Source organism: Acanthopagrus latus, chromosome 24 (genome assembly GCF_904848185.1).
Source record: "Acanthopagrus latus isolate v.2019 chromosome 24, fAcaLat1.1, whole genome shotgun sequence".
NCBI lineage: Eukaryota > Metazoa > Chordata > Actinopteri > Spariformes > Sparidae > Acanthopagrus > Acanthopagrus latus.
In genome coordinates, this window is record NC_051062.1 from 5,573,063 (window position 1) to 5,861,420 (window position 288,358).

At 42.7% G+C, this 288,358-nt stretch overlaps 2 protein-coding genes and 1 long non-coding RNA gene across 10 annotated transcripts in view; 2 read left to right on the forward strand and 1 right to left on the reverse strand.

Annotated features, from left to right (window-relative positions):
* Window positions 1-1,846, reverse strand: part of LOC119014936 (SLIT and NTRK-like protein 5) — an 8,879-nt gene extending 7,033 nt beyond the window's left edge. Inside the window, exon 1 of one of the 2 annotated variants that reach the window (XM_037090386.1) lies at window positions 848-1,846. The gene's annotated coding sequence lies outside the window, so the exon portion shown is untranslated. Of the gene's footprint in view, window positions 28-847 lie in introns of those variants that run through there. The other variant, XM_037090387.1, reaches the window with a different exon arrangement.
* Window positions 1,847-16,548: 14,702 nt separating this feature from the next.
* On the forward strand, window positions 16,549-199,018 carry slitrk6 (SLIT and NTRK-like family, member 6). 7 transcript variants are annotated; one of them, XM_037091552.1, is made up of 8 exons: window positions 16,549-16,674; window positions 19,559-19,711; window positions 36,878-37,075; window positions 80,719-80,807; window positions 81,165-81,256; window positions 135,897-136,117; window positions 136,198-136,539; window positions 149,721-153,733. In XM_037091552.1, the coding sequence occupies exon 8, from the start codon at window positions 149,736-149,738 to the stop codon at window positions 152,271-152,273; it is 2,538 nt and encodes an 845-aa protein (XP_036947447.1). In that variant the 5' UTR covers window positions 16,549-16,674; window positions 19,559-19,711; window positions 36,878-37,075; window positions 80,719-80,807; window positions 81,165-81,256; window positions 135,897-136,117; window positions 136,198-136,539; window positions 149,721-149,735; the 3' UTR covers window positions 152,274-153,733. The 7 variants fall into 7 exon arrangements, 6 of the variants coding, with proteins under 6 accessions (XP_036947447.1, XP_036947445.1, XP_036947448.1 ...); XM_037091550.1 differs by having other exon boundaries at window positions 135,897-136,539; XM_037091553.1 differs by lacking the exons at window positions 81,165-81,256; window positions 135,897-136,117.
* A 3,261-nt stretch (window positions 199,019-202,279) lies between these two features.
* Window positions 202,280-217,876, forward strand: LOC119015512. The gene is made up of 3 exons (XR_005073373.1): window positions 202,280-202,595; window positions 207,308-207,445; window positions 215,689-217,876. It is a non-coding gene; the product is annotated as an uncharacterized LOC119015512 (long non-coding RNA).
* Window positions 217,877-288,358: the final 70,482 nt, after the last annotated feature.

Below are 288,358 nucleotides of genomic sequence, written 5' to 3' on the forward strand. Positions count from 1 at the left end.
TGGGGGGGTAAATAAATCTGTAATCAAGTATTCTGTATGGCATCTGCTATATAGAAGGTTACAGATTCTCTCTCTCCAGCTCTCTCTCGCTCTCTCCCTCTCTTTCTCGCTCTCCGCCACAGACGCGTGCACAATCACACACACACACACACACACACACACACACACACACACACATACACACACAATCACACAAACACACACACAGACACACACGTTCGCTCTGTGTGCGCTTCTCGAAAAGAACCACAAAAAAGCCTACACATCCAGTCAGCAGATCTGCCACCCCCACCCCAGAAATACTAATTATCAGTAATAATAATGATAATAATGTTAATAATAATAATGATGGTGGTGGTGATGATGGTGCGCCAAGGACGCGCCGTCTCGTTCCTCTTTACATTCGAGTTTATTCGCAATAACCTCAAGACGTGTCCCCCCTTCCCTCCCTCCCTCCCTCCCTCGCTTCTGGGTATAATAAAGATAACTTGTGAAGCCCTGGCTGTGCAGAGGTGTTTCTTATTTTTGGGGAGCGTAAAATAAAAAATAAAATAAAAAAATAACGTGCAGGCTGCTCCGTTGCGCGTTGCTGGCGTGCAAGCAGCCGCAGACACCTCGCTTTTTGAAGGAGGAATAAGGCGTCTTTTTAAAAAAAAAAGAAGAAATCCGGATCAACTTCAAGCAACAGAGGCAGAGATTTCAGCACCACGGACAGATCCCCTCCACCACCACCACCACCACATCCACCAACCCCCCCCCCTCCAAAAAAAAAATGTTAAAGCCTCAGCAGTAAAAAGAGAGAGAGAGAGAAGAGGGAGAGAGGGGAATAAAAGCATTGTCCTCTTACCGTTCTGATCCCGGTGAACGCCAAAGCATCCCGAAAAAAAAGAAAAGAAAAAAAATCACGGCTGTGCCCCCCCTCTTTCTTTTTTTTTTCCTCCTCCAACCTCGGTGGAAAAAACACGGGATTTCGTGATTTCACCGTCCGCCCTTCCCGTTTCAGTACCAAAAAAAAAAGAGAGAGAGAGCGAGAGAGAGATACAGAAAGAGAGAGAGGTTGTCAAAAAAGGTGGAGAGGGAGGAAAAGGATAAATAATAAGAAGGAAAAAAAAGAGAAAAAAAAAAGAATCCTTAAAAGTCAGGTCGCGGCGTTTAGCTCCATAAAGCGGGCAGCGGAGAAGGCGCGCACGCAGTCTTCATTCAGGCCGGTAACGTGACAGCCAGCGCGGCGGGTCCTGCGTTCCTCCAGCGGCGGCTGCGATCGGCGGCATCGTCTCGGAAAAAGAGCCAGAACCAAAGTTCGAACATGGTGGAGGACGGGGGGCGAGGGAAGAGTCGGTAATCCCACATCAGACGAGACCCGCCGCGTTCATCTCAACTGTGACTCTCATCCCGTGCGCACTGGCGGGAGCAGGAGGGAGAAGAGGAGAGGAGGCACGGGTTCCCCTCCTCGTCTGCCGCCAGTGGTGCGGCGTGTGCCAGTTTATGTATAGATCTGCCCAAGGTCTCTTTATTTCAGTCGCCAGATCGTCCAGAAAAAAAAAAAAAGGAAAAAGAAAAGATAGGTAGAAAGAAATCGAGCGGAGATCAGCGTCCTCCAGGAGAATCCGGAAAAGCCGCTTCTCTCCGGCCGCACGATATCCTCTGTGCACGCACGGGCTTTATCTTCCCCGCCGACGTTTCAACTAGTGGAACTTGATCTCGGCTTGGTGCAAAGCAGCGCATCCCCTACAGCGACGGACATATTATGAAACAATTACCGTCGCCGTGGCGGGGCGGGAATCACGCGTAAAAATGCATAAATCCCCCAATCTCAGGACTGTCACAGCGCGGAAATGAAAAGCAATTTAATGCGCGCAATACTCTTTAAGGGGGTATGGTAATGTAAGAGGAGGAGGAGGAGGAGGGGGAGGAGAGAGGGGTGGGTGGGTGGAGGGAGGGGAGGGAGATGGGAGGATGGAAGAAGACCCGTAGAGGGCAGCACAATGATGAAAAAGGCATCTTGGCAAAGGCGTTTGCATTTTCCAGGCTGCACTTTGGAAGTCAGTGTATTTTCAACTCAGCGGCAACAAGCATTTGATTTGTCACTCACAGCCTCGGCTATTTTTTCCTCCCATCTCGTTTCACAAGTCACTGTGAGCATCGTCTTGTTTTTCCCTCTTTTCCTCTCTTTCTTTTAATATTATAATGCCATCAGACTTTAGATCCTTCCCTCCATGAGCCCTCCTTTTTTTCCCTTTTTTTTTTTTTTTTTTGTTTTCCTCTGAGAGAGAAGTCGGAAAAGCTGATACTGGCCCTACAACTCATCCTGGATTCATCGCGTCTCATCATTATTCAGCTCTGGGAAGAGATCCCTTTGTGATTGCAGAACGCCTGAATACATTTAGTTATTAGCGGCACGTTGTTTGGCACGCCATCTTGTCGGTGGAGGTGTCGCTTTAGCCCCAAAACAAAGGAATCTTTTCATTCGCACCCTGCTAGAATTGACAGGTTTCAGTCTGTATCCGCTTATAATGCCGCGTCTCCCTCGTGAAAACAACCTTCGAAGGGGGCACGGCGTAGTTTTTTGGGAGGATTTAAACTCAGAATTTGAATGTCTGCAATGTCAATGAGGTAATAACACAAACCTCTTTTCCATATCGGAGTAAACAAGCTGTTCCCCCGGAAGAAGGAAAGGTGAAGGTCGGGTTCGGGGAGGTGGCGGGGTCCGCCGAATGCAAACAAAGTGTAAAATGGTGCTGTCCTTTAAGGTCAAATTGTCTATTCAGCCGTGAAAACAAACAGTTAAGAACAAAACAATCTTTCTGCTCCGTTCGGAATCCCAGAACTGCGTAGCGCACCTTTAATCTACGCTAAACTCATCAGAGTTGGGTATTAAAGTTGCACCGGGTGAACAAGGTCAAGCAAACACTCGTTCGTACACCTCGAATCTCTTTATTGACGCTTCCCGAACCTCGGCAGGACTAAGCCTATAGTCCCCGGAAGAAAAAAAAAAACACACACATTTACAAGCGATCTGCATTGAAAGCAAAATGAATGTACTGTAGGATTAGGATTAATCCCGTTTTGCACCAAATACTCGGGGCCTCCTAATGCCGCAGCGTCGTCACCAAATCGTGGCTTATTTGCCCCCTTGTTGAAAGAGCGAATCGAGTCAAAGCCACAGCTGCCCTCTTCGCCTCTTGCTTGTGGGACGAGAGGAAAAAAAAACAAGAAAAAAAAAAACTTTAGAAGCACTTAACTAAAGCCCCGAACAGAAAATCGAATTAAATCTAGCATATGGTGGGCCGCCATGTCCAAAGAGATTTCCCACTTAGTCGGCATTGTGTGGTAATAAGTCAACTCTTATGCTCTCTTTTAGCATGCGAGGAGCGACAATAAGCGGATGTGGCATCCATGCCGCCTTACTGAAATTAGCCGTGGAGATGCATTGAATTATCTTAAAGTCTCGAGCTCTGTAATCGTATTAACAGTGGTCTATCCTGTGGGGGATGGACCAATCGGTATCTCCGGAGCCCCGGCTGGAATACAGAGATGGAGCAGCTAATGCAGCAGGGTGTGCGCTCCCTCCCTCTGGAAGTGGGGACTGTGGCTGGCCTCCCCTGAGAGGCATCGCGGCATCAAAGAGAAGAGTGGAGCTGTCCTAAATCTGTTTTTTTTTTTTCTTTTTTCTTTTGCCTTAAACGACTTTGTGTACCGCCGATGGCGCAGGGAGATACCCTTGATAAAGTAGGGCCTGGGTGATGGCGGCGGCTGGTGTGACTGTACCGAGTTTTATAGATATAACTTTGTTGGATCAGAGTTCGACTCGAGTCCGAAAGGAATCCATGCGGGTCCATTCAATTTTTTTAAAAAAGGATGCAGCGCGAGTCTCTGCATCAAAAAAAGGGCTAATGGGTTCAGAGAAACATGGAAGCCATTATCATAGATCAGCTGCATAAAACGCGCGGCATTATAATCAGGTCCGGGACAAACGACGAAGTAATTAATGCAAATGAAAGTTCACGCTATAGCGGGTCCAACATGTGTCTTTCGCACGAACCCGGCTTGATGTTTTTGACCATTTTTTCCCCTCTTAAAAGCTCATCAACATTAGCATAATAGCTATTAAGTCATGCAAATCATACTGTACCTGAGTTAAGGTCAAAAAGTTACAAACGCACCCGATGTTCAAAGTCACATTAGCTTTATTAGCAGCACTTCATTTTCATGGGACGCTAATCAGACATAATAAACTGTACTTTGTATCAAATTAGAGAAACTTCAGATTAATATGCTCTTTGTTAGGCAGTAATACACACACTGACACCCTCATTAGACGCCATGTAATGCTGTGATTGAATAGATTAATGGAATTGTCATCATGCTCCACAAGACTGTATGTCGACATTCCAGTTGCAGTTCGCTAAGCTACAACCACACACAACACAAAAATCATAAAATCTTATTATAAAGTCATTAGAATAAAAAAAATAATATTTAAAGATACATGTTCTAAGAAAGCAACACTCCATTTTGAGATGCTAAAGCTAATTTATGCTGTTATTAAAACGATTCATGGAATTGACTGTATGATGAAGCTACAAACACAGACACACAAAACAACTATAAAATCTAAAGGATATATAATAAAGTCACAAAAGCAAAGAGAATAATAAATACTATTTATGTACAATGTGTACAATTATAAAGAAACCCCATATAATGCCATATTAGGCCCAACTTGTACTATCTTTAGAGAGTATTTTGCTAAATACTATTCCAGTATTAGTTTAAAGAACGTCCATGCAGGAAGTCATTAAGTTACAAAAAAAAGTTAGAAAAGACATCTTAAGAGGCTTTAAGAGAAATGTAACGCCATATCCACAACATCCAGACAAAACACTGAGAGCTCAGGGTATGAAATACAAGTAAAATAAAGTGTTGATTTTGTGTTATATTTGGCATAAACTCGCTGGCTAACCTGGCTTGGTTTGGCACTGTTGGCACAGCAAGCGCCGGTGTGACCGTGCCAGACGAGCACTATGAATCAGAGCAAAGGTTGAGTCCAGGTGCTGCATTAACACGATGTGCTTTCCAGGAATCAAGACAGAACTGTATTCTCCAGCTAATGTGCTCTGAAATGAATGGGAAAAAATAAAGTTTTTCAAATCTGGTTTGTACACCATGCATACAAGCTTTCATCAACACATAACCACTTAAGTCTCAATATGCTGATGTTAAATTAGCGGTGATCCAAGTTGGGAGTTGTGGACTCGGTTGCCTTTGATACCGCAGGATTTTAAAAAAGCCTCCTGGTAGATGAGCCAGCAGCAGTGGGCAGGGAAAATAAGGAAATGTGTCTAAAGGAAAACATCTCAGCAGGGATGTACAATACAGCAGCGCACCGTGGCTTGCTTTTGTAATTTATTTGACAATGGTATATTTAGAACACTTCTTCCAGAAATGATATTTAATTTGACAGTTCTGCTTGATGAGCATTATGGGGCTTAGTGTTGGTTTGAACAAGTGGATCAACATGCCTTCAGTAGGCACGGTTTCTTCTGCTCAGTCTTTAGCCACTTATTAGTCTTGTTAGACATGGAACCTGATTTTCAATTATGTTAGCAGTAGGTGGTACCATTGTTTCAGTAAGTGTGGTAAAAAAAAAAGTACCTAAAAGTCATACCTGTGTGCAAGTAAAACATTACTTTTGTAATTGAAAAAAACACATGATCATCACAACGTGTTGCTTGGTGCTTGGTGTTTTCTTTTTCTGGTTGCTAATGCTGTGGTTAGGTTTAAGGAAAGCAATAGTTTCTAGCTTAAAACACAAAAACTCTTGATGCCTCTCATAAACATGTAACACACACATGACATCACGCATTTTGTGGAAATATAGCAATACTGTATGTGACAAATCTGAACGAATTTAGTTTAGATTTGATTAACTTTATTGTCCACCAGTGGAAATTTTCCTTTGGCCTGTCTCAAAGTGCAACAAAAGAGCATGACGGTAGACATATCATTAAAAAGAAAAACATGCAAATGTAGAATATACACTTTGCGGAAACCTTGAGTGCACACACATTCTGACTCTTGTCAACACACTCATTAAAATACAGGTCATTCTAAGTCAATTCATATCACAGGAAGGTGCGGTGCAATGTGAAAATCATTCCCCAGGCAGAAATATGTTTTTTTCTTGTCATGTGTTTCTCCTCGACCATCTCGTGACCCCTGGAAATTAACTTGCGACCCCCTTGGGTGTCGATAACCCCAGGTTGAAGCCCAATGATGCACTTGATCTGCAAAGTCATCAAATGAATGCAGTGGATTACAAAGTGCAATATTTGTCTCCAGAATATGGTGAAAGTATAAACTAGCAGAAAACTGAACCACTTAGCACTAAGTACTTAGTAAATGTATTTCCATCAGTTCAATTACACTGTATGTGCTATATTACTGAACTTTACTGTATATTTATGATAGCAGCATTAAAGCTATACTCCAAAGGCCTTAGCCACTACAACTATTTTACTAAATGTTGCATCTGAATCTTCAAATTTGGAGCCATCATCATGCAGGATGGGTACTGAATTTTTTTTTTGACCGTGCGCCATAACAAGAGGCCAATCCTTTTGTCAGCCGAGAGCCTGACATGCATTGTGCTATGATTAACTTGGGGAGGTCTCATCTGGCTTGTGTGTCCAGAGGCCAATTGGTGCTGCTAGCAATTTCCGTCACAACCCGGTAGGTCTAGAAACAGGTCGCCGGGGCCAGGATCCATTCAAAATGCTGATAATATGGAATTAGAAAACAATTTTTAGTTTGACAGCACAATCCAACTGGCACATCTTCGGCGGTGATAACAAGAATTACAGAGCATTTCTCTGGGAGAAATTGCTTTACATAAACAATGACTAAACCCTGGAAGCCCTGTTTGGCCTTGTAATGGAATGAAGCCTAATGAGACAACCAAGGATGGATAGGACGAGGGAAGTGAAAGCGTTCTGCTGCTCTGTGCCGGTGTCACTCCACCAATCATGCCTCTAAATTGATTCGGCCCCTCGCAGTGCCATATTTAATGCAACTGCCATAAAGGCAAATACAATAAACCTTTATTAGCTGTATTTCATTTTGACAACTATATTTGGCAAAAACAAATAAATACAAACACCAATAAATTACGACTAAGAATCTCTCTGGAGCGACACCACGGCCAGTCCTCGAACACGCTCAGATTGCACCAAAGCTTGACGCGTTTTCCATTCACCACAGCGGAAAGAGCAGCTGATAGTAGTTACAGATAATTAGAGGCTGAACCGAGTGGAGCTCTATCATTAAAATTCACTGAACAAAGTGAGGAGAAACTTTTTTTTTTAATTTCCCAAGCGTAACAGAGAAGAGAAGAGGTTCTTCTGGATGGGCACGCATTGTCTAGGCGTCACAGCTGAGAAGAAAACTGGGAGAGGCGACCAACAGTCTCCGAGCAGCCTCCGGAACCGCACAGAGCACCCGCCAGAATAAAATGTGAGTCGTCAGTCAAATCTGCTCAACTTTGGCTAAAATGTTGGACACAAATAGTGTGGTGGATTATAGGGTAGCCATACGCTGTATATGTGATCATCATGAAATGTGTTTATTCCTTATCCGTCATGTCCGTCAACGACTTGGAGACGTTTCCTCTTGCTCCATCGTCAACACATACTTTACCTTTGACCTAAATTAGATCATTTTTTACTTCAGCTCGCTCTGTTTAGCCTTCTGCCTTTTGCCCATACTACCTCTGGGTTTTCTGGCAACGTCTCCATTAGCATGTTACCCTGTAGCTCTGTGCACAGCTTGTGTGCGTAGAAGTCTACTATGATGTCTACCTCAAACTCTTTGACTCCCTAAAAATATGTTGGAACTCACACCAAACAATCTCTCCATAAAATGTACACACTTTTTAATGGATCCAAAAAGTGTTATCAGCAGCACAACCTTTTATCCTGTAGCAGAATGCAACTTTAGTCAAAAATTATGACCATAATAAATCTAGGTATGTGCAATATAAGAGAAAATTAAGATTTCCTGTGTAACAAAATGTTGTTGGTGACACATCTGAGATATTGAGCTCCGAGATAGAGGACAGCCAGGTGTTAGCATTGTGTAGTAAGCTTTTCTAGTCACTGGTCAACTGAAAACTGCACCCTGATGCACCTCTGTGACCTGAGGTAACTGTTGCTTTCACGTAATGAAGTCGGAAAGAATCGTCAAACATCAAACATCTTGCCCTCTGATCCAATCTATGCTGGCCTATCTCGTCGATGCAGTAACGAAACCGTTTCACCGGATCTCCACATTTCCAGCTTCTTGTCCCACCGCGACTCTCGATTTCCGCCGCGTCTGCCACGATGCTACCTGCCGACGGCGCGGCCTCTAATCAAAAGCACCTGAGCCGAAGCCTGCGCATTCATCACAGCTCTGGATGATGTAGAGCTCTGGCGTGAGTTCCCCCCCCGCCGAAGAGCGGGCGCGCAGCTGCTCTGACAGCCGTGATTGATGGTCAAAGCACGACGAGGGGTTGCACAGGGAGCCCCTCTCTTTGTTTTTCCGCCGCGACTTGGCTCGAGCCGGCGCGAGCGAGGCAATTTAAAAATGTTGAATCGGTAACATGCAGACTTAACCAGGGGCTTTAATGAAACGAGCTGCTGACAACGCGATAAGTGCATCCTCACTGTATCAGCGAGTGGATGGGATTGACTTATTAGCTCCCTGCGCCGAGGAACAAAAGCAGTGAACCATAACCAAGTCAAGTCCATTTATTTGACTGTAGTCAGCGAGCATGAAGGCTTTTAAGGTTATGAGAGCACTTTAGGGCTTGATGCACCGGCAACAAAGTGTGCTTTTGTAAGTTTAACGGACTAGTCCGTCTGTTCATCATCCTGTCAAGAAATCAATCATCAGCAACCTAAATCCATATCAGTGCTCTCAAGACGGTTGGCTCATTATATAGTGAAATGGTGGATACAAGGAGCATGATTTGTATAAAAAGAGCCCCCAATCTACTCTATAACACATCGCAGTGGTGCTCTGCTCTGAAACTACCTTCAGGCCAGGCCATTTGTAACATGTTACAGTGACAAACAAGGCGAGAAAGGAAATACCTCCACTGCCAGTGTAAGTAAATGGCTAGGATATGGATAAAATATGAATCACAGCAAAGTAAAGGTACCATGCTGTGCGGGGAGAACGCTCTCTATCTCGGCCAGGCAGTGATGTTCCAATGTGGGCAGAGCATATTTTCAGATAGCGGGCTCCAGAATCGTAAATGTACACAAACTCCAAAAGGGCTCCGAGGCAGATTTTTGGCAAACCGGTATCCGACACATCTGCACATCCAGCTGCTGTGCGAGATATGTTTTCGCTTGCTTTTACGGGATGTTATGTGGGGCCACAGAACGGCGTCAGAGAAGGGCGAGACACCAGCGGGTAACGGGCTCTGAAAAGGTCTAACGCACCAGAAAAGTGCAACGGGACAAAGAAGTCCCCCGTGTCGTGCTGGAACTATTTCTTGGTCCAGGAAGAAAGTCTGCACATTCTGGAAATTCGACGGTGTGAGCACATCACACCCTGTAAAACCACAGCGAGGCTGATCAGCTGCTGCGTGTACCTTCATGTTCCCTGAAGCGGCATCAATTTTCTCTTTGTATTCATGCTAGAAAGTGTATCAGCATATCTCTGCCTGTGCCCCCTGTAGTTTTCGCGAAGAGAGCGGGATCTCCATTGACTGATGAGATGAAATAAATAAAATCTGTTGAATTAAACTGAATAAACAAACTGACCCTAAAGGACAACACAGTGTCAAACTGTTTAACTTTGTTTATATGTGGCGGACCCTGCCACCTTTCTAGCTTCAAAAAAGTGTTCTTTGGATCTTATTTTCCTCCTGAGAACAGCTTCCACTGATGGGAAAAAAAAAAAAAAAAAATCAATATCCCTCTGTTTGTATCATGAACTCATTAATGTTGTAAATATTAAAATTCTTCTACAGATGAAACTTAACAATATATATACAACGTGATTATTCAAATTAAAGTGAAATCTTGTGTCTGTTGGCTTCAGACATGAGTTCCGTCTTGTAGTAATCATCTGGCTGCATAGAGTGAATGGATAGGTATATGGTATAGTGTTCTGTGAAAACTAACGTAACAGGAACTCAGTTATGTGTGTGAGGCATCTTCTGAGTATATGTGCTCTGGCAATAGGTCGATGTATGACGCACAAGATAGGTACATATATAAGACACAACGTGAGCTGAGGCGTCATCCTGAGACGGATGTGGAGATGCTGGGAATGCTGTTGTTTTGAGCGAGACAGCGTGAATGGTTCAGTTATGAGCGTTGTTTTTTTCGAGGATGAGAAGAGACCGCCTCTCTCTTGCTAATGCATGACTGTAAAGGACTTCAAGAGAAGAAATACTGTGTCAAACTGATGCTCATTTTCAGGTTCCCAATTTCATTCTGGGTTAACACTATCGATGCAAACAGCGGAGCAGCTGTGCTAAATTAATTCTTCCAAACTAGCCACTAGGCATTCAATTGTGCAAATATGTGACCTGGTGACATAGTCTGATGTCACAAAGTCACAGAATTAAAGGCGGGACTTCTGACGAGGCGTTTTGGGAGTAGTGTTTCGTGCGGGAGAAAGGAGAGTCTGAAAGCACACACTGACTTTGGTAAACTTTCAAGACCTTTTGACAAGTATGAGAGCCTAAAACGCTTAAGAAAAAAAAAATGAAAAAAGCAATGCTAGGTCTCCTTTTGAAATAACTTTCATGAAAGGCACCTGCTGTATCCGTTCCCTACAATCCTCTCCATCACGCGCTACCTTTGAAGAGCTTCCACAAAGTCTCAAGCAAGCACCCGTATCTTCATGGAAGTCCTCCAGGGTAGAAAACATCAACGGGTGAAGGGAGCTCATGGATGCAGGGCGAAGAACCTGGTGGTTCTTTTTTTTTTTTTCTTGTTTGTTTTATTTTTTACGATGGGATACCACTTTTCTGACTCACCCGCCATTCTTTGCAAAAGTTTCTCTCGATCTCAGGTTTGGTTTTGAACGTCACTGCTCTTTTTGTACGTGGAACTTTTTGTATGTGACCGATCGAGAAAGAAGGGGCGAGAAGATGAACTGAAAAAAAGACTCGGACCTGAGAAGTTTTGTGTTTTGGGGCAAATTTCATCGATACACATTGTGTGCTGCGCAACGCTAATATAAGATTTATATATTTATATATATATATATATATATATATATATATATATATATATATATATATATATATATATATATATATATATATTTATATATTTTTTTTTTTTTTTTTTTTTTTCAGGCTAATCATGACTTCACTTTCTTCCATTTCAAATTAAGAATCACTACTGGATTTTAATCTTTGAGCGAACAAGCGAGGGAAAGAGGGGGCGAGGCTTGCCAAGCCAATTAGGCAGGCAATAATGGATTTGCAAGTCACTGGAGGAACAATTTGCCCTCTATTTAAATAGTCAAGATAATTACAGTATATTCAAAAAATACGAATGAGAATATCAGCATGTATAAATCAATTCAGCTAGCCCGCTTCCTTTTATACGTCTCGATTCAGAAGTCAGATGAAGTGACGGAGGAGGCTCTGTGGTGTTTCCTCCAGCGGGGAGACAGCAGAGAGGAAACTGTTGGCTCCAACCTCCTGACACTAACTCAAAAACAATATTTCCCAGCAATTAGCAATGCTCAGATGCTCCTGTATTCGATATAGCAGCTAGACATCAACAACAAAAGCATTTTTTTCTTTCTTTTTTTCTTTTTTTTTTTTTTTGTTCTAATCCAAAGAAGCTTCAGGTGCCAAAATCCATTCGTCTCATGCTTTGATGATTAAACAGCTTGATGTTCCGTCAAATGCCATCTTTGTCAGTCATTCTACCTTCAGGTTAGACCTCTCGAGCCACATTAAAAGGTTTCTCGTTGCGCGCGATCCTCCCCCTTCCTCTGTTTTTAATTCACCCGTGTGCAGACACAGTGTGAAGTACCGGAGGCTCGGCGGCGGCTAGTGAAGGTTGAAAGATTGTGCAGTGGCTGGGCAGGGCCTGACAGTCTGGGCACTGGATCAGTCAGTGGATTTGGGGACTGGCGGCTGGTGGCTAAAGCTATCCCCTAGGTGCACTGACAGAGCAACTTGCTTCATACTGGAACCGAGCTTGTGTGTGTGTGTGTGTGTGTGTGTGTGTGTCAGTCTGTCTATGTATCTCGAATCAGGATTTGTCTAGCCCCTGGTGGACTCCCTGATGGCCCAGATGGAGAGCCCAAACAAGCCGAGGACTCCCGTGGCCTAGAAAAATAGATTTTACACAGTCAGTGCGACAGTGACGCGATGACATGAATTGTCCCAGTGTTTATCTTGTTTATAATAAATATATATTTCATGCATTTGCAGTTTTTTAGCATTTGCATCTGGGTCCGTGCAGTTCTACCATACATCACAGTAAATTTCTGCAGACCTTGCATATGTTGCAGCTTCACATTTCTTATGGTTTCGGATGTTGTGACAGTGCTGCGCCTATGGTCTGGTGAGGTTAAGGCACAAAAAACATTAGCTTTGGCATCGGGAAAGATTGTGTTTTGGCTTGAAATACCTGTTTTGGTCACCACAGCTGGAAACAGTCCAGTGGTCATGCGTGCAAACGTTGAAACACAGCCTTGAACAGTAGTCACTGGCTTCATAGCTAGCTTAACTCGACCACCGTTCCCTCCATCCCACAGCATGGCAGTGAGGTTGTAAACTTTAAGTGAATATGATAGGAAACGTTCTGTAGAAATGATAATATGGTACACAGACCTGACAACATTTTATGTATTATATATTTATTGCATGCGTGTTTTTTTTTTTTTTATCATAACCATTTTATTGTGTTTTTTTTTTTAAGTTGTAGTTAAATAGTTAGATATACTTTTGTTAATAGCTATTCAAGCTTTTTATAAGTTAATAATAAGTTCATAATCATAAGTTTAGAATGCTTTGTAAATGGTTAATAAACACTGTGTATTTCATTTAATTTTTTGGGATTATAATTTTAACATTGCTGCAGATTTTGCAATCAAACAACTGCTAAATACAATTTCTAAATATAAACTTTGAAATGACCATTATTAATGAGGTGATTACTAAATGTTACCATGTTTCTTTTCTCACCACAACTGCCGGAGTTTCCACACACACCAGACACAAGTCTCTCCTGCTGTATTGACAGTAAACTTGAGAACAAGATGGTCTTTTCTTTTTCAAATATTGCTCCATGACTGACATGTTTGCTCACTAAGATTCACCCGTTTTTGACACTTCTCCAACTCCAACTTTTACTCCATGTGTCATTTTACTGTTGAATAAATTCTGTTTCCTTTAATTTTTTATAAACTCGCCTGCAACAACCAACAAATAGAGCAAAATAAAAGTGCAGTAGAACTTCATACTTAACATGCAGCATCACATTCATTAACTCTCCCAAATTTGACAATTATTTTTGATGCTAGATGCCTGCATTTTTAAAGCACTCAAATGAAATTGTGTCTCTCATTCACACGCGGATGGCAGCGAGCTACCATGCAAGGTGCTGGCCCGACCATCTGGAGCTATTTCAGGGTCGGCCTCCTTGCAGAGGACACTTCAACATGTGGACCGGCCTAGCTCCCGGGCCACAGCTGGGTTTGTTTTTTCGTGTGTTGTTTTTGTTGGCTTATTTTTAGGAAACGTTTGGAATGGTGAAGTGACTACCTGGAGACTTGTTGTTTTTTTTTTTTTTTGTAAGGCTGCCACGTGAGCAGCATAGACTCCAGGACATCACAGGCCCAAACAAGAATGAGCCCTATGAAATAAATTACCAAAAAATAAGATCACATGCAAAGATGAGCTTTATACATGCTGGCAGAGGATTTATATTCATTTTATATTTAACCTAGTTATTTGCCTCCCCCTGTTTCCAGCCTATGTACTAAGCTAACCTGATTTCCCTTTACTTCAGCTTTATGTTAATAGATGATGATATCAGTGTCAGCCTTCTCACTTCTGCAACAAAACAATTAGGCAAAACATGGAACTAATCCTACAGACTGATTATTTTATGAATAGAAAGAAACAAACAATAAGGCCCGTATAGAAAATATGTAACTACAGAGCCAGTCCTTCTGGAGGAATAAACATCTGTAGTCACATTTGAATGAATTGGAGCCATTTATCGACGGGAGGGGAGCTCGGAGATTACGTTCTGATTTTGGAGATTAAAAAGTAGCTCTGTCTTGACTCCCGTTTATCGACCTGACTGCGGCAGGGATCCAGGGATGGCGACCGCCGTTGTTACTTTACAACAGGAGGGGGGGAATAGAAGAGAGGAAACTGTCTTTGATGGGTGCCGAGTTGAGGGAGAGGTCGACCAGAATTTAAAAACACAGCCATGGCAACCTTGGGTTTGTTACAGCGAATGCACGGGGAAGTTATTTGGCTGTTTTGGGCTAATAAACACATGGTGGTAAATCACAATTGGGAAAAAAAAAAAATAAAAAATAAAAATTGCCGATTAAATCTGATACACAAAATCAGGCACAAAAGCTCATAACCTTGGTAATGTTTTAAGTGCTCTTAACAACAAATCCAGTGTTGTTCACTAACTTTCCTTGCCCGGAAGTAGCGACACGCAACCAAATGAAATTTCTTTCACGACCTCTGGGTTTGAACATTGCCAGAAACAGTCAGGAAAATGGAAAATAATGACAACAAAGCAAAATAACGAGCAGATGGCAACAACGACTGCTTTGTAGCTTTGTACTGGGCAAACCTGTATGCCCACACTGATGTATTCAATTAGCAAATACAGAATCAATGAACAGAGCGACAGACATGAGGAATACCTCTGCTGTGCAGCTGTGGCTCCGCAGCCCTTTGAAATCCACATCCTGTCAGCTCGGAGTCGGTTCCCCAGCAGAGAATATAAATATCAATTGAATCGTTGCCTTTTTTGTTAAGTAAATGCGAGCGCCGTAAATGACAGCAGACTCAGCCAACCTGCCAGAAAAATAAATAAAAACAGTAAGGAATCTTCAAGCCCGATCATCCTTATATACGAGAATCCTCCGCTCTCCAGCAACAGTTTGTTTGACAAATATGATGAATTATTAATAAAGCACTGTCAAGATATATAACTGTGTGTCTCCGATATACACTTCAGCAAACAACGACTTAAATTTAGACTAGTGTTTTTGATGGTAACATCCGTTTCAGGGGGGGTTGAAAAAATAGTGTTGTGGGATTTATTTATTTATTTTTTTTGTGAGAGATGCCGCGACGTTCTCTTTCTTTGCGATTGTGAGGGTCACCATCATCATTTTTTTTCCTTCCTGAGAGAGACCATTAGCATAAAATTACTCTCCCCTTCCCTTTCATGCCTCCACAGTCTCACTTCGCGAGAGTGACTCTTCATGAAACCAAAAGGAGAAATGTGCCTCATAAGTCAACGTCAACTCCGATCATTCAGGGGAGGATCTAAAGGGAGATTGCGGTTCATGTCGGGCGTTTTGAACGTCATGTTATTTGACATGTGGAGGGGAAACAGAGCAAGAGACGGGGGGGGGGGGGGGGACCCAACCAAAACAATGCTGATAAAAAAGTTGTGCATTATTTATAGCACAAAGTCTGCAGGAACCTCATTCGAAACGGAAATTTGTTGTCATGAAGGAAGCTTTTTTTTTTTTTTTTTTTTCTATGATGGGCGCAATATTAAAGGTCACCCGGAAGTGATCGCATACCATTGGATGGATACAAACTAACTGCTTTGCTCTCCATATTTTAACAGTGAAGCAATTAAAGTCATGGGGGAAAAAAAAAAAAAAAAAAAAAAAAAAAAATTTTAGGAATAAAGACTAAAAGATTAAAACCACACCATTATTATTAACACATAACCTCATCTTATTTTCTTTAGGGTCATGGAGGCTTTTAATTATGTCACAGCAGTTTGGCTGTACGTTTTCAGATCCCTTACTTACTTACTTAAAAGTGCAACATGTGAGAATTTCACACGTTTGTACAATAAAACTGACCCCCCCCCATGTCCTGTCAAAGTCATGTGATGGATTCCATCCTGCGGGAATGTCTATCTCTGTTACAGATAAGAAATAAGAGAGAGAGGTGCAGTCAAGCTGCACGGCCAGGCCCAAGCCAGGGGTGTCTCGGGGTAATAGCTGGCATGTGCTTATATCAAAGCACAGAAGTGACTGTTTTTAAGTATATTATAATGTTCCGTGCTGTAGGGTTTTTGTTTTATCGCATGGTTTCATTGTCACATATTGGTTTGTCTGCACTTGTCACTGCTTGATGTCCAAGCTCCCCCTTCCTCACTTGATTGCCTGATTACCTGCACCTGGAGAGCTGCTTGATTGTTACAGGCACTGGCAACCACCAATTGGGTTTCTTAGAGAAGCGTGAGGGACCAACGGCGTTGCTCGACGGGTGGGACCAACCACCTGGCCCGAAAAGGTTAAGATGGGGAGACTGGTGCAAAACAGATGAAAAAAAAAGAGAGAGAGAGAAAAGAAGGCCGAGGCTTTGGAGGGGCAGAGAGACCCACAGAGGTGGCGAGAGGGAGGCTGACATGCTGCACCAGACTGCAGGTTGAGAGACATTCTTTTAATTGTAAACATTCAAAGAATTGTACAACTATTCTGAACTGTTTTTACCTTGAACTTTGGCTCTTTGGTCTCTTCAGTATTGCCCTCCACTCGATTGAATATCATCAGATACTGAAGCTCAGGGATTGTAGGTCAGGTCGGCATTCGCCATCCCTGAAAATGTCCTTGATATTTACATTTTAAAGTCTGGAGGATTAGGATCACTGATGCCTCTGAAACTTGAGCCAAATGTAAGCTTAGCATACTGCTGGTGACGTAAACTTAAAAATCTTACCTCCCGTTCTCGCTTAGGATTCGAAAACTGCTGTTTGCTGTCTCACCCCACTCATTCAAGTTCAACCTTCTGCTTTTGTTTCATTACTGTCACTGCAATGTGTTGCACCACACTGATCTCCAAGTAAAATCAAGTAACCATAACGATTTGATGCATTTAGTGGAGTAAGAAATCCCTCAGAAATGTATTTGAGCGGAAGTATAAAGCCAAAAAAAAAAATTAAAATGGAAATACTAAAATGGAGGCTGTCATCGAATGATCAAACTTCAAATATATAATCAAATTGCTAAAATAAAAAGGGACATTTTATTTTCAGAATTAGAATTAGATTGTCTACACTCGCTGTCTGTCTGCCTGCACAGAATTTCATGCAGGATGGACAGGAGACATCCACCCGACATCACTTCCATTGACTGAAAAAGAAATGGGCCAAGCCAAAAAATCCCAGGCTGAAAATACTTCCGATCATGATCAGTAGATGGCAAAAATGTGACAGTGAGATAGAGTTGTATGCAAGCAATGTCAGTTACAGTTAGCCTCCCATTCCACTACTAGCAACCTGGGGGCTAGCCTGGATAAGAAATCGGGCTATGGAATAATGTATTAATTACGTAAACATCACTCGTCTCCCTTGGAGAGGCGGCATCATCTCACTTCTCAATCTAGCACAAACCACGGCACAGTTATAGAGGGAGGTCTTTAAATGAAGATTTATGGTATAAGACATTGTGTTATTTGTTTAATTTGCAATGTGTGGCTATGCAGCTCTTTCTAAAAGACATGTTCATGTTGAAATAGATATACCTATACGTGTAGACATGTCTATTTAAATGGACATAATGCAAAAAAATGGGTCCAAATCATTTGAATATCTATGTGGTTTTATTTAGAGGGAATTATCAAATGTCATTTTGGGCCGATTTCGACAGCTTTTAAAACCCAAAAGGTGTTTTGGCTTTTAAAGGCTGTCGAAACTGAATGTCGACAGCAAGCTGAGCAACATCAGTTCCTGACCTCGGTCAAGACAGTCTGACTGAATAAAGGTTATATAATGCTGACAGGATCATTAAAACATGACCATGGTTTGACTTACGGCTGTCATTTTCTTTGAAAATGGGCTTCAGTCCAATATCCATGAAATCAAAAACAGACCAGGTTTCAGAAGAACAGAGACACCAACCACGTACAATCTTTCATAAGCATTTTAATTTGAGGGGACCACATCAGTGTTAATGGGTTTGCCTAATGGTTTACAAACTGCAAAACTCATCAAAGAACATCCTCCCTCCAGGGCCAAATTTGATAAATCCAAAAGTATCTTTCTCGTTATTAATTTGGGATCTCCCAAAAACCATTCGTCCATTATTGAGCTTCTCTATGTGTGCTCCCTCGCTATGTCTGCTCTCTCTCAGCGAAAGCAACAAATGAATAAAATGAATAAGTGAATGCACAGTGTATGTCCATTGGGGAGAGCGTCATCTTGGACACACTATAGACAAAGTATGTAGCTTTCAGTCCCCGTTGACAGGACACAATCAGGCCACAGCAGCTGTTTATTCTGGAAGCTAGGTGGAGGATGAGGCTGTCATGATGATCCAAGACCAGTAGCCGGTTTGACTGTTTGCTGTCAAAGACAATGTGTGTCCGGACAAAGAGAAAAATACAATGACCCCTGGATGGGACGGCTATTTGGCAGGAAACAGGGGATCATGCATATTAAACTTCTAAGCAGAGAGTATGGTCAGAGTTGCAGCAACTGCCAGTTTAACTCTGAGAGCTTTGACCAGAAACCAAAAATTAAAAGGGGAGTAGATATAAAGTCTAGGTCGGGCCTCACTGCTGTTGCTCTTCCAAACAATCCTACCTTATGAAGAATATATTGCAGTAGTACAAACAGCAGGAAAGACCAAGCCAGGTTATGGCTGGGATTGGTAGATGGGACATTCACGAGACTTTCCCTCTGGAGACCAGGGTTCATGTCCCTTTTGGGGCCAAGAGTCATATGTTTTAATCTATGCAACTTAAGTAACTGAACATAAGTGAATTATGTAACTGATGTTACATACTGTACTCTCCATGAGTCATGTCACATATGTTACGTCAGAATCAGAAACAGATTTATTACCAAGAAGGATTTTACACTGAGGAATTTATCTTGATAAAGAAGGTGCATACAATGAAGACAATAAACAAACAGTGACTATAATATAGACAATATAAATAGACAGTGACATAGAGTGTAATAGGATTGATAAATGAAGATGGAAGAGCTGTACAGGAATGTGCAATAAAAGATAAAAAAAAAAGATAAAAAAGTAAAAATCCCCCTTACATACTTACTTACATACCTGTCATCAGTTATTTTGACCCAAAGTATGATCTTTCCAACCCCAACAAAGTTTCTTTATTTAGCTGAAACCTAACCAGGCAGTATATTTGTTCATAACCCAACCAAGTAGTTTATTGTCCTAACTCTAACCAGGTAGGGTTTAATTTCTTTCTCATGTTAGGATCATTCCAAATGCTGTAATATGTCATGTGCTTGTCAGCCTAATATGCAACATGAAAATCTAACCACATGTTTTATATTAGGCACCATCACCTATTTGACTGCGGAGCCTCCCAAGTGCCACTAACCAAGCTGCTGAATTTGACGAGCTGGGAGTGAGAATGTGTTTCCTACTACTGCTGCTGTTCCTCCTCAACCCATATGTAAATGTCAGGATTGGAGTCGACCATAGAGAGGTAAGATATACAGAGCTGAACAGTGTCAGTGAAAACAAGGGGACTTAAAGTGGCCCATCTATTCTTTCATCTATTATTAAACTGATGATGATCAAATATTTTTCAGGCTCTGAAACACTTTGTACTTGCATTGAAGAAGCACATCTTACAATATTAATAAGCAGTTTAATGTGTACCCAACATTGACTGTGGCAGTAATTCTGCCCCTGCAGCACCAAAAACTTCCCTTCCTTGAGCCGGATCCGTTGCTAGCAGTCAGAGGATAAGTGATGTGCCGCAGGGCAGCGGCTGCTGCTACCATAGTTGAGCAGGGGTGCATGTCCCTCCACCTCCACCTCTATCTGTTCCAACAGCTTGAACTACGACTAGTGACCCCCACCCAGCCCCTATTCACGAGCTTCATTTTTCACCCTTCCCTGCAGGCCTCCGCTTTTATCCACCTGAGTTATCACAGGTAGGAGAGAGTGCAGCCGGCAAAGAAGCTAAATGAATTGTTCCTTAGCTATGCCGAATACTTAATTGAAATGGGAGAAAAAATGGAAAATACATCCCGTCGCCCGGTTTGTGCACGCTGAAAGCCTCTGTCACTGCTTTGTTTCTTCCCCCAGGAAATAAAGAGGGGTTAAAGAGAGAGGGGAAAAGATGGGGAGAGAAGGTGTTTCTTCCTCCCAGAGGTAATTACATATTGATCCAAGTCACCGAAGATCTAAACTGTGACACTGCGTTTAGTTTTATCTCAAAAGGAACTTGTCTGTGTTTCGCTTTCTTTGTCCTCCTTAAATTGTACAGTGCTGAGAGTGAGGAGAAATGATATTCGGCTAATTACGTTTTCATGGAGCCGTCCCTCTTCCCCTCGCCTCCTGCTTTCAGGTCTCTGTTGTTATGGACTTTACAATTACTTGATAATTAAATGGAGGAGGTCTTTCTACTCCGCTGTTTGCAAAGTCCTTTATTCGTTCTATGAGGGAGACTTTTTAAATTACCCAGTCACTCCCTTTCTCCGCCTCCCGCTCCTCACTGCCCCCCCCTCTCTCTACGTCTTTCAGACTTCAGACGCTGCCTGTCCAATGATCCAGAACAGCCTTCAGCATCCCCCCGCTGATGAATTAAAAGTGTTCCTTTGGCATTCGAGGCCTTGGTGGGGGATTCAAAAGGCAGGAGGCGAATAAAAAAAAGAAAAAAAAATCTTTTTCTTTGAGAAAGTGAGAGAGGAAGAGTCGCTCCGTGGAGTGCACTTGTCGAGCTAAACAGCGATTCTTTATTCTTTATTTTTTGCAGCGTGCCAGAAGTGATGGACGATATTAACAAAACATTAACGGCAATGGCATCTCAAGGCCACCACCATTTTGGAGAAAGACGCACTTAAAAAAAAAAGAAAAAAAAAGAAGCTTAAATGGGGCACGAAAATAAATAAATAACCGTCAAATTATTACACATTCATGTCACGAATGAAGCTGTGTGTTTTGTTCCAGGAGACGCTGACAGTTTTCATTCAGTCATATCAGCTGAGGAGGAGAGCGGGCGAGTGAAAGGGAAGTTCTTTTTTAAATTCAGATACTCTTTTCTTTTTTGGTTCTGCCAACAAAGCGCGGCCTGCTCGACCCTCGGTTATTGTAAAATTTCAATTCCGTGTTTTATCTCGCACACTTATTTCGCAACACTCTCCAGGGTCTGGTTCACAGTCTGCGCACACGTCTGACTCACTCAGTTTTTTGTTTTTTTTTTTTTTTTTTTTTTTTTTCCATTGAGCCGACTGAGGTGTTGCATCACAAAGCCACTGAGAGTGGAGTGAAGTAGAAAAGCATTTATCCCTACAATTGTGACTCTCAAACATGATTTAAACTCTCAAAAGGTCAATATTCCTGTCTAGTCTATTACTAAGAAGCCAAATCATTTTTGCACAATAGCAGCATTTTTTTTTAAATATCACTACTGTATCGCCATTCTAAAGTCTCCATTTGAAAACCAAGACTTGGACCAGGGTATATTAAAGAAGACCTTTTATGTTTTATCGTTTTTTTCCCCCCTTCTCCTTCAGCGTTTTTATATATGTTCTTGTGCGCATAAAAGATCATGAAAGTCAAAAAGGTCAATGTTCACGCCAACAGACGCTCTTCTCTCCCACCGAAAACTCTCCTGAAATGCCTCGTCAGTAGTCCTGCCTTTTAATTCCATCACTTTATGACATCACACTTTGTCACAGAGTCACACATTTTCCATAACCTTTGCCTAGCTGCTAGTTTGGCATCTAAGAATAGCTTTAGCACACGATGCTTGCTCAGGTGTTTCTCTCGCTTAAGATCGATGGGATGTTGGATGCAGCTTTTATGAGTTCACAGTATTGGTTACTATCAACAAAACCAGCAGAATTTCCATGTTAACACTTTCTAATAATCATTATTAATATATGGTGGATGTTAACCTTGGTTCATAGTTATTTTGAATTTAACAAATAAATAGGGATACGGTTACCGTTTAGCATTAATGGTTATTATAGTGTTTTCTCCTTGTTTTGAAGATGTAATGACAAATATAACCATAATCCTTGACAAAATCACCATAACCTGATCCACATTTTGTTCTTATTATGATTATTTCTTGGTAATCTGATTACACAATCCTAATTACACGTTAGCCGTTACTACACAACCCAGAGTATACACTGTTATATTTGATTAAAGGCAAAACTTTTTTGATGATTCCCATTTTGTTGACTATCTTAGTAAAATATATGCTGTTCTCATTCACTGTTTATTTCCAGTCACATCCACTTCTCTGTTTACTCAATCACTGTTAAGCTACCGTCAAAGAAACACTTCCTCCACAGCTGTCTCACATTAAAACCCTCCCAGAGGCTTGAATAGCAGACCCCTCTCTTTCTCCAGCTATTATTTCAGACTTATTTGAATAGCACCTTATATTTGAGTTTACATTACTGTGTATATTTATCTTGTGACGGCTGTTTCATCCATATTTTTTGGCACGATCTGAGATATCTGCTGCCAATTTAAGCTAAACGCAGGGAATTAACTTAGCTTTGGGTTTAATAAAGTTTCTTATAAATTAAATTAAATCATTCAATCTAACTTTCTGGTTTGGATTTCAGTTGCAGTTTCTGACTATTAAGCTCTTCGGAGTCCCTTTAGAAGCTATGTGTGCTTCAGTATGAATTCTGAACTGGTTAAGCTTCCATTTCATTGAAATGTACAAATCATATTTCCTCATCTTCCCATTGCCCTATCCAAGCCCTAAGCCTTCTCTCCGTCTCCCTTTTTCCTTTTTTACCAGCTCCATCTCAGTTTTTTTTTTCCTCCTGCTTGAACCCCATCACCCTTCATTCTCCCCCAAAAAAAAGGGGATTGAATATCTTTGTGAAACAGACTCACATCATTTCTGCCTTCACTTTCCTGCTCCCTACCTAGCCTATCATTTCCAGGACTTGAGGGCCAAAATGAGCTATATTCACTTAGATTATGGTAAATGAAACTCTGCATAATTTCCTCCAAAATAAGACCTTTTTTTTGTATCACATGGACCTGAAAAGACAGAACGGCCGCTCTTTTGACATATAAATTGTGAGAAAAAACTTTTATGGGACTTAAAGATGTTATTCAGTGATTGGTTGAAGTTAATTCCAGGAGATAATTGGTCTTGTCCAGTCTTCTCTGGCTCATTGAAAACTGAACGAAGTGATTTCTGACAGTATTATTTCATCATTCAAAGCATTGCAAGTGTAAGACAGTCATTATGGTACTTCGGGTGCATAAAAGTTACATACAATGACTATCTAACTGCTTTATTCTTGTTCTCTTTGGCAGACTTTGGGGTCAATAAAGGTAAAAAAGTTATCAACAAGAAACTTCCCAAGTTGATTACTTACATTAAGATTCTTAGTATTAAGATTTCTAACGTGTTATGTTTCATTATGCCAATAATTTATTGTCTGATGAAATATTTGCTCATGAATTTCCAAAACTGAAATCTGATCGACATAACAAGCCAGGGTCAAAATTATTATCTCATTTTGATGATCTACTGGAGCCAAAGTTTTTTACAGAGAGCATTTTTTAGATATTTCTTTCCATAAAAAAAAAAATCTGTTTTCACCATGTTTTTTTAAGAATTAAATTTTACATAAATCAGGCTATGAATGATATATGAACAAACTCCAGAGTATAAACCTTCAGAATACAGACAACCTAGAATGTTTGGCATGTCTAGGAGCGACTGGTGGAGAAAAACAGCCTTTAAAGATATGTGTTGTAAAATTAAAGGTCAAACACTGGGCATCAACTAAAACTTTTTCACCATGAAACTCTCCTGGTTGATTACCCAACATTAAAAAAGTATGTTTTGCAGAATAGTATAACTTTTTAAAGCAACTATTTTACTGCAAAATACATTTTCATGGTACAGTCTCAACAGGGTGAATGGTGTCGCTCCCAGCCACTGGGAGATATTTTGTGGAGAGTTTCCTTAAAGCGACACGCAACAATTAGCTCTGCTCGCTAACTCTGCTCAGCGGACCATTATGGAATGTGAGAGACGCTGATGTAGGAAGCTAAGAAGATCAAGAAAGAGGCTTTGGTGACCGCTTTGCTAAAAAAGTGGCTGGGCTTGTTATCATTGAACATTAACTAATATTAGCTGGCTGGCTTAGTTTCACATTTTGTATAGCCGCTCAGTCACTGTCTGTTCAATGCGCTGACAAAAGATGTCAATGCATCTGTTGCTGTGCCACCAGACTATACAGCAGCTTCACTCCCCAGGGCTTTGTGACTCCCGAACTCCTTCTCAGCACTTTTTTTGTCTGAAATACATGTATCAGGACTCAATCATTGCTACAGTTTTTAAACTGTTGTTTTAAAAAAAATGACAATAAATTCACCTTGTACCTTGATTCAAAGTAATATCATTGTTGTAGTGGTCACAAAGATGAGCAGATCAGTTTTGTTTACTCAGAGGAGGAACTATCAGCAACACAGGACATTCATTTAGTCTTTTAATGGAGACGCGAAAGCAGATAGGAATGGTGCCAGGCTGCCAGCCAGACTCACTTGCCAGTCAGCCTTTATTATTCGGGAGATTTCGTGCCCAGTGGCAGATTAAATTGCTCGGTGAAAGGGAGGTTTATAGGGAACCAGTCTGATCACAGATGGTGTCATTATTCTATGACCATTACACTGTGCAATCAATATTTACTTGACAAAGATATGTTCAAGCAGAATAGCCCCAAATCTCCAAATTGAACAGTGTATAAAACAATTAGATTTTCCCGCTGAGGTTCTCCCTTTCGAGGCAGATCAGAATTTGTACAGGTGCTGCTTGTTCCCAGTAGAAAAGCTAATGCACACTAACGCGACCTCGGATGAGACTCGGCTCTAAATGATGATTTGTTTGCTTGTTCTCCTGGCTGCATTGCATAATAATTTAACAGGAAATTAGCTGAAAACGCACCAGCACAGGTTTTTATATTTTGATGCGCCGCTGGAAGCCTTCACGACTCCTCAGTCTCAAATTTGTCGTCTGTTTGTTTCCGGAGAATTTGGGCATGACAGCGTTTTATTAGCTAAGGCCCTGAGATGCGTCACAGCTAATGAGGTCTAATGCAACTTTGCATCTTCACAGTCTAATTCTCGCACAAAGACCAGATGGAGCGTTCTTGGCCGGGGCCGACGCAAGATAATCAAAAGCACTTTTCATTTATTGGAGAGTGTGGCCTAAGTGACAAATAATCTCGCCTCACAATATCCAAAAAAGCAGTGCAGTGAGGAGCTTTGAGGGAAGATGATTGGCATAAACAATTTGCACACTCTACATGACCTGATAATCTCAATAATGTTTAGCAACCATCCTAAATTGACCAAAGACATGACTCACTCTCCTTCGGTATAGCTGCTTTAAGTTGCACTTCCCCTCTGAGATAACCAACCGTTCACCTCCAGTGCAATAGTTACATCAGTGTGAATGTATTGAGATGACATTTTATTCTTCTACTTCACTGACGTATACATGAATAACCTTCCAGCCCCATGGTAATTGCTGGATTTGATATAAATGTCATTTGGACCTGTGGGGTGTCGGGACTCGGCGGAGGGAAAAGCAACACAGGAGGAAGTGTCTAAATTATGGCACAGTTGAGCAAGAAGTGCCGTAATTTAGCCTGTCAGAGCAACGCTTCTGAAGTTAGCATGACATTTTTATCAAAAGTGCCATTTTTTTTTTTTTTTTTTGTAGGTGAGTGAAGGACAGGGAACTCGCGCGTGACGGAAGTGTCCGGGTGTGTTTTCTTGGAAATGCATAATATAAAGGCGTTGAACATTTTCTAATACTTTCATACTTTAAGCTAGACACTGGGCCCTGGCTTTGCTGCATACTCAGCATGAGCAGCCCCTTCATCCCCTCAGCACAGATGCATAAGAAAAGAGTCAAGTAAGCCTTCTTTGAGCCAGAATAGCCCATCGGGCAGCAGGAGAAGCTCTCTATTGTTCTGCGCTGAGAGCCAGTTTGGCATACTGGAGAGACCCCGCAATACTGAATATGGTTTTAGCGAGTGAGCGGAGCAAGTTATGGAAGCACTGACAGCTTCACAACATAATGGGGCTGGTTTTGACTGTGTCACCAGCGCTCCCCACAGCCATGAAAAGGTTAAGAGCCTTGCAGAGATTATGTGCCATTTAGGAAAGCTGAGCAGGGCTGGCGCTAAATTCGCCTTTGCCAGGCAGATCAGCACTGAGCCAGAGGAGGGAGATCTATGCTCGATGACACTGAGCAGTGATCTCCACTCCCTGGCCTAACCTCGCCTTGATGAATGAGAATAAAGGTTCCTGAATAATATATTGATACAGATTATATTACCGATGACCCATTCTATAGATTTAAAAGTGAGGAGTAACACAAGATGTGCAGGGTACAGAATGAAACACTGGGGCTCAGCTTTTTATGCAAATACAATTAATCAGTATGCTCCTTGCCGGTTGCAGCTAAGTGGAGAATAAGTGAGTAGAATTCGTCAGCAGTTGTGTCTCGGTTTTCGAGTATTTTTAGAAGGGATATAATTCTCTAAGGGAGGGCCAGGTAATTTCATTTTTAACTTAATCCCATCTGGAGTGGCCGTGTCTTTGTTTTTCACCCTCTAACCATGAGTAAATTTAAACTGTGTTCACCTTCTCTGTGTCAGAAAGAAACCAAGGTCTTTCTGTTCATATTGGCTCCACCTGGAGAGACGCCGTGGTGTTATAAGAATCGTTGCGAAAGTCTTTCAAAATATGGATCTTTCCCCGAACGCTCACTTTTGTCACCCTGTTGCTCGAGAGGTTTAGCGGGTGGGTGGTTCGATCCCCGACTCTGGCTGCATGCTGAAGTGTCCTTGGGCAAGATACTGAACCCCACTGAGGATTTTTCCACTCACACATGCATTTGCATTTCAATTAAAACCCAATTTAAGGTGTATCTATAACTGAAAATGTGCTCGTCTCGAGTCGTGGTCAAAGGAGCCGCTGTAAATAATCGTCTTCCCCACAGCATGATTGAATAATAGCCAGTTGGTCTCATTTCGTATTAATTCTTAATAATAAAGTTATTTTGGAACGTAAAAAAAAAACTTTTACAGTGTTAGGTTTCGGGTTGGGCTCCAAGTGAAACGATGAAACGGTGAAATGAAGGAGATGTTTGAAGGTACAAGCGTGGATGGAGGAGAGACACTTCAAACCACAGGAACTTCAAGTAAATGCTTTTTCGAACTTGCCCGTCTGGAGCTGGATAGGATGTGCCTTGGCCCCTCTGGATTGGGGCAAAACACGCCATGGTTTGACTTGCTGGGGCTGTAACTACTAGTGTAAAAGCCCCATATATTGCTCCTGATGGCTGTTCATTGGTGTGTAGATGTTTGTCGGGCTGAGGATAGAATTACCATGGGTAGCTTTGGTTGTGAAGCACTGCATTGCTCCTCGCATGGTAGCCTCTGTCGTCAGTGTATACATCACAAGTGTTTCAAAGCACTTGAGTGGTTCGACAGCCAGGGAAAAGCGACACAAATGCGAGTCCATTTGCCATCATCTATATAAGCCTATTATATTTATAATGACTGGATCCAAATCTGACTTTTCCCATATAGGAAAACATACTAAGCCAATGAGAATTCGGTCTTAAGAGATTTCCACCATCCTTCTACAACCTTTCACCCACTGCTCCCACTGCTAAGCTGTATCAAAACAAATTTAAATTCAGTTTTTTTCCCGACGTGGCCAATCAGACGGCAGGGAATACCCTTCCAGCCGAATCAGACATGTATGTTTGCAAACCTCCCGGGGGAAAAAGGCCACTCTGGACCGCACAGATAAGGAAAATGAAGAAATTATGTGAAGTAATGGGCATGAGAAGTACTAATCCTTCCCCGAATGCTGTATGCAGCACTATAAAATGTCTCCCAATATCCTGTCAAGATCCTCAAATGCAGTTAATTATGCTCACTGTGAAACATTGATTCACTTTAAATCCTGCACGTCCTCAGTGCAGCTCTTGCAAGCTGACCAGAAAGCAAAAAGATATTACTCTGCAAGTCTTGCATACAGCCTAAATCTGTCAAGAAAGGTTTGATAAGGGCCTCCTTGTATTTTGTCTTCCCTCTTTTTTTTTTTTTTTTGTCTTTTTTTTTTTTTTTCTTTTCCCTTGTCTTTCTCCCCACCAGCCCTTGTCGGTGGAGGGCTCTAAAATAAGAAATCCCTTTCCGCAGATATAATTAATCACTCTGGGAGAACAGGGCGTGTAATTATTTAGGTTACCACAGAACTCTCCGAACCTCCTCCACCACATCACCCCCCCCCCCCCCACCGCCCTCCCCCTCTCCCCAACTCTTTCACTCTTACACCGAAGCGAGGCTTTTAGGAGACACACAACCGAACCAAACACGGCAAACGACGCCAAACGTACTTAGCCGAGCGCGGTTCCATTTGAGGGACAAATGCGTGACCGTGCAGACACATTAAACAACTTAAACAATCACAAGGTGACAAAATCCGAATTGAATGTCTCTTTCATGCGCTCTGTAAAGAGAAGATGTCTCGCGTCACAGTTTTCTCAAATATCTGAACTGGCCTCCGTCAGTGGCATCTTTTGATTAGTCCAGCAGGAAAAGAAAGAAAGAGCCCATTCAGGTGAAGCTCGCATATCGCATAGAGCTTTGATAATACAGACAAAACTGCCGGCAGTGATGACGGTGATGAGTTGACGTCTGGTGCTGAATATAACAAGTAGCTGTCCAAAGAACATTTTTTTTTCCCCCGCACTGTAGAGCTGGCAGACAGCAGCAAGATATTTGTTGAGCATGAGTGAGATGAGGGAGGTAGGATCTCCTTGCCTCTTCTTTCCTCCCCAGGCCTCTCTCGCAGGCAATTATACTCCCTCCCCCTTGCTGATAAAGAGTTCAGCATCAGTTCACCAAAAGATTAATACAGCACCAAGAACACACCCTTTGGAATGGTCCTGGCTGGTTCAGAATTAGCCCGATTAGAGGGGACCTCAGCTGAAATCCCCCTGCAGACGAGTCCAGCGGCCCATAGAAAGTTGCCATTGTGCAGCGTCAGCGGGTTCGCGCCAAGCAGCCAGAGAAGGGAGAGGCAGGCCAGTAATGTGAGCACTGCCAATTGGATAACACAGGATGTCCGAGTGAAAGATGGCAGCGCCTGTCAGGGGGGTGATTGAGCCATGCTTTCTAAAGGGAGGGGAGATAGATGGTGTACTCTCTGCACGCTGCAATGCTCCAGACGAAAAGGGAGCACAAGCCATTCAAACCAGCCACAAAACCCTAACATACATCTCGCCAAGTCTGCATTATTAAGGCGAAGCTGTGTTGCTAGTCTCCCTCTAAACACCCATTGATTAGCAGACAGTTATAGGATAGTGCCAGAGGGTTTCACGTGCACCATAGAGACAATAATAAAGACTATATCCATGCTACTGGCTCTATGAGGCTGTACTTTGGCCAAGCAGTGCTTTAAGCTAAATGCTAATGTCAGCAAGCTAAGATCAATGTCAACAGGCTGATGTTTGCAGAAAATAACATGGAACATTTCCATTTTAAAATGTCTAAAAGTGAACTAGACTAGTTACATATTTGTTTGAGTTGTGCACTTTAAACATTGAACATAACTTCCAGACCAAATCTGCAAGTTTGTGTTTCTTTCGATTGCCTGTCACTACAACCAATGGGAACATGTCTGTACAGACTCTCATGCAAGTTCACCCGGCTGTTCGTGAGTTATCTCGTCTGAACCAAAGTCTGACCCACAGACAGACCGACGCTGGCATCCCGGGAGCCAACGCTGGCCAGAGTGGAAATAATACAGCATTAATTCACATCTAAGGAGAACAATGATGAGATGGTACAGAAGTGGCTACATCTTTAAAGAGCCCTGCCAATGTCTCTGTTCTTAGCATAAATCGTGGTGATAAATTGTCCGGCTCGCTGCAGTCGCTAAATCCAGGATTATTGGTGAGAAGGTCAAAATGAAACAAACCCAAGCAGTTTTATTGAGTGACACTGACTCTGGAGGTGGAGTGCTTTTCTGAATTAGACTCAAATCAGTTGTGCTCACACAGGGCGGCACAAAAGAAAAAAAAAATGAATGAAGATTTGTGTACACAGGCTTACAGCCACGGATTTTTAAAGTCTTATCAATGTGTGGGTGATTTTAATAAATGCTGTGTACATTGGGGTATGCTCCCCTGGCATAATCATACATGCGTGTTTATGGAAACATCTATACAAGCCAGTGGAGCCTCCTCTCCCCCGGCCTTTGCCTTTCATTTCTCTCCCACACACTGTCTCTGCTACCGCACATGTAGACTCTAAAGTGACTAATACTTTAAAAGTTCCTCTAGCCAGGGGAAAGACTGTCAAGCAAAATTATACGTTGGAGAAGATCTTTCATCATCATGAATGTTGTCATTTCAGACCCCCTTTAGCAAGCAGCACAACTTTTTTTTTTTTTTTTTTTTTGCAATTGGAAGTAAACTACTCTTAGATTAAGGACAGAATACAGAAGTAATAGTTCATCTGTGATTAAATGAGTTTATATGCTAATCGTGACTTATGTGTTACCCTCAAACCCTTCAAATTAGAGGACAAATGCGATGTGATGGGACAATATCGCTCTCAGAACTCACATCATTCATAATGAGGACGAGCCTCTCAGAGGCAGAGGGGTTAGCAGCCCTGCTGACGAGCACCTTATCATATTTATTTATTTTTTTTGCATCCAAATCTTTCCATCAGTGATTAGCACCAGCAACATTTAAGCAATGGGCTGCTCTGTTCTGCCTCTCTGTTCTGCTGATTGTGCACCCGATAATTGTCCCGTTAAAACTTTCAGGGCGGCAAAACTATTCTACCACGCTCGGAGCGGGAGGAAGGTCTTGAAGGGTTGCCCGACTTGAATGCGCCAACGTCTCCTTTTTCATGTAGATAATGCCCCCGGAGATGGATTCTGATCTCAATGCACCAAAGTGACCTCGGCTGATTCAATAATTGCATGTTATTAGCGAGCAAGCTACTACGGTGTTTGATTGTTGTATCTTCCCTACAGCACTTAAGTATGTAACATTTTACCTTAACCCTACCCCTGACATTTTTACAATTTATCCATTGAGTTCAGTTTATATATTTCAAAAGCTCAAGATCAATTGGAGAAAATTGTTGCATTCATATTTCTGTTAACTGTTAAACAGAAGACTCTTTGACACTGCTGGAACGTCTGTTTCTTGTTGCATTAACTTTGCCTTGAAAGAATTAATTTTTGTCAAATGCTTGCAAAAGTTTATCCAATTCCAAGAACATTTTTTTGGCTGAAGGGCAATAATGATTTTCTTCTCCACCGTTTGGTAATTTTAATTTAAACCTGTACATCCGAATCAAGCATTATTATGATTTCTTTAATCAATAGCAATTACTTGGGGGTGTATTTAACCAGAGACGCTACAAGACGGGAGGCAAACCACTCGAAGCATTTAGAATAAAAAGGTACCCTCCATTTCCTCCAAAAGCCATTTGCAGACTTTATCACAGGCAGACAGGGAAACTTATCAGTCAATCGTGTTGTTTCACTGATTTCTGACAGTTGGAACTGATTTGGTGGGGCTGTAGACTCAATTTTCAGATCAAAATCAAATCAATTTTATCTATACAGCTCAATTTCACAATCACATTGCCTCTGTTGGTTTCACAATCTGTACAGTAAACAGAGACAGAGTTATATTAAGCTTAGAATGAGTATGCTCAGGACAACCTAGAAAGTTGAGGTAATCCAAGCATTAAACATTAAACTTGCATCTATTTAAGAGCGGAATGAGCTGTGCAGTGCATAGTATTAAAGTATAGCCTCAGACAAAAAGATTTAAAACCTTATTCTGGTCACCAAAGATTTTAAGCAGCGTAATGTATTTTTATTCACATTACGGTGACCATTAAAAGTAAAGCTGCAACTCTCTCCTCATTCATATAGATGGGGATTTATCCTTGTTAGCCTGAAACGGAGCCCTTGAGCAGAGAGAGTCGCATCATCTCCATTTACTCCGATAGACCATTTACAGCAGTGGCAGGTCACGGATCCTCTCAATAGTTCTTGAAAGTCAGACGCAAATACTAGCAGCCCAATAGAGATGTAGCTATAAAGACTGTTTGGAATGCTCTTTTGAAAGATAAAGACCAGAAAAAGCACCCAGTTATTCTGTATCTACTCATTTATATTATGCACTATGATATTCAGGAAGTAGCTTAAGTCTTTGTGAATCACAAAATGACCAAGCGTTTTGAATTTCCATGGTCACGACTCGTCTCTATTCTGCCCGGTGGTAAGAGCTGCTGAGAAGGACTTGCAACACTGCTTTGTGAGTTCTCTCACTAAGTGGGAAATGTAGTGTTGTTTTTCTGCAAAGCAGCACATGTGTGAACTCGTATGAGACATTCAATATATTCACCCTCAACGGGTGTTCAGATCTGACATCTATGGGGTGATAATGCTGCGCCCCTGCCAGGTGACTCACACTGAGCAACGGCGGATGATGTAGTGGCCTTCAAATCAGTGGTAATCAAGATAAATTTAACTTTGGCAAGGGCAAAAAAGTTTCAGTAGAAAAGTAGCAGATTTTATTATGCCCCTCAAAATATAAATGCAGCTAGTATGACAATGGAATGGAGAAAAGAAGGAGATATTTTTCTTTCTTTCTTTTTTTTCTTTCCTTCCGTGATCGAACCTTGAATGCAATTGACATCCCGTCACTCTCATGTTGGAAGCCGGAAGAATGCGGCTGTTCAGTCTGTCATCGAGGCGATTCGATAGCCGGTGCTTGCTGACAAAATCGATACGTTTCATCAGGTCGGCGCCATGTATCGGCCTTCCTGGTCATGTAAGCCACGCAAGAGGCGGCAGGGCCCAGTGAGGCGACGACAACTTGTCGGGCTTGGCCGATGGAGGAGGAGGGTCAGAGGGAGGGAGAGAGAGAGAGAGAGAGAGAGAGAGAGAGAAGACGACAGCAGGCAAGAGCTGAGTACAAGGGGAGAAGAGTCAGATGAAGAGAGTGAGGGAAAGGGAAGAAGGTGGCCTTGACCGAGGGCAAACGGATGAGAGAACACACTTGAATAAACGGAGTGTCATCTTACTGAGCGAGAGGAAAATAGAGATGGTGGATCTTAGGATAAGGACAAAGCAAACAACAATACGCTCCATCTTCTTTTATAGGATCTTGGGTGTGGGAAAGGTTAACCGAACAGCGTGCCATATAAGGAGGCAAATGTTCATTCAATACCTCCTCCAATGTTATTTTTAAGGTCTTGGCCTCGGTATCCGCGGATTGTTTTACAGGTGAGCAAGCAGAGGTTGGAAAATGAGATATAAGGTCATCGGAAAGAGTGCACACTCATTCTTGCAATAAACTCACTGCCGCCAAAAAGTGAAGCGAGACTGTTGATGGCTCGCGAGGGTGAGAGACGCGATATGAATATAACGTTGCAATTACAGATATGGAATGGAGACAGATTGGGGAAACGGATCTATAAAGATCAGTTTTGCTGTTTCATTTGATTGACTCTTGCTTGTTCCGTTGACTTTGACTGAACTCTTTTTTTTTTAAAAACTTCCCTCCTCTTAAGATAGAAAAAAAAAAAAAAAAGCTTTGACTTAGTTCAAGGAAGCCCAAAGGACAACTCAACTGTCTGCCATGGTGACATCAAAAGGACTTCTCCCACGCATAAATGGAAACTCCTGCTGGTTGCTATTATCAACATTTGGCAAGTCAGGTTTTTAATTATGAATTAATTTCTGAAGGGTCGTAAGATGTGTCGCCAAAGCAGTTGGGATTTTTTCTTTTTTTTCTTATTTTTAATGACATATTCCTCTCTTAAAAGTTTATCCAGGACTGACTGGCTGGATTAGAACCTGTATAGTTCTCTTTTGTCGAGAATGTGAATTGCTGGCCGGATGTGGTGAGCTAATCAAAAGCTCCGGGCAGGCTGTGTGCTTTTGGGGCAGCCTCAGCCACTGTAACTGACAGGGCACCAAAGACTCTCTGGCAGGTCCACTCACCCATTCACAGCAGATCTCAGACGTTCGACAGCCTGGGAAACAAAATTGCTGTATTGCCTTCTGATGATAAGAACCAAATAACATCTGACGGCACGGAAAGGCTGATTGTGCTTTTACCACGTCCTCGCAATATTTTTCTACCTGTACATTTTCTCTGTTGTATCGCAGTCTGTGACTGGCCTCAGAGCGAGGGCGGACAGGAAATTTGTGCAGTGATGGTGGTTATTTTCTACGGGGAGAAAAGAGGACTCAGGGAGGGACAGTTTGGCTTAATTTTCATTTCTTTACCCTTACCCCTCAAATTTCAAGAGTCCCTCTGAACAGAGTTACAAGAAGTAGTGGTTGAAAGCTTCCCCTGTGACGGCCGACAACCCTTCCAGGTCTGTGATGGCATTTATATAGACAAACTCGGATGGGCATTCCCAGGCTGCAATCCTATCTGATCAAAAGGGGGGAATGCAAGATTGAAATGCGTCAAAATGCTGTTGTGTGCAAATCAGCGATAACATTACATTGGCTCACTAACGAGCTTCTTAGCGCCTGAGACATGAGCAAACTAGTAGGGATTATTTTGTGTTTGTTATAGAGACTATAATATATTGGAACCCTCACAGCCTTAACACTGCACCCTGCATCTCGACAGGATTAAGGGTGTATTGGGATTGGGCCATTCTCTCTGTAACTCTACTTTATCAAAAAAAAAAAAAAAAGTTCATTTATATACCATTACAAAATGTTCGCACCTTCTTTTAATTACGAGGGCAATTCATCCTCACTATAGACGCTGGAAAAATTAAATACAGCTTTAAAAGCAATAAAAGGCTAGTGGCAGAAAAGAGCAGAGATGTGTTAGATACAGTGTTAGAAAATTGATTTATCCCATGTCTCAGTGGGATTTCATTGAATCGCTCTATTTAGAAAGAGCAGAAAGAGAGAGAGAGAGAGAGAGGGCGAGCATTATTGGAGAGCTGGAGAGGGGCTTCTGCTGAGATTTATCTCTCCCCTCTGTAACGCTGCCTCCGACACACACACACACACACACACACACACAACAAGAGAGTCCATGAGCGCTCGAGTTTGCTCGCTCATGGACTCTCTCCCTCGTTCTCGCCCTTTAATGCCCCTGCTCTTTCTGATTATTGCATCTACATTCAAACGGAATACTAATCGAGCGAGTAAATGGTAACACGTTACTCGCAGTGAAGTTCGCGACCTCGACTAATTTGGTCTAGCATCCGAGTGGAACAGGGTTTAATAGGTCTCAAGTACAACGGCTCATATGCAGAATTACAGCAGACAAACTGGTTACGGACTTGAGGTATGCATGTATGTTTTTTTTATAAAACATTAATGCATTTGAGCTAACAGGATCTCCATCTGCACCCCTTTGCACTACACTGCTAAAATGTCCAAAGTTTCAAAAGCGCATTTATTCAGGTGGAAAAAAAAAAAAGCAGCTAATTGCACATACCAGAGATTTATTCTCCCACTTAGTGCCATGAATTCCATGAGATCTAATGTGGCCATCACATTTTTTTTTTTTTTTTTTTTTTATCTTCCCCATGACAATGATTAATTATTTCATGATGACATAATTACCTCAAGACATAATGACCAACACTGCGATGGCATGAGAGATCGCAAGCTCATGCCCATCTATTAAATTTTACACCAGTCAAAAGAAAATTTAATAGCGCCTGGCCCTAAACCAACGTTGGATTTGATCCTTTTGCACCATGTGTCAAAAACTGCAATCATTCCTGCCAGCTTCATATTTGCCGGCTCCAAACTTGTATGTTGCCAGGCCAACATGTATTATAATACTTGTAGGTGGAAGATTTTTATTTTTTTTTTGTATCATCTCTCACTTCCATCCTCCAACATCTGATCATTGAGCACAGTTAACATTTACCACTACCTCTTCCACACAGTGCCATTCACTGCTGCTAAACTGTCAAGTGATTCATTGTTTTTGACGGCACGTTAAAAGGTCTCTCGCAATCTGTGAAGTAATCCCCGCATGGTAAATTAGCAGCTTTATGGTTATTCTTGGATCCTGGTTGACATTTGAATCCTATATTCATCATCGAGACATCATCCCAGTATGATGAAAGTCTTTTCACATTTATAATAGTGGTAGACTTGAAAAGGACATTCCCGCTGCAAAGGGGAATTTTCCTTCATATGTAACCCCCCCTCCGGGTTGTAGTCGCCAAAGGTTGGCCCCGCGGATATCAAAATGCCATCGACAGCACTACAGCAAGCGTCATTCTTGGGAATGCCACAGGACATTTTTTAATTATGAATTGACCTGTTGAAACATAAAGATCTGCAGTCTTATAGAGTCATGTGGAACAGTGCTAGCCTTGAGCAAAATGAAGAAGCAGGAATGCATCTTCTTATGCTGCTGTGACAAATTTATTATTTAAACTTGTTTTAGTTTTCCATTACAATCCTTACCTTATTTTCTGGCCACAGTCATTGGTGTGTGTTTTGCTTTTGAAGAGAAACCCTGGAGACAATGGCATCTATACTGATGACATAATTTCAGTCAGTTTTGCTTGTTTTTTTGTTTTGTTTTTTTTAGATACAAGACAGAACACTCTGACCAGGAAAATGCAAGAGGCCACCAGGTCGGCAGCAACACAGCCTTTAAGTTGGCTTTAACAGTGTGAAGGAGAGGACGTAAACCTGCAGGTTTATCACCGCCTTCAAGACTGCTGGCCAGAATAATAAAGTCTGCTTCAGTGGGGACCATAAAGATGTAGCTGCCGGGAGCTAACAGGTAAGCCAACTGGAAACCCTGCTGCAGTGAGCTTGACTGCTTTCTCAAACTTTCTACTGCTTCTAGCTACGGAGTGAGTGCAAGATATGCGGCTCAAAAGCTGGCTTGTGTTACAATGCTTCAATTGCGGTCCTCTGAAAATGTGACCAAAACTGCTGGGTGGAAAATATACATACAGTAAATCTTATATTTGGTTCAATGTCCCTTCGCCATTTTTACTTCAGTTTGGTGCTTTTGACAGGCATCCCCTAGCTTCTTCAGGACAGTCTGCTTGTTCTCGATGGGGTTCAAGTCAGGACTTTGAAACGAACTTTAGGAAAACTTACGTTCTAGCCTGATTTAGCCTTTCCTTTCCCACTTTTGATGTGTTTTTTTTATGATCATTGTCCCAGTGGAACACCCGACTGCACCAATACCCAATCTTCTGGTTGATTATTCCATTTACCTTACCCGCAGCATAATACCCCATGCTTGACAGTAGGTATGGTGTTCTTAGGGTGAGATGCCAAACATATTGCTGCTCACTGTGTTCAAACAACTCAGCTTTTGTTTCATCTGACCACAGACGTTTCCTCCAGGTGTTTTTTTTTCTTTGTCCATGTGATCAGCAATTCAGTCAGGGCCTTTAAGGTGGAGCTTCTTTCTCGCAAGGCAGCCTCTCAGCTCATGTTGCTGTAAAACACACTCGACTGTGAACATTGACACCTGTCTTCCAGCAGCTTCTAGTCCATCGCAGACTTGTTCTAGTTGTTTTTTTGGTTCACCCTTGACCATCCTGACCAGTTTTCTCTCAGCAGCAGACGACAGTTTGCGTTTGCTTCTTGATCGTGGCGGTGACGCAACAGCGCCATGCACTTTATATGTACAAACAGTTGTTTGCACAGTTGATCTTGGGTCCTGTAACAGCTTTGAAATGGCCCCAAGTGACGTTCCTGACTTCAGATCAATAGTGCGTTCTTTCAGATCGATGCTGAGCTCCTTAGACTTTCCCACTGGAGTGTTTGTAGCTCAGTCTAATGGGTGTATCAAATATGTCCTACTGAATTGGACCAAGAAAATCAACAGCTGCTCTCATTCAATCACTCAGAATAACTTAAGAAGCCAAACTACAAAGAAAATTTGATTCATGCAACTTTCTAGAATCACCAAAATGGGTCATTAAAGTTGCTTTATGTATATTTCTGACATATATATATATATATATAACATGTGTTCCATATTGTCTGAATGCCTGTACATATGAAATAACATTATATTTTACTGGAAGCAAATAGTTGTCAATTGCTAACAAACAGATGCTAACTGCTTTATTTTAACATTTAAAGAAGCAAGTAGTAATGTAGAATATGTGACATGCTACCTCCTTTGAGCTTTTCAGGAAAAAAGCTTAAGATTTTGGTGCAAAGCTGAGTCATTGTAGCTCGCGGCGGTTACACATTGCTGGATATTTTAGAAACAATTCAGACAAGTAAGAAGAAAAAGATGCACATTTCCCTTTTGATAAACACAGCCGACCGTGAAGGTGAGTCGACTGTGCCGATGAGTAAATTCTCCCTTCCAAGCAGACCACATTCATTCGGAAAGAAACATGTTTAATTGCTCAAGTCATCCATTCCAAACTGCTGCCTATCAGCTGTCAGCAGAGACGCCGCGCTTTTTACCAGAAGAAATCCTGGTTGTTTCAGCTCTGATTTCTAGAGAGGTCTTAAGCTGCCAGAGATTTGAAAAAAATAAATAAATAAAAAAATAGCTCACAGGTATGATTGTGTTGTATTTAAGGCTCGCTCCTCACTTGAGTGAAGGAGACAAAGCGAGTGGCTCTTGGCACGATCACGCCCTCCCTCTCAGAGTGCCCTCCAAGGCTTTGCCGGTTAGCACATTCAGGCCTCGCCATTCCCCTACCTGTGTTGGCTGCGCTGCGTGAGTGAGAACAATAGCTGTCTGGAAACTGTGTCTCCCCCCCCCCCCCGTCACTTCATATCCTTGGCTCCACACTGACGGCAACAATGTCCGTGTCGTCTTTGCATGGCTGCAGATTGGCAGTAATAGCAGTGGTAATGACTGGGCTGGAGCTACTGGTCCCTCTCTGGTTGACATGGTTCATTATCCACGCGTGCCTTTTACAACAACTGGATTAACATCGGGCATTGAATGTAGGTGCTGGAAGCCATTTCAGGTTGCTCGGAGAAGTAGTAAAAAGTTGCTTGTTCCGTGGGTTGCTCTTGTTTAAAGGTTAGGGGCAAATAACTCTCACCGTGGCAACTATTTCCAGAGCTACTATGGAGAAATGAAATGTTTATCACAACGCCAAGAACTGTGGCTCTAAAGCTTTCATGTAAAAGTCCATCTTCAGAATAATAAACACTTCATTTTGTTTAGCTTTGCACCACTTAAGATTTCAAGTTTATGTGTTAATAAATCAATCAGTATGATCCAAATATACTGGGCAGGGTTTCTCCCTGAGTAATGTGTCTAGTTTCAAAAAAATATCAGCAAAGACGCCATAAAATCAGTAGCTAATAAATCAAAATTAAAGGAGGCGTCAGCTGAATTAGGTGCAAGATTAAGAGATAACTTGCTCTCTGCTGCTTTGGGTTTAAGTCTGAAACTAGAATAGACTTTGTCCGACATTATAATCTGTTGCCATAGCTAAAAAAATGCACTGATGGACTGAAAGACTGTCATATGGAATACAAAACTCTACATGTTCCTTACTGTATGTTTAATAATCATTTTTTGGAATTTATGTACACATTTCCTCGGGAGGTCACTGGGGAAATTATTATTGCTGATACGTCCAGAGCAATACTAACAAAGTTAGTAGTGTTTATTTCATAATGTTGCTAATGTTGATCTTCATGAATGAATGATACGCCATGCCAACTGCTCTGAGAATGAGGATTAGCGTCCTCTTACAATGGAAAACGACAGTTCTGGTGAAGTGAGTGAACATGTCAGAAGTCGCAGCCAAGGAATGAGGAGACTACTGTATCGAGGATTTTGAAGACTTCTCCAAACCTTGCGTGAGTTTTACAGCACAATCACTTGTAGTAATTGGTGTTATTTGTGTACGCTGCTGTTCATGAGCTGTAAGCTACAACCCAACCAGCACATAAACGTCCTGCAGATGGTGGCCCAGTGAATAGAAGATACATAGGAAAGACATAGTGTGAGGAGCACCTGCTCAATGGGAAGGGTGTTGACGAGATGTCAGCATTTGGTCAATGTTGGCAAGATGCTGCTGTGTTGTGTGGTGGATTCAGTTAAGCCTCTGACTGAACCTCGCACTCACCAGACTCTGTTTGCTCCTCTTGTTCGTCCTCTGTCATCTTTGTAGGTTCATGTAGTAAAGTACATTTCCCTTCCTGTGAGCAGTTGCCCAAAAAGGGACTAATTACAGAGCATTAAAACACCTGACAGTGGAGGGATCGGCAGCATCGCATTTGCTGCTTAATTTGACTTGACATGAAAAATGATGTCACGTATGTTGTGAACACACCATCACTCCACTGAGATACCAAAACCGTTTTTTGTTTTTTTTTTCTTCTTTTAAATCTGACATGTGCTCATTCAAGAACAAGTGAAGCAGCGGGAAATGAAATTGAACTGATTAGAAACAGTCTCCATTGTGATTTTCCACTATGAAGGCTCTGCAGGCAGTTTTGTTGTTATTAAACAGCATTAGTCTGTCTGAGCAATGTCATTGCAACTGTGCAAATAACTGCCTTTTGCTGCATCGAAAGTAATGAAAATCAACTCCACACCAGTCAGTCTGTCGTGACACCCACAAACCTGTCTGGAATAAAACACGATTAGATACGTTCAACCATAGAAATATGCTCAAATTGAGATTATCTAGACATTAATATAATACGTAATAAGTAGTAAACAATGTTGTCAACAAACAAAAATTAAATACATGTTCATCTGCACCTCAATCTCTAAAACTGCTTCCATGACAACTGCACAGTGGCGACAGTGTAATACAACGAGCTGGTGTGTTTTTTTTTATAGTCAGCTGCAACGTGGACCCTGAAAGCAGAAGTAACACCCCCAGGTGCAACGTCAGGTTTTTATTTTAAGGTGACATTACGCAATCTCTTTCCTACGGCTCTTCTTGTCTGAACCCCCTTTGTGCTTTTTTCATGGTAAACTCCCTCAGTGCGTTTTTTTTGTTCCCTGAAGGTTTGCCATGAGCAAAGTGGCTTTGCTCGATGCTTGGTATTCTCCTTCTGGAAGTGTTGGCAAGTAAGAGGTAATTTTAGATGCTTGGGAGATGTAAAATGGATGAATATAATGAGATAAGGGTCCTCAAAGGTCTACTCAAATGTTACAAGATGATTTTCTATCCGCTACATGTGGTTTCTTTGCAACCATTCTATTCTACTTCTGACAGTAGTAATGGCTTATTTGAACTTCGGCGGCGTAACTGGAGAAATTAGACACACACCAAATTATCCCTGAGCAAAAGAAGTATGCCCTCTTTCATATTTTGTCATTATCTTAATAGACTCTGGCGCAATCAAAACTGTTCAATCAAAATGCAATCTTGTCCTCATCTGAGTGTTTTTTTTTTTTTTTCTTTGAATTTCATTTCTGAACATTTACTCTGCCGTCTATCTTTCCGCTGTTCCCCAGCTTAACTTCGAGAATGTGTCGGGGGTACATCAACACTGCATTTCGAAAATGTTTAATCTTTGTAGTTGCTTTTCTCCCCACCTACACTGTGGTGAAATTTTGGTAATCCTTTTTCCTTTGCAGACGGCGAGATAAGTACATTTCTGCTGCAGTTTTTTTTTTTTTTTTTTTTTTTTACTCTCTGTAAAGATATCTGGAACATCTGTTTGAACATGCTTCCCCATTAGTGCCACAAGGTGACAACTAAATCTCATGGATAATTTATACAGACTGTGTGTGTGTGTGTGTGTGTGTGTGTGTGTGTGTGTGTCAGAGAGCTTCCAGGGGGTGATTAATTTAAAAGAAAAACAGGCAGCCCCAAAAAACTTCCACTGAAGTCGATGTTGGGGCTCGAGTACTCGAAGCCGGCTCAACCTTAGGGCTCATTTAGACAGAAGCCGCGGGGTTGTGCGTCAGTGTGAGAGTGTGGGTCATTCCATGGCCAATTTGTGTGACGTAATGTTGTGAACTCTAAATGCACCTCAGAGTGGAGAAGCTGCTGTGTTGCTCTGCTACTAGCCTGCCGGTCCCCTAGTAATTGCTCGCCAACATCAGCACATAGGAACATAACAGGGTGTCAGACCAAACATAACATAACAAAACAGTCACTTTTGGTTTTGGTCATTCATTGCATCCACATTGAATCTGATTGACCGCCACAACATGGCGTTGGGTGTGTTCACCAAAGTTGATTTCGCGTCAGCTTTTTTGCTGCAGCCGGCTTTTTTCGGCGTCCCCTTACTTTAATGGATTGAGTGCAGGACCGGTGTTGTTCCTGCAATGCCTGGTTTGGTTCCAATAGGGCCTTGCTGTGATTGCCTGCGCCCCAGAATTGGAGCTGTCATTGGACCAAAATATAGGGAATAATGGCTGATGTTTATGAGGCGATGTTGTTTCTGAAGACAAACAACTTCTTCTGGGTCGCCGATCAAGTCACATCCTGTACTCCCACTGCAAATGTTTTATTTCTGTTATTTTCCAGAGAGTGGTTATGCTGAGTACAGCTGTTTTCACATGAGATCTAGTCTTTTGGCCTTGGTAGCTGAAATATATAACAGTTGCGGGTAGTGCATTCACCATAACAGCAAAAAAGCGTCCAAATGTCAGTCGGCGGACAGGGTTTGCTTCAGAGGAAAGACCATAAAAGATGATGGCGATTAATAATTGTATCAACTACGCAACAGTGTTATTAGAACACGTCGGCAGTAGATAACAACAGTATGGCACCTTGATTGTGATACACTCTCAAAAGGTAATAAACAGAACAGTGTCCAACTTTGTTCCAATTTAGGGACTACCTCTTGAAGATTTCATTTCAAGACTAAATGCATAACAATGGGTTGACAGTGCTTTAGCTTTCAAATTATCTTACTTTTAATGACAGCAAAAGTTGACAACTCATTTTTGATTTAAATGTCACTATGAAATTGCACTGATTGAAATGGCTTTGGGGATTGCTTGAACCAATAAATACTGAATTCACCATAAATGTTGGCTTGTGATCCAACTGGCTGTTACCATTACCCTCAGCTGTACTTTGTGTTTTGTGCTAATTGGCACATATTAACATGCACACACTCAAGTGAGTGGAACTGGGCAGACGAGAAAAATGTACGTAGCGCAAGCCCCTTCATGTATGCGGATGCAAAAAGTGCCTGCAGGCCTTTGTGCCCCTCGAGGCAGCAGTTTCGTAAGTCGAAATTCTCAAAGATGAAGGCCTCTGAATTTGGGATCCAATTGTCGGTTACTGTTTGGGGTTATTTTCCACAAGCAGTTAGAAGGCAGCATATTCTCTCTGAGAAGAATGATCGTGGCATGATTGAAAGTCATGTGGAAACAATTATTAATGAATAATGGTCGGAAGCTGATGCCTGTGTGCTATGCAAATTGGAGAGATTCTGTGGATGCATTACGAACATTGACTGTTATTGCTCGTGCACAGTTGGGATTGCAGATGGAATGAGATTTGTTGTGTTTATTTATCCGTTTGTGTGTGAGTCGGTGTGTGTGAACCATGAGTAATTCCCCGGACAAAATTATCCCGGGAATTCCTGGGTTAAATTTATCTCTGAAGCTACGCGTGGCAGCACCATCTTTTTTTTTTTCCCCCCTCCTTCACTCGTTGTATTTCCAGGGCTTGTGCTCAACGTCTTGTTTTTTTTTTGTTTGTTTGTTTTGTTTTTGTAAAAATGGTTTGAATCAGTGATGTATTGCCCCATTACGGTTTAGCAAAATACCATCTTGCTGAGTCGAGGATGAGGCAAAACATTTCAAAAATGGATTATTGCCTTCTTATTATCATTTGCCCTTTTATGTTCCTGCAGAGTTGAATTACCCAAAAAGCTAATTTGTTCGATTTAAAACGATGTCAGTTTAATGTCAGTTTTGTTTCCCTGTTATCACCTTTTGTGTTATTTTTTGGACCAGTATGTGGGCAAGTTTTGCATACAAATCAGCGGTGCCCTTCAAGCTGCTGTCCGTACACTCGTTAACTGTGTGAAATGTGAAATCAGTGTGACACTGTTATACGAAGGCACTAAGTTTTTGTATGTCGCCTGTCTTTTCACTCCAAATAGCTAGATCATCCTGCGGAAATAATAACGTATGATTAATTATCTGTGTAATCCTGCTGAGAGGAAGAGGCAGTCATAGTTGCACAACACATCCTAACAACAACTTATGTTATGACAACACGTTCTCACTCCCAGCTCATTAAACGCGGCAGCTTGGTCAGTGGCCTCACGCTTCACACGATGATGCTTTACTTACCTCTTTCCCAGCAGGTTTGCATGTCCAACAGTCAATGGCCAAGTTGGTTGACAAACAGCTCACATATTATGGCATATTGCGCCCTCTGGATGATTGTGAATGTCAATATGATCAGAGTTTGTTTTGTATGAATTACTGTAAGCTTCAGCGCATATAATGGAAGCCCTGTCTGAAAGTTGCTTGATTTTTGATTTAAATTGAGCATCACAGATAAAACTGTTTCAGCTGATGTTACTGTACAGGGAAAGTCACATTTGAGGTCCAGCTGCTGGGTGACAGTCCAGCCATGATATTAAACAGTTTTCAGTAATGTTTATGCCCTACCATTACTGTCACCATCCAAATCTCAGATGACTCTCGTGTGTGTGTGTGTGTGTGTGTGTGTGTGTGTGTGTGTTCCTCTCAAAAGTGGTCATGGAAGGAGGTCAATGCTCTGAATGCGTCAATCCGGGAAATGTCTTTTAAATTCAGATCTCGCTTCCCCGCTGAGCAATTCAAACGGGTCACAATAGAATGTACGAGCCCTCATGTCTGTATGATATAGGAGGGAAATGTGGTTTGAATGTAACCGCAGGTGCTTTGAAAGCATTCCATAAATGCCAAGGAAATGTTTCTTAAATGGAGCTATTGTGTCGAGGAAAGCCATTTTTGTCGCTCATCACCTCTCCCACAGAAGCAGATAGGAGAATGAACGAAGTAATTACTCGCTGTAAAGATGCAAGATAAAGGAAAGCCCAGTTTGTTGTAGAACACACTTGATATATACAGAAAACTCGGCTAAATGTCCTTTTTAAAAAACTGCTTTTTTAATAACAAACGCTGCGAAGGTTATGAAACCACAGAAGCAAGACAATGGCCTTGGGTGCAATTTTTTTTTTTAATGCCCTTGCTTAGAGATCATGAGTTAATTATTGCATTTCCCCTTGATTAAAAAGTGTGTTTTCTTGTGATAATTGGATAATTTGGCTTAGATTTAATATCTCAAGAATGTATTGAGATAAGATAATTCATCATGAGAAAAGGACTTCATAAGATTCACCAGAGAGGGTCGTGACATAAACACACTGCTCTTTGGGAGTTTGAAACCAAACCGCATGAACTTTTTAGTCTGATTGAATGACTGTAATAAATAACTGTATTTACTATTAACTGTTGTCAAATGGCAATTGGCAACTGTCAGTCTTGAATATTGCCTTGAGTGCTGCTCACCGTTGGCCAGCCATCTCATCGCTTCATCCGCCATGTTTTGGGGAGTCCCCTGTGACCCGCTCCAGACAGTATATGTTGATTTGTAGCAGTGTGATGGGGAGGGGGCGTAACTGACCTTCTGCGGTAACAGCCATTGGCTACAATACACGCTAATCAATATCTTCGAAGTCGCTTCCCTAACTGACCTTTCTTTTTCACAGGAAAACCATTAATATGCAGAAGCCAGTAACACTCTGCCACCTGTGTTAATGGTGTCTTTTCATCAACCGAGGCGTATCCTCCATCCAAGTTCTGTGGAAATCCATTCGGCATATTTTTGCGTTATCTTGTTTACAAACCAACCGACCCACAATTGGACACAGGAGAGAACATAACCTCCTCCGTGGAGGTTATAGCAAATTTGAAAAACTGGAATTGGCGCCTTGTGGTTGCGTGCCTTTGCATAGAAACCAAGTTGCCGATGCATTTTTGAGGTCACAGCAAACTTTTACCTTTTGACCTTGGACCACCAAAATCAGATCAGTTAGTCCAAGTGAACAGGAGTGTGGCTTTTTTGCAGTTCTCAATCTCGAAAGTGTGGGGAAGTGGATGAATGGCAAAGAGGCGTCACTTGAATTGACCGTGTATACAATGGCGAGTTTTCTGAATGCAAATGAAAACAACATCTCCTCAATTGCAGCTGATTTCATTGTACAGCTATACCGAAGCTCTCATTCTTCAGCGATATGTGTTTTGCCGTGTGAGATGATAAAAGGAAGAGATTACGAGCAACGGTAGGTTATGAGGCCATAATGTCACCGATATGTGGCGTTCACCTTACCCCACGGAAGCCGGCAGTGTTTTCCCTTTCCATTAAAGCTCATATGGTTCCTTGCCAGTGGATACATTCTTATCTAAGCGATACACAAACACACACACACACACACACACACACACCAATGGGTAGGTCAAGCATAAGGTGACCTAGCTAAGCAATGGGATGAAATTACGGTTCTTACACAGCCCTTGGCCCTGTGCCTGGTCAAGGCAATTGTCCCTGACATTGTGCGTCAGTGTGTGTGTGTGTGTGTGTGTGTGCGTCTATGCGAGGGAGGGGATTGTGTTGCGAGACCGGAGTCGTGGAAAAGTGGGCGCGATTCACCTGCAGTGAATATCAAGTAAAATATTTTCTTTTTTTTTTTCCGTGGAGGGGAGAAAAAGGAGATGGTGAAATTAATCTGAGGAGCCAGCTGTCTTTGTACCCCCGTGCACTCGCGCTGATGATGTATTCTCCTGTCTGAAAGGAGGATGAGATGAGTAAGTGAGAGGCTCATTCTTAATGTTATCCACACAAAATGATTTGCAGCGGAGGATTCTTGTTTGGGAGGGTAGAGGGTCAAGTCACTTCGCTTGCCTCGGGTAACTGTGTCTGAATGTAAAAAGCGAGGAAAAAAAGCAAGGCTCTGTGTGCGTTTGCGATATTGTGGCTGCGACAAAAAAAAAAAAAAGTAATTTCTTAAACTCCAGAAATCAGTGAGCATTTATGTAATGAAGTGCGGGTAAATTCTTATGGTGACACGGAGCATCTCAAGATGAGAGTGAATGTGAGGCTTTTAACGCAGAACGTTAGATATTCTGTGTGTTCTTGCGAGCAATGGCAGGAAATTTCAAAGCCAGAGTTTCCCCATCGCGGCTCGGCGTGTCCGGCAGTCAGCTTCCGAGAGAAATCAGCCTCCGTCTTGTCGTAACAGTGCGTCAAACATGACAGCACCGCTGAGCTGATTGAGTCAACTTTTCTGAGAGAGCGTAACTCGAACTCACAGAGAGGTTTAGTTTTATTTATTTATTTATTTATCTTTTAAAGCTGAAAATGTCAAGCGAGAAAATGCCTTTTTATTTAGCATTCGAGCACTGTCTCGAGAATTTTGAATACTATTTACTATGACGTGCATCTTAATTGATCATAGGTTTACCTTTTAAGTAATTCATCGCTTGGATTTATTGCGTTGTAGCGGCTCTGGGATCCATAAATCCTGAAAACAAACTCTCACTTCTTCATACCTCTTTTTTTTTTTTTTGTCTGAATTTCATTATGAAACGACAGCACGAAAAAGTGCTGGGGCCAACTTTGCTGTCTGGCACACTAAGTGGCAGGGGGTTGGTAGAGGAGCAGTTTTTAGCGCTGTGTCTTCCAAAATACATATTTATGCCTACCTGGAGTTTCACTGAATATAAAGTCTTGCTCCCAAACTGGTGTGAATGCAAACAGGGTGAAGTTAATTCTGTCATGAAATGGGCAAAATTTATATGTATGTATGTAGTTCAGATCATGTGTTTTTTTTTGTTTTTTTCCAAGTGTAGAAATTGTCTACAAAGTCTTGTAATCCAAAATATTGTTCTGAACAGGATGATGTATGAATAAAGATATAAGTTGTAGTTGGTTGAACTCAGATAATGGCGCACTGCTTATCCCTAGAGCCCGTTATTCCCTCACTGTCCAGCAGGGTTCCTGAGCATCCGCGTCACCTGATCTCCACACCCACCCGCACACCTGCTCCCGATTCCCTCATCAGCTCTCTAGCAGGCTTCAGTATACCAGCTCAATAGCCTCCACCTGGTTTTGTCAGACTTGTTTCCCTTCGCTGACTTCCTGCCAGTGAATCTTGTTGTAGTTCACACAGCTCTGTCTCAGCCCATGCTACTTTCCCCAGAGTGGTTGCTCATAGAAGCCTTCTCAAGAAACTGATGATTGTGAATGAAGAGTGATCCAGTAATCATAATAATAAAAAACATGTTCTATAAGCTAGTATGCCCTTATATAAGTCCCGACACACTAGCACACTCTAGGGATGGCAATGTCAGTAGCTCGGCAAACTATCAGATGTGTTCTTTTGAAATTTAGAAGAGGCATTTGAGGCCCCCTGAACACACCTGTCCCCCAAGAGCAGCAGGTCCATGTTAGCAAGTGAAATGGATTGGTGCAAAACATCACTGTTTCCCAGACAATAAAGCCTGATGAAGTTTTGATATTGGAGGTTTGGAGTGAAATCTCGCGAAAGTTTTTTTTTAGAAAGTATATAAATATCAGGAGGAAGTGTACACCATTCTATCCCAATTCATTTCATGGGATTTAACAATTTGACAGGTAAAATCCCACACAGTTCAATTACAGCTATATGCAGTGTACTTTTATCAAGTTCTACTTCCCCTTAAGGACACACTGGACAGGCTGTGGTGAGACTGATACATAAAAATAAGAATAATGTCTCGGTTCCTGTTTCCATGTGGGCGTCACGCTCTGCATACAAATGGGCCAGTTGTTGTTTTGAACAATTTGGTCAGCCTCTGCCTGCCTGTGCTTTTATTGTCATGCATCAGATATCGCCTGTCTAACTCATCCGAACGAGCAAAGTCTTTATTGGCTAAATTACTTTTTAATTCAATTCTTGGCGAGCCAATATTAAACCAGAATGTGCGCTTGTCCGCCGCTGTAGGATTTGTTCAATCAGAGCAATTAAGGCATCTCACTGGCATTATACAGCTTGTGTATTTAATGGAGTGGGGGGGTGACAGGAGTATGCATGCGCATGTGCCGGCACTCCATACTACAAGTATAATACATCCTCCCGTTTCACAATAATGACCAGCCCTCGTCACAAGCGGGTGGTTTTTAATCTTGGAGCTCTATTTTTGCTCCAGTAGGTCCACTTGAATGGTAAATTAGAACAGGGAAGTAGAAGTACTTCTCTATTGTGCCAATTGAAAAGTGGCCATTTTATGTGTGCCACGGGCCCGGGTACTTCCAGGGCGCAAATTAGGGGTATATTTTTTTACCATTTTTGAGGGAATGTCCCCCTTGTCAAAGTGCCACCCATTTTCCTTTCCCAGTGAAATAAATGCCTAACCTTACCGTTTTGATTCACGCCATTAAAAGCAATTCCGTACAGTCAATGACATGTTTCTTGTTGCTTTGGTTCCATTGAGATTTCTCGTGTGGCTGTCACACATAAATCACAGGTTCCTTTTTGACGCAACAAAATGGTGTACTTACCATGTCAAGTGTTTCTGCTTAAGCCTTAACCGACGGATCGAAGAACCCAGTCGACAGCAGCAAAATTGTTGGCCACTTGTCCCGAATCCCCCCAAATGACATAAAAGTTAATATTATCCTGCAATTTACATTTTTCTGCAGTTACTTTGAAAATATTTTTGATGCAACCTCAATATGTGGTATTCAGTTAAGCGGGGCTATCATACAAAGCAGAATTCACCCCTGAATACGCATGATTTAGAGCCAAATGCCCCTTTAAAGGTCTGTAGCTTATTTGCATTGACCTGTTCCTCTGTGAGCGTGCTCAGCGGGGAGTCGGCAGGAAGCACAGATGAGCCAAAGGGAGGCAGCCATTTGAGCGGCGGCACGAAAATTAGTCAGGTGTTGGCACCGCATGGGGCATATCAATAGCAGCCCTCCCTCCACCCTCGCCAGCACCCCTTCCCCGCTCCCACGTCCCTCCACCCCCACTTTTCCTGTCTCCAGTAATGTGAAGGAAACAAATGCGTCTCACTAAAGACTCATCATTCCACCCAGATGATGTTTGTTGAAAGCCTAATGACTGTGTCTGTGGGCGCATGCGCAATCGCGTGTGTCTGTGTCAAATTCAACCTGTCTAAATTTAGTTTTGCTCCTTTCAGAACCCTCTGTGTGCCGCGCCAAACGCAGCGCAGGCTCTTTTCCACATCCTCTGAGGCACATTTGAACCTATTAGCTACACTCTAAAAAAGCAGGAAAAAAAAAGCAATATTGGCACCTACATTTGTTAGATGTTCTCTCCCTGTAGGTAAACCTGTAAGTGTTTTCTTCTCTTTTATCCTCAAGTTCAGTCTCATATGTTTAATTCTATCATGACCCCTTAATGCATGTGAATAGAGAAAGTGTGTTGACCCATAATTAGTCAACCAACATTTTTCCGGCTTTGATCGCAAGCACAGAAAGCATGTTTTCACTTTCTGTGCCCTGCCCTCTGTTGGAATCATGACCCCTCCTGAATGCCAGTCACTCCAGTTCAATGCAAGATGTTTTTTTCAAGCGGGCGTCTTTGCGTGCAGCGCAATCTTCTGATGTTACGCATAATCATTTTCTTAGAGGATGTGAAAACCACATCACACTCATTTTTAGAGCCTGTTGATCTCAACAAACAAACATTTTCTCTCATGAAAAAAAAAAAAAAGGTTGCCAAGGGTCAAGACACTCCGAAGAGATGTTTACATGTGATTGAAATTACATCACCGTCAGAAAAGTGGCTTCTCTGAGGACTCGTTTAACCTTGACTCGAACATCCATTTCCAACCTTTTTTTGATACTTTTTAAATAAGGGCAAGGGCTCTAACAAAAGTAAAGATGGCATAAGAAGATTTTGTGCATAAACTGAATCAAACTGTAAAGAAGAAATGGACAGCTACTCTCCCCTAAGTGTTTCCCTGAGGTGCTACTGTTGAGGAGGCTCTCGCAAAGACAGTGTTACTAAGTGATGCTGCACAGTCTCATTATTCCTCCTCCCTCTACAGTCATCGAGTGAATGTGGAATTCACTCCATGGGAAGCACCAGTGTTTTGTCAAAGTCTGTTCCCACGTCGTTTCAAAAGCTTTCGGACCTGATCAGCGAACAAACAGAATACCATTTGCTTGTTCTGCCTTGGTTTTTATCACTCTCCCTGCGCCTTCTTTGCCTCCTCCATCAGTGGGTTCTTATTCTGTTGCAGTGTACGCTTCCCACAGTGATTCCATTTCTGATGTTACCTGGGCATAGCAGCCTGGGTAAAAAAAAAAAAAAGAAAAATGCTTTGTGCAATGACCAGCCTGTGCCTTTATTTTGAAAAAGCTTTGCTGATGGCAACCTGAATAGCATGGTGAAAGCAAGATGTATAGGGAACCAATCTATACAGGCATGGTGTTATTTCTCTACAGCCATTCCACTGCGCAATCAGTATTTTCTTCAAATTGGTTAAAGGGAAAAAAAGTTATCTATGGCCAGTTTAACCAATGAACTGTTATTTAAAACAGTTGTGGAAGACAGTGTCATCCTGTTGGCAGGATGCAGATTAGAAAACGGTCACTGGGATCACACGTTCTTTAATGTGGAACGTTGCTGTGTACAACATGTATGGTACATGCACTCACTTTCCCGAGAGATTAGAAAATGGAGAGGCAAAGATTTCCAAAAGACGAGAGGAAGGGGATAGAGAGGGCTGTTGACAACAGCTGGCAGAGAACGATGCATCTCTCGAAAGTCTTCATCTCAAGGCTGATGGATGGCGTTGAGAGACGGAGGGGGTCGGCGCGGCAGCCATTCTCCATTTTTATCTCCGTCAATAGAGCACCCATTCTTTTTACACTTCATTTGTTGGTTTACGCAACAGCGAGTGCACTGCTCGGTTCACCGGGGCACTGCGGTCATAAGTATTTGTCAGGTAGACTGCATACATCTCTGCTCCGAGTACCGTCACAGCCCCAACAGAGAGAAGAAAAAAAGAAAAGTTTGTTGTGTACATTTGTAATGGCTTTATCTGAAACTTGAATGGGAATATCAGTGAGAAACTCCTAATTGAAACCATTATAGGACTGTCACGGACACCATTGCCGTCATGGAAACCGCAAATCAGAGGTAATGCATTACAGCCACATACAGTGTGTAGGAGCCCCTTTTGACATGCGTTAAATCCATACAGCATGCAACATTTCTGAAATCCATTGCTTTTTGCATCAGCAGGATTGTCAAAATGGAGCTTGAAGTCCCCTGTAATAATCAGTCTGTCGTAATTTGAGTGAATGATGGATGGCAGCCCGGAGAACTCATCTAAAAATATAGCACTCTGTTTGGGAGGGTGGGGTGGGTTTCGGAGGGGGGCTGTGTACTGTAACTGCTTGCACACGGGGCTTGCATCTCAATAAAACAGCAGGATATTCAGAGGATGGAAATTTACCGAATGACTGAGAGCGTATACTGGTGATTCCTCTCTGATTTTGGCAATCTCTGGATATAATGGTATGCAGCACTTTTCAAAAACATGAAAGGAGGTTAGCAGCTGAGCAACACAGGCAAATAAGAACAAACCAATATTGTGTAACGGAGTGATGAAACCTAAACCAAAAAAGCTTTTTGAATAAGTCATGTCGGCCTTAAAGAAATTAGAATAGCCATTTTTCTTATTAAAATATCACAGCGTGTTTGATCAAGGTAATAATGACTGACAATGACAACAACTTGTATCTAACCAAAGAAAATAAAACCAGAGCAAACTCTGAACTTCTTCTTTTAAGTTAGATTCAGAAACTTGGTTGGTGGATGGATATCAGCCCAGAATAGATCCTTAATGTTTTGTCGGATCCAGATAAAGGGACAGATCCAGGATTGTTCATTCTCACTTGATACTGATCCGAGAACTGGTGAGCTTAAAATACGGTTATGCTGTTTTGAGTGGATGAAATTTACAGTGATAGAGCTATTAGATTTGGTATTGGATTGGGGTTGGTTGAATTAAAGGGTAATGCCAGGCCTTGGTGGATGTATGTGCTCTACAAAGTGTCGTTCCAGTTAATGAATGTTTCTGTAAATTTATCAGGGGAGGATTCATTAAAACTGGCATTGTTAAACCAAGTTAGCATAAAAAAAACAACCTTTTTTTCCCATTAACGATGATAAATGCCTTGTAGTTTATTTCATTATCAACACGCATTTCACTTTACACGCCTTACCGCTGAGATCTGAAGGTACAGCAACTTTGCTCTACAAAGCCCGCGCGCTATGTTGAGTTTCGCAGCGTCATGCTCAAGCTGCACAACTTCTAATTAGAGGGAATATAAATCTGATTTTGCTACGTGGGTTGAGTAACAAAAAAAAAAAAAAAAAAGCTAGTTCTAACAAAGGAGGGAGGGGGACAAAAAGAAACCAGCTGGAGTTTGCAGGGTTGCAGTCAGTAGGATACACAGTAGCTCCCAGCCTGGTAAAGTAGAGGAGGAAGAGGAAAAAAAGGAAACAAAAAAAGGCTGTTCTGGGGGAAGTGGTGAGAGAGAGAGACCCCGAGGGAATCAATAATCACAGTGGACAGTGGCAGACTGTGCAGCGGGCCTGTTCCTGTCAGTTATGCTGGCATGGCTGCTGGGCGGCGGGAGTGATGTGCCGCTTTAACGAAACAACTTCTCCATCTCATTCACCTTCTTTCTCATTCTTTAATTAGGAACGACCTTGGTCAATAAATAAGCGGCTCATTGACCTCGCTGTCATCGAGCCGTCTTTTAACTATAAAGTCGGTGTTTGCCTCGCTGCTTTTGCACATGGTGTCATAGCAAAATGAACCCTTTCATGGCAGGGGATGTGTAATGGTGAGCGATTGAACCTCTAATAGCATTATATTAGGCCAAGTGGAGCTGTATTATGTCGCTGTAGTTAATGGCTAACTGCATGCATGGCTCATTCAAGTTAGAACCACAGTTAAAGTTCTCTCCATCTTTTGCTCTCTACAGGCTCGTGTTTAATCCCCTAATGTTTCTTTATTTGGCTTTTTAAATTATCCAGAGCCGCAGTGTTCTGTCAGGCCAGACTGGTTAATTCATGGAACGGAAATGTTTTTGATGCCTTGGTTGTGCTATGATGAACTTAAAGTGGACGCTTCTTGATCTCCAGTGTATTTTTGTGGTAGACTTGTGTGTTTTTAGAGCTTAGGCTGCTCTTTTTTTTGTGGATGCACTATGTGAAAGGAAGTTGCATGATGTGGACTGTGGAGTTCAGAGCTGTGGAGGCATTCCTGTATGAATTATCAGGCACAAATCAACTTTCACAACACAAACCCTTTCTAATTAGAGCACTAATTGCATTATAACTTATGTAAATATTTCATATGCTAATGTCAGTGAGACATATCGGTTAAATGCTTTCGTTCTCTATCCTCGAGTTAGTTTGCAGGATAATCTTTTGAAAATCTCCTCTTTCATTGGCGATATATGTGTATATATATATTTATTTTTTTCATCAGCAAAATTAACACCAGCACTGAGTCATCGTGCTCCCTGATTATCTTTTGTATTTATACATGCTCTTTTGCAGTCTGGTTTTCAGATGCAACCAGACTAAGGCACTTGAGAACTTTGGCAGCTTGCAGTATCATAAAATATATCCTTGACAGGGTGTTTAGGCTGCCACCGGCTTGTATGTGGATATATAAGGCACAACTGCTCGATGCCAGAAGCTACAACATTCCTTGATAAACTGTTTGACTGGGGAAGCATGTCTGCAGAATAAAGACCCCGAAGAAAGTGACGCTTAATTATGCCATCGGGATTCTGTTGCCAGATGGTTTATTAGACAGAACCATCTGGAGAGGTCCCGCTCGAAACTGGAAAAAGGGCAGGCACTTTTTTTTTTTTTTTTTTTTTTTTTTAAGAAAAAGAAAAAAATCTTGGCAGATGACTTGACCAATCATCTGTCTATCATGGTTAATTTCAACCAGATCAAATTTACACAAGTAGAGTGCTACTACCATCAGAGCCCAATTGGTAAATTGAAATCTAGTGGAAAAGCTGGCAGTGCTGTTTTCTGCTTCTCTTTCAATGAACTGTACCCTCCATTTCTGATATAACTGATGCTATAGGAGCATATGTGCTAACCTGCCAAGGAACCACCATTTTTATTTTCAAGTGAACTCGTCACAATAGCAGTAATATCTGTTTCTTTTATTTTATTTTATTTTTTTATTTTTTGCCGTTTTAATAAGGCAGTGAATGCTAAGAATCATTGTGTGGGGTGGTTTGTTACCTTTGAATGAGCCATTATTATCTAGTCAGCCATGCTGCACCAACAATTCTTCTGTGGTACCCCAGAGCAGAGTTTTTTTGCGTGGAACTACAGGAGAGGGTGAGATTTTGGGTGTTTAGCTGATTGCAATCTGCAGCCTCACCACTAGATGCCATTAAATCCTACACACTGGTCCTTTTTAGTGCACCACATTTGATTATGTCTTGACCTGCGCTGTGCTAAAGAGGTCTCGAATCCCGCTTTTTGGCTCCCTATCTGTCTTGTCTTCAGGCCTTAGACTTGCACAGACTGCCATGTTGTCCTGTGTTTGTCCCTCACACTCCTCCTATGTGCTTGTAATTACCTCTCCACCATGATCCCTTAATACCTCCAAGTGGGCAAAGACACCTCCAGGGTGTCTGTGAGTGTGTATGTGTGTGTATGCGCCTGCTCATTCCCATGTGAGTTGAGCTGTGTGTGTGTGTGTGTGTGTGTGTGTGTTTTTTTAAATTTGAGTGCGTGTGCCAGAGTCCTGTGGGGCTTTTTGTGCGCTTGATAAATAATGATGAATTACAGATTGATTACCCAGGAGTGAAAGCTCTGGTATTAAACTTATTATGAAAGGCTGCAACCTGTGAGCTGTGTGTGTGTGTGTGTGTGTGTGTGTGTGTGTGTGTGTGTGTGTGCACGGCGGGGGATGCCCATAGCTCCTGACTATACTTATAATTAAGGGAGTAATATTTCTGGGTCATAAACATACGGATTGGCAGCATGGGTTTTTAAACTATATTGATCGGATATAGTTTTTGTGCTCAGGGCGAGGCGGCGGCTTTAAAGAGCATCAATAATTTACCTGTATACCTCACATGGACATTTTGAGTGGGTGGTCGAATTGATGTAGCTTTTACAGCCCTTACAGAGTAATAACCTGTGTCGACCTGCATTTTGCAAAATGAGAAATGTGTTGTTTTTATGTCCAGGCACATTGGCGAATTGCACAATCGAGCTCTCAAGAGTCTTTTTAAAGTAACATGGCGATACGTTTAAGTAGCGGGGGCGATTCATGAGAAACGCTCTCAGACTGTAAACCCCATGCTGTTCGAGCTGCCGTGCCTCCACACTGACTGGAGTTAGCCGATTGCTGTCTGGTGTGTCTTGTGTTCTGAGTGCAGACATCAATTCTTGTTTTTCTTTCTTCATTTTTTACTATACACTTTATTAAAAAGAAGTAATGCAGCACTTATGTCCTTTTTAATGAATCCCAAAGTTAACCACTTGGGAGCACTGACATTATCGGAGTTAAAGGACTAAAATGCTATGCACGACATTCAATTCGGGTTTAATTCCCATTATCAATGATCTTAAACTAATGTAATCTCTCCATATGTGTTGTCTTTACCAGGTACTTCCATATTAGTAAGTGCTAAATAGGATATATTGGAGCTTTCTGATTGTATTAGTAAAAGTCAAATTGGGTGTGATAGAGCTTTCCAGTGGGCAGTTTCACATCACTTCTTGCAAGATGTCTACCAGTGAGAAACTTATAATCATGCATAATCTGCAGTGACTCTGTAAGAGGCTAGGCCTTAGTTTTATAAAACAGGTAATTCGCAAAAGAACTGGTTATGGCCACTGTTTATTTAGCATTAATGTTCTTTCCCATCACCGCTCAATCTAATTACAAATATATGACTTGTAGTTTTCTGTAGTTAGGGATCCTGTATAAGATTAAGAAATAAGGGGAGATGCTCTCTAGTGTGGTGGTATGGCAGCAGCCATTATGCATATTTGATCTATCACTGACATAGACTTTATCACCACCTACAGGCCTGGAATAGTTTTTTGCATGTTTGTTTGCGCAAGGACTGAGGACCTCGGACAACCTGGAATGAACGACCATTGCTCCATGTTGAAAGGAGTCAGTTGAGGTGATTTGGACACCGATTAGGTTGTCTCCCAGACATCTCCCTCTGGGAGTATTGTTTGAACTCTCAACTAGGAGAAGACCCCCCAAGCCAAGCCAGAACACACTGGAGGGATTACATATCCTATCTGGCTGGGGAAATCCTCAGGATCCCCCAGGCGGAGCTGGAGGATGTGGCTGGGGAGAAGGACTTTGCCTCGCCTGCTGCCACGGCTGATAAGGACGGATGGACGGATAAAACCACACTCTCTCTCTTTGAGCTGCTGCCTCTGAACTTTGTCCAGGAGGGCAATTTTGGATCTGATGGCCTCTCGTACAATTATGCTGGACTTTTATTTGACATCCCGAACAATCAGTTTAATGTGCTCTATTTAGCACCCTGTTGTTTGGAATTTTATTTCTCACTCGTTTGAATGAATGAGGGTGTGCTTTTTTTTCTTTTTTTAATGTGCTGCAGTATTTGTGCAATATAGGTGACCAACCTAATATGGGAAATTGCGTCGTCAGCTGACATTAGGTAAAACTTTAGGACATACTGTAATTTTTGACAAAACTTCAGAGTTATTTCTAGACAGTAACTCTGTCACGACTGCAGAGTAGGACTTTTAGACTGAGTCCACCAGCACATGGTGAGAGAGTGTTCTGATCTAATTAAAATGCACAACATACTCTTACCCAAATTAAGCACACTTAATGCTGTTAAATTCATTATATTTAAATTATATATTTTTCTTTGGGTAAGTTTAACTGCCTCAGAAGTTTTGTTTGTATTCCTGACTCAGCTATCCTCAGTTGTGCATTTGCAAGCCTCAATCCACACGGAATATAGACTATGCACCGTATTTCACAGCACAGTACTCCCATACCCTGTTCGACAGCGGGTATTTTTCTCTTTTGCACCACTGATTCGCACCACTTTATTGCCCAGGCATTTTCTTGAATTCCCAACCCTCACCCGCATCCACCACTGGACGAAAAAAGAGATTTTGCACGGTCAATGTTGTGTTTACCCCCCATTTAGCACCCCGCTGCACAGAAGGGGGCGTTCAAGTTTCCCTCACTATGTCTCATTCCATATCACTCAGAATGAGCCAGTTCAGCCAAACAAGCATAAACACTTCTTTGGCTTTTGCACTGGACTTGGTTTTTGATACTATATTACCTTTTATTCCAGTGTGTTTAATCAGTTTAATTACATCCACTCCATTGTCTTAATTAAGACTCTGCACTATTGGTATATACTATAAAAGTACAGTAATTATTATTATTATTATTATTATTATTATTTATTTATTTTTTTTCTTTTTGGTCATTCCTTCAATTGACATGGGGCAATATAGTGTTACTGTCACCACTGGAACATTGAAACAGTGTTCACACCACAGGGAGTAAATGCTGTCAAATGACCTCGTCGTCTCAGGGAGTAATATGATCATGCAGAGCGATCATCAAACCTCATGGCTCCCCCCGAGTCGATTCGCATATTACAGATTCAGCATCTGTAGATTGGTGTGACCGTTTGACCGAGTACACCACCCAGTCCATAGAATGAATGTTAGAATTCATGTACATGTATGTTAGCAGGACAACTTCCACCAGTGTTTGTTGCAATGAAACCAGATAGTATTAACAACACATCGGGACAATTCAGCCATATTTGTGGCAATAAAACTGGACATTTTTTTTAAAGACAGATCAGATGCACTGACAGCAACAAAACTGGATATTTTTGGAGGAGACACTGGGACTTTTTACAGATGTGTTTTATAGCAACAAACCAGACAATTTTGACATGACTTTGGGACGATTTCCAGCTATGACAGTAGCAAAAATTTTGATTTTGTGTCAGTAGCGCCTAAAATAGATATTTGGACAAGATGTAGGCACAATTGCCAGCCGTGTTTTGATGAGATATTGGGACAATCTCCAGCTGCATTACTTTGCCCATAGGTTTTGGCATCTTATCGTGTTGGTAACAAAAAAAAGAGATTTTTGATGAGACGCTGGGACAATTTTGAGCCAATTTACTGGCAACAAAACCTGTTAATTCTGACAAGACATGGGAATATTTTTCAGCTATTAGTGGCGTATCAAAACTGGATATTTCTGAGACAGTGGAATCATTTTCCAGCACTGTATGTGGCAGCAAAAACTGTTACATTTGTAGAGATATCAAGACTGTTTCCAGCTGTGGTATTTTGGACAGACACTGGGACAATTTCTAGCAACAAAGCTGGATTTAGTCCTGATGAAACCAGGTGAGCCTCAGCACAATCTCTGCGGTTTTAGCATGGTTTCTGTTGCAACATATCTGCAGTTTGCAGAAACATAAATTGCAGAAATTTGTTCCGGTGATTGGGTTGAAATAAACACATCAAGAAAAAAATAATGCAAGACTTGTTGGCACATTTAAAACTTCCATTATGAAGAATTACCCTGATTACACACCTCTTATCCAATTATACAGTTTCTCGGGTACAAATGTTTTTTCACATATGGCAGTTTTATTAAAATCTGCTTTTGAGACTTAGACAATTGCATAAATGTCGCCTTGAGTTTTGTTGTTTTTTCCTCTGCAATTTGTGCTATTTAGTAGCCATCCCATTAATCTTTTTTCTGCCCCTGGGTGCTCTTCGGCACGTAAATCCTCGCCAATATTTTGTTCCTGCTTGGCATATGTTGGGTTTTAGGTCTATTCCTCTTGCCAAATCAAACATTTTTCAGTTTTTGTGGCCAGTACACCTGTAAATTGGGTACTCTGTGGCCTCTTTGAAACTCTTGCCGCCTCATGCTGCTTTGAAAAATGACATAAAAGAAGTTATTGTCAAACCTCTTTTAATCAAACCAGTACTGCTGACTGGCAGTCGAATTAATGACTCTCCTGCGCATTTGTAATATACTTCAAAGTTGAAAATCCCTCTTTCATGTGGCAATTCCTTAATTTTGTCCACTTCGTGCACACCAAGCACTTGGGTGTGGGTGTGGGTGTGTGTGTGTTTGTGAGTGTCTGAATTGAGTATGTGTTTTACATTTATGCCCCTCGTGCTCAATAAGGCAAAAAGTCAATTTTCTTCAATAAATGCTGTTACTCACTGAAGCCAACTATTTCATTCTTTATAGGACAGTGGGCAGTCCGGCCTCCCTCAAGCGTTTTCTCTTCATTGAAATGGTACAAATGAAACTTGGGGAAACGATGATGGAGAAAATATAAAACGGAGGCAGGAGGCAATATCTTCCTTGAACAGAATGATGCACAGGCCTGTGTTTTAGATACCCCAGGGCACTAGTTGATAAAAGACCAAAGACCCATGAGAACCTCACCGACTCCCTGGGACTTGGTGATCGCCCCCTCCGTGATGTTGTCTGTGATTATTTTTTTACTTAGTGCAGTGATTGATAGCTCAACTGAAAAACAGAACTGAGACATTTCCTGGGTGTCCTTATCCGACCTACCCCACTGATATAGACTCCCCAGAGTGCCAATGCTATTAAACTAGCTGAATGATTATTCGTAGTATCTTAATAGTATCTTAATTGAAAACTGTTTTAACGTATTTTTAACGTTTTTTTTTCTTAATTCCTCTTGGTGAATGACATTTATTTTGTATTTAAATACATATTATACTTATCAACTTATAATATTTCAGACATTTACAGTATAAAGGCCCAGAACCAGAGGCTGAGTGGGCGGGTCATTCATAGGATTCTCCCTCTGGTGACTGGGGTTCCTGTCACATTGCGACCAAAAGCCAATTCATGTAACATAAGTAAATAGCGTAACTGATGTCACATGCATTATGTGAAGTTATGTACCATATGTCACCTGATTTATGACACTTGCATAACTGGCCTTAGAAAAGTATTCATTTTAACCAAGAGAATGATCTTTTCCAAACCCAAACAAATTAGTAATCCAAAACTCACAATATATCATACTGTTTGTCAGCAAGCTATATTTGAATGTCGAACAGGGCATTGCATTTTTATTACTGCTAACATCAGGATCAGGATTTCAGTCTGCAGTGGCCTTAAAATAAGACTTCAACCCAACCCCCACCCTCTTCTGTAAGTAACTCTGATTTGTATGACCAATGACCTGATTTTTTTTTTCAATCCAAAGCTATATTTCTGCTTTATTTCATCTCTTACTGCCCATAGCTCACAAGACTGCCGCAAGTGGTTGGCTATACTCCCACTGTCTCCCACTGAGCAGTTCACCACAGGATAAGCATGTTAGCAGACGATTGGCACAGTCATGGACTGAAAGAGAGGACGTTTTTCATAACGTAACATGAAAACCTTAGCTTTGCAGGGGACTCTGTTTAGCAGTTTGTAGCATTTTACTTTTATTTATCACTTTTTTGTTGGTCGTAAGTGAACGGATGGTAAACTAACGTGAAAAGCAGGACCTCGTCCGTCTCTATGGTTGCCTATACAAGAATTTGGATGTCACTGTTATGTTTGTGTCAGGTAACGAAACACTGGTCAGTATTTATACAGTGCAATGGATTAGCAGTGATTGCTCCTTGTTGCTGCTACAGATTAGAACAGGTCAACATTTTTGGTTTGGGACAACTCAAACTCGGTGAACGTTCAGTTACATTATTTACTTAAGTTCTGCATCGACGACAAAATCCTCCGCCTGACCTACAAATCCTTGCATCCCTGGAACCTAACGGATCTCCTCTAACCCTACGCCCCACCCTGTGCGCTGAGTCTTCAGACTCTGGCGTGCTGTCCAGCCTGTCCACGCCTTGCTGGGAACTTTTGGAGACAGAGCCTTCAGTGTTGCAGCAAAGAAAACTCTGTTTACCCTCCATCAATCCGTCCTACTCTGTTTACTGCCCAGGAATCCCTCTTTCTGCTGCGTTGGAGCACACAAAACATGTTTTTTAGAGTTAGGAAAATGTCATCTTTCAGCTTAATATATCTGTTCATGTTGCTACACCCATGGCTGGGCTTTTGTTCTTTTGTTATTCCTCTTTAATTGTCCTCATGTGTCAAGTTTTGCTTTTCATTTCCTTCCTTTGTTTTATCCGCCCTTTTCTCACCTCACTTGTGTTGTATTAGTTAATCACCCCATGCGTATTTAAGTCCTCGTCCTCATCTCTCTCTCTCTGTCAGTTCGTCTGACATGTTTTCACTTCCTTGCTTGTGTTCCTGTGTCACCCTGTCCCGTCTTCCCGTCGTGTGTTACAAGCTTTTGGTTCCAGATTTTCTCACATCTTCTCCGGTTCGTACTTTGTCTTTTTTTGTTTTCTACCGTTTTGTCATCCACCTTTGCTGCCTCATCTTTGGATTTTTGCATTTGGCTTGTCGGCTTCATGCTATTAAAGCTCACTTTTCTGTTCCGGTTACTCATCTGCCTGTGTGTCTGCATTTGGGTACCCTTTTGTTTGACCTTGACAGAATATGATATTCAGTAGCAGGCTTCCAGCACACAGACAATTCTTGTTATTAGGATCAACTGTTCAAGGTACAAACAATGAAAATGAAACTCAAGTTTACCCAAAACTCCCCTTATTCAGTCATGAAATGCCGTTTATTTCCTTGCCTCTGTAACTTTCTACGCAGACAGCCAAAGAGAGAAATAAAAGATCGTCCCCGTTTTTTTGTTTTTTTTTCACATTTGCAACAACAGCTTCACAGCACCATTCATGTTGCTTCTTAGTCGAGTCAGTGCAGTATGATTTGAGTGCAGGCTCTGTGACACAGGGGGAAAGAATCAATGTGATTATTTTGGCAGAAAACAAATGCCCTATGTCAGTGTGTCTCCACATTCAGTCCTCGCCAGCTCAGCGCGTCCGCCGGCTGAACAGAAACATATCAGTGTCGGCTTTTTATTGTAACGATTGCGAAAGCATTCGGCACCTATCCTCCTTTTAAATGTTTTTTTTTTTTTTTTTTTTGTAATACCCCAGAATGCACATTTACATCTCACTAGCTAATTTAACTCCTATTGTTAATTTGGCACCCGGCTCGGACTCGCTTCTGAGATAAGCCGTGACAGTTGTGCTAATGCCCCGGCCCTCTCTTGGCACTTGCTCCTTTTTGCCTTGGACCCAAACTACCAGTCAGAAAAAGACTATTTAATTGAATTAATGGGGGGGGGGTCGTGGTGCACCGCAAAGTGAGAGTCGGGTTACTGAGCGATGCGACAAACGGACTCGAACAGCTCTCATGATGGACTGACAGGCAAGCCGGAGAGACCTCCCGTGTCAACTGACCGGAAGGCCAGGATTCACATTTGACATTTGTAGCAGGTTTCCGAGCAGATAAATACACACATTCCCCTCACATGCCCGAGCTCTTTTTCTCTCTCACACACACGCACACACACACATTCTGTCACATGGCTCTATCCCCGGGGAGACATCCGCTGCCTTGAAGTCTGCTGCACCACCAATCGCATTTCTTCCAAGGCACCCAGAACAGAACCGCTGCACCCTGCTGTATCTAAATATCACCGCCACCCATCGGAGCATGTGCGCCGATGTTTTCGGTGTGTGCGTGTGTGTGTTTTCAGATGCCAACTCACAGTCGAGCCGAGGAATGAGTCACTGTTTTCCCCTGGATTCTTCTTTTTTTTTTTTTTTTCTTTTCAGTTGGTTCTTATTAACATCACTTAGGACATCACAGATAACGCAAACTAGCCGCGCTCGCCTTCGCCAGCAGCACTCGAGGCGAGTGCGAGGGGGGGGATATATTTACACCACATCGAGACGCACGTGCACGTATCAGCATATAGCCGCAGCGGAGGCTCGGCTGACATCATCTCCTGTGATCGGATCAAAACACGAGAGAGGCTCTCGTTACGCGGGATGACATAATGAAAGAAATCAAAAGGGAGGGGGGGATGTGGAAAGGGAAGAGGAGAAGAGCAGCAGATGAAAACGAGAGAGAGTGGAAGAGGAGAGATGAAAACGCAGAGAGCAGGAACAGAGGGAGGCTGCCAGGGAGGGGGGGATAGAAGGAGTCTGACTAAGCAAGACGAGCCCGTTATGAAACAGCGCTAGGCTGCGTACAGACGTGGCTCCTCGGATTGATTTATAAATGCGAGCTGACAGCCGAAGACGAGTGAAAACAAACTTTCTGGTTTGGCTGCCAACAGTCGTCACAGGCTCGCAGGCATATTATTCACTGTCATGTGATGCAAGTTGTAACAGCTATACGGGCTCCTGGTGGATCAGTCTGAAAAAGATCTCAGAAAAATCAGGGCTTGTGGATTGGAGTTCTGATATTGTTCTAAAACAAAGAAATTGTTCTTTTGAATAAAGAAAAAAAAAAAGAGGTTTTCAGTGATTCTAAGTGATTCAAATACCCTTTGAAGTGCATATTTTTTATAGACCTCATACAAATATACAATATAATGATCCTATGAAGGGTCTTGGGGGGCTGGACTGGATCCAAGCTAACATGCTAGCCCAGATTGTCAAAAAATTCAATCCTAATCCAATGCCAAACTGGGTCTTTGGCACTGAATTGAATCATTAAAGGTGCAATATGTAAGAATTTGCCAGCTGTTGAATAAATACTCCAAACCAATAGGGGGCAGCGTACCACCAGAGCAACCGCTAACTTCTGCTAACTGTAGCCATCTGCTAACTGTAGCCATCTGCCAACTGTTGTCATCAGTAAATACCCTCATCAAAACTGTCATTTTTCCACGTTTTGTGGATTATTTCAATTAATTATCTGACATTTTAAACTAAACTTGGCATGTTGCACCTTTCGCCCAAAGCATTGGTATTTGACAATTCAGGAAAGCGAGACTACAATCAATGACCTTTCTCCAGAATTGCTTTAAAAGTTACATAGTATTGCTTCATAAAATATCTAATATCAAACTATATCCATCATGTAACCCTCAGTTTTAAAATTGCAAATCCATTTATACTCAAGACCTGCGATGAAATTCCACATGTTCTGATCTTGAATACACTGTTTAGCATTTATTCAAAATCATAATATAACTTGGAGCCTGAGAGCAGAACCTTAATATTTAAGCAGACAAATGGAGGAATGAGCTCCACTCATTGGCCTTATATTCTCTTTTTATATGCTCCAGTGTGCTGCCAGTCAAAAGCAAAAGGTCACTGGATTCGCAGTGCAGTGCGAGGTCACACACTTACGCCGTGGAAAGCAGAGCTCCAAACGCCCATGTGTGCAACTGAACTCTCGCTATTCGTTTAATTAAAGGGAAAATGTTAGAAGAAATGTAGTGAATGCTGAGAACTTGGCTGGTTATTCCGAATTCAAAACTGACCCCCAGCATTTCCTCAAAATGTCATGTCACAGCTCAATGAATCTGCAGCGTTTCCTGACTAGATGCCATCAAAAGAGTGCCAGTCAAAACCCCAAACAGTGAAAAAATGTGAAGCAGCGATGGTATTTAAATTTGCCTCATGTGTTCATTGATCGGATGTGTTTTTAAGCAGACCTTGGGACATTTCCACGCATGTTTGTGGTGACAAAACCAGGTGTTTTTGAGGAGACCTCGGGAAATTTTGACCGGTACCATTTTTCACAGGAACATGGTATATCCAGCCATGTTTGTGGTGACAAAACCAGGTGTTTTTAAGGAGACCTCGGGACATTTCCAACCTTGTTTCTGGAGACCAAAACTGGATATTCTAAAGGAGACCTGGGGCCACCCCAGTTGTATTCGTGGTGACAAAACTGGGTGATTTCAAGGAGACCTTGGGACATTTCCAGCCATATTTGTTGCGATCAACCCCGGAAATTTTTAAAGGAGGCTGTGAGACATTTCCTGCCTTATTTGTGTCAACGAAAAACTGGAGCCTGGAGCATTCGCAGCATGTTTGTGGTGATAGAATCAGGTGTTTTTCATGGGAAGTCTGGCCATCTTTAGTCATGTTGTGGGTGTTTATAGTGAGACCGGATGAAATACACTGCTGATTTGTAGCGACTGAACTAGTTTTTAGACCTTGGGGTACTTCCAGCCATGTGTGTGGACACCAAAACCAGATGTTTGTCACTGGAAATCTGTCCAGTCCTGAACTGAATCCTTTTGACCCAATTTGAACCCTAACAGTGGTGCCTAGGAAAAAAACAAACAAAAAAAAAGCACTTGTTTAAAACCAGACCAGACCTCACCTCACTGGTTTAAATCCATGTTATTGCTTCATGTCATTGATTATTGACCGTTGGCATACAAGGGTAATGCAACAGATCCATATCTATATCCATCACATGCATGGCTGCAGCCAATTGACACACTCCAGAGCAAGTCAAAAGGGGAATTTCCTTCGCTAATTACAGGATACCTGCGGGATATTTTTAGCCAGTATGTTGGTGTCATGTTCACCTCGTACATCCAGATGAGAGCGTACAAGATGCAGACACGTAATGTACATGTCTTCAAATCTTGACTCCATCATCATAAAGCAACATAAACAGCGACGTTGGAATAAAAGATGCAACAAAAGCAGAAATTTAATTTTAATTAACAAACATCAACTGCCTGTACTCACCACCTCTTACCTGCACACACACACACACACACACACACACACACACTCACTCTCGCTTTCCCCTTCACTCTACCTCGTGCCTCTCCCCCTTTATTCCTCTCCTCAGGAGACTGATGCAGTGGCTGATTGTGTGGGAAGTTCCTCTGTCATCGTTAGTGGGGTTGGAGGCACTTGTCAGAGGCCACATTAGGAGTTTCCTATGAATTCCCCTTTGCCTTGCCAGTCACGAAGACACACAGTGTGGGGGTCAGCCACACACGTCTTACTGAAGGAATATGTCAGTGGAGGTGAAAGGCTGCCTACGGGAAGCCAGGATAGGTCATTTCACCACGCGTTTGTCATTACCTTTGACACATTTGCATGTCCTTATAAGGTGACACACACTTTTTGTATTTCCTGTTCCAACTTGTCAAGTACAGCAGCTTGGTCAGTGGCCTTACGTTGCAAACTGTGATGCAGTACTTGTCCCTCAAGTGTCAGGTTTCAACGCTGAGGCCTCAGAAGTCAAGTAAGCAATGATAAATAGTTACATTTTTATAGTTAAATAACTAAATATCTTATAAATAATAACTTACTTGTTCATCTAATGAGCTCACTGTCGGACACAACCCCAGTCTGTGGGGGAATGTCCAGTTTATGAGCCATCCGCTCACCCATTCACCACCAGAACAACAGAAGGCGGCCGACAAGCTCACATGTTCTGCACTTTTGTGACAAACCTTTGTTGTGATCAAGCAGCAGCGCCTCTCTGGCAAATATAGATGCCTGTCATGAATATGTCTGATCAAAAGTTGTAAATGGCACTGGGGAGGAGGCAGAGGAGCAAAATAAAGGAGCCAAAAACTGGCGAAATGATGGCTGCTTCAGATTTGAAGATGGATGCTTGAAGAAGATTAAGTTGTCAAATGCAGTCCTACTAAAACAACCAAGGCCTCTTTTTAAAAAGAAGCAATGAGTCTAGAGATGAAAACAAGATTGCCTGAGTCTTAACGCATGATTTCTTTTTTTTATTTCTTTTTTTTGGCAGACTCTCAAACTGTCTTTAAGATTTTATTCGTTGTGTTGGGGGATGTTATTTCAGCCAGCATGCAGGAATTAGTGGAGTGGAGCTAACAGGGGCTTTGGGTTTAGCCTCAAGCTGGATCCAGTAATGATCGTTACCACTTGAATATGAGCAAGCACGCAAATTGGCTACCTGAACAGTCGATCGGAGTGGTTTCTTTCACTTACGGGTCGCCAGCGATTGTACATGCTCGATTAGGCTAAAATGGCACCAACAAGGGCTGCCCAGTGCCAGTCGTACGGGGCAAACTGCAGCGACTACACAACCCCCACAATGCTTAAAAGCCGACTGTAGGGGATCCCTAAATAAGAAAAGCAAACACAGGCTTGCTAACCCTCCAGGCAAGAGCATAGAACAGGACAGTAGTGTGCACAAAATGTGACGCCACTGCTTCCAGTCGCGCTCCAAATGAGGCAACCAACCAGCATGCCATTTCTTCACTTTGAAGAGAAAAGCAGCAAATCATAGGGGGTAATGTTGGACAAGCAAAATTAAGGGCCATGTATCAGCCAGAACTGAAAATAATATCATCTTTAAATCCATTCTGCAATTTCTCTTAATACTGGAGGAGCAGGGGAACGAGTAACTATCTTTGAACAACAACCACTAAGACGCCCCTGAGCGAGGCGATGTGCACTCAGCTGCTTGGGAGCACTGTATCTTGTGGCGTGCCGCTGTGAGGTATGAATGAATATCAGCGTGATGCTGAACCAGCAGCAAAAAAAGCGACTGGACTGCGCGAAGTAGCATTGAAACTTCAGAGGAAGCCGAGAAGAAAAGAAAACAAGAACCTGCTGAGGAGATGTTATATCAAGATCTGATCTTGAACTCGGTGTGCTTGTCAGGCGCTCAGATCACATCGCTCTCTTGGAAGGATTCAGAAAGCATCAGCACAAACATCAGCGATCTTTACAGCTCAGCCATTCTGAGCAGGCATCGTTATGCAGAAATGGAACCGCAGGCATCTACCAAGTGTGCAAGAAATAATCCAGCCTGTCCTTAAAGACATTATTTGCCCACCACAGGCCATACATCACCTGGCAACAGGAGATTAAAAAGCAATCGAGAGAGAAAACATTACGACAGTTACCATTTACCTTGATATTTGAGATTATATGATTGTGGGCTTTTCATGGTGGGGAAATGAGATGAGCATACAATCTTCACGCTTCTATATTGAGATGATTCCGCCCTGCTTAGCATACTCAAAAGAAATATAAAGGGCACTTGAAGACTCATCTTATTGAGCTTGTTGTAACCACCAGCCGTGGTGATGCTGCGAAGGTCACAACACAAAAAGAAAAGCAGCAATCGATGGCTTTGTGTCGTCTTTAAAACGGTCTGCTCAGTGCATGCAACAGGTGACGGTGTGACACGGTAAACATGAAACCATGAGAAACACATCTGTTGGTTTGCACACACACATTTTTTTTTTTGTTTTTCTCCCCCATCACAATCATGTGCACTGAGAGAATTTAGAAGACAAACGTTACTGAATGTCACACTCCCCAAATATTTGTTGATACCGGCAGTCGTGTTGTTTCCTTTTTCCTTCCTTTTAAATGAAAGTCCTCAAAAAAAAAAAAAAAAAACAAGAATCAATGAAGTCAAAAACCCAAAGCTAATGTCAGTGTGCAGGTGAATGTAAGCGTGTAAGACAGATGAAATGAGGTCGGTGCAGGGATAGATCAAATATCGCACGATACTGATGAAAACATTCTTTTTTTTGTGTGCAGGGGGGGGTGGTTGTATTGTGTAAATGGCAGCTGCTCATAATGCCAAATATCAAGAGAATGTACACTCATCTTGGGGTTACTCCTCAGGATGAGTAATGATGTGCTGTCAGGAGAACATGTTGTGTGTGAGTAGGGAGGGAGGCCCTGGCATTAAAATGGTCAAATCATCACAAAAACTGTACTGCGCTTTTTCAGTGTCCCGGCCAACCAGGAAGTTCTAGAGTGTAAAAAAATAAATGCCCCAGGTCATCGATTCTCACTGGAATTAACCATCCCTCACTGTCTATGTTACTATGTTTACAGCTTGTTCTGCTGCCCCCAAGTGGGATTGATAATATGGTACATAAATGTGTTCATGTTTGTGATGCACAACGCAGCTAAGCTAGCTAGTCTTCTCCCTGCATTACCTTAAAGCTCTTGCCATGTAATCAAAAGTCGAGTGAGATGCGAAGGTGTTGCCTTTAATGATGCACCCATTGAAAATGATCACCCAGCTGTGCAGTTCCAGCACGGCTTGTGGAGTTTTAGCGTCTTTCAGCTAATTGTCTTGGTTTCAGTGCGCAGCTCGGCTATGTTACAGTCCAGACATTGTGTTAGTGAGAGAACTGTATACTTTCTTCATATCTGTACTTGCACTCAAGTGTATTTGTATATGATTATTTTGATATTTTAGTCATTACAGAGACATAATCTAAAAGGAAATGGTCTTCAAGTATTCCTGAATGTCAGATAAGCCCTCACACTTGGCTCTAACATATGTAAAAAAGGATTTTTCTATTCGTATAAGTGTGTACTCTTTATTTACTTCCAATTTTCTGTGTGAAATGTTTGCAAGGGCGCATTTTGTAAAGTATGCGTGTGTCTACGTGAACTCCTAATGTGGTTTCAGAGAGTATAGCTTTAGATAGATAGAGGTAGCCCGAACAGTTGGGGGGGGGTTAAAGCCAGAGCTCGGCACGTCAAGGAGATTAATGCGCTGCTATTGTCTCCGGCTCTCATCAGAACACTTTTATCTGCAGAAAATGACAGAGCTTGCACTTTTCATTATGTACGTTAGCTAGCGAGCCGCACTCCACGCCCCTCTCGGCCCCCCTCCCCCCTGCTTTCCCTTTCAAAAAAAGGATTGCTTTTGGGGGTGAATGTGCATTTGTGCGTGCAGGACGGCGTGCTTGTGTGGCGGAGAAGGTGGAAGATGTGAGGGCACTTTTGGACTCCAGATTGTGCGTGATCCTCTGTGATTGTGTGTGTGTGCGTGGGTGTGTGTGTGTAATGAGGCCTCATTTGTATGCCCCGCTTGTCATTCTCGACTCCCGAATAAAATCTGACACAATAATTGATGTTTTATGTCCCGCAAACACGGATATGGAGAATATGGATCACTCTGGAGACGGCATTGATTGTTTAAAGTGTCTCTGAAAAATTGGATGACAACTGCAGAAACCCGAGTGCACATGTGTCTTTGCTCTTTCCCACAAGTGCCTGAAGGCCGGGGGGCTGTAGGTATGTTTGTGTGTTAGAAAATAAAATAATAATGATAATAATAAGGATAATGATACTAATACTAATAATTATTACTGGAATATAACACTCAAGGCCTTGTTGACCCACTCGTAGGATGAAAGTGCTGCAGTGGCTTTTACACATCCGACTTCCAGAATAGAATAGGAGCTACTAGCTTTTGGTCCTATTTGAAAGTATAATTAGGCAGAGACTATTAGTGCCTTTTCCGACCAAGTACATTATTCAGACCCTGAAATGTTTACTCCTTTGGCTTGTACGAGGAGATGAAAACAGCAACATCTGAAAGAACACCCTCTGAACCAAATGTACCCAAGCATCTGATGACCATTTCTGTGTGTGTGTCTAGTTATCATTCCTTAAACTGCCCTGACAACCAGAAAAGGTAAATTGTAGGCAAACAACGACACTGTACTTTGCATATGTTATGAATACTGGAAGTAAACCTGACATTATTACATGTTCTAAATCACTAAAGCAATGTAATGAGAGATTTTACTACATGTTTTGACATAATTTAAAGATTAAGCAAGAAAATGTGGTTAGCTTAATATAACCTGCCCATAACCATAGTCAGATTTTTTTTAAACTTTTTATATGAAAGTAAATGAACATTTGTAGACATGTCACCTTGGATTCAAGGAAATGGATGGCAGTTTTATGTCTGAACACATTGTAAGACCTCTCAAAGCTTTAAAGGTCAGAGAAAGTCCAGAGCGCTCAAAATAACTTCTTTTGTTGTTGTTGTTTTTGGTAGACAAAGCCTGTTTAGGCCTCCACGACTGATGCCGAGGCCATAAAGAAATCTGTGTGTGCATCACTGTTAGTCAGAAAACGAGATCAAGAGCCACACAGGGACGGGAGCAGAGCAGAGTCAGTCTCAACAACCGTTCTGATCAAAGGTTTGAGATTTAATGGCAGCAAGCTTTGATGGGGCTCCACCGATTTCAATCAATCTCTTTGACACTGATCATCGCGCTTCATTTTGGAGCCAGTGCACTTTTGAAGGCACTCCTCACATGCGTCCAATTTGTCCTTTACTATAAGAACATAATAATCTCTTAAGTGGATAATGGCAAGGCCTCACCACATTGCTTATCTCGGAGAGGATCCTGTGTCTTTGCCTCGGGATAAAGGAATCTTTTAAAATAAAATCCTTTTCTCTGCCCCCCCCCAAGCATTACACCTGCGGCAGAATGCATCACTTTCCCATAGAGACAGGCATTTCAGTTAATGCTGTGCCAAGGCCAGGCTGGTAATAGATTTCGTTTAAGTAATTATTTAGGGATGGAGAGGGAGGGGGACGAAGAGCTAGAGAGGTAAGCAGACAAGCAGGAGTGGACTCGGGATGTAAATCCGTCGATAATTACACGTTGCTCCAAAATCCTTAAGGAATGCAATAGACGGCCATCGTGGCGAGGGATGATGCGAGATATATGGGCATCATCATGAGAAAAATGAGGAAGAGGAAGAAGAGAAGGAGGAGGAGGAGGAGGGGTAATCTGTTCTAAACTTATCCGGCGAGCACAGTGTGAAAAAGCGCAAGGGCAATATGTCACAGGACTGTGCACATCACGTACATTAGGAGTCTCAACACTGACACACAAACAGCACCAACAGCGACATTACGGCCATTTTTGAATACCGGCAACCATAACAGGTACCGAGCGCCCCAGACTTGATTAGATTTGATACTGACAGTGCATATGTCTTCCTCCGGGGGCCGGCACTGACTTCAGGAATAGAAAGAAATTGGATTGCTTGGAAAAAGGTGCATTAAACTGTGTTGTTATCGACAGCGGGAGGGTCCGGACGGGAGGCGAATGTAGACATTTTATAGGAACATACAGTATGTATACTTTTGGATTATAAATTCAAAAGATAATGATCACATATTGATTCAACTATCCATGTATCTATACTGTTCTTTATTAAGGGGCATACCACTAATTAATACATTAACTGAGGAACATCAGTATAAAGCATGATGCCGATGTTTTGCCCCAAAACTACAGAGTGACCCTTTAAATTTGTTATTGCTGTAGCTTTTTCTTCTTTCCATCTTTACATCCGAGACTTTTCTGAAAGTAAGTCATCAACTGTAATAACAACAAATAGATGAATAAATACATGATTAAAAAACCTATAGAGGAAGGAAAAAAACTGACTCAGTTTAGAATTTGATGGCAAGTCATTGTCTGAAAAGGGGATCTTTCAGCATCTACTAGAGCAGCTGCTGCTAATGGGCTTGCTGTTCTCTCTGACAGATGGTTTACTGACCGACACTCCGATATTTGGCATCTTATACGTACATCCTGACACCTCGAGTCCCTTTAACTGCTAGAAATTGCCTCAGTGTTTACCTCCAAACACGCCTAGTTTACTTGCAAGTTGTGTTGCTGAGCACCGAATGAGTGCGGAGGGGAAGATGAATGCAGCAGGCAATGTTCCACAGTAGGCAAATGAATCCTTCTTAGCTTATTACACAACTGAACTGGGACATGCAATGTCAGCCAGTCATTTAATTCCAATTTACCATGGCCTGTCATGGGTTATGTAATAATTAATCATCCGTGCCAATTAGACCAAACAAACTGCTGAGTAGAGTCAATAAATAGATGGATGGCATTTTGTTCACTTTTATATCTCTGCGCATCCCCAGTTACCAGCAAACACAAGCCGGGGCAAGAGTGCGGAATGCTTACTTTTATTTACACACAGTGGGGCTTGTGATTGGACGCACTCCAGCGGCACAGCACAGTAATCCGAGCAAAGACAAGTGTGGAGGTTGATCAGCCTGATGGACACTGGGAGGCCCTTAATGCAGTGTGGACGGACTAATCAGGAGGACAGGGAGGGATCCCAGCGGGGCCGGTTGGACCAGTCTGGATGGAACAGATTTATAAAGTGACCAGGTTGACTTGCTGTGTGAGACCGCCGCTGGTGGTCCATATGGCAGACTGTCATTTACCCTGCATGTCCGGCTGGCGCAGACACAAGCACCGCTACCGCCGCGGCCCTGCCGAACGAGCAGGATCAGACTGCTGTCCTCCTCCGAAGCTCAGGCTTGTTCTGCGACGTGGAAAATTAAAAAAAACAAAACAAAACAGGAAGCTAAAATGGCTTGGCATAAAAAAACAAGGAATGCCAGCTTGTTCACACAATAATAGTGTTGAAGCCGACTGTTGAAATGCATCGAAAACAAAATGCGAGTCACACTGCTGCCATGTTTTCATATGAATACACAAACATCACTGGTAATCAGTTATTCTCATTAAAGAAGCAGTTCACCCAAACATGATAATTCAATCATCACTCACCTCCATGCAGATGTAAAGTCATTTGAATATCATAGTCCTAAAAAAAAACATCTCTGGTGCTTTCCAGCCAAGCAGCGTTGTAGCATTGTCCTACACAGTTGAATCAAATGGGGACTTGTTATACTTGTGGTGCTGATCTGACCTGGAGGGGCAGATCCAGGAACATTTTCTATTCTATTTCTATTTTGACAAATCTGGCTCATTTTGGTGGCAGGTATCTATGAGTGAATACACTTTTCGATGCAGACTACAGGCACTGAATGCCAAGTCCCCAACTGTTTCAGTTGTTGTGCTGAATGCCGCAGCACTGTTTCACTCTGAGGCTCCAGAAATGAACTCTGAATCTTACGCCAACTTTCCATCGGCATCAGAGCGATTAGATAACCACAGATGTTTCACTAATGGATGAACTGTGAATGGTCACAGGCAAAAAGTGCTTGGGTAGGTTAAGCAAAAGATGACATTTTAAAAGCATGAGTGACGTAACATTGACTTTTGATTTCACACGTAGACATAAGAACTGGTATCCAGGGTGAAGGTCCTATTAGCTTGACCCCTCCCCTCCATCCTGCAGTTTTCCACATCACTCAATAGAAAGGACTGGCGCATCAACTTTGTACAATAATGTACTGCAATTGAAGTGACATCCCATGTAGCCCTGGCTCTCATTAGACGGAATAAAAGACTGCATCTGAATGTGATAGTTATCAACATGGATAATCGTCAACTGTGACTTGTCAGTGACACTTGAGTCATGGGTGCCTTTAGGTGTTGAAAGAATATCATCATTCAGAAATCAGAATATAAGGCATAATTTTTTTTTTCCTTTGATGGTATTACTGTGATACTTTAAATGCCATAAATGCAGCTGTAGGGATAAAAAAATAAAATCATTCAAGTCATTCAAATGCAAATTAAAGGTCCAAAATCTCCCATTGAGGCAGTCTGTATGCAGATAATTCACAATGTTATTATTCTGTACTGACTATATTTTTTTTATTAGATATGCTGTGACTTGGCTCTTGGGGTAGCAGTGTGAGAGCAGCTGTTTGGTAGCTGGCGCACTGCTTTGATCTACACTGAATTATCTCAATGCTCACTCCCAATGCGTCCAATACATCAGTCTGGTCAGTGGCCCTTTTCTTGTAAGTCTGACACTGTACAGGAGGTACACGTCTGGCCTCACTTCTTGAATATAAAGAGTGAGAAAACTCAGAATTAGTGAGGGTGGTTGGCTGGGTCCCCCACAGGACTTGTATAACGTGACGTGCCTCGCTTGCGTGACGGAGCAATCTTAACCAAAATATAATCTTTTCCTTAAAGAAAGTATTGTTTTTGTACCTAAACCTAAACGGAACTGCAACATTTCCACATTAATAACAGTTCAAAATAACATTTGTCAAATGTCAGCAGTGACATTCCCACATACCTGATTAAAGGCATACTATATAGTTCTTAGGAAGGAAATTCAAACTCAAAAATACTTATTTCCCCAACTGTATACTCAAGCCATACTCAGAGGAAAATAAGGTCCCTAGAACTAAGTTTGAATCAGTTTGCGGCAGGGTCCGCTACATATAAACAACGTAAAACAGGATGAAATTGTGTTGTCCTTTTAAGGTCAGTTTGTTTATTCAGTCATGGAAATAAATAGTTTGTTTTATGGATTAAAAAGACAACCAGTCAATGAAGATATTTCTCTTCTGATTAAAGTTCCATCCCCAAAACTACATGGTGCACTTTTCAACAACAGGACATATTGTGATTGTATTGTAATTGTTAGCATGTTGGCATAGATCAGCCTTTAGCTCACATTCTCAGCATCTAAAAGCATCTTCATACCAATTTCAAATCCTATGAGGTTATCTACACAACACAAAAGCTCCTTGGCAACTTGTAAAAGTAATATTCTCTTTAATAACTTGTTTTATATATTGTTTTGAGGGCAAAAGTTTCTCTTTCAAAGCTGGTAGATGTTATTGTATATTGACCTGTAAACCCTGCTGTAGCTTCACCAAGGTAGCAAACACTCTTCGATCAATTACTTTGCTTCTTTAAATTCTGTCTGTTTGTATGTCTGCTTTGTGTTTTAATTCTGCAGTGGAGAAGGTCATCTTTTTTTTTTCTCAAAACATACTCTAAGCAACATGTAAACAGAAAAAAAACACACAAAGAAAGTCAATAGGAAACATTGTACGTCAGTGTAAATCTCATCAACTTATCTGCAGCCACATCAATTGTCTTCAGCCTCTTGATCGACCCAAAACTGGTTTCATACATTCTGTGCAAAAGGAAGAAAGAAAAAAGAGTGGCATGCACAGCAGTAATGTCAGTAATTGAAAATGGGGGAAATTGATTGAATAGACAAGCCTTACAAGGGCGTATATTTCACAGCTGCCCGGATGAGCGGCTTCGGAAGAGCCATTGAACCCTGAAATGGGATTTCTCCCCAGAACATTTTCAGATACTCGTTCGACAATGTTCACATGCCGGAGTTACATCCGTCGCTAAATGCAGAAATGCATGCAAATAATATGCAAATCACACTGAGGCAACCGCATCAGCACTGTGTGGTTCTGCAACACAAATATTTTCTGTTTTGTCGCAGGGGGATTCATTACATCTTGTCCCCCTTTTTTCGACGGCGTGAACTTAACATCCGCGCCCATAGAGCGGCCCTCTGAAACATCTGCTTGGCAATCTATAAAGTAGCACATGCAAGCATATTTATCTCTGGCTGATGCACTGCACTGCACTGCACTGCGCGGCGCTCACCTCAGCCTGATCCTGAACAAGTTGTATCAACTTGCTCAATCAAAGAGAGTTTGCATGGAACAAGTGTATCTAATCCCCAAAGCGAATTGGATCTACTTGAAGATACAAGGCCAGCGAGTCATTAATTGTTATCCCAAAAAAGCACATTGCACTCCCGCCACCACTGTGGATATCTCCACGGGGGAGAGATGGAGAAGCGGCCAAATTAAGATTCAGGATGTTAGCAACCGTCCCTTATTGGAGGAGGGAGTTCAGTCTGGGTCTTCGGGGAGGTAACTGGATCACAGCCCCACCAGTCTCTTCCTAGGTGCCGCTGGATTCGGAGCGACTGCGGGGACTGCCATTTAAGGAAAAGCCATTCAGGGCAGCACTTGTGAGATTGAGAGAGGAAGGAGACTGAGGGGAAAAGAGAGGACCACGGGAGGACGAGTCGTACATGGTTAGACTGCAGAGGAGGCGGTTTGAGGCGGTTTCCGAGCTGAGAGAATTCGGGACAGGTTCCCGCGGAACGTCCCCCGACAGACGGAATGAAAGGCCGCGTTGTGGGTCACACCTGAGCAAAACAGCAGTTGAATACATTTTGTGTTTGGTGTTTTTTTGCCGGGGGAAGAGCAGAAGATAGAAGCTCATGCAGACAAAATTCATTTCCACTCTGGGCCTCTGTTTCTCAGTGGTGGAAAGGATCCACATTAAGCGTGTCTTTATTCTTAAAATTATAAATGCTGGCAGCGCCTGTGTACATGTAGGTCTTTCTCCCACAGCTTCTGAGAAAGTCTACCTGCTGGTTAGAACACAAGCTAAGAAGGTAAAGGGTGCAGTGCTGTTTTGTAATGCATAATACACTACAGAATTTGATCCTTCTCCTCAATCGCAATGCTATTTTTATTGTCTTTTTGATCAAAGCGCCTGAGTTATAAAAGACGAGCTCGCACAGAAGAACTTTGGCAAGAGTGACACGCCGCTACGGACGCTTTCTGGATGAAAGAAATATTTTGAATATTCAAGCAAAACCTCTAAATGAAAGAAAAGAATGTTAAAGCAGATTTGTTAATGATGAATCCTTTTTGATGTCCTCGACAAGAATAGGCATGGATCCCTGCCCAGGGGTGCCCCACACAGCGGGCGATAACTTTTGGGGTCCTTGAATTGGGACGGAGGAAGAAATTGGATTGGAAAATGTGTGTCTGCAGTCTTTTGTCTCTGGTTTGGAGTTAAACTGATGCAGCAGGATGGGCTGGTGTATCTTTTGACTCTCTAAAACTCTGGAAAACAACCTGCTTTCCCTACCCTAAACACTAGATTAGGGATGGGATTTTGACTTGTAATTGTAATGGAATTCAATGCAGCATGATTAAATGGTACACTCTTGGAACTTTTTCTGAGTTAGGTTAAGTTCAGTCAAACTCTCCCACGCGGGGGCTGAGGTTGACCTTTGGAGTAAGTTTAATGTAGTGTGATCAGTTGATACACTTTGGATCCAACACTTCTCTGACCACAGTAAAGTTATGTGAAACTTCAAAAAACCAAAACTTTTTTTTCACCAACCCTAACAGAACCCGCTGTTAGGGTTGGACTTTGGAGTTAATTTAGCACAGCACGCTCTTTGATTCCTCACCCTCACTTAGGGTCAGATTTAGGGTCCAGTTGTGGGGAAAAAAAAAAAAAAAAGTAGTGCCAATAGACTTCATTTAGATTATATTCTAAACTTTGAACAGTGATTGTGATGTAAGCCTCCACTTAACAAAATGAGAAGCCATTTTGTAGCAAGTAAACCTAAACCCCTTTGTTGCATTCACAGTAGAAACCTCAGCAGGATTATTCTGATGTTGACTTGTGTCAGCGCAAAAACTGGTTGCGTAACGCCGACAGTTAGGCTGTGTGTCTGTGTCTGAGCATCATGTGGCGGCCGCCAGCGCGCACACCTGTGGCTTTATTTGTGTCTGGGACGCGGGTCAAAATCTCCAGTTAATCAGACAGAAGTAATTAGGAATTGTTTGCACAGGCGGAGAGCAATTGTTTGCCCAGATGGAGAGCTCATACCTCCCAAAGTGTTACCTGCACCGCGTCACGCCGCGTGCTTAGAAATTCCATCACAAATTAAATCTCAGTTTAGCTGGCGATATCTCATTCCTCCGACTCATCTTATCTCCTGTTTCCACTTAAGAAGTTGCCTCGGAGCGGCGATAAGAGGCAGAGGGAGAGGAATGCTGCGATCCTGCTCCTGACAGATTAATTCATAGGCAGTGGGGGTGAGGCGGGGTGAGGCAGGGTGGGAGTTTGTGGGGGGGGGGGGATATGTCTTTCTGCTAACGTGGCGGCTAGGCATGTGATAATTTCTGTGATAGTGGGGAGGCGAGTGATGGAAACGTGCCATGGGCAATTGACTTGTACACATGCTCGCTGGATTTTCTGAATTGAACAAAGGCGACAGACTTCGGACGTCGCTGTCACGACTGTGGGAAAAAAAACGGTGGCTAATGATGCAAAAGACTAATTATTGGTAAAATATGTAAAGCTGGCAGGACATAAAGCTCATTCAAAGCCGATGGCTGCTGTGCTTGCAGACGAGCAACATTTTCATCATTCTGAACTCCACAAACATGACAGCGTTGCTTGAGTCTTGATGATGATGATGATGATAATAGGGATGGCGTTTGTGAGCAACAAGCTCTTCATTAGACGTGATCCTCAAAGTGCCACTGGAAAATCAAACAGCGAAGGCTTAAATCCTAAAGAATGGGTGGAGGGGGAAAAAAAAAAAGAAAAGAAAGCGTCTCTAATCAGATGTTTAATGAAATACAAAATCAAGTTTGTTTTTGATAATGGCTGATAAAAATCTAGTGTTTTTTTCGAGCAGCACTCAAAAGGATCTCTGAGATCTGTCTGAAGTTTTGTTCTTTTTTGTTCTGGAGGAGCTTTGTGAAGTCTCACCGATGTCACCGAGGTTATCGGGAATAAGACGTGAGATTTCATATTTTAACACAAAGCCTGCGCTGGAAACTTTGGTTGCAGGCTTTTCAAAGGCTCTGGCGGGAGGGGTCTAATGACAGATCACCTTGAGTTGCATTATGGGAAGTGGTGAATCCTTTTTGCCATACTAGTGATCTAGAGTTCTGTCTCGACATCTGGTGCCTTGTTTTTGAATCAGAGCATTTACAGAAAAGCTCTAACTTGGCTGGCTGTGCACATGACAAAGATCTGACCCATTGTTGTCCACTGCATTATATATGTGTGTGTGTATATATATATATATATATATATATATATATATATATATATATATATATATATATATATATATATATATATATATATATATGATATACCCCAACTCAGTGTTTCTGCACTGAGGCCACAGCTCTCCCTCTCTCTTTCTCTGCCCTCCATCCAGATATTATTGAGCTTTTTGGTAATTCCTGTTTCTATGGCAACATGAGTCAAGTCATCCCGTGGACGGTGCGGGGAGGGGAGAACCAGCGGGTAAGTGTCTGAGTGTGCAGGCAGTACGAGGAGTTCACTTTTTTTTTGTCCAAAGCTGTCAAGTCTCCACTTACTTCCCCTTCCTTTACTCTCTGACGGTCGTCGTCCCCTAGACGAACAACTGGCATTCATGTTTGGTCAAGTCTGTGACAAAGTGTCTAGGCACCAATAATAATAAAATGAGTAACTTGCATGCAATGAAACCTTGATTTTTCTGAACACTTGAGCAGTCCAACTCTGCAAGAATCCTCTTCTCAGATAATTATTCAATTAAAAACGAAGACACTTTATCAATTAACAACCGGCTCCCCGATGTGTTCTGACAGCCCAAATATGACCTAAAAACTTTTTTGAAAGGCGCTGATTTGGCTCTCGAAATTGGGGCAGTGAGAAGAAAGAAACAGTCTCCCCAGTCGGATGAAAGCCACGAGGCGTTTAAGGCTTAAAAGGTTAGTGGCAATTTTCTTAGAGATTCGGTTTCTGTGTCGCAAAACAATCTGCATTTTTCTGCCCTCTGCTACCATTCCGATCAATCAAGGCTATTATGTTATGTTTTCATTTTTATTTTTTCCCCCGGAACATTTTGAACATCAATCATAAAGGCGCTGTGTCGGGAGTTGGTGCAACACAAGCTTGTATCTGTTCTGTCCTCAAATAGCATGACATACTTACACATGCTTCCACAAGCACCGAGTGTCCCCGAGCTTTTCGGCATCTCACACTGCTAGCTCCTTTTTGTTTCTAAAGGGAATAATTCATAATCAAGCTCCATTCTCCTGAGTGGTGGGGGAATGCACACACACACAGACACACACACACACTGTTGCGTGGAAAGAGTCACGCACAAGGGTTCGGGCGAGGGCCGATGATCAGGTGTAGTATTAACAATCACAGAAAGGAATAGTGTTATGATATGTGTAGTCATATACACTGAGCAGCAACCCTGACATTTAAAAAAAAAAAAAAAGAAAGAAAGAAACAGTGACTCAGCCTCGTTACAGCATCATGAAGTCGCAGTCTTTTTTTAAAACGCACACAAATTTGCAAACGCTGTGTCACATCGAAACCTTTCATCGGCACTCTGGTAAGCGAGTGTGAAGGCCCGACGCGTACCCAGCGCATGCTGTGTCCTCGAAACAGCAGAGTAGTATTGCAGATTCAGAGTCAGAGGTGTTTAATGAAATCTTTAAATATTTCCAGTGAATCAAATTTTCCTTTTTTTTTTTGTTTTTTTTTTTTCCTGAAGCCGCTGAATGCATTTGCCTGAGCCTGGAGAGCCTCAAGAGCACTACAGAAGCGCTAATGCCGGTAGATAACACATTAGTGCTTAATGGCCAGCACAGTGACTCTTAAGAAAGGAACACGCTGGTAAAAGCCTGACTGAATATAGTGTGTTGGAACATATCGATTTCGGTTTTGCTTCGTCTGCTGCAGCTGCACGTCGGAAAATCTCAGGTTTGTTGAGTACATTTTGGTCCATGGTCATAAATGTTCTGTCCTCGTATCCTCCGGCGTCTGCGTAGGTGTTCTCCGCTGTCGAAAGAAAAAGTGGATCCAACGGATGGTTGGACAAAATGATACCACATAACTGAGTCCAATTACCTTAAAGTTAAACAGAAGATTTGTAGAATGTGGACAAGTTGAACGTCAGTGTTACATTATATTTTCAACTACTATCAGTTGGAGCATTCCCGATTGATTGCGGAGTCCCATCTCATCAAAAATAAATGCATTCAAAGACTGAAGGTAATAAGTAATTTAATGTAGTAGAATGAATCTAACTGAACGTAACAGTCTCAGTTTTATACTGATGCCTCAACCCAGTCGTCAGAATAAATGTTGGCAATATACCTTTCTGCAAGCCATGGGTTCAAACTTTGCATGTCTTTAGGTTGCAACTTTCTTTAAGTACAGTTTTTTTCATGTACTCGCGGTCTGGTTAGGTTAAGGCATAAATACTGCAAGGTTAAGGTCTGGAAAAGATCATGTTTTGGCTTTAGATACCTGCATTTGTCGCCTCAAATACGATCAGAGATGCCCTGAGGTGGTGTTAAAAAGCCAGTTGTTTGACACTTAGAGATGCCATTATGGTACGTAGCCAACTGCCCGACTGGTAGCTCCCAGTGAACATAGCCAATCGACTGATTAATGGGCTGGTCAAACAAGGCCACAGATGGCAGCATCCAAGACCGGCGGCTGCCAATTTGACAATGGAATACAGTGCCAAGGTGGTTTTCTTGCCGGGTTTAACTCTGAGCAACCTGGGGCCAAAGATCTGTCAGCTTATAGGGCTGCTAATGTCAGCTGAGTGACTAAACAAGCACGCGTAACCATCTAACAACAGCTCAGCTCTTTAAGCTATCTCAGAACTGGATTCCCTGTGGTGAAACTGGATGGGGTTGGCTGCAAATTTTGTGTTCATTCCTGTCACCAGCTTCACTTGGAGCCGGCGTCGGGACTACGGCAACAGTTAGCCACTGTTAACTGTTACTTAACAATAAATGAAGAAATGCTATCGAGGTATATGTAGAATTTGGAGGAACATTTGTTTATAACTTAAATTTTTGTAGCTTTAGCTTGACTAAATTATTAGTAGAGTGCACTCAAATCACCAAATTACAGCTAACAAGCTGAAAGTTAATATGTAACCGAGACGTACGAATGCTATACCTTTTAGATGCATACATTAACTCATCTCTATGCATGCTACATACAGCTGTGTTTCACTCACTCATGCTCATAACACTTTTGTCTCCATGGGGTGTCAGAATCATCAAAACAAAAAGCTCCTTGTAGTGGCTTTAACTAAAAAAAACAAAAAAAACAATAGGAATTACAAATCCTGGCGCTGTAATTGTGAAGTTTTAGGCTCAGCTTCAAGCATCAAAACTGCACAGTGCGCTAACAGGTTGTGCTGATGTTGAGCAGAAGCAGCGCAACTCATGCATCAGAGTCCCCTCCAAAACACTGAGCTTCAGGCCTCTGGATGTCCTCTGTGTTTGGTGTGGTTGTGTGGCTCAGCTGTCCTCTTGGATACATCCTCCTCACTAGATCGGCGGTCTTAAATGCTTCGCTGTTCTTCATCACAGCAGGCAGTGATATGTAGAGCAAGCCAGTGTCCCCAGGATCCATGTCAAGTTAAGCGCGCTGGTTTGCGAGTACTGCACGATCCCAGCGGAAAGCAAATCAGGCTTTATTTTTTGTGTGACGACAATGCGGCGAGCCCTGAGGCTAAAGCGTATCAGTCGCTCCCCAAACTGCTGAAAGCATGCTGCACTTTGCCACAGAGCTCTGTCGAGCAAAATTAACTTTTGTCAGGCCCCATTTACACCTGGCGTTAATACCTAATCTGTTTGGAGAATGACATCTGCTCTGTAGGTCTTTGCCTTCACTCCTGGAATTAATAAGTTCACCTGATCTCACCCATATTGAAATATTATCTCGATATGAAATTAGTTAGCCGGGGCTGTCCAAATTAAAAGATGCAATGTTTGCTGGCCCTGGTCAATCTTTTTTTTTTTTTTTTTTAAAACGACTTATGCAGAAGGGGTCAGAGTTAGATGACCTTTCAACTCACTGGAGGGATTTTTGTTCTTAAAATATACTCATTCTCGGCGGAGTTCGTTCACATCTGGCTGAGATCCGCTCACAGTGTGAGCCCGGCAACCTCCAGATGTCATCCAATCACAGTGCGTTCTCTGCTGACTCTTCAGCTCACATTAACATCCATAAGATATGGACTGCAAGTTAAGGTAGAAACACTATTGAACTTTCCTTTTTTTCAAGTTACAATAAAATGCTGCACATATATCAATTATGAAATACTGCACAAGGGCAGCTTTTCCATCCCTTTATACATTTTTATTATCAACTATCAAATTGACAACTAAAACCCTTATAAGACTGTATAACCGTGTCATTAACTGGCAGATTCTAAAGATTTTGATTAAAAGCCCTCAGCATATTTTTATATTTATTTTAAAAGGTGATTTTCCCACAAGTCATCAAGTCAAGTGCTAACTGTTTTCTGACTGTGGTTAATGTTAGCCTGTTCACTCAGTTAGCAGTGCGGCTAGCAGGTTAACATGCTACTCCAATGGATATCTCTGCAGCACAATACAGAGACATCAAACTGTAACATCTTCACATTCTGTTGATAATTTTTGTTTATTTTTGAATGTTTTAAATAAAAATGCACCGTTTAAAAGCTACAACCATTACATTTTCTGAAATAATGACTTTAATTGCTGTTCACTTTCCATTCTCGTCACATATGGCTAAACCCTTCCATAACAACTAATAAGCTGCTGAAGTCTTCCCTACAAATACGCCCTATTATTGACCCTATGAGTCATTCGCACTCATGGCCCTCGGCGTGGCGTCACGGAGGTCACACTACACTGAAGGCAGATCTTTCGATAGGCGTCCAAATTGGAAGCGGTCGCGGCCTGGCGAGCCAGTGGGAAAGATGACATAGGCGCTAATGGCGGCGCTAATGAACATAGATGATGCGCGCAGTAAAGCCCTTCACTTTATGTTTCCTCGGAGGCCCCGAACCGCAGACAACAAAGGACAAACGTGATGGAGAAAAAGAAATGCGCTCCTCATTTATTCTAATATCAGACCTGGCCCTGGAAACCACAGTTTGCCCTCCATACTGCCGCCTGTGTTTATATACTGGCAATTATTGTGAGGAGTCAAGAGTCAGAGGAGCTGTTAAAAGCAATGTTTGATTCCTCCAGCGAGTGGCATTCATCTCATTTATGTAATTCATCTATTTTGGTTCCTGACAAAAATGGTGCATCTTTAATGCCATTTGAATTTTTTATGAGGCAATGTTTTTCTTTTTTTTTTTTTTTGTCTGAGATGAAAAACAGCACGGTTGAGTCAGGCTTAAAAAATCTTACAAAAAAAAAAAAAGCTAATCCGGTTTCTTGCCAATTGTGGCAGCGGCTAATTCCCTAAGTAGTTTAACATCTACCAGCTGGCCATGACCAACGCTTCACACCCCGAAATGCTTAGTCACCATAAAAAAAAATAAAAAAAAAAAATAAAAAAAAGAGCCAGGCTATTATTCAACTGGAGAGATTAATCACTTTGTTTCATAATGAGCATAAACTTTCCTACGACTCTTGAACAAAACAGGGAGCAGCGCTACAGCGGAGGGGTTAGTCTTGACACGCTGCAATAGCAAGTTTGCTGCCTTTACCCTAAATCCCTGCATGATATGTGTTTATCCTCTTATCCTTGTTCTTCTCATCCCCCCCTCATCTCCCCACTCCTCCTCCGATATTTCCCCCTATCGTCCCCCCCACCGCCACCCCTGTACTTCCTTATTTATCCACTAATATCTTCCGTCTCCCTCTTTATCTCCACTTCCTCTACACATTTCCATATAATCCTCATGCTCTTCCCCCTCCTTTTACCATCTTCCGCTTCAAGTAATAGTCTGCCCGGGGCTTTGTGTTGCGCTTCTCTCATATTCTCTGATACATTCTGTGCATCGTGCGTCCCAAAGATTGCATATCTGGAGCAGAATGTGTGACCTTTTTTTTATTTCTGGGTGCCACGTTAATGCCAAAGATTTCCCACGGATCACTTATCTTGTGTTGGAGTACTGTGACGGGACACACACTCAGAGGGGTATCAGAGGTATTCAGAACACTATATTGAATATACTTCCCCCTTCACTACATTTTGTACTTATACTGACTGTATTTATCAAATATCTTTACTCACTAGTTACTTTGGAGATTGCATGCGGCATCAGAGCCAACGTGGTGATTTTAAAATTGTTTTATCTGCAGTCCAATTTGAAGATTAAAGAAAACACTGATTGTGTTAATATCAGATCTGATACTGTAATGCTGATAGTATAGACAGATGTAATCCATAGTATACATGCTATGTATAAATGTAAAAGTGTGAATAATTTACCTTATACTTTTGATAACTTTTGAACAGAATCTCTTTTGACTTTTTTGTTTTGTTTTTTCTTGATACAAATTATAATATGCAGCATTTAAATAGCACAAAGACACTGACACTGGCTGCTGGGGCTCATGGCCTATGTCTCCTACTGAAATACATTGTTAAAGGTCAAGTCATTGGTTTTGGAATTAAACATTTTTAAAGGTGCAGTGTTCAAGAATCAGTGGCCTCCATGCTACTGACATCATACTCTATAGTAGATGCTGCCATAATGGGGAGTTGACACAACTTAAAATATGTTGAGATCTAACCATTCAGTTTGTGCATCCAGAGACCCAGAATCAGGAGTTCAAAGCAGTTGAAAGCTGTATAAAACTGCAGAGTTTAGTGTTGAGTCACAGCACTGCAGTTGACCCCGCTGCATTAAATCCAATCATTCGACAAAGCGCCGACGCGTGTTCCGGTTCAAGTTCGCCCCTCTCTTCCTTTCACCTTTTTCTTCGGTGCACCCCCCACCCAAGTCTTCCCCCGCTCACCCCTCGTCTCCCACATTCCCTCCTCTAATGTGCAATAAGCAGGGGCTCAGCGCCATCTTCACTCAGAACATCCCGTGTTTGGTGAGCACGCCGTCGTACCCAAAATAGTTGTTGTTCTTTGCCTCAGCATCCGATTGTCAGGGCTTTGAATCATATCTCGGCTCCCTCCGAAAAACAGAAGGCGCAGCGGCGTCTTAAAACACCCCCCCACACACACACACACACACCCCCACCCACCGACTCAAACATCAAGCAGGCAGCAGTGCAGTGTCCTACATAAAAAAAAAAAAAGAGGGGGGGGGAAGCGACATGAAAACCCAAACGGCCTCCCAGGGGAAGGAACAACAAGGAGAAGAAGACGGACGATGCAGCGTACACAGACGCACACTCATGCACACACACAGACTTTCACGCACATCCGCAATCCCCCTTCAGGAGAGTTTCTTATGTTTTGTTAAGCCTCTCCGTCCACATGATTCACAATGCGTGACAGGCGAGGAGTTGGTGGCTGACGGGCCCGAGATGAACCAGTTCCCCTCGCACGCAGGACACGGACACACAAGTGCACACGCCACACGCACACACACACGAGAACGAGACGAATGCAAACACACACACATTTTTTTTTTTTTTTTTTTTTTTTTTTCAGAACCCACCATCACACACAATGACCGTCTCCTTAAATAACGATTCCGCTGACAAAACTGGCCCTGCAGTGTGTCTCCACTCGGCAGCTCGGAGAGTTTTGAAATGAAACCACTGGTGTGTACATTCAAGCCCGCGTGTTCTTATTATTTACCCATCATTATTTATCTTTTTTTCTTTTTTTTCAAGTCATGGTACACATCAGATCAGTATGTTAACCCAACCATGTCTCCTTTGAAATGCATTTAACATGATTTGGAGGACAAATTATTCATGTAATGTTTGCTGGCAGCGTAAAAAAATCAAAAGAATCAGTGACTCTGTGTCTTCAAGTCGTGGGAAAATCAGATTAGTGTTCGCAATATGTATTTTTTTTTTTTTTCTCCACAACCATCTGGCAACCCTTTTTAATGAAATCACGTCACCCTTATGGGTCCTGACCCCCTAACCCTAACCACAGAACCAATGCACTTAGTCATAGGTAGCACAATGACATTGACACTGCCTACTGGTGTTCATGGCCTATTTCTCCACCTGAAATACTGTTAAATTTCAGTGAGAAGTCATGGTGTTTTGATTATTTTAGCTTTTAAAGCTGCAATGTGTAAGAATTCAAATCCACCTGCACAAGGCTGCGGCATTGAACGATTTGTAGAAATGGTCAATATCCTGTTCACATTTCCATGTCAGGTTCATGAAAACATAATCCAACGAGCATCATCTTTCCCACCAAACCTATTTCCTGATGAAAATCAGCCCAGGAGAAAAGATTTGTTGTTATGTCGAGGGGTAATTAATTAAAACTAGACAGTGTGGGTATACTGGCTACCCACAGGCAGACACACAAACTGAGCGCCTTCAATGGCAACGCCATCAATCATCAGAGATACAAAAGGAACTCAAATGGCAAACATAACACAGATAATTTAAAATCAGACCATTGTTGATCAGAGCCATTCATGTCGGTTAATTGGCTTATAAAATTCAATGTATTAATTCAAATTGTGTGAGAGGTAATCCTTTAATTGAACTGCAAACTTAAAGCACAAATCGCTCAGATTCAACATTTTTCACCAATCTGATAATATAATCCACCACATTTAATATCCTGATAAGAGAAAAAATCAAAGACAACAAATTAAACCCTCACTCGCCGCTAAGCCCCTGAAAGCAACCTTTTATTTCTTTTCAGCGCCGTCGTCTTAAGGAAAAAAAAAAAAAAAGCACTCCCGGTCATAATAGACCGTTATCAAAATGGTTCATCTCTGATAGCATGAATGTACTCTACGGGCAGCATCAGGGTCAAGCTGCCCCGTAATGGTAAATCAATACCTCGCAACTCCCACCCGCTTGAGTTGCGCTCTCTCCCTCTGTGCTTTTTGTCTTTCTTAGACAAACAAGTGATCTTTCAAATTCCATAAGGTGGCCACTGAGGAGGACAAAGTCAAAAACGGCTTCATTGTTCCCCCGGTACACACTGATGAGCTTTAAGACCTCACGCGCAGCAGCAGACAACAACGTGATTGATTGATACTGCACATGCAGCAGTCGTTGGCCTCGGACCTAATGGCCGTTCCGAATGAATCCGTTTGTTGCTGACCACTAAATCTGATCAGTGAGAGCTCTGATGTTACAGAGAGGATGGGAGGGAAATAAGTTCTGTGCAACCTGTCATTTAAAATGTAGAATTAAAATACAGAGGATGCAGGATTGATTGGTGTGCAGACACAGCGCTGTTATCTTTAGAACACATAGGTAAATGAATCAGTGATAATGCGGCAAGAACAATGCATGAAGTGCCAGAGTTGCACGCTGTAACAATGTTATCTTCGGCAGCCACAATTTGAAGCTGACACTCAAACTTGTTAACCAATTAGTGCATCCAGTTCCGTCTGATGCTAATGGCATGACTGGATGACAAATACACGGACAGAGAGGAGCTAATGACCATCGCCATTCAAACGCTCCACGCCTCTCGGGTCGGGAGTTCTCGGCGTAGCTGGACCGCTAATACAAGCAATTATCTGTTTCTCCCAAGGACAAACTGTGCTGGAATCAATCGAGTGTTTTCTGAAAGCGTGTTTTTGTTGGTTAGGAAAAAAAAAAGGAAAAAAGAAGTCCGTGGGATGTGATTAGCTCAGATCTCAGGTGATTGATTGCACAGTCCGTGCTCGGCAGCGGGAACTTTATAGCAGCTGCCAGTAGTGTTCCACTGATGTTTGATGAACTTTAACCGACTCCTCCAGCTCTGTCGCAGGCGAGCGGGTTTTAAATAGTGCACAGTAATCGCTGGTATAACACTCCTCCTCCATGGCGCCGATTGATCTTGCATTAGCACTGCAGACAGTTCTTTCATATTTTTTTTGGTTTTGGGGGTGGGTGCCGCGTAATACTTCTGGCCGAGTCATTTCCTTGCCGAATTGTTGTTTGCTGTGAACATAAATGAAGAGCAAATTAAAGCTATAGACAGTGCGCCTCACAGACAATGGCCGATTTCTACCAAAAGAGGACGCGGGGAGACGTTTCTGCAGCCTTTGCCATATCCACTGGTGAATGAAAGACTCCAATGAACAAGCTGTTGATCAAAGTACAAAAAGCCCTGAGGAGTACAAACAGTATCTCCAGTAAATGAGCTCCTTGAATCAGCACTGACTCACTCCAAGTTCTTGAGAGAAAAAAAGAATGATTTGCTTCTTCTTCTTGCTAAGTAAAGTGTACTTTAGAGGAATTAGATCAACAATCTGTGCTGACGTTTGAACAGCTTTAAAGCAAAACTATGCTTGATTCTGGAGAGATATAGTCGATTGTTCTAGTCTCATTCTCAGATCGTCAAACACCAATGCTTTGGGTTAATGGTTCTGAGGAGTTTGATGCAAAAGACCAAATTTGATTGTTGGCTTTGACAGGTATTTAACAATCTGGGCATGACAGCGGTGCACCCCGCCACTCGGAGGAGCTCACTGTCACGGAAGTCAAGTCATCATTTTGGGCAGCACCCATCCAGAACGGTTGGCTGTTGAGTCTCATTTCCAATTCATAAGATACTTGGATTGGTACATCCAGCTGGTCGCCCACCTGGTGTCAGTATTTGTTGTGTTGGGAGTTTGGAAAGTTCAGTTGAGTTGGGAGAACTATTTTACAAATTGCACCTTTTAAGGGACGTTACAACTAACAAGTGCATTTGCATTTAGGGCATTTAGCCTCTCTCGTTCAAAGCGACAGTGATTCATACATACACTGATACGCTGATGGTGGTGGCCGCCATGCAAGGCGCCAACCAGCACACCAGGAGCAGTTTTCGGGTTGAGGATCTTGCCCAAGGACACTTAGACATGCAGACCAGGAGAATCGAACTGGCGACCTTCCGATAACGAGACAAAGCAAATAATGTCTGGCCACATGACTGACTGCACCGTGCCTTGAAAAGTTGAGCGAATGACTTAAAACGACTTTGAATTTGCTTTGCCGTCACAGTCAGAATGAATCCCTTAAAATATTTACTGAGTGTGTCCATTTAACCAGATGGAGACGGTAGTTAAAAAACATCAAGTAGTCTCCAGGAGCGTCCATTAAAGAGCTGTCTAATTAGGCTTCACTCCGTGCTTCGTCTATCCGTCAGTCCCTTTCAAAGAGAACCTTTGTATGGTCATCACCAAGGCTAAGGACCATTTATTACATTTCAAGAATACGTGTTAATCTACTGGAGAATCAATTTCACCTTTTCAGTCATGACTCATGAGGTAGTCAAGAAGGCTTGACTAATTTCCACCGGTTAATAGGTTTTATCCATTTTATCCCCTCATTTCGGTGGTCTTCTCTTGTAGACGGAAGAAGGCAGGAACCGGTTAATTAATCAGTCAATCAGTCGGTGATTTGATTGAAATCCCTTTTGTTGCCGCATTCGAATTTCACGCTGTTTTCCATTCACCTCGATGCTTCTTACTGGGGGGATGAAGCGGGGGGAGGGGGATATGTTTTGATGCTCGAACGAGGTACAATAAACGACAACGTCTGACAGCCGTTCATTTCAGAAACATCCATTTTGTGTCACAATTTGCATATTTAATTTCAACATCCAGCAGAACAAACAGGATGCAACAGCCATTAGTGCTAATGAAGGAAAGACAGATGACATCTATGATGGTTATCACTGTGTCTGCCTGCCTCTTCCAACCTCTCCCCATCTCTCATCATTCAGCCTGCCTCGGCATACCTTTTTTTTTTTTTTTTTCTCTTCACTCTCTTTTATCCGTCAGTCTTTCAAGTGTCCGCATGATAAATAACTACATTATATCCATTAACCAGTTGCGGGTTGAGGCACCGACATAATCCACGAAAGAGTAATTCAAGGCCTCGCAAAATAGAAAAGAAACCCCCTCTTTTCAACAATCCCCCTCTTTCTTTCTCACTATGTTCTCATTAATTCTCCCAAAGAGGCCTGTCAGCCGGGATAGTACATTATCCATTCATCAAGGCGTCATACTCAGGCAGCACCACATATTGGCTAAAAGAAAAAGGTCAAACAACAAAATTTTGTGTTTGCAACCTAAAGTGTGCCATTCAGCATTTTAATTAACAAGGCTGGGCCAATGAAAAATGAATGAACAGGGAGTAGTACCAAAAAAAAAGGAAAAAAAAAAAAGAAAAAAAAGCTTTGTATAGCCTAGAGGAGTACAGTGCGCAGACATAATGATAATGTAAGTCCCTGAGCACATTGGGAATAGCTTGCAAGGGATACCAATCCGGAGTGGATGAATGACATTGCAAATGAAATAGATAAGCAGATAAATGACTTTCATTTCATTGAATTCAGTGTTCTCACTTTTTTTTTTTCTCTCCCGAAAACATTTAAAAACTCAATTATGAGTTGTGTTTTTTTTTTTTTTTTTCACCATGATTGCCTCAGTAGCAAATAATACTGATGGGAATGTTATTCATGCACGGACGCAACACATAGCGATGCCACGCGAATGTGTGATGAAACGGGCTGAAAAAAGGTTCAGCACCTCGGACAGCGCTGCACATGACGAAATGCAGAAGCCAATACGAGCCAACAATATGAAACTGACCTGCTGTTTTTTTCATTTGTATTCACCTTTTGAAATGTAATCTACCTTAAAATGAGTTCATTTCACTGTCACAATGTTTCTGGTAAAATGTATTGCATTTTCTAAGTTTTCTTTTGTTAAATTTCTGCATGCCAAAGAGGTGACATCTGTATTTGTAATATATACAAAAGAAATGTTGAGTCACTGCAAATTGATTAAACTACTTTTAATCAAAGGTTAGGGTGTTTCTGATTACTGACAAATCTTTCAATACTGAAATGTATTTCACTGAAATGTATTTCATTTCAGTGCATTCATATGTGCATCACAGGACAATGTTAACACAACAAACCAACATCAGAGACCTGGTAATACTTTATGATAACCCTCATTAAGAGGTATGTTTATATTGAATTAAAATTTTGTTGATAGTTATTTCACCATAAACACATGATGAAATATTTTATAAGCCATTTGTAAGCATTTCAAAAGGTTATTAGCATCAGTTGTAGCTTTAAAATGTCCCTGCAAATACATGTCATGGATGAACTTCACAGTAATAATCAACCATTTATTTTCCTTACCCTTATCAAGTGTTTTTAATGCCTAAAAATAACCAGTTGAAAATTAAACATTACAAGCTACAACACGAAGGAATTTAAAGTTTTAACATATCCAAGGTTTGCAGAAAATGTACTTTGCCAACATTTTGGCGTGAACTCAGGGAAGACTGAAATACACCCACTGGTCCAGGCATGAAAAACATGTCCTAGTTAAAGATCTTTCTAATGAGCATATTCACTGTTCCAAATTCAAATAATCTCACCTTTACGTCTGACATTTGGAGAGTCCCATCACATCTCACTGGCCTAAACAGATGTAAGGGTATGACTTTCACATATTTACAGACCCCCTCAAATGCTAGGTGCATGATCAGTTTAATATACCCATCATTAATACATGGTAAAGTTAACTAAACTGAATTTATGTTATTACACTCTTAATGAACAATGAAATCCTTGATAAACAATGTATTTGTTGTACACGTGCAACTGATATTTATAATACTTTCTAAATGTTAGTAAATGCTGTACGCATTTTAAAGTTGCAACAGATGTCTATCAACTCTAACAATCACATAGTAAAAGTTAAGACAGTGCCGTTGTGTAAATTTTGATGAAATATGAATTTCCGATTGTTTGACATTCATGTCTCCATGTCCACAGAATGGCATAAAGGCAGACGTAATGGCATATGGCTCAATGAAAACATGCTATTTTACACAGTGAGATGTTGGCAAACGCAGTAATTGTACGTGAGCACATGGGGAAAGCCTCTGCCCACAATCACACGCACTAACCAGCGCATTCAAATGCCACCCGAAGCAGCAGGGAAGGGCCTTTTCTTTTTTATCATGCCTCTCAATACAGCGAAGACATAAGCCATGCTATACGGAGGCAGAGGAGACAAAGGAACACCTTTCGGCAACTTTAGTCCTCATTGTGGAGCGGGTGGAGGTGTTGTCCATGATGGTGCGTAGTGACCCCGGTGACACTTGGCACTGTACTGCAGAATATAACTTGTGGAAAGACCAGGTGTTATTGCGAAGGTGCATTTTGTTCTCTTTTTTTCCCTTTTTTCTGGCCAGTGCTGGAGTCTATCCCTGCATGCACCTGGCTATTGGCAGAGCAGTCAATCACAGGGCTCACACAGTCAGTTATTCCAAAGTGTCCAACACACCTCATACGTCTTTACAATGTTGGAGGTAGCGCTACGCCCACAGGGAGAGGCTGAAAGGGTGACAAGCAATGCTTCGTATAAAGAACCACGAGACCTAACATGGCATTAATACCATTTACAAAGAATAGTAAAATAGAAAAGGACAGCGTAGATGATGGCTAACATGTTGCGAGTGCACTTTAGGTGCAGACTTTTGTCAAAAAATGTTTGGAAGTAATCGATTGGCAACATATTTTTGGTGCAAAACCTTTCAGGTTTGGCTGAAGTGACAACAGTTGAAACTCTTTAAAGTTCAGTGCTCTATAACCTTTTGGCATCATTATTATAGGTTTGTATGCTTTGTTTCACAAGTAAACATCCCCGCGTTGTATGTGGGAGGGATAGTCTGCTGAAAACATTCTTGAGCAAACCTCTGAAACTGCTTGGTCCTGTGGAAGAATACACTGTTTGCTGAACAAAGATAACTTTGTTCAGTCCGGAGAGAAATGTCAGTAATGGAGAAACGGGTTTGTGACTGATTGCGATACCATATGCTGTCGCGGGCACTGACACCCAGACAGAAAGGCACTCGCGGTTGACAAACGATCTGACGAGCGTTTCACTTCAAAAGGCGAAAGTGACAAGAATCAAGATCAGGCTCGAGTCGCAACAACAGCTCAGATTTACTGTCCACTTACAGGCTGTAAATCTGAAGAGATGCTCTGATGTTTGATGGAATGCAATGACAGCTGGAGGCCCTCAGGAGTGGTCGGGGTTTCTGTCTGAGGAGATGCCAGTAAGTGTCCCAGAGTTTCAAAATACGTTTGAATAATTAACTCATAATTATTTAATTCAATTCATACAATAGGTTGCTCACAGCCACATCTGCTCCACGATGGTTGTTAAACTGACGTGGAATAAATATTTATACCTGTTAGCTAAATCAAACTACCATTGCAGAATCCATTGCAAGTAAAAAAGATCTGCTGGTGCAACCTTTAATAACAGGGTGCAGTAGTCATCACAATAAAAAAATGAAAGTATATATAGCACTCAGGCAGTCAGAAGGCTATCATGTATAGTATAGCACTGTGTGTTATGGAGAAACATCTGGGAGATCAGTGCTTTGTAATGTGCTGTGGACAAGGAACATAAGGCAACCTACCCAAGTTAGCTAACTGAGAAATAAAATGTTGGTTTTAACGTTGGGGTTACAAAGCTATGTACCACTGCATAAAGTTGGACCGCATAACACATAACACACCACGCATGTATTGTCTCCATCAAGGCTGGGTTATTAGTCATGAACTGAATGAATACAAAAACATCTGATGCTGATGTCAGACACTTCTGAGACGGTCTTCAGAGAGACTTCCATGGAACAATGGAGTGAAAAAGTATTGACGCAAAACCTTCCAGAGACCATGCAGCTATGTTGTATTCTTTTTTTTTTTTTTCTTTTTATTAATGATTAATTCATAGGCATTTCGTGGGGTGCTTGTTTAGTTTCCAGCCCTGCTTCAGTTTCTCATATATTATATACATGAATACCAGTAAGCGTAGTTGACAAATAAACATAGTATAATAAAAAAAAATAATAATAATAATTTAATCTCAAGTAGAAAATAAAGCATAAATCTGAAAACCTCCAAAGCACTAATAACTCCAAACTCAGCACTTTTAGTAAATCTATTAGTTACTTTCCGTCCCTGCTGTGGCAAACTGACATGTTTTCCCCTGACCGCACGCCGAACCCTGATGATTCACCGGCGACCTCTCTGAGATCCTGCAGCTTCACCTCTGCGACAGTGTGTGTCCTTATTTCCCCCAAAGAAGAACTCCTGCAGACAGATCCGAGGAACAAAAGCTAACAGAAGTGAGGATAACACACTGAAGGCAGCAGTTTATTCCCCTTTGATCAATGAGAAAAGGCAATATCAAGAGCAACAAAGACATTTTGACATCACTGTTGTCAGTTTTAAGCTTTCTACGCTCTGATTTTTCTGAAAGTAGGGCATAATGAGGAGCATATTCTTTACTTTGATTTAGCAAGTGTTTATGCTAATGGAGGTGAGGGAACTCTGCTTGATTTAGATCATTGCTTGAGGGATCGGTGCAATCATATCCAGGCATGGGGTTAACTGGATATACTGTGGCCTTACCATGTATGGCAGGTGTTGTGGGACTACATAAAAAAAAGTGGAGCCTGTAGAGTTGAACTACATTTGGCTGCACTAGCTGTTAACCTTTAGTCAATGATATAATTTGGGTAAGTGGTGTGTCTTTTAATTGCTGGCGTTAATTTTAGAATAGCACTCAGTAATTGAAGCTATAAAAAATGTTCTCAGGTGGTGCTGGCTGGCCATAAAGTCGCAGCATGCATGCAGCGACTGGAGGGCAACAGTTTTTAGGACTGGAGCCAGCTACCAGCCAGCTGATTTCATCCACAGCTTTAAATGTTTCATCTGCGGATATCAATCATTGGAGAAGTACTTGATCATTTGGGAGCGAATGGTCCCGTTTTTTGATCGTCATGATGCCAAGAACAGACGGTAAAAATGGACGCCTGACCTTCACCTGGGCACTAGAGAGTCAACATGCAAAAGAGCAAAAGAAAAGCCATGGATCACACACAAAACAACTGTTGACTTTTGGTTTCACACTGCCATGATAATTACTAAGACTAGTAAAAGTCGTCGCCCAGCAAGAAACGTATTGGTACAGGTTGTAACAAGCTGCTTTTACAATTGACCTGATTGTTTTTGTTTGTTTTCTGATGAGGTTGGCCTGGACCTTTTTGAGACTGATGTGAAGAAGTGCCAGACAGTATTATTTAAGTGTCACTTATGCTGAACCTGCAGCTGCATAATGACACATACCATTCACTATGATTATGTCTTCACATAGTGAGACTATTAATAGGTTTGGAGTCTAAAAAATTACCCCAACTGCAGATAAATATGACCAAGAGAGCCAAAAAGTGGAAGCCCGACCAAGAATTGATGGGGAACATGACATTACCAATTATAATTTCTTGTTTGTACAATATTGTTTTATGTTTTCTTGTATTTGACCTCTACGGATAATAAATATTGCAGATGCCAAAACATTTACTCAAGCCAGCAAGGTAACCTTGTGCAACTTGAACTTCTAAGTAGGAAAAAAAAAAAAAAACACACAAAAAGCACACTCATGTTAAAATGGTTATTGTTGTTGTTATTTCTATTAAAGTACTAGAATGGACAATAAATCTTATTAATGGTTTTAAGCCTCAGGAATAGAAGCTCAAGAGGAGTACTTCTGGTCAGCATTACACCATCTCTGTATTTCCCCAGGCTCTGAGATGATGAGATACAGAATAATTCATCCAACTGTTGAATTTTTAATTAAAAATTCTCACCCCATATGTTAAATGCCAAAATTCACTTGCAGCGTTTCATTACACAAAAATTGGTCTTTAGTGCAGCGCTGGCCTACATGTGCAATGTCCAGGGCTGTTTTAGTTGTTTTTCATCAGTACAGCCAGGTGCAGTTTCTGACCAAATATAATTTGATGTGGCCATCATGGCTTATGAGTAAATTGAAAAGCCATGTCTCTCACTATGAGGACAAAGCTGCTGCAGTCTACCCAACACTGCTCCTTGTATCTGAATGTTTTATGTTGCTGCTGCAGTGAAATGAAAGGCTCAAATTCTATACAACATAGATGGATCACATTCTAGCCTTGGCATTGTGGCGTCTCCTTCACAAAAGCTGAAATAAAGCTATTTTCCATGTGGGCGATTGTGTTACTCAAAGGCAGACTCCAGTGTTTCACATATATATATATATATATATATATATATATATATATATATATATATATATATATATATATATATATATATATATATATATATATATATATATATATATATATATATATATATATATATATATGTATATATATGTATGTATATATATATATATATATATATATATATGTATATATATATATATATATATATATATATGTATGTATATATATATATATATATATATATATATATATATGTATATATGGCAGTAGGATAACATTTGGGGGTTTTCTGCAAGATGTCTTGGAAACACTTTAGTGAATTGTAATTTTTCATGAGCAGTCATGGTTCCCAGAGGATGAATCCCAATTATTTTCATCCTACCCTGACTAGCCTCGACCGCTACCAGCAAATCAAAGCTCCAGTGCCTCAGCTTAAGGTACAATGGCATTCCCATTAGCCTCAGCTCTACTTTGTGTCAGTGTTAATTAGCAAATTAACATGTTAAGATGGCTAACATAGTATGTTAGCATGCTGTGCCTCTATAAAACCTCAGAGACTCACTAGCCAGACTTTAGATATTAGACAACTGGTTTCACAGGCTGTCTTGTGAACTAATCTAAAATCCACACAGTGCCCCTGTGATGCTGAAATGAGCATGCTGATAAGATATATACTGCTAATGAAGAGCCTGTCTTGGATTTTAACTAGCAGCCTGTGGCTGCGACACACAATTCAATCAAACCCTCATGCGCCAATATTGTTATCCCGTCTGTAAATAAGGCAAGTAAGCAAACTGTACAGCACATGTCTTTGGATCACACACACTAAATTAATAACCGTCTGGTGAGAGGTTTAGTATGTTGTAATATATTTGGCAGGACCAGTAATTATAAAACTAGGCCATATTGCAATGGGAGATAATTAACGTTAGCCCATCCCTGGGAGGTTTTTGTGGAGTGGGGGGAGGCTTTGACACTGCCTATTCAATTATGTCCTTCCCTGTGGGTCCGGAAATCCAGAATATAGAATATCTAAATTAGGCACATGACAAATCTCTCACTGAGTCAGATGGAGCAGGTCACGGCTGGCAAGGTGGCCAGCAAGTTGTGGGTGCAAATAGTGTTTTGCAGATAGGTGTAGGTAGATGCAGAGTTAATGAAAAAGTTGTCGACTTTTGAGATATGATAAGGTGAGAAATACACCCACCTGCCTTTTACACTTTAATGGGAGGCTTTTGTGCTCCAGTAGAAGAGTGCAATCTCTTATTGCTTGCTTCTTTTTACAGTTAATAAACCTGTATTATCACTCAGATATCCCTAATGATTTGCAAGGCTTGAAACCATTTATATTATGTCTTTCATATTATCATGTTTCTATTACTGAGGACAAGGAATTATATGAAAATTGGAAGAAAAGGGCACCAGCATACACCGGATCAATTAATGAGATGTTGGAAACCCTCAGAATTGCCTATTGATTTTTTTGGTGCTGCATGTGCGCAGCTAATTGCATTGGAAATTTCCACAATGTCATGATTATAAGTTTGCTCAATGAAATTTCAAATGGCCTCCCAGATGATGCACATGAGTTGATGGGATTTAATTAGGCGGCAGTTATAGACAAGATGCTGGCTGTGGCACTTACACCTGAAAAGTTGGCGCTGGGAAAATTATGGCTGAAAGTGGCTCCTAAATGAATGGAGCGCAAGGCACAGCATAGTGCGAGGAAGCCGGTTACATAAATGTTCATGAGGATGGCTGCTGGACGGATTGTAAAGCCATTACATCTGTCGGCCATTAGCTTTTTATTAAAGTGTGTAAAAATGCATCTTTTGCACTTTTATTAACATGCCTAATGAAAAAGTCAATTTAGATTGTCCTACTACATCTCTATAACATATTAAACAACACATATGCATGGAAATCTGTTGTCGTAGTGTGCAAACCTCATGTCACAGATTTTTCATAGAAGTTCTCTCTCATTCATTAAGGAGACGTTCAACAAGCGTGTCGCACTTCTAGGCATGCTCGAGAATCTTACAGTGCAAGCTGCGAGGGATCGGCAATAAAATATGTCCTCCCTCTCCACTGTATCTAGCACATCATAGACAAAGAAATGGGTCACTTTTATCAGCACGGGAATTCAAGACATTACATTTGACCCTCCATGCATCGCCCTTTCAACACCTGCACATTGGATATCCGGCTAAATATAACAGCCATGTCACGGGAGAAGGGGCTGAGCGTGAGAGATGTATTACCTTAGACGATTACAGGCAAAGAAAGAGCAAAACAGGTCAATGTGTATTTGATTTAAAAGGCTTTCTTTGGTGTTTGCTTAATGGATGAATGGTTATGTGGTGAATGCAAATGGAATGGAATGCAATTGATGGATGCTTGGAGGGGGGTATCAGTAAAAATCATTCATGCTTTCCACATGTCCATGAATGGTCTACCGAGGGCCGTTGTCAAGACCAACCCCAATACCAAGACCAGGTGGTCAAGATCAAGTCAGTATAAAAGAACAAGGTAATTAAGGTCCTATTCAAGTACAAGACTGAAATAGCCACTAAATGGCGCACGACTTCCAAATGTGGATGATGCTCAAGGGAAGGGTAGGGGTAGAACAATGGTGATCAGTGACTGCTCGTTGATCACGCTGGCTTTCTAGTTCGCGTATGTACCAGATGCACAGCTGCTCGGTGGACTGAAACTTCCAGCTGCTATAGTGAGGACAGGAAGCTCGCTAATGCTCCATCACCATCTAGGGGGAGAAAAAAAAACCTTATTCCATTGCAGGAAGTGGACAAATTATGAGATGGCTTCTCATGAGAAAACTGTACGACTTTTCTAGGAAGTGAGGAAGAGTGGAAGCGCAGGGCCATGTTGCACCAGATGCCTCCAGAAATAGCCGTTCCCGGTGTGCAACTGGATTTTTTTCTTTCACCTTCTTGTCAACAGCAGATCGAATGGAGTGGGAAAATCCAAGAGGCTGCTGGGGCACGAGGTGGTTGGTCCCATGAAGCCCATGTCTATAATTCATAACAATGCATCACAAATACACTTAAAATGCATACTAATGTGATTTCTATATAAGAGATAGAAGCTCTCGTCATTAGGTGACGCTCAACTTCACATAAAGCAAACAATGATCCTTAACACACTATAAATATGTTCACAATGATAATCATAACTATGATTATAAATTTCTAAAGGTGCATTAAAAGACTTTGTCAGTATGTTAATTATGATGTCTTTAATTGCATTATAGACATGGGCTTCATAGACAGTGTTACACTGTCACGCACAAAGGTAAAAAAAAAAAAAAAAAGTCTTACACTGTCGTCTTTTACACTAGATGGCCTTGTACGTTGACAGCTTGTCATGGACGACAGCGCTGACGACAGCGCCTGGAACTGTCCGAGTGGGGCTAAAACCTGTTTCCAGGAAACAAAGCAGAGCCTTTGTTAACTGCAACATGTTAAAGTATTGTTAAAAGCTCTCAAGAATAGAATTGTACAGACAAAGCTTGCATCAGTGCATCTTTAAAGCACTTCACTTCGTCCTTGATCATCCAGCAAAATAAATATCAGATAGGATGTGGACTAATGGGGAAATTGTCAAGTGCCTTTTTTCATTTCAGCCAGTGTTGGTTGGATCCAAAAGTAAAGTGCAGCATGTCACAGAGTGCTTATAATTTATCCGAGTCTCTTGTTATGCTAACATTTTTTTTTTTTTCTTTTTTGCAAACGAATGCAAAGTTATCTTAGCTCACAGTATCTGTCTGTCACGCTTTTATCCGACTCCTAGACCTGCTGGTTCCAAACAGAAATAATGTACCACGTCTCCAAAAAAAATAAAAAAATAAAAAAAAATACTGCAGTGTCCTGGCTGATGCTGCAGCCACCTCCTCTATTGTTTTCGGAACAATTTCGAGGCTCCTCTCAGATCTGACAATCTGAGCTCAACTCTTGTCCTCCGCTGGCTAATGATGTGGCGGCAGACGTCCATTTATAGCGAGCTGTTTAAAGATGCAGAAAGTGACACATCTCGGAGATAAAGCTGAGCGATATTTTCCCATCGTCTCATCCTGCCGCTCTAAATTTGAACGGTTTCAAACAACCACTCTTAAAAGGTAGGGACGATGCCTGACCATTAAACATATGGCCGCCGAGCTTTACTTTGTATTCGGGGCGAGCAAACATAAAAAGCAGCCCAGAAGTGCCACTTGGGCAGTGAAGTTATTGCTACTGCATATTTTTGCGGAGCATGACTGTTTTATTTGGGCAATTCGTCTTGCTACCAAGACCATTATTTATGCCATTCCCCATCTTAAGTTAATCTCCCTAAAGGCGGAGATTTATACCTATGGAAGACATTATCCACATGTGAATTAAGCAGAATGGAGAATGGTGTATTTCATCTGTTTTGACACTAAGCACTTTGCACATTTCTCCGGCTCTGGAGGTAAAGCAGCCATATGTTAGAGAAATGGTTGCTTGTGTTGCTCGTATTCTGAGCGTCTCCTGAGCTCAGATCGGCTGAGCGTCTATATGTCTATGCCTCCGGTGATGAGGTGCGAGTCGACCTCTGGGTAGAGCAATTTTATCCTCCGCTGACAATAAAAGGGAAGATGAACTGTGTCAACACTGTGGCGGCACCCTGGGTGATTTTCCACAGATAAAGGCCCATTTTCTGGTTCAGATCTGGTTCAGAACACGGTGATATGAAGCTCATTTCAGTGCAGAGCTCGGAGCGGCATTGTGTGATTCCACAGATCTGGTCGTCTATTCATCAGCAGCGGGGGCCGCTCGCAGTTTTTATCTCTTGACATCACCTAGACAGAGTGTCAATCCTCCAGCTGAACTCCCCTTTTAGATTGTCACTTCTTTTTTTTTTAGCTTATACTGTATTTCACTGAGGTCAGATGACCACTGGGGGGTGGGAGGGCGGGGGTGGGGGGGGGCACTCCTGCAATCAAGAAGTTTCCCTCCCTATCATGTCTCTCTTCTTTGGATTGCAACTCATAAATCCCTTTGCTTGTCAGTGCTAGCAACAGCTTACCGACCCTTCATGCCACTTCAAAAAGCTGCTATCTTTTGAAGCCGGCGTGCAGTGGAATTTCGGAGCTGCGAAGTTAGTTTATCCAGCAGCAGTCGTAAACTGTCACATTTTTTATTTATTTATTTATTTTTTTGTGGCGCCGGGGCTGTTTGATTAAGCCAACGTCATTGATTGTGACAACGAGCGAGAGTGATTCAGAGAGAGGTGTTCTGTAAATCTCCGTCGGGGCTTTTGATTCTCGCCTTTTTCCGGGCCTCGCGTGGCTCCAATCACAGAGCCGAGAGAGTGAAGAAGTTAGGAGGGAGCAGACCGGTCCTGGGGAGCTAAATGACAAGATAGTAGAAAGAGGAGAAGGGGGTCGGGATCACTTTTAGTGGTGCAAGCACTGAGTTTGTCACATTCTTGCTTGGTGACCGGCAGGTGGTGGGCGGTTAGAATAAAAAACAAAAGGTTGGGTGAGGGCCGGGCGTGCAAAAAGGGTCTGTCAGGACATTCGAACGCCATCTTTTGAATCCTGCAGTGCCCCGGTCTTCCAAAACCCCATGCAGTACAAATCACACAAATGGAAAATAAGTGAATTGGGTGACAGAGGACACGTGGGCCGGCCTGCAAACCTCACCATCCCCACGCTCGGGTGTGTGTGAGAGGGAGGAGGGCGAGCTGCCGTGGCTGCCTCCCCTCCTGTGACAGCTCTCTGCTGGCTCTCCCGTGAGCCATATTCCTGCTCTGCTTCCGGCGCGGTGACACACACTCTGGCGCACGCCCGCGAGCACGCGCTCCCCGTCCACTGTATCCGCACAGTGTGCGCAGATGCACACACGAACGCCGGACTGACGGGCGACTGAGACAGCTCAGGGCCCCAGCGGGAGCCACAGAGGCGGTGCGCCAAGTCACAGCCTCGACTCCTTTCCACCCCGGCAGTACGCCTTGAGAGGGGGGCCTCGGTGACACACTGCTCACTATGGCTAATATATATAACTAGCAAATCAGGACATTATGTTCATTTCAGCACCTCTCAGCCGAGGATGACAGCAATGGCCCCAATCAACGCGTGATTGAAGCGGACACAATTTCGGCATCTACCGACATGCAAAAAGGCATCCGCACAAAGACACTCAGGCACAGAAAGCCAATTTGCATCTGCGGCATCTCTAATGCATTCACACCTTTCACACGTGAGAATTGTTTTCGCCCGGCTCGTGTAAACGCGCCAACGCCGACACCTGCACGTTCGAGCGCACAGCCTGACATTCGGGGTGGAAAGAAAAAAAAAAAAAAGGGCGCCTCTGTCATTAAACAAAGTCGAGTTACATATCAGCTCTCCGGGATGTGTTGAGCCAAGCTTTGCTCACACGTCGGGAGCTGTGTTGACCGCGGGAAGAGGAGATTCTGTGTGATGCTAATAGAAATGCTATTAAAAGGAAATAAAAAAAAAAAAAGGAAAAAGAAAAAGCTTAAGAGCTGAAAGCAGGGCGAAAACATTGAGCCAACGTCTGCTCTGGCAACTTTGCCAATTCTCTCATTGTGTTGTGGTTTCTGAAGCAGCTTGTAGGAGCCACTATGTGCAGGATTTTTTTTTTATCCAGTTATTCTGGTGGCAAAAGCGTTTATTGTCAATTCATGATGTAGCATATGGTATCATTGCAAATCCTTAACCACCGAAACATCACCGTTTCTGTTATCATGTTTGGTTCAGGAGATATGACATAAAATACATAAATCAGCCATGACGGCTCTGGTCTGATGGTCCTAGTGGTCCTGTGGTCTGTAACCTTGACTTGGGTACTGCCCCTTTTGCTTGTTGATTAAACTTATCATTGTGAATAAATCCTTTCATCACATGCTGTAGTCCTTGTTGTCGACTTCTTCAAGCTGTATTTCCCGACTCCTAGAAACTATCAAATGAACACTGCTGCCATCATGATAATCAGACAAGTGTCGCCCTGTTTCTCATTGTCAAGCCGCTCTAACCTGGCAACAGTAACCGAGGGAGGCGGGATTGGCCCGTCGGCTGCTATTTATGGAGCTATCTCGACAACGGGGTCAACAACAGAGTCCTCATGAAATTAAACTGCGCCATTATGAACTTGTGTAGTCCCTCCAAATATATCGGGCTGTTTTTGGGAAGTTTGATGGAACAGTTATGACAACACAAGACGCAGACCAGTTCCCCATTTTCTTTCTTCCCTACCACTATTGTTAGTGACTGCTGCACCTTAACATTTGCTTTACAGTATGATTCCCTTCCCACAGTTTCATTTTACAGTAGAACACACTTACTGCAACTAAGATTTATGGTATAATACAGTTACAGTGTTGTTTCTCTGAATCATCAACATTGCTGGAATGTGTATGTCATACCAGACACATAAGAATTAGTCAGTTTGAAATACACAATACCGAAAACACAATGCCTCTTTCAGTAGTGAACTGTAAAACTGTAAACAAACAAAAAAAAAAACTATATGGCATTTTAATGGGCATTTGGTGTGAAGTGCAGTAACTCTAGAAATTACAGCAAAGTCTAACAATCTTCCTTCCCCCCGCTAGCTTCCACAGGGTGGTTGCTGATCCTCCTGTGGTTCTAACAACAAGAAAAACTCACACAGCACAGTATCAACAAAACAAGAAAATACTAGTAAGGCTATTTTTATACTTTTGAGATGCAGTGGACTGCCTGCACATTACCTCAGGGGGAGCAAAAGAGGATACACTGTACTCCAAAGGGACAAGAGAGGAAAACTACCAAACGCTAGTGGAAGACTTATTCGAGCGATTCTGTTTGTTGCAACCTGAGTGCGGTGAAGTGTCCATATCTGAGTGCTGATTGCATCAATTTGCGAAGGGAAAAGAAGGCTACTGCCACTCAGCAGTAGGGTGTTCACTTCATGTGCACAATGTCTCTATGCACCTTAAACACCCACAGCTACAGATATATTTTCAGGTTTATGTTTGTATTCTTAGGCTCATTTTGAGATTTCTAGTCTTAAATCATTTTTAAGTCCAGGTCCAAGTTTCCAGAAAGTATTTTACATAAGAGCCGATGCCCACACTTTGAATTACTTTTCACCACAGTTTTAAATGCTTCCACTCAATCTGGAAAAATCCTAACCAAACTCAACATAAAGTCAACAATAGGGTAATAGGAAGGCTGACCCCGCTGGATTGAAATGACCCGCGCACCAAATGTATCTGAGCGAGGCTTAATACTCTATTTTCAGCATCAGTGTTGTCCTGGTGCAAAAGCTCACCCCCATTGTTAAAGTGAGAGGAGGCTTACGGGAAGAAGCAAGGCCGGGCTTCACGGGAGTCTGAGCAACAACACCTCTGTCTGAAATGTTTCAGAACCTTCAGAGATCATTTGCATATAAAGAGAAAAATGCGTGTTCCAACATGTTTGCGAGGCCTTCAGGACACGGCGGCGTTTCAGTGATAAATGTTGGGCGTAAACAAAAACCGTGTTTGTTTACAGTGAAACCTCCACAGGGGGGTCTTTAGCTGCCGTATCTCACGTTGCCGTTTCATTTTAATGTCATAATCTTCAGACGTTTTAATCAGCCTGTGATTAATCGGTTGTGTTTACAAGGTATGGCATCCACCACCATCACAGCGAGCCTTAACGCGTGTGGTTTGTGATGATTTTATTTTGATAAGGTTTCCATTAAGAAAGGTTAGAGATTGATTTGGTTTGCATGTGTTTCTTGTTTATGTGCACAGAGAGAGAAGGAATGGATTGATTAAGCAAAATGAGAAAATGGTATTTTATTTTCCCACAGATGGGGCTGCAACAAACATTCATTTACATATCAATTATATGTCAATTATTTTCTCTAACTGTTGGGTCCGACCAAAGTCAGGGAATAGTAAAAGAAAAAAAAAAAAAATGTCAATCACAGTTGTTTTCCCAAAGCCCGCATTGACAAATTCAGATGCCTTGATTTAATTTTCTGTCAGTTCACTAACCAATTCAGTGGCATATTGTGCAGCTCCAAAATAAACCCTTTATTACAGCAAATAATTTTGTTGTTTGTCTTGTTTGATTTGTCACAATTCAAGCACAAGTGAATGGGCCTACTAATTGCACCGTATTTCAAAGTGCCTTCATACCACATTGACTCATTCAAGGTGTCCTGCTACGGCATCACCAGACATCGTGGGTGAGAAAAGACCCGAGTCGAGATTTGTTTTCGATCTATGTGACATAAGATAGTTAACGCCCATAAGAGATGTAACTCTGTCATCAACGTTCATTGAGATCATGTACATTATGTGACCCAAACTACCATACTTTGAGAGTCTAACTACCTAACCTGGGTGGTCCCATGCCAACCGAGGCGCGTTTTAGTTAAGTATCACACAAAGTATCACAGCTCTCTTTGTTATTGCCATTTTTCCAGTTGTGGGGCACACAGGAGCCACACTGATATTTGCCTGAAGGAGGTTCATCAAATACCACTTGGGCATTCAAGGAATCAAATGAGACTTCAAGAAAGTCTGTCTCAGATTATGAAGACATTTTGTACACCTCCTCGGGGAGGACCTCACTCATTAATCAGTATCAGATTTAAGGTGAAAATGTGCCAGTTTTTGGATGGTTGCTTCACCCTTGCTTAGTATTGCTGCCAACATCTGGGATGACTGTCTGGGGGATGTTTTTTCCCTTTTAGAAACACTCATCAGGGTCATTTGAGAGAGTCGAGCTGTGCCGTTTTATTCATCAGGGTAGCCTCTTTGTAAGAATTTGTATTCCAACTCATCAGCTTGTTTTTCTGAAGTCCCTGCTCTTTTGTACGTGTTCATCTAATGCGACCAAACTGACTAATACACAAGGCTCCTGTTCAAGGGCACTGGCAGTAGAGAATGGCAGATGCATTCATCAGTTTCCTTCATGAAGAGGTGGTGACCACAGGTTTTGCCGACCCCTTGCATGGAAATATTATTCCAATTCATGAAACTGTTGGAGCCTAGATGGAGACTTAATTCAAATGTAAGCACAATTGTATTATATAATATGAGATAAGTATATATCATGAACAAACTAATGTATAATTAGCTGTGCAACCCTCCTTGGAATAACGTGTGTGTGTGAACTTTTAAGGCATTGCCTAAATTTCAAGCACAACACTGGTGCAGTGTTGCTCATTTAAGCAGCATTCATGAGGAGCATACAGCTCAGAAACCGACTATTTCTATCATGACAGTCATCACATTTCACATTCTTAACATTGCTTGTTTCTGTTGTGATTTTTTTTTTTTTTTTTTTTGCAAGATGTATGGCTGTTTCTTTGTGACACTCACATGGCCAAAACGAAATAAATAGAAAAGTAGAGGATGCAGAGACAATTAGCTAATCCATGAGTCAAAGCACTTCATCACACCGATGGAAAAATCTCACAAAAATACACATGATGCTGTTTTATTCACAGTTTAAACGGATGTGAAAGCTCCCACAAACAGTTGATTAATGTTGTCACATCAAATATTATCACTGTTGATGGTACTTGCTACTCTTAATCTCTGTCACCTTCCTTCAAATACAGATCAGAACCATTCCTTTAACAGTGTACAAAACAGCAGTTGGCTGTATTTGGAATGAGGACCACTGCGGTCCAGTTGCTGGGCAAGCTTTTCAGCATCTGCCCAGACACACACAGACATGTGGGACTCTGAAACCCAAGAAGAGAAGGAGATATAAATAACCTTCTTGTTCAAAGGATTGGTGATTACAATTCCTCTCTTTAAACCCCTCGCCCCTGGGTGTCTTAATCAAGAGGATGAAATGGCCTTGCACCTGTAGTGATATATAGCTACAGCCCTCCATGCAATCAATAGATTGAGATTCTGCAGTTTTGTACTTCTGATTGTGAACAACAGCAATAAAGCAGGTTTCCCGACTTTGCCCTCAACAATCGATACTGCCTCTTTTTTTTCCCTTCGCTCCATGTTTTTAGGAAATCAAAATGGAACATTCCCCACAGTTTGGTTCTACTACAGGTTCTTATTTACTCTTTAGACAAGTTTTAACAAATCCTCATACCTAAATGAAGAAACAGGATAACTGCCACTGACTCCCAAAATGACATGTCCATTGCAGCAGACCAGTAACAGGCGTACCAGACCTTTGTAGTGTAGCGTGGTGTAATTATAGCTTGCAGTTTGGTAAGGTTTATGCACCAAAATGACATTTTTTGATGTAGGCACTTAGACTAAGAACTAAAAACCAAAGTGGTTGGGTTTCGGCACTGAAGATACATGGGGCAGTCCATCCGGTCAGGTTGGATAGTCGAAAGAAGCTGTCGGCCACGATGGTCTCATAAGTCACGCTTTCTTCCCCAGTGGTGAGGACAGCACTAACACATTTTAAGCCAAAACATAATCTCTTCCTCACCCTAACCAAGTGGTTTTAGTGCCTAAACCCTAACCAGACCATAAACACTGTTGTCATAACATACAATTGTAATTTTGTTTGTAGGTTTATACTACATTCCTTTATTCCGCCAGTCCAGCTACGCCATTTTCATCCGTCATATTGTGTTTAAATCCGCATTTAAAGATGTACTGAAATGAGACCCATCATTTGAAACAGCTGACATCCTCTCATGGTTTCAATTCTGCAACAGCGAGCGCTTCTGACGAATATTTACATGAGTAAAATTGTTGAGAAATTATTCATGGGTCTCGGGTAAAGAAATGAGAACAAGGGGAGGAACTATGTCAATTTCCAATGTATTGGCTAAGACAAGAGCACAGGGCAGAAAGTGATTTTTCTTTTTTTTTTCCTGTCAGAATTAACAACTTCCTTTCATTATAAACTAACACCCATCCTGAGTCATCGAGATGAGAAGCAGGGAATCTGAAGTCTGTGCAGCCATAAGCTCAGACAACCAGAGCATCACTCAGACACAGTCAACGACGTGCTGGGAGTTCTCAGAACTGAGTGTGTGTTTCTTTTCGCCGTCGAACCTGCCAGCCGTTCCCCGCCATAAGCACTCCTCGCGCACGTTCGCCAGGTGGAGGGCGCCAGGCTAAATTTAAACCCGGTGTTTACTGTACGGCGGGGGCTTCTTACACACTGATTTCAATGACAATGGCATGAGCGCCGCGATACAGTGTGTCGGAGGGACTTACAGGAGTGGTTGGGCAGAAAATGGGACACCGGCATAAACACCAGAGAGATCAGGCTATTGTTTCTCCCTCTCTAAATATACAGAATTCAGCTTCCTGTGGCTGAGCACAGAAAGAGAGAGAGAATGACATAACCATCCCTTGGAGAGGCAGATCTTCCCCGGCTTGTGTCACGAGCTTGCAATGCCCTCTTGCTGCCGGTCGGTGAACTGCAGTCTCAAATGGAGGATGCTGCTCAGACCCCGACTCCACATGTGATCACGAGGCAGTTTCAGCATGTTGATGTTTCAAGGCAGTAAGTGATCACAGTCAGGCAAGAAGATGCTTGAGTTGCATTTGTTTGGGTCTCCAACAGTCCATAAATGTGCTGGTTGGGCTGATCAGAAAAATCATGCATGATATATGTGTTTGTTGACGGACAGTTGATGTCTTTCGCAAAGCATCTTGGGATTCTCTGCCACCCTCCAACAACCGCTTTTCATGTGTCACTGTCATTTTTAAACCTTGATTTAGCAACGGAAGTGTCTTGTCATTGGTGCCAGCATAGGCATATTCTGCAAACCCATGTGATCAAGTTGTATTGGAGTTTTTCAATTGCCAGCAAATAGGACTGAAAAATCCCCTCCTATTTGCCTTTGCCATTTCACGCAGGCATCAAAATTCTAATAGTCAACGGTGTAGTCATAATAATGCTCTCAAAAACTCCCTCAAAAAAGGCCCGTATTGTGAGGGTGAAAAGACTACTTTTTGTTCTCACAATACAATGCTTTGCCTTCGAGAGATGTGATGGCTTCCAGTGATTGTGCAAAATAAACATAAAAGATGATTCACTGGTGTCTGAAACTGCCATTTACCACTCCGCGTAAAGCAAATATTGTGTTTTCCCGTCTTTGTCTTATTTAACTATGCCTAGCTGTGAGGCTTTCTGCTCGGCGCATTGTCCCATGTGCCACACACTGAATATTTCAGCGATGCTAGCTTATTTCTCTCCAATTCATTTTAAATGCAGCTGTAATCAATACGTAGACTCTGCACTTACCAGAAAGTGTTGTTGTGCCTTTCAGCCCATTGTTTTAGTTTTCCAGCCCATAGCTTTTCGTTCATTGCTCTCCAACAGGCAGCTGTTTTGAGCAATTAAAAAAAAAAAAAAAAATCTAAAAACCCACCAGATGCTAGCTATCAAGGCTGCTTAAATATTTGTTGATTAGCTGGTGAAAGTAGTGAAGCATTTAGCAGCTACAGAGCTGGCACCATGTTCAGTGCAAGCTGGGGCCAAGTGGCCTTGTGGTTCTTCCCCGAGTCGCACTTTGTTATGTGAATGGTACAGTAGAGAGGAAACCAGAGCCAAAACTGGACCCTAAATTTCCCCGGTGAACAAAATGAAAGCTAATGTTGCTCCGTTTCTGTTGTATGCGTATGCATTTGATTGTCAAGACCCATGTTAGCTACGTTATTGTGTTAAAACGATTATTGTTGCTTAGCCCGCTTAGCTAACGATTAAAAGTCTACTAATCCTTTGAGGCATTGTCGCAAACTGCAAGGTCATTGCTTGACTTAGCATAGTTTAGCTCGGACTCAAAAGTAAAACACATGCCTTTAAGCTTTTTAGCTGAGCTAGCAGCTTGTCCGTTATATTCCCGCAGCCGCACCTTAGTGCCAATTTACAAATGTTAGCATGCTTAGATATTGAAAATGGTCAGCATCATACCTGCTATAAATATCAGCTAGCTAGCTTTGTCATAGTCAGCATGTTATCCTGCTTAAATTAGCATTGCGCTGAAAAAAGTATAGCCACAGGTTTGTTTGTTATCATAGCACGGCTTAGCCTTTAGTCACACAGTTATGGAGCAACAATTTGTTTTAACCTCACTATATTGGCCCTGTGTAACCAAATTAAGCTTACAAATACACAAATGTATAGTATAAATAATGAGTATGAAAAGGAGAAGCCAACGTATTACTCATAATAATAATCTCATGCATGAGTCACTCTCGGATCGTATATTAAGTCCGGCAGACAGCTTGTATCTGGGTAGGAATTAAGTTAATAAAAAAAAAGGCTTTTTGGTTTCCTCAAGGCCAACAATAACTGACTCATAACGTCACATGGTCTAATCTCAGAAGAGCGGAGGCTCACATGCTCTCCCTGCTCACCATGTATTTAGCCTGCAAGATGCCATTTGTAGCCTCCTTCAGAGACCTTCGATGTGGCATTGTGTGACAAATTTACACTCTTGCTTTAATTGTCGCTGATTGTTTTTTCTTTATTCTGTTTTTTTTTTTTTTTTTCTTCTAGTGCCATGGCGTGTTAACACTACGGTTCGCTCCCTGGCAATTAGTGGGTCTTGTTATTTCGTCTCCAGCTGCCGAAAATATCAAAGATCGTCCAGGGAAACCAGCACGTTGACGGACAGGTTCTGAATTAAAACAGAACCCTGCAACTGGAGGAAATAATGAGCTGTAGTGGCCACTGCAGAAATATATGAGACATGAGAAGCAGGAATCAGCCATGGATCCTACTGTACTGTACTGTATGTTAGCGAAGATTTAAAAATAGCTTCTGCTGCCTAAACATATGTTCCTTGGGGCCGAGGGATTTAATGACTCACCCAAGACGAGGAGCAACAGATAAGATTTTTTATTTTTTTTTCTCTCTCACTCTCACCAAAGCATAGGATCATTTACTCCACATTGCAGTGCAGTGCAGATGATTTTTCAATTTCCATGTTCCTCCTGGGTTTTCCTCAAACATATTGAGACTTCTGCCCTGAGTAATGGCTCTCTCTGACAGTCGAGGAAGCCTATGGACACAATTTACAACCCATCCGCCGTCTTCAGAGAGCACAAGCGTCACTAGCCACTACAGGGATGGCCGTGGCAAAAAAAATGGCAGCCACGTGCGTGACGCATTCGAGGTCTGATTCAGTTTCAGTGCCAAAAGACACATATTTGCGACAAAGTGCCTCTCGTCTTGATGCAATTTCATCTGCGTTTGGAGACGCTGATGCTTACTTCCATCGAGGAACAGGCGACAAAGACACAAATCTCACCCATGTGTTTCAAACTGAGCCACTTCTCCTGCCGCTGTTGGCTTCAATAATATTTTACTATATAATTTCCTACATAAATGACCTGCGGGGCTCGAGGTGTCATTAGAAACATACTTTCGTGGTATGTGTTTTATCGCCACCGTTAATTTTATGAGGGCTGTTAAGTGGAGGTGTGTGCTGCCAACGATCATGCTGCTTGAATCAGCGGTTTAATAAAGCCCCCCCCACCCCCCCAAAAAAAGGCAGAAAAGGTAGATGAAGTTTGGTTCCCCTCAGGCACTCAGAGCACCACCCGTGCTACGTTTGGAATGATAAATCCTCAGGTGGGATTGAAATGCAGCGATCATTGCCTGTATCGATGTTTCGCACTAAACTTCCTTCACTGACTCCGTTTAAAGGGGCAATGAGGGAGATTTATAGCGGCCCATAACGGAAAATGACCATAACATATCATCAGGGGAGTTATTGATCAGTACCAGTGACCCAAAAAAATAATACTTGGGCATGTGCTGGGATGTCTGTGCGGCACAAGGCAACCTGGCATCTCAAAGCGCTCAGCGCTGGAGGACGTTGGCATAATCACGGTTCGTCTGACCTGTATCTCGAGCACAAATGGCATTTTTTTCTGTTACAGTTGACTTGTGATATAGTCATCACAACATCTCCTGGAAAGAGTACCGACTTCTTAAGCATTGTTCGAAAGTCAGAATAGAGTGGGAGGGCTGAGAGTTGTGGGACAGATGTTCTGAAAGTGTACGGTTATGGGTAACTTATTGCCTTTTGCACTTGTGGTGGAACTCCCCCCCCCCCAAAAAAAAACAAAAAAAAAACAGACAATACAGCATTTTGTGACGATCGTGGTGACTCACCTTAACTGCATTAAATTTGGGTGATGCAAAAACCGGACTCGGCATCATCCTGATTTAATTCATCCCCGTTTTAATTGCAAGAGTCTGCACGTTCCTCTATTCACAGTAGTTCCATGAATCCTTTGCTCACAGCTTGGTTACGTTGGGGCAAGAAAACTACCTGGTGAGGTTTAGGCAAAAAAAAACAAAAAAAACAATTGGTTACTTGAGTTACAACTGGAGCATCCATTTGTAAGTCAAGTCATGCTCCTGATGGGATGTTACCTCAGCAGGCTTGTAAATTACAGTAACTTACTGCTGACTTTTGGTTTCACATTGGACCCAAACAGCGGGCTGAAAGTCCTGTGCTTTTATTTTATCTATTTTTTATCCATCTATCTATCTATCTATCTATCTATCTATCTATCTATCTATCTATCTATCTATCTATCTGTCTATCTGTCTATCTATCTATCTATCAAAAAGATATTGTTTATAGTATATGCTTACAATTAATTCATAAAAGATGCTGAGTGAAGAATATGTAATTCCTGTACATGTGATCTAAAAATGTCAAATCATCTTAAATTGATGGCCCCTGCCTTGTGTTGCCCGCCTTATGCAATGCAGCACAAATCAGGATTCAGTCATGACCAAAACAGAGAAAATGAAACATTTTGCAAGATGCGATCAGCGGTGGTGGAGGAAATTTTGAAGCCAGGCAACATGTTTTATTCAGGGAACCAAACAGTGGGTTGACAACCAAAAGCCAAGCTTGGTAATGTGTCGCTGCTGCACACTGTTCATAAAGCTCATCCAGAGTTCACCACGAGCTTAGAAGCAAATGTGTCCTAGACAGAAGTACTCCCACGTATCCAGCATGAAAATCACTTATGTCAGGGCTGGATTTTGCAGGAAAAAGTAAGATCATTTACACAGACGGTTTTGTAAATAAATACTTATAACTTATTCTGCTTGAATAATACTTGATACTTATCCTCTTTCATAACCACGACTATAACAGCCACTATAATGAGTTTATTTCCAATTAGGGAGAACGACTCATCAATGGGCGTAAATGCCTTTGTCTTTGTGTGTATATATAAATATATATATATATATATATATATATATATATATATATTCAATTTCATAGGCAACAAACATAATCATTCATCTAACGTTTCCCCATGAGAGGCATCTCCACGGTGACATACACCACCACCCCCCCGTCCAGTCACTCTCAGAGTCACTCTAGATGAAGGTGACATGCTACGTTTAACTCCTTCCTCTTGATTCAAGGATTAAAACGTGCCGATCCCTCGCCAACGGCTCTTTTTCATGGAGTGACTTTGGCCGCCGTCTGCCCCGCAGCACTTAAAAAACCCTGAGCATTAACCCACGCCCCTGGCACATGATCAATAAAGCCGGGGAGGAGGCGCACGCACACACACACACACACAGAAACAGGAGTCATGCCTTCCATCACTGAAACTATTAACACCACGCCAGGATCGATCAGTCAACCCCTCAGTTCGGCACCCCACAGTTGCCCCCCCGCCTCCTCTACGTATGTGCACGTCTGACAGCTGACATCACTTCCTTTAAGTAGAGACGCGTTCACAGCCGGGGCGACTGTGCCAAACATTTGAGAAAGCGTGTGATCAAAATGTGCACGACTTGGCAAGAAAAAAAAATAAAAAAGTCTCCGTATCTGAATAGATGACCTTTTGCAGGGGAGGAGGAGTTTTTTTTTTTTTCTTTTTCTGCAGCACTCTCATGGCACAAATTCAACTGCAGGTTCACAGTGTAGCACTCAGCAACTATCTCCTCCCCAGCGGTGCCATTAATAATGGGAGGCAATCTGCCTCGCTGAGACGTGGGAAATGTAGTCATCTGTAGCGCAGTGGTGTGACCAGCTAAATGCTGCTAATTGATATGGACAGCAGGAGCTTTCGCAGTGTGTGGGATCGGGAAGGTTGGCGGGGGTGGAGAGCCGAACGCTGAATGTGGACAATAAAAAGGGACCAAATTAATTTCTTTCTCTACCTCTCTATTGCTCTCGCCCCGTCTTTTATCTCCCCCTTGCATCTTGCAAATGCATCCGGAGTTAAGAGACACATCTGTATCCGGCCGAGGCCTATCTATTTTTACCCCCCGCCTCGTGATTGATGTCTCCTTTCAGCGTGTACACCCTTGCTATCCACAGGGATGAATAAACCACAGATGAACAGCAATCTGCGGGGAGCACACGCACACACACACACACACACACACACACACACAGTGGATGTACACACAGACGCCGAGGCACAAATCCATGTGGAGTAATGCACACATATAATAAAAAAGCATAGTTTTGCAGGGATCTGAAATACACACTGGAACACACACGGTGCTCTCGAGCTCTGACTGTACCTTTTAGTCATTCCCATCATTCACTCTGTTGCATCTGTCATGGATGCTCACTTGTTTGGCAGCAGCAGTGTGTGTGTGTGTTCGTGCGTGTGTGCTTTTTCCGCGAGGGGCCCCGCTCAGCTTTCATCTCCTCGCCCCGCGACTCGCTACAAGACAGCCCCGCCCGCGTATTCATCCGACATGCTTTGCGAGACGCAACAGATACGAGACAGACAGCCATGACCGGCCGAGACTCAAAGAGATGTCTGTCGGAGGCCCTGACAAGCTAATGGGGCCCCGCTCGTGAGCGATGGGGGGACATTTGGCGGCCATTATGACCGGGGGTGAGTTATGGAGTTGATGTGCCCCCTCGCTGTCGTGGGGTAAAGACACAAACAGGCGGAATAAATGCGCGGCGGCAAAAGACACAGGGTCATGTGCTTGATGCGGAGCGTACCGAGTGACATGAGGTCTCAATCTTTTTTCGGTCTCAATGACAGACCTAATTGCGATCCCTTTTACTCACGGACGGGCAATTTATAGGTTACTCTCCTTGGGGGACTATTTATATATGAACAAGTGCCAGAGAATAGGCTACTTACTCCAGGGGGCATTGCAGTATGATTGACTTGCCTGGGTGCTCTGCAGTTGGAGATTTAGAGAACCAACAGTGCCCCCTTGTGTTTGCAGGACAGCCCAACATGCTGCCTCTAAAAAGTATTTATTTGGGGTTTTACTCAAGAGAGGTGAGGAAATTAAGTGAACACTTAAGAGTGAGCCTCCGAGTGCATCCGTAAAGCCTCGGGTGATATTAGATGGATGCAGTGAAATCCCTCCCGAGTGGCGCGTTGACCCAGAGGCGGGAAGTCAGTCTGCAAATCTGTCGCCGACGAACCAGACTCGGCACCGCCAGAGCACCCTTCAGATTCACAGCGTGTCACACGACTGCACAGAGCAAGCTTTCACGCAGGGGTGGGGGGGAGGTGGAGGTAGTTCAAGCTGGGTTAAAAGGGAAATCATGGAGGGGGCTGGGGAGGAGTCTGAATTCACGGGCACGGATCAGACCCTTCGGACCTCTCTCACGTCGACCTACTTCTCTCTTCTCTCTCGTTTTTTTGTCTTTTGACAGCCCGTGATAATTGTGCCGCAATGTTTCGACACTGCCTCTTCACTCAGTTTCCTGCAAACAAGTGAAGAAAAGCACATTCCGGCGGGTCCCTGAAGTAATACCAGACAGGCTGATTCCACAGTTCTAACAGAAGACGTGTGATTATTCCAGCTAAGGCTAAGATAATTGGCAGATTTACAGTCATTTGCCAGTTTAAGGGGAAAAAAAACAAACTCCACACAAGTTCCACATCTTCTCGTCATCTGGAGCTCATTTAAATGAAGTTATTCAGTTTGGAAAAAACAAAGACTCTCGGTCTCCCATCTCAGGGTGTCTGTCTATCCTCGAAGGTTCTAGCCAACATTTTCACCCCTGTAGTTTTGGAAAATAAAGATATTTCACTGCTTTTTAAATGACATAAATTTTACTCTACACTGCTCAGCTCACCAAGATTAATAAGATGGCTGAGCTTGCATGGCATGCTGCAGCCCATAGTCACAGGGTGTAATCAAGAGCTTCCATCTCATCTGTCTTGTCTAGCCCGGACGGGTACTTTTATAATATGCAAGCAAGAGATCTGGATTGATAAACGCACATTCTAGCACAAGGAACTGGAGCTGTCATTCTATAAAATCTGTCTTGCTCCAAAACAAACCCTGTTGTCGCATTTGATTGTATACCAAAGTGAATTATGTAACAGTTATGTTACAATATGTGGAGCTTTTTTGACCTCACATTGACTTTTATTTCTTTAGCATTTCTGTCAAATAGGCCTGGACTTGCTAGCTGTGTATGCTAACATGTTTATGCATGTATCAATTTATTTGTGTAGGACTTCACAGTTTGGGATTATCATAGGATGTTGCTATTTATCTCTTAACCCTGTCAAAATGTTGTGTTTTTTTTTTCCTTATATGCTGAGTTGCGACTGTGCGGGAAAGCTAGCTTCCTTTGCTGGAGACAAGTGCACAAGGAGTTCAAAGGTCATTAACAAACAAAATGAACAATTTAGAGTTTCTAATGTTTCTTGTGTAATGACTGCTTTCATTGAGCTTGCCACCAGGATGGATTTTTCCTTGAAAATTAAGGCTGGACAACTGGAATAACTCTACCCTGCAAAAGAAAACAGAAAATGAACAAACTGATGGAGGCAGTAAGAAGGGAAAGTGATAGAAACCAAGGTAAAACAACAGTGGATTGATCAGCTTTCACTCAATGGAGAGCACCAGTGTTGTGTCAAATCCTGCTCCCCTGCTGATATATGTTAACCCCTGTCCCCTGTCACCTAATCCCATCCGGAGATCTCAACCCTTCATATTCCTCGATCTTGGACTCTTGCGCTCATTTCAGTAAACTAATTTGGATACATACATACATGTACTGCTAACATGGGTCAAACGGGGCCTTTTTTTTTTTTTTTTGGCAAAATGTTTCAAGAAATGACAAGTGTGCACACAGTTGGACCACCGGATTACAAAAGATGGAACAATTCCTCATAACAGCAGACACGAAACTGCTCGAGGAAGAAATCATCATAAGCGCAGCCCTGCCAATTAGAACATATTTGTCTCTCCCGCTCTGCGCAACAATAAGACCCGGAGTCAAACCGCATCCAGCGCCGCCGTTGACAGCCTAAGACTTCATCGCGGCATAATTAGCTTCGAAGGCGGTGGCTGAAAGTAAACACACAAACTAATACAAAGATACAGTTATAAAGAGCTCCTCTGCGACTGATGTGGACCGTATCCAGGGGGAAAAGCCAGTGACTCCGACGCAAGAGGTTGTACATTATGATTTGCTTGCTGGGTAATTAGGTGGCAGGTTCTTTTTGTGTGTGTGTGTGTCTGAAGTCCCGCGCTTGTGACGAGAGCACGCACATCCCCGTGTGGATCGCCTTGTTGTATGTGTATTTTATTGCTCCACGGCCATGTGCCATGTGTGTGCGTGAGTAGGTGTTCGTGTGTTGTTGTTTTTTTTCTTCTTTTTTTTTTTTCTTTTTAGCAAATCACCTTCATTATAAATGTGTCTCATTACAGTAATGAGACGATTTCATTATCACTTAAACGACCTTGTCCCTGGTGCTAAACAAGGCCGGCTGTTACAAACCCAGTGGGCCTCCTGAGTTGCTGTCGCAGCGGGTGGTGGTGGTGGTGGTGGGGGGCCCAGGCAGGTGGGCGGGTCGGCAGGTGTCACCGGCTGGAGTTGGAATGGAGACATCTCGGTGGAGTGCCTGTTTGATTGTGGATTGGCGTTAATGGCGTGATTGTTAGGAGTCTGGTGGAGCGTGCTTGTTATTCTTGTAAACATAAGTCTGAACAGCTTAGGAGGACAGAAAAATATATATATCTGAGTTTGTATTATTACATTATCAATATTGTAAATACTAAAATGGAATTTTCAGGTACTTGTGATGTCACTATGTGGCTATGTTGCATTGTGGGTAATGTGGGCGCTACATTTTGGAAAGCAGTCCACTGGTCTAGCATTGCTCACTTATAAAACTGTTAGCAGGATGTTTTTATTCCACACATTCTTCTTCACTTGACTTTAAAATGTTGTCTACCAGTGACTGGCGGTTTCAGCACCTTTCTCTGTGGAGTGTGCATGCCCTTAACTTGACCAAGGAACTAGCATCGGCCTGGAGTTGGACCCATTGCTGGCTTAAAATGCAGATAATAACAAAGCAGTTTCGCAGTTTTTACTCCTTCTAATTCTTCTACAGTCATACTTAAATCTGCATGTTCAGCAGTCAGTCTGGTTAAACCACTGGACGGCATTGTGTACACAGTACAAAACATTCTATTGCAAACCCTTCATTTAAAAGCAGATATATTTGCAGAAAAAAGTGACTTTCTACAATGCATATCCATGAAAGACCATTCAGCAATGTAGAGTAGCCCACTCCATTGACTATCCTGAATCAATTCCAAACTTTTGTGCTGTGGTGTAGATTAGAGGTTGTTGCAGCATAAAGCAGCTGTGTACAGCAGATACTGTAAGAATCAATCATGTTAATTCATGAAAGAGATAATGCCCTCAGAGGTGTCCATTATCAGGAATTAATGAATGATGTGGGGGGCCATTATTTCCTGATTATGGACACCTCTAAGGGCATTATTACGCTTATACTGTAGTCACTTGCCAAAGAAAAGAAAACTGCTTAAGTAGTGCGATGGGTGTCTGTATATCAGCAATTAACTGCCCTGCTGGAGCCAATCAGAATTGAGTTTTCACCCTGACCGTGGTGTAATGATGAATAGATGACGCTTTATCAACATTCCTGCATTAAGCGCATACATTTTGCATGCCAATTGTGATATTCAAGTATCACAATGGGTCAGAGAATGATTAAATCAAATGCTTTCCGTATATGTTCAGCATTCTTTGTCATTGCTGTGCATTTTCCCTGAATACTGAAATTGCCCTTGTTGCACAGACAGGCAAAGCATATTTTTCTATTGATCAGTGCTAGCGCTGTTTGTTGAAAATAGGGCGCCACCCATTCTTAATGAAACAGTCAATTCTCAAAGAGGTTTGCAAGTTCTGGATATTGTTGTTGAATCACCGGCAGCGCAAATACAAGTCTGCTCAACTACACTGTAAGATTGCGTAGGCTTTCACTTCTGTCTTCGACTATTAGAAGAGAAGCCGAGGGTTTTTCCTACCATCCCAGGAGGTCGCTGCCTGGACTCCCGTCTATTGATGCAAGCTCTATACGTGCAGTTGATACATGTGCCAACCCGCGCGCACACTTTCTCTTCCCTGAGCTCTACCTGGCTGCCGCTAAGATCTCCTCTCATCCCCTGCTAAGAACTCAATCTGTTTGGTGAGTGACCTTTGCTTGTTGGAGAGCTTATCTCCTGCTTTAAAGCACCCTGCACCCCTGAACTAATCCTTGGAGCCAAACACTGGCGCCCTAATCCCCTCTCCCTGAAGTCCTCATTCACTATTTGCTTTTCACTCTAATTATCTTGAAGGCACTTCAAGGCTCATGCTTCCTCTGTGTGTGTCTTTTGTAAACAAGTGAATTTGCTGATCTGTGGGTGCATGCATGCATCGTTCTTGTATATCTGGGGCGCTTAAAGTTTGATCCCGGCACACCAGTGTGTTTGTGTGTGTGTGCGCGCACGTCTGTGTGAGCGCGACCGGCATGGCCGGGCAGGGCCCAGTGACCACGCAGCCATCAGGGTGCATTTAGGAGGATTGCCACTGTGTAGGAAGGGATCAGGGCCCGAGTCAGAACCAAAGCTGCACAGGCAGAAGCCCAGAATCAGCATTCAGCAGGTTTGCAGTGTGTGTGCGCGCTTGTGTGAGTGTGAGTCTGTGTGTGCGCCAACCCCAAGGGTAACAGTTCCTGGTCACAGTCTGTGGATGAAAGTAATTGCCAGTGGAGGGCAACCTGCAGCTGAGGCCCAGAGATGGTGTGTCAGAGTGTGTGTGTGTGCATGAAATTCAGGGCTGCTGCTGCTGCTGCTGCTGCCTTTGTCCAGTGAGCCAATTGCACACACACACACACACACACACACACACTGTGTGTTTCCTGCACACGGTGTTTGAATTGGACTATAAATAGATGGAATTGTTTATTTTACCCACCTGTGTGCAGTTTCCTCTCGCTTTACAGCCGGTAATGAACGTAGGTGCTTGTGTTAAGCTATACTGAGTATTGAGCTCGATTGTTTCCCTTCCAGTGCCGTCGGATACGTGGCACTCTTGACAGTTGCTGGGTGACAGAGTCTTGCCTCCAAAAGTCTTCTGTTCGTCGAGTGTTTGCCATCACAACTACATACAGTGCTGACAGCAGATAGGGTCGGTCTGATGGGGTCAGGGTTAGTGTGGGCGGCCGGCTCGCTGCAGGGCTTTTTTTTTTTTTTTTTTTTTTTTTCACGGATGACTTCCTCTCGTTCATGGCTGACCTGCAAAGAAAACCCTGACTGAAGACACTTTTACTCATCTTTTGAAGCTGTCTGATAAAACCATTTGGTCTTAAATTGATGGCGTCCTGGTTATGGCCTTGGCTGTATAAAGGACTGATTTTCTGTATTCCTTTTTAAAGTTTAAACATTGTAGGCATAAAAGCAAAACAGTTAGCCTGTACACTGTTGTTCCTTCGGGGCAGAGAATGTATTTAGACCATCAAAATAAAGCATTTAAAGCAGCAATTAGAGAAAATGCTGTTTCACTTAAAAGTGCAATATGTCAAATTCAGCCACTTTTTTAATTGATTTCAATGATTTCAACTTAAATTCTTATATATTGCACCTTTAAAGGTTCAGTGGTTTGTGGTGGCATCTAGCATTGGGGGTTGTAGATTGCAACCCAACAAAATACCCTTTGCCTCACCCTCCCATGTGGTGGCTGCTAAAAATGCAAAAGGTTATTGTAATGTTTGTATATCTGGTGGCAGTCTTCACCACTCTCAGTAGATATAAAAGGCTCATTCGAGGTAACAACAATGCAATGATTTGTGGTTTCAGGTGATTATACATGAGTAAAAACATAATTCTAAATATAATGTATGTTTTCAGCCAGTAGATAATTCTAAGCCCTACTAAAACCTCACTGTACCTTTTATTAAAATAGAACAAATAACAAAAGCTTTTATTGTTGAGTTTCCTAGTTTATATGATTAAATCATGTTGAGGTGTGTTTTTTGGTGTGGATCTGAATAAAGGGATGGATCCAGGAATTTTAACATTGCCAGACAGGGTGTTTCTAATGTTTTTGCTAATTTCTCAGGAACTAATTAGTTGATCTTGAGGGGGGGGGGGGATTAAGTGCCTGGTATCTATGAGTGAACACAATATATGATTCCAACATCTTAAAATTGTGGTTGAGCAATTTTGTAGGCTTGATTGAAAGGGGATGATGTTCAGCATCAAATGTTGGTACATCAGATCACCAGCAGAGGGCGGCCAAAACTAACACTTAACATCCCACGTTCCCCACAAGACTGCAATGGCTTGATGAAATTTAATATAGGGTCTGAGGCAAACAGTGAAAATGACATTTCCCCCCTCTAATCTTTCATGAATTCTCCAGACAAAAATACGCTCGTGTTAATTTGTGCCAACATATTACATCCCCCCGGCTCATCCTCTGAGCTGCCGATGCTTAATATGAAAGCGGCCATGGAGATCCTGTGCACACATTTTTATATTAGGCCAGCAAATTGGGAATCCACCTGCAATGGAAAACATGAAAAAAAAACAATCTGTATGAAAGCGTATGTGCATGTGTGTTTCAGCAATTAATGCTCACTTCCATCCACTGATGGGACTGCTGAACCGTGATGGCCACCGATTGCACAATGACCCAAAACAGTCTGCATGTGGCACTGGACAGACAAAAACATAGGCTAGAATGGAGGCCAGGAGAAGGACAAGAGCCGGAGTGGGGGCAGACATTCGGAGTGACAGGCACCGAAGGCGGAATAAAGCAGAAATCAGAGCGCAATAGACCGAGGTACCATGTGGCAGAGGGCGCGCACCCTGGGGCCCTTCCGAACTCTCTCAAAGCCGACTCATCAGTGAAACAAGCTGTCCTCTTTCACCACAATTTACGTCAGCCCCGCCCCCACCCGTTCAGCCAAAACTGCTTTGTTCATCACTTGCTGTGTTACCTGGAAGTGGCTCATAGATCACTAGTCAATAACAGGACGCGACACAAAGGCGGAGGTGGCTCCCAGCCTGATTACAAAAGCACGGGACTCTTTGTCAGAAACACAAAAGCAGTATTAGGTTTTAATTAAAAGTTGTCCCAGGTGAACAATAAGGCAGGATATTGCCCAGGTAGTCATCTTTTGTCGCAGTTGCGCGTTAGAGGGTGCGTGGGTCTCACATGAGGACGAATGGTGTCAAATGAACATCTCTCGAGAGCAAACAGGTGTTCACAGGAAGGGAGGAAGAAAAAAAAAAACTCCACAAGGGCGACGTTATCAGGATCGTTCATATAGCACTTATGAGTCATGCGGCACAGGTTAAAAAAAAAAAAAGAGGCCCGATGCTGAAGGGAAGGGCACTGTATGACAAATGGGATTGGATTGCTAATAAGATTTTGGCTCAATAATAGATCAATGGGGTTCGGGCAGCATGAGTAATGCATGTGCAAGATAAGTTGGTTTGACTTCGACTCAAGGACAGAGGGCTTCCAGTGCACGCTGTATTTTATGTGGAGGGTTTGCTTTGGTTGGTGTCATTTTAAAACGGTTGAACAGATGTAATGGTCGGTCGTCGGAGTATGTCGGCATCGATCTGGGGGTTAGCGTCAAATCGAATTCTTCATGCGTGGAGGTTAAGGTGATGTAAAGTTACATCAGATTTCCCGAAGATGCTGAGGGCATGCGTGTGGGGAAATAATGTGCGTTTTTATGGGGATAATGTCAAAAATGCATATATATCCTCAGGTTCTGGTGAGTGGTCAGCTTGGTTAGCAAGCTCAAAGTACTGACTCACCCTCCTTTGGCCAAACTGCAGCTGAGCAGACTTCTTGAGATTCTTCTTGAGACCTATTTTCATGCTTTTTCTGTGCTGACGTGACGGCCATGTTGGTATGACACTATCACTGTGCAGTGATACGTAGTTCCGTTAAAAGAAAATGGTTCCTACACAGAACTGCTCCCAACAAGGCCCGCCGATTATTCTCAGCAATCGGGTCATGATGTCTGGAAAGAGACACTGCTGTTGAATTTTTCCCGAATGTGTTTTTTTTTATTTTTGTTGGCGCCACAAACCAAGTGCCATCTGGTTCTGTTATATTGAAGGGACGGCAGACATCTCTATGGCTGATATCTCTAAAACTTGGCAACCCGCAGCAAAACAATGTGGATGGACAAAAAGCACCACAGGGGCCGGGGCGAAATGCAGATTTTTAATTTTGAGGTGAACTGTAACTTTAATTCTACTTGAACAATAACTTACATCATGATAAGAAACTTGATGGAGATGTATGCTTTGTATAGCGGTTTTCCATATGCAATACTTTTTTCTTGTCTCCTATAGTTTCTTACGTATGTGTATCACTTGTCTTTTATGGTGTTCGTTTGAACTAATGCTCATGTCTTCATGTGAGTTCTAAGGTTTCCTACATGTTAAGAACTTCACAGGTGTGCTCAATCAGCTCCCGTTAAAAGAGACTGGACTCCCACGCGGCAAACCTTTTGCCTTGATGAACGCGTGTGAGACCGAGACTGAACCTGGCATTGTCTTCGAGCGCTTGTATTGGACCAAAGTGTTCGGAAACTTTTGCCGCGCGTTTGGTCTCGAGTGTGGTGATTTTCTCAAAGTGTGTGTGCGCCTGTGTTGTGCGAAACTATAAAAGGGAGTTGGCTTCAGAGAGATTTTTTTTTTTTTTCCAGGAGAAGAAATGTGTCGCAGGAAAAGAAAGCCTTGCTGCAACGATAGGAAATGACGCTGCACCCTTTCTCTTTCTCTGTCCTTTCCCGTCAGATCTCTGTACCCTGCTGGGGTAGCCATTGGCACCTGTTTTCTTACACTCTGTCATACACTTGAAGCGTGTCGCCCTGAGGGGAATGGGATCAAAACCGACACCTGCCATGTTCCCTGTCCTGCAGTGCCTTTGCATCTGGCTGCCACGCTTTTCACCTTTTGCCCTCTTGTCAGAATAACTGTGTAAAAGTGGAATTGAAAACAAAGCACCACCCATACCGGAATAACAAAGCCCCGGCAGGGTGAACGAAAGGAACCATCTGAGAGTGGCTGCAGAGCGTGCCTGTAATATTTGTACACGATAATTACAGCCACGAAGCTCCACTGCTCATTGCTTTTCGAGCCGAGCGTGACATTTGGCGGAAATGTGCCAGGAATGTGCCAACGAAGATGGTGAAACTGGAGCAAGTCTCTCACGCTGTCCTCAAAGAAACCGTGACCTTGAGTGCTGCTCTTGTTGTTTTTTGTTTTTTTTTTTTCTCACGGAGGTTACTCACACAAATACAGTATGCAGCAAAGTATCTTATTACCAACCATCAATCATTGCTAACCACAGGGAGAGCAGCAAGGTTGAAAACAAGCCTCTTGCAGCAGCTTGTTCTGTGTGCAGTCAAAAAACATAGGTTGTTGAACAACATGTTTCATGCCTTACAAGAATGTCACTTAGACGTGAAAGTTGTCTTTAATTATCCACAACCATGTTTGAAACCACAGTGTTTATTGTACCCTTAAGTTTTTGATTTTGCTTATGGATCATTGTACTATCAAGGTGCTGTGTTGCTGAAAAACAGCACTTTTTTTTTTTTTTTTTAGGCTCAGATGAAAGTATTGCACACCTTCATTGCACAACACCACAAGGACAGGTTCAACTGCCAGAGCGTGGTGATCAAAATATCCTACAGGCCTGAACCTGATTCACTGAGGGGAAATTAGCATGATCCTGTCATCACGCTCAACGCAGCCTTGAATGCACGTTTGTCAAAAAACGCAGGGTTCGGAACTCAGGTGGCTGAAGTGTTATTTGTCGTGACGCTGCAAAGTTATTCTGCGAACAAAAGGCAGAAGCAGCTGACCCCGCACTCCGGGATGACGCGATGACAGGCGCTGTCATCGGAGGGTTTTCCAGAGCGTGTGCAAATATCAACCAGGCTGTGTGTTTTCCGTCATCACTGGCAGCTTTTAAAGTACACACTGGATGTAAATGCCATCCAGGTTGTTTACAGCCAAAGTGAGATGGCGTCCTTCTGCCACAGGAGCCTTAAATCCTGTTGATTCGACCCATTTAACCCCATGTGTCTGTCCCACTTTCCAACAAGTCCAAGCACATTATGCACCTGTCCTGGAAAAGTTCAAGGCTCGACAACGGTTAAAGAACCGTGACGGCGTCTCTTTCAAAGCAGAGAAAGATTTTAGGAGACAGGTGATAAGAGCGTAGACGCCCAGGTCTTTCATGTGTGTCCGGGATGATTTGGTGCTCCATGGTCTGGTGCTTCATGCTAACAATAGCTGAGCGATAAGAGACGATTTGCTTTATCAGAAATATCAAACTGACCTTTGGTGGCTTAGCCATCCAACTCTGTTACAGTCTAGGGGTTCTTTCCATGAGCAATACACTGATCTGATGCTTAAAATGCAATTGTTCTGGAATGGTTTCCTCAAGGAATTATTTTGCAAAAGCTACCAGCTCAGGCCACACTTGAAAATCAACCTTTTCGTGTCGGGCGGCATGTCACAGTTTATTATTCTTTACCTTAAAATCTCACCAGAGGACCATTCGAGCTAATCAAAAGGGCACTTGGCTTCATCACTGGAGCTCTTGAGAAGTTACGGGGCAATTAGGTCAGCTAAAGGAGCCATTATGCTAATTACAAGGGCCCTTGGGGAGTAACTTGTCTGACCAGGAGTGCACTCTGGGGCACTCAACTGTGTCTCCCATTAGGACACAGCAGTACATACCTTACCTAAGTGAAATAACCTTTAATGACAGGGTGCTTCAGCACTCAACAGACCAATGACGCCACAGGACTGCTACATGTTGTTTTCTATGAGTACTGGGACACGCCAGTGTTTTATTTTGTGTCATATGCCCATCTTAAACATTTATCTTCTGCTTCAATCTTACAAAGGTGCAACATGTTTAATTTTATGACAGGGTTGAGATTGTCCCAAAAAAAAGCCCTGTCGCTTCAATTTGCATACAAATGACACAAATTCAGACTTTCAAATTGTGTGCAGCACATACGCCAATGTCCAATTTTTGGTTCAGATGATGAGCCAGTCTTTCCAATAACTCCTGCCGAGAGCAGATGCGTCCGAATATCATGCATAGAAAATGTGAGGTGATAAAGTAATAGTGAGTGAAAGAGTCCAAGCAGGTTGGAGGCTGGGGTTGATGGATGGGTCACAGACATGTGATTTTTACCCAGGATGCCGGTGTTTGTTTCTGGTGAAACTAAAAGTCAGCGTCGCCTTGTTCTTACATTAGGGAACTTAAAACATTAAGCTACGTAACTTCAACTTTTATATAAACCTAACCAAGAAGTTTTGTTGCCTTAACCAAACTGCAACACTCTTTGTTTTGTTAAGGTCATCTGATTCTGGATCTGCTCCCAATAGAAGTTTGTAGGAAGGATTGTGTAGCTTAGCCTTATCTTCATTATTGACTAATGATCAATGGAACAAAAGTCACGGCCAGTCGCTCAGCATCCAATAAGATACCGTCTCACTGGTGCTCTAGATCACAAAGGGTTTTAAAGATCGCAATTACAAATAAATCCAATCTGGGAATATGATTAAAGCGTGATACAGCCTTGCGTACAATCCATCCGGTCTTGCAGTTGTGTGATTAATGTGCGAAAGCCAACACTGAACCATAAATCAAAACCAAGGCTAAAGATATGTATGGTCAGTCTGCTTGCATCAACGAGAAATCCAGCTTAAAAGTCCAACAACACACTGTCGGTCACACCATTACATGCCTCTGCTGTGCAGCCAAATACTCGGTTCCCCTCCAGAATTTAAATCAAGTCAGTTTTCCAAAGATACTAAATATGTCAGTTTGAATTTTGGGGACATTCATAGCAGTTCTCTGTTTGATTGAATTGTCAGCCCCGTATTTGAAAATTTCACTCAATGTGAATATCAGAGCTTCAGTAAAGAGTTGGAAAAGGGGTGACACAAAAATGTACTCTCAGAAGGCGTGGGTTGCCTTTCCCAGTCGTCAGAAACAAATAGCTGAGCTTGTTTTTGCAAACCACAGATAAGTTAAAGCTTTATGTTTGTTTACGTTGCAACTTTTTCAATATTCTGTTTCTCTCTGTTGGGACAAACCCGTGCTTACGATGTGGTTACGTTTAAACAGAAAAAAAAAACAACAACATTTGGCTATGTTTGAGGAAGCATCATGGTTGGACTTAAATTGAGCTATGCTGGCCACCATAAATACGACCGGAGATGGCCCTACAGAAATATCCTGAGTCTCCTAATTTAACACTTAGGCCATGTCCTTGCATACTAAAACATTTTTTTCCCCCGTCTTCCTTGTTATGGTTTCAAGAAAATTTGTGTCCAGACAGATCCATTATAAACGACTCAACATGCTGTAGTTCAAATTTCAGGCCTATAGGTAGCGCTTAAAATTCACCAAAAAAGATCGGCCAAAACGATGCAAAACGTGCGTTTACACAAAAGCGTTTCCATGTGGATGGCCCCTTATGAAATGCTGAAATGCAGACGTGAACTGCGGTTGCCTTCTTGGCTGCTGTAACTCCACCCCCATCTGCTCCACCTCCCTATGTGAAAATAGGGTAAACATGTTATGCAAAGATGACTTATGATTTGCACATTTTGTACAATGTCTATATGTACATAGCCATGGTGTGTACGAGCTTGGATGTATCTGCGGTTTGCAGGAATAAGTGCTCACATCGTAGCCCTCTGACCGGGCTGACTTCTAATCATCACTGCAGAAGAGTGAATCATTCCCTTTTTTTGAGTATACTTTTAAAACTTTATATATTTTTGAGCTCTGACAAAATAATGTGTTTGCTGACCCCAATCCCACACTGTGCCAGCCTGTGGGACTCAACTTACCAGTTTTTTTTTATTTTTTTTTTACGACTGAGAGCTTGAGGTGAACAGCGTAAAAGACTCGATGGGATTCTAAAGTTTGGGTTGGAAGGCCTGTTTTCTGATGGGTCTCCTTTTGACAGGGGAAGTAGCAAGGAGCGAGACTAAATTTACCCAGTCTGGGTCCTGGCAGAGCAGTTTTATTTTTTTATTTTCATAAGACATCCCTGATTCAGAGCATGTGAGACATCTCCGACTGCAGCACACAAACAGCGCGGCGTAGGTCTGTGGGTGGGCTATAGCTCCTTGGGCCAAAGGCAAAAAAAACACACAGATGCAAAAGAATCTTCCATTATTTGAGAAGAGATTCTTACTGCAGAAAAAGCAAAAAAAAAAAGTTGCCCTGTCTTCTGAATGTCATCACGCAGCAGGGTTTCACTCCTTTTGGCTCCTTGGCTACTGTGCTACGAACATGAGGATGAGTGATAGTGACATCAGACGTACTAAAAGCCGGCGCAGAGAGGATATGGCTCTGAAATGGGCTACAAAATCTGCATGCCTTAAGGTCCAAACAAAAGCCATGAAGCACGCACACTCTGCATGATTCCTCTTTCCTAAAATGCAGCACAGATTACGACCTTGACGGCGAACAGAAATAGACAAACAGCTGTGGAATACATTGATGATAATTGCGCATATTGTTACAGCGCCATTATGCAAATAATTATGTAAAAGACCCCCCTTTTTAGCGAAAGGAAGACTCTTCAGAAAGCACTAAACTTTCGGAAATTACAAGAGTTGCTTGGGAGAGCTGCGCCTTGAGAGCTCTTAAATTATGCACACAAACAGCCGTAGCTAAGAAACAAATACAGCCAGATAGACTAAATAACAGAATCTGGACGGCGTTTGTTGCAATTAAATATTTCTACTGTTCAACCACAGATGTTCAACCCACGTGCGACATGAGGATAGCCAGATGAAGTCGTCGCTCTTGCTGTCCTGCCCTTATATATATCCCCAGGCTCTCAGTTCAAATACTTATATCTGCTGCTTTATCAGATGAGTGGGAGGCATGTAATTGTGTTGATACAATAGCTGCAGTGTCCCTTTCAATATATAGAGGTAACGGAGAGGTAACACAGCGCTCATTACTGATGGAGCACTGGGAGAACGCACAGACGTGGGATCACTCTGTGGATGCAGCGTTCTTTTTTTTTTTTTTTTTCCCGTTAAGTATATGACGATCCAGATGAAAATAGGACAGATGTGTTTGAACGTTTGCCGACAGACGGTTCCTTTGCGAGCGTCACCCTGCTTTTCCGTTTGATTTTTAGTTTTAATGATGGTGCGCAGTAGAACGGGGAAAGAAAAAAAAAAAAGTTAAACCCAGATGCATGCATCGCAGCCTGGAGCACTTGGCTTGGTGTCTTAGAGCTGACAAACTACAGCGGGGAAATCTTCGGGATCCCATGGTGAGAAAACAAACATTAAAAGTGAACCAATTTGAAAAAAGAATTTATTCAGCTTCAGTAATCACTGACTCAACGACAGAGAGGGAGGAAGCACTCCGATGTTGAAATACCACAATTTTGTCATGCATTGAAATCTTTTCTTAAAGTGGAACAAGAACCCTCTCAGCGCTCCCGCTTTGAGATCACTGATGCCACTGTGTTAGCAACATGGCTAATGATAACAGCTTGGCTACTGTTCAAATGGTATTTGATATTCAAATACTGATCTGCGATGAAAAGGCAGACTTAAACACCCAGTTGGATAAATAAGTGAGCAGGTATCGTTACTTACTGATCCAGTGGAGAGAATGTTGGTTTTGAACCGTTTCAAATCCCGGTGGTAAGAAGAAACACATACCAGCAGGGGAACAGATTTTGACGCAACACCAGCGCGCTTTTCATCCAGTGAATGCCCTCTCTTCACTCAGTTTCCATCCATTTCCCCTCCCTCTTTGCCTTCTTTACGTGAATCGGCAGAATTCTTTATCTTTCCACAGTAACTCCACCGTTACCTGAGATAGCGACCGGGTATAACAATGCCCCTTCCTGTTTTTGGTTGTGCAGTGGCAGACGCCCTTGCTTTGTTGCGTAATTTGACCAGCTTAGTAGCAGACCAATTTACACATGGATGGTGTCACTTTCATACAGCCATTACACTGTGCAATCACAGCCTGTTCTCACTACCGACACGTCAGATATTGCAGCCTGGTCAGAGGCCGTTAGCTACGATGGCTGACGCTGTAGTTACCCATCATGTTTCAGTACTTGAAGTACCCCTGTAGTAAGTAATATAACTTTCCCTTTGTAGACTAGAGCTAACATCTCGTTTGCTTATGTGACACAAGTTCCGTCACTTAGTTATTTTAATCAAAGTTATGATCTTTTCCTAAACCTAACCGAACCGTGGTTGTTGACAACACAAGTAATAGTCAGAGAGTGTTAATCTGTCATAATATGGTTTAATGGTTGGTCAGCAAGCTTTATTTGAAAGTCTAAGCAGATTTTGCATGTAACGTATTAGTGCTTACTTTACATGCAAAACTGATGCGAGGGGGAGCTTCAGGCCATCTGCCATATTTGATGAGCTGGGAGGGATAACATGTTCGCATGAAAAAGGAAAATAGTGGGCTTTGCTAGTTTAAGTAAAATTATGTAAGTATTAGTACTTTTAGCAAAAGTAAAAACAATCATTATGCTTAATTCCATTATTCAGAATAATCTATATTTTTGCATCACTGTAGTCACCACTTTAATGTTTAAGTGCAATATTTGCCTCTAAACTGCAGGTGTACATAGAAGCAGAAAGTAGAAGAAATTGTACTGAAGGAAAAGGACAAGTTACGTTCCACTACTGCTCAGCTGCTACCTCTGTATTGCCTCTGAAGTTGCTGCTTGAGATGGTGCTATGAAAACACTGCACGATTATGTAACTTAGAAAAAGGGACACACTCAAATAATACCCCCCCCCCCCCAAAAAAAAAAAAGCACAGTTGTCACAACAGAAATTCAACACTTTCTGAGAGACACTTACAGAACATTTGCCCTCAGCCACTACAAACTCGGTTGAATCAACATTCATAACTGTCTCACACAAAGTCAAACACTGCGCATTACAGCACACTGGTATTTACTGTAGGCCCAGTATCGCAATGGAACTCTTATTTTGTCCACCTTCTTTCTGCTCACAGTTCTATGATTGAGCTGCAGTGTTTAACACGAATGACATTTGAATGGCAAAGGCATTTTTGAATAGCAGCTTTGAATAGAGTTATTTATATTTTCATCTGCAGCATCCACGTTCAGCAACAAACACTTATTTCATCCGAAAGGTTGCTCTCCGTTGATGTCCTATTTGCATGTCGGCATAGCTAATATTTATTTGATTATGAAGAAAATGCACCTCATTCTGTGATCAAACAGTCAGTTGATAAGAAATACATAAATAATTAAACATTTACTTCCCCTTCTGAGTTGACGGGTAAATCAACACCCTTTGGTCCTAGTTCCAGTTACTAAAAACAAATACAATACCTTATCTCTATGTTTTATTTGTTATTAGTTCACGTCCATGTGATAGAGCACCTGGACTACTTAGGAAAAGTACATAAAGAACCTACTGACAAGGAGCTTAATGGCTTTGTGGCTTTCATTAACAGGAAAGCCACCGTAGAAAGTAGTTTAAGAGCATATTTCAACAAGGCGCCAGTAAAAAGGATACAGTACATTTATTCTGAAAGAGAGGTAGACGGGGGGGTAACAAAACCATTTTAAAAATGGAGTTCACTCTTAGAAATCATTGTTACTTCCATGGAAGTTATGCACATTGGTAAATGTTGACTTCATTGTGTCACTGAGCATGAATCTGCTTGCAGACCATGATCTGAGATGATATCAGCAGGGGTGGCCCCAGAATTTCAATGGGTGGGGGTCAGAAGAGGCCACTGAAAATCTTTGGGGTGGCCAAAGATTTTTGGATCAGGTGTACCGATGGAGGGAAGGAGGTGTACTGATGGTCAAAATTAGCTCACTATATATACTATAAGTATTGGAATAGCTGCTTTAAATACATAGTATCTACTGTTTAATATCAGATGCATCCAATGTTCTGGGGTCCACTGGATCTCAGGCTCTCAGGCTGTCTAAATGAGGGTAAACTTTCCCATTCTGAAATAAATCCTCAGTAGTTCTAGGTCTATACTCTCTCCAAATATTTTTTCACTTCACTTTTTTCTACCCTAATCCTCAGACCACATCCTTTAGAGGAGACGTATCAGGGTTGGGTAACTGCTGAGGTCAACCATAGATTTGCACTTTCTATGATGTTCCAGATTGTGGTTCAGTTTATACTAATCCTATGACAAACCCACTTGGCTTGAAGCTTAAGACACATTCAAAAAAAAAACAAAAAACAAAACATTAGCATGAGGGAGACATTCCGGGGCTCATCTGCAAGCAATCGACCATTAAGCTGCAGAGAATTACAGCAGAGGAGTGTGGGCTATGTGCAGCTGGATCTGTATCCTACTTTGTTTTATCAAGTCTGGCTTTTTATCTCATCAGTTAGAAGCCACGATCTGGCATATTCTACAGTCCCTGCACCGCAGGGAGGTCACAGGTCAGGCTGTGCTCCAACTCAGCTGGAAGTGGCCGCACTTTGGTGTCTTTTTCAAGGACACAGACCAGCTTGAACGCCAGCTCACTTCATGTGCAACGCGCCAACATTAGTAGACTTCACACGATAAACCGCCTTAATGTCTCTCTCACAAGGACAGATTTTTCTTGTATTATGTGTTTTGTTATTGGCTTAAAACTGTTTATTGGCTGATTGGATCATTAATCTGTGTTTTGGATGGATCTGCTTATTAGTTTATAGCCTTAGTTTCATGCTTTAGGCTTGGTGCAGGAGCCAGGCTATTTAAAGCCCATCAATGCAAGTGCAAGTTTTTTTCTCTTCCCCTTTTCCTTGGTATTGTAAGAAGCTCCAAGAGGAGGAGGAGGAGGAGGAGGAGCTCTGTATAACTGCTACAGAGCTCTCCCAGCTGTATCAGAAATCACCAGATACAGGCAGGGAGATACCGGAAGTTGGGAGGTTATGCCCTCAAAATAAAATAGTTTTAAATCTTTGGTTGGAAAGTTGCTTTTACGGATTTATTTTTACATATAATACTAAACATGACTTTTAAACGCCTATAGTGTGTGTTGCTATACAATAGGACCGCTATAACACGAAATATGTCAACAGAGTCAGTTTGGAGCTTCTGGTAATATTAAACACGTGCTTCTATTTTGAAAGGAGTCTTCGGAATAGGTGCTGCGCAATGCGCTCCACTCGACGCACCCTCCCGTCTCTGTCGTCCACCTCTACAGCATGCAAATTACGGCGCAACTCCAATACACCGCAGATTGGTTAACTACACAGAGCGCGCGGCGCGGCGCACGAGCAGGACGCGCTGTCATCTTTATTTTTTTTTTCAAGTGGACTCTACTAAAAAGAAAAAGAGAAGAAGGGAAAAGGTGAATTAAATCGACAACACTGGTTTCTTTTTTCTTGTTCACCCTCGAACCCGCAACTTAATCAGATTTTAATTCCGTAGAGGCTGCGGCGAGGAGGACCGTGAACGCATCATCACCATCCCCAGCAGCACCATCCCGGGACCGGAGTGAAACCTCACAGCGACGGAATAACTCAGCGAGCCCGTGTATGTGCGTGTGTGTGTGACAGCTTTGTGCTCTGGACTGGAGAAAAGACTAAGAGAGGACAAGCAGTGGGAAGTTTTTCAAGGAGAAAGTGTTGTGGAGGTTACCCCTCTCCGCCCCCCCGAAAGAAAAAACACACACACAGCTCGTCTTCAATGCGTCGCCCCCTCGTACCTGCTGATGGACTGAGCACGGTGACAGTTGGAGGAGCCTTGCCTTGTTTTCATCAGTTTTAACAGGTAAGCCACGAAGAAAGAGTTGCATTGCCCCTCCATGTTTCTGTTTTACATTTAACCGCAGCGAGCTAAATCACTTTTTTTTTTTTTTTTTTTTTAGCAGCCCCCTTTTTTACTAGCAGGTGGGCTTTATAGAGGGCGTAGAGGAATCCAGGTGTCCATTAGGGCTAAGGGGGCAGGTTCCAACTAGCTTAAGTATGCTATTGAGCAACCCGGTTGTTTGACCAGCACTCCATCATGTCCTACTGTAATAAAGGAACGTACAGTGAGCTTGACAACTCAAGAGCTGTTTTTTTTTACGACCATGAGAAGTGTTGAGAAGGTGTCGGAGAGAGACACCGCAAGCGAGTTTCATCCCCGAGGGGTTCCTCCATTACCTCCAGCGCACCTGGCGGAGTGCCACACGCAGCTACTGTACCCCCGCTGCCGCCTTATGCTGCTCGAGACCCCGCTGCTGGGGCTCCTGATTACTTATTTGTATCGCTAAAACTTTACAGTTTTTTTGTCCAAATGCTCAATTAGTATTCTCTCCTTCCTTATTTATTTTTTTTTTACTTGGCACATAGCCACCGCAGCTAAATATAGTGGCTGGCGTATGAATATTTATAATTACTGTAAGTGGTCGCAGGTGTGTGGTAATGGGAAGGGGGTGGGAAGAGTGAGGTGGGGGGGCCGCATCACGACTCCTAGAACACCTCCGCCAATCAGGAGGTGAGGGGAAGGGGGGATCTGCTTCCATCAGAAGCCCATTACGTCTGTCACTCATTCCGATCCATTAAGGGGTGCAATGGTGGGCTGTTCGCGCTCAGCGAACATGACAGTGAAGGTTTATTCCACCGGTTGAGGTTTGCAGCTCCGCTGGAGTGCAGGCAAATGAAGGCGAGGGCCGTCTCATTAGCGGAAGTTGCGAATTGCATAATTGAGTTTGGACCCCAATTTTTTGCTTGGATGAACCACTTGGTTGATAATGTCATTGGGTCCACGACTGTGCTTAAGCTGAACGTGTCGAATTAACCTGAGATGTAATTACCGATCCGGTGTGTGGGCTAAAAATATGTACAACTCAAAGGGAGTTTTGAATGCGGCTCTGTTTGAGCTTCTGCCCAACAAATAATCTATTAATAGCAAGAGTTGTGCGTGTAATTATCTGATTTTACGAAATCAGCCAACGTCCAGCAACAGTCAGCCAAACACAGTACACCGTTGATCCCTCTTAACGCAGGTCAGTGTTGGAATAGGTGTTGAAAATGGCCAAAGGCAATCGGTCTCACCAGCGCAAGTAGTCTGCAGTTTTTCTCAGAGTATCAGCTCAGGGGCAGAACAATGAAGGAGGCATTGTGAAACTTTATTAAAGCACACTACTCTTTCAGACAGCGAGAGCCTGCAGATATATTGGAGAAGCCTCTGCTTTTTTCTGAGACACGAAGAAAGTAGGCAGCGCTAGCCCACAGAATATTGAATCAGTCGAAGGAGGAAGAAAAAAGAAAAAGAAGGGCTTCGAACAAGGGGCAAGGGAGTTGAACTATCTCCTGCCTCTTGAGTGGGCGGATGTCATAATTATCATTTCTCCAGGACTGCGGTGGAGGGGCCCACGGGCGCTGGCAGGATCTCTGCAGATCTGTGGGTGTAGCGGTGGTGTCGACCCTGTAGGGCAAGCCACATCACTTCCAATACAGAGGGAGGAAAGGGACAAGTCCCACCGTAATTGGTGCCCGGGAACACTGCAGGGCGCTCCGGGAAAAGTTGATGGACGGTCAGAGCTTGTCCGTGCGCACAAACAATGCTGGGGAATGCGCACGCACAGCAGGCACAGAAACACACTCACGCACGCCGAAGCAATAGAGTGCAGGGGTGCTCTAATCTGCTCTCCCGTGTCAGGCTGAAATGAAACAACCCCCCTCGCTGGACGCAACAAGTCTCACTATCTCGCATTCGCCGTCTCAGTCTCCGGTCTCATTCTCGGTTTCAGCCCCCGAGCAAAAGCAGCCTGACTTTGAGTATTAGTGGATGCACGAGACGGTTGGTTGGTGACCTCCAAGTGAATAGGGAGAAATGCTGGGGAAAAGATGGAGCTCACATTATCGGGGCAGATGCTGACACCAATATGAGGGACTTAAAAGATTACGATATTTGTATACCAGCTGATACTCTTATATATACATAGAATAAGTGTTATTTAGGCACTGTGATGTCGAACTATGACACATCACCGATTGATATTCAGTAAAATGTGGTAAATATTGACACAACATTGAGGGCATATAGTTTTAGATTTGTATTAAAAGATAAATATAACCACACTTAACGAAGCTTTTTTGGGTAGTAGCAGTGAACAGCGAAGACTGTAAGACTGTTGTAAACATTAATAGATAAGTTCACCCAAAAAGGAAAATTCCGTCATCTTCTCAACCACTTGCTGAGAGGAAAGTTTTTGTACTCCACAAAACATTTTCTGGAGTTTCACAGCAAAACAGCACTGCAGCATTTCTCCTTATTAACTGACAGAGGGACTTTATTAAGACTACATTATTTTAAAATAGAGACCGAACAAATACATCCAAAACCGGCTGTGATCCAAAAGTAATCCCACTCTCCAGAAGCCCAGAGATCCCAAATTGATTTGAAAAAGGCAATATATCACACTAGCGCATTTAGCTTAGCAGCCACAGTGACGATTTTGGCTTAGGAAAGAAAGAAACATCTTATCAAATCACTTTGGGGGTCTTGAGGCTTCAGGAGATTTGGATTATGTTCCTACTTCAGTCAGTAGAATGCTGCAACATTGTTTTTCGCTGCTCCAGGAACATTTTGTTGACTTCAGATGGCCATGGGGGTTGATAAGATTATGACCAAATTTTGGATTTTTGGGTGTACTTATCGTTTCATCTTTACGGCAGTCTTAGTGCTGTTGTCTGCTATTTTATTTTCCCCCAAATGAATAGTAAACATCAGTGTAATCACCCCAACAATGTTCTTATGCACTGTGTTTAGTAAAGAAAAAAAACAAAACATAACAGACAACGTATACACAGGTATCGAAAAATTTGGATAGGACAGTGTATATATATCAGTTGGGCTCCACTCTTAGTGTCATTGGAATTTCACGCTTGTGCTGTTTGAGTAAATTGGACAAAATTAGCATGTATGAGTCACATTGTGAGAAACACTCCCTGTAAAATGCTTTCTATGTTATTGTCAGACAAGGCATTCTGTATTATACCAGCTCTCTCACATTTGTCCCCAGTCGCTCCTTGTTGCATTGCTGTTATCCAGGAGTGTCTTATCTCAAACACCTGAAAGAAAGCAATAGCTTCTCTCAGTAAAAAGCTCTCCATGCTATAAAGCTCCCTGTCAGGAGATATACTGTACTGTATAGGGGGTGGGTGCTCCGGGCCAGTGGATCTCTTATTGCACTCTGCAGGACTCCAGATAACAACCCCAGGAACAGCACTTAAAACCATTTTTACAGCACAACTGATTCATGATTCTTTTAAAGTTACTGATCAATGTTTTAAGCTGACATTTCCCCCAGAATAACGATGCACAACGCAACAAGGTTTTGCTGTCTTCTCCTTCAGACATTCATGACAGGTGCTGAGTCTACCCGGCTGTCTGTCTGAGTGTGTTCTAGATGCCGGAGAAACCTGCTGTTTGGGAAGCAGTGCATAGACTATGATGGGGCTGTGGTTTGCTGTTCTGACGAAACGCTCAGTGAGCAGATTATTTAGGACAATAAACACACGGCTGCCTTTGTTTAAAAGGCAACACTCCCTTCTGTTGCGGCGTCACGTGTGGTACGCACACATTTCTTTATGCCAGACACGCAATGTGTGCCGTGTTGTCTGTAAATTGTGTTTAATCTTCAGTTTATGTTATGATTTGGGAGCATTTTAAGATGCTGGGCAGTAATCCATCCCAAGACAAACAGGGAATTACAGGTGTTTTTGATTTGACTTTGAAGCATTTGTCCTTTGAGCAGGTTTTAACAGGAGCGTTAGAATGCCGTCCACCTCCTTTAATAGCCGCCGTGGCATTCCTACTTAATTGGTCCTGAAAGGTCTTGTTCAGTAGGACGGTGCAGGTCAGCTCAAGTCTCTGTAGTTGTTAAGTCATCAGACACTCAATTAACTCGGCCACTGTGCCCGATGCTAGAAAAGAGAAACTGCAGGGGCAGAAAAACAACATAGCTTGAACCAAATCTGCACCAAGGTGCTGCTTTAAGTGTTCTTTGATAGACTTATTTAAAGCTTATCTTGACTTTCATGTAAAAATATATCTATTTTATGAGCTTAATTCCCAGACTGGGACTGCAATAACTGAAATTCCCAAGGTTTGTACTGTCAGATCAAAAGTTTAAAGCTTCACGGCACAGCTTTTACTTGATGACATTCCGATTTTTTGAAGTTCAAGAAAAGCGGTGCGACGATTAGTTGACAACTTGATCTAAAGACAATGAGTTTCCAACTATTTTGATGCTTGATTAATCGTTTAAGTACTTTTTAAGTGAACATTTGCAATTTCCAGCTTGGTAAAAGTGAAGGTCTTTGGGTTGTGCACTACTGGTTGGACAAGAGAAGCAAACTGACATTTTGGCCCAAATAAATTGTGACGTGATATGGACTTAACAACTAATTAATCATGAAAATGATTGTCAGATAAATCAGTGATGGTAATAATCTTCAATCACAGCCCTGTTCCAGTCTTTTTTTAAACCCTTGTTCCCTCAAAATATTAACAGTCATCCATCATCTACAAGTAAAGAAGTGTGATGATCTGTCTAAAGATTACACACAGACATCTATACATTTTCCCATTCTCTCCACAGCCTATCCTGTTGTAGGCCGGAGAGTAAAGCTATTTTCCTGTCCTCTGAAAATATTTTCAGTGTTTTCAGTCCTGAAGCCCCGTCTCTGTCCACAGACTGTTTAATTCTACTCTGTCTGCTGCTGGCAGATCTAACGAGTCTTGTTATTTCCATTGGTGGTGGAGTGAATTTCCTATAAGGCATGTGTATCAGTCAGCCACTTGGGGCGTCAGATGGGTGCAGTTTTGTTCTACTGGCTCTGAATCATAAAGCAACTTAAACTGATCCCTGTGTGACAGAGGGATGAATAATGGAAGTGTCTATTGAATAAATAGGTAGAGGGCAGAGCTGAGAGAGACTCGGGATAGGAGGTATACACAATCCAACCAGTGATTTTCTGTCAGATGTAAGACTTGCCAGCACACGTTTCACAAGCGCTGAAAAATGGCCTGCTGCTAATCCTCCGTCCTGTCCCGGCTTTTTGGTGCACCATCGGGGCTGAGGGAACTTTGAATGTGTTTTTGCAAGGTTTGCTGAAAGCTAATCCACAGGGGCTTGAAGCCGGGCCACCATTGTCTTGTTTATTTATTTAGATTTTTAAATTCTTCCTTTCTCGGATGTGCAAGAGCTCAACAATCTCATTCCAACGCTGCTGAAATATAAATGTGCAGCTACTTGTCGAAAATATGTAGAACCACTTACGAAAAGGAATATTCAGGTTTTAGGAAGATGAAGTTGCCGATGATAATAAAGGTGATCACAATAGATTTTGATTCCTTTACTGTTCAATATAAACATTAATGCCATTATGGGACCATTTAAGGGTTAAACTTAAAGGTGCATTATGTAGTTTTGGGGAAGACATTTCAGTCATCGACAGTGTTCTGAGAAAAGCTTGTTTATTCAGTTATGGAGAATTTTTGAGTTTGAGTTTTTTAGTCATTAATGTTGCAAATATCAAAATTCTACCCAGTTCCACTGGTAGCTCAAGCAATGCTCTGTAGAAAAAATTGGACACGTACTTTGACGTGACAAGCCAAAAAACTGCAGGCTGTCCGACTGCCGTCCTTTGTCATCATTGTCTACTTTCATTATTGTCACAATTAAGAATTAGGACCGTTCATCACTCAGCATCACATCCAATAACTTTTAAAATGCATGAACAGTTTTTTTTTTTTTGGAAATTTGTTTTTATGGTGGGCTTCTTCTAATTGTTAATTAACTGGATACCAATCAGCTGTTACTAATGACTGCACATCTTATGCCATGTGTTAGTGTAATTTGACTTACATAAGTGTCCATGTTATGTGTGTGACGGTATTTATAGCATGCACACTTTCATTAGCCTCCCTCTGATGTGCCGACACCACAAGGTGTTCAAGGCGGCGCACTTTTCTATTGTTGAAAAACGGCGAGCAGGTCCGTCTACCTACAGTGAGTGGCTCCGTCGAGACTGAGGCTTGTGTATCAGGCAGCAGATCTCCACTTATTTGTGGAGTGAATCATAAGACTGTCATTACTGCTACCCTGTGGCCTTTTCTGCTGAGGGTGGGTGCTCCTTTTTTTTTTTTTTTTTTTTAAATGGCCAATTCAGCTGAGAGAAGCCTTTACGCAGTGATTATCTGGGACATCACAACTTGAAACGGAAAGCACAAAATGCTTGCACAATGTTTCCAAACATCTCACTAACTTCGAAATTGAATTACGAGTCCCAGAAATTGTTTTGCTGCGTAACAATCCTTAGAAAGGCTGCACCAGAATATCTTCTTGTGATGTTCCGGACTTTCCAGATCCAGCTGCCTCTAAACAGAGCACTTACAATGAGTTTATGTTTACTTTAACCAGTTTTTCTTGGCACTGGTTAGCCAATCCTGAATTGAACGTGTCCCCCAAAAATACACACAGACAGTGCAAACTGCTTGCTGCAGATGTCTTTCCTTGCAAAATGCACCTTGATGCCACAATACACTGGCATAATTTGCCTGCTCATTTCTGGAGAACTAATTACTGCGCATTAGTTAAACAGACCATTTGAAATGCAAGCCTACTAAATCGCGCTTGCCAGGGGAGCTGTGCCACCCCCCTCCCCTCCCCTCCCCTCCCTATGCAGTCTTTGTGCTTCTATTATTAGTTCTATCATGCATATGTTTGCTATCAGAAATTAAGGCCCACCAGCTGAGAACAGTGAGAGAGGAGGCCGTTTTTGCAGCACACAAGGTAGCGAGGCAGCAAAAAACGTGTTTTCATCTCAACAGTATTATTTGCGTCGGCGTATGAGGTTTCAATGCAGAAAGCCCCCCCCCCCCCCACACACACACACACACACACACGCTCACCATATGATGAACCGCCAGCTGTTCGGACCACTGCACGACACGAGAAAGCGCGCAGCTGATCTGGCTTTTTAACAGGCCACTGATGACGTTTTTCTAAAGATGCAACCCATGTAGCAGCCAGCGGAGCATGGGGCTTGATCCTCGCCTCCCCGGTCACCGAGGCCACGTGCCTACAACACCGCCAAAAGGATCTTTGTTTTCTGCATGGCAGAGCAGCTGGTGGAGTTATGGGTTTGCCACAGCCTAACTCCTGTCCAGGTGGAGGATGTGGGGATGATTTAATTATTTAAAGACACAAGTTCGTTCAAGTTGGTCTTTTCTGAGTTTCCTTGAGCTGCAAATGGACCTCAATCTGTATTGATTTTGTGAATATCTCATGAAAAAGTAGACATATAGAAAAAAATGAGCCGCTTCAGGAGCTTTAGAAATTATTCACCATTCCCCTGCACGCTGCCTCATGGACCAGAAGCCTGTCACCATAGTAAGAGCACACATTCTTGGCAACTACATCGAGACACGATTTGGCATGAACTGAGATTGTTTCCCACGCAAGTTCCACTAATGAGTCTGACAACAATTTATACCTGGTTGGAATCTTCCATCATAGCAGTTATGGGCTTCAGATTACATTTACATTTCAGCTATAAGACATGCAGACGACACAGTAGTATGTTAAACAGTATTTATGATTCTGACAGGAAACCTCAGACTTGTGTGAATTAAAATGTACTCCCTCAGCCTCCATGTTGTCAAGATCCATAAATCACCCTGACTGCAGGTAGCCAGGCAATGTGGAGGACCGAGGTCATAAAAAGCTAAAGAAGTGAGGGGACTGTGGAGCCTTGAAAACAGATAAAGAACTCCCAAAAATCCCCTCCACTCGATAAGTTTGAACAACAAATTTGGAGTGACTTTTATCAGTTTTGACGGAGTTGGGAGAAGGGCTCTATCCGTCGAGTGCCACTAGGGATAACAAGCCTTTCATACTTGCACATCAAGTCGCCTCACGCTACAGAAACAGGAATTAGGTTTCTGCCTTACGGGCTATTTGTAGCTCCAGCATGCTTTACTTACTCTGACAGTGACAAGGACCGAACATGACTATAGCTGTGTTCATATTACCTAAAAATAATGTCCCAAACAGTCAGGCAGATAACGTGCACACATAGTTCTTATCCAAGTTCCTGTTACGTCACCGCATACCGTATCTGGATTGTTTGTGTGCGTCGATTCAAAGTTATCTATAGTGCGTGTAGAATACAGAAATGAGTGGTTCTGCGGAGCTCTGACCGTTCATGAAGCGTGCAAAATCAATAAAAAAGCAAGGGCACATGTGCATTGTGCCATTCAGTAAGGATTACATGCTCAACGCCATCCCTGGCTTTCTAAATGTATAGCTAATACCGTTGTCTTCTAGAAAGTTTGTCAAAGTCAAACTGAGACAAAGCCAGAATCTGACCATTCATATTGAGAACAGGAGAGAATTGGCTTCATATGAGAAGTAAGCTATGGTTGACAATTTTGAACATCCAATTGTGATTTATAGGGAGAAAGTATAGCTCCATTGTTTATTCTCATTTCACAGAAAACAATCTCATTTCATAGACCTATGGTGCAAGTTAATCTGATCTCTTGATTCTGTTTACGGTATTTTGTGGTTGTGATGTTCCCAGGCAGTTATTTCCCCGACATTAAATGAAAGCGTAAACCCAGAGTAGTTGAAAAGTCCTAAAGGAAGAAAACACTAATCTAATCTTTAATACAATTCATCCTCCCAACCCTAATTGTAAGAGCCATATTAGAGGAAAAAAAATGTAATCACACTCTTCAATAACCAATACGTCTTGTAAATGCAGCTTAAATGTGTGCTGCTATTGTTCTTTATGAATATTGCACATTTTTCAACATAAAAATGTCACTAAGAACTGCCAAGTATTTCCGGTGCCGACTAGTTGTTTAATCATGCACATCCCTCTGGTAGACAAGTGAAAAGGAGAGTAATGTAGAAAAGAATGAACCTTAACCCTGTCCTCATGTTGTCCAAAACTGTAAACCTTACTGTCTCCAGGATTCTCCTGCCTTGTAGTTGATCCTGACCTCTCACCTTCCTGTGAGGGAGGTAAAGGCCAAAAGAAAACTCCCTTTAGGGAGCAATATGTCTAAACAGTGAACACGTTGTGAGTGATGCACAGGCCTGTTTTGGTTTAGTGAGTGGTATTCTGCAGCCCATAACAGCCATGTTCTTAGCAGTATATTATGTGCATTGATCATAAGTGAGTATAATTAAATGTGATCAAAATGAGAATACCACATACCAAGTATGACAGAGCAGTGTTCTGCACTGTTGAGAAAGTGTGGGTGCCATATGAACATGTGTATTCATTTGCTACAAATGTACAGAAACAGCCTCAACACTGTAACAAGATGTTATACTCATGAGGGCACAGTGTATTTTATGATGATGTGGAGCCCTTCACTGCACTCGAACAATAGAAGTTATAGCTGGCCTAAATAAGTGTGAACGAGCTATTTGTGTCTGTGAGTGGCCAAAGCCTGTTGTGAACATTACAGCGCCTGTAGAAGTGCATAATGTGTGATAAATATTCTATCAAGAGAATTTTCATCTCAGCGTTCCTTCCTCTGTCTTCCCCTCCTCAGCTCAGCACTATCTTTTTTTCTTATAGTTTTTTTTCCTTCCTAACTCATCTCATTTGATGTCGGACGATGAGTTGGCTTCACACACATGCATGAGGGGAGATCTCACAGGGCTTCAGTAGATCCCTAATTGAATTGTCTGAACAGCAAGAAGCACATTTGAATTCGGAAGGAGAGCACAGTGGAAGACTGGCACCGGAAAGAGTGTTTCATCTCTTCCGTGCCCGTCACGCTGAGTTCCATGCAACATTGATTACCTGAAAAATGGATCAGTTAGAGTAGTCTGTTTGAAATACAGAAGCAAGAGTGTGCGAGGCTAATGCCTTTCCGTATCTGCCCTCTGCAGTGTTATCATGCGGTACGCGATAACATCTGTCAATAGTCTGTTTCATTTCACATTGTCTTATGAGCCAACGAGGTCACAGAGGTGAGCGCCTTGGGTACCATGACCACCGCCAGACTTCTGAACAAGCAAATAACTGGATAAGTAATGAAAAGGAAATGGCCAAAGACATTTTTGGGTGCCAGGTTTTGGAGCCATTTTTGAAATGTTATCACTGGCCAAACAATGCATATTTAATAGGTTTGTTAAATTAGATTTCTGCGTTTCATTATATTCCACCATATCATCTTCCAATGATAAACACGGGTAATTGGAGCTCACAGACAATCATATCTCCCCATTTTCTGCCTATTGGCTGAAGATGGTGATTTATTAGCTTGCTGTGATGTTGAAGAGACAGTTACAAATGTGGGGAGATTTTAAGCTTGTAGGTTTTGGGCACATTTTTATAATCTTTTCCTGCATTTTACATCATCTTTATCTGTCTGTATGTCCAAACTGTATCTTTGTGGAAAAACATAAATATTACATCAAAGGCTTACATGACAGTTTCAGTTTGTGTAAGATATATGACAATAACATGAGGGGTTTCCTTTCCAAATGCAAAATAGATCTTTATTCGAAGATCACTGCCTACCCATTTGAGTAATACCTTTTTACACTACTATTTCATGTGCACAATTACAGGTTTTTACTTGTCATTTTGAAAGACTTTTCAATGGTGGGTCTCCCCATTGTTGTACTGATGTGCAGGCTGACTCAGAGCACTGATTTCCCCTGGAGACAAGAACATGCAACTAATTATTCTGGCGCACAGTATTCTGTCTGATGTTGTAGTGATTCCCAGTAGAAATTAGCAAGAGGGAGTGTTAATGCATTTAGTAGCTGAACTGCTATTTCACTCTGTTGACGGATTGTTACCGATGAGATTCATTCTTTTAATTTTGTCAGAGTGTGTTTCTGATATTATTGAATTTTTTTCATATTCCCTGATATTCGCAAAAATGTCAGTGTTCCTGTGGAGTGAGGATAGTAAGTCTAGATATCTTATGGCTGCAAAGTTTGGAGTGGCCTTGGGGTTTACTGTATGTGAACAGATCAAAGATTCCAGAGATGGGATTGACTTGGTTTTCATCAATAATTTTGACTTCACCCAAGAGCAAAACAAAAAAAAAAATGTCTGGAGGCACAAATTGGCAGATGATGAAGAAAAAGCAAGAGTGAGTTACATTTGAATCGTCTTCTTCAAGTTCAGCCTCTGTCTCTGGGGCAGATGGCACTCAGGGCTTTGTTTGGGTTCATGGACCCAGTCCATGTTGTGTGTGTGGAGGGGTTGGCTTAAGGGTTGTTCTGAGATCACTGATATAAAAACTTCAGACAATGCCTAAAATGCTGGAATGCATTCTGTACTCTGTACATTTGTTCTAACATCTCTAGTATTCAGGCTATAGCAAGAATTTTAGTGAATATATACAGTGCATTTAGTATGTGTGAACTCAGCACTAAGTCCACATTTCCAAACTGCATTTTCTGCCACACTATCTGCACAGGCAGATGCAAACGCCCCCTGAAAATGTGCCCTACATCTCATTGAGTTTCAACAGGGAGGACACAATTTTCTGGTCAGAAGAGAGTCCCGTACCATTTATAGCTGGCTCATGAGTCAGAGGTTTCAGCCTCTGACAAACGCTGTTCTCCACACGCTGTATCGGCTGAACTTGCCTGGTCTTGTTAGAATGAAGCTCTTCGAGATGTTAAATCGGTTCCGTTGACAAGAACAGCTGTGCCGTCCTGTCATCTCTCCATGTCTGATCTCTTTGAAGAATTTGGCTGGTTAACAGTGGATATCTAGTTATCCTTGATAAGGGGAAGATGTCTGTACTCCCCCAACAGTCCCCTGAGAGGGATCTCGCCTCTGATCCATTGTGGTTTTAGTCGTATTAATGTAATGGATTAAGATGCGGTGCTGAGGCGCTCATCATTAAAATCTCATTTCATCCCTTGTCATTCAAGATAAATTCTGCTTGGAATGATGTTTAAATTTGAGGTTGAACTCTCAGTGGACAGTAATGTCTGTGCGCTCCTCCAGATACTGTTGGAGCAGTCAAATAACACAATCCAATCAACAGTGTAGAAATCAGATTGACAAATAAAGGTCTGGTTTGTGATGAGGTCTCTTTCAGTGCAGTCAAGCAAGAGTTCATCGGTTGATCCATGAAGTCACGACCATTCATTATCAGCTCTTTGTTTTGTATGCCTGTTAATAAAAGTTACTTTGACATGGACTGAAATAACTTCTGCATTCGTATGACTCATTCCGACTAAGCCTTTGTTCAGATGAGTCTGCATAGAGAGGGCAGAAAAATCAGTCAAATGAGACTCATTTCTTTAAAAGTACCATTATCCCACTGTGAGTCACTGGAGAGAAATGCTGTCTTCCACTCATTGCTCAGTGTCCTGTTAGATACTGTGGATTCTGATGACTATTTTATGTGGATTATTAGGATTCCCATTAGCTGCTACACTTGGTTTAACGCCCATTCATCAAGTCCAGCCAGGATACAACATTACTAACTAGTGTGAAGACCACATAGGGATAAAATGTCCAGAGAGAAAAGAACTTCATGATAGTACATTTAAGATAAAGCATGTATTTTTTTTCTGAATTAAAGTGTGTGAATAAGAGTAGAATGTAACATTTCCTGTTCCTCTTATATATTTGTCATGGCTTTTCACTATAAAAAGACAATTCCACACTACACAACTCATCCTAGAGGAGTGTGACTTCCCCTCATGCATAAGATGTACCCATGAATATCATTTTAAGCGATTACACTCTTACACATCCAGCAACCATGTTCATGTACTGTAATACACGAAACTTGTATGACATGTGGATCACTGGGGTTTAATATCATTTACAGGTTCGGACATGTAAATAGAATGATTCCAAAGAATACATCATCACTTATAGAACAATGTATACTTAATGTTCTTTTTTTTGTCCTTCCCACCCCTCCTGCCCGTGTTTTTATCTTCTTCACAGATATCTCAGACCGAAATGCTGCCCTGTATCATTTTCTGCGCCCTGTTTCTCGCCACGGCCCAATCCCAAGATATCCATCCCTCACAAGCATCATCTTCTATTAGCGAGTCTTGTGACTCCCTGTGCTCCTGCGAAGGAAAAGATGGCATCCTTCATCTTAACTGCGAGCAGCGAAACATCAGCAAAATCTCCCAAATCAATGTCCCGTCAGGTGTGCCCTTCCACCTGAACCTTTACAAAAATGACTTGGTCGAGCTCCGTGCCGAGGAGATGGAAGGGCTTAAGAATGCCCTTTCACTGCACATCGGGGGTAATAGCATACAAGAACTGGAACCAGGGGTCTTTAGCACTCTCAGTTCACTGAAAAAATTGCACATAAATAGCAATTTCCTTGTCACTCTGAAGGAGGATACCTTTCAAGGCCTGGTGAATTTGGAGTTTCTCCAAGCTGACACAAATTTCATTCGGGTCATTGAGCCGGGGGCCTTCAACAAACTAATCCGCCTCAAGGTCCTCATTCTCAATGATAATTCCATTGAGTTTTTGCCCAGTAACATTTTCCGGTTCGTGCCCCTCACCCACCTGGACTTACGTGGCAACAAGCTCCAGACGCTGCCTTATGTGGGGTTTCTGGAGCACATCGGACGGATAATGGAACTCCTCCTGGAGGACAATGTCTGGGTCTGTGACTGTGATATTTTACATTTAAAAATCTGGATGGAGAACATGAGGGCCCAGTCAGCCATCGGGGACGTGGTCTGCACCACTCCACATCAGCTTAAGGGGACCATTCTGGCGAAAGTCAAACGGGATGTTCTCTGCCCATCCCACGCAGACATAAACCTGGAAGAGCCATCAAAGTCACTGGATATGGTTGTTACTCCCTCATCCAAAGTGGCTCAGATTCCCAAACTGATCGACGCCAAAGATGACGCCAAGGTACCAACACCATCTCACATTCCTGACAGTCCTTGTGTGGAACATTGCTCTTGTCACAATCACCCTGTGGCTGGGTTTTTGATGCACTGTCAGGACAGAGGAATTCAAAAGGTGTCAGATATCGGAATATTTCAGCAAAGCCCCACTAAACTGGTCATGACAGGAAATATGATTCAGAAACTCCTCAAGTATGATTTTGTCACCTATGATAGTTTAGAATCACTCAACTTGGCAAACAACAGAATAGATTACATCGATAATGAAACCTTCCTCAGCTTGAGCAGTTTGAAGAAATTGTATTTGAATGGAAACAGGATTGAAAAGCTGTTCTCCACAATGTTTGTGGGGCTCCACAACCTTGAATACCTTTATCTGGAATACAACCTTATCAAAGAGATTGCTCCAGGCACATTTAATCCCCTGCCAAACCTAAAGCTGTTGTCATTAAATAATAACCTGCTCAGCTCTCTTCCAGCACAGATATTTCGCAATGTGCCCCTCACCAAATTAAACTTGAGGAAAAATCTACTTATGCACCTGCCAGTGAGCAACGTGCTTGATCAGCTTGACTCACTGGAGCAGATTTATTTAGAGGACAACCCCTGGGACTGCAGCTGTGACTTGCTCAGCCTCAAACAATGGGTAGAAAAACTTAGAAAGGACACAGTGGTGGGCTCCATTTTGTGTCAAACCCCAAAGAAAGTGATGCAGGCTGAGCTAAGAAGCCTCCGTCATGAGATACTGTGCCCCGGTTTAGGGACCTACTACCCCATGTCCCCCGAAGGGGAGGAGAGTGTGACAGCTACACTGGGGCCTGAAGGCACTGGGAAGGGTTTGTTCAGCGCACTGACGGACACCGTCCCACTCTCTGTGCTCATCTTAAGCCTTCTTATGCTTGTGCTCATGATTATATTCTGCTCAGCCGGATTGGTGGTGTTTGTGGTGCACCGGCGGCGGAGAAGGGCAAAGAAAAAAGCAGCAGAGGAGCAGCCGCGGGAGAACACCAGCAGCAGTCCCATTCACTTACATTACAGCATGTACGGGCAGAAAACGACACACCACACGCTGACTCAGAGGACGGGGTCCGCCACTCTGTACGAAGAGAGATCCCACAGTCCCATTGTGCAGATCTGTCGCAACCCAACCTACTGCTCCCAGCACAAGGAGCATGACGCAGATATGGATTACGGCCTCGACGATCCCAGCTCCAAGCATCACCTCTGCCGGAGCATCATGGAGAAGGAGAACACTTCACCACTCACGGGAAACCCCAGCTCAAAGTTCCGACCCATGACCGGAGAGTGCCCCGCAGAGTTTGTCACACTCGGCAATCCCAACTCCCTGTACAGGAACATTCTTGAGAGGGAGAAGGAGCTGCAGCAGCTTGGAATAACTGAGTACCTTAGGAAAAACATGCCGCAGCTGCAGTCTGCTGTAGACATGCAGGTCCCGGGGCACCAGGAGGAGTTAAAGCTAATGGAGACTATTATGTACTCAAGACCACGCAAGGTCATGCTTGAGCAAACTAAGAACGAGTACTTTGAACTTAAGGCCAACTTGCATACTGAGCCGGACTACTTGGAGGTTCTGGAGCATCAAACTGCATTTAACTGAGCTTAGACAGATAAAAATAACTATATATATTGTTTGGAACCAAGTGCCTTGTCCTGTTTGCCCTCCTGTACTTTCCACAGTGTGAAATATATATCATGGGCACATCACTTTAAGTTTAATTGTAGCACAGAATGTAACTGGTTTATTTTTTTGTTTCTCTGTTGACAGCCATGTTATGTAGCTGTTGAAAGGTGAAGTCCATTTGGCCAAATGTAACTTAAAGGAAGCTATCACAGTCTGTTGAGCAGGCCTGGGTTGAAACCATCTTAGAAATTCACACAAACAGCTTTTTAGGATTGAAAGCTATCTCGAATAATTGATCCACACAGTAAACATCCTCCCCCACCCATCTGAAATCCTGGTAGGATGAAGCAGATGTTTGGAAAGAAGTGGGTGAATCTCAATCACCACTTGACCCAGAATTGCTGTTTAATCAGTCTATCCTAACTCGGGGTATGACCTGATTACGCCCTCTGTCAACATAAGCTGGCTACAACGCCGTAACCAGAATGCTCATTGTGCCGTAGAGTTAGCGGAATGCCAACTGTACATTGGAAACAATAACAGGAGTTGTTGTCCCACTTCTGTTTTCCTGTCGGTTCCTTTGAACGATCCGATTCACTGCACAGCTGCAGAGGACCTTAATTTATTTTTATACAAGGAAAAGGATGTTTCTTCTTCTCTCAATCAGTAAATACAGCACTTAAAGTACAGTATATTATACACAACTGTTATCTTGTATAAATGCATTGCACTAATCAAATGCCATAAGATGGTGCATGACAATCAACAGTCCTGCTGAAACTTTTTTGTTTGTTAGTTTTTTTGTTTTGTGTCAGAAAAAATGAGCCACAAATGTTTGCGATCCTTCAGTGTGTGTCCGTTTGTGTGTGCGAGTGTATGCGTCATTGGGTTTCACGTCACTAATTTATGTCCGACAGCATTCAGGAGCATCAGTCCTTCCTCAAGCTGGCACGAACTGATTTGGAACTGTTTCAAACTGATTGGAGGCAGGGGGCATATTAACCTTTTTATAGCACACGTTTGGGTACGGACGAGCCACGCCACCCAAAAAAAAACAAAAACAAAAAAAAACAAAAGCTCCAGTTTTCCATCCAGCAGAAAGAGCTGCCGACTGACTCCAGCCAACTTCTCTCAGCTCTAATTAAAAGCAATGGAACTGCTGGCCACTGACATTTGCAGCGTGGACATTGTCAGGATTTCCACCACACACTCCATCATACTCTTGGATAAAAAACTCCTTCAACTTTGAGACGGTTCATGTAAGCACACACTCTGTAGCTTTTCTACTTAACTAGATTTAATTATTTATTCTGTATATGTTGTATATACCTATGTTGCATTATATCTTTGGTTTTTGTGTGCCTTCAGTGCTGTACAGAATATAAACAGAAGTTGTAACTGATAAACAGGAAATAAAGAGTTGCAATATTACACTTGAACTGGATTCATGGTTAGATAAAGAGCAATGTATACATCTCATAGATGTGTGCAAGAATGTGGACCCCCTGTAGCCTCGCTGCTGGGCACCGCCTCCCGCCTAATTGACACCCCAGCCACCCTGAGCCGCATCTACATCCCAAAGCAGCGACATTCCCTCTCAGTGTGCTATCAGTCCTCCGCGTGCATGTGTATAAGTGCAGGCATGTACTTGTGTAATCACCATTTGGTGGTCTTCCCGCTGTGTGAATAATTTAACCCCCCACGATGGCTCAAACCTAGTCCTTAATCACACAACAATGGCTGCGGGGGCTTTCTTCACCAGCCGCCCTTTTTTCTGCATGACTTTCATTTTCTCCCTCTCTCCGGGAAAACAGTGGACCCACTCTAATTCCTCCATTTTCTATCATAATTGATGTATCCGAAGCTTCCATTCGTAAAGAACGCACGCCTAGCCTCATGGTTTGAAACACTCGCGTACCCCTGGCGTCCATCCAGCACTGGCATACAAATCCAGAAACCCCCACCAACATCAATAACCAAATGTTTATGTATTTGTATGCAGACACGCATCATTTGAGCCATGCAAAGAGACACACACACACACACACACACACACACACACACACACACACACACACACACACACACACACAGCAGGGAAGACAAATTATCCTCTGCAGCTCGATCCTGTGAGACTCAAATGCAATACGCTCCTCCAAAAGGTGAGGCACTATCAAAGTGCACAACTGTGTTCTGAGAGATTCTTTACTTTGGGAGCTGACTTCAAATAAAGGGAATCACTTATGAACTTAAGCACACCAAGGCTCCTGTCTTTTCATCAGAACTACAGTGCAGAATACATTTAATGTGTGTAAACAGCCACAACTGAAAGAAATGGAAGTAATGAAGTAAAAAAAAAATTGTCAGAAACTCATTATTTCATGGGTTAGCATGGGTAAAATCTTTCATCTCTAAGCAAGGATATGGGAACAGACTATCAAATGATTTTTTAGTAATTTATTCTCTTCAGTGTCAGGGTGACCCAGCTTGTTAATTACCCATCAAATCTTTGTTTTTTTCTCAGACTTATCCTTTTTCCCCATTTCTTCAGTTTGTTTTAAGTTCTTGTGCCTGTAAAAGTTGGAACCAATGAGGGCTCCTCTCTTGCACACGAAACACTGCTCCTGAAACGCCACGCAGTTGTCCCGCCTTTAATTTTGCAAGTTCTTGATGTCACTGTGTCCCACATTTTCATAATTCACGCCTGTCTACACTGTAGAATTTAAGCTAACTGCCAGCTTGAAGGTGCAATATGTAAGAATTGGTCAACAGTCAAATTCACACTTTAGAACTGGGGCTAACTGAAGCTGCCCATAGCTAGTTAGTTCAGTTAGCCATGCAGCTAACAGTTCTGAATAGGAATCCATCCATCCATCCATCCATCCATCCATCCATCATCTGTAAACCCACTTATCCTTTGCGGGGTTGTGGTGAGCTGGAGTCGATCCAAGCTAACATTGGGTGAGTCAGGGAGTCCACCAGTCTCATGCCCAGTTTGTCAAATACAGATGGTAACCATTAACCCATAGGCTTAGTATTTGACAATTTAGGAATCAAACTCAACAATCAACTGTCCTTCCCAAGAGTCACAGAGAAAACTTTTTGGAGAGAATGCTTTATTTCCATTTGTCTTCACTTTATCTTAGTTTGTCACCACAGTACTGTAAAATATATCACACTGCTTTCTTTAGACACCTTCTTGTGAACTCAAGAACAGTCACCCCACACAGAGTAGGCAGTGATGAGCTTCTGATGCACTTTGCTGCATAAATTTGCACAATAATGATGAAAAATGGTGGCCCATTAGAAGCTGAGCACCTCTTGTTCTGTATAAGCCACAGCACGCTATCTCTAATGACTGTGGCTGTTCGTGTTATATGCGGCCGCTGCCGTTCACACGCCGCTGTGCTCGCCACTGTGGTCACGTGTAATGCAATTACGTGGAGGCGTGAACAACGGGGCTAATTGTGGGACTCGTAATGAGCCTGAAAGTGTTAAAGGTAAGCAGCGGTGAAAGATGTGCAAAAATAGATTTGTTTATGCACACGTATGCTCACAGACCACACAGGCTTGATTCTCAGTCAAACAAGCTCCCATCTGAGCTCAAACAACACACCAGTTACCAACTGTGACTATTTACACTTGGTGTTGAATGCCGCCCATGTTTATTTTGCACCACATGACTCCTATCCGGTGACCTGAAATGTAATTAAATAGACTCTACAGTGAGTTCTCTTACACATGAGCGCTCAGAAAAAAACAGCCGGAAATAATGATTTTGATACAGATTATTATTGCAATGGGGTATTTGCACCGCCTCCGTTAATATAGCGAGTAAAGTGGACTCATCGGTGTGTCCAGCATCTCATTTGTACCACAGATGATGTATTAGCTTTATTAGTGGAATACTTTCGAAGACCAGTCTGAAAAATCTATATGATCTCACCCTGTTATTATTTTATAAAACGCTCTGTTACATTCCCAGACCGCAAGTCATTAATATTCATATCCGAGAGCACCACAACAGTCCACCTCTTCTGGGCAACATTATTGATCCCTCCGTTGCGTCCCGAGACTTTCGGCAGCTCCTTCGCAGTGCGCCGCAGTCAATTAATGCCTCGCAGATTACATTATTCAAGCTGCGCCTCTCCCTTTTTGCCTTTTTAATTCCTCCTGACATTTATTGAACAGTGAGTGGCATAAATACGGAACAATCAGGGCGGCGTATATAATTGCCGGAGGACAAAGGGGGGTTCGGTGTGTGCGCGAGGTGAAAAGATGTAGGTCTCAGGTTGAAATTAGCTGCTCTGACTCAGGGGTGGGTGAAGTGTTCAGCATGTGAACAAAAGCAATAGAAGTTTTCCCCTTAAAAGGCCTACGTGCAAAGAATATCAGATTTATTAAGATCATCATATATTTTGATTGTTGCATCACAGGCAGATAATTAAGCAGCTAATAAGTGTTACAGCTGGAATGCTGTATATTATTCCCTCTGACAGTGGAGGAGCAGAACATGCTGTAAATTCCCCTATGTCAACAGGTCCCAATGTGAAATTGAATGATGGAAATATAAATGGTTAAAGGTGCAGTATGTCAAATTCAGGTGCAAGTTCAAAACAAATAGGGGTTACTTTGGTTACATATCACCAAGCAGCTAATTTCAACACGAGACCTGCCAGCACAGGAATGTTTTACTGGGACTGGTGGGGCTAGCTGGTTAGCATGCTAGCTTCAGTAAACATCTCTGCGACGCAGTACACAGACATTACGTCAGAACTGCTATTTATTCACATTCTGTTGATAATTTTAGTTTATTTCTCTATTTTTTCAACTTCCGTATTGCCCCTGCACAGTTTAAATTCATAGTCCTGTTTCTTTACCTGTAGACAATTTGAAAAGAGCCTTGCCGTCCATTGAAACGCTCCTTGCTTATTTAGACACACATGATTCTCAACCAGGGATGATGTGTGAATATAGAAAAATAATGTAATCACATATAGCATCCTCTGCCTTCTGCTATGAGGTACTCCTAAGCGTCCAAACCATCTGCAGCGACACTACATGCATCAGAATTCTCCCCCTGACATCTCTATCACTCGAGTCCACTGGTGGTCAGTTTAATTTATGGAGCTTGATTTAGAATGAAATGCACATCCGTCAATCCTTCCAACAATCCATTTTCTATACCCACATCTTTTTTTTTTTTCCTATTCAGGGTCGCAAAGGGGGTGGGAGCCGATCCCAGCAAGCACCGGTGCGATTCAAGGCAGACGTGCATGAAATGCATGTTTATGTAAAGCTGTGCGGATGATTGAGCGCGTCCATTAAAATGTCAATTGATGCTGTGATGGCTGCCAAAGGTGGTTCTAATGTATTCAATAGACACCGCTGGAATGAAATACTTAAATTCTTCACTTTGACAAAAATACAAGCCAACGAAGAGAGAAAAAGGAATGTAGAGAGACATTAATCCATATGAAGTGTATCTGAATGCCCAAACCATGAGCGAACCGCCACGATGTGGGGTGACTTTGTCTTTTGGTACATCCCCCACTTCCTGACTCGACTGGAGTCTGTTACTGAGCTTTCTACCCTCGGGGGAAATCTTACGACGCTGGCTGCCAAGCAGAGCAGCTTGCTGCGAAGCCGTGGACAGTGAACCCCTATCCTGTTGTTCGCTTGGCACATAGTTGAAACGAGCGAGCCGGTGACCCAATTCCGCATCCGAACATCAGAAGTATTTAGTCATGGGATGTACACTGTATGGAGTCTTTTGTTGCGAGAGCAGCCTCTCAGGTATGGGTGGATCAAAACTGTTGAAAAATCCTCCCTCGAATTAAACGTTAAAACCATCCTTTGACTATTTATATTTTCAAATTTCCTGCTTCTCTTTTGCTTTGTTTTTGTTGCATGTATGCATGGCATTTCAACCTCTTGGCATCAACAGACCAGCATGCAATGCAGCCTTGGAGTTTCAAGCGTTTGGTTGCATCTGGACATTGAAAAAAGTCTTACAAACCTGGTAAAATGCTACTGCGATTAATTCCGTTACATGCATATGTCACAGCTGAAGGTTGTGCTAATTAGCGTCTCAACTGCTTAGCTTCGATAGACCAGAATGCTATGCAGCCTTGGAAAACGTTGAGTTTCAAGCGTTCAGTTGCTTCCGGGCATCGACAATTGTTTTACAAGCTTGTTAAAATGCCATCGCTGTTAATTTCGCTTCATGCATGTGTCACAGCTGAAAGTACAGGTCTCTGGCTTTCTGGGAACATGCAAAAAGTCACGATCATGACTGCAAATCAACGTGGTATAGTGGGAGAAAGTGGGTGCCAAAACGAGTAAATTACAGCAGTTCATCACCAAATAGCTCCTGGAATGTGTTGTACATCCCAGACTGATGATATATAACACTGCAAGTATCTAAGAGAGAATTTCTCCCTTTAATGGAGTGTGTGCAGCTATTGTCAAGTACAGTATAGCACAGTGAAAATGGATAGGGTGTAATAAAGGGAAATGTACCGAGTGAGTGAGGTCATGACCACCTGATGGATTAAAATCTCGGGGAACATTTCGACGAGTTTGGGAACAGATCGTCTTTTATGAATAGTATTGATTTGTTCTGCACTCTTGAAAACACCCATTTCCATCTTAAATCAAATGCGGAGCAGTTAATCTGTCATAGTACATCCAAAGGAAAAGCCATTATCTCTAATTGATTAACCTTGTTAAATCCTCACTGATCACACAGGGGGAAGCAAATGAATTTTTAACTTTAAGAAAAAAAAAGAAAAAAAAAACCTCAGCAGAGGGTAATGCTTTGACATCATTTTTTCCACTTGATACAACTTCCATCACCTCCTCTAGCCAGGAGTGGCTAGATATACCCATTATGGTTGATGTGAATGTGCCCAGGTGTGACACTGAGTGGAAAATGCACATATTCCCCCCCCCCCAAAAAAAAAAAAAGGTAAAGGAACTGGATACAACCTGTGTGTCTAGACATTCAAATGAGGCGAGAAATTGAGTTTTGAGGCGTATGTGGTTTAAATTTGGCTCAGCACCACGGTGGTTACGTCACTATGGAGGCATAGCGGAGGTCTATTTGATCCAAATCATGGGGACTTCAAAGAGAATGTCTATGGGTGACTCTGTTATTTATTTATTTATTTTTATGTTTTAAACTGCTATTCATACAAATTGTTTTAATTGTGTTGGTGCACTCGTGTTGTTGGAGTGACATTTAAAGGTTAGCTCACTTAGCTGTATGCCTGATGGTCCAGCCTTGGAGCTCAGAGGAATGTTGATCTTATTTATGCTGCTATTTTTTTGTAGTATTCTTACGTGTTGCGCCTTCAATGCATGTAATATTCCTGTTATTCTCTCGATAGTTTTACTAATCTTAAATGTTTTGAACTAATATTCTTACATAATGCAACTTTAAACTAGGAATATGTATATGTATCATAACAACCAAAATTGTCCTAATTTGGCAGACATTTTCCATTTGTTGCCCAAAATAAGATGCCCGAGAAAGTAGGTCTTCAGGGCTGGTGACGTTGCACAGCCTCCTGCAAAGAGCCGCTCCATACTGCTTCCCTTCCTTTTCCCCTCAGGCGGTCTGTAGAAAGGTATGCCCTCCTCAATCTGTTTGTGCAGTCGATTGAACAACATCTCTTTTCTATTTTAGCATGTGTTCTTCAGTCCCATGCGAGGGCATCAATTGCAGATGACGAACGTTGGTGTTTTTTGCTGCTCGGCGGTGCGTGACTGTGGCAACTTCGGTGTGTAGTGATCTCACATGCGTGTCATTTAAATCAACAACGATGGCTGTGTGGCACAATACATGCCCGATCCAGTTCTACAGGATATCTGACTGTTCGTTCTGCCCCGTTGTCATGCCCCCCCGAGCAGAGCGTGAACTGAGCATGGCTCAGATGACAGGCAACAAGTGACACAGACGTAACACATGTTAGAGTCCATGCATGACCTTGTGCTTGTTCGTATATAAAAGTGTCGCCCATACAGCACGTAAAACAAAGCCCAATAAACCTAATCTCGGAAGTGCCCTGTTCCCTCTCCATGGATTCAATCAATTGAGCTTCACAGGCGGAGTAAAGCCCACTTGCGCAATTGTGATATGCATGCAGCATGTACGCAGGCCCCATAAGAGAATACCCTTTGTTATGTCTGGGCAATGCAGCTTGTCGAGCATGAAGCGAGGTCGACTGTGACACGAGCATCTGCGATAAGAGGGGAAAGGAGGGAGAGGGCACCACCCTCCCAAGACAAAGAGTCACAAGTCACACTTGTGCTCCCTTCATTTGGACAGATTCCCTCATGTGATCGCACTGCAGAAATATGAGATGGTAGCCCAAAGTGTTTCTAATAATATTACAAGCTAATGACCCATTTCGGAAAAAGTGCCTGGCCCGGCCCACTTGGAACACTGAACAGGATCACTGATGGGCTTTCATGGCTCGAGAAGACGTGCGGGTAGAGCAGCACGAGCCATCCGTTCCTTTCCTCCACTGAATGATGGTGCAATTAAATGTTTCATAGTGTGCCAGCATCAGTACTCGCACTGCAGTGGATCCCTGCTATCTCCTTCTTCTTGCTCAAAGAGCCGTCATGCGAAGCACAAGAAAAGGCGAGATGTAAGCCGATTTCTTTTCTCGTTTCTTTCTTTTTTTGTGCACGCTTCGGTTTGCCTCGTCCCCCTCCCCTCATCCTCATCCTCCTCCATCCCCGCACGCAAGAAGCCACATCAATTAGAGGAGCAATCTTTAAGCATTTGCTCTCAAAATGAGCCGCACTATGCGCCAGAAGTCGTCCCCGCTTTGCCTCGCCGTGGACGCGGAGGCGAACAGCGGGGAGGGGAGAGGACCCATCACGAAAGGAACGCCGCATCAATCACTGCATATCCGGTGTGCTGCGAGACATCGTCACATCAAAAAATGACACGTTTTTTTGCTAAAATTGAGAATGTGAGGTACCTGCAAGGAACAGATGGAGGTTTTCCTTTGTTCCTTTTTGAAGGATTCTGAGATCAGACTCGGGGCAATTTAAGGACAGATATGGCGAGAAAATCGGTAAATGAAATCTTAAGGCGCTGTGTAGGTCTGGAGAAGAGTCCAATCTCATGATTTTATCATTTACTATAATACTAATGAGGTAATAATACAAACCATAACTGAATCAACAAGAAAATAAGGACATTGTTTAAAGCAAGAAAGTTGTGTATTCAGTCACGGAAACGAAGAGAGTCTGTCTTCCGATTAAAATCTCTTCCCCTGAAACCACGCAATGCATACATTTGTTAGTGAATAATCTAGACAGGGTTAGACACACAGCACAACACACGGGAAGCTCCGGCTCTGTGCTGTACTTACTTCGTACACTGTTCTACATATTTGATTCAAACGCCGCCTTGAGCTGTTTGTGCCTTTCTTTCTTTTCCTTTCCAGCCTGCGTGATTCATTCATGTCCATAAGTTGCTCATAAGTCATGAACTCCGGAGAACTTTCCCGGCGCTTTTGCATTTCTACCGTATTCCATCTCCGGGCCTGAATGAAGTGCCTCCTCTGAGCCCCTGGGGGCGGACGCCTTGTGAAATTATACGCGAGCAACGTATTCTTTTGACACGAGGCCTTCAGTGTCACAATGCAAGGGAACAGGGACTGGAATAGTGCTGTGGCGTGGGGCCTTCCCCTGACCTTGCACATTCACTAATATATACAGCACATGCATTCACACATAACTGAGGGGCAATTTCATGTAAGTATATGCTATCCAGATGAAACCCTCCTGAAACAATTTATTGTAAGCAACACAGAGACTAGGACATCCAAGGACATTTATAGCCGGGGAGATTTAAGCACTTTGCACCCTGAGATGATTTTCTACTGTTTTCACAGCCCCGGACCAGTTCACGCTGGTGTCCTTTGTTCACATTTTTTACCTGTCTGTTTTTGTTTCAGTGGGGAAATCTGTTCAATAGAATTATGAGCATACACCACACTGAGTTATATATTGTGTGCCTTAGATAGTAGTTTATCATGCCCAGCTGTGTCTCTAGACTGAAATATTGCAAATCACATAAAAGGAATGTGGAAATGAGTAGAAAGAGTATGAGAGTCATGTTCTCAAGTAAAAGTAAGAGGAGAGTCACTTAACTGTTGGTGTTTTACGATGCTAGCACTTTAGGTTTGGACCAGGATGGGCCAGGGCTAGGTGGTTAGCATGGAAACTTCAGTAGATATCTCTGCAAAAAGTTTTATTTCATCATCATTTTATTTCAGCCTTCATTTGTGCAGCCGCACTTGGATTAATTAGAAAAGTGACAAAACTCAATTAACAATTAAACACAGGTGACCAACAATAGACAAAAAAAAAGAGCTACGGACACCAAGGCTCCAAAACTGAAACACCTGCCAGTTTAGAAACAGAATTAAACATCACCACAGTATGTATTATTACCGGTCCACTCAGCCTCGCTGTCCTACTGTGCTCCTTAAAAGTTTTCAAACGTTCCGAGCTGAACTGTAACAGCAATTGTCAGAAACAGGCAGTCCTCACATTACTTACTGATGGGAGATGATCATAAGCAATGCAGCAAATGAAAGAATCACTGGCAGAGGATCAACCATGAGCCCTGAGCAAAACCCAGCATGCAATTCTTGTCTTGAGTGTATTTGATATCCCACGCTGAGATGAATAATGGACGTATTAAGGTAGATGCAACTTTTTAAACCTTGCCATGGTACTTTAAATATTAATCTTGATGCACAAATGAACCCAGTATATGCAAAAATAGTGAAAGATCTATTGCGAAATTGTATTACTGTATATCAATTTGACAGTTGTTCTAAATGGCTCCAACTACAGTGGCGCAGAATGGTTGAAAAAGAGCCATTTATTTGAGAGAGACGTTGAGTAAGAATTCCAAATGTGCTTAAATGCTACCAATTCTAGTTGTGGAGTCTTAGGTATAGATTTTGATGGCTATGGAGGTCAAAATGCCATGGCAGCACTGACGTAAGCTTGGTATCAAATTAATGAGATTCTCTCAAATTGAGCAAAGTTGGGTTCAAAAAGCGATGAAGTCAAAAGTGTTTTAGCGGATGATGATTTCAGAGTGAGACACCGTACACATCAAAGGGCCTTCTTACTAATTTAAACCACGAGATGACATTTAACAGAAAACCAGAGATGGTAATAGAAAATTGATACAAGGATAGACAGTGAGACCACCCAACGGAATCTAAGATCTTCCAACATGCTGACATTTGGCAGGCCTTAAAAGAAGTATTTTACATCCAGCTGTCTGATTCTTTTGAAGAGCAGCCTGAGGCGATAACAGGAAAGTGGCTGCTTTGTGCCACTAAAGAGATCCCAAATTAATAAATCTAAGTGTCTGCCGTGTCATTTGTTCATGATTTATCATGAATTTGTCCAATTTGAGACTGTAAACTTGATTTTGTGTTACCACATAATGCCTAGTTTGAGACTTTTTTTGTATGGATGAGGGGCCTTCTGGGGGCCCTTGAGAGGCTTGGCCCAGCCCTGGCTGGGAATGTAGACACAAGAAGGCTTCAGTCTTTCACCTGTAGGAGCTGAGAGAGGATTTCTGGCAACCCAAGTGCATGGTGAAGAGCAAAAGTCTGAAAAGGTCAAAAATCCAACAACACTTGCAGCATAATGGACATTGGACCAACACATTTTAGCCCGTGGACTTCGTCAGGGTCGTAATGATGAAGTTGTGTTGCTAGACTCTTGACCTCATAGTGTTTCACCTCATTGCCACAGGGCTTTATTTATGGTGTGTGTCAAGTGGTCTACAGCATACATTTGTAATAGAACTAGATGGTGCCCTTTTCAGTCCAATGAAATTACCCCGTCTGACACAGACACCAAGAGGTTTCTGGCAGGGGCTGGTCTGATGTCACAGATTTTTACTATGCTAATATACGTTTTATAAACAAGACCTCCACAGATCAAAAATGCTAAATATAAAAATCGTAATTGACCTTGTTTGCAGTTGGTGGCGTCCTGTCAATGCTTTTTACAAATGTCTTTTTTTAGAATAGTGCTCTATCTAGAAAATGCTTTTTGGGCCACAGGGGAATGATTCCCTGCAGTACTGCAGGTGGCCACTGGGGAAAACTGGAAGCAAGACTGAGTGTCCCCATTGTAGCATGATCTGAATAATACTACATAGCACTAAACAGTGAGGCTAATGGGAATGTTGCGAAGTGATTACAGTCATCCTACTACATTTAATGGCAGTCCATTCATTTGTCAAGACAGGTGACTCAAAATCTTATTATTATAACTGGCACTAAACTCTAATCCAAAGTCATTTCTACCAAACATTCTTACTGGTCAATTAGATATCATGAACGTGATTACATCAGTATGAACGCAATCCCAGCAGTCAGCCAACTAGATGGAGTAGTTATATTATTAGAGTACTAATGTGACTGATTGTTTTCCGGTTATTAGTCAGACCTCACATGTTTCCAGGCAAACAAAGACTACGCTAGCAAAAAGTAATATATTTAAAGAGTGAATTGCCCCTCAGTACGAGCTTTGCCATCATCATTTGCACGACAGTGATGCGTTCAGTAAGCATCACCCTCTCTTGTAAAATAGATGTATGAGAGAAACGGAAATAGACCAAAGAAATGTGTTTAATCAACCGCAAACTTTTGACTAGGTGTCACAAAGTTGCCACCCATCACCCGTATCCTTTAAATCTGTCAGTAAGCTGCCGTCTACTTTGCAGTCTCCCCCAGAAACGGCCGCTCCTCAGAGTTTTCCGGCACAAATCAAAAGATCTATCTCAAACCAGAAACACATATGACTCATAGGTCACATCCCCCACAGTCTGGAGTTTCCCCCCCTCTCTCAGTCTTAGAGACCCACTTCCACTGTGTCTTTGGAGCTTAGGAGCATCCCCTAGTGAGATCACTAAGTCCCTGAAGTCTCATATGTGGATTTTTGAAGCCTCTTATTTGGAATTACAGCCAGTCCTTAATCCTGTGGATTTAAGAGAAACTGATTGCACTCAAAGAAAAGGAAAATATTGTACTAAACAGGAAAAAAAAAAACATTCAATTCTGTAAAACGGATAATTAAAAAGTGGCTTTTTATGGAATATTCAACCAAGTATGAAACAGCTTGAAGTTGCAATGGTCTATCTGTGATTTTTTTTTTTTTTTTTTTTTTTTTTTTTTTATCCTCACGCTCCGTTGTATGTTGACAAGACAAAGTAAATTTTTATCCCTCAACTTAAGAGTGTGAATCTAGTGTGCACATACAGTAGACTGCAGAATGTGCCTTTTTAGTTATTTTAATTTTTTTTTTTTTTTTTTTACACCGGCAAAGAACATCTGAACATCCCTGGCTCTGGGCCTCGTGTGTTCCTGCTGTTGCATTCTTGTCGTTGGAAGTCAAACCAATTAAGTCACTCTCCACCCATAGGCCTGCTGCACGGAGGCCGCAAAAGCTGCGAGAGGACGCACGTTTAAACACACCCACATATTCCTCCACATGGAACAGGCACATTTAACTTTATCCCGTTTTTTAAAAATCTTTTTCAAAGATCTGGGACATATTAAATATTTATTCCTACTGTGGTTTTAAAATCCAAGTGATGGCCGGGTTGGGGAAAAAAAAAATCCCTAATTAGCAGTAGTTTTAAGCAGAACTACATAGAATATGACTGCACAAGTCGTTCCGTTTGGATAGTTTGTTTGACTGGAAAACACACACTCTTCTCTGTATGTTTTTTTTTTTTTTCTTTTCTTTTTCATCTCTTCAATCCTCCAGAGGGTTCAAGGATGTAATCAAGAGCAGTTTTTATATAGCTGTGATTGTTGTACCTACACTTGTAATAAATGTCAGGTTTAGCAGGAGAGCACAGTAAATAATGTTGGCTTCAGATGGAGGAATACACACACCCACACACAGTTGCTTACACCGCTTCTGGTGACATTACATAGACTTGTACTCTTTTACACTAGACAAAAATCCCGCTGACATCCCCTAACATCTGGCTTCTGTCATGAAACACAACACCTGGGTGGACACGCTACTTTTCTCCCCTTTACAGGTTGTGATGCTATGATGCTCGTTGAAGTTAAGGATGCCGGCTTTGTTCCTACTTTTTCACTCATCTCCGTTTAAGCAGCACTCAGAAAGGCTTCAGTCGGCGCTGAGTTTGAGAGACCGGCTGAAGAAAATGATACCTCTGTTGTTAGCAGCTTTCATGTCTGAGCTTTGCTAGCTGCCTGATTGGTACCACGCATGTAAAACTTTCAACTGAGCTGAGCAAGATGTGAGATCTCTCACTCCTTAGCAACTTCCATTATCAGCTCTGAGATGAAACTAAAAAAACTGTCTAATTCAGAATTTCACTGATGATGACTTTGAATACCATTTTTAAACTCTTTTGGATACAGTCTAATGAGACAAGTCTGCAGTCACACCAGAACATTTTATACTAGTTGCACTGATGCACCAGCACTTCATTTAGGTAGTTTTCTTAAAGTGTTATGTGATGATGATGGCGAACAGGAATCAAGGGACAAATGCATGCATGTCGTCCGTTTGGTTTCATGTCGCTGCCGCACAGCTGACACCGAGACCCACATGCATGCTGTCGGTTTGCACATATGAGCCTCACACGAGTCCCAGCTTGTCTTAGGAATGATTGCCGGGGCTCAGTACACATGGCTGCATGTGGTGAGAGCGCGGCTGCAGCTCTCTGTCTCCATGCCTATTGAAGCCAGCATGTGCTTTTTCGATACCACCCACCGCAAATCTCACAGCCCGGGCTAATTTGTTCCCGATGACAACATCACACACTCCTACATGCCCGCATTCACAAATGCGTGCATACACACACTTCGTGAATCAGTGTGTCTCATCGGGGTGATGTTTTTTCAGTGAAACTTGATGAACTTGGCTGCAGAGGATCAATATTTGGTGCACTCTTGCCTCCGCAGAAGATCCGGCAGACACGTGCGAACTTTGCACGCGCTGCGTGTGGACCCTCAGCCCCCCCACCAACACTGCACACAGACAAACATGAGTCTAACCGACACGGTGAATCATGCCCAAATCCCTAAGAGGGCTTTTTGTTTTGTTTTATTCAGTGGGATATATGGTGTGTTCAAGGGGTGAACATGAAACTGTTCAGGCTGTTTGACTCCGCATTGTCATCCGCCCTGGTGCTAGCGGGCTCTCGCTCCCGTCACATCCACTGTGAGCTAGGTCATAGTCTTCAGCATGAGCTCCACACAAGAGGTGCACAAGCATAAGGGGATTTGTGTAACTGGATGCACACACTTGTGCTCAGCGGGAGCCCGAGCTTGCTGTCAGTTTGGTGAAAAGAGGCGGCGAGCCCCTGGAGTTTGGCCTCTGCTTCCCTCATCCTGCGCCGGATTCCTCCCCAATTCCCCTCACCTCCCTCGCTCTCCGTCTCTTGCACTCGCTCTGTCTCAATCTTCGCTCCCTTCCGTCGCCGCTTCCCATCCCTTTTTTTTTTTTCACACCCACGCGTTCGCTCTCGTGCTATGTTCGCCGTCTCCGCTAACGCACACAATAACTAAATGCAGCAACATGCCATTATATGTCCCAATGCTCTTTGAGCTTCTTTTGCTCCATCGCCCTCAGGGCTATTTTTAGCCGCCTTGCTGCACCTACACAAATGAGCCTCCTCAGCCTCTTCCTCCGCCTCTCTCCAACTTCACCAGAATCTGATTATGCGGCATCCATCACCCTCGGAAAGTTAGACGAGAGGAGTAAATCTCTAAAGATCAAATCTCTTTGATACACTGGGCTCGTGTAGCAGAACAGGTTCCCAAATCCTCAAGGAGATAATACGGATGTGACTGCAGTGCTGCTGTGTTCTCCAGGTCTCTCCACTTCCTATTATTTGCTTCAAGCTTGTTTTGCTTTGTGCATTAAGACAGTGAAAATCACTCAGGCATTTAAACTATGTCCTTGTAGCTCTTTGCTGTCAATCACTGTTAGTGTGTACTAGAGGGCACATTTTGGATTTTCTTGGAACACTTTCTCTTCACCTTGCTTATGTTAGCGACATACCCAGGCAGCCGGCTGTTTTGTGTTTTTTTTAACTTGCGTCGCAGGGGTGCCAGCACCTGAGGGCATAAACCAGAGGATGACCTTTCACTGCTGTCTCACTTTTATTTAATGTTGCACTGGCTCTTCAGCATTATGTATATTTGGATGGGCTCGCTGAGATTGCCTCAGAAAAACACGAGCATCAAAGAAATGTGGCACGCACGCTTTAAGATTGCATGGGTTGACTTTACCAGTGGTTTCAAGTGAACAAATACAGGGACCTAGACTCACAAACTTTGCAAAGAAAGATACATCTCATGCCTAATACGTTTGCAGAATATCTGTCGAGGCCTACTCGACAACATACCATAGCTGGAGGCTTCTCTTGGAAGGAAGAGTGATGTAAAAGGTGTCAGCTGCATCTGCCAGGTTCAGTTTCCACAGGTGTGGCTCTGATGACAACGGCAGCTGCCATTTTGGAGCAAATGAAAGAAACTTGCCCTAAAGGGAGGCCACCTACACGGTCACCCCATGGTAGGAAAGGTATGAAAATAACTGGTTCGCACGTCAATCAGGTGCTCAATGCTTGGGGCGGTCTTGGTTCACAAAAATAACACCTCCAAAAATGCAGATATGTACTGTAGACTGCTAGCTAGCATATAGGGAATGAATGCTATTAAGGGATAACACACAAAATACCGTTTGGGAGTTTTATTTGACAAAACAGACTGTAAAACTTAAAACCTGGCATAAAAGTAGCAAAAATAAAATGCAGCTTGTCCATCTCTATTTTGGGGAATTATTAGCAAAGGTGCTAAGCTAGCTTACAGAAAGGGAATGCTACTAGCCAAACATAAAGAGTTTGTGAGTTGAATTTCACAAAAAAATAAAAAAATAAAAAAATAAAAAATAACAAACTGCTATTTACTGATGCAATACAAAGCAGATTTTAGCCTAGCATACACTTAGCAATGAGAATGTTGTTCGTTTGAAATATGAAATACTGGGGATGACTTGAAGACAAAATATGTAATATTATCCACATTAAAATGTCTTAATTACCTCATCTGTGAACTTTCCTGCCTGAGTATCAAAAGATCCAAGTGGCAACATCATCAAGCCAGTCTTTTGATTTCATTATTTTGATTGTGAGACACCTCGCAGCAGAAATTACTCACTTTGCATTTAACTGTCCTACAACCCATAGACCCCTGTTATATCTTTAACCAGATGTAACAAGTGGTGGTTTTTCCTCATTAAGAAACCGGCAAACTTGAAATGAATCTTCACCCCGCAAGCACAATGCTTCTTTAAGCAGTTTGATTGTGGACAAAAGTGATGGATGAGCTCATAAAAAGGGCCAACATAACATCTCAATGACCAAGATATTGCCTGAGAAAAAAGGGGAAAAAAAAGAGCTGTCTGCGGGTAATGGCTTCGAGGAAAAGGGAGATTCAGCGTTAATGGCTTTTTTCCAAGTGCGGTCCAGAACATGCAAAAATAAATAAATAAATAAATAAAAAATACATGCTAGTTCCTGTTTGCTATTTTTTTTCTTTCTTTTTCTCTCAAGGGCAGTTCGACACAAAAGTCAGGCAGAGGATTACATAAATTTAAAGTTTATTATACAGAACGCGGCTACAGGTATATATCAGTCAGTGTGACTTCAGGGCAGATTTGTGTTAAATCGTGGATAAAATATGGAATGCAGTGACAGGCCCCATTCCCTTTTGTGTCAAGATAATGAGGCACCGCAAGGTTATGCATCGGATTACTTTAATAACATCAAAGGAGTGTTCATTTTATTTGGGCTCCACAGAAAACCTCGGCTCTCCGTTTGAGGCTTTTGTAAGGTGACACTCCGGTTTGTCTTTCAAGGGCTACAAAACGCGGGTGCCGGTGCATCAAAATGTCAAGTGTCAATTAAAGATAAATGAATGAAGTATTGGTGTTTTCCGGTTTCCTCCCCGTGCGCACAATACACAGTCAGAAGATGAGGAGAGGAGGGATGGCAGCTGCAGCGTAATATACAATTAAGAGTCTCGACGTTCGGTGCCAAAATGTGAAATGAAAGATTTAATGTGATTGCGGAGGGTGTGAGCCGCGGCGACCTGAGCGGGGAGCGTGGTGTTCCGCCGCCGAGTCGATGGTTATTTCACGACTCAGCCATCCTCTTTAGTCGTCACCTGTTCGAACAGAAGCGCTGTTATTTTAATCAGCAAATGCGCCTGAACTGGCTTCGTGCTCCGCTTACGCAAACGGCTCATTCCCCAACGTCACTGTCTATTTTTAATTTTTCATTGTCCTCCTCCTAATGTGTATACATGCACCCACTGATTAGTCTTAACAGCCTCAACACAAGTAGTGAATCCAGATCATGAATAGAATTTGCCTCATCCTTGCATACATCTATACAGGGTTTTTTTTTTTTTTTTGGACGCGCATAGGTTCAACACAGGTGCTCACAGTTTGGGCCAAGCCAAGGAAATATATATGTCAGATGGTTTTATAGTGTTTCAATTTATATTTATCATCCTTTTTTTGTCCAAGTCCCAGTATGAATGGGTTCTTTCCCTTCCGTCATGTCTTCTCGTGTCGTGATTGTCATATGGTGAAACTGAATATAGCATGGGTCGCAGGGCCTAGTTTATTCCTATGATAACTGCTTGGTAGTGCGCAATTCCCAGGTATAAAATGACCTGGGTCTTCCACATTCATTCCAGATGGTGTAATGTAAATTACAGACAGCAGAGACAGAATGTAGTTATTTTAATCTAAAGCAGGTCTTTTCTGTCATCAGATCAAGTAGTTTAAAAGCCTCAACCTAGCAAAGCAGTTTTGATGTCCTATTGTGACCAAACAGTTCTTGTGTCTGAACCTAAAAAAGTAGTTTTGGAGCCTAAACTTGGCCAATCTGGTTCCTGGCCTGGAATTTAGAATCACCCTAGTTCCCTTACCAAATATCTGATTTGATTTTGGATTACTGCAGAAAATAAGCTTTGTGGCAAGCCTAGTTTATGTACGTACGTGGCAAGACTCTTTACAAGTCAGCTCCACTTAAATTATATGCAAACATGCTCACCTGTTTCCAGGTTTTAGAACTCATTTGTGCTGCAGTCTGTACTTCAAAGCCTGGGGCTCTTTGTGGAGGATAGGTATTGTGTTTAGGTCAGAATTATGTCAAATCAATCCTCAAAATGTATTAACTTTACATCATTTTGCCATAACAAGAAGCTTTTGTAGTTCATACATTTGCGGTGATGTCCACAGGGAGCGAAGAGCCAAAGACCTGCTCGTGTAAATGCATGCACTTATTATAATTGAGTTGTGTTGACAAGGTGTGAACGTCTCTGAATGTGCAGCAGGGACGTTAAACAGAACACATTGAGGCGCTTGGCCAAAACAAGCTTGATTATTCTGGTCAGCTAGTTACCAAAGTTTGCTTTTGCAGAGAGTTTTCTCGGATGGATTTTTATGATTAATTACAACAGGTATTTGGAAACAGAAAAATAATAATAACAATCCCGACACATCCCACGCACGGCTCAGAGGTGATTGGCTACGACAAACCACTTCAGCCGAATCGATGGTAACAAACTAAGCGAATGCGAAAATGTGCATATTTTATAACCGGGATTTGATTTGTGCCGCAGCGGTCTGTCTGTGGAAATGCCAGTTCATTGGTGCCTCAACCTGTTCCAAAATGTCAACGCCCTGGCTGTCATTTTGTGCCAGATTTAATAATTTCATCACAGCATGAGCGTGGTTCCTGAAGGTGAATGCATGCAGCTGAGTCTACTTTAAACAGATTGTCTCCGAATCACTATGCAACATACGCTTCATTCAATTAGGATTCTTGTAATTTGTGTTGACGCGTTAAAGATCAAATTAACAGCTGCCCCAGCTTCTAAAGAGGCCCGTTTTGGACTGTGAGGATGTGACAAAGTTTGTAAGGTGAAATGTTTTGGAGCATTGTTCCCCCGACAGGAGACTTTGTACCTTCCAGTCTGTGCCTGGTGATTGGCGGTAAGCAGACTGTAACGTAATGCGAGTCTGATATGAAGATGCTCAACAGCGGCTCAATGAAATAACGATTAAGCAGACTCTGACAAAAACCAAATTAAGGCCCCCTGTTCGCCGTGATGGATTACCTCGCTGGAGCCGTGGCAATTTTCAAGTTGTTTCAAGTACAGAATTGAGTGGCAGCAAATAGCTTCTTCTGAAGGGATGAAAACAAGCCCCAATATTGGTTTTTGGGGGGGGGGGTGGACTCTGTAAAGCCTGAAATCTCAATGATTGATTTTTCTGTTTCTTAATTCCATGCTTTGTGCCTTGGAGAGGTTCTGTCCCACAGTCACAGGCTAATGATTTTGTTTCGGAATATTTTTTTTATTTTTACTTACATAATGAAGCCATATGTGTTGGTGGAATTGTCTGGTGGTAGTCCTTAAAGTGAGGTAAGAAGAGAGCGGACCAGAGGGGCACTAAGCAGCGATTACCATTTAAATGGAGAGTTCATAGGTGCTGAAGATCCACTCCTGAATAAGGAGGCTCATTGTCCAGGATGCCCCCTTCTGCCACAAGTGGAGATTAGCCTCATTCTTTAGATTTATCTACAAGAACCAAGCCAAGGACATCATCCCCACCACCCCCCTCACCTCCCCGTCCTGTCAGCTGATACGCGATCTGGCCCAGAGCCAGAGTGATCTCCGTGACTCCTGAAGGGGGTTTCTTGACTTGAACCAGATCTGCTGATATCTGCTTGACGTGGATCTGATCTCCTCATTCCCCTCCTGCTTGATCAGGCAGCCGCCCAGGAGCTCAGGGGCGCATTGTGGCAGAAAAGCAGTCAGAGTATCCTCACACTGCATGACCGACTCTGTCGTCACGGGTGACTGTTTCAGGACACTAAGTTATAATGTTTGTCTCATCTGAGATTTTTGCTGTATTTCCACAAGATCAATGAACAAGCTAAACACACAGAAATGATTTTGCTTTGTCTCAAAGAAACAGAAAAGTTAGTTCTAAGAGAGTGAAAAGTAAAGTACATGTTCGTATGTCATTTTTTAAGATTTAAGATTTAAACAAGAGTCAAAATACTACAGGGGGAACTTAAAGTAAAGTTGAAATATTTATTTTAACGAACTGTACATTTGCACAGTGCACAAAGCAATGTGAAATGGAGAAGTAATGATGTTTCAAACAAAAATATCAGTGATAGTCTTGTATTTTGGGAATAAAATTGTGGAGTCAACGCATATTAAGATATTAACACCAATATTTATCCTTGTTAGTGATTAGTAGAACTTAAAGTCAGTTTATCACTACAAAATTTGTATGCAATCATATCAGTACTTCCCTCACCATTGTGCGCCAACATCACAGTCAATTATGGAGGCCTGTAATGGACACAAACAAGAAAATTAGTTTCCATGAGATCGATGAGCCAGCTAAACAGAGGTAATTTCAACCCCCCCCCACCGTGTCCCCAGGAACACAGAATGAGACGAAAAAGTTAGTTCTGAGAGAGTGAAAACTCAGCACCTGGAGGTGCACATTGCAGTTGGAGGTATTGATCAGCGCTCACAGATAACAGTGTTCTCTGGCTTTCCATCTGCTGTAATGGCCAGAGGGCAGCTGCGCTAACAGGCTTTCAGGTTCCGCTTCAGCGTTCGACAAAGAATAAACATTTGTTCATCAGGAATAAATCGCCATCACTTACACCTACAACTTGCGCATCACATGTGCTGAAATATTGTGTTTGTTAAGTAATTTGGAGAGATTTAGGGGGCTGCTCACTTGATTATTCCCCTTTTTCTCACGCCGAACACTGCCTGGCTTTGTTGTTCATGCCAAACCCGCTAAAGGAAGCGAGGCGCTGCGCTCCGTGTCTAATCGCAGAAAATATATTTTATTATGTGAGAGCAGAACGGTTGGAATTAATAGGCCTTTTCATTAATAATAACATGTGATGTTTTTAGAAACTTGAAATTATTTGCCAAATATGGAGCTTTGAAAAAAGTTTTTCCCTCGCCGCAGCGCCGGCAATCACGACTCAGCAGTTCACTCCGAGTGCCGCCGGGCGTGTGTGCGTTCGCCCGGCGTTGCTGCGCGCTGGCAGAGCGCTACGGCGACGATGTAACCAGTGTAACTTCCCAGTGGAGATTTTATTCAAACATCATCAGCAGGGAGAGATGAGGGTGTGAATTGTGTTGACTCCGTCCGTGGACCGTTAACACGTGAGTCACACAAGCTGCTGTACAGCGCCGGGCCGAGAGTAACACACCCTCAGGGAGGTGGGGGTGGAGGGGGGGGAGGCATGTGGGCGATCACGGCTGACACACAGAGTTCATCTGCATTATGTTTAAAAAAAAAAAAAAAAAAAGAGCTTTCATTAGACCCAGTGTTTAGACACTGAATCCAAACTGCACACGAAATGCACTTATGGCTTTCCTGTGACCATGAATAGTCCATTTATGTTGTGCGAGTGTAAACAAAACACCCTTTGAGCAGGCGGCGGCCAAGATTCCCAACGCAATCTTTAACACAAGATGCAGAAGAAGCCTTACTGCCGGTTGTGCAATTAGATTGCAAGCTTGCTGTTAGCTCACTGATGGAGGCTTCAGTGTTTTTCAGTCCAAGATCCTCTTAGCTGATACAGGGATGGACTCCCTACTACATGTGCTGTGTAAAAGTCTGTTTCTTAATAAGCTCGGCCTACGATAACGTACAGGGCAGCTTATTGTGCCATCCAAAGATGGCAGCAGTTGTAGCGTGGCCGACGTTAGCGAGTTTAGCCCTACCCTCTGCGATTTCTCCAGTTTCTGCCATGGAGGGATTTGTCAAAGTCTCTTGTTCTAAGTCACGAAACGATTAGTTTGTAGTTCACTAGAACGTCTATACAACATAGGGATAACATTACAGGTCACTGGCCAATGGAGCTCGACAGGGAACCCCCATATTTTGAACGGCTTCGGTTCTGGGAGTGAATTTCCCTTCATTCACTCCAGTGATATTGCAGAAAATCTTTAATGGCTACTGTGAGATGAAGTGTGTGCATTAAAACCCCTTAACCGTCCTGAAAATGCACATACATGATCCCAGTTCAGCCCGCCAAGTAAATTCAAAATCCTGATGTTCTACCTTTTGATGCGCAGGCTTGATTTGAGGCATCTTTTAGGAGGTTAAAGTCCGAATGTTTTTTCCCCAGTCAGAATCTCTGCAAGTGCCTCTGGCATTAATCTATAGGCGATTTCTGAACGCGCTGAAATATTAATTATGTTTTTTTCACCTAAATTTTTTATGCAAATATTAGCCTGCGGATGACCTGAAACTGCCCCTTTTAGCTGGAAAACACATTGATTCACATCATATATATAGCCGTGCATGGTCCAAGATCGAATTTGATAGTAATATCATGGAAAATGAATAGTTGATATGTGTCTTTGCATGGAAACATCGAGGCGCCAGGCCAAAGACATCCAGTGTGTGACCTAAATAAACTCCTGCTTGAGAGTAACCGGGGCAAAAACTCATTGTGGTTCCTTATTTTCTTACACTAGCTTTGTGCTATCTAAACGTGCATATTGTCCAAGTTTGTGATCGAGAAAAACAAGAAACGAGAAAAATCTCATCGGCCTCATGATGCATCTCATCAGTCAACTGGTTGCTGGCGTATAAGTGGCTCGGGAAGGAAAGAAGGGAAAGGGAAGGAACGGAGAGTGGGCCTCCTGTCTATACAAGGGGCGGGCATAGGCACTGCTCAAATGAGGTGCCAGTCAAACAGCATCCACCTAAGGATCTCCAGTATTTACAATAATGGCATTTTGCAGTGATAAAGAGGAGTTTTATGACATTGCATCCTTGATCAGATTTTATGCGTGGAATACTGTGTTTTAGATAAAAATGTGTCTGTTTTTGTTGGCTTCTGAAACACCAAGATGCCTCCTCACTGGGTTGCCAAACCTTTGTACTGTTTGTCCGCTTGTTATTTTTTTTGTTTGCTGTAACTGCCCGCTGTGGTTCACTCTTAAAGCGATTTGCATGAACTGAATCACAGTTTTCTAACGAGCATTTAAACTGAGGAGTCGTGATTGCCGCCCAGCCTCGGTTGTGTGTGGCAGTGTGTGTTTTTTTTTCAGACACCTTTCGTTTGGAGAAATAGCAGCTTCAAAAATGACAATCAGAAACAATCATTTGGTTGCTTCCCCCCTCCCCGTGCAGGAACTCTGAGGACCTCCTTGGAATAACAGACCCCCTGATGAAGACCCAGGTGCTAAAGTGTTATATATACACAAGTCTCGCTGCGCAAGTTTCTCATTCACTTCACGGACAGCTGCAAACATCGACCATATGGGGAGGAAAAAACATTCCCAGGTCCTCTAGTGAAACTCAAACACAGATGATGTAGCGTAAACTGTCAAAATGCACAATTTGATTCGGGATATGACCTGGCCAAATGTTTTTTTTCTTTCTTATTTCTGTGGGACACGGGAGGTAGCTACCTTAGAGGTTCATTTATTTTCCTTTCTTTTTCCTTTTGAGCACAGACCTTGGGGGGGGAAAAAAAGCCCTCTGTCAGGGGTGCCGCTTTCATCTAAATCAAAATGATCAGGCTGAACTGCATTGAACTATAACTGGAGCCGAGCGGCTAATGACTCAGGATCTCTGACTTTCAAAAAAGGAAAGGGTGGTGGGGGGGTAGGGGTGGGGGCGAAGAGAAAATCTCCCGCGGTGGAGAAATAACACTCTAAAAGAGCTCATTACTATCCGGCAAATCCTAACTTCTTCTACTGTACATCCAGCTATCATTAAGTCTGTATTTTGAATATAATGACCTTGTGTTGTTACATGGCTGCCATGGGTTATATCCCTAATGGTCCTCAAGCCACTGTCTCTCACTGTTGCTAAAAAGTGACACAAGTTGAGGACACACATGCGCGCACACACACACACACACGCACAAAATGGGTGACAGTATTTTCCCCGGCCATCCCCGGAGGACCCGAGAGCCACTGGCCAAGTCGTGCTGTCTCGACACCTTGTCAACCCTTGGTCTGAGCGGTCAGAATTGTGTATAGATATGTGTGTGTGTGTGTGTGTGTGTGTGTGTGTGTGTGTGTGTGTGTGTGTGTGTGTGTGTGTGCAAGTGTGTCATCTCCTCAGACATGTTCACATAGCGAGCCATATCGATGTGACACGGCGGAGTGCAAGGCTGGTCGCTAACAGGCTGCTCGACGGCGGCGGCGAGCGTGCCATAAAGAAGGTCATTTACATTGAGGTTCACGCCTGATGAAAGTTGGACCGCTTTCAATTGGCTATTAGACAACTCGGTTACATCATCGCTTTCCGTGGGATCTATTTCCTGCTCCAGTGATCAAGAAAGCGACGAGCGGAATGAAGAGGAGTGGGTGGGGGGGCACAAAGTAGAAAGAAAAGAAGACGAAACTGACGTCTCCGCCTCTCGAGCGCCTTTGTCACACATCACACATCACAATCACCGCGTAAACCACCAGCGGCGTGATCGGAAGGGGTTAATTTTCCGACTTTGTGGGTCAGAATTAGGATCATATTCCGACGTTGCAGCTCCGAAGCGTAAAAATTGCAACCAAAAGGAAAAAAAAAAAAAAAAAAAGGATTTCCGCAGCCCTGTGTTTGCTTTGATGTGGCCGCTTGATCACGCAAGCGAGCGAACAGCCAACTGTAATGTAAAAATGCATTTCGGGCGACACATCCCTTTTTTCCCCACTAAATGTGCCTCAGATCAAAGGAGGTACATAATTTTTTGTTTTTTCCCACTCAAACTTTAACCGCTCCCAGGTCCACTGTGTGTAATCCATTTGAAGACTTATTCACACTGTGTACCTTTCGGCTGAACAGCGGGGTTACGGAGGTGGGAGGGAAGCGCTTGTCTTCCTCCACTGTTTCTTCCAGTTTAGTCACGACTTCTCGGGAAGTCCAACTAAAGCTCCCTGTCCTTTCCCATCACTGTGACGCGGCGGCAACAAAAGGAGGACTACATTAAATATTGCAGGACAGTGTCTCCCTTTGTGATCCCAGGTGGAACGGGGGAGGTGTTTAATGGTTGTTGATCCACATGTGCGCGCAGTTGCGGGAGTCTGAATTATTAATGTCGGACATGAAAGTAAACAGAACGGCAAATGCATTTGTTGCTCAGGAAATTGGTCCCCTCCTCCCCCCTCCGTTGTCGACTTGCCTTTTTGAATATTCTGAGCGGAGCGTGGCGTCTGATCAGCAGGATGTGAAAACCCCTCAAAAGTCCCATGAATTCAGAAGCAGTGTCAATATTTTTGAGTTTGAACAGCTAATTCAAATATTTATGCTCAATTAGTCTTTGCTCTCCTTTACCCCTCCTTGAATCGCCCTAGGGAGGTTTATATCAAGAACAAGATACTGTATATTTCCGTTCCTTACAATAAAACTGATACCATCTTGGCAGCTTAATATGTATGTACGAAGATAAGATGGAAAGTAATTAATTTTTAAATCCTCTTTCTTGCCTCTGCAGCACGTGTGTGTGTGTGTGTGTGTGTGTGTGTGTGTGTTTGCGTCAAGTTCTTTCACATGACTTTCCGGGGGCAGGCTGTTACTTTCCTCAGGGACGAGCTGCCCTGCTACGGTACACCAGCGTCATAACAGATTATCCTGCTGAGATCTTAAAACGCCTTTGTTTCCCCAGCATCTTTATACGTGGGCACAGAAGCAAAGAGACCAATGAAACGGAATGAAAGAGCACGTTCATTAAACCTCAAAGTGGACCGATGCAAATGGGGTACCTTCAAGCTAGAGAAATAAGTTTTATTAAGAGCATCGTTATCATCACGAGCTACATTTTTAACTGTTGCTTCCTCCGCATGATAAATATTTCACAAATGTCTTCTCCAAGAGACCTCTCCGGTATTTCTAAAAGTTCCCAAAGTGTGATCTAAATACTCCGTGACATGCATTTACAGAAAGAGAGATTAGTTTGGGAGTGCTTGCAACGAGGGCACTTTGCTCACCAGAGCGCTGACGACTGCTCCAGCTCTGAATCCTTGGAAGTCTGGAAGCTGTCTTCCATGATGTCCAGTCTCTCTCTCTCTCAAAAAAAAAAAAAAAACGGGAGATGGTTTAAAATGGCACTCAACAGAGAAAGCCGGGCGGCGAGGGAAAAATGTCAGGAGATTGACAGGGAGCAAGCTTCAGCTGAAAGTGATGCGGCCATCAAAATCAGGAGCTGAACGTTTTCCGAGACGTTTCTGCCGAGAGAAATTGTGATTGTGAAAATGCGACCAAGACTCTCAGCCCCACTCCAATCATCATTTTAGCATCGTAAACTCAAGGAAGAGACAGAGTGGAGGGGACAGCTTTGAAAAGTCACATCCCAGTGGTGGTTGGGGTGGTTGGATGGGGCACACACTTTCACTCCGGGGGCCGGGGTTCACTCCCCACATGAAACCGAGTGCCAGGAGTGATTTGGTTTCAAGTCATGTTAACAACCTACGTCACTTAGGTAATGTGGCGCGAGTTGCAATCTACAAGGCAGAAAGTAGATTAATTATTTTAAACCCGAAATATGATCTTTTCCTAAACCTGCCCAAGTACAGGAGCTCTAGTTAGCCATTGGCTGCTTCTCAAAAAGTTAGCATAAATGCCGCTAGCATCAGTTATCAGAATTGGAGAGCATATTTCATTAAACGACAAAGAAAGAACAGCTCTGAAGGTTTTTGTTATAGAAAATATGGCCGTCATATGGTTTGTTGATCAGGTTAGGACTGAGACCTACAATTGTAAATTACTTTGCCTGGTCATAGTGCTGTGTATGTATACAATGTTTGAACTTCAAGGTGTATGCGTCGTTCAGTCCCATTTCTGTGCTCGACATATGTCTCTAGCCTTAGCTTATAGCTCAAGGGTTTCAAGTGCCTGGTAAGGGCTTACGAGGAAACCCCTCTGAGCGCAGGAAAGTCCGAGCACAGGGTAGTGTGTAGTCATCCACAGGCCCCGCTGCAATAGAAAACAAGCACAAAACGACTCAGGCCACTTAGCAGAGAAATAAAGCCAGGAAATAGATAACTCAATAACCTGTCCCTATAGTATTTTTACTTTCTGTCGGGCATATGGCACTCTAAAGGCAATCTGGTAGTCCTGACTGCCTGGGAGGCTAAATTCATATCTAACTGGCTGACAGACTGCCCCTGTATGGCCCTACTTCCTGTCAGGCATCTGGTATTGTCTGGCAGCTACCTACTCTCGCTTGGCTTCCTGGGAGGCGTAACATGGCAGAACAGACTGCTTGTGTGTTAAGCAGCCTGTAGCTAGTATCACTTTGTACTGACTGCCTTAAAGGCGTCAGTTTTAAAAATGCAGCCCGCAAGGCCAATTCCACTTTCTTCTTCTTTTTTTTTTTTTTTTTTTTTTTTTTTTTCAGAAGTCTCCGCCAACACGCCTTGGCAGAGCACGTCTTGAAGTGCGTGATCTCAGCACTGACGTTGCTGAGGCCACAATGACTGCTTGTTTGTCAGGAAAAAAAAAGAAAAAACATCTCTGCATGTATCAAGAACTAAAGACACGCTATTTTAGGAGCGGTATGCATTGATGAAGAAGTGTGAGTAAGAGCAGTTTTGTTGGATGCTGACAGTTTTTTCTTTTTTTTTTTTTCTTTTTTTTTTAAGATATGGAGAGGTCGAAGGGTTGCATGAAAGCACACGGAGGCGGGTTGAGTAATAAAATGCAAATCACCCAGAACACCAAACAGTTGCATTACCCACGAAGATGTGATCAAGGGTGCTCCGGCATTCTCCGACAGCGTGACCTGTAGCCGCTCTGCAAGAAATTGCGGTGCTAATTGGTTTGCCCTTGATTAAAACCTTAATTAGAATTACAGGTAGCGGTCCAAGCTAATGGTGCTCATCACTTATGGTCGGCTAATTGCAGCAAGGGTGGGGGGGAAAAAGGAAGCAGTGCGTGGACTAGACTGTGCCGGTTAGTGCGGCTACAGCTGACTTTTCAAAGGCAGTGAACGAATCGGTTGCAGTAGTGTTGCCACGATAACCAAAATTCAATAACACATTATACAAAGCTTTCAGATAGTTTCAAAGGTGTTCCGCCAGTCGAATTTCGACATCGCTTCCCAGAGGCGCGGATGGACTGGCAGACTTGAAAGACGGCGGGTTGGAATAGAGAAAGAGCTGCAGTCTGGCTCCTCGAGGTGGACTGCAGGCGCCGGTGTAAACTTCCAAGAGAGTCAGAAAGTGAAAACATGGCAACCGCATCAAACAGTCGACCACGTCTTGAACCGAATCCCAGTCCACCTGCGCCCGGTGGACACAAAAGGATGGCAGCAGGAAACGAGAGGAACTTTTCCATTCACAGAACTGACAGAGATGGACAACCGACGGACAGATCGCAACCCAGAAGCTTTAAGATTGCAACGCGTCTGTCAGGTATACCACTCCTTGACTTCTTTGCTGGTTTCCTTTAGCCACATAAAGCGATATCCCATGGTTCTCTGCTTAATAAAGTCAGAATTGGCATTAAAGTTTAACATCAGAAGAAACTTTGGTTAAAGTTTTCAAATTAGAGGTCAATTTGAAGGGAGATTCAAGCGAACTCTCCGAAGGATCCCCTCTGTTTGACGAATTCCATCAGAGGGGAAACCTGAAGTGATTAAAATTAACCCAGGTTACATGCTTCAAGCAAAGCACCCAATGGGATCGTGGTGAGCCCTTCGGATTGGATTTGTCTCTGTGTGTGTATGTGTGTGTGTGTGTGTGTGTGTGTGTGTGTGTGTGTGTGTGTGTGTGTGTGAAAGAATATTGAGCTCTCGGCAGCCAGATGTCTGCAGAGCAATCCCTCTGCACAATTACCTCCGGACATCTGGGACCTATAAACACAGCGAGCTAGCTCGGGCTCTGTCTCTTATTCTTTGTCCCCCATTGTCTCTTCATCATTGTCCTCTCCTGTAAGTCTGTTTCTTCCTACTTCCTCCCTCTTTGTCTCTGTGGCCTTTTATCTTGTCTCACATATGCTCACAGTCTTGCTTTTTTTTTTTCTCTTTCTCCTCAGCACCCCTCCGCATGCATACATTCATTTCTTTATTCCTCCCCCTCTGGCTGTGCAGCATCTTGAGCTGGAACACATGCATTTTCCCTGACTTCCTCCCCTGTTCCACCACCCCTGCATCGGCACATACATACACAATAACTCTTTTTTTTTTCTCTCTCTCTCTCTCTCTTTGACTGCTGGCGGCCACCTTGCTCTCTCTTTCCCCCACCACCCTCGTCGTCTTCGTTTTGTGCTCGTCTCACTTGTCGCTCCTTTTGACTCGTGTCAAAACATCACCCCCTCCCTGGGCACCGACAACAGCACAGCCTATTTGCTATTCAAATCGTTTTTTTTTTTTTTTTTCTCGCAAGATTGTCACCTGGCGCGTGCCTTGGCAGCATAAATCACCATGCAAATTACTGTATACATGGCGAACAGTGTTGGGCGAGTTATTTAAAAAAGAAAAAAAAAAAAAAGTGTTATTTATTACCCATTGAAGAAAGCACTTTACAAATTACTCTGCAGCGGAAGTTGTTATTTACATTATTCATTACCACAGGAGGAAGAGGCATTCAAATCACTTGCTGAAGTAAAAGTACCATCACGAAAATGCAAAAGAAAATACTCTAATGGGAGTTAAAGGTGCAGTACGTGAGAAATGGTCAGCTGGAATTCATCCCATGCAGAGCAGCACAGAACCAGAGAGATTATTATTTTTTTATCCGTGACTGTAGCTGCTGTTAGCTTGTTAGCTCAGTTAGCGTGTACTTCCCAGGAACCTATACCTGTTCACCTGCTCCGCTTCAGCTCCACTGATGTGCACAGGGGTGTGTGTCTCTGTGTGTGTCCTTTTTTTATTTGTAGAATCAACAATGAGCCTTTCGGTTTTCGCCGACATTGAGCAGTAGATTGTTCTCTGTGCGCCACTCTATAAGATTCTTCATTTCCTCCTGGTTTGAACCCTCATCGCTGTTCATAATGCAGCACGGTGATGGTGGTGTCTCACTCATACCTCGCAATATAGTTCTAATGATGTCTGCGGGTGCAGTCATGGGCGTACAGTGTGAACGGGACGGGGCTGAGGGTTGAATATCAATCCGTACTCTCTGGGGTCCACATCTGAGGAAGTCCAATATCGAGTTGCAGAGTGTTGTACTCAAACCACATTGGTGTTTAGTTTCCCAGTCAGCTCCATGGCTATGATTGTGTCAAATGCTGAGCTGAAGTCACCAAACAGCATCCTGATGAGGCTGTTGAGTGCAGGGCAGTGGCATCCTCCGTGGATCTGTTGGTTCTGAATGCATGCTGGTGAGGCTCGAGGCTGGCAGGGGTGTTTAATTAGCTGGTGAACCAGTTTCTTAAAGCACTTCATTAGGAATAGGGGTAAGGGCAGTAGTCATTTAGAGTAGACACACCAGACCTATAAGGTGCAGGAACGATGGTGGTTGTCTGGAGGCAGGAGGTAACGGTCTCCTGTGAGAGTGAGATGTCAAAAATGTCAGTAATAACAGCAGCTAGCTAATCAGCATATGTTTTAGTCCACAGCCAGGCATGTTATCCAGACCAGCAGGCTTTTTTTCTCAGATCTGCTTTGGTTACTGACAGTGGCTGGTCCTCTGGAGGTGGAGCAGACTTCAGATCTGAGTCTTTGTTAAGACCATCAAAGCGAGCATAAAATTTGTTCAGCTCATCCGGCAATAAGGTGTCACATATGATGACGCCGCTGCTTCTTTTGTAGCCTGTGATAAAGTCATATATGTTAAGTACCCCTAAATTTATTGTCATGAATATACTTAGTTACTTTCTGCCACTGCTGATTACATTACCTCTGTTACGCTCAAACGTTCCTTCCAATAACTGCGAGGCTGCTGCACCCACACGTCATTCATTTAGTATTTTACATGCGTGATAGAACTCACTGTGTTTTGAAAGTATTTACTGACCATTGACAGCTAGCTTAGCCTGTCCTCACTGTGGAGCTGCAGAGTTCACACACCCTCCCTTAGAATACATAAACGAGACAACTTTAAAACCCCCCTGCCTTAACCGGGATTTCATGAGGATGTGAGTCCCTAATTCCTCCGGTGCAGCCACATCCTCCTTTAAGAAGTATAAGCCATCGAAAAAGGGCTGCAAAGATGTCATTTTAATTTGTCGTGTTTTCTGTGCTTAAAATAGTGTCATTTGTGTCATATTCTATTGTCAAAATGCAGAATTAGCCACAACACCAATGTGGAGGGTCCATCCTTGCCTAACCCTAACCCAGAAAAAATGACTATATATGCCGCTTGATTATTGTAACCCTAAACTTAACTAAGTGGTGTTTTTTTTTTTTTCTTTTTTTTTTCCTTCGCCAGGGATTGTCAGAACTGACTGAAGCTCCACTTGCACTTGCACGACTCATGGCTGCATAAAATGTTCCCATCACTGTGACACTGTCGCCCAACACTTGTGTTAAAATCCGCAAGACGAATCAAATTGCAAAACACTAGACATTCAATCAAGTCAAAACACTCCTGCCCTTTTGTGATCTAAGTATAATGGCCTTGTTGCAAATATGTTAATTTGACAGAACTAATCTCACCACTTGGGTTTTATTATTGGTACAAAAAAAAAAAAAAGCGCACAGTGATTGCCTCTGAATAAATGAGCATTCATCTGAGCAATAAAAACAAGGGCAGAGAGACATTTTGTCCTGGAACAGAGGAGGCGAAATCGCACTGACTGTGTGTAAACAAAACACAAACTTAGCCTCAGGAAATGGGTTTACCTGAAAAACCTGTTCCGAATGCTTATGATAATTTGGCTCCCGCGAGTGTTATCTAGCAGTCATGCAACAAACAATGTAACGAGATGAGAGCGGGCGCGTGTGTGACGGCGCAGAGTGGAAATGTGCTCGGTTTTTAGTGGAGAGAGAGAGAGAGGCTCCGAGCGAGCATGTCCTGTTTGTGCCCCGGCCGAGGGAAGGATAAATAATTCCCCTGTAGCGGGGAGGCTACAGTGTCTTGTGATGATTATAGGAGCCAGAGGAGTAAACGGGGCCCCGGTGAAAGTTTACCATGGCCCAGATAGCTCAGGTAGGGCTGTCACGGCAATCTAAATATGACCGGCGAGGAGGAAAAAAAAAAAAAAAAAAAAAAAAGTCGGTGTGAGGTAACTGTTTGTGTCCAGAGGATAAACAGTGGTGCACAGGAGGCTGATTTAAGGGGAAAGAAGGTGGGTGGCTGCAAGTAGCTAGAACAACAACTCTTCCCTCCAGTAATGTGAGGAGGGGAGGGGGGGATTAGATTCTTGTAGTTACAGTGCGCTTATTATTCCGCTGTTTATAAATGCAGAAGGCAATAATCCTATGGTAGGAGCCAGATGCTAAAACCAATGTTAATATGTTGGTTTTATAGTTTTATGTTACTTCCGATTAAAGCTCCTGAGGGGGACTTTAGCTCATACGTCGCCGATTGCGGTATGTGTTTGTACAAGACACCACTCCGACCTCAGGCTGACTCTTCCCCCGTTCTGTCGTCACGCACTTTGGCAGTGAAAACACAGCTTTCAGTGCGTCCATCCTCCCTTTTCGGTGTTCATCGCTCACTTGCAGTGCAGCACGCCGAGGTGCGAGGGGCATCCAAGGTCCCAGACGGATGACAAACAAAGTCATAACACGAGAAAATAGAAACTCACTCCATTTTTCAGAGAAACATAAAAGGCCACATTCTCTTTGCTGCCCCCCCACCCTCAATACTACTGACCCCAGCTGGTCCCTGACGGCGTTCTGAATATGGGACGAGGCTTTTTCATTTATTCCCGGACTCCATCAGCAGTCCTTGAACTACTTGTTCCCTGTCATCTGCCTGCTTTGAGTGGGACTGTTGACCTTGCGGAACAACTTGAGCGAGGCACTCGGATACACGCAGATCCGGACGCGAGCCCCTCTTGTCACAAAGCATCTCACGGGGCAGGGGCTCTGATCCAGGATCTGTGGCAGGGTTACACCATTACATTTAAAGTGATCTCAGTAACAGATAAGGGACACAGTCAGCTGCTTAATTCCACAGGCTGTATAAAGTTTCTTTTTTTTTTTTTCCAAAGATGCAAATAACCTAATAACTCTTCCAAGTTGTAAACTGGCTTTCTTTTTTTTTTGTTTTGCAACATCCGTGGTCGTCGTGGCAACAGCGAGTGCGGTTATAAATACAGCAAACACTTATTGAGCAGCTATTTTGTTAGACAGACAGCAGAGGAGCAACTGGTGTGTCTGTTTACAGTGCAGCCAGACAAATTGAAACCGTTTTCAGTACAGTGGGAAGTTTGAAAAAAAAAAAAAAAGAATCGAAAAAGCGTGATCTAATTTCACACCGCACCACACGGTAACAATGGCGGCCGATACGAAGCGTTTTTTTTTTTTTTTTTTCCCCTTTGTTTCACTATGAAAGCGGCAGGAGTAAGCAGAACATGTGCAGGTCAGGCTTATTATCACGAACTCAAACTGAACCAGAAAGAAGCACGGAAATGGAGCCGGTACACTTCATGAAATTCTTCAACTATATGACTTGTTCCAAAACAAATCAAATTAAAGTCAAAATGACACAAGAAGAAAAGTGTAGCCCATTCATGCTACACAGAACATACAATACAACAGCACAGTTGACCTAAAAAACCTTTCATAATATTGTATGGAGAGATAATAACTGAATGTAAATGCATTGAGTGTGTATTGTAGAGAAACTGCCGACATCAAATGGAATCAGAAATGAGGATTTCACTTCCTGAAACTCTTAAGGAGTGTTACTTTAATGGAATTATTTTACATTTGAGACTTAAGCCGCAGCTTTACCACGCCGGCAGTTTACAGTTCATAAATATTGACGCATCTCATTCACACTATTAAACTGAGTGACATGGAGTCTTATAAATAATGACCACAGTGTAACGCTCTGATGAATAACTCTGGCATGCAGTGTTTCTATTACAAATGAAACTTCTGGCATTGCGCCTATAGTCACCACTTCTCTTATCAATATTTAAACAAGTGTTTTCCCCTCGCCCGCGTCCACGCCCTTTGGAATTCTTCACACGCGGGCCGCTCGCGAGCTGACAAGACTTTAAAGAGCTAATCATCGGCAGGCGGCGACGAACTTTCTGGGGGTCTTGACAAGTTGATTGCTTCGGACTAAGAAAGCGCGAGGCCCGACGAGGGGGTGTATTTGAGGGCGACCGCGGGGACGGCTGCCCAGGTGTCTCATTGCTGAAACAGGAGAGTGAAGCTGTCAAGGTGCGACACACGAGCTCATGACCTTTGGCCTCGGCGATGCATCAGGGTAGGGGGTGCAGAAAGGTAAAGCGCCATTCAAATCGCGTCTCAAAAAGCCAGGAAAACGTTCAGCTTCGAGCCTCCCTCTCCACTCCCCCTCCGGTGGATTCACACACGGCACCGTCTTGACCAAACATTTCTATCCCCCCTCTCATGTATATGATATAGTGCGCTTCCCTTTTCTTTGTATAATCGGGGCAGCCCAGATTTGAGGCATTAGGAAGACAATTGTTTGTGAAATACTTTCCCATAATCCCATGACCCACTTTTGGTCTTCGCAGGGAAAAAAAACCTCCCTCATTGAATTCCAATAGAGCTTTTTATCACAGGCCTCTCTCGGGGGAAAACATTTCCATCGTTTCATGTAAATCTGAACTCTTGTGAGCGTTTTTAAAGACGATTCATATACAGCCATGCAGCATGGATATATGTCGACTGCAAAGCACGAAGCGCACCGACGCCCGTTCAGATTAACAAATGTAAACACAGGTGTTTTTTCGATGCCAGGGATTGTTTGTCCTTGATAAATATTAAAGTGATGATATTGCAGGTATTGTGCAGGACTTGGTATTTGCATCGGATCAGAACGAGACGTTCCCGTGTGAACCGCCACGTCAGCAGGCAACCGGGGCTTAGAAGACCTTTTCAGATGTGACATCCTGGTCATGTTTTGGACACAAAACACTGATCAGGTTTCAAAATGTTCCGCCGCGTTCAAACGCGATGTCCTGCTGAAAGCGACCACGAAGTAAAAAACTGAGAGGCTTCGAGTTGCCTCCGTTCTCACAGAGTCTTCAGTCGAGTGATACTCAGTTTGAAATATGTAAATGTTTAGTTAGTCCCATTGAGTTTAACCTCGGTCGATGAGTTTATTTCCTCCTTCAAGGGCAAACAGATTGGACAACTTAAACTGACTGCAAATGAAAGGCAGAGCGTGATGCAGAACAGCACATAAAAAGAGTATCACATTTTACCATCGCAACATCCAGGGTGGACGGATAGAAAACAGGCGACTGGCAAACATCGGACTTCCTAGACTTGTAAACCTCTTCTACTCCAAGCCATTAGTCATGATTCAGGAAGGAACAGAAGGCAGCCATCGGTCTGTACGGTCATATGGTGACGCACAAAAAAGCAGAGCCGGGGTGGGTTAAACGGCTGTTATTCGAGTACATGTGCATTAAAAAAAAAAGCTAGCTGCTCCTCCTGTTGCTTTATGGTCTGACATTCTGGTCACAGTTCTCCAGTTTCACGTATGGTTTGACATGCATCTTAGTCAGCAGAGGAAACACTGGGATTATTGTACTGATATTATTATGCTTTGCTTGTCTTTATCTGAGATCCAGTCTCTCAAAGATGCTACAAGAGGATGCTTAAAAAGGTCTCATCAATATATACACAAATACTTTATTACGAACACTGTGGCATTTATCGATCGATCAATAGAGTAATCTGCGAATACAGTAAGCTTATCACTTTTAATTATGCCACTTTGCTGTTAAGCTAAGTATCTACCAAGCTAACTAGCCTTGCTGAGCTACAGAGCTATACTCAAATGTTGGATTCAGTGTATATTTACCTTTTTTGTTCGTAAAATCCACGTAGAGTCACTTTATTAAACCTTTATTATTCATAATGGATCTAAGTGTCATTATGCAACACAGGATTGAATAACCACTTTTCTTGTGTAGTTCCCGATGCAGTGCGCACAAGAACCACCCAAAAGCATTTATAGTTTGAATTAGTTATTCATGGTTTGTAGTTTATGATTTTTGGTTTATTACAGTTTATGCTGTTGCAAAATACATAATAGTTCTTGTTTTGTAGAGAAAACACGGTAGTTCTGTCCACTTCAGCTCCTCAAAAGATGTGACAAATCTGTGTCATACCCTTTAAAATTCCATCTCCAAAGGGTGTAGTGACCTCAGTAAAAATCGATGCATTTTGCAGTGTGTAAAAATTAAGCAAAAGCAGTTTTTAGGTCATAAAAAATATAGATAATGTCTTATGTGCCAAAAGTGAGATTTTTTTAATAATGTGATGCTCATGGCTGTTAAAGTGTAGTTTACAGTACATACTGTATACATCCAGCAGAAAGAAGTCATTGGGAGGAAAGTGGTCCACAAATTTGAATTGAAAATGCACATGTGCCATGTCTGACACACTAAAATCTGTAGATAAGCCCACAGATTTATCATGTCACAGCTGCAGTACACTTGTGACCCACAACATACAGAGAAAAGTGCCAAAAACACAAGTGGGTAAGGCAAACATGTGTCCTTTTGACAGATTATTCATATTGCTGTGTGGCAAAAAAATAAAAAAAATACTAATGCATTATAACAAATAAGCATAGTGTATATTATTTATGTCACTAACATATTGGAAAAATCTAAACCAAATGTAATCTGTACATTTGTACATGTGTTCAGGTTTGCCCAACAAGGAGCCATGCTGCCAATCTTGCATAACAAGTCATTCCAGTACAGTGTGTATTAAGAAATGCCACACACACGCCACGTGAACGCAAACAATGGTCTGAAAGCTCATATCGTTTCAAGCGAGCCCCAACACCTGAGATTCATTCTCCCCATTACCGAGATCGACAGCAGGTAAATGGACCCCATGTGGCGGGCTGAAAAGCACACTCCTGGTGATAACGCTGAACCTCCTTGATCCTCAGACATCTGTCGACGGGGACCATCCGTCATGCCGGAGGAGAAAAGTGAAAGCAGATAAGTCTCGTAAGAGCCTGACTGGAAACAGACCCGGCCCGTCTCGTATACGCTTGCTCGTAAAGAACGCGGCCCCGGCACTGTAAACACTTCCCATTTTTAGAACGCTTAAGGGTGGACACTATCCAGGCGGAGGCCCTCTGCGTCGCAGAGCCGCGTCCGCTAGAAGAGCCTTTCGGTTTTGCCGCTGAGGAATCTCTCTTCTGTTCGGTTCCGCCTGTGTGACTTCGACACCGAGACGGAGAAAAGGGATAACCTCGTGTTGTGATATTTTTCACCTCCGTCATCTTTGTGTGACATCTCCGCCAGATAAGAACGCATGAGGAGGATCTTCTCTCCAAGCACATGTCAGCAGCAGCTCTCAAAATCACACACACGCACACGTTGAGCTAATGGTACAGTATTTAAGATGGTTACAGTAAAAAGTGTCTGACCTGCAATTCTGAGCACAGCCTTCCTTCAAATTACCCACAATTCCACTGTACAATTGGGGCAATAAAACCACAAACTGGCAAACTCCTGTTCTCGTGAAACTCCTTCCAAAAACATAAAAGACATTTCGCACAAGCCCTCATCTCCTTTATTACCCATGAGGCAATGCGTTACACTTTCACAAACCAAGTCAAAACTTTGATTTTGCCACAGCAATGACGGCATGTCCCTCAGACGGCTGTGAGTCATCGACTTCTTTTTTTGGATTTCTTTATCAATCACTCTGCAAGACTGTTTCCACGAGTCGTCGTTTAGACTGAATGAAAATGTCAAAACATTCCTCTCAATTTGAAGCGATGCGTTCGAGTCGCTTCTTTTGTCCAACCAACAAGCCGAAACGTCAAAGAAATTGCTAAATCCTCATGTTTAAGAGGCTGGAACCAGCAAGTGATTGGCCGTTTCGCTCGAAAGATGGACTGTCAAAATAGTAGTCAGTTATAATGCAATCACTCAGGTGCATTATGTTGGCTTGCAGACGGTGATGATATACGATAATGTCAAATTCATTTTCCTCTCGAAGCATTAAGCACTTAAGGTGTTGCAGAAAAACCAAGAAAAACTCCCAGGCTTCGTTTTTATGCTAATGGTACTGTGATACCAGTGGTGCTTTAAGTCAAAGGTTTCTGGCCTGTAATTCTGAACACAGCCTCGCTTCAAATTACCCGCGATCCTGTGAGGAATTTCAGCGCAGTCGAGCAACAAACAACCAGTCGGCCCCTGCTCTCGTTGATCCCGTCGATTCCGCAGAAAAACACGTTTCACGCGTGTTTCCGTCTCCTTTCATGTCCCGATCGGCCATGACCTATCGAGTTAGAGATGCTGTGATGAGATCTCGGGGGACTTTCTGAACGAGCCAGAGTCAGTTTTTTGGGATCACCAGACTCTTTTTAGAAGCATGATTTCACTCCGGTTTTAGGAATTTCCTGCGAAGACTGTGCTCCCATTCATAACCCGATCACTTTGATACCAGACGTCCTCTGTAGCCCAGATGACCTCACTCGAGAGTCCCCCCCACCACCACCACCACCAAATCACTCCAGATCAAAGAATGTGATGTTTGATCCTCTGATAAGCCCCCAGAACCTCAGATCAGACCCAGACTTTGTCTCCAGCCACCCTTTCTTTTTTTTAACTTTTTTTAAAAAAAAATTTTCTCTGCAGCTCTACACATTGCCATCCTGAATCAGAAGCACTTTGAAAAGTACAACAGAGCCGCACAAAAAGTCAAAAGAGGGTGAGCACTTGGAGGAGTAATGATGCCGTTTAGCATCGCCGGTCTCCCAGTTTGTGTGACCTAGATAGAGAACGACTCGAGCAGACTGTGGCGACTGGAATCGCTTCCATTTGCTCCACACTGCAAGCGCGGCTGATACATTTCCCTGCTGAGAGGTAGGACATCTCCGTCAGGCACTGTATGCAAATGTCAATGTTTTTCACAAAAAGAAAAAAACACATCTGACATCGCGCAGTGAATTTAAGTATGTGCTTCAGCGGCCAGGGAAAAGTTTGTGGGAGCATGGAAAAAAAAAAGAAGTAGTTTTCTTGCTGCTGTATATTTTCTGCAGGATTTCCTTGTTTTTATTTATTTATTTATTTTTTGGGGGGTTGTTTGTCACTGGTATATCACAGCTTGTGGAGCATCAGGTTTGGTGTGTTTGTTTATTATGGGATGCTTAATCCTCGAGCAAGAGGCAGAACTGCGTGTAAAGATGTTCCGACAAGGACGAACTCTTCCTCCGAGTGGCCGGCAGTATGCATATTCATGAGGGGCGGCTGATATTTGGTCTTCATCAGCGTGGAGACATATTGAGATGATGACAAACTGGCACGCGTCTATTGGGCGCGCACACGCAACAGCGCGACCACGCTGGAGTCCACTAAACGGAGGGGGGGGGACGATCCAAGGGCGTCCCAAACGCTCCCCCAGCCTGACAAATCTGCATCACTCTGCACTTTCTGCATAATTCCCCATGACCACAGCGCTAAATGACCTGCGTGATCCCCATGAATATCAATGTCACGCGTGTTGGGCCGCGTCAATTCGGCTCAGTTTGATGCATGTCGTTTAAAAGGCCGGGGGAGGGGGACGCACAGGGCGGATAGTGCCAGCCTAGGCGTTCATGCCGCCTCAAAAAGCCATGCACGCATCACTTTGAGGGATGGAACTGAAATCGGAGGCTCATCACACCGCCGGGGAGCTCCTTCGCCATCTCAGGCGGCTCGGTCACTGTCACTCCCCCGGGAAAACAATCGTTAGTTCGACCTCCCGCGCAATCATAACAGGAATTAATGCTCAAGCGGCGTTACGTTAGCCAAAATGAAAAATGATATTTTGACAGCCGGGTTGCCATTCGCAAGCTCCGGTGATGAAGGTGTCTCCCAAACGGCCTTGCATCATCACCAGGGTCGGAGTTGCTTATAAATTATAAAAAGCAATCAGAGGCTTTCCGAGGCGCACGGTTCTCATTCAGGTGTGTTACACCGATATGCCGTTTGGAGGAATATTCTTTTTGAGAAATAAATGAATAAAGGCAGAAGGGGTTTGGATTAGTTTTTTGCGTTCATAAAAGTTTTACAAAGTGCACGGAATCTGAAAACAGATCAAGAGAGGTGAAATGGAGGGCGAAGAACTGAAATCACATGAAAACTCCGTGACGAACTTTCAGAAGTGTTGAATTTGTTGCCTTCAGAGTTGACAACTCAAACATCCTGATTATTCCTCTTAAAAGCACAAGCATGATGATACAAGGCCAGAGTGGAGAGGACGGGAAAACAGTTCAGATTCTCAACTTCATCCAGCATGTTCTGAGTCATATCTCACTCACTCACAATGTTTTTTACCATTTCAGGCCCAAAATACACGAGCATTCTTTTCTGTTAGTCGCCAAAGAAATATTCACATTCTTTATTTTTCTCTGACGAAGTAGCACCACCGCGTAAAAGTGCTGTCGGCCAGAGTGAGGTAACTTTTTACTTAAAGTTTATGTGACTTTAAATTTACATTCGATGGTAAATTTCTACAATGATGGTTATTAAAAACATGTTACCTTAAAAGTTGTGTAATGCGTAAACAGCCATTTCTTTAACCTTGCAGCTAGTAACACCTGATTTGTTCGCTAAATATAGGTTCATAAAGCATTTCATTTCTGGGAAATTGTTAAAGAATGCTTTATTAATACTTAATTCACCATTTATTAATGCCAGTTATTAAGGGGTTGGACAGTTTTTAACAAAAGTAAAATAACTCTCTGTGAAATGTGGTAAAATAGAAGAACAGTGGCATGGAAATAGACAGATACAAGTTACCACTCATCAGATTTGCAGGCCTGCACGAGGCTGGAGTGGATCCAAGCTAACACTGGGTGGGGTGGCGGAGTCCTGCCAGTCTCACGCCCCGTATCATCAAATACCAATCGACATCAAACAGCAAATTAGATCGTTGGACCCGAGCCATTAACCCGAAGTATTTGTGTCGGACGGTCAGGGAATGAGTCTCAACAACCGGCTATCTTTCCTCAGAATCGCTTCACAAGCTACACAGTGTCGCCTTCAGCGGTTGTACTCCACCACGTCATCGTTAGACAGGAGACTCTTTCAGAGCCCGCCGCTCCTCGAGGCAGAAAAACACTCTCATAGCAGCTTTAACACACTCTAAATATATCTGTATTCATCAAAACCTCTGCTCTCCCACAGCAGTGCATCGGAACTCAGTGTTCTTATATTGTAATGATTATGTGAGATTATGCCACGGCGGGCTCCTGCTGTCATTCCGTGTCAGCTTCTCTAATGTGACACAGGGCCACCGCTGGTACTCAGCCAGGACAAGTGCCCTTCACATAAAATATCCTTCTGCCAGATTCCCCGACGTGCACGGGCAGCAGGCTCAGCTGCCGCCACCGTCGCCACCGCCATCGCTTCCCTTGACCTCTCAGGCTGGCTGCTCTCCACCGCACATTACAGCTGTGTAATGAGGATGAGCAAGGGGGAAAAAAAAGGGACTCAAGTTTGAAAGGTTAGACGTCCTCCTCAGCTTCATCTCTACGAGGCCCGTCTCGTGTGTGTTCCTCCCATGTGTTCTCCGATCTGCCCACGGCGTTGTGTTTTCCCGATCGCTGCACGGGAATCAATGGAACCTCCCCCGAAAAAAACCACCCGCATCCGACACATGAGGCAAACATGCAATTATTTGACGCAAGCACAGAGAAGAAAATAAATAAATAGCCAAATGAGACAGAAATACCCACAGCCTGAAGAATCTTTTTTTTTTTCTTTTTTTTTTTTTTAATAATTCTCTGGTGGCTTGAAATGATCCCCCCCTCAGCTATTTTCAGTCCGCTCTGCCTCGTGTCTGAATATCAGCCCAGACGTTCACATGACACGCCGCTAGTTTCAATTACTCTACCTATTTCAAGGGGAAAAGTCCCCCCGAATCAAAAAGACAAGGCCTGTTATTATCACCCAACGTGAGCGGCACATTTTTTTTAAGCCGGGGCCGGCGTAGGCAGCTGAGCGCGCCGTGTTACAAAAATAAGAGCATGGACAATGTGCCCAGAGTAAATTTGGACCTGTGCCTTTTTGTGGTTCCTTTTTTTTTCTATATCCATGCCCACTCTTGTGTCACATTTCAGGACATCACATTTGGTGAGGTTTTTTTTTTTTTTTTTTTTTTAACTTATACACCCTACTGTTTGGTACAAATAGCCCCCTTTGTTCTAATAATCAAGCAGACATCTGGATGAAGCTGATGTTTCCTGATGTACCGCTCAGAGCACTAAACTTACATTTGAAGTAGGACAGAAGTGCCTACTGTGAGCTAAACTGTGATGCTTTTGAAGTTGGAAGAAAAGATGGTGGTGGCGGGCAGGGGGGCTGGTGGTGGTGATGGTGGTGTGGGGGGCGGATCGCTGTGCAGTGGTAGCTGTTCTGGGTCCCACTGTGTGCTGCAAAGTTTTTCTTCAGTTAAGCTTTTCTGGCGCACCTTGATCATATATTTCTCCGGCGCCAGTAAGATGGAGCTATCAATAATTGATTCAGCAGAACAAAAACGTGTGCGCACTTCAAGGGGGCGGCTGGCGTCTGCAGTCATTGTTTTATTAGGCATCTGAAAAGCCAAAGAAGACAACACGGCTCCCAAAACTCCGACGCTCCTTCGCCACTCTCGCTTCCCTTTTGAAGTGTGGGGAAAAAAAGATAATTTGAATGGAATTGACAAGTCCAAGCACAGCATTTTTATCTCTTTTTCCCAAAAAAGCATTCTCTAGCAAGAAAAAAAAACAAAAAAAAAACACATAACATAGAATTCACAGTATGAATGCTTCATTTCCAAGGAACTTCGCTCTCAGGAAAATGCACTTTTTATGTGACCCAGCTGAACTGGAGGTCAAAGCTCGTAGCGTTTTAAGTGCAGACACGGAGACCTATCAAAGTTCAAAGGCATCCATTTGCAATAAATGTTCACGGGAGTCCCGTGTACTGTAAAGTGTGATGCCGTGTTCGGGGGGGGGTCCTGCGGGGAACACACATGCATTTTACATGATCCGTGCACATAAAAAATCGGAACAAGTGCGCTCCGTATCAGCCGTGTGGGAAATGAGACGTGACACATGCTGCGGCGGGTAGCCACCGTGCGCTGTGATCATATATCAGGAGGGACTTGTGGGAGGAGATGCAGATGCAGCAGGCAAGGAAAAAGGTGCAAGAACTAAGAGAACCCCATCTGGAACCTCCTCTATTATTAGATGTGATTTTGCCTCCAAGGGGGATGAGGGGAGAACGTCCCTGCTCATTACTGTTAAAGCGGGACGGCGGGGTGGGGTGGGGGGTGGGGGGGGGGGGGGCGTGTAGGTGCGGTGACAGCACAACCGCTGTCACGTACTTGATCTGGTTTTATTAACTCAGCGTGGCGAGGCACTCCGGCTCTCTGCAGATGGACGACTTGTTGTGCCGCAGTAGACCTGAAGCGCGGATCCGAGATGTGAGGAGACGTTTGAAATGCACAAGGGGTGATTGATAAGTTCGTGGCCTGGGGTGGGAGAGGATGGGTTCCACAGCTCCCATCCCATGCACGGGCGGTTCAGCTCCTGAGTTATTAAGCAGAAAGTTCAAAGTTAATAACTTTTGTGCCATTTTCTCTTTCAGGTAATTGAAATTTGCAAGTCAGCACTGTCTGAGACAACGCTCCCGCCCGCAAGTCCACAGGGGCGATGGCTGCCATCCAGGAATGCAGATGTGACCTTGTCCAACACCTACGCACCTGATCCGGCGCCCTCAGACTCCGACATCTTCCCAAAGAGGAAGAGAGGGCGTGCAGTCGTTGCCATTTTGACAGGGATGATGGCGTTATAGCTGCTGTGGATCACTTTCTGGAGGTCCAAGATGCCGTCTTCGGGATCCGTAGACTGTACGACGGCCAAACTTTGTAGTAAGTGCAAAGAAAGGACCGTTGAAACCTCAGGCCGTGAACTAAACAACTGCCCCTTGTGTTCATGAACACAACTGGAACATTCTAAAAGGTTAACACGAGCCCGTTCTTACCTCTAATGGACCTGCATCCTGGGTGATCCAAACTCAAGAAGACATCACTTACTACAAGTGTAAATGACCGTCAAGGTGCATCGCGATCCGGTCACTCAAACTACTCATCGAGTTAGTCTGGGACACATTATACCACATGTATTTTGTGGTGTGAACACTAATGCATCCTGATGCGTCCCCCAAGGGAGGCATCACTGCGCAACACGGTAGTTTTTATGCTGACAGGGTGCAAACGCATGTCCCGGGCCACGCTGAAGGAACGCCAAAGCAACTGACGTCCACTTTAAAACTGCAAGCAGTCAAAATGTATTACACACTATCTGATTTACTTTTGGACCACTGTACTAAGCAATGTGTGGTTGGGGTCTTATACCTGCAAAGATGCAGAGGCAGCAATATCCCCAGACTCCCTTGAAAAAATGCGTAATTTTAAGAGTTTTTGAGTGAGGAGAAACTTCATCAACTCAACAGCAATTTCCGTATCAGTTGTGCGTTTTTGTAAATGCAGCGTTAAATGTGAAACATTAAGTTGCTTGATATGTGTCTGTTTGTCAAGGCATTTAGCAGGCAGCTGTTTGAATACCTGTTTGTGTCCCCAGACTCCCTTAAAAAACTGTTCAGTTTAATGAGTTGTTGAGGCAGGAGAAACCTTATAAACTTAATGAAAGTGAATCTATGACAAATTACTAATAATTTGTGCCTTCTTGTTAATTCAGCATTAACTGCAGTACATTGAGTCATCTCTCTGCTTGCGAAAAGCCAGTTTGTCGTAGCATCGACGTCTGCTAGCATAATTTTAGCAGCTGAAGTATATGAATGCATGATTTCAACCGATTCATATGGCATTCAACTTGTAAGAGAACATTTAATTGGTGATAAATGAGTCAAATTTTACAAACACAGGACCAATACAGTAACCAATACTGACCTGCTGTCAACGCCCCAGACTCCCTTAAAAAAAAAAAAAAAAAACTTAAATTTTGTTGAGTTTTTTGGATCAGAAACAATTTTACAAACTTTTCGAAACCCTATCAACGAAAAACTTGAAGTACTTTTTCCTCCTTAAAAATTCTGCAAATGTTATACTAATTATATATTAAAGATCACCTGCAGACATGTTTCATGATGGATTTAAACTGCTCCGCTCTGAATGATAATAATTTGCCTGTGTGTTTTTTTTTTTTTTGTTTAATATGGTCAATTATCTTTACTACCGTTAAAATGGCACCTGTTCCTTAGCCCTTATTAAAAATTCCAGATTCAATGAATATGTAATCATTTTTCATTTTGGAACCATCGGAGAGAAGATGCCTGCTGCCTCGAAGTCCAGTCCAATCTTGGTGTAACACACTGGGCGCTTCAAGATTTCTATCACATCGCTACAACATTTAACTGTAGGAACAAAAAGAAAAATACATGTCTGACCTTCTCTGTAAGAAATGATTATGTCCAGTAGTCCCAATGATGTGCATGTTTAATTGCATCCGGAGCGGAGCAGCTATTCCTTCGATGAATTAAATAAATGTTTGATCGTAATCAAAGACCCCATGTTTTTTTTTTATAAAGAAGGGATTCGTCAGACTCCAATTGACACGCGCTTAATTAGAACCACAATCCCAGCAGCGTCGTCTATTAAAGCGGACCGTGAGGTTAGATGTAATGAGATGGGATTAGATGAAACTCATTGTCCTCAGAGGACTCTCCCAAAGCTCAATTAACTCGAGCAAATAACCTGAATAAAACACGAGCGTGGTGAAATATTAATTTTTTCGCGCACGGTGTGAATAATTCAACAAAAAAATAAATAAAGGAAGGACCATCCAGCGTCCTTATGCTCCGTGTATGTTTACAATGCATAGCTGTGAACCGCGGAGGAAAATGAAATGGGGGGCACGCTTCCCGACTGCAACCTGGCAGGAGTTTTTGGCCTGCCGTCGACATGCCATCGCTCTCCCTCCACCCTCTTCCCAGTGCTTCTCTCCATCTTTGGCAGAGGAGAGCTCTTTTTAACCTTTTCTGTCTGGAACCAGAATTAGAAATTTAGTCGCTCACCCTAGGAACCGAGCTCATTAAAGCACATTGGGCTTTCGTTTCATACTTTTTAGTATCCGGGCCATGAATATGCATTATTCAAGCGCAGGACATTATCTGTCTCATTGAGCTCCCTGGGAACTTAATTTTTGCACCCAGGGGGGCGAGAGGAATAAATATGTAACGTGTGTCTATATATATATATATATATATATATATATATATATATATATAGATATATATATATATATATATAAATTCATCCTCGTAGTAATCATGAAAACATTGTGGTATTCTCAGGCGTCCTTTAATTGCTAATTATTTGTTATATGAAAACCTACACTCGGGTTAAATGGAGCCATGGTTTGCCATTTTTCTCGCTGTGAGAGACCTTCTTTATGGAACATGAAAGGGAACTTTTGTATTCTACTCTCAGATATTGAAAAAAAGATGGCCACGAGTGTGATATCAGACAGAAACTTCAATGTGCGCAGTGTTAATTATGCAATCATAAGCTGCTCATTGTCCTTCATTCTCTCCCAACATGCCAACAAGCCCAGGGGGGGGATAAAAGTCTGTTTCCGAATCGCCTTAAAGAAACTGCCAGATGCTTTCAAGAGGGGAAAAAAAAAATGTCTCCGCTGTTACAATATGCATCAGCTGCACCCGTTCTGCCCCGCTCAGACGAATTAGCATGCTGCATTTAATCAGCCGGGGAATTGATCAGGCGTCCGATGGCTGCAGCATGTCGAACCGCTGCAGCCTGCGGTGAGAAGTTTGCATGTTGCTTTGTGTTTTTTGTCTTTGTAAACAGCTCAACCTGCACGCGAGGAGGGGGCCGACACGCACGAGAAAAAAAAGTTCCCCTCAGCGCGCCTCATTTGTCACCCTGATGATAATCTATAATAGCCAGGTTCCCTGCTTGTGTGGGCCGCACTTGGCTGCAGCTTGGAGACTCCATGCACATTTGGCCAACAATATCAGATGGTGAGTAAGCAAAAAAAAAAGAAAAGTAGAAGAGGAAGAGTTAGTTTGGATTAGGCGAGATTTAAGCAAATGCAGAATAATTTCTGATGACATTGCTCTTACTAACACAGTTCCGCATCATTATGTCTCCGCCTGCCAGCAGACTGCCAGCGCAGACTGTGCCACAAATATTGACCGTCGGCTGCGCCCGTGGTTTGATTGCTGAAAATCTGTCATCTGGTTTACTTACCACTTTCTGGTGCTTGTCTGGTAAGATGGCCGAGTGTTGATACTATGTGGTGTCCCGGAGAGGCTTATTTTTAGGAAGAAGAGGGAGAAGAAAGAGAAGAAGAGATGAGAGGCGAAGTTAATGTGACATGAAATGCAGAATGGATTTAGCAGTTTTAAAGGGCCCGGTCCTGGGTTGGTATTAAAGCAGACATATTATGCTCATTTTCAGGATCATAATTTCCTCTCGGGTTACTACTGGAGTAGGATTTACACACTTTATTGCTCAAAAAACACATCCCCCCCCCCCCAGTCTGCACAGTGCCCCTCTGTCTGAGAGCTACCCAGTATGCCCTGATTGGTCAGCTGCCACATGCCTGAGTCAGCACCACTCTCCGATCAGCTCTGCCGTGTTTGCACCTTCCACTTAGCCTCGCTTCTGCGGTGAGTATAGACAACTTTTATGCACGTATGTGACATGGTGGCGTTGTGTGATGTCACAGAGGTACAGAATTAAAGGCAGGGCTACTGACGAGGCGTTTCAGGAATCTCAAAAGCAAAGGTTTCTGAGAGAGGAAGCCCTGTTGGCGCAGACTTTGGGTGGTATAAAGTTGCTTGTGGTTCCAAAGACGGCTGTAAGGTATCTGACAAATTGCCTCCAGTGATGTCACTCAGTGGCGACATTGCATTATGGGTAACGTAGGCGCCAGGTTGTGAAAAGGCAATGCCACTGAGTGACATCACTGGCGGGAATGTCATGGAATACATGCAGCTCCCCCTGGAGCCACAAAATGCTTTACACTACTTTTTTTCACAAATGTAACAATACTCTCCAAGACCTGTCAGCACACTTTAATGTGTTAAATTGGTGGAGTTACCCTTTCAGCGACCTTTCCACTCAAACTGACCAGGTCATGGTTGGAATTCGGACCAAGTTAAAGGTCCTCTCCAGAGGTTTTCACATTTGGGTCTTAGGAAGTGATGCTCTGACAAGTGTGTCTCTGTGATGTTTGTATCTTTTGCTCTGCTAGCCTGGGCATGAGGACCAGTATCCTACAGGGGAACCGATTTTTTTTTGTTTTTTATTTCACATCAAAGTATGTTTACAGGTCTTGGAGAGCACTACTGCAAGTTGTATAAAGCCTTTTCTTGGCTCCAGAGGGAGCTGTGTGAAGTCTGATAAACTGGAGTTGAAGACTACAAGTTCGGAAGTAAAAAAAAAGAAATGTCCGGGTGCTGGGTTGGTAAAGAAGTGAGCTTACCGGGCCTCTGTTGCCCGCTTCTGATCACTGCATGGGGCGTAGGTTTTGAGGCTTGGGGCTACATTAGCTGCTACTAGCACAACAAATCTCAAAAAGATCGATTTTTTTCTGGCTAGTTAGCATGCTAACTTTATAGACTTATGTGACATAATGTTAAACTTGGCTTCTGTTGATAATCTAACATTTGAAAGTTCTAAAATGCCTTGCATGTTGTACCAAGGGTACCAAGGTTTTCATCTTTTGATGAAGTTCAGCGGCATTCTACACCATGACACATGGCAAAGCGCCATCAAAAGGACTATTACAGTAGAAAATGAAAAAAAATTGGCTGTGCAAGGAAATGCATTGCAGAGCCTCAAAGACATGTTTTTTGTTTTTTTTTTGTGCCGGAAACCTAACATGAAAACATGAGTGTTTGTTTGTAAGAGAACTCGGGAGGAAACCTTTACATTAACCTCTTCCCCAACCCCCCCTGTTCAGCCAATCTTTACAAACTCATGCTGTGCGGCCAAACAGTCTTTTAACCCACAGTGCTCAAATTCATGTCCAGGCCCCAAATGTTCAAAAAATACCAACCATGTTGTGTCGAAGCCCTCTAGAATATGTAAGACATGATACTTTCAATATTTTTCTAACCTTGCGGTAAGAATGTGCATTTAATGAAGGGGATATCTGAGGGATCCAACACACACATTCATTTGATATTCTCACAGCTTGCTGTAGAAACACATCACAGCAGTTTAGCACCTAGCGCAAGAGATCACTTGTCAATCATCTGCATATTTGATTGTTTTTGAAGTTTGCGTAGGAGTCGATCTTCTTCCTCTCATTGTTCTTTTTTGTCATTGCTTCTCATGCTAATTAGCGATTCCGCTGCTGATACCAGAAATATAGCACACAAACAAACAGTGGTGGGTAGGTAGGCTGCGTGGCGGCTGTAAGCAAATGTAAGCAAATGTAAAATTCCACAGAGAAGGAGGAGAGTGGCAAAATTAGACACTCATTTGTTTGATGGAAATGTTCTTATAAGAGGAGATGTGACGTCGGTTTAAAGCTTTTATCTCTTAAAGTAGTGCTGAAAAAATGTTTTTATAGCCATTTTAAATCACATCCATGGTCGCATTATGCACATATTTAACAATATATGCCAACATTGTTTACAAGAAATTAACTTCTTTGTATATTTATATAAAAATCGATAATTTCTTCCCGAAAAAGCCAGTGTCACACATCCATACATTGGCTTGCTGTTTTTTGCTCCATACTGTGTACTTTACATTCAGCACCAATGCTATCGACTACAATAACAAGTCCTTCCCTACCCGACTGCTTCGGGGTTGATTTTAAGGTCCCGCATTCTAAAAGGTGAGATTTCTATGTGTTGTTATTATAAAAGCAGGTGCAGGTGCTTCATCAGCACAGTGGAAGCATCAAAACACTCAACCCACAAAGAAATGCACATTGCCTGTATCTTGTAACGGGGTGCTTCGTTGTTTTGGAGAAGAAACTCAAACTCGGAATTTATTATTCACAATATTAACAAGGTCATGATACAAACCCATGACATCACTGAATAAAGAAGCTGCTCTCAGAGGAAAATAAGGTCCCCAGAACACTGTGTGAAGCTAGAAAAGGTGGCAGGGCCCGCCAAATATAATCAAAGCAAAACAGTCTGAAATTGTGTTGTCCTTTAAGGTCAGTTTGTTTATTCTGTTTATTCAGTCATGATAACAAAGAAGAGTCCAAATCAGTTAATGAAGATCTTTCTCTCCCGATTGATTCATTTATTTTTTTAATGCTTTATTGAACAAGATAATTACAAACAGCACGGCACTTCGACAGTAAGAGAAGAACACAATTGGACATGTGCAAAGTAGGAGAAAAGAAAATCAAGAGACACAATTAAAACAAACAAAACCATAGAAATGAAAATATAAAGGCTAGGGCAAATAAAATGTCTAAAGTAAAATGATATAGAAGTATGATTATAGAAAAAAAAAATCAAAAGTGTAATACTTAGATTGTCTTCAATATGAATGAAAGGTTAAAACTGCAGCAGTTTTTCAGGCTTTAACCCTCTAAGGCCCAGCGTTGCAGAATTACAACATTTTTTATTTTTGCTAAAAAAGGGTAGAAATGTTTTTTTGTTGTTGGTTTTTTTCACATTAGCATAGTCATTGGGTCCTATTGTTCAGTCTCACAATGGTTCTGGATAGGACATTTGTATATAAGCCCGGCCCACATGTCAGGGATTTACAAATTGGTCGAAATTCACTAGAAAAAGCTTTGAAAAGTCTTTAAAGGAGCCGTCAGGACTTCCACAAGCAGTCACCACATCGGTCGGTGATACCTGCTCTGGCCTGTGGGAAGTGACCAATCAGAGCAGACTGAGCTTAAAGAGACAGGGACTAAAACAGAGCGTTCAGAGGGGGGGTGAACAGAGGTGCTGCAGCAATGGACAGTACGAGAAAAAGAACGTGTTCATTGAGCATTAAAGCAGGCAAACATTGACCTTTGATAAAAGTATGAACCTGAAACTGAGCATCATATGGGACCTTTATTGTGACATTAATTTACCCCACATCCCCACAATAATACTGAAGGACCTGGCTCACAGTTTCCTGTCTGCAGTCTTTTTTTTTTTCCTTCATCCCCAGCTGTCTCTCCTCTGCCTTCTCCTCGCTCCAGGTCATGTGGCGTGCCGCCAGTGTTTGAGGACACAAGCTTTTGTCAAAATTTGTGGATGTAAACAACTCAATAGGCTGACAAGAACCCAGCCCTCTACAATAACAATGTTCTGTTCCCCCGCGGCTCTATTTGCTTTCATGTTTGTATCTTCAGATTGTGGCTGCTCTTAGCTACGAAAAAGAAGAAAAAAAAATTAAATTAATAAATAAAGAAAAAAAAGAAGTGGAGTGAATTTGCTTCCAGCGCTGGTCCCACAGTTCCCTTGAACTTCAAAGGGCTGTAAGGGAAACTTTCCTACATCTTGATGCTGAGCTCACCTCTGTGCCACAATCAGGAAAGCTCCATCTATCTCCATCTTCAGCTGCCGGCTGACACGGACGCGGAATGTATAAGCTTCCTCGGGTGAAGTTTTTCTTACTGATCTGCTTCCCACTGAACTTAAATTAAAATCTCTCCGACACCTGCGGTTGCAAACAACTAACATATAACACATGGCAATCCCTATCGCAGCATGGTTGTTTTTGAATTAAACTCCGCCGGCGCAACGTTGGCTCGAGAGTGAGGTGTGGCGAGGGGGGGGGGTTATCACCCCCCAGGGGCGAGCTGATTGGACGGGGCTAATCAAAAAGATACAATTGGGCTGAGTGATGAAACGCGGAAAAAAATTGAGATGTCTGCTCGCTCTCATATTTGCATTTTTCCATTTAAGCCTTTCTCCGCGAGACACTGTCACCTCATTCAAGCTCCGCGGCCTCTTCCGAAATAAAGTTCATTTTGAAAGTGATGTATGATTAGCTCTGCCAGCCACAATCCTAATTGAAATGAGTTTCGGCTGTGCGGCGGGGGAGCCGGGGCAGGGGCGCGCAGCTGTGCCCGTTACAATTGGTCGGAATCGGTTGTTGGTCCCCTCTCGCTCTGCGGACTAATGATTCGCCTGCCGCGGTCGGAAACGGTGATAAGGTCATGTGAGGGGGAAGTTTGAGCACAGGGGGGGCGCGCTTATGTTTGCTGAGAAGGAACTGTGGTTCTAGCACGTCCAGTCGTGAGAAAATGGAAATCAAGTCAATTTGCACCTCAGCGCCGAGCTATAGTAAACCCTCCTCTGTCTGTTTACCCATTCAATTTGATTCATCTCCAGTGATTCGTAACACCGTTGCACCGAGGTGTTTGCTGGTGACAGTCGGGAGTGAAGCAGTGTCACAAAAAGCTGTACAATCTACAGTGCGGCAGCGCCTCGTGTGAAAAAAAAAGAAAAAAAGTGTGCGAATAGCCCCCGGAGCGTTTCCCTCTCACCCTTTGGAGCGCCGGCGCGAGGCATCCATCCCTTTCTTCCTCCTGGTTAAAAGAGATTTGTCTTCGCCCTTCCTCCACCCGCTCCCTCGCAAGCGGAATCAGAAGCTTGTTTGGTTGCTTCAGGTCTGTTTTTGCAGACTCCTGCACCGGCAAAGTGACAAATTATTCAGATGACTACAGTTCTTTCTTTTTTTTTTTCTTTTTTTGCATTGCAGGAAGACGGGTATTGGCTAACAGTATAAAGAATTAAAGCCTTATTGAAGCTGGTGGCCGCCCCAGGGGGACGCACTTGTTGCAGAGGTAATGATGAAGATGCAATAGTGACACCCATTTAAATCTGATTTGCAAATTATTTTTCTTGTTTGCTGCTGCCAGCGGCTAATTATTATTCACAGTGGGGACAACAATGTGTCATCCTCTGTTTGCGGGGGGATTAGGGTGATATGCCTTGAAATGCACATGTTCCTCACGAGGAAAAAAGAGACGCCGAGGGCCCAAACATTACACTGGCGCTTCATTTTGATAGCCTTGGAATACGCGAGTCCTCCAGGCGACACCACCGCGAGACCCCTCTGTGTAATTGAAATGCAGAGAATCAGGGTAATACTGTACATCCCCTCCTTCAGATCTCTACCTCCGCATTGCTTGAAAGATAATCACATTGCTCTTAAATTTGCTGTGAGACGCTGCGAGAAGCAAATATTTGTCCTTTTGTTCATCTCGTCCTTGCGTGTGAGCGTCTCCATTTCATCTTTCTGCTGCCTTTGCTGTTTCTTGTCGTTGGGGGGGGGGGGAGGAAAAGAAAGAGGTTTTTCTAAAACTTTGGGACTCGAGCACAAAGCGAATCACTGCTTTTGCTTTTCTCTCGCGTGTCATGTTTATTTCATTTGGTGCTGGTATATCAGAGAGAAAGAGGAAAAAAAAAAAAAAAACACCGTACTTTTTTGCTGGGATCTGCACTGTGAAAAAATGCAAATATGAATCAGTGCATGTTAAACGTAGAGCATCAAAGTCTGGCATAAATTTGACGCAGCAAACAGCATAAGAAAATAACTATGTATATTTTAGGGGTAAACAGTGTGGAAATCAGGGATTTTTCCACTTGCTTCCTCTGCGCCCCGCTCTCATCCAGTGCAATTATCAGCACTGCAGAGTAACTGGAAATCAGATCGAGCCAAGGAACACATTTTGCTGCTAATTAGATCATCCCAGCGCTTCCGTTAGCTTAACTTAAGCTCAAGAGCTTCACTTTTTTTGAAGGGGTTGGGTATTTAGTCTTCTTCTCCTCTTCACTGTTTTCACGAGGGATTTCCTGGTTCTGATCTCTGTCGGCAGCTTGTTCCGACCATTTGGATGCGAGCACAGAGAACAGCCTCGACGCATGTTTCCAAGGACCCTTTTGTGAGCAGCTGGCTCCGGGCAAGCAACCGGAGAGTTCTCCCCGGCAGCACAGGGTTTCACCGTCGCCTCAAGGTAAACAGGTGGCGAGGCCTTTGTTTGGCTTTTGTCTCGGCGTCAACGTCTCGAGCCAAGAGGGATCAAGGGCGGCACGACACAAATGTTTGGACAAGTTGAAGAGCACGTGGACTGAAGCGTTGTGGAGGTTCGCTGGCAAAGCTAGCCGATGCGGCAATGAGGTAGCCAAACTTGCTGTTGGCAAGTCGTGTCCATTAACATTTCAAGGTATCCCTCCAGAGTTGGGGATTGCAAATAAGCCCCGTATTGAATTGCATAGTTTAGACACGCTTGTTGCTTCATGGAGGAAGCAACAAGCGTGGGTATTGTGAATAGTTGAGATCTCGGCCCTGTCGCCAGGATACGATGTTGGGAGTTGACTTTTCTGCAAACTACAGAAATGTCCAAGGTTGTCAGTGTCACAGGCTCTCTACCATCTTTCATGTTTGTACTGATCAAACAGGTACTGAAAGCCTAAAGAAGATGTTTTCCTAACCATAACCAGCCTAAATCTTACCAGAGCATGGACTGAGCATTGTGATGTGAGAGAAATAGAAAATAGAGCCTTAACAAAAGTAAAATCGCACGTAAAGGTTCTTTACACAATTTAATATTATGCAATTCATGTCTATTGGTTTGAAAGATCTACATAGAGCCATAAGTTTCAAGGTGTAAATGAATGTGCTTGAGATCAAGACTCCATAATTGTATTTGTTCTCGATTAAATATACCTTCACGTTGTTTTTAGCCGCGGGTTCAAAGTATTTTGTTTTTGGTGCTGTTCTCCAATCAGCATCTCCCTTTGTTGTCTTGATCACAGCAGTGTAGACTCTCCAGCATTAGAAGATCTGGTCCCGGACACAATGTTGACTATGCTGAAATGTCTGATCACAGAAAATATCATCACCGGGGTGTATTTTTAGTTCTGCCCCAGGCATAGCAGGCGAGTTGAAGGGAAAAAAAGACGGAGACAAACAAAGTTGGCTCCAGTCTTTCTTCCTTCCACTTGCCGAGCCAATAGCAATTAGCTGGCAGTTTGTTGACAACATGGGGTGAAGCTGTGGTGCTCCAGAGATTCTGATGAGTTTCGGAATCACATTGGGAGCACACAGCCGGCCAATGGCACCATAAATATGGCTCCAGACTCTGACATATTATCAAACTTATTTCTCTTCTCTCAGTATGAAGTTTAACACCTACGAACCGTGGCTTTAAATGTCAAGGCCAGAGTTTTTTCCCGAGACTTATGGATCAAATCGCTGTCACCTTAGGGTGTCTGAGCGCGTGTGAGTGCAGGGAGATGTATGACTTAAAACAGGTGCCGCTTTCTTTGACTGCGGCTCCAGAGGCGTCATCCATCGTTGCTTCCAAAAGCTCTGGATGTTTGCCACACGGACAAAGGAAACCGATACTACAGTCCAACAATGGTCCTGATGTTTATGACAAATCCGATGCAGCCAAGCAGCTCTTCCCCGTAGCATCAATCAGCTGTTACTGTGGTTCAAGTTACCCTTTGTGTAATTAGGAAAGCTGTATGTAAGTCGCTAAATTGTGTCTTTAGCATTTCCCCCAGGAGAAACACACACATCAGCTATGCAAACAGGCTTTTTGCTGACATAGACTGCTGGCTAACATACTGTAATACTGCAATTGCAAAACCATACTCCGAGGCCGGATTAACAACTTGGCAAAACAGTAAAACAACCCAGGCCCCAGACACCCCAGGGGCCACAGAGCACCATGGGTGTAGCAGACGCGGGGTAAGCGGGGGACATGTCCCCCACACTTCCATTATCAGTGCCCTCTGTCCCCCACACTTTTTACAGCCATTATCGAGCTCTGTTTCCTCGTCGAGATTTGTTTGCCCTGGTCCTGCCCCCCATCCAAAATGGCCCGAAGAGTGATGGAAGGGCACGTTCAAACAAAGCTCGCCCCCAGCTGTTGTGCTCGTACAGAGAGACTGTGGAGGGAGCGAAGGTTCAAAACTGACATTTTTTTAGCAGTATCTGACAGTAGTATTCCAAGCTGTCAGGACGAGTTCCCCCTGTTTTAAATGGTCAAATTGAATCATATCATCCTGAAAATCACAGTACTTATCTGTTGTGTAGAAAGTAGTCTGGAGTATGAATTTGAAAGATGTGTGAGCCTCCTTTCATATTGAACAGAGGGGGAACAGTATCTGACAGTAGTATTTCAAGCTGTCAGGATGTGTTCCCCCTGCTTTAAATGGTCAAATTCAATGACACCAGCCTGAAAATCACAGGACTTCCTTATTGTGTGGAAAGTAGTCTGGAGTATGAATTTGAAAGATGTGTGAGCCTGTTTTCATATTGAACAGAGGGGCAACTTTAAGAACACGGTAGGCTTTACTTGTGCAGGTCCAGTCTTGTATTTATATTAAAATGTTGGACCATAATGGCGACAATATGTGGCTTCACTGGCAGAGACTAATTAAATTTGTGCCAGACGAAAAAAAAAAAAAAAAAAAAAAACACCCTCAACTGTGGAACCTTGTGGAATCTGTGGCATTGACTAATGTAATACTGTCTCAACAGAGCTGATAAGAGAGGCTGTCTGTTATATAAGCTGTGCTGCGCAACCTGCGAGCGGCGACTATGTGACCAAACTCCCAACACCTTTAACACAATACTGAGTAGATGAACGTAGCTGCAACGCTTACTGGGGAGCTTACCAACGTATGTGCACACGAGAATCGGTGAGAATCAGCGATTAAACGGGATGATCACATCTTTACACTCCATTTTAAGCTACGGAGAAAGGCAATAGTTGGTAGATTGGCTGTAATAGCCATATTTTAATGCAGATACAGAAAGTCCTTTGTGCATGCATTTCTGCAGCCTTAATGCATTGCAACAGAAAGTTATCGTAATTTTATTGGTTTTAACTTGCTTTCCAAGAGTCTTTATCGAGCCCAAGGGGGAAACATGTGCTCTGCAGGAAATAAAAATAAATAAATCTTCCATTTACAGTCGCCCTTTTCTGCCGAGAGTGGAGAGCCTGCACACTCCGCGGCGATACATATTCATAAGAGCCCACCTACAATATCACACTTTGTAAGACTTTATGTAAATGACTGTTAAAGTTAAAATCACTGGCCCCCACTTAGTTTTCTCCTGGCTCGTCTCGCTCTCGTTTCAAGTCGTCCAATTTTCACGGCTCAAATGTTTGTTGTGGTGGTGATTACACCTCAAGTCAAGCGGCGGCGGGGAAAAAGCGTTGTCGTACGGGAATTCGGTGAACGTTCTCCGGCTTTCTCGGGGGGGGGGGACGCTTTTGAGTCTCTGTGTTCTGCACGTCCAGTTGAACAGCACGCGGTATTGTTCGCCCATAATGAACACGCGGAAATTGTCATTTTGTCTCTGCGATACATTCATTTCTGTAACTTACCTAACCCTTACCTTTGCCTCGCATTCTTCAAATACACTCAATTAGAACTGTGCTCATTCCGTCTCCTGTTTTGATAAAAGGCAGCAGGAGGAAAATAACTAGGATGGACAGGTCCCTCACCTGTGAAGAAAAAAAAAATGTTTTTGTTCTTTTAGAGAGTTGACTAGCAGGGCATTCTAGTATACTGGTTTTTCCCGTGTATTTCCAACCCAATTTATTTCCTTTATTATGTTATCTATTGGCAGAAGCTGCAGTCATTACTGCACTACATCCCCACTGCAAGCAAAGGCAAGCACAGGTTCCCCCCTGTGCCTAATTCGGTCTCCTCTTTTCTCCTCCCTATACACCATATAAGAGCAGTTCAGAGCCTGTGCTTTATGTCTACATCCACACATACCTCTAATTGCCAGTGCCTGTCTTTTCTACTGAGTCATTAGTACCGTAATGCACTGTGACATCTATCTTTGGGCCGGAATGCTGCGCTCAGCTCACTGTGGTCAGCCGTGCCAACAGGAATGTGGGCAGGAGTCTGCGATATTGAGGAGTAAATCTAGGATACAGCCGCCCGCGGATTCTTTTCCCCGAGTGATATATTCTGGATTGTTGAGAGTATTTCAATATCATTTTCGGGAGATGGAATGAGTTTTAGTTGGCCGAGCTCTCAGCTGCACTTTGGTCTCGAGAAAAATGTGTGATTTACTGTACGTTTCAATGAGAAGAAATCAAGTGGGGTACTTATTTTTGAAGGATGGTTGTCATTGTCAGAGGGCAATGGAGCCATCATTAGAAGGTCAAGCAGGAAGTGAAAGTTGTACTTCCTCACTGGGAGTTATAACCACACAATAGCCGGTGAAGGAGAAATTAAAGAAAATGTTTTTTAAAGGTTATCAACACAATATGAAGATAAGTTATGTTTTGATGAAATAGCTGCAGAAGTTAGCATGCCAGCCACATCCTGTCCTGGTCCAATGCTCATGTGCTGGTGGCGTTAACACCAACACTGTGCAACAACTAGCCTGGCTCTGTCTGAAAAAGAATTGTGAGCAGATGATTGTTAGTGGCGTGTAGCAAACACAGCTGGATCGATTTTTTCGGTCTTCCACAGAGCAGCAACCCCCAACGCCACAGGACAAAATGCGAGTGGGTCTCATAAGTTTCATTTAGTCTGTAATGGAGACGTGAAGGCAGACAGCAATAGCGCTTGCCCGACTGGATCTTCAGTCAGCCTTCATTTTCCCGGGAGATTTTGTGCCCGGTGGCGGACACTCTAAACACTGATGGTGTCATTATTCTATAGCCATTACATCGGGCAATCAACATTTACACCCATTATTCGATGTTAAAACAGAAGAAGAAGAAGAAAAAAAAGCGTGTCTATTGCCAATTTAGGGAGAAAATGTAAAATATAATCAACTGTGACTCGTCTCCCGCTGATAGTTTGGTATCAGAGAGATATCATTTCAGCATAATTTGGAGGTGGGTTTAATATGCCTTTCTCAGCCACCTGCTCTTTCAGTCATTCCTGAATGCTTTTATCATATTGAAATATAAACCGGACTACGACACTTCAACATCCGCCAATCAATTCAAGATCTCCTGAGACATGATATCATCACCAGCACCCAGTGAAACTACAATGGGACCAACCTGCCTGTCCTGTTCTGGCGTATGCTTTATGGCACAAACAGACGTATTAGGGAACAAAGCTTTTCTCTGCGAACAACATTTCTCACAGTGTCCAAGAAAGAGGTGTGGTAGCCTTTTATTCACAGATGAAATGTATAAGGAACTTTGAAAGATTATCCAGGTGGAACCTTATTTTCCACCTGTTCTTAGTCATAAACACAGGGAAAAAAAACACCATAGATCGTGCTTTTTTTTTTGTCTTTTTTGCCCTTCGGGGCTTCTGTACAGAGTGAAAAATACCAAAATTACATTGCATACATAGAAAAAAAAAAGAAAAGAACCCAGGAAAACAAATGCTGACCAAGGTGTAACAACATAACGACATACGTTGTTGCCTTAAAGTGCCATATCAGATGTTTGATTGCAAGATTAAACTCACAGGTAATCATTTGGCTTAATGATCCAATTCATCCAGTATCTGAAGGCTATGGGTACTCTCTGTGCACCTGTGTAGCAATTTATGGCCGTAAAACTTATTTCATAGCCCATCTGTTGTGCTACCCTATACCTGACCCTGGCGGTGAATGAGTTTTCACAGAGCCCTATTGTTTGTTCTTTTATAGATACACATATCCCAGGACACGAATCCCTGGGTAATACGCTGAAAGTTAGGACACACAGTTTCTGCAGCGCTGGCACAAAGTCTTGAGACTCATACTCTCAATAGCCCTTGACATCACCTGAGGCCCTTCATTTTCGAGATATTGGCTCCGGCTTCAGTCGAGCCGGTGTAAAAGAATAAGAGGAGGGTATAAAGGTGGTAAATGAAAATCTTGACTTTTATTTAGAGGTATGGGCCGTATAAGTGGGACGCTTTGTACAGATTAACAGCAGGACTGCCAGCACTGCTACAGCTCACATGCTGATGTTGATGAATCTTCGAGGAAAACGGTGGCGGTGGAGATCTTGTTTTACAGACTACTTGGAAAAAGATCTATGCAAACTTTTCCTTCTGTGTTCCTTTGTTGTTGGCATAAAGCGCTATTTAACACACTTAATTCATGTTGCTAACTTTGCTAATGCTAGCTTAAATGTTTTCATTACCACCTTCAGTGTTCCAAAAACAGCATCACTTTTCTCATTCAGTTGTACTGTATTCCCAGTATGCTCTGATTGGACAGCTCACACATGCCTGAGTCGGCGCCACTTGCCTCGTCTCTGGTCGACTCTGTTGGATATTATATTCCTGTTAGCTGTGTTTCTACCGCAAAGTCAGGCATGAATTATGCAAATTTGCAACACAGTGATGAAATGATGTCAAGAAGTCACGGAACTAAAGGCGGGGCTACTGACAGGGGGTTTCGGGCACTTCAGGAGCAGCAGCCTCTGTGGGACAGAGGAGCTCCCGTTGGGCTTTTTAACCTTTAAGACCTTTTGCATGCACAAGAACCTATATAAAACATTAAAGGAAAGGGAAAGGCAAAAAAGCGCGATAGGTCTCCTTTAAAGCAAGTTTGTTCCTGAAGGATTTAGTGACACCATAGCTGGGTCAGTGTTTCGTCTCATTCTTTTTTCAGAACAGCCGAAGTCCTCAACTGCGTGTCCCCACAGAGTGTGACATCACTCCAGGCCCTTTTATCTGCTGTTACACGCTCTAGTTTGAGTTGATACTTTACCCCATAACCCACGGGGGGGAGGAAATGATACTAAGCCGGAATCTTGACGGGGAAACAGCATATTGTGTCACCTAATTTGGGACTCGACATGTTTGTATAATGACCTATAATGAAAGCCAGTCATTAAATGATGGCATTAAATTCGAATTAAATCATAATGATGAGCTTGTGGCCGGAAATACACATAGGAAATTCTCTTTCTACTCTAATTTTTTTTTTTTTGTCCCGGGCAATAATTGAGAGCATCGCTGCATGCTTCAGAAAGAATGTCGAAAGAAAGAAAGAAAGAAAGAAAGGCTGCAAGATCAAGAGATAATTTGCAGAAACTTACATTTATTTTTCATTGTCGGCACGCTGTGCATCAACGGACAGTGGAAAGTCGGAGTAAAAGTAAAAGTATTGTGGGAGTAGTCGTTTGGGCTGAGAGCTCATCCAGAAAGTATTAGACTTCATGTCAAACGATGAAAAAGAGGCAGAAGGAACACTTTGCCGCTGTTGATTATGGGCCCCTAATTGGCCTCCATTTTAAAATCTGTTCTAAAAATGACACTGAAAGGAAAAATAAAAGAACAGCGTCATATCAGCGTCCTCGTGCTCGTGAGGGAAGGCCGTCCAGGGATTTCTGCAGTGACACGTTCTAATGAAACACACGATGTTCTCTTCCAGCCGAAATATCACATCCATAAACATAATTATAGCTATTACCTCAGCAGGGGTGTTCTTTACTGTGCCGCTGGATATACTCGATATGCACGCAGCAATAAGGCACAGCACTTCCTGAGCCCCCCATAATCACATTGAAGTAGATTATTATGGGTGTTATGGCTTTTATATAGTGTTTTCTTATTCAGATGATTGGATTTAGTAAGTGAAAAAAAAAAAAGAAAGAAAAAAGTAATCAGAATCCTGTTTTGTCTGTTATTGAAGTCAGATGTCCCCGGCATAACATCACCCAGATCTTCCTCTTCTAGGGGTCCATAGGCAATTTGGCTAATCGAGCCGGCTAACCTCCAGCTCTTTTAAAAGACTTTCCGAATATCGTCGGACCAAACGCATCAAATTCTGATTAGAGACGCTCAAAGAACTTATCCACCGTTCTACAGATGCTTCTTTCTCATTTTATGGGGAAAAGGGATTCTGGGACAGTCACTTGACGTGGTAATGACACAGTTAGGCCACTATGTCAAATCAGCTTCAAAGCCGAGTGCAGCTCCCAGGGTCTCGATTTCAAAACACACATTTTTAGACAAGCAAATAACGTGGTTTGTCTGATGGCAATGTCAGGTGGCAGTCGTCGGTTTCTCTGCTTTGGTCATTTGTTGAGACTTTTATGGAATCCTTGTGACTTTTTTATATATCTCAAAAAACTATTGGATGAATTTGAAAACAGATACGCTCGACACCCAGAGGTCGAATCCAAATGACTATGTGACCGAGTGTAAGCCACTGGATTGAAGGCTTGTGCTTCGCATTATTTCCATCAACATCTTGTAGTTTTTGAGCCAAACATGAAGTGAAATGAAAAAAAAAAAACTGTTGTTATCTTTACAGAGACCTGCCGGATCAAGACGATGCACTTGAAGAGCGGTCCGTGTTCCAGGCTGACAGAACGCAGGGCTACAGCAGGATACGGAAATGTGGACTCCCTGGTTATAACATTGATGCTTTGTGCTCACACACATACTCAAATTGGATGGAAAGAGTTTCCCAGATGTCAAACATTAAATATGAAAATGCAAACCATGTTATCATCACCATCAGTCAAAGATGACTACATTCCCTTCTACCTTGTACTTACTGTCAGGCAGTGAGATTGCACAGTAATTTATTGTGAAACCCACGCGAAACAAACATGCCATATGTCATGTACATTTCTGTCATACAGGGATAAAATGTCTGGTTTATTCCACAGTTTCACAAATTACATGTCCAATATTAAATAGTGTTCTTCCCTTGGATTACGAGTTTCTACCAGGCAGCTGTGATATCATAAGGCAAGCCATAAAGTGAGAAGTAAAAAAAAAAGGAAAACATGAATGTGGGTTTTAAATCTCTGCGAGAGTGTTGGAATTAGCTCCCCCCCCTTTTTGTTTACATTGTGAATAAAACCCACAGACACCACAGCTTTTACAATGCTTTGATAAACGGTAATGAGAACCTAAGCACAGCGCTGTTCAGATCTGAACTCCTCCAGATTGAGATATTAAGTTGTTAATTTGAGAGAAGAATCCCATCTTCTCTTCGGCTAATGCATCTTTATCGGCGCTTTTTGAAAATTCCCCTGCGAGGGGGCTATTTGAATATCAATAAGCCGGGGAGAGAGAGACAGAGAGAGAGAGAGAGAGAGAGAGAGAGAGAGAGAGAGAGAGAGTGTGATCAAAAAAGCCTCCGGAGTCAAAAGTTTGCAGCCCGAGCGAGGATGACCCAGACAGATGGCAGCTCTCAATCCCCGGACAGTGAAAACGAGACTCAAGGCAAAACTTGAGAGGGATGAAATTTGAGTGAGCTTAAGAGGGTTGTGTTTCTGCACGAGGCAGGGAAAGAGCCGGCGGGGTGGGGGGGGTTCTCTGTCTGCCATTGCGGGGAGATTCAGACAGATTAAAGACTGGTATTTATGGGAGAGGTTTTGTAGTTTTTAGATGTTGATTTTACAGCTGGGGTCTGCGCGATAAAAGGGGATGCCACTCAAAAAAATCCTTGTTTTCCCCTCCGGCCTGCATGGCGCAAAAAACTACATTCTGATTGATTCTCAATGAGGGCAGAGAACCAGCATTGCATTACTTGAGACAGATGAAAACACAATTATGGCTAATAAAGATGCCGTCCTGAAAATATGCACTGAAATGAACTTTATATACTACTGATGTCAATCCTCAGCTCCCAGAAGGGAAGTGTTCTTTACTGAAATACCATTGCAAGAAAAAGCATAAGCCACAGGAGTATAATGATTGAACAATTAAACAAGATAATTGAAATATATTAGATGATCGTCTTATGAGTTTCCAGAATAATGCTAATGCAGAAACGTTTTACAAGATATGTAACTATTCTCGAGGCCGTGAAGGACCCGCAGGAGCACCCACATGCTTGCATTAAAGGAAAGTGCGGTGATGAAAATAAAGTACACAGTTGCCCCTGGATCCAGCTCCCCGTGAATCGTGACCGCAGATATTCGTCATGGGCAGATTCAGGCGAGTCAGAAACGCCAGTTTAACAAACTGATGGCACCATCACAGGCTGACAAGAGTAGAATGTCGTGAAGTGACAGCATGCTTAAATTTGCATAATTAGCTCCAACAGCAGCAATTAGGCCGTCAGGAATCTTTCATCAAAGTTAACAAAGTCTTTGTGGATAAAATGGTGCGAGGGATAAATAAGGACATCAAACCGGTATTAAAGAGTTTTAGCACAACAGCGTGGGGTAAAAGTCTTGTTAACCTTAAAGAGCAGCACTCAGTATCATTACAGGTGCAGGTGTGCGACTGTGTGAAAAATCAAATCAGTGAAAGACACTGAAATGACAAAGATAATCACGAAACACAAACACAAAGAGAACAGCTTTTGTGTCTGGACAGAAAAAAAATCAAATGTTTCCATTCATCTTCTGCCAAAAGAAGATATTTGCAAAATGTTTTCTGCCTAATTGCTGAGCCTTCCGATGCATGATGGAATATTGTAAATGACTGAGAAAAACTATGTATAATTGTACAATTTGTCATAAAAATATATTAATTCAAGAGTGTTTTGTTGTTGTTGTTGTTGTTTGTTTTTTTTCCCAGAAGCTCAGTGAGTAGAGCTGGTGGACTACTGATCAGAAGGTCACTGGTTCGAATCCCGGCTCCCCTGGGCGGAACTGAGCTGCATGTCGAAGTATCCTTGAGCAAGATACTGAACCTCAAAATTGCTCCTGATGTGCAGGAGAATTTGATCGACAATTGGCATGGCACAAGAAACCACATTGATGAGTCATCTCCAAAGGAATATTTTCAGTGTCCATGATTGCTGATTAGCTGAGATGGATGAGCTGTATAGTCCATGGCATGAGCCTCTCCACCCTCACTGCAGACCTCAACACGGACATCTGTGTCATTTCCAGCTTCACTCTTCTCTGCAACATCAGCTATTATTTCACTGTCATAATCTGATGACAACCTGATCAACAATTCTCTGGTGGCGTCCCGGTTTGTTTGGGATAAAAATGGAGATTACATGAGCAGCTGCATCACCGAACAGACAAAGAGAAAGTGTTCATTAGAAAGTTTTTTTTTGTTTTGTTTTTCTTTAGGGTTTTTTTTTTTTTTTCCTAAACAGAAAATGCAATGAAAAACACATTAAGGATTGATTGACAATCTGGTAGAAGCACACGGCATCAAAAATCTCAGAAAAAAAAAAATGAAATCTGCAGTGATGCGTTGATGCTCGTCTTGAAACAGTGACAGCTTTGTAAAGATCAATACGAATAAGTGAGACGTAGTTGAGTTTACTGGAAAAAATAAAAAATACACAGGGCCCAGTTTTCGTTTGGAAAACAACATATTTGGGTGGAGGCTTCAATAGATCTGGTGATGAGTAACATTTTACTGAAGATACCAAGTTATGCGGAGCGCAACATTTTCACATCTAATATTTAAGCTTTTGGGCATTTGACGTCAGCTTTGATTTTAAGAGACGTCCAATTGCATTTTTCTTTCCCCAAACCTCATTTTCTAAAAATCTTAAACTCTGAATTCTCAAAAAAAAACACTCACTTTTTCACTTGAAGTAACTTCTACAGTGGTTTCTAAAGACAACAATGGGCCTGTGTACCTCGTTGTGGTTTGTTTTGTTCCTTCATATTTGTCACGTGTCTGTGTTTGCTTGACAAATCTTTGCGGTTGCTTTTAATGTCTTTGAAAAAAACAAGTGTATATTTGTGATACATTCTGTGGCACAGGGAAATAGGACTATCTTTCTTTGTTTTGGGCTAATTTTCAAAATCCCTCTGGACTGATTGCAGTGGGTTCAGATCACCTGTGCACAGGGTGGGGCGACTGAATCCTAATTATTGAGTGGATGCAGCTTGGGGCATTCTCCCTCCCAGCCAATCAGGGTGTGATGGCGCCCTTTTTGTGGAGGCTCAAGAGGTGGGGAATGGCACCCAGGTGGCTCTCACGCCATGAAAGTCTGTCCCCGTCTGTTTAGGCCCTAACGTGGATATCTTTGCTGCCCCGTTTCATTATAGCTGAGGGAAAGTTGTGTTTCTTCCTCAGCCAAGTTGAATGACCGTTACAAATCACAAGTCAACTAGGCCGCCTGCATCAGGGCCGTCCTTAGTTACCTGTTTACCTTACAAATAGCTGGACACCTGCAGGTTTCCTTCTGTTGATATTTACTTAAAGCCAAAGTCTGTAACTACATTTATTGTTCCATTTGCTAAATTAACAACAACAGAGCTGAAAATTGCCCCACCATTGCCCATGTCAAAGAGAAGAAAGAAAAAGCAGTATGGACAGAGAGAAAGCAAGGATGAATATCGGAGCATCATTTCAGAGATGGAGGGAGCTGCAGGATTTGTAAGGACTCAAGTGACGCAGAGTTAGCTGCTTTTCTGCTGGACAGGTAAGAACCCCTGCTTTATATATGTTTCATTCTGTGTTTTAACCACAAGGCTATGGCGGCGGTAGTTACAGTAATACTCGCAGTAGTGCATGGTTGTATGATGTTGCAGTTGAGCTACGTAGCTCTGGTGTTTAGCTCTGTCTTTATGGCTACTGGTTAGAAAAAGTGTCTTTCAAATGACCGGGCAGTTTTAATAGCGTTGTTAGTCTGTGTTCAGTACACACTGCGGTGGTTGAATTGGTTTAGAGAAATAATGTTACTCATGCTTAAGAGAAAAAAAAAATGGTGTGTCCTCTGTTACCACAGTTACAAGCCTGTTTCCCGTGTTTGTGACCACTTTGAAAACATATGGCTATTTGCATTATCTTTTAGCCTGAAACAGCCACCAGCTCCAGGTGGTACATGTGGTACATATAGATGCATATAGACCTGACAATGGGGGTCACTTTGGCAGATCGCTGCTGTGGTCAGTTTAATAAATGGGACTGAAGGGAAATTCACAAAATTGATTTTTGAATCACCTTCCTAACGCTTTGAGTTTCCCATCTCGTCAAATACTGACACTACAGGACTGTCGGTCAGGTTGGCCGCCATCCCAAGGCGTCGACATTTGACAAGTTACGAAATCTTACAAATTGGACCCATTCAAAAAATGATCTCTAAGCTCTTCTGCCATTGGAAAACAGCTCTGGATCAGAGCAGAATCCAATGTGACTCGGGGTTGTTTATTTATCCAGAAGGTCTGGCTTTGTACCCGACTCTCTCCTCCAGAGCTGGCAGTGTTACTGGCTGATTATTCAGGCTCCTAACTTAAAATGGCTGCCGGGAGGTTTATTGATAAGCTACGGTTAAAGGCTTCCAGGTCTTTATATGCTCAAACAGTGTCCCTTTACAATGGTGCCTCGAAAAACTACTGTGGGTCTTTTAATGTTTGTTTCAAGCATGGGTTGTTTTGGAGAATATGGCCGTGTTTAAGACAGGTGTCTTAATGTTGAAGGTAGTGAAGTGAGTAAGATGCTGTTTAGGATTGGAATGTTGTTTTAGCTTGGAGCCTCTTGACTCTTTAAATCCACTTGGTTTTCTCTACAGGCTAATTTTTTTATTTTTTTTTTTATTTAGTAGTTTCTTTCTCTAAATCTGTGCCACATCTCTTGTTTAGTAGTATATTTATTAAGTGTTGGAATTCTTTTTACCTCCTCTGTCCTCTGTCGGCCCGTTCAGTGATGCGTCCGCGTTCACAGCAGGTATGCAAATGTATATTAAGCACTCCTCCTGCTTCCAAATGTTCAAAAACAGAAATCATCTGTCTTGTTCCTCACCTGAGGGATATAAAATCCAACAGTTCAAACCATTAGAATACCACTACCATCTGGTTGGCTGCTTCCAGAAATGAAAAGTTTCAGATCCGGCTGTCCCAAAAGTGCTTTTAGAGATGATACGTTCACACTTTTTCTGCTGAGGTAGCCTTTACATTCCGGCGCTGAATAGCTAAGTATAACATCGTAGCCTAAACAATCTACATCTTGTTACTGTCACTACTTCCTGTTCGTGTTTTACCGGGTCTGCACAATGAAAATTTAATGTGCACACCTCCAAAAAAACATGGAGATTGAGCCAAAAAAAAAAAAAAAAAAAGAGTGTAGCTGGTGTTGGGGAGCTTAATAATTTAAAGCCATGAGAGGATTGTGGGAGCCCCATCATAGCAGGTAAAAATGAACAAAAACTCCTCCTCAGGGTCGCCCCCAGTCAGTGAGCTGACTTGCATGATCGCCCGGGGAAAGAGAAGGGACTCTGGCTCTTGTTTCCTCTTACATCTTTCCTGCTCTGTCTTCACTCTGTGAAAAAAAAGTAATAACTGACAAAACGCTACAGCACACCGGATTGCTGACTTTAATTTGGCAGCCCATCCAGGTCAACCTAATTCCTCTTCCGTGCTGCTTCGAGTGAAGGGTGTTTGTTTGACATTACCTCTTCGGCACTGACGCATTCAAATAAATTTCCATAGTGGAAGCTGTGGCTGTACCTGTTTTGGAGGTTAGCTGCCCGCTTGTGCACAAGGTCAAACTCCCATATGTGGGCTTCCTTTTTTTTTTCTTTTTTTTCTCCCTCTATGATTGATTACACTGGCTCAGTGGTACCAATTAAATTCCCCCAGACGGACAGCGCAGCCTCTATCTGGCGATTGACAAGACGGAGCTTAGCGATGCTTTAAAGTCAGTTCTAACAGTTTCAAAATCCTGTTTATTTCACAGTATATCACCAGTTGGTTTACAATCCCCAGATGATTTGAGACCAACAGATATAAGGTACTTTTTTCAACAACTTCTAGTCTGGCCTTGGCTCAAACACTCTGCACTTCCATTGGGCATGATGACCAGATATTGGCAAACACAGGGTAAGCAGCTGGTAATGATTGGCATTTTTTGTTGACAATTGGCCACTCAGAAATCAGATTGGTAGAGTTTCTTGTCATGGCCAAGGTTGGTTTGATGCAGTTTTGTTAGTTTTTCGAGGTATTTTTATCCGGGGAAGTTTGATTATTATTATTATTATTATTATTATTATTATTATTATTATTATTATTATTATTATGAGGAATGATGCAGAAAATGTTATCCCTCTATCGTCTTACTCCAAGGTCACTTTCGCAGATTGCTGCTGCAGTCAGGTTCATAAACGTGAGTGAGGATTAATCCACTTTATGATTTCAGATCCATCAGTAAACAGCTGCAGATCAGAGCGGCACTTGATGTGACTCAGGATGTTTATTCCTACAAGAGGTTTGGCTCCTTTAGCTCAATCAGGGAACCCATTTCGTGGCTGTGGCTCAAGCTTTTCCAGCTGATATTGATTGGTATTTTTCGTTTGTTGCCGTGAAAATTGGCTGTTCATAAATGGGCATATTTATGCATTTCTTGTCATGGCCGAGGTTGGTTTGATGCCGTTTTGTTTGTTTCCAGAGGTATTTTTAGCCGTGGATTTATTCCTCTCTAAATGTGTGTGCAAGCCTTTTTTTTTTTTTTTTTTTTACGCTGTGTTTGTTCTTATTATAACAGAGTGGCATGATGCAGAAAATGTTATCCCTCTATCATCTCGCAACTGCTGCGAGCCCGCCATGAAAGCAAGCACACACATAACAAGGATGATTTTTTTTTATTTTTTCCCCAACACATACTGTAGGAAATGAGAGGAGAGAGATTCGATTACCGAGTGCAATCTTTTGTTTACCTTTTTTTTTTTTTCTTTTTTTCACAAGCAGAATCCTTCCTCGACTGCATATCAAATCAAAGTAACTTAATTCTTATCTGTTGGGCTGAACAATGACACACTCCTGGCAGTGACCTGAGGAGAAGCTGCAGGGTTGATTAACACTGAGGCCGAGTACTGTCAGTCAGATTCGGTGACTTCCCTTTTCATGTACAAACGACTGTCTGCTTTGTGTCCTACGTACATCTGTTCATCATTACTCAACCCCAATTATGCTTTTGCTGCCATGAGGGGATACTGTAAGGGAAGCGGAAGATGTAGACAGTGAGCATTTTGTGTGTATCCTCAGCAGGAATGTACAGATGGCTGACAAACAAAAGGACGAGGAGCAGCTTCAGTGTTCTCTGGCTTTGATTCTGAAAGTCTTTGGAACTCCTCTGGCGGGATTAAAACCACCCCTCCGACAGATACTCGCTGAATTAGGGTCTTAATGATGGTGAACGAGAGGGAAGTTTAAACCCAGCAATCATTTGTTGGACGGTGATGTCTTGTCCCAGGCCAAAAAACGGTCCCCAAAACCTCAACATGGTTGTGAAGCGGGTGGCCAGATGGAGACGTTGTCGCCACGTCCAAAAGTGGGACAGTCTTACAAATGTTGACTATATTATCGCCATGAAACTACACATGTCTTTTTGACAGTTTATTTCGATGTGAAAGGCTGTGATCCATTACAAAAGTGATGAATATGAAAAGCCCGTTTGTGCCTGTGTATATCTATATGTAAATTATATCCATACGTGTCCCATAGTTGTAAGGTGAGGTTTTAGTGAGGTGGTGTTCAAGAGTCAAAAAGTCTTTATCCAAGCTGTCTGCAATGGCAGATGTGAGAAAATTGACATTCTGGGCCAGAAAGTCAACCAGGGCTGGACTCTGGATGTCTGAGGGGCAGGAGTGAAAACTATAAGGTCCCCAACTGTATGAGGTGGAGGACCAATGCACAGAAAGGCACCCTAGATGGCTCCTTATCATGTTTTCACCGATGACTCCTTATTTTCAAAAAAGGGTCCAATTTGTAGCATCAAGCATTAGTACTTGACAAGCTGGCAATGAACAACTTTCTTACAAACTGGGAATTTTGGATGTATAAAGCTGACTGACTGGTAATGTGCAGACATTGGCACATAATCGCATTTGGACCCATTAATCAAACAACCATGTTGACCCCCTATAGCCAAGCAGTTGTTAAAGAGCCAATTTGTTTCGAATGGCTGCCTTCCGAAGGTCGCTCCACACAAATGAACAGTTGCTCACTGCACTCTCTGCAATCAAGCTATTCTTAGAGTATACACATTGTTTTATTCATGTTGAATGAGGAAAAAAAAAATGCACTAATGTCCCGTTTTTAAATTTCCAGGAGTGGATTCACTTTGGGTTTCGTCTTCATAAAACCTTAAGTCGTGTAGCTTTGTGCTCTGTTTTCAGTTTTTTAAAAATTCTAAATTATGGCTGTATTTTAGACGTTACAACTTTTTAAGTGGGACGTATACTTCAAACCAGCCGCTTGTCAGATGGTGGAACACTATCTGAAACCCCCTCCTTTAAACCACCTTATTACAGGGTCTCATATGCCTATTCCTCTGTACAACTCAGCCAAAAATAAATTGTTTGCTTCTCAAACACTTGAATGGGTCCGATGTGACTTGATGTGTTTATGTAACTGCAAAAAATTCATTTTTTAAAATGAAAAACAGTTCCAACATGGCCCCAGCTGTTAAAAGACGAGATAAACTACATAACTGCTGACTATCTATCACATCACTACTTTTAAATACTACAAAAAACATATCAATGAAGTAACCATCCTTTTTAAAATCCATCACTCACTCCCTTAATAAGTCAATTTCTCCAATCTTTCAAGATAAAAAGCAAAGATTTGATAAAGGCAATGAAAAATAAACATCATATTGTGCTGCATGTTTTCTTTCTCTGTGAGTTATTTCTTGTTGTGACCCCTCAGATTTTTTCTCGCAACCCATCAGAGAGTCCTGACCCCGAGGTTGGGCAGCATCGCCAAAGCATGCGATCCTTCCAAATGATTCTCATATTCAAACCTTTTCAGTGCTTTGTGTGGAAACATCTTGCATCTGTTAGTTATTTAGCTATCCCCTTGATCTGTGTCTAGAAAAATACCCTACGAGATAGATGTGGGGAGGGGAAAAAAAGAAATGCAGAATAATTGCGCTGCCTAAGAATCCAAATTGCTCTGAAATTAAAACACAGGCTGCCATAAAAGATTTTTGAAGACGCTCTTCAAAGTGACGAAGCAGCTCTGATAATATGTGCCTAACCTTTTCATGGCGGGAAGGACACAGTTAATAATGTTTATCACTGAGGTTTGTGCATACAAAGATTCTCTCCGTGATGAGTGCTGCGGAGAGCTCCAACTCGAATCTAATGAATATGCAAATCGTTCCGTGTTTTTATAATCAGTTTTGAAAGAGCTAACCAAAAGTCGGGGCAAGGTCAGCTAGTAGTGCATGAATTCTTTAAAACTACTGATGTCAACATCACCATAATGGCTCGGATAAAAAAAACAAAAAAACAAAAAAAAAAAACCTTGTGCCATTAACAGCATTGCCTCGACTCAGTGAATATATCACCTGTATGTTGATTAGGGTCAATGAAAGCTCACTTCTCTTGTTGAAAACGGAACAATTTATGCAATGACAAACAACGCAAAACAAACTTTCTCACACCACGTCTGAGTGTGCACAAACATTTTCCTTCCAACTTTTCAAGAACATGTCTCTGCCTTTCCTTTTTAAGTATCACCGGCTTCGGAGTAAAAAAAAAAAAAAAAAGAGCAGCAGTGAAACATTAAAAAGTAACGATCCCATCATTTTTAACACTCTTTCCCCATTGTTAGTGATCGATCGCACGGGGGCACATAAAATACAATAATTACACATTGATCCTCCTCGCAAATCTCCCATTTTTCTCACCCCGCAAACCCGCCCACTCCCCTCGCTCTCGTTTCCACCCGTCGAGCGTTCCTCGATTTATGCCGAGCGATTGCTCCGAATGTGATGGGTGTTGGGAATAGTGAGGGAGGGAGGCTGTCACGTATTTGGCATCACGCGACAGTTTTAGTGGATGGAAGTGTGTGTGTGTGTGTACATGTTCATGACAGAAGCCAAGAGCTGAAATCAAATTCTTCATCTGGAGCCTTTCCTGTAGTATTTAAAAAACAACGTACAGACTTGTCACATCCCTGAAACATAACGCTGCCTTTGTGTAGAAATGGGGGAAAAACAGTTTCTGTGGAAGAAGAAGAAAGGTAAAGCATGCAGATCCATTTCAGATTTGACAATCGCACATATTGGTGAGGATATAACAGGTTGTTATGGTTAGAAAAGCCTCTCAGACAAGATTTTTTATTCAAGAGCAATAAACGGTAAAAGTTTAACGCTGGTAGTGCATCAGTGGTGACGTATTGTCACAAGCCCCCTACATCACTGCAAACTGGGACTCTAACCATCTTATGTGTCTGTCTTATAGACAAGAATACTTTTGAATATGCAGCCTGTCCTCATTCTCTGTGCAGCAAATACTGCAGGCTGGTCACTGGCCCTGTGTGTCAAAGCCCCTCTAGTGCAGTAATAGTATGAAAAAGTGAGGAAGTCCAAGTCCAGGGGTTGTTGGACTAGTTGGATGGATCATTCAGAGGACTTCCCCTCCAAATATCAGGGTTTGCTTACCATTTGTGACAAATCAATGTGACATTATGTCACACAATGTACATAAATGACGTCACTCACTTCACAATTAGTTATTTTTAATATAATCTTTTCATAAACCTAACCAGTAAGTTTTTCTTTTTGCCAAACCTTACCAAGCCACAACTGTTAACTGTTAATTATTTAAATAGAAGTCTTGCTTTGTCACGCTATGCAAACAGTTTGTCAGGACGCTTTATTTTGAAAGTATAACTAGACATTGTCTATAATGAATTTTTGCAAGTCTAATGTTGCATATACTGTATTAGGTCTAACTTGACTGTGGGGTAGGTAGAGTATCGTAGTCATAACAGGTTACACAATACTAGTTATCCTGTTAAGAATATCAAAAGTAACAAAGGGACAGTTTTAATTATAAAGTATTGTTCTTGATAATGTTCAAAGACGACATCCAGACACAAGGTCTAAACAAAAATCATTACAAGCCTCTCAAGTCTACCACAGTACAGTGTGCTCCAGCTATTTTAAGCCCTTTATAGCCGAGGGCACAAAACTCAAGCATCGTTTTTGGAACAGATTCTGTGCTCTTTATTCAGTCTTTTCCTTTTTTTCTTTCTTTTAAAGATTTGCTGCCACCTGCTTTGACGTTGCCGGCTGATCACAGGCAGACTATGCCTGGAGCAATGCACATTGATTTGACTGACGGACGAGAGGCAGCCGATCTGTAATGCATCATTTATTTCTTTTTCTTTTTATTTATTTATTTATTTTTGTCTACAACGCTTGATTAATAACAGTCAAATTAAAAAAAACAAAAACAATATTGCAGACTTTTAGTTTAAAACTTTCACGTTTCTGTCCAAAAAAAAAAAAAAAAAAAAAAAAAAAAAAAGTTTTGAAGTTATGTCAAAGATGGCATGCTAACCAGCGACAGAGCCCAGTTAACCCACTTAGCTACACGGCTAACTGGATCATCCAGTCTCAACATAAAATGTGAATCGGAATAAAACATTTTACTTGGAATTAAAAGTTAGCGTCACTTGTGGACCGTGGGGGGAGTTCAGCAGGACAGCTGGTGCCACTCAAATATCCTTAGTCCACCACTAGTCAACCTATGGGGGAACAATTTTTTTTATTCCATATAAATTTAACATAACGCTTTTAAATGTCACTTGTAGGTCCCTAACGCTGTTTGTCTTTCATGTTATATTCCCAGGCCTGGATTTAAAGGGCAGCCTCCTTGTGTTTACCAGGTGCGGACTGCACCAATAAAGGGACGAGGATGGCACGACAACTCCCCCTCCACGTTTCATAACAGAGCGGCGCCTGCCAGGCACCTCTCGGCACTTAACGGATCGTGTTTACAGGGACCAACACAAATTTATAGCTCCCGTCCGCGACTGTTTGACAAGCTGCCTGCGCGCTTTAATATATTTTCCCCTCACGGTAGCGACACGCAGCAACAGTGTCCACCCTCCCCAGCCCTGTCCACCCTTGTTCTGTTCTCCACATACATACATGCATGGGGGGGGACACAATGCACTGCAGACTTGTCGGGGCATGTGAGGAGCTCCGCGGTCCTGCAAGGCCTTCTGCCGGGGCTGCACTTGTGCAGTTACAATGGAATGCTGACCCACTTAGCTTTGCAGTTAAGCACAAGAGGTCTGTGGGAACAAACACATTTTTTTTCGCGAACGCGGCGAACATACACCTCAGCAAAAGATAAAACAATCCCCCGGCAGATAAACAAGTTCTTGGGAAACAACAAAAATAACTTTAATGTATTCACGGACCAGGGCTCTGTAAAGGCTTTTTTTTCTTTTTTTTCCGCTCACAGAGAGCTCTGACTCCTTCCCACCATGACAACGTCGCCTCTAAGCCGTTGATACCTGAGGTTCAGATTTGCACCGTGCGTGCGTCCACATGCCTCGAGGTGGCTTCGCTACGTGCGCCGGGTTTCTTTTTTGTCTGAAGTCGGATTCATCCCCGCGCTCGCTCCGAGGCCAGTGACACCTTCTTTCTCGGCTATCGCTTTGATGTGCTGTCTGAATCTCACAAGTTATTCTTTCTTACCCGCCTCCCCCCCAGCCTGCGATAGCTCCCGCAGCACAGCAGGGTGACTGCATCCTCTGTGGTCAGCAGCTTACATAAAGCCCCCCCACCCTCCTCCCCCATTGCCTCTTCTTTAAATAGCATTTTCATGTTTCATCTTGTAAACAGCCCAAATGATTCTGCTTCCCTTTTAAAACAAATGTCTTCACTTGTCTTCTTTCTCCTCAGTAAAAAGCGATAAAAATTAACTTATCTAGAGGGCCGCTCGGTGCAGGATGATCCCCCCGTGATAAATACGAGGAGGGTTTTTTTTCATTTTTAATCTCCCAGCAAAGACTCGAAGGAGCCCATTTAGAAAATCCAGCTCGTAGATCCCCCCTCGCTCAACCGTAAGAGGAAAAATGAAATAAGAAAAAAAAAAAAACTCCTGGAAGCCTCGGGCTAAAATAAATAGTTCTGAACCACCGCTCGGCACATAATACCAAATTGAATCGCACTATGCACCTGTTTAACAATATCCAACGCTTGACACAGAACCCAGTTATATAAGATATTGGTTTCAGGAGGAGAGGCGCACACCGGCGGCTTCTCAAGTATAAGTCAAGCCTGCGTTCAGGGTTCAGTTTTTCACCATCGCCCACATTGCAGTTTGGAAAGCAAACTGTTTATATGAATTAAACACATTTACTGAAGTATAGTATGACATGTTGAATCCACTTCTGGCAATGTTGAGTGTGTTTTTTTCCTTAAAAGATAATTTGTTTCATATGGACAGACTTCAGGGTTTCAGGAGGAGAGCCAGGAACAGAGCATTCAAGGAAAAAGAAAGTCCAAGGCAGGAAACGTCTCTTAATCTGACCTTAAAGGGCAACCCAACTTCATACTGATTTACTTTGTTTATATGTGGCAGACCCTGCCACCTTTTTCAGCTGCAAACAGTGTTCTGGGGATCATATTTTCCTCTGAGTGCGGTGAGTTTTTGGAAAGAAAATGCACTTTTCTTAGTTTGTTTTATTACCTTATCAATTGCATAACCTTTCAGAACCTCATAGTTCCCCATCGAATACTTTAAATAAGGTATTTGGCTTATATCACAGGCTCTACAGCTTCCCCAGCCTGCTCATTTTTTTTTAATTGAAAGACCTGAATAGCCTCACCACAACACAAAACCAAAGGTGAATCAAAACCCCCATGAGCCGTTTCGCCTCCCAAACAAAGGGGTCAATTCCAGATACACTCAAACGCGAGGAAACTTTTTGAAACACTCCTAATCTATTCGAGTGTTTTGCTGGTTCAAGCTGTCGTTTTTCTTTTGAAGAGGCGAGGAAGCGGCTGACTGTAGCAATCAGTGCACGGAGTACGCCGAGGAGGCCTGACCTCAGCGAGGTGGGGGAGGAAGTAATACCTTCTCACTTACCCGGGCAGCACCCTGGATGATATGGAAACAGCACCGGGTCATACATTTATACACCTTCTCCATACATAAGCTCATTTATGTCCTCCAGACTAATGTTTTTGTGTTTGCTACTTTTCACAAAGGCTGCGGCTCTCTTCGGGAGGAAAGTGCTGAACAAATGCAAATCGAACAAGTTTTTACCGTCCTTTGTGAACTCGTTAAACATTCGAGCATTAATCAAACGAGTCATTTATCAGGAAAGTAGAACAGAATCTGTGCGTTTTCGTCGACAAATAGAAAAATAGATATCCTCAAGAGAAAGTATGTTTGCTTCTGAAAGATAGCAGGACTGGTAGCTGGCTGGGATGATGATAATTCAGGCCAGGTCTCCATACCATTCAAAACACGTATACTGTGTCGGGTTATTTTGTTATGTTAACTGTTGATGTCTTTTAATTTGAGTTTAAAAAACATCCAAAGACAACAGGGATAAATATTCATATATATCATTTTTGTGCACAACCCAACTGATTGTTTAGCAGCCCTGAACCTCAGAGATCTGGCTGGACACGTTCGAGCTCGGAGGAACTGGAGGTGCTTCTACCTGCCAAAATAAAAACAAAGACTACAAAGTCACATTATTTTCATGCATATCTATCTTTTCCTACCCCGCATTACATAATTAGACTTTCAAAATGAAGGCTCTTCCGTGAAGTTGGCGATACCTAATGTGCAAACTGTTTTTTCTTTTCTTTCTTTTCAAATATAGGCTCCTTGGTAAGGTTAGCAATGATACTTGAAATGCAACATAGAATTTCAAAATAAAGCCCCTTGGGTCTGGTTGGCAATAATACGTAATATACAGCGCTAGATTTGACTTTGAAAAAAAGCCTCTGAGGGGAAGTTAGAAGTAATAAGTAATGTGCAACATCTGGTTAACCTTTTCAAAATAAAGCTTATTGAGAAGTCCATCACATATTGTGAATTATAGTATCAAAATATCATACTTTGGGTTAAAATAACTACAATCAGCCTCCTAACATTAGTTACCAGAGTGACGTGTGTAATGCACTCAACTTGCAGACGAGTCGTAACTTAACTTAAACACAAATCACATTGGACTAGTTGTCAGAAACAGAGCACAAACCCTGGTCCCTGGAGGGAAGGTCCAGTGTGTGACCCATCTAACCACCCAGCCACCCTCCCAGCTCAGACCTTTCTCGCTCTTTTCGTTCTTGGGTTAGCTACAGTGTCAAACACAGAAGTGTACGGCTGCTGACCAGGCTGCTGGAATTGACAAGTTGGGAGTGAAAGCTGTAATTTTACAGCACTCTGTGGCACTTTTCTCCTTTTTAAAATGTCCTTCCTCTCAGCTGTACCTTTTCTCTTTCTCCCATTCTTCCTCTCTCCTGTTCTATCCATTGTTCTCCACACCGAGGCCACTCGCACTCCACTCCACTCACAGAGAGAACATTACGTTGATGTGGCACGTTATGTGCGTGCCAACAGTCTACAGTTGAGAAAAAAAAAAAAAAAAAAACTGTAGCTGCCTCGTGTTGTTTTCTCTTTTTTGTTTTTTTTAGTTCTCAATTCTCCCGGTGGCCAGTCTGGACCTGAGCAGGACTGCAGTGCTTCCAGCATTTTTTTGTTTCCACATAGATACCCCAGATCTCAAATCTGTCTGGACAGGAAGGCACAGAATCATCCAAAAACATCAACAACTGTTTTTATATACAAACAACTTTAAGAGAGGATGCAAATCTGCACATGGCACTCCAAAATCATGATGGTTAGTTGTTTTTTTTTTTTTCCCAACTATAACTTTTAAGGGAAATGAGTGAAAAAAAACCAATATGAATTCCTGCTCCTGCCTTTCTTTCATCCAGGATCTTATAAAGTTACATAAGCTCACTTAAGCAGAACTACGACTGCCTGCGGGGCTTGTCAAATCACTTCAATATTTCACCAAATGAGCAATTACACCGGGAGAAAAAGGTGGCGTCTGATGAGATTGTTGCAAAAAAGAAATCATACTGACAATGTGAAATGGCTGGTGTCAGCATTCCCCTGTACTGGCTGGCATCATGTCAGGGAAAAAAGAAACAAAGCTCAGGCCACGCTGCTGATGGATGGCTGATTGTCTGATCTTATTATCACTGTCATAATCTTTTCTTTTTTTTTTTTTTCTTGCTTTTGGAGTCGAGCAAAAGGCATTGGTGAAATTGGCTCCAACCTGTTCTTTGAAAACAAACCTGAGGTGTCGAGTTGAAGGTGTGTTTTCCACATTCCACACATGACTGACCATTTCAGATATTGTCCTTGTTACATATGCATCGCCTGATTAAGATATTGCCTGGACTCTCCTGGTGGTTGCTGGGAGTTTAAATAATACAGGGATGAATGTAGAGCCGCAGCCACAGCACCCCATCTGTAAAATATGTATGTGTAGCAGATATTGTAGGTGCTGCAATGCATTTCTTATCACGGCCAATTCATAATTCATCTGGAGGGACCTGTTGCTGGGCTCCACGGGAGCTGCACCCCTCACTGAGATAAACTTGTTCACCGACGCTTATTGGCACAGTGTTCCCCGATTGGAATACCGGCGCAAAAATGCACACTGCATTTACCGTAAAACTTCCCCCCATTGTTGTCAAGAGAAGAAATTTACTTACTTGATGACAAATTCGACGCCTCACTCCCGGCTTCTTGAAGCCACACAATCTATGGCTCTTCCTGTGCCGCGGCCCTGCTGGCGAGTAGCCATATTCCCAGCCAATTAATAAAGTGCTCAATCATCAAAGGCGGCAGCCAATGGGGAGCGCGACGCCATATTCGGAGACTTTTTAATTACACAGTTGTTTCCGAGCTGGTCCGTTGAGAGCGCTGAAATTAAAACGGGAGCAAAAAATGATGGGGAGGTCATAGCAGGAAACACAACTGACACTCAAGATTGTTCAGTTTATGTGGCCTGTATTGACGTCTTTATAATAAGCCTTTGTTAATAGGTCATGTTCCCCTTGTGAGTCCTTACAGGATGATTATTAACATTAAACTTTAATACTTTAATACATGCTAGCAAAAGCATTGTAAACATGAATTATAATCTAACAATAAACATAAGCACTGAGCAACAAGATAACAATTTTTACTCCTGTTTGTGTAACATTGCTTGAAAACCACAGTGCCCAGCTGCTTTAGGACATTTCTAAGCCTTTTAAAAAAGCAATGTGAGTTCAAGTACGTGAAAGTTTTGACATCTTCAGAAGCAATGGGCTTGGGGCCGAGTGCTACAGAACGGGTAAGGGAATCTCAGAGTGTCGGATGACAGACCAATCTTGTGTTTGTTGTCTCCTTCATGGGCCTGCTGAACAATGCCACCCTTGTCAGCATCACCGTTAGCCGCTGGAACTGAACAGTGTTGCCGCTGGATGTAAATTCAAAATGGAATTATTTGCTTGTTTATATGAAAGGAACATCACTTTCCCCATGCTCCACTTCTCCACTCCTGAGTCATCTGGTGAGGTCATTGCCAGTGCGCTTTATCACATGACGCTTCCCTAAGATCAACATCATATATTAATCATCACCGAGTACATAAGTAAACATCAGAGGGGGAGGAATTAGGTATGTTTTGGCAACAAGCTACTTACAGTTTCTACCTCACCCTGATCAGAAATACATCCTGTTTACCCGGCAGTCGTGTCAGCACAGGTTACAGCAGGTAATCTCCCCTGCGTGCGATGACTGCAATCTATGTAACGGCTTGTGCTGGAATTCAACAGAGGAATGCCCTGAGGCTGGTGCATCAAGCAAGTAAAACTATCAAAACCGGTATGAGGATCATGAGACAATTTGCGCCCGCTCACATCCAAAGGTATCAAACCTCCGGGACCGGCGCACTCCCCGAGCTATTACTTCTCGCTTGGACACTGAGCTGTTATCAAGTTCTGTTGTGTTTTGCGTCAGAAAATGCCGGGGCGCTCCGTGATTAATCATGAGATCTGCTAAGCCGTCACAAGAGTGCGGCCGGGAAGCTCCCCCTTTTTTTTTTTTTTTAACGGCGCTTTCTTCTGCAAAAAGCTGCCACTGAAGACTGCCTCGAGTGCTGCCCTGCTCCGATTCCTTTGCATAAAGATGCGTTTATTAACTGGTAATCGCATAATTCTGATCTTGACTGCAAGTGAGTCATCGGACGGCTTTCACACCTGGTATAAACGGATGTAAATAGGCTCAAATATGTTTAGACATGCCTCTTAATTAGGCATTAGCATTCCGAGGCCAAGAGGCACGGATTGCTGCGAGCTTGCAGGTAGCCACGGCCTTTCATTTCCCTGCAGAATTTAAGTTAATCCGTTGTACAAATGCGTTCCGGCGATAAAGAAACTGTGCCTTTTTTTGAGAAATCCTTTCAGAGGATCATCATTGAGTCATTCCTCAGTGTGTTTTTACGCGTTTGTCAAAATCAGGCCGCGCTGCAAAAAATCAAGACGCATATTTTATCAGCAGAGGGATTTTGATGCCGCGCGATTAAGCGCCCGCGCCACGTACGGATTTCACGCGGCTCGCCCGCCTTTTATCTGCACTGATGTGCGGATCAATCACACATTTGTAAGAACATAGGAGGGAGGATGTGTTGTCTTTCAGATAACAGAGGAGGAACTAAAGCGGGCTTGACATGATGATCTCATAGATCAGGGCTCCTGCTCTGATCAGTGCGTGGATGCATACTTTGAAGCTCTTTGCAGTTATGAAAAGGAAAAAAAAATAAATAAATTTAAAAAAATCCCCTCTCAAAAGATTTGCTTATGCAACAGATGGGATTCCACCTCAGGTCCTCCACGCAGGGAAACCAAAGATTTACCAGTCAGCAAAAGAGCAAATGAATCCTTCCTGGCCGAGAGAGATATTTATGCTTATAGGGTTTCAAGCGCAGCTGCTCCACTGACTTTTTCCCACTTCTGTCATATGGCTCGCACTTCCTCTGCAGCTCTCCAAGCCCTGGGGGTCTGATTGAGACCCTCAGAGGTCACCTGTTTGACACCTGGACACGCTAAGCCCACCCAGTGGCAGGTGTTCCAGGTGACCAGTTACGCCCTCCGGGTAGGCAATCATGACCCTGACTGTCTTTAAGTAGCCCACTGAGACCACAATGGGGGGTTCTTGTATGGACAATATGCCACTTCTAACCTCAGTCAGCGGGGTCCAAAGCGGTCACGGTGGATTCATGTGAGCACATGCTTGCGGGCACGTTTTACCACATGATGTACTGTTATATAGAAACCATATGCATTCTGTTGATCTTCATCTGGAACCCTGCGAGGAGCCGCACAGCTCAAGCAGAGAAGTGAAAATCTATAGTGACGTAGCCACAGGTAACAGAGGGAGGTCGTGTTCTCAAGAGAGAGAAAAAAACAAAACATCTGAGCGTATAGCAGCTAGATATACTGTTTTTGTTGTTGTTGTTGTTGTTTTTTTCTTTTATAACCGGGACCTGCAGGAGTCGAGGCACTGCTGCTAGAATCTGGGGGGGTTTCCATCAACTAGCAGCAGCCACAAGGACACAGGGATGAGTGGAGTGTCTCGGGTGTACGGTAATCACAGGGGATGTTGTGTTGTATACATGATATGGTATTGCATCCACAGCGGAAGAGAACCTACCGCCACATCACTGTACTCAAGTGCCCCGCAGAGACGTAATATCAGATCGGAGCGTACCGTTGTGTATCATATTCCATCATGTTCCCAATATATCAAATTGATGTTCCTTCCACCTAATTGGTGCATCTCTCTTATTCATCTGTGGCTGACGGTGCTCTTCTGGGACCAGGCAGCGTTCATTACAGACATATGTTGAGCAGGAACAGCTTGTGAGGTAAAGCATGGTATATTAAAGATGACAATTAGGGTTGGAAAATTGGAGAGCAAACGCACAGCCTGGTGTTCTCACTTGGTTGTCTGAGGTTAAGTAAACAGGAGAAATTAAAAGAGAATGTTTGTTCTTTTCAAGCAGCAGCGACAAAAATACCGTACAGCGCCAGTGTTTTTTTTTTTTCCTTCTTCCCAACCAGCCTCTTCAAAGGAGCACATGTTGTGTCGTGATAAATTGTCTCTTTCATCCCAGGGGCTGATTCCGAGCCCAAACAGCAACCATCTTCAAACTGTATTCCCTGTCTTTCCCTACAATGTGTGCATGTGAATCTTTATCAACATACAGTACAGTAATCCCAGATGGAAGCACTGGTGCATATGAATCAAACTGACAGGAACAGGAACGGAAAAGGTTGGAAGAAATTACACAAGCTGACGTGGGCTCGGTGTTTTATGGTTTGACACAAGGGTGTGAGATAAAAAAGAGACGAAGGCACTTTGGTTAGGTGTAAGAAAAGCTTGTGGTTTGATATTAGTTCAGTTACTACGGCAGATTCGTAACTTACCGTGTGTTACGTCCATGAAGTCTCTACATAACTCTGAATAATTCAACATCTGGTTTACACAAACGCAGTATTAATTGATGCAAAATGGCAACATAGGTTGAATTAAAAAAAAAAAAAACACAAGAAAAAAAAGAGCTGCTTTGTCTGTTGTACCTAGAGGTGAGCTATAGTTTTGGGAATAGGAATGTAAAACCTGACTTAGTCTTGCTTATGTAATGAAAAAAAAAAACAACATAACATTTCCTTTAGAATTAGAGGATCACTGAAGGAAATACAGCTCCTGCTGGAAGAAAACATAAATGTGTGGGTCAAAGTTCATGTTGCTGCTGCTGCTGCTCGCCCGAGAGGGAAAGTCAGGGAATCGTGAAAGTCATGAAGATACATTATGTAGGAACCGTTAATATTAAAATGTTTGCCGATCCATCCAGTAGATATCGACATATTTCACTGAATAAGTGCAAATTTTGACCCGCTGCTGGCACTATACAGTACAGTCAGGGGTCACCAGAGTCACAAAAGACATCCTCTGGACCCTTTTTGGGTGAACATTTATGACAAGGATAATGAAGTTCATGCAGGACCAAAGGGGTGGATCAACCGACCAGCTGAGGCCCAGTAGCCCTGTGTTGTAGAATGACAAAAAAATAAACATTGAAGCTTTTAACCTTTGTACTGCCCTGGAGTTATTTATGTCTTTTGCTGAACTATTTCCTTGTTAGAAAAAATGTTAAAGGTCATACATGGTACAGTTCACGTTTGACTCTCAAGTTATGTGTTCCATAAGCATTTTCCCTTTGCAAGATCGTCTTGAGGTTTATCCAATCTCTTTAGATTTAAGAGAAATGACTGAAACTGGAATACAGTGATCCCTCCAAGAGAGATTGGAGTTGACTGAGTCCTGATCTCAGGTCATCAAATACTGATGCTTTGGGTCAGTTTTCATGAATCTGCATCACCTCTCAATACCTACCTTCAGTTTTGAGCTGGGCTCAACACGCTCGGTGACCACATCTAGCAGACAGACATAAAAACACCTGGGAAAGTGTCGCATGTATCACAAGGTAAGCGCTTTGTGGTAAAAACGTTTCCTCAGGACCGCATGTTGTCATGGCGACACACATACTCACAAGGTGGAAACGACGCCGGCCAGTCTCTGTCAGCGAGTTAATGGTGTCATTCATCTTTTGTTTCTCCGTGCTGACAATGACAGTCAAGAGGTTAACTACATGTTTACAAGTGCTACTTCAGGCGGCGAGCACGCAGGATGCTATTGTGGCCACATTTGTTAGAGGGCATGAGACAATAAATCTGGAATGTTTTTTCTCGTGATATTCAAGCTTGTAAGTTGTTTGTTAGCTCTGACCCCATTTGGTAACGTTAACACCGTGACGATGTTGCTACTGGTCCTTGTGAGAATCCAGCAATTTGCACTGGTTCAGAGGCCACAGAGAGTCACACTGTCATTAGTTTACAGGCTTTTTTTTTTTTTTTTTCCCCGATACATTTTGGCATCTTTGTCACATCTTCCATCAGACCACTGAACCTGATATCACCAACGCACGTGCTCACGCATAAGTTAAGTCTGCATCAGCCCGCTGACTTTTTAATTACTTGTAATCAGCACAACTGGACTGACTTAAATTGACATGCTAATCACTCCTACAGGGGCTTAAAAAACACACAGTTACTAATGAGGTGTAGTTATTTAAAATTGGTTTCAAAAACACACAAATGAAACACTAAATATGTGCGCTGTAGCAAACCTGCTGGGCGCGGATTGTGTTCGACCTCGCCGGACCTCACTCATACAGTCAACGATGGTCATTTATCAAGTGTTATTGTACATTTTCAGCTGGTAATTAGAACATCCAGAGCTGGCGGTGAAAACTATCTGGCCAAGAAAATGAAGTGTGAGCAAATAAGGAAATCAAAGTAGGAACAGCGAACTAGGCTCTCTCACTAATAACTCAATTTCATGCATCTTTTGTTTCTTTGTCAGACTAAAAATCAGATACATAAATATTACACCACGGTGCACAGGGGCGCACTCAAATAATGCTGAGAGTCAGGGGTGTAAGTGATTTAACTAAAGTGCTCTCGAGAGGCAAAACATTGTTGTGTGTCTGACTGTGGGTATCCATTATTTCATTCTGTAGTTTGACTGCTCAAGCGTCACGTTGGATCCCTTTTTCCTGAACTGGGGTGATGTCTGAGCATCCCCTGTCAGCGAGACACCGGCATAATGGCTCGAATAAACTCGTTCCTTTCCCAATGAGCCGCTTATAATTGGAACAAAAAGAAATGACATGGCAGCAAATCCATACGAATCCCACAACCAGTGTTGTTAGAGCAAGAACAGGCAGTATGTTTCTGTCAAAATACCAGCTGCCTCGTCAGCTTGAATCACAAAATGGAGCGGCAATAAAGACCGGTCCCATCCTTCTTGGTTGAAAAATTGCCTTGAACTCCTTTTATATGAGGACACTAGCTGAATATTTTGACTACTTACAGAAGAATGAAGTGACAGAAGTGACTCCTTTGCATCAGTGCCGAGGTGCAGAATTAGTTAGCTTTTTTTCTTTCTTCGTTTTCAGCCATGCTTGCAAGACCGACTCTGGGGCGGGAAAGGCAGGACTGTAGGTCAGTCTGCCTGAATGGATTGTTCAGAATTGTTTTACTGCCATTCGTGGTCCCCATACGAGAGGAGTCTCTTGGTTTCTTTCGTGAAATGTTGCATGATCTATTGCAAAGATGTCTGTAGCCTGTTTGAACTTGACTGCCACCAGCTAGCTAAAATCTCAACCTCCACCAGATGGATTGATGCACTTTGCACAGACATTCATGGTTCCCAGAGGATGTGTTATATGGACTTTGTTGTTCCCTGACTTCTCTAGTGCCAGGGTGAGGTCAACATGTGTGGGTTTGGGTAAATTGCTTCTGTTATGCGGTGACACCTTATTTTTTGAAATTAAGCACAAGACGTTTTCTGTTTATTACTCTGGTTTGTGTCCAATCTTTGGACCCATCTCAGCGTAATAAGAACTACCTCAAACGGCAGATACCATCTTTTGGAAAAATGTTGTTGACGTTAGTGTCACAAAGCACCGCAGTGTTTTAAGTACAGCTTCACAGAGCTGCTACTGTAGCCTGGCTCAAAGCTCCCGTTGAAATATAATCTAAAAAAATCTATTGAATTAGAATCCACATAAGGCTGCTTACATCATGGCTGCCAAAGTGTTGAGTGGTTGGTTTCCATGTTGGCAAGTGCCGCTTTTAAATCAATGTGGAATAACTAAAAGGGTGTTTCGGAAAAAAAAAGGCAGAGTTGGGACAGGTTTTGTTATTTTAAAGATTTATGTGCAGTATCACTTTAGCTAATAAAACACATGACACTTGGTTGACAATACAAATAGTGTTTTTTGTTTTTTTTGTTTTTTTAATTTGGCCAGCCAAACATCACAAACTCAGGAGTTGGCAGGCTGAACAGCCAAGCTCAGGTTCACAAGCAGCGACAACAAGCTGAATATCTTGCTTTTGTTGGCAGCGATCGGAGTTCAAATTGCAAAACTTTATTGTCTAGGTGCCATCGTACCCTGCTGCATCAGTCTCTCGGTTGCTATCTTGATTCGTGATGACTTAATTTACTGGCAACCTGGTTGCGGTTTATCACGGATTACGTGCCTGCTGAGGTACGTGACCGTGGGAGGTGTATTATCCTCACACTTGTCATGTTTGCATATCTGTTAACCTGGGCTAATCTGCTCAGGTTTTTATGTTGAGGACCATATGGAGATGTTTATCCCCCGCTTGCTGCTGTGCAATCATCCCGACTAGACCGACTGTCTGCGGCGAAAGCTACAAGGCGGATTATGCGCGACAAATTGTGATGCCAAACACCTTAATTATCACAACGCAACGCATGGGAACACAATAACTTTAGGAATTCTTCAAAAATTGCATAGATCATATTGTTGAATTCAGAATGACATAATGTGACCCAAGCAAATGATGTGCCGAGTGGAGGAAACTGAATTAAATGATTACTTGAATAAAATTGTAATAAATTAAATGCTGATTGACGCACATTCAGATGAAATAATCAGCCGAGGAAAACCGGCAACTGATGTAATTACTCCGATACAGCATTTTTTCCTACCTAATCAGTTGATTCTCGTGCTTTGTAATTCAAATGACTTGTTCATCTTGTTCATCCTTTCGCTGACATTGGAACTCACGAACCAGACCTTAGGCCCTGTTTGCTGCATCGTCCAATGGATGCTCTCGGCTCTCAAGCAGTGACACACGCCGGTGTCAGTCAGATCTCACTAAAGTCTCATCAACCGGGAACATCTGACACTGCAAATCAGTGTATTCCATAATGACGTGAGTTTAAACAGAATACGGCAGTGATACTGAAAACAATGCAATTATGTATGAACGTAGCACCAGTCGCTTATTAAAATAACAGTCAGTTATGGTGCAGTGTCTTGTCATGGGGTGACTCTAACACTTGTTTCTGCCTTATACGACTTAAGTGAGAGAGTCGAGACAAGTTTCAACACATAACACTGTCCTGACATAATGAGCTTTGCTTGTAGTTAGCACCTACATTACGTCTCACAAACGTCTGTCGCAGACCTTGGGCTTGCATTTTTTTTACGACAGCAGTGTTCAACTGGACACGTGGAAATTCATATGCCGAGGAGCAAACATTACATAGAATACATTAAAATATGTGGAACATGTGGAATTCTAAACCACATGTGACAAAAGGCAATCAGACATAAATGCAGTTCACATCTAAAAAATCTGACATTTACATGTGGGACACTGTTTATATATTTGAGATTCTATTTTCTGCTCTAGCTTCTCTTCTTACCTTTTTATTATGTTATCTATTTGGTACTAATATTACTGTTTACTGTTACATTGAACTGTCCCTTTTGCTGTTGTGATGCACAAATTGTTTCCTGGTTTATGGGACTAATAAAGGAATTTCTGATACTGATTCTGAAGTTTCTTTCAAATATGAAAAACATCAGATGTTTAACTGCAAGTTTCACACGTGACATGTTTGGTAAGAGCGATGCTTTCAGGCATTCTATCCCAAATCTGATCCGAGGGATTGGTAGCCATGATCGCTGTTAGCTAATGTTATGAACCAAAGGAGCTGACTTAAACTATTTGAGAGCGGCCATGTTCGTCCAAGTTCGTGCTCCTCTATCTCTCCCTCCCTGTCATTTTCAATAACCCCATTTTTTTTTTCCCTCTGCGCCGTCCATCACCTCGCAGGCCTCAAACTTGGACTCGAGCAGATGAGTGAACGTGTTGGTTCAAGCGCAGATGTTATGCCGAGGAACAGCTCTCGTCTCCTGGACCTCGCCGTTTTCAGACAGCAATTACGCCAGGAATGTTAGTTTGCTTGTCGGGGCAAGTTTACGCCTGGGACACACGGAGATGTTTTTTTTTTTTTTTTTTTAACTTCATCCTTTATTTACTTGACCTTTTCGTGCTCGCCGGACACAAGGGGTTGCGTCACTTATGATACACACAAGACATGGGATTCAAATGATTTGCAGAGCTTTTTGCCATTATTTTCCCATTAAAATTAAGATGGTTACTCTTCAAAGACGCGTCCCCCGTTGAGAGGATAACACTTAAATGTGACATCGAGGATACGCTTCATTTCACGCGCTGCAGGTGGCACTCGAAAAAGCACTATTTCAAAAACGGTTATAAAGCATTAATAATTATATCTTTCGTATTCAGAGCGGCTTAATAGTTTATGAAAAGGTTTTTTTTTTCCTTGGGAAGGTGCCTCTGCCCGACTGCTGGGAAATAACAGTGTCGTGGATGGCAGCCCTCTCCTCTGTGCTCCGCTGCCTGTTTTCATTTTGGCTGTATTTCTTAAGGCTCTTAAACCCGGAGCATATCCAAAGCACTCATTTGAATCACTCAACCTTTCTCTCTTCTTCAGACCTCTCCCGTCATTTCCTCTCTCTCTCTGTTCCTCTCCTCTTCTAATCAGACGTGAGCTATTTTTTTTTCTCCCCTTTGGAAGGAGGAGGGGAAAAAAAAGCAAAAAGACACTTTTCAGCATTTGAAAAAAACAAACTTAACATAATGAGAGGATGTTGTCAGTGTTTCAGCAGTGGTGGTGGTGGTGTATACCCCCCCCCACACACACACACTTTTTCTTTTTTTTTTTTTTCCCTTTAGCTGGCAAGTGGCGACGTGGCGGTGAAGGGAAAAAAAATTATAATAATTAGGCTTTTGTTGACGAGAGGTGAGAGTGGTGGAATTCTACCAGGCCGCGGATCAAAACGGCCCATTCATTAATTTAATTGGCTGCTATGAAATGGCTTGAGTCTTTCTATGACTGCGTTAAGCATTGATACTTGTGGAGGACCGGGAATAAGATATGGCCGCTCTTTGTGACCGAGCGAAAGGTGGTGGTGGTGGGGGGCCTTATCAAGTCTCCAGATCTATGGAGGTTGCCCCCCCACACACACCACACACCACCATATAGAATGTTCCTGCCTGAAATCTGTGGGAGAGTGACTCTGAATGAACCCTGGCTATTATAGGGCATCTCCCCTGCATTAGTGTGCAGGCTAGCAAACCATGCTAATGCGCTCCACTCTCGCACACACACACACACACACATATATGCACACAAAAGCCCCCTGTGTTTGCGGGAGCACAGAGGGGGCTCACATCTCACTTTACCAGAGCGGGAGCGGGGGGGGCATATCAGGAGGCAATTCCAGACTGTGTCTCAGAGGGTGGGGGGGGGGGTCCGGACAATAGCCACGTCTGATCAAAGCGGAGGGAGATGCATGACACTCGAAATTCAAGTTCATGTGCTGTCTACAACGTGACACACACAAAGAGACAATGAGGGGGACAGGTAGTGTTACGGGGGGGAAATGACAGGAAGGGGGGGCGGAGAGAGGAGCGTTCAAGAAAATGTCGACCGACGCGAGAGGGGATGGGGTCTTAAAAAAAAAAAGCGCAAGGAGCTGGGTAATCTGGAGTGACAGAGTGACAGTGAGCGAGGCGAGCGGCGTACATAAAGGCATGCCTGTCGAGTGACACATACGCCATCCGAGTCAAAGAGGACTCCTGTCTATCCAGTTGCGTGACAGATAGCGTCTCCAGATAGCTGATAAGAGCTCTCTGCAAGTGACCGGCCGTGACCTCTTTTTTTTTTTTTTTTCGAAATTCCTTCCTCCGCGCGCTCCGCACAGACAGTTCCCTAATATTTGCCGTTCTGAAACCTCGGCGGATCCATTACGACCTCCTATTACCCCCTCGCGATGTAACGTATCCCTCGACTTTCTCCATATTGTTGTCTGCTCGCCCCCTCTTATGCCCGCCGTACAAAAGGGATCAGATGTACAACAGGCGCCGCTCTGGGATCTGCTGGAGAGAGAGAGGAAAAAAAAGGCAGATTTGGTGACTTTTTTTGCATGCTGAGTGACGATGAATAGATTCGAGGAGAGACTGGGCCTTGTTAAACACATGGCTTCTGGTCCGGGGGCTGGGAAAATAAATAGCTGCGGAGTATTTGGTGAGAGTGTTGTTGAAGTGGTAAGCCAGAAAGAATGCGGCCTGTTTTTCCATTTTGGCAAGTGCTGTTCATCCTGTTGTGTTTCTGCACCGCAACATCACTGCTCAAGCAGGGAGGCCGGTGCTCTGACTTCTTATTGTTCTGGGGTTTTTGTTGGCTCTTTCTTATTTGTCTGTTCTCCCACCGTGGTTTCACTGCCAATGCCATCGTATTTGCTTTATCTTGTCCAGTTCCTGTATTCAACCACTAATAATACATCTACTTAAAGCTCCCGCAATTTGGAGAGTGACACCTCCATGTCTGGGTGATTATCAGGGAATTCTAGGTCCTGTAAATATACTATAATAGTATCAAATTGTTTAATAAACAGGAAACAAAGGCAAGCATGCCTTTAAATGAGCTGTCAGTAAATTTGTCATGTCACAGCTATGCAGTCCTCGCCCCCTGGCATGGCTGTGGTTGTTTTCTGTATCAACTCTACAGGTGTTTTTTACAGTCGGTGGTGCCTTCTCATGCCTGCGAAAGCTGGCCAATCAGAGCCCACTTGGCCTTAATGAGACAGGCACCAAAACAAAGTGTTCAGAGTGTGATGTGCCGCAGCGAGGATTTTAGGAAAAAATGTTCAAAGATGAACTAAAATAAATTAAGAGAGTGTAAAGAAAAAACATTTCTGACATAACAATATCCCTAACCCTAGGATTACTTTATAAGGAATGTATCACATTAGGTAGGACTGATCAGCTAGCCCAAGGATTGCAAAAAGATTCTGATAATGGTGTACATTGCTTGATTTTACGATACATAATAAACAGAATCAGAAATTCTTTATTCATCCCCTTGGGGGGAAACTGCAACTGAAACAGTTGCTCCTTCGAGAATAGAATATATCACCCTGTAGATATAAACAAGATTTAAACACAAAAGATAAGACGGGTAAGTAAGGTTAAAATATAAAAAGTAAAGAAATATGCACATAAAACTATATGTGAACTTCTAACTTTGTATATTTATACACTTGAAGTAGAACTACTAATGGAAATAGAGATATGAAGATGGTTACTCAGTCCTGCTTTCTAAAACTGTTTCTAATGTTGAAAGTGATTTCTACAGTCGATGTGATGCGAGCATTAATTACCACGCTGTTGAACTGTGTGAACAAAGTATCAGAGTATTATTCACATTGTCAAGTCTGCAGCAGCCATGCCTTTTGATCCTCACCACCGTTATCCACTCTGACTCCTCTTATATCGCTCAGATCATGTTGATGACCATTTAAAGAATAGTTTTCATGTTTTTAATGTTTTTTTTTTTTACACAAAGTGACATCCTTGTATCTATTTATCACTGCTGTGGGGATAATGGCATACTACTTGAGGTACTGTTATTCTTTAATCACTAACACATTTATTATCAATATTTTTCCACCCTGGGTTATACTTTCTTACATATTACCCACCTGCGTTCGTATCTCTTTTCTTTTATTATTGCCTCCTGTCCGTTCTCTGATTTCTTTCTCGCGCTGTCAAGGACAGTCACTCACTTCAGCTGAGTACCTTTTGCGGCGATGAAAGCGCTCATTCGCTCGCAAAGTGCCGCAGAACTGCAAACAATCCCGCCGGAGTTTCGTCCATCAATCAGCATTCCTGCGGTCCGCCTCGGAGGCTGTTCAGCACGCCCGTCGCCTCTACCCAGGACCAGATTCAATCAGAACAGAGAGTGCTGCACGCTCGGAGGCAAATGCCTCCTTGACAGTGAATGTAACCTTTTAAGAGCAGGTGTCTCAAATCTTTTTTTTCTGAGACCGAGCTGTCGCAGGGTGGCGGCCAGTAAATCTAGGAGACAAACAAACCTTTAAGAAAACCAATTGTTGCCTGTGGATTAGAAAGGAAAGGAAAGGAGGGGGATTATAAACATGAAGAGGAAGCCAAGGGGCAGGCAAGTGAATAAAACAAAACCAATGTGACTCCAACAAGAAACAAACCTCTCAAGCAAACAACTGTTTTCCATGTGTCCCCCGAGGCCACGTCGGCCCAGTGTTGGCTGATGTCATGCTCGGTGCGGTGTGCAGATGTCCCCCCTTTGCTGGCGAACACACACAACTGGATGCAGATCAGGAAGCAGATGCGTCTCAGGCAACTGATGAGACAACAGACTTAAGAGAAGCAGAGGGAGACCATCCTGTCCTCCGATGATTGGACCCCCATACTGTTTCTGTTTATCTCGAGCCCGCAGTAGTTCGTGTTGCATTTCTGTCCAGGAGATAAGGTAAAATAACTCACCCCCGCTGAGGAGAATTACAAAGAAACACATGTAAGGATCATTGTCCAGTTGGGAAGTGTTCTGCCTTTTGGTCTTTTCATGTGTGAACGCTTGGGGTAAAACTGCCTCTGGAAAAAAAGTCATTTCACTCTATTGTAATAATTTGATTTGAATAATTTGGCCCAGTGGAGGAAAACATCACCCAAAAACATGACCCAACAGGATGCACGCTGCAAGAGATACATGACCCGTGCTGCCGCTGATAATACAACATCACAATCTCTAATTTAGGCAGAGTCAGGTTGCAGTTGCGAGGCATGTGCTTGGGTTCTTCCTCCATCCAAGTCATTGTCACAAATGGATGAATGAGCAGGCAACACGTGACCCACAGAAACCCAACATTTCAGCCTCTCTTTTCATGCTGCAAACTTGAATGCGTCGCTGTAAAATGGCACATTTTCAGCATGGGTGGTCCCGGTTGGAAGGAAAAAAAAGTCTTGATCTGTGCGTGATATTACAGGACCTGTCACACTGACTCGCCGACGCTACCCACTGTTCTCTTTCTCTTCGGATGAGAGAGAATGTCACATCAAACCGCATGCCCGAACCAGGCAGTTTAGTGCAGCGTGGCTCCCCGACATCCATAAATACATTTTAGATCAAAACGCCTTTAAAAAAAAGAAAACAAAACAAAAAAAAAATTGCCAGTTGTTCCTTTTCCATTGTCTTCTACCAAAAAGTCTCTCTGCGACATGGCAGGCTGACTAGTGGAGCTCTCGCTTTCGATTCAGTTCGGTGAACGTATGACCTTCATGTTGCACAAAAACCTCTCCAGTCGTGCTTTCGCAAGGTATACAGGTCTGCCATCTAACAAGGTGGCAGGAAAATGATACAAATTAGAGTTCAGTTTGGCAGCATTGTCTGCAAGACAGAGACAAAATGTTGATCTACTCTTTACTGTGTTGAACAGAGTTCTCTGCCATCAACTTTCTAAATCCCAAAACTCTAATGAGCTGCACTCCAACACTGCATTGTGGACCGTACGTGTCACCTTCACATGAACAAATTTAACAGACCTTTTGACACTAAGCCCCTCTAGAAAACAAGGACCTGGTTAAAGCCCAAATACTACAGAACATACACAGTCATATTTCCAGTATTGATATGAATTACTGTGGCTGCATTTTACTTGTTTGAATTACTGTGCGTAGCATGCCCTCTCATTGTTCAGCCTGTTCTGTCTCCCAGCGTGTCAGATACATCAGCCTGGTCAGTGGTGCTGCACTAGTTGACACAAATTTTTAATGCTGTATGTTATCCCTCTTGCATCACTTCTGGAAGCACTCCTCTGGTGCAGTAGAATAAAAAGTGAGTAAAGGCCAAGTTGTGGTGGTGTGGATGGGGCAGATTGACACAGGACTTGCCCCCAGGAGAGCTGCGTTCAAGACCAATTGTGCATGCTGGTTGTTTTTTAAGTTATGTTACCCAATGTAAGTTATTTCAGTGATGTGAGAAAATGTATTTATTTTAACCCAAAGTAGTATCTTTACCTAAACCCAGTCAAGTAGTTTGTATTGCGTGAACCTAACCTAGTAGTTTTTATTTCCTAAGCTTTTAATATCCTCTGGGCTCTGTGCAGGCGCCTCACTGATGATCAGTAGATGGTACCAGTGATGTCCTGGGCGGTTTTAATCACCCGCTGCAGAGGCTTGCTGTCATGGACTGTGCACAAACCATGTCAGTCTGTGATGTTTCCATTGCTCCTTTGTTAGATCTGATGAGACTTTGTCTATTTATAGCCCTCTTAAGTTTACTCAAGAAGTACAGAGCATTTTCTGAGTTTTTTTCATCTTCCTTAACTGTATTTTGTATGGGGGGAAAAAATGGAATCCAGGCAAAACTTTTTTTTCTCACCTGCTCCTCAGTCATAAACAATTTAGATCCGACTGTAATGTTTTTTTGTTTTTTTTTAATTCTCAATTACTTCTGAGGGCTTCTGTAGGTTTAAGATACATTTTTCTAAAAATGGCTTAAAGGTGTATATAAAGGAGTATATTGCTGTTAAGGAAGTGCTGTATTTTCTTCCAGGAGTCAGGTGCACAAAAAAAAAATAAAAAGTCTGACTTGCCTGAGCTTGTGGAAGAGCCAATCTGTGTCACTTGAATGTTTGACTTTTGCTGTCCAGAGTGATGTATGTGCAGCGTTGATGCCGCTGAAGGGTGTGAAAGTTTCTCTGGGCTCACCTTAAATCTCAGTTTAACATGACAACTGGTCTGGAATCCAATCATCATCTATTATGCGACTCACAGAAGCATGATGTGGAAAACCTGACGCCTCCGGTGCACGTACAACTGAGAATGGACTTCTTCTTTAATGAAGTGCGAGAGATCTCGTATCCAGCAGTAAAAAAAAAGTTTTGAAACAAAAGATATTTACATATTCATGGACTCTGGATTCTTTTCATTGAGGGAGAAAGAGTAGATGTGCTTTAAAGAATTTTAAAGTAGTCAGTTGAACTGTTATTCTGGAAAAAAACATAGAAGAAGCTAATTATTATTCAAAGCACAAAGCAAAGAATCACTTTATGAGTCATTCCATTAAGAACTGTCCTCAACATTTAAATGGGGAAAATGGGGCTGCATAGAGATGTCAGTATTGTTTTCAGTGGCTGAAGACACTCAGTGTACTTATTAGCATGTGCCATATATGTTAGATGTGATTTTTATAGCAATCTTGAATAACATTTTTAATACTTATGGATCATAATTATGGATCTGATTGCTTTTTGGCTCAGCAGATAGGGCAGGTGGTCCATAAATAATGTGCCTAGTGATGAGTACTGTATACAGAATATACTTCCATCTTCAAGAGTTTCAGTGGCCCCCCCTTATGTAAAAGTTCTTGGAGCACCCCTGCTCTTGTGTAAAAACACGTCTGGAGCGGATCGTTAATGTCAAATGATCATAAATATTATTCCCAAACTGAATTTCACACATTGGCTCACCATTCTGCACTCTACCCGACGAATGTCAGCTGCACATTTTGCCAGAAGAAAAAAGAAAAAAGAAAAAAAAACAGCTCAAAACAGTTCATAAAGTGGTGTCTTTAGGCGGTAGGGGGGAAAAGCGTATGACACATTCCTTGGCTCAAGCAGGACTGTATTTCTTCAATTACACTGGGGTTCGGGGGTATGAAGTGATTGGTGCCTTGAAAGCGGGAGCGCGCGACGTCAGGAATCTGTCTTCATTTGACGAAATGAGAGTGCGGCTCTGGTGCCAAAAAGTGCCGCGATGTGTCACCAGCGGCGACTGCCATCTGTGGGCCATTCATCAGCGCTTCATGGCTAAAATGACAGCTTCAGGAACATGTAGCAATTCTTTTTTTTTTTTTTTTTAATATATATATATATCTAAAAAAGGAAATAACATAATAAAAGGAGGTACCTAAGAGTTCCTCGGGGGAGAAGCCAAGCAGGAACACGCCAGGAGGTGAGGTGTCATTTTCGGAGAATACTCTATCACCTCGCCATGTTTCCGTCACGCATAACCCGAAGCTCAGAAGCTCACAAACACACATTAGTCATGCGCTTGTGTCTCTGTGCTTGTTTACTTGGTTTAATAGTTCAGCAAAGCGTTCTTAATTATCCGTCAGTGGCGCACGGCGGAGAGATATCTGACTTCAGAGATGGTATTATTATATCTGGCATCAAGGGACCGCCGCATCATTTCCCACTACAGCAGATGAAACGGCAAACGGGAAGATTAAGAATTCAATCTGGAGACAGAAATACACACACACGGACCCAAAAACACACAGGCTTGTCGGGCGTCTTCATTCCCAGAGTCTGAGACCAAAGTTGAACTTCATGAGATGTGCTCATGATTTATAAAAGCAGCTACTCCATCAGCCGGAGTGCAGACGCGTTTTTTTTTTTTTTTGTCACTCCCAGACAGTGGCCTCACACACGTCGCACACAAACACACACACACACACACACACCTATGTTTTAAGTTACTTCAGATATAGTGGCGAAGAAGTGCTGCAAGTCTGGGTGGCGAATTAAAAAAATGAACTCGGAGCTGTTTATGCGAACGAGTCGTGTAGTTGTCTCAAATAAAAGATTGATATCAACGCTGGAAACAAGTGCGATCCTAAAAAATGAAAGAAGTAGAAGCAAAGAGAGAAACATTTACGCCCCAAGTACACAGACTGGCCCCCGAAGAGCATGAAAACATAAACGGATGAATGAAAAATGGGAGGGGAAAAAAAGACGCGGGACTCTCTGATGTGAGCGCGACTTTCAAACTGATGAGCAACGACGCACCCTGGGGGTCAAACGCTGAGTTGGGGGGGTGGGTGGCCCTGGCTCGGAGGGAGAGCTGGGTTGTGTGGAAGGGAGCCCCCCTGAAGAAGAGCTAAACAGACAAATAAGAGCTAATGGTCCCTGATGGCGTGCGTTTGATCCGACCGTGTGTGCCCCTCTCGATCGCCATGAGTCACGCTACTCTTAAAGCCGCTCGACTTTGAGTGTGACACTGATTGGTCGGAACGCCCCATGAATAATGCATACCTGAGCTTTAAAGCGACACGATGTCACGTTTAAACTGATTCTGGAGAAAAATTTTCGAATGTTGAGTCCCGGATCGTCAAATACATTAGTCAAAAAAGGTAAGCTCTACATCCATATTTGTGATTTTTCATTCCACATACACCATACTCTTTTAATATTCCAAACACTCAACCACTCTCCCCTGGTTTTTTTACATCCTTAAGGCCGTGCAGGTCACACCGGCACATAAAAAACACAACAAAAATCACTTTGTTACACTTGGATCGCTGCATTAAGTGGATTTGCTCGGAGGGACAAAGTGGATCGTTTGCATGCAGTTGAACTCTGGTGAGGTTCGGTATGCAAATGCGCGCTGCCCACCGACAGACCAACTGTCTTGGCGGTGCTGGAACAGAGCGAGAACATTCAGAGTGCGGGGTGATTTAACAGTTGTCGGCACAGTCGGGATTTCAAGTTAAAGGTCCCATATTATGCACATTTTCAGGTTCCTACTTTTTATTTGGAGTGTTGAAAATGTTTTACATACTTCAGTGTTCACAAAACGGTTTATTTCACTGTAATCAGCCCATTTCTGCAGACTTGTATTCATCCACTGTCTGAATGCTCCGTTTTATTGCCCCCCCCCCCCCCCCCCCCCCCCACTTGACAAAGCCCAGTCTGCTCTGATTGGCCAGGTCTCACAGGCCTGAGCCGGCACTGCTGTCTATCATTCCGCATCAGCGCCGCTTGTGTTTCTATGCCCATGGACATGCTGGTGGTGCGGCTGAGGGCAGTGATGATACAGTTGTGACATCACAATGTTACGGAAGTATTGTGTATGCCACACAGGAATGAAAACACAAAGTTCCAGCTTGTGATCTGCCTGCGGCTTTGGTTCCAATGTAATGTGTAACTCCTAAAATGTAACTCCTAACCGTAATGACTTTTTAAAGAAGAAAATCGATTTGGCACTATAGGATATTATAACACAGTCACACTATGTGCCTTTATGTCAAGGCATTAAGCGGAAAGGATTTAGGCAAAGCTGTATAGAACTGGAAGTGGTCTGAGAAAGGTCCTCGGTAGTAATAAATGTGTGTTTGTACTGTATGTATGGTCGAGTAAATGTCAGCATGTGCCCAGGAGATAAATACAGCATGCCAAGCTACAGAGGAAATCAATAAAACACAGAGGAAAAAAAAAAAATGGCAGTCGGTCATTTCCACCACCTTTCTTCCCTTCATCTCTCCTCCCCGTCATCCTCCACCTGTGATTACCACGCCAAAGAAAATCCCCCCGTTCCTTGGTTTCTGTCGACACCCAATCACGTCCCTCCTCACCATTAGAATAGACTCGTGTTATGCTCCGTGTGCAAGTCCAACTGTTTTAGATGATCCGGTTTGGGCGGGCGCCTATTTAAAATGAGGCGATTATATAAAAAAGGCTTTTGCCCACGTGTTGTTTTGTCCTCTCTTTACTCTTGAATTTAAAGAAAAATCCACCTGAGAGATGAGCGGTGCCCACCAATCGCCTTTGATTGTGTGTGTGTGTGTGTGTGTGTGCGCATGTGAGTGTGTGGGTGACCACGCGCACAAACAACAATTGCGCCCGTGCTACGTGGGCGAGCCCGTGCATCTGTTTAGAGTTGTGTCTGTGTGCGGCGCTTCTGTTTTCAGTGGGTGGTGTTAAAAAACGTGAGTGTGTGTGTGTGTGTGTGTGTGTGTGTGTGTGTGTGCGCGCTCGTGCTTCCGTGCATGTGGGTGGGTGGGCTGATCCTTGTTGCAGACTGGGTTTTTTTTTTTTTTTTTTTCTAACAGCACTGGAAGGAATAAATCAACCAATTTTCAAAAAGGTGCCACACAATTGAAGTGAAAAAGGCTCTTTCCTCACATTTTTTTTCCTAGCGGGGAGTTTTAAAGAGCACATGGTCTCGGCTTGAAATAATAGACTTTTCTTTGTGGGAATATTCAACCATTGGAGCGTTTCCTTTCCAATCGGCGGACTAATTAAGACTCGTCTCAAAGTAAAACAACTTTGCTGTCGTTACAGTATTTCCCTCTACGGCACTTAGATAAAGTGAAAAACAGCTCCTCCAGGCTGACTTTAAAAATCCATGCCCTTGAGCTCTGAGATTTAAATTATTTTGTAGGAAACCACATTTACAAATACACGAGCAACGCAGTGCAGAATAAACCCCATTAAGGCAGGATTAGTTTTTTGTTTGTTTGTTTTCAACGAAAGGTGCTTTCATGTAATTTAGATGCATTACTACTGTCAATCTAGGGAGCCATTCATTTTAAGATAAAGGATGGTTTCCCACACATGACTGCCTCTTGCTGGGAGATGGAAAAAAGGAAATGATCCGCCGTAAACAACACGTCCTCACACCAAGACAACTGAATGATTGCCGGTGACGACATATTTATCACCATCACCAAGACTGCATGACCGCTGCCGTGTACTGGCGAGATGCTTCACATACACACGGTTTCACTTTAAAGGTGCAATGTGTAAGAATTGGCCAACTGTTGTATACTTACTCAAAACAACAAACAGGGGGCAGCATGTCACCAGATTAACTGCTAACTTCTGCTAATTTAGCTCAGTTAGCCATGCAGTTAGCAGTCCGGACTGAGTTTTTCATCATACAACTTCTATTTCTTCAAATTCTGACATATTTTTAATGTTTTCAACCAAATTCTTACATATTGCACCTTTAAGGCAACTACAAGCTAATCAGTGAGGTTTAAATAACTGTTACTTATATAGGTTCACTTGCAAATCTAATTTAATTATGTTCTAACTTAAGTTGCATTGCGTGCATGACATAATCCAAAGAAGACATCCAGAGGGCAGCTTCTTGTGGCTCAAAGTTAAATTTGTATGCCTTTTCTTGCACTGACACTGAAAAACGCTGCAGAAGTGCCCTCTTGGATGCATCTAGGGTAGATGAAACAAGATAAAGCGGCCTCTAGGGTGCCATTTTTGTCCCCTCCCAGGGGACCTTTCAACTTCACGTCTTTAACTGTAATAATTCAATCAAAAGTCCATAAGTCCCAACCATTAATTTACCATCAGTTTATAACTATCAAGAAATGGAGATAGAGAGCATTTTTCCCACTAAGAAGTTAAAGTTGTGCCACCTCCTTTAATAACAGTAACAGTGTTGGCCTGGAGTGCTTCACACTCCAATGTAAAGGTCAGCAGAGGTTATCAAAAGACGGATGGCTTTTGGCGATTCAGCTCATTCATAACCTATTGGAAGTTTGTTCGCTTGATCCTGAGTCTGTGGTTGTCTCTCTCTCTGTCCTCTGTGTTTCCCCCCTGCCTCTCTGCATTACCTGACTCCCACACTCACCTGTGCACCTGCTGCCAATCTCCTCATCAGCTCTCCAGCATAACCCACACCTGCCCCTCGGCCATGGCTTTTTGCCCTTTTGTGCTGCACTCGCTAGTAGTTTTCCAGCCCTCTTGTCTTGCTCCTCTCCCTGCCTTGCTTTTTTGACCCTTGCCAGCACTTTTTTGGCCTTCTGTCTCACAGTCAAGTGTTTGAGGCAGAAACCTGTTTTTTTTTGTTTTGTTTTGTTTTTTTTCCCCTGTACATTCTCAGGAACACAATAACTCAAAGCTCGAAACAGGGAGAACTGAAATTGTGTTTTTCTCAACGTAATTAAGAGTCCCTCTTAATCTCAGTAGCACCAGACGCTGTATACTGTGGTTAATCTAATTGCACATTGCAAACAATTTTTTTTTTTAAATCGAACAACTAATTTAATTGAGTATTGGAAGATATGCAAATGCAAACTTTATGAGACAATGAGAGGTCCAGTTCTGCGTGTTTCTCAGCCGTGAATCAGAACGTACAATAACTAATTGTTATTCAGAAAATAGCAACTGTGGAGGAACCCCCGAAAAACAGTTCGAACCATTTGAAGAGTTTACTTCAAAGTGAGACCAAATTACTTGAGAGATACTGTGCAAGGGGGCTCACGAAAGACAGATTAAAACAAGAATGGTCCTACGTTTCCCATAATGCATGATAAAGTCTTACTTATACAATGGTGACATGCTGAAAACACCAAAAATATTAGACCACTTAATTGATATTTTCATGCATCTTGCAATCAAAATAAATTTAAATTTGCCTGGCAACACCTGAGGCCCTGACTAAAAGCCACAGCAATCATTACCATCATAAGGTTTTATACATTCAACACTCCAGTTAATAGGACAAGCCTTAGCTAGCTAGCCTTACCTCAGCCCATAGAATCCTTTGGCTCAACTATTGACCTGAAAGCTAATTGACATCCTGCAGCCAATCAGAGCCAAGCATTCACCCAGAACATGGTGATAAACCCTGACAATTTAAATGTTACGACCGTGTTTATAGTGGATGGATCTGTTTTTAATTCCTGACTGTAAGTGGAATAGCCCAGTCCCAGACGCCCTGATCTTCTGATGTGTTGATTTCCCCACACAACAAATCCCACGTCGGTAGTAAAAAAGTTCCCAGCGCTGCAGTGTGACGGTCTGTAGGCGAGTGCGCGCAACACACACGGAATCAAAAAGGAAGGTGAAAACTGTCATCGTAAAACAGACAGCCTGTAATCTCCCGGCAACTAGAAGCTGCCTCAGAAAAATATGATGTGGCTCCTGCAACTTGTGAGAAACTCAACATGATTTACGGGGCTCGGTTGGAATTTTTATATTGATGTGGCAGCTGTTGACAGCTTATGTAAAGAAAAAAAAAAAAAACTGAGTCCTCCAATTTTTAATATGGCACTTTTTTTTTTCTTTCTTTTTCCCACGCGAGGCTGTGTTTCTGAACTGCATCCCTCGTTGAATATTCAGCAGCGGCGTACTGAGGAGCCACGGCTCTTTTGATCCTTCAGCTGTAAGAGGATGAGTTTTATCTGCGATTCGATTATTGTCTGAACTGTCTGTAACTGAAGTACCCATTATCTGATGTAACCTGCTGTAAACCAGCTACACCCAGATCCTCTCTCTGCCTTTTTTTATTTTTTTTTTTATTTGTCTCTTTCTTTGCAGAGATCTATATTGATTTCTCTGCTCTGTTTTTATCGGTTCGGTTGTATATCTGTCTTCACTAACATATTATGGGCATCTTTGCAGTGCCAGACGGGGCCATAAAGCTGTCGAGCGCGTCTCGCGTATGAAGGGAGCTCGCATTATCAACAGAAACCTGATATTTATTTTTTTTTTTTACTGGTAACTTTGATCAAAGCCTTTAAGAGATCATGGCAATGAAAGCTAAATAAGACAGGTTGCATTTTTATCCCTGGACTAAAAGGAATTTTATGGAGCTATTTTTTCTTCTTTTTTTTTTTTTTTCATTTAATAAACTCTCCAGCTTTTAGCGCTGTCAGTAACTCACCATCGAATAAATATCACTATTGAAAGGGTGAAAGTTTGTAAGGTAACGCTTTTGATTAGTTCTTCATCAGACAACTGTGTTCGACACGCGCAAACCATCTGAGCGAGATAATTTATCGGTGCACCACTAGTAAAGGCAAGTATATGTTAAATGAGAGCATTAAAGGTGCTTTGACATATATTGTGCTCCAGGCTAACTGTAAGTGAATAAGTAGCTCTCCCCGGTTCCCTCCAGGCCGAGCGATGATGTACCTCCGAGAAAGACACTTAACTGCTAAATGCTCCAGTGGAGCTGCTCAGTGGCCAGAAGTGAAAGTGTGCGGCTGTGTGAGCAGCTCCCAGCTGTGAATGTGTCTAACTGTATAAATGTGAAGCAAGGCATTGACAGGGAAAGCATCCATCCTCAGAGAAACTTCTCTGGATGGGTAAAAGCCAGGAGAAAGAACCCATTACATGTTACATGTGGCGAGATGTCAAGAGGCACAGTGGAAATACATACACATTTCCCCATGTAGAGAAAAAAAAACATGGCGCATGAAATCACGTGAAATGCTTCTTTACATTTGAATTTTGTGATTTCACATGCCTTATTCTTAACATGGGAACAGAAATTTGTATATGCAAAAACAGTAATGTCACATGTGAACTGGACACTTTGACACAATATTGGGACTTTAAATCCCAGGATATTTGTGTACTTGCATCTGAATTCCACAGTTTAACATACGATTGGCTATTGTAAATCAAATGAAATAGCGTTACATGTGAACTGGAGCGTGATTGGCATTTTTCACATCTCCACATGTGACTTAAATGCGTTCATCCCCAATTAGCTTTATTTCACATTTTGGTTTTGAATTTCTACATGTTGGAAAACGCTCAACATTAATCATTTAGCATCCCACATCATCGTCCCGTTCGGAGACCATTATAATTCGACTGATCAGTGTGCTCCGCCGGCTATGAAAAATGATGGAGAAGTGCTAGAAAAGATGGATTAGTCAAATCTGAAACACTTACACTATTGTCCCTGTTCAGATATTACAAACACAGCATGGCACGGCACAGTTATCCTTCTCTCTGTGGTGCTTCATTAAGAATAATTGGCCAAATGACAAGTCCCCATGTTGCACAGCCATTTCATCAGCAGCAGTCACTGTAATTGGGAAGAGGCTTGGCAGCGAGAAGAAGGTTACCCTCCCTAATAAGGAAGGAGGCCGACTTCAAGCTCCACTCCTGAATATAAATATATAATTTAAATGCCTTAGAATAAGCTGAAGCACTGAAACGCCTGTTTGAGGGGGGACACAAAAGGCTTAGGCGCCGGCGTCGCGGCAGCCAAGATGGAGGCGTGCCACTTGGAGAAATCAATAATGAGCCCAACATGGTGCTGAAACTACATAAACAATGCCTGGATGACACTGGCAAGCTTTTTATTCTGCTAATGTGGGGAAATGAAAGAAAAGGGAGATGTGTCCTTGAAAATAAAAAAAAAAAAAGAATAAGAAAAGAGAGAGGAAAAAAAGGGGTTTTGCGGAATGACTGTGCTGGAAATGCCGTAATGAGATCAGCTGATCAGCTCTGCTGTTTGTGTAGAAAGCCCAGATATTGTTATGCTGTTGTTTTTCTAAGCCAGGCTATCTCAGTCAGCAGCAAGGGCTCGTTGCTTTGTAGTGTCATTCAAATCATCGGGCATGACCGTGTGGGAATGCAGAAAGTATGCAGGGACACCTTGTAATTATTGGTTTTGGTTGCCAGCGCCACGCCCTTTTATTAACAAGGTGCATAAATTCTAGCGTGCAGCAGTGCAATCTCCGATGAAAGTCAAATATGTTGTAATGAGGAGTTATGAGATGCCATTTTCCCATGACGTCAGCCCTGACATATTTCCGCCAAGTTGATTGTAAGCGCCTGTTTTTTAAGGCGGAAAAACATCCAGGAGCAACAGCAGCCAAGCTATCAACTGCTATGTCCACAGTTGCAACACTCGCTACAGTCTGACTGCCTCAGGAAACAACTTCAGCACAAGAATTATTCATCAGGAGCTATGCATCATGGGTTTGCAGAGCCGAGCGGTGATACAAGCTTAAGATCATCATGTGATGTGCCAAACTATGCTTGTCATGCACAGTTGATCCAAGTCAATCCAACTTATGACTGACTTACCGATCCTAACAGAGAGAAAACACCATTAGAAACATCTGTTGGACAGTCTGAAACTTAGAACTAAGGCCTGTGGCTGTAAAGCTGTCCTAAATCCTGCCCAACTCAAGTCTTGCATAAGGTCTTGGGATTCATAAAGACTTCTACTCAGGATCAGTCAAACGGTCTGGTTGCTGAGCAGTCCAATGTGTGAATCAGGGTTTGGTGAAGCACAGAGCAATCTTACCTGAATGCATAATGCTAATTTGTAGGCGAATAGCCATATGTGGCTGTTTGTCATTGATTGCACTGAGCCCCATGGTTCCAATTAAAGGTCAGTTGAGCAATCCTGGAGAGAGACTCATTCCGAGGTCGTCATATACTGATGCCTCGGGTTAGTTTGGTTCGTTGTTAGACTCGACAAGAAATAATAGTGGCTTGGGCTTGCTCACTGTATTGCTCACCCCCAGAGAAATCATATTTATATCAAAACACGCAATTATATTACGTATGTGGGTGAAGGCCCTCCCCAATGATTAAAGTGAGGTCCATGGATGCCAGGTTGGTATTGATGAGCTGCAACTTCAAACTGATTTAACACCTTTGGGACGAATTGGAGTGCCAACTGCCGGGCGTTGTCACCCAAGCTCAGGGCTTGAGTTCACCAATGCTACTGGTGTTCGAAGGTTCCAAAATACAAACCTCCTGTCAAATATACAAACAAACAAACAAACAAAATGTTCCCAAGTTCAGGTATCCAGTGGTGTCACACTTACAAACATCAAACTGGAAGAGCAGCGTTCTCACCTGTAACTTCACCATCCCCTCCACCTCTGAACGTGATACTGAACATTTAATGTGAACCTGATTTGACAAGTATTGAAGACATGTCCAGTTGTACAAAACGGTTGAGCGTGTAAGTGTTTTGCAGAAACATATTTTGCGATACGTTCTCAGTTTGATTAGGTCTAGTCACTACTTGGTTAGGTGAAAGGAACAAACACGGTTTGGGTTAAAATAAGCATGCTTACTTTAGTAAGTATGTGACTTAATTAAACAAATAGTCAACACTAACTTAAGTTTTGAGCCGGGACACAAAAACTACCCGATCTGGATGAAGGTCTGGATGTGTTTGAGCCGTCCATCAACTCCACTTCCGACATAAAAGAACTGTATTGCTTTTTTATACTATGTGAACACCTCCCTTCTTTGATCCCCGTCAAAGTAACTAAATCCATTAGACGATCTAAAAATAAGCATATCAATAAATGCAAATATGGGTCACAGTGAGGTCAGGCAACCAAAAAAAATCAATTTTGCTGATGAGGATATGTTCTCATCGATGTTTTTGTAGATTGATATGCAGTCAGACAGATTGACTCGACGTATTAAATGTGACAGCAAGAGATGACAAATGCCATCTGTGGATCTATAGTATCTGCATTGTGGCTCTACAGCAATGGGACTTTCCCAAACAACCATCTGTGGTAGAAGAGCACAGATGCAAATAAAATGCAGCTGTACTCCACTCAGACGTGTCACTCAAAAGACCTGTTATGCATACCTCCACATTTTAACAAAAACGTGGAGAACAATTCTTCCACCAAAAGACGGTGAAGTTGGCTCACACGTGAAATCCAAATGTCTAGTTATATTTTTAAAGTGGGAAAACAGCACTTGTGTTTTTGTTTTTATGTCTTTATTAACACAGCCAACTACTGTTGTTTCTATAAAATATTATATTTCTGAGAGACTTTTCATTTAAAATATTATGGGCTTTGGAAGTAAGTGTAATCATTAATTTATAGGCTAAATATGAATCACTATTTTATCATATTTGTCTTAAATCCAGCTCCATCATAGCAGATAAAGCACATCCTGACAGGTTGGAATATTACTGTCAGATACTGTTCCCCCTCTGTTCAATATGAAAGGAAGCTGAGACAAGCGTTAAAGACTTTAATATCATGAAACACAAAGTAAATGGTGTGTACTTACTTTTTAGAACATAGAATTATTATTCTATTAATACAAAATTAAATGGCAAAATATGCAATACTTAACACATCAACTAAAATATCAAAATATATAGATATATTTTTTAAATGGTTAATATGAAAATGTTCATATACATGGAAGCCAAGAACGGCCATGGATTTTTCTTCTTTTTGTGCATTGTTATCTCATGATAACTACTTATTATCTGGTTATCTCGACATAACAAAAGTTGTTTTCTCGTGATAAAAAATGAATTTATTTCTTTATCTCCACATAAAAAAGATTGTTCTCTCGTGATAATGAATTAATTAATAATGTGTTCATCTTGATTTCAACCTACAACCTACAATGAATTAATAAATGTTTAATTGCGTTTCACATTACATTGCCAAGTTAACGTTACATTACCTTACCTGAAGCAGCCAGATAGATGGGAGTTTGTCATCCTCCCATCTGCTGACTGGTAGCCCCTAAACAAACCCAGTCAAGTAAACAAACTAATGTAAAGTGTAACTTATTGGTAGGCTGCAGCTACAGACAGTGGTTATGGAAGCCATTTGTGGCAGCTCTTGTAGGTTTATAAATATTTGAACATTTGTGTTATAATTTAAACATCAATGTTAATTCCTTGACCAATATTAACTTGGGGGATAACAGTGTTTTTCAGATAGAGCTTCAGCACTTGTTACTTGGGGGGGACTTTCAGCCATTGAGGAAAACGTAAATGAGGACTGCAATTTATTATATCTAAGAGTATGTAAACCAGATAGATAACGAACACCACATGCGTTGATCATGATCTTGTGACGTCATGTCAGTGCATCTCCTAGAGGAGCTCATTGGATAAACCGAACATCCCAATTAAAGCTTGATTTCAGTAGCTGATTTGCACAGGAGAACCCCGAATGAGACATCACTCAAGTTGAAAAACATTGGGAAAGCTATAAAAAAGGTATGTAAATTCTGATGTGGACTTAAAATAATGAAACAGACTACTAGACTACATTAAGTTTCCAAATTCTCAGTTAACTCCTGAGCAGAGTCAGGGAGGAGAAAGTGGACCAGAGGAAGCAGGAATGAACAAGGAGGGTCTTCACAGCAGGTGAGGAGAAATTATAGTCTTTAGAGCATCTCTGTTATAACTGGCTGAGAGAAGATATCGATAGCATAAAAGGGACTTTAAGGTTAAATTCTACAATTTCACTACTACTGTATTCCTTATTCTATTTCAAAATGTTAATTTAATTAAATTAAATTATGTGGCTTATTACCCTGTTACCTTGTCACCACCATTCCATTTTGGTGCTGATAATTTGAAAGAGGAATGGTGTTTTGCAGAACTTTTCATGTTCAGTGTTGTCATTTGGCACTTAATTATCTGGTTACTCCCCCTGTAGATGCTTGAGGGTCATTCTGTGTCAACTCAACCAGAGTTTGGCAGCTTTAGATTTTGACTTTAGATTTTGATAGTATATAATTATAAAGACCTGAAGTCAGTCCCCTGGTGCTGTGCTGTTTGTGGTTCTGTGGTTCTTTAGTCACTAAGGAGAGGTGCAATTGGATGTAAGAGGCTAATGAATCACTCAGTAGACCTCTGAACAATTTGTCCCCCTCACTTCTGAAATGATGGCTATGCCCCTGAGTGGTGGCTCGCACTTCCACCTGCCAACCAGGCCAGACTGAATGACTTGAAACACACTCCAATAGCTGTTTTCAGGCCTCAGAATATCTCTCCCATATGTATTAGGGAACGGGTGATCGGGGGAGAGAGAGCAGCCGAGGGAGAAAACACAGATGACCCGATGAGAGGAAGTGAATGTATCTAAAAATAACAACAAAGGTTTGAGATTTACATGCAGAGACATGGGTTCATACTTGGCTGCAAATGAGCTCCTTTTCTGGAAGCTTCTACCTTTTTTAGCCACACTAACAACTGTGATTAGGCCCAGTATAGTGGGAGTTAGTTCAGCTCTGCTGCATTCATTGGCAACTCGGTATTTGAAGAATTTCCGTGTGTTGGAAAGCTAGAGAATCATAATGAGAGAAAATCAAGATCTTCTCCATGAAAAATGCATGCAGAGTGCCGGGGGGTTGGAGTCAAATTGCATTGCATTATGAGCTGTAAAAGTTGAAAGACTACGGATAATATGTATATTATTGTATAGCTTTTTATGTTTGGGATCTGAACGGGTTTGGGCTGAGGACACCCACAGTAATGCGGCTTTTCCTGACTCGCGGCTCGGCTGTAAACTTTCCAGTGGCTTTGCTGATTATTTCCAGGTCTCATTCAGGCTGTGCAATGTGCCATGACTCCCAGAAAGCATGGTGACACATTACCAATTTTATTTCACTCCTCAGTTTTCTTCTTTTGCAGCCATTGCGCTTATGTTCCTATATAAAAAGGTAAGTAAACAAGAAAGAAACGAATAAGCTGCAGATACTTATTATTATGTTGGGTTTTTTTTTTTGGTTTTTTTCCTGCATGGGAAAGAGCAATTCCTTTCCCTTCTCTGGCAATATTTTAAAAAGGAATATCAACCCAGGCTGCCACATAAATATATATGCCGCTGCTCTAAAACATCTTAATATTGTCTTCCTTTGAGAAGAAGTGGAGGGGGCGGTGGGAGGTGGGAGAGAGATGCAGGAGGGGGGTTATTTTATTGGATAATTTTGCACAAGGTAATGTAAGGTGACAACCTGCCACATTCAGCCTGAGCGCCGTGTTTTTGTCAGAGCCTCAGGTTGACGAGTTATCTTGAAGTTAGTATCTTTGTGTCCGATGGCTGTAAAGCTTGTCAGATTATTATAGACACTTCATTAGAGCCCATTAGCTACAGCACAAACACAGCCCCCCCCACCACCTCCCCTTCGCGGAGATCTGCATCCGTCAGACAAAACAAGGAGCAGACGCAAGCCTTGAGGAGCGAGCGCCACTGGGGAGAAGCACACGCGGGATGACAGATGCAATGAACAAGCAGCGAGTGAGCCGCGAGATGGGTTAGGTGTGTCTTTGTAAAGGGAGGCAGTTTTGTTGTGTGCGTGTCACCACTGGAGGTGCCGAGTTTTTGACGCGAGCAAGAAAACCCCCCACAGGTGCTGGAAGTCATCCCGAGCTGTCTTCTGTTTTCCAAGAAAAATGCTGACAGGTTGTACGGGGAAGTGTTGAATCTGTTGTTGTCAGAAAAATAAAGTTGAAGCTGCACTAGTGTAGATTTTTATATCATTAATGGACCAAGAAAGAAAACTTTGTGAAATGTTCAAGGATATGTTATCCTGGTATGCCTAACGGGAGTCATCTCCCGACACCGCAGTTCCCCTCAGCTAGTGTTTTGGCATCTCTACACTTGCTACGGACAAATGTTGACTTATCATTCTGAGATAAAGTGCACAGAGTGATGCCCGTAGAAAAATGACACCATCCAAGTATGGATTTAGTATAAGTCGGTTTAACTCTACTTGATTTTTCCCGCAAAATCAATGATCAAATTACCTAAAAGGCCAAAGGAGGCGCAACTGCCTTTGTGCAACCAAAACAGGATGAGTCATTGTGTTCCCCTGGTTGCCATCCCCAGGTAACTGTGGAGCAACTTGAGCAATTGTGGAAATTCTAAACTGTAAAAGAAAAATAATCCCACTGATGGAAGAGGCAAAGAAGGAGAGCGATAAAAACCAGGGTAGAACAAGAGTGAATAGATGGGCAGTCACTCTATGGAGAGCACTCTGTTATCATATCTCTCCCCCCCGCTGATATGTGTTTCCCCTTACTTGAGAAAGTTCAAAACCAGCATTCTACTAGTTCCTAAGTAATACAGCCTGCCTTGTTATATCACAATGGTGTGTTTTACTTTGCCTTTACATTGCACTAACATTGGTAAGCAGTGGATTCTAGGTCATTTTGTGGTGCTTATACTTGTTTTTTTTGCAGTAGATGGTGCTGCTAGCTGTAGCCAAAGTCTTACCAAAGCCAGTCCAAAGAACTGCAAAAACATATTTTCTTTTGAGAAGTCTTTAGTGTTGTTCTTTGCTCTTTATTCAATTAAACATACATTCAAGTTGTACACTAATCCCTTAAGGACTGCTGCCAAGGCAGTCACTTATCTTGCTGGTCACCCAACCCAACCAAAACACACCTGTAAATGCCAGTAATTCCTCAATGGATGCCGATTGTGTAAACAAACTGCGTGCTCAGTCACTAGCGCGTCACCTGAAGGCCTGGGGCAAGTGTGCGAGATCGCATGATCTTGACAATCCAGCTGCCTTGCAAGGTGACTTTACAGTTTGGGTTCACTGCCACCATGATATCAGCCCTGTTGTGGAAAATCCACTGCATGCTGTCAGCCAAGCACCAACAGACAGGCAAAGCTAGCAACTAGCTTGTGAACATATTAGAGCATTGAACTGCTAAAACGCTCAAGATATTTCCGTTATGAGCCAAAACAGAGCTTAAAGGAGAGTAAATAGTGGACTATTATTCATCAGATGGCCAGAAGTATCCCTTTAAACATGTGCTTATGCTTTTCCACATGCTGTCAATATTCACAGCTTGTACTATTGTTTCCCATAATGCACAAAAATCAATCAGTGCAGCTTAAAAATAGCACATACAGTATTTTATCTAAGTTCAGATCGCAGGATATTAGCTCATTTTCTCACGAGCCCCTTTACCGATATATCAAAACAAGCCTAGAGATAAAGGATGTGAGGAGGATTGGTAACCTATGCTGCGTAGACATGAGCCAAACCAGGAAGTATCTGTGGAGCTAATTATTGCCATGACCCTGAAAAGGATTGAGTGGTGAGGAAAAAGTGGACGGCACGAATGACTGAATGAGAATCAGATGTTTCACGTGGGCTCATGAGAGATATTACAAGACTTATGAAGGCGTCTGCATCTACTGATCATCACACAAGATAGCCCTCACTAAATATGAAAGCACACCAGAATATTCTGTGGCTTTAAAGCTTAGCTCTGCAGTATTTCAGGTAATCATCTCATCTTTCAACGGTCTGCCTGCAAAGGTGCTTAGACAAGCTGTGGCACACCTTGACATCCCTCAAATGCCAAATTAAACAGACATGTCTCTCAAGAACATCACGTAACCTAACTCAAACTGTTGCTTTTCTTACCTGAGAAGGACTGTTTAAGAGTTGGTGACGGTTGCATTACAGAGTACTATTGTGTCCCTAATCTTTACTGTTCTTGTCAACAAAACATCATGCCAACACACACACACAGAAAAAAAAAAAAAAAGTTCAGTTCATTTGTGGTACATGGCAAGAGTCCATCTATCTGTTCAGAGTTGGCTGCTCATCCAGGTCTGACTTTTGCGGGGGCAGCAGACTGTGCAGAGCAGCTCCAGCCACATCCTCCAGCTCCTCTGGGGGGGGATGCTGAGGTGTTTCTGGGCCAGCTGGGATGAGTAATCCTTCCAGCAGGTTTCCGGGTCTGCCAGGTTGACCTCCGCAGTCAGACCTGCCCGAAAACACCTCCACAGGGAGGAGTCCCGATCAGACGCCTCAGTCACCTCCACTGTTTTATCGATGTGGAAGTGAGGCCGCTCTGCTCCGAGCTGCTCCCGCGAGATCAACATGAATTCCTTTTATTCAATGAAAGTACACAGACAAAGAGCTGTTGAGCAGCATTCTTAGTCATGCAGTGGATTCTGTAAGTGCAACACACCATCATACCTGAACAACCGAATTGGTTGATGAGTGCCAGCAACAGGCACACCAGACCTTTAGCATACTCTTGCTCTTTATGACACATATTAAATAATGATACAATAAAATTACCAGTCCGCTGTTTATATTGAAATGTATTATTATTATTATTATTATTATTATTATTATTATTATTATTATTATTATTATTATTATTATTATATATTGGTCAATATAGCAGGATCTTTTGTCAAATATACGTGGACTCCTCCATACAAAATTCATCAAATGTATCTTTCATTATTTTACAATGATATGTTAATAAATGCTTGTTCTGATACATTGGGTTTGTTGACAATTTGGCACTCGACCTCGATATTTTGGCTTCAGTGCCCAGTATATGGCACCCAGTTCCAAAATCATTGGCTCCTAGTGAGGATATAACTACTCTGAAATACCTTGCTGATGTCTAGTTCAATTATTTCATATATATATATACACACACACACACACACACACACACACACACACACACACACACACACACACAAAAAAACAACCTTTATGTAACTCTCTAAAACAGCTGGCACAGTGGATTATGGCAAATGTAACTCAAACAGCAGTAAATGCTGCTTTTGTGGGGATTACTTTCATGCGTGCACTAATACATGCTCAAGATAATTTGCAGCACGGGGATTGAGACAAAGCACAGTGCCCTTGCCCATTGTTCTGATGATAGAGTGTGGCTCATTGAGTTCTTGGACAGCGACGGAGCTCTATCGCACAATGGACTGAGTTACATCAGGCTATTCAATCAATACTTATTAGTAGGCTCGATTAATTCTTTGCTTTGGCCACCTTGGCTTGACAATGAGAGAGGTCTAAAAAATCAGCAGCCTTGCGGTTTGAGACAACGTCGAGGAAATGGAATCCAATCTGATATAAGCAGTAAATCTGTTCTCCTTACTGTCAGAGGCATTCCCTGTCATAATGTTATGTATCTGCATTTCACAACTACATACTGCCCCATTTATTCCTTACAATGTCATCATAGACCTTGCATTAGAACTTTTTTTACTGTGTGTTGAATTTCAAAGGAAATCCTCCTCCTAAATAAGAATACATGAAACTTTAATTAAGCCTGCGAGGGTGGGAGCTGGGTTATTGTTGCAGCAGATATCTGTGTGAATATATACAGATGAGAGGAGATCAAATATGATGAATTTAAGCTAATGCCACAAATGTACACAGCAAAGTAGCAATATTGATTAATAAGTTTAAAAAGAAAAGGATGCAGATATGGATTCTGCTACTGTTTGCCCACACGTTGGTCCACGATGTTATAGCTCGTCTCACTGGATTCCTCGGTACAGGAAGAATAGACTCCAAATGAACAGATCTAGCTCAGTCTACCTCAAGCAAAAACATGCTAATAGCGAGATAGGCCTTGTGAGAACCCCGGGACGCCCCGAGTTGCACCTGCAGGGATGCGCTGAAAAACGATCCGTCCATTTAATTCATCAAGGTGAACCCGTTTCTCCATGGTGACAAGCGATCCAGCCTTGAAGCCCTGCTTGGTGACTGCATCGAGTCCCAGATAATGTTGTGAATAATTTATGAAACAATGTCAGTGCTTCTTCATAATGACTTCAAATGGACACCAGCCAAGCGTTAAATGACAGGGATTAATCTACTTTAGGAATAATAGTCCTAATGGAATATTGAATCCTCCGGGACGCGGCCCAACTCGAGAACCAACCGGGACACGTAGCCTGCACCCCTCGGTGCACGCTGACCCTGAAAACACACTATTAAAAAGTTCAGTGTGCTCAGAAGTTCACTTGTTCCGTCTGTGCGGCTTCTTTTTTTCTTTTTTTCTTTTTTGTTTTTAAATGGGTCCTGGTTGTGTGACCCCAGAATTGCCTTGGGATTGCTTCCAAAAGTGAGGACAGGTACAGCCGAGGTAAGCGGGTCGATTAACCCTTTTTCGAGGAGATAACCGCGCAAAGTATTAGTTGGCAACAAATGGAGCAGAAGTTAAGTTGATGACACTGGTGCAGTTGCACATCAGTAACAGTACTGCAGAAAGGAAAAAAAAAAAAAAAACATCAGAGAAATTAATGAGATCTGCGATTAAAAGCGCCATGATGGGGGGCGGGAGCTAGACTATGAGAGCCTTTTTGTGTTTAAATAAGCACCCCACAGAGTTCACAAGGCTTTGTGCTGACATGTAAAGCCTCGTTTGTCAATACGAGATGGATCTGTATTGAAATATTTAGCATACAGATGTCTGAGGGGTGCCAACAATGCTTGAAGAGAAGGGGGGGGGGGCAAAGTGTATTCCCCTTATTCACATCAGCTCTTTGTGATCTTATAAACATCACAGAGATCTTTATAATAACCTCATGAATTTATAACACTTTTTTTTGTGTGTTCCCAGAAAAAACGGGAGGTTGGTTTTTGTGCGAGGGCTCTGTGTGTGTCGGCTGTTCTCTCTTGCTCTTTCTTTTTCGAAACAACCGACAAATATGGAGTAGTAAATACATAGAAACACAATCACAAACAGCAGGGAAAGTTTTTTATTATTGTTATTTTCAGAGAAAATAGGGCAGACATGCTCCTCATAAGTAAAACAACCATATAGATAAAAAAAAAAAACGTAGGTGTGTTTGTAAAATATGTTATAGAAGTACTGTAATGATTTTAACCCAATCAGTTTACAAGTTCCTTAGCTCTAAGAAGAGAAATGTAACTTTACAAAGTCTAGCATCTTTGAAAAGGCATCTTATGAAAGTCAAGATGAATACTCTGCATTGCAGTACTCTCTGTATTACTGCATTAGACACGACTGCCTGTTTTCTGGCAACACTTCACGTGTCTGCAGTTGGACACTCGCACGACAGGGTAATGGCGGCAGAAGCGCGCTCATAGCCGGCACTGAAGTTGGATTTTCAATTTCCAGTCTCCTGTAAATGATCCTGGTCTTCTAAATATTACAAACAAAACACAGTGAAGATAAGATACCATCATGAATACATGAATGAACTGTGCTTCAGGTTCCTACAGTTTTGTTTCGACTCCACCGTTTATTCATCGTATTCCCGTCATAATAAAACCCTTCAGATGCCCATACTTCCTATTCTTGTCCCGTCTGCATGCAAATGTAAAGATGATAGCCTATACTGGAGTCGATCCAATTGAATAATTGAATTGTGCTGGCCCTCACATGTGATTCGAAATTATACAGTGAGCCTGGAGTAGAATTTCATCATAAGCTGCGGTGCATTCATCCAAAATCTTGCTCAGTGATGCAAAGACTCTATCATTGAAACTCATTTATCCTTGCTTTAGGGTGTGCAATGGAGACAAATGTGGTACCTTCACCCCCCCCACACACGCACATACACAAAAAAAATGTTATGCGAGAAATCAAACAGGAAAGGAGAGGAATCCAGTGGAACGCATTCAGTCATTACTCAAATAGACTTGTTGCTTTTAGCGCCGCGAACGCGGGTGACATTTCATTTTGCAGCCTCCCGTGCTCTGACTGCTCTCCCGCGTCTCGCTCATTCATCGTCTTTCTATTCGCCGATGAGTCGTACGGGAAATGCTCCAAATGATGAGAAGCTTCGCCACAGAGTTCAGGCCGGCGTATTCGGCGGGGCAGGTGCCACCGCTCGGAAATTTTTTTTTTTAAAAAATGGTAAAATATCAGCTTCTGTTTCACAAACGATGATTCATCTTCGTCTATCTGCTCTGTCTTCCTTCTTCCCATTCACCCCTTGCTTCCTCTCTGGTAGCTCTGGCCTCAGAAAAGACGATGAATGGCTTGCAGTCTTTGATCTTTGATTGGCTGCCGAGTCTGCGGAGAAAATTATTGATGATCGCAATGATTATGCAGGTAATATTTATACATAATATCATAATTGATCAAGGGCTGGGCTCCGATAGCCAGTCTCATTTAGGATCCAGCTCCCTGGCTTTGAAGCTTAAGAATCATTTAATTTAATTTCTTGTTTCATTACCGTGCTCCTTTAGTTAGAGTGAGCAATAGTGACACTTTATAACAGCCATTACCTTTAGTCATAGTTCCAGATGTACTTTTCATTGTAGTTAACAAACGTCAGCTCAGCCTCTCCACTGGGAGTTCGTCCGCCCACGCTCACCCCCGATCATTTCATCCGACTCTCCACATCACAACAGGCGACGAGGCGGCATTTCAATTCACAGGCAGCCACGCGGGCAGACTCTGGAGAGCCAGTTACAAACAGTTCCTTATGAGTGAGGGACTGCCGGCCCCTGAGACAGGCTGATACAGTGTGTGCGATTGTGACTAAACAGCAGAGAGAGTTCAGTATTCATTTAAGACCCTCAGGAACAGAAGATATCTTGCTGTTGCTGACCACGTGGGGTGAGCGCTCACATTACTGGGTTATGGCGTGGTGATGTCATAACCATGTATTCATGGATGTCTTATCCCCATTTTGAGGTGTGTGTGACATTCATGAAGACCAAAGTGTGCTGCCTGCTGCTTCAATCCGTCAGAGATACTGTATTTAAGTAACACCTCATTTTCAGTGCCAGAGCTACAGGTTGAGAACATTAATGAGGCTGCCAGTCTGTCTCTGCCTTCTCAGTCAACAAAAGGTGATTACAGATTGTAACGCAGACAGAGTAGTTATTTATACCTTCAGTTGCTTGCAAATACAGAAAGCTAAAACTAATTGGATGCAATTAGCGCTACAGAAAGTTTTGGATTTTGCTCATATGTCACAGAACCCCAAACCCCCTGATTGATCGCACGGCAAGCTAAAAATCAAGCTGCACGCCGTCTTCATTAGGACTGCTTTCCTTTAAGATCTGCTCGTCGTCCACCAAACGTTGCGCTTCAGTGAAAAGATTAGATTCCCACAGACCAGATGAACCAATAAACTAGAGAGGGGGAGTGTCCGTGTCCCCGCGTGCATGTGGTGAGGATCTCTTTGTGCGCGCTGCGGCATTCGGCAGGAAAAAACATCACACAGCGAGCATACTTGGGAAAACAAAAGCAAGAATGCGACCGCAAGTCGCTGCAGATGCCACATTTCGGATGGATGATTCACGCTGTGGTATCGCGCCTCGGCTGTTGTCACGCAAATGCATGTGCACGAACACGGCACTTGCAAACAGGAGAAGATGCAGATCTACACCTGTTATGCAGTAGACCTGCAATGAAATGAAAACATTTCAGAGATTAAAGGAGGCAGGCACCATGCATCGGAATTACTTACACGCACTCACTCACTCACTGACTTACAGTAAGTCTAAATGCAGCAGGGACTTGTGGTCCAGAACTAGTCCACATCTGGGATTCTGGTCACAGGTGCCTATATAGTCATACCCCACTGAGAAATACAGTACATGTAAATTCCAGGTCCAAAACTCATTACATCATAGCAACATTGCATGTCGATAAAAAACATGTATGTTGAAGTAACACTGTAGTTGCATAGTGCAGAGACAAGTGATGGTTGACAGAGCGGCTGAGACAGAGACATCATTCACCCTGTTGCAAGATGCTGTGCCATCAAACAAACAAACCAAAAAAAAAACATCTTCACGAAAAACTAAAGTTTCATACTGTTGTTTTAAAAGAAGAAAAACAAAACAGTTTTCCAGGTGACTAATGTATTGTTTTGTATTTTTTTTTTTTTTTTTATCTTGATCGGTCAGCAGCAAACTTTCCCTTAACAGCATCATCAGATCTCAGGATTCACTATCTGCCTCTGCCAAAAAGCGAAACAGATGGAGGGAGATTGCCTCGCTTCACGGAGGTAAAAGAGAAGGACTGCATGCGACGCAGAGTACATAGCTGGAGAGATAACTAAGATATGGACTAAGAGATATCCCTTGCTGGGCTTTCTTGTCATGTTGTTTTGATGCAGGGTTCTATTGTATTGCTTCTTAAGTTGCAGGGATTTACCAGCCTCTTGTTTTTTCTTCAGCTTGTGTTTAAATAGTTTTTTTCAGCATGTGGGGCCCAAGAGGCACGCACGTTACATTCAGCGGATCGTCCACCAAACTCTCTGGTGGTGAGAGTTTGTCTTTGCATTTTGAGCGTGTGATTCTTCGTCTGCAGGGTTTTTTTTTTTTTTTTCCACTCCTGCAAAACACTTTAAGAATACATTCTTGTCTGCCTCAGCACATCAAGCAGTCCTCCTGCGGGGCTTGTCAGACACCTGTCACAAACTGTGACTATGAATGGCACTGTGGTGACCCTGGTGTTGCCGTGGCGCGGTCGCGCAAACACACACGGGAAGCCTATTCTTTTTCGTTCGCGGGTTCACACACACACACACATGCACACACACAACCCTCCACGCGACTTTTAACTCGACTGAACTTCAGAGCCGATGTGCGCCGGGCTCTGTGACGTGTGATTTGATTACTATGGAGAGCTGCCAGCAGTGTTTGCTCTAGAAAGCTGCAGCTCCGACATGCGCACACATGAAACACCTTCCCGTCCTTTCATATACCCGTTTGATTTATTTATTTTTTTTCCATTCCTGCGAGGGAAGTCACTCGGACAGTGTGTCTGATCTCTGCCTGGTGATTACACAGATAAGAGGGCAGGGCGCAGCCTAAAAGGCGACACCGGGGGCGGGAAATAACACCCGGCACCGATGCAGCAACATCAGCGGCGATGGAGGCCGACAAGGGTGTTAAGTCCCGTCGAGGGAGGTCAGGGTTATCAAGGGCTGTGAAAGAGGGAGCTCTGCGTGGTGAGTTTTGACATGCCAGAGCCGACGTTAAGTCCGAAAAAGGGGGGGAAGTTTTATCATGTTTCATGAGCACAGAGTGGTTGAGCTCATCAGATCAGCGTAGCGGATCAAAGATGGGAGGTTGTTTCGGTGCTTCTTATTTAGAATGTGACCTCCTGCTGACTTGGTATTGCAGAAAAAGTCTCAGTGTTGTTGATGTTGAGAGTTAACCGGTAGTGGACTAAAGAAATTTTTGGAAAAAAAAGGGGCCCCAGCACACAGACAGCTGTAGTTTAAAGTGAACTGGAAGGGCACCCAAGGGGGCACTTTATCAGGTTTTCTCCCCTGGAAGCCTAGATGGTACTTTGCAGCTTTTTTTTCAAACACGGGGGCCCTTAACTCCCCGAGTCCACCGGTGGGATTAACTACAGCTTTAAAGGGTAATTGCAAGTCAGTTTCCTGTCAGGGTATCATGACAATAGTTTCTCTAATCACATTATTTAGAGCAAACAGTGATTGCCGCAGTCAACCCTGGTTAACACGCTAGATCTGACAGATACTCCCTTAATTACTTTGTGAGATTTAAGTGGGTTCAAAACGGATATCGGAGCGTCCCAGCGGGTCCCATCTTCTGTTTTGAAGCACATCAACCACATTCTTGACTGAAGGGCAGCCAGCCTTCTCCTGACGTGCGGTGCCGAGCCAAGTGCATGATTACTGTCCTCCTGACGAGTGGCGAACTGCAGCGACGGGAGGTTATTTAAATTGCCGAGTGCAGGAAGTGCTGACAAGCGAAGGGAGCACGGAGGGAACGAGACAAATAGAGAGCGACGTACCTAAGTGACTGGGCTCATTGTGGAGGATGCCAGTCACAGGCGGATGTTAATGTAATAACTTTTAATTTTAGTCTGGACATCAACACGTTTTCTGAATGAACAGAAACTTGAAAATTCTGCCCGGGCTACTGGAGCTCCTTTTAACTACCCGTAAACAGACTTCACATCTCTAAATCACATTGACACTTCATCACTTTTCCATATTTTATGAGAATTGCTTTTTATGAATGTGATTTTGAACCGATGACATCCTTCTCCTCTCATTTTTTTTCAATTCTCTGCCTCTCCGAAGCCATAAAACATCTCAAAAAAATATTAAAAACAGAAAAAAAATGATCTGTAACTACAGTTTGGGCTGCGGTTTTATAAAACATAGTGAATATAGTTGCACTGGCCTCTTAAAGGGGGGTTTGCAGTGTGTGGAGGTGTTTCAAACTTACAGATAATGATGGTGCCAATCATGTTAGCTGTGGCTTTTCCAATGCTAGGTAAGCATTTGTGCTAATTAGTGTGAATGTGAAGGCTACCTGGCACGGTGGCTTGAGCGTGGGGCCCGCTCATGTCCATGACCACAAGATCACCAGCTCCAAATCCTAAATGTTAATAAGGCAGCGTGAGATTTCCCGCTGAAAATGCATTTTCTAGTCGTCAGCTAATTGTCAGATGTAGTATCTGGTTAATGGCAGTCTCTGCACATGTTTATGTGTATTCCTGCGTGGACTATTTTGACTCAGTGTTTTTTCCAGATGTAATTAAGTTTAGTTTAAATGATTGTCGTGGCCTTTTAGGGTTGTATGAGTTACATCTCCCTCAGTGGATTCCCTGCAGTAGATGTGTGGAGAAGCGGGGAATTGTGCTGCTGGGACTGACAGCAAGATGTATTTTGACCACCTGAAATATTAAAAGCTGTGTCTGAGTGGCGTAATACAGTGTGGGGCAGGTACAGCTGAGCTTGTGCAGAGGACGTTGCACGTTGGAGGTGGGTGGTCTCCACGCAGGGGAGGGCTTCAGCACATCTTGCTGCTTCTCCACACAGCTGTGTTGTGTTGTGTTCTAATTCTTATTTATTCGTTTGTGAGTTATCTCTTGGAAAGACAATTACATATATATTTGTCCGTTATGCCATCCTCGGTGATTTGGTCCGATGTGCTTTTGTGTATGTGTTGCTGGCCCGTGGCTGGGTGGAGCTGAGGTGCGACTGGAACACCTGGCCAGTGCTCATAAGCCACTTGAGCCCATCTGCCCAGATGCCAGCGCTGCTCCATTCACCCTTCACTAAGCTGTGCTTGCATTCACCCCTTGCATTAACTCCTCTTTCACACTGACAACATCGACTTGCACTCAAACCACTGACAATTCTTACTGCTCCATATTTTAATAAACTTCACTTAGCTGGAGGTGGTTACAACGCCATGCACAGCCCATCTAACTTGTAAAAAAAATAAATAAATAAAATCTACTGTTTCTCTAGCACCACTGATTTGAGGCAATTTCTGTATTATTTCACTGTCATTAAATATTCAAGCCTGGTTTGTAGCAAAGGGAAGGGTTAGCACTCCACTGTCTTCATACATATTTGGTTTCAATAAGTGAAGAAGAAATGAGTACAGTACATGTAAAGGAAAATGCACGGAAGGTTCAGCAATTACTGTTTTCGCACACGCTTGTGTCGGATCAGCCGGTTAATGGCATGGCTTTGCAACGAGTGCTTTTCTGCAACAAAAAAAAACTATACAAGAAATGAATTTGCACGCCAGCAAATCCCTCGTTGAAAGGGACACAAGGATTGATTAGAGCTAACAAGAAGCGTCAACCTGAAACACAGCTCTGCTCTCGACGTCGTAATCTGAATGAATGCCGGTGCGCCGGGCAGTCACTGTGATGCTAATTCAAAATCAATGCGGCAGTCGATGGGGATCCTCCAGCCGCCCGACCTGTGGTGCTGCTGTGCAGAGCACTATTTTCAGATAGAGAGACGGGTAAACTTCCTGATGCAGCGTTTTGCCCCCTCGCCTGCACGGCAGAACATGCTTATCGCCGCGACTGAGGTGGGAAGCAGCTGCTGGGAGGTGGGGGGAGAAGGAAAAAAAAAAAAAAAAAAGCCAAAGGAGGGATGCCACTCAAGGAATAAAAGATGTTACACAAGCCGGTGAGATTTAAATGAGAGGAGATGTGCCGTCGCTGCCCCAGCTTTCAGATTATGCATGGGAAGCATTAACCTGGCTTTTAGCGTGCCACAATGGGCCCCTTAGCCGCTGTCAACCCACACACAGCTGAGTCCCAGCGACATCTACTTCCCCCTCCATGGCCCTGCACAACACCCTCATACATGCACGCAGGCGTACGCTCAAACACATGCGCACTCAATCGGACAAGATAATGAATCAGGAATGGGCAATAAAAAGTCTCTCTGAAAGCACTTTATTCAACTTTCATGACACACATTCGCGATCTCACTCAAGACGATGCTCCGCGGTGCCGAGTGAAGAATCGTTTCTGCAGGGCTCGGCTTATTGTCTTCATCTAAATCGGGGCCTTCAAGTCTGTCAGCCTCCCGACGACAAAGCAGATCTGAAATAGCAAGAGTCAGTTGCGGCAAGTCTCCCTCTCGCCTATTAATTTATTCCAGCATAAGGAAACAGAGAGCTCGCCCTCGGGGGACTTGATTTGTTCTTACATCAAGCTTGGATGGACACAATCAGCTGGCAAGACGGCAGCACAGCTGAACTTCTGGAGCAGCAGTGACTGTGCGACCCATGAAGAGAGACGGCTGAACAATGCATATGTGACAGATCAAACTATGGGTGCGGAAGCCTTTGCACTTTTTCTGCTGCTCAAACAATGTTTTTTTTTTAATTTCTTTTATGTAAATTCCCCCTTTTAATCCAACCAGTAGAGACCCGATCCACAAAATACAAACTGTCATCTAAAGACTGCTGCTCTATCTATAGAGAAGTAGTCTTATTCAAGTAGGATGGAGGATGTTTTAAGCCCATCAGACCACTTTAGTCTAGACTGAAATATGTCAAGAACGATTGGATCGACTGCCATTACATTTGGTACAGATATCCATGGTTCCCCGACAGTGTGTCCTTGACGTCAGTCCTTATTGACTTTTCCTGTAGTGTCACCGCAAGGCTCATAAGTGGTTTTGAGTGAAATGTATTAGCGATTCATTTGGCATTTGTAAGAACATGTGGTATGGAACATTGCTTCCTTTTGCTATGTTACGTGACATGTTGAGATACTTGAAAATACATGATGTTTGTAGATGCTACACAAGGTTATTTTCGTCCCTGTGAGCATTATTGCATGTTGACGTTGGCGTTTAACTCCTAGCGCATCCGTACACCACTCAAATTCTTGAGAATGTCTTGTCTGTCTTCACTGGCACAGTGTTTTTAACCCAGTCACCTTTTGACATATCGTCTCACGGTCTCGAGAGCTACTCACCTTTAACGGAACCCGACCAGACTGAACTAAATGTACACTGCAGTCGCCTCAGAGTTTTAAGGACCAGTCATTTGTAGCTCCATTTGGACCACAGGAGGTACAAGTAGGAACTTAATAGGAGCAGTAACATTGTTCGACCATACTCATGCCCTTTGAACTACAAAAATATAGGCTACGTTATTTAATCATGTACCCTCAATGAGTGTCTTTCGTTGCCTCGTTCTTACTTTCCCGGTCCATTTTATTAACCTCCTTCTGACAGACAGCCACCTGGAAACCATTAATATGCAGTCGCTCTCCGTGACATTGACATGCAGTACATTTTTTTTCGAATAGCTCTCACAGCCCACGCAGTGACATATAAGAACACACCGTCCCAATTATTCTCCTGCGCTCAGCAATTACGCTCCAAGGCAAAACAGAAGCGATACAGCTCTTGGCTAATTTGTGTCCCATTTTTTTCTTTTTTTTTTTTAAAATGTTTGATAAATGCATCTATTACAACATCCCTCCCTGTACCAGCGACTCATTACCTGTGTCACACGTGTAACAAGAGATTAACTCGGCTGTTTAGCAGAAATTGCCTTATCGATTAGCTCCCTTATTAAAGCCCCCCCTCGAGCGGCTACATTACCATATTCAAATGTATAAGCTCCGCTGAAAAACAGCTCATCTGAGGAGTGATTATCTGTGGCAGTAACGATCCCGAGCAGAATGGGATTTGCATGTGCAGCAGGGGAGTCGGCGCGGCCACGCACAGCTGTGCCTGTTTCAATTAGGAAGAGGCTGTTGCTGTTACTCATATTTCACCATGCAAAAACCCTGATTTCCTGCCAGCGCTCTTTATATGAAGCTAATTAGCTGTGACGTCACTGAAGAGGAAAGTTTGATTAGGTTTGTTCGCGAACATGTTCGACGATCTTTTACCTGGAATAAATTGACAGGTCAAGTTATTATTCCGGATTAAATGTTGCACAGTTTGCATACTTTTCCTCATATGATTGAAAAAGAGAAATGATAACAAATGGTCTTGTATGACTATTTGGCTAGTTTTTGGCAAACGTGAGCCAATCTTAGCAAAACTTACGATTATATTTTCCTCCTTTTTTTCCTTTTTTCATTCCGGTGGCACTTTATTGCTATGTTACTGACATTAGAGTGTTCATTAATGTCTCATGCTACTGTGACATTATTTTAGCATTCACAGTTATCTCGTAATTGTCATTTATGGCCAGAAAAGTTAGCAACAAGTTACTCACTTCAGCTAACTAAAGTCCAAAAATAGCCTCTGATTTCTCAAGAAAGCCATACAGGATCAAAGCATCTGCTCATTTCCATCCAGAAGTTTTAATCTATAGCTGAATGAGGCAGTGGAGCCCATTACTGGTATTTTCAAGGCCCTAAAGAGGCATTATTCACCTCCCAATCCTCAAACTTACAGTAAGTGCTCTGCACAGTTCATGGTTTCAAATAATCCATTCTTTTTCAATGAGAAAGAAGCCTCTCTCAAACTCCTCTTGAGATACTATTTCACACTGATCAAAGATTTAGAAAACCCCCTAAAAAGAATCCTTTACACCACTTTGACCTTGGCCCGTCTGGGGAGCTTTCGGCGCCCATGTGAAACTCGGCTATTTCTTCTCCCATTTTCTTGCTGAACGCGGCAAGGCCACCAGACACAGATTGCTCATTTGGAGGCGCAGTTGCGGGGGAACTGTCAGCCAGCTGCCTCCCCTTTGCTATTTTATATGTAACATTCCTTGGCTCATTCCTTCGGCTCGCAAACATATACAGTACGTACCCCTGATCACGTTCCTAAACGCTACAGTGGTGCATGATGGGGGCTGATCAGAGGCAGCGAGGACGACAGCTAATGAAATATGGCGGAAGGGAGAAAAAAAAAAAGTGCTTACGGGACAAGTGTGACTTGCCTAAATGCCAATTCAATTAGAAGTGAAGCAGTACAGCCAGAGTTGATTCTCCATTAGATGGCAATTCATTTCCGCGATTAATGATCTGAGAGAAGTGGGCGCAGAGAGGTTCTCAGTTTGTATTAGGTCACTCTTGAACGTCGGATGCCGAGAAAGTGTGAGCGCGGAATCAGAAAAAAAACCAAAAAAAAAGTCCACAAAACAAGTGAAAACTCAGAACGCAGAACATAACACACCCACGTATGCACAAAAGGATTATGAGACAGTGCATTATCTCGACCTGAACGGACGTCAGCACTTGTAAAAACTGTAAGCTGGAGGTGAAGTCCGGTCAAGTAGAAGAACCTCTGCTAAAATTGCGGTCGAGCGAGGGCGGCTAGAGATGCTCTGCTAAATATGAGGACGCCGGCGTTTTCTCCTCTTTGCTTATACAACTCCTGAAAAATCGAGACGCACCAGCATATTTGCAATTTAGTCAGAGGCGGCGAAAGGTTGATCGGACCTCTCCGAAGGTCGCGTGGCTCCTATTGTTTCCCAGGTTCCATTTAAAGCAACCTCTGATGATGTGCGGCTGCGCTGACAAACACAATCCATCATTTTAAATTACACGTTCGGCATTGTTGTGGTTGTTTTCTTTACGGTCTCATGGCTAATTATAATGATTCTCGGGGAAAATCTATTATGGGTTGTACCCTGCTGAACTTAAAGATGACTTGAAAGTGATACTACTTTGCAATCTGTGGTAACTGTCATCGATTCAAGGGGCTACAATCTTTTTAAGGCCACCTGTCAAATAGGCGCATCCTCATACTGAAACTATTCAACAGGCTGATTGCCAATTACTCCCAGTCCACACAGAATGATCCCACGTTCTGGGGAAAACTGGACTTGAACTTGGTCATCTCAACAAGCCCCCCCAAAACACCATGCTTTGAGGCCAAATTGATGTGTTGGTTCCACATTTTTTAGTGAAAATTAGTCTGCAATTCGCACATTTTTAAAACATTTTATTAAAAGAAAAACATTTTCTGGCCCGTTCTGTTGTTGTATGATGCGGTTTAGTGCTGAATAAGGGATTAATTGATGACTTGTGCAGGGGAAAGTGCGATTTATCACTTTCGGCCGTGAGATGTGTGACTGGTTCAGTGTAAAGGGACCGCTTTTATACACATCACTCATCATCGGCTACATCGCTTTCCTCATCACTTTCTCATACTGGTCCCATTTGAACCTTTTGCTGTCCTCTTCATCTTCACTGTCTTCCTGCCCCCTTCTCCTGGTTCCCCCAGGCAGAGGGTCATCTTCGGCATCTCCATCAGATTTGTTAACCTCAGCACCGACCACACCCTCGATCTCAGTGTTGTCAATGCAGTTGTTTTTCCAGTCAGGACCAGCTGTTCAAACCTACAGGGGTTGTTTTCTTTAAAGTAATATTCCGCCCAAAAAGGTAAGACTCGAATGGGGTGTGTTTGCTGATGACCTCATGTTGAGTAACAACAAATGTCAGGTAAAACTTGTTACCTTGAACGCGTCGAACAAAGGTATTAGTCAATGCAGCAGTGTTGCTTAGAGCTATTTATTAATGCCGGTAAGCCAGCAGTAATCCAAGAAAAAGAAAAACGTCACCGCGTGTAACAACCGTTAAAGCATGAGAACTGAAGCTGGCAACTCTGAGACAAATGTAAACGCCAAGCCCTTCCTTGCTTTTCCAGTGTGCTGTCTCCGTGTCCTTCATAAACATTTCATATGAGGGAAATGTTCCTGTAACTTCCTTTTTTTTTTTGCATGAAGCATGTTAGAGCATCATTTTTTAGACATCATGTTCACTTCGCAAAGCTTTTCAGGCTCCATCACAGATGTTTTTTTCAGGGCAGGATGAGCATGTCTCATTCATTTCCCCCTGTTTGTTCACGTCTTCCAGGTGGTTCAGGGATTCAAACGGCATCCTTTTAGCCATGATTTTGCAAGTCAGCTTCCAGGCTCCTGCCACTGCCATGTGGGGTTCTCTTTGAAACATTTATACAGAATGTGCATGAAATCCTCAGCTGCTACTGTTGAAATATGGAGATCTTCACCTATGTACTGTCAAGGTTCTTTGCACTTTTTACATCTTCAAGGTGGCCCTCGTGCGAAGGCGCTTTAGGATAAATTGAGTCACCTTGAAGCATCACCAGAGGCTCGGAGCCTGCGGGGGCTCTCGTTAGGGGCTACAGCGAGGATCCCACATCAGCTGTCTCCTCTGTCAAAAGCAGACAAAAGCAGCCGCTCCCGCTGACTACCATCCTCCTTCATCACGCCATGCAGAGATGTCAGAGGGCTAAAGTTTCCACTGCACCCTTTGTGTTCCTCCGAGAGAGGCATCGATCATGGCCAGTTTTGAAACAATACCATAAAGACTATAACGACAATATATTCAAAACAAGTTGAAATATATTATATACATATGTATACATTTACATGTATATTTACACCATTATTATTTGTTTGGCAAAGTCAAATAAAACCTACTATATTCATTAGCACCTCCGCCAAGGAGGTTATGGCCTTGTTGGTTTGTTACAGGGATTACACAAAAACGACTCAACGGATTTGCACCAAACTAGGATTGGGGATGAGTCTCGACCCGCAATAGACCCACTTAACGTTTGGTGTTGATCCTCATAAAGGGACAGGTCCAGGATTTCTTTCCCACTTCCTTAATAATGCATAGCTATTGATGACCTAAAATGCCATATTAGGTGGCTGCTATCTATGAGTGAGCACAATTTGATGCGGCAAGCTTAAAGTATGGTATGAGGTTAATGCGTTTGGTATTGTTTGGGCTTGTTTGAATTATAGGGGACTGTTGTGCCTTGGCAGAGGTATGCACTCTACTGAATGCCATTCCAGTTTGAGCTGTAAATGTATATTTTTTAGTCTTTTTATTTTTCAACCAGATGGCAGAATTGGAAAATAGTTTGTCTTGTAGCATCCTACGTGCATTTTAGCACACTTGTTTTATTATCATGGTATATTAAAAAAGTGTGATGAACAAGCATGAATTCATTTGGGTTGTTTGTTATAGATTATATTTGTGTTGCTTTTACAAATCTGGGTCGATTTTGAGCATTTGTTTGGCTGGAATAACATCAAACCATAAATACTGACTGTAAAAGATATTTGACTATAAGATCCAGCATTGTAACAGGTTGTTATTGGGAAGCTCAAGGCGTTGATGACAGGTTAGGACGTTTATGTTTGCTGTGTTTTTAAAGTTTTTCATTTTGAAATGGTGACTCTTGACACCTAACAAACCTGAAGTGTTTACAGTCAGTATGCACTGCATCCACCCAGCATACACTATAAAACAAAGTCTAAAAGCATCTCAGCACCCGATATTTCCACATTTCCTTGGGAGATATTACATTATGTTAAGCCCTCTAGCAATCTGTCAGCAGCGGAACTCGGGAGTCGTAGCTGTAGCAAATAAAGCTCCTCCATGCTACTGTCCAGACGTCGGCGTGTGCTTACACCAGCTGTCCGCCCGCTGTTTTAAAATGTGTCAGCGATTAGTGCCGGGGTCTTCGTTTTTGTCCCGACACGTTATTGATATTGTGAAAGTGCAGCTTCTATAAACTGTGGAACTGTTGTAAAAAACTTTACATTCTGCAAGGCAGGCATTAGCGTACACTTGTAAAGTATCAGGTGGAGTTAATGGCCCCAGGGCTGTGAGCTTAGTGTACAATACCGCTGAAATCCGACCCTGAAATGGGCTTCTTTTTTTCACGGCCGAGTTCAATTTGTATGTGTGAGCCATCTCAACGTGAAGACACAAGACGATACACGAAATTTGACACGTGGAATTGCAAAGTCGCACTGCTTTGTGGGACCATTTGCATGAGACTGACGTGCATCTCAGAGGATTTACTTACCTCTTGCAAAAGCCACTCTAAGCAGCTGTCCAATGACTCTTTTGTGGCTGTGCTCCGATGCTCGGATGTGTGCAACTTGTACAGAAAAAGTCACCGGAGAGATGAGCGAGAGTGTCCTTGGATCATTGGTGATTTGTGTTCCCCTTAATGGAGAAACCTGTACATACATTAGCCTACCAGCATATGACGTGATGCAAAATGACATGTAATGTCATTTTAAAGATCATATCCCTGTTACGTCCTGCATCGCCAACTGGCAGTGACCATGCATGTTGTTTTACAGTGCCTTCACGGCTGCACAGGATGTGAAGGAGGGAGATATGGTACAACATGGACATAAATAATGGAACAACTGGTTAGCTGCGGTGGTGTTTGCCTTTGTTCCTAGCCCGACAGAACAGTCTTTTCCTTAGTGCGACTGCAGCGTTAGACTAAACTACAGTATGAGATATCAAGCTCCCCCACTTTTCTTTAAAACTTTCATGCGGTTCTGCTCACATCTGAAGTGTGAAACTGACTCAGCCTTTGATAAGCAAGCTTTGACCTTTCAGCCTTTGATGCAAACCTGCAGGTACTCCACTCTCTGATGATCTGATCCTCTCCGTCTAACTGATTTGTGCTCTGTGCTTGGCTGCTTCAGTTCGGGGGAACTCCTAATTGAATACTTTAGCACACCGCTCCCCGAACCTAGTCCCGCTAATTTGGACTCATGTTCATCTTCTTATGAAGACACTTACGTAACCCGTGGCTTTTAATATGTCAGGCCCCGTAACAGGACGTAAAATGTTCTACCAGAATCAATCGGGCTTTGTTTTCTGTCACCGCTTCATCAACATTTTGTTCCGATCATCTAAATTCTCTGGTGAGTTGAAAAATGAAAACCCATCTCATTAGAATGTTAATGGTACATAACAGTTTCTGAGAACACTGGAGATGAGATTTTTTTTTCTTTTTTTTGTGTGTGTGGGCAGCTTACACTCTTATCACCGGTCGCTTGTTGGAAATATTCCCTGAGGAAACAGACACAGTTCAGACACACACCTCCAACTAAAACCACAACCTGTAGGTTTGAACATACAGTATACAAGCAAATTAACAACCTTAAAGATCCTTTTTTTTTTACTTCCATAGAGCCATGCTCACTGTTATCCCCTCTTCATCTCTTAATTTTTACATATAGCACCTATTTAAGTAGAAGCTCTGTTCCAGCCTGGCTGCCCCCGTGCATTGTACCTGCTGAGATTCAGCAGCTATTCAAACACACATTCAACTGATTTCATCATTAAGGCTATTTATGGAAGAAGACAAACATTAATGAGTCAACATGTGAAATTTTAGAAATACAGTAAACAGTAACAAATACAGGCTTCCTCTTTGACGCCTGTGGCAAAATTTGCCAGACTCCCTCAAAAAAAAGCTATGTTTTATAAGTTGAGGAGTTAGGAGAAACCTTCCAGACTTTCAAAATGCTATCAAGCATAAATTCTTAACTATTTGGGCCTTCTTGTAAATTCGACAAACATTATACAGAAAGATATTTCTTTACTTGTCTAAAGAACATATCTTACATTAATGTGCTTGCATAACGAGTGGGGAGGAATCCAGTGATAAGTGGTCACTTGAGACGTATATGTTAATACAAGGTGTCAAACTAGAGGCGTTAAGCCATCCATGGATGTTAACACCATGTCTGGATTTTCCTCGAAGTTTTTATCTTATGGCCCCGCAGCCTCTCAAGTGTGAGGCCTGCCCAATCTTTTTTTAGCACTCCAAACACCGGCCTCTGCTCCTGCTCACCCTGGTGGAACTAATAAGGACCAATGAAGACTCGCTCTACTTCACAATTGTCTGCACACCTCCTCAGAAGAGCCATGACACTCACTGTAACTGTCTCCGGCCCTCTCAACAGCGGCGAGCGCTTCATCTGCGGCGCTGACGGTCTGGGGAATCACTGTTATGAGGAGCAGTTTGGTTCATTTCAGTGTGGATCGCAAGCTTGGTCCTGTGGTCGCCGGTGTTTTCTTGTTAATCGCTGTTAATTGCGCTCACCTTCCATATGTGCCTCATTAAGTGAGTGAAAACAATTTCGGGCATCGGGGAGCGCTGTCGCAGACGGCAGGGTGGCAGCCATATTGGAGGTCCCAAGCCTTTCGGGGCAAGAACAGCTGTGAGTGATCCGGGACGCACTGACTGCAAACAAGACAGCGATCCCAGAATGTTGGCGAATGTCAGAAGCCGCGCTTTTGAGCCACCCTGCTTCTTGCTTGTTGACACTCGGGCAGGATTTTGCACGCTGTAATCACCCGTGCACCTCCATACTGGCACCAGATGTGGTGTTCCTGCGGATTCGTCTGACGCAACTGCAGAGCTTTCGGTTCCGCTCCACTCGCCTGGGTTATATTCTTCACCGTTCCCATTATGTTGCACTCTAATCTCCCCTCTCCTCTCCGATACTGCACGTGTGTCCCGGCTTTTGGTCTGCGTTGCACCAATTTGCTCCAATCCCCCCCCCCCTTTTTGATGTTCTGCATAACAGCTGTGTACAGTGTTTTCCTTTCAAGTTGTGTTTTCTATAGAAGGGAGGGAGGGAGAGAGGGAGCGGCGGGTGAATAACCCTCAGCGTATAACATTTTTGTGGTCAGAATCTGGCTGCAGGATGCTTCAGCTCTTATCTTTTCAACGTGTGCAATAAACAAAAAGCCGTGCAGACTAAATCTATTAGTCGAAGAGAAGTCACAATGCATAATCTAAAGCAGAGATTTTTTTTTTTTTCCTCCTTTGCTCTCAGAATGACCCCATTTAGGAGCGGACTCAAAGCCATATTTAACTTTCAGTGAGAAGCGTTTGTAGTTAGCTGGAGAATAGATTTAAGAGGCTCCTTAATCGCGCCGTGCAAAAAAAAAAAAAGCCTCGGGGACACAAAAGTAGATAACAGCACCACGCTGGGACATTTGGAAGTTTTCCTGTTAAATGTTACATTATGAATCATCCATTTAGTGCTCTTTCATTCCCTTTTTTTTGTCCATTCCCTGTCCAAGGAGCGCGTTTTTTAATTTTTTTTTTTTTTTTTTTCTCTTTCGACTACTTATTCTACGTGATGTCTGGGTACCTGGGCGGCTTATCTCGCAAAAAAAGGTGCTGAATCATACGTACGTCGCAACCAGCCAAAATAGAGGATGCACTTCACCGCCGTGCAGATATGATTCATGAAAGCGGGGACCGACTGCGTTTCCTCTGGCTCGCTCCCCGGTCCACTCAACCTCCTCTGATGGGGGCCGAGGAGGTAAGAACCCGCTGAATGATGATCGCCTTCACTTCATAATATGTTTTTCGCAGTTTTTTTTTCTTCCCTGCTTTCTCACAAGATGACAGGGCTGTCATCCTCGGGGCCGTGCGCGGTCATTCACCAGTTTGATGAACACGAGAACCATATCAAACAAATGCCACCGCTGTCCAAACTGCCAGATATACAGCCAATTGAAAAAGAAAATAAAAAATCCCCAGTGAAGGGCTTCTCCTATTCGTTTTTGTCACCCAGCCTCACTTGTGCAGCATTATAAACTTTGGCAATCAAAGCAGCCCAGGACTAAGTGCCTTCCTCGATGGCACTTGAACAGGAGGCCAAAAAAGACAGCAGAATGATTACCGTTTTCTTTTTCTGGCCACCAGTATTCTGCTCACACAGCCCCAAAAAGATTAGATCCTACATTTCCCATGATGCAGCTTGATAGCACCTTTCCATTGGTCCTCCAACCCTGACATATCCAGCGTGTGCTGCAGCTATTTATTCCAAAAAGTTGGCATCTCCAAGCTGAGGGCAGGTTAACCTGGTAATGCTAACTGATGATGACATCAGTGGGCTGAGCTAGCATGGCTAGCGGGCTAGCAACTGCAGCAGGTTATTTTGCAGGTCAGAGTGAACTTAAACTGGAGCTGAGGCAGAATCATATCATGTCAGGAAATATCCTGTCACCTTAAAGGTACAATGGTGACTTTTTGACCACTAGTAGTGCTGTGGAGCGATCCTTTTTTTGTCTCGTGCACGAACTCATGGGTGGCGATTCACATTTCAGCCAGTGGATCATCAGCAGATGGAGGCAAGCACCAAAGAAATGCCATGTCTTCCATATTGCACCTTTAATTTGAAACTTGCACTTTATCAATTAATCAGCTACTTCCATGTTGGTGTCAGTGCTGATGATTGACATGGGTGCGACCCCCCAGAATGCATCAGTAAAAATCACATTGGAAACAGGAAATCCTCTCTCTAGGACACCGGGGTAATTGTTTTCCGTTGCCATTCCTCTGTCCATCCCTCACTCACTGGGGAGTATGACGCGCCACAGAGCAGCAGACTGCACGCCGAACAGTGCCAGTAACTGGTTGTCAGCACTATAGGGGGAAGAAAGGCGTGGTATTGGGATGGTTAGTGAGCATGCTGCTAGCTCGTAATCACAGATGTAAACAGTGCAGTCGTCGACAAACAGCAACTTTTAATTCCCGGCTTCTCCTTTGACAAACACAGAGGACACCGTACTTCTGAGTACTTACTCAACATCACCAGTCGATTAATAAAAAAATAAAAGCGTGAAATCGATGGAGTGTCCTTTTTAACTAAGTGTTCCAGTAGCTCAAACAACCAAAGAAAATCCCCTTTGACTTCCTCCGAGCGTGAAAAGAAACCGCAGCGCTGCCCACGCCGGAACCTAAGAGGACCGTCAAAGAGTCTCGAACAAAGTGAAATCATGATCAATTAAGGAACGCATTTGATAGGTGAGAAGAGCGACTTTGCCCTTTTCTCAGGCAGACAATGTAGATTAAAGGTGGGGTGAGGTGAGGCTGTGGATTTGTTACTGCGTCAGGGGACACTTAATCACGGCGTTCATAATAGGGACCTCATTTAGATGCCCCAGGCAATCTCCGGGCTCCGTTGCCTTAGAACAATAATGCGCGAGCAAAGGAGCTCCCCCTTTGAAGGTGACATTTGGAGGAAAAAAAAAAAGGTTGCCGCAATGCCACCACAGACTTTGATAAATTATTTTTCATCAGCGCGGAGCCCCCGCTCTGCACCTGTGCATGGGTCTAATGAAAGAGGAGAGGGCAGCGTTGTTAGCCAAAACTCTCGGCGGCCGCGACCGTGCGTCTGCTCATGCATCAAAGCGAGTCAGTGTGCGTTCCAGTGTTGTGTAACCCAAGGGATCCTGTGTTTGTCCTTTAGGCTTCCTGCAAATGAGAAGAAGTTATTGAGTCAGCAACGATGGGGGGTGGGGTGGGGTACAAAAGGCGAAAAAAAAACCACAAGATACAAGGGGAGGAAATAAAACAACAAAGGTGATGGCCTTTAATC

Coding starts and splice junctions, on each gene's coding strand:
- slitrk6 (XM_037091550.1), top strand. CDS start 149,736: ATGCTGCCCTGTATCATTTTCTGCGCCCTGTTTCTCGCCACGGCCCAA.